The sequence below is a fragment of the Oncorhynchus clarkii genome, chromosome 17 (assembly GCF_045791955.1).
Source record: "Oncorhynchus clarkii lewisi isolate Uvic-CL-2024 chromosome 17, UVic_Ocla_1.0, whole genome shotgun sequence".
NCBI classification, from domain to species: domain Eukaryota; kingdom Metazoa; phylum Chordata; class Actinopteri; order Salmoniformes; family Salmonidae; genus Oncorhynchus; species Oncorhynchus clarkii.
Window position 1 is genome coordinate 62511565 of NC_092163.1, and position 260271 is coordinate 62771835.

Sequence of the window (260271 nt, forward strand, 5' to 3'; positions counted from 1 at the left end):
TTTTAACCCTCTTATTAAAAAACCCCAGAAGAAGCTAAATCAATGGCTACAGAGGGACTTATCTTTAAAAGGTAGAGTCCCCTAATAACCAAGGGTGAAGGTATTTCTAGGCTAACATATGACACTCTATCTTTATATCTTGACAGTAAAATAAACAAGGAGATAGACCAGATGCTTTTCAACTTTCTGTGGAGAAACCGTACCCATTACATTAGGACAACTGTTGTAATGAACACTTATGAGAATGGTGGGCTGAATTTTCTGGACTTTACTACTTTAAATAATACTTTTAAGATCTATTGGATAAAACAATTCCTAAGAAGACCCACTTCTATCTGGAATTTTATTCCTCATCATGTCTTCTCTACTTTTGGTGGCCTTAACTTCATATTGTTTTGCAATTATAATATTGACAAAGTTCCAGTGAAACTTTCTGCTTTTCATCGGCAGGTTTTCTTGTCATGGTCCTTAATTTATAAACACATTTTTTCTCCACACAGATATTATATATGGAATAATCGGGAAATATTGTATAAAAATACCTCTTTGTTTTTAGAATATTGGTTCCGAAATAATATCCTATGGGTGAGCCAACTGGTAAATGCACTCAGTTATAAGGAATTCTTATCACTTTACAAGGTTCCTGTAACACCTAAAGATTTTGCAATTGTTTTAGATGCCATTCCCTCAGGTGTTGCTATGTTATTCAGGAATGTGTCAAGACCTGGCCCTCAGAGCCTACCTTTTATTGACCCTGTTGACTCATCAGTAGGAAAGATTTGTTTCTCTTTTGGTCCATTCAACAACAGAGCGATACGATCCTTGTTTCAGCAGGATGTTGTATCTATCTATACCTTATGTCATGCCTTATTGGAATGGATTTATTGATAATATCAGTTGGAAAAAAGTTTGGATGTTGCCACACACATACCTACCTACTTGTTAACAAAATTAAGGAAGTTTCCTTTAAAATGATTCATAAATATTATCTTGCCAACCACTATATGAAGAAGTTTAAGGAAAACATCAACTCAAATTGCTCCATTTGTAATGACCACCCAGAAACAGTGTTGCATCTTTTTGGGCATTGTATTCATGAAAGAAAACTGTGGCAAGACATCAGTAGGTTTATAATTGAACACATTTATGAAGATTTTACACTATTGTGGAGAGATGTACTGCTTGGATTCTTTACATACAATAGAAATAAGCTGAAACTTAAAAAAATATATATATATATATATATAAAATAACTTAAAACCAACATTAATATGGATATCTCAATATACAAATGGAATTAAAAACGAATGTAAATCATTTAGAAAGTATGTTACTAATGCACATGGCGGCTCAAACACATATGATAAAAGTAAATATGTTTTTGTTTGATTATTTTTTGGGAAACGTTAACTTGCGCATATAACTTTCCCTGACATCACACTTATACATTGTAATTTTCAATTTACCTGATAGTAGAATGGCTAACATTCGATGTCTGCGGATGCGTTGTCTTCTAGCCAAGATACGAAATGCAATCATAATTAACTGTAGCGCACACAACTGTTTCATGATGACTGAAAACACAACCGTGCGATGAACGACGGTCAATTTAAAATAAATTAACTCTTCCCTCGCCCTGCAAGTGTCAACTCGTCAGACGTCATGATAGGTCATCAGAAGTGCCCACTTCATTTGAGGGCGGAGGTCTTTTACGTGTATGGAATACAACCAATGAGAGATATTTCGGGATGTATAAATTTGAAGCATCTGCTTGGCGTTTCCACAAACCAAGTGCCCAGCAGTGGGAGGAGATGGATTTCGACCTACATTCTGCACATTTTGTCATCGATGAAACATTTTCTCTCAATACAGTTGTCTGTTCCCCAAACTAGAAGTGTGTTATGAACAGAGTGGACTAAATTGCGCAGACCATTTGCCAAAGTTGTAAAAAATCGTGTTGTTTAGGATTACTAAAGCGAATTTAGTCATTGCACACGCGCACTTCAGAATAGGCGTTGACTATCGGAATATGCAGATGATGCTAGCTCGTGCTTGGCTCTGCCGACCTTGCTTATGCTGCTCAATATGACTCATTTGTTCCCATTGACAGAAACTGTATCTACCTTGGTTTAGCTATTCAAATCTTTGGTTAAACGTTTCCCAACGTCACGTGCCTTGTGTGAAAGTTGAACTGCACATTAGACATTCCCTCACAACCCTTTTCTGATATTTATTTTTTCAAACATTCAGTTTGTTTTTCCATACTGGAGAATAGAAATGCACTATATAACGTTAAGAATCAAATTAAAACAACATCGACAACAGATCTTGGGAAATGCCAGTGGAAAACAATACCAGTTATTTGTAAAAAAAATAAAAAAGGGAAGGATTTCAGCCGACATTCTGCACATTTGCTCATCGATGAAACATTTGATCTCAATAGTTTTGTTTCCAAAACTAGAGATCTATTATGAACAGAGTGGACAAAGTTTCGTTGACTTCACCATTTGCTAAAGTTGTAAACGATCGCGTTGTTTAGGAGTGCAAAGGCTAATTTAGTTATTGCACACGCTCACTTCAGAGTAGGCATTCCATAACGGAATATGCAGATGATGCTAGGCCAGTAGGATTTTACTACCTCCTTGCTTGTTCTGCCAACTATGGCTCATTTGTTCCCGTTGATAACGACAGACTGTGGTCTATCTTGGTTTAGCGATTAAAACCTTTGGTTAAACGTTTCCCAACGTTACATTGCTAGTGTGAAAGTTGAATGGCACATTACAAACACTCCCTCACAACCATTTTTCTGATATTTATTCAAACATTCAGTTTGTTTTTCCATACTAGAAAAAAGAAATCCACTATATAACGTTAAAAATAAAATTAAAACAAAATCGACAACAGAACTTGGAAAATGCCAGTGGGAAACTATCAGTTATTAGTAAAAAAAAAAAAAAACGCCAGCAATGCACATTAAATGATCATAAGCTCTTATGGTGACGATGTTGCAATAGTGAATATGCACTGAAAGTTTAGTTAGCACATTCATGCAAGAATACAGTAATTATCAATACAAAAACATAGATACCTCCATTTTCAACATCGAGTGTCAACAACTATGACAATCATGCTACATCATTGTAGGTATTCACTGTACTTCCATTGGGGAGTTTTATAAAGTAACACAAATGCTTATGGCCACTAGAGCATGGAAGCATATGACCAGACACATACAACAGTATATACTCATTGGCAGACTGAAAACCTAACCCTTCCCATCTAATTCCCACCCTAAACTATTGTCCCTCTAACCATCCAGCAGCTTGAGGATGCTGTCCCTCTCCTTCAGTGCTTTCCATGCCTGATCTTTCTCCTTCTTTGTTGGCATTCGTTTTTTCTGCCTAGCAGCCATGATGCGACGGAAGCCCTCCATGACCTCATTATCCGACACCCGGACCCTCTGCCGCAACTCCTGCTTCCGCATCTCCTCCTTTGCCAGGCTATGAGGAGGATGGGAAGTTTAGAGTAAAGGATGAATGCTGAGGCTTGTTATGAATACAATCCTAATCCAGTAATAGTTTGTGATGTGTGTTCAGGTAAAAAATCAATTTAAAAAAGGTTAACATTCCCTTAATCTCCGCTCTACATATTGATGGTGGATGAAGTGGAACACAATGAGAACCAACTGGGCCTTCTAAGTGCAACTCATTATCATCGACGTCAGAACATCCCTCCTTATAGGTCTTGAACTAAATCATCATACAATCCTTTTTGACCTTAATAAACCTTATTTCTGATGTATATTTTACATTTCTCCTGTGCTCTCACCGGAGTAGCTCCTGCTTGCGGGATCTGTTGTGGGCGCTCAGGGCTTTGAGTTCAGCCTGTCTCTTGTGGAGTTCAGCCAGCACCTCATCCTCTGAGTCTCCGCCTGCTCCGGGCCGTTCCTCAGAATCCAGAAGCCCCTGAGACATCAGCTCCTCCTTGATCCGCGCTTCTAGGGAGCGTGTGTGAGGAACACTAGGAAAGAGGGAAAGTCAGAGGAGAGAAATAACTAGTTAACTGATGAGTGAGTTGCAGAACTTCTGCAGAGTTGCAGTGATTGGAATACTTTAGTGTAATCTACAAAGCCTTTGTTCGGGGCTTGACATTCAGTTTCATTTGCCAGTGCCAACTGAAAGCTACTGGCCCGAATAATGTGCAAATCATTTAAACTGTATCTTTAATTTGCGGGCTGAGCAAGTGCCTAGAGCCTATAATGACCTACCTCCATACACAAATACTTACATTTTATATAATTATTACTTGGCAATATCATATTTACATTGATTGTTTGGAGATAGAAAATTAAACATTTGTGCAATCTCAAAAAGAGTGTTATTGTTACCGATTTTGTTAGCGAGTTGTAGGGCCCTATAAAATCAGTTTTATATTTAGCTAAATATAGTTCACAGTTTTGTTTTTCCAGGTTTACGAGTTTCACTCTTAAAAATCACTTTTTTGATAGAGTACAAATCCATAACGCTTAAACCACATCAAGATATATATATACACACACAGTGGGGCAAAAAAATATTTAGTTAGCCACCAATTGTGCAAGTTCTCCCACTTAAAAATATGAGAGAGAGGCTTGTAATTTTCATCATAGGTACACTTCAACTATAACGGACAAAATGAGAAAAAAAATCCAGAAAATCAGTGTAGGATTTTTAATGAATTTATTTGCAAATTATGGTGGAAAATAAGTATTTGTTCAATAACAAAAGTTTATCTCAATACTTTGTTATATACCCTTTGTTGGCAATGACAGAGGTCAAACGTTTTCTGTAAGTCTTCACAAGGTTCTCACACACTGTTGCTGGTAATTTGGCCCATTCCTCCATGCAGGTCTCCTCTAGAGCAGTGATGTTTTGGGGCTGTTGCTGGGCAACACGGACTTTCAACTCCCTCCAAAGATTTTCTATGGGGTTGAGATCTGGAGACTGGCTAGGCCACTCCAGGACCTTGAAATGCTTCTTACGAAGCCACTCCTTCGTTGCCCGGGCGGTGTGTTTGGGATCATTGTCATGCTGAAAGACCCAGCCACGTTTCATCTTCAATGCCCTTGCTGATGGAAGGAGGTTTTCACTCAAAATCTCACGATACATGGCCCCATTCATTCTTTCCTTTACACGGATCAGTCGTCCTGGTCACTTTGCAGAAAAACAGCCCCAAAGCATGATGTTTCCACTCCCATGCTTCACAGTAGGTATGGTGTTCTTTGGATGCAACTCAGCATTCTTTGTCCTCCAAACACGACGAGTTGAGTTTTTACCAAAAAGTTATATTTTGGTTTCATCTGACCATATGACATTCTCCCAATCTTCTTCTGGATCATCCAAATGCTCTCTAGCAAACTACAGACGGGCCTGGACATGTACTGGCTTAAGCAGGGGGACACGTCTGGCACTGCAGGATTTGAGTCCCTGGCGGCGTAGTGTGTTACTGATGGTAGGCTTTGTTACTTTGGTCCCAGCTCTCTGCAGGTCATTCACTAGGTCCCCCGTATGGTTCTGGGATTTTTGCTCACCGTTCTTGTGATCATATTGACCCCACGGGGTGAGATCTTGCGTGGAGCCCCAGATCGAGGGAGATTATCAGTGGTCTTGTATGTCTTCCATTTCCTAATAATTGCTCCCACAGTTGATTTCTTCAAACCAAGCTGCTTACCTATTGCAGATTCAGTCTTCCCAGCCTGGTGCAGGTCTACAATTTAGTTTCTGGTGTCCTTTGACAGCTCTTTGGTCTTGGCCATAGTGGAGTTTGGAGTGTGACTGTTTGAGGTTGTGGACAGGTGTCTTTTATACTGCTAAATACAGGTAACGAATGGAGGACAGAGGGGCCTCTTAAAGAAGAAGTTACAGGTCTGTGAGAGCCAGAAATCTTGCTTGTTTGTAGGTGAACAAATACTTATTTTCCACCATAATTTGCAAATAAATTCATTACAAATCCTACAATGTGATTTTCTGGATTTCTTTCCTAATTTTGTCTGTCATAGTTGAAGTGTACCTATGATGAAAATTACAGGCCTCTCTCATCTTTTTAAGTGGGAGAACTTGCACAATTGGTGGCTGACTAAATACTTTTTTGCCCCACTCTATGTATGTATGTATGTATATATATATATATATATATATATATATATATATATATATATATATATATATATATAAATAATTGGAGGGTGTAGTTTACCTTTTTAAATCAATTGCTCACCTAGCTAGAGACTGTTGTGTTTGGCTAGCTGTGTTTTGTACTGTAGCCTACCAATCTGCAGTGGAGGCTACACATGATGTGATGGCAGGGTTTCCCAAACAAGTGCTATCATGATATCACATAGACCTACTTTGCAGTCAACATTTAATTGGGCCATTTAAAAAATATATTTTAAAGCCTTTAGAAATGTTTATTCAAACAGCACACAATGACTGAATTGCATATCGCAAAGATTTAACCTGACTTCGGACCAAACTATTTGAATACCTGGCTTGCATACCCATTGACGCCTTAGAATTTACTTGTAAATATCATAAATTGAAACATCTTTCCTACCTACCCTACCGTTGTCGTTTCTGATTCAGAGGGGTTGGGATAAATGTGGAAGACACATTTCAGTTGAAGGCATTCAGGTATGCCTTCAGGTATCCCCCTTTATTTTGTGAGCTGCTACACCGTGTGCCAGTGTTTGTCAGTGTTTGATAAATAATCTACATAAAGAACTAACATTTTCAGGATTTCATCTGTTTTTTCATCAATTATGTAGCCTAGATTGAAAATAGCATTATTACAATATTATTTTCACTGGCCCAAGCAGGCCAATGATGTGGATGGTTGACTGGCCCAGGGGGGGTTCCAAAACCTCGCCAGGCCAGCGGGTATCCTTGTATGTCGAGCCCTGCTTTGTTGGTATTCAGCATTTTCTTTCAGGGTATCTATAGAATGTATCCTACAAGGTTATGAGGGGGTGATGTTCCTTTATGGAGGATAGGCCTTTACCTAAAAGGTTTGCCCTGGTTGCGAGGTGAGGTCCCAGCCCCATCGTTCCCACCATCCTTCCCCAATATGTCGGGGACTGGAGAATCCTCCATGGGGGATATGATATTCTCCTGTACGAAAAAACAACAATATTAAAGAATTTAAATTCAACAGTTTAATTATAAACTATTCAAATCAACTAGTTATTTGCAGGGTTAAGTTTTCAAAAGTAATTTAGAATTGTATGCGTAGTCAACAATAAAGCCTAAGATACAGTTAAAGTCAGAAATATACATACTTAGGTTGGAGTCATTAAAACTAATTTTTCAACCAATCCACAAATCTGTTGTTAACATACTATAGTTTTGGCAAGTTGGTTCGGACATCTACTTTGTGCATGACACAAGTAATTTTTACAACAATTGTTTAGACAGATTATTTCACTGTATCACAATTCCAGTGGGTCAAAAGTTTACATACACTAAGTTGACTGTGCCTTTAAAAAGCTTGGAAAATTCCAGAAAATGATGTCAATGTCTTTAGAAGCTTCTGATAGGCTAATTGACATCATTTGAGTCAATTGAAGGTGTACCTGTGGATGTATTTCAAGGCTTACCTTCAAATTCAATGCCTCTTTGCTTGACATCATGGGAAAATCAAAAGAAATCAGCCAAGACATCAGAAAAAAAATTGTAGACCTCCACAAATCTGGTTCATCCTTGTGAGCAATTTTCAAACGCCTGAGGGTACCACGTTCATCTGTACAAACAATAGTACGCAAGTATAAACACCATGGGACCATGCAGCCATCATACCGCACATGAAGGAGATGCGTTCTGTCTCCTAGAGATGAATGTGCTTTGGTGCGAAAAGTGCAAATCATACCCAGAACAGCAAAGGACCTTGTGAAGATGCTGGAGGAAACAGGCACACAAGTATATATATATATCCACAGTAAAACGAGTCCTATATCGACATAACCTGAAAGGCCACTCAGCAAGGAAGAAGCCACTGCTCCAAAACTGCCATTAAAAAGCCAAACTACAGTTTGCCACTGCACATGGGGACAAAGATCGTACTTTTTGGAGATTTGTCCCCTGGTCTGATGTAACAAAAATAGAACTGTTTGACCATAATGGTCATCGTTATGTTTGGAGGAAAAAGGGAGAGGCTTGCAAGCCATAGAACAACATCCCAACCCTGAAGCACGGGGGTGGCAGCATCATGTTGTGGGGGTGCTTTGTTGCATAAGGGACTGGTGCACTTCACAAAATAGATGGTATCGTGAGGTAGGAAAATTATATGGATATATTGAAGCAACATCAAGACATCAGTCAGGAAGTTAAAGCTTGGTCGCAAATGGGTCTGCCAAATGAACAATGACCCCAAGCATAGTTCCAAAGTTGTGGCAAAATGGCTTAAGGACAAAAAAGTCAAGGTATTGGAGTGGCCATCACAAAGCCCTGACCACAATCCTATAGAAAATTTGTGGGCAGAACTGAAAAAGCGTGTATAAACCTGACTCAGTTCCACCAGCTCTGTCAGGAGGAATGGGCCAAAATTCACCCAATTTATTGTGGGAAGCTTGTGGAAGGCTTCCCGAAACGTTTGATCCAAGTTAAACAATTTAAAGGCAATGCTACCAAATACTAATTGAGTGTATGTAAACTTCTGACCCACTGGGAATGTGATGAAAGAAATAAAAGCTGAAATAAATCATTCTCTACTATTATTCTGACATTTCACATTCTTAAAATAAAGTGGTGATCCTAACTGACCTAAGACAGGGAATGTTTACTAGGATTAAATGTCAGGAATTGTGAAAAACGGAGTTTAAATGTAGTTGGCTAAGGTGCATGTAAACTTCCGACTTCAACTGTATGTGACCTCAACAAGAGCCTGAAGGAGCCTCTGTGTGAGAGGACCGAAGGGACAGCCATCCTCTGGGGGGTCGTGCTGGGACTCTGACTTCTTTAGCAGGGCATCCACATCTGAGAGAATAAAAGCATCCTCATATCAGACAAATACACATGATAATTTCTGTGCTGAATGTAGACACACAATACCCATTTATGAAGGCTCATCCATTCAATACATACTGTATGTCATCATCCCCATCCCTGGGGTGCACTCACCTTTGGCGTCGAGCTCAGATAGTGGTCCCATGAGGCTTTTCTTCTTGTCGTTGGCTCGTGCTCCTTCCCTCTGTTCCTCCAGTAGATCCTCCTGAGCCCATCGCTGAGAGAAGTGTTTCCCCAATGCTGGAATCTTCACAATATAACCAATACAATACTATTAATCTATGTTTTCTCCTTGGGGAAATCTTTAACAGAGGATGTGAGTAACATACCATTCTAAAGCACAACTCTTATCTGAAGTGTCACAGAATACCTACTATCAGATATGCTGGTAGGTTGCAAGTTCAAACCCTTGAGCTGACAAGGTGCTGCCCCTGAACAGGCAGTTAACCCACTGTTCCTAGGCCGTCATTGAAAATAAGAATTTGTTCTTAACTGACTTGCCTTGTTAAATAAAGGTAAAGAATATGACATAAAACACAAAAGATTTAGGACATTCAAAACCTTGTAGTATTCAGCCTCATCATCCGGGGGCTTCAATAGTTCTTCCAGAACCCGGATTTCTTCATTTGTGATGTCAGCACAGTATGGCTCTACTGATGCCCAAAATCTGGAAAACATGTAGGACAATGAAAAACAAACACATATCCTATCTCAAACCAACTTGTGTCTGTCCACTGACCCTGCCCAGAGTGGGTGAAAATGCCTTTGGTGATGAAATTTCACTTGTTATAAAATACATTTTACCAAGACAAATATGATTATTGATGTTCTGAATCGTTCAGTGGAGTCTTTCTCTAACATATCATTAACCTTATATCCAAAAAGTCAGACATTGTAACCTAATATATCCAATAATAAGCACCAAGCTCTGTTGACATACAGTTGAAGTTGGAAGTTTACACACACTTTAGCCAAATGCATTTCATCTCAGTTTTTCCACAATTCCTGACATTTAATCCTAGTAAAAAAATCCCTCTCTTAGGTCAGTTAGGATCACCACTTTATTTTAAGAATGTGAAATGTCAGAATAATAGTAGAATGATTTATTTCATATTTTATTTCTTTCATTACATTCCCAGTGGGTCAGAAGTTTACATACACTCAATTAGTATTTCGTAGCATTGCCTTTAAATTGTTTAACTTGGGTCAAACATTTCGGGTAGCCTTCCACAAGCTTCCCACAATAAGTTTTTGGCCCATTCCTCCTGACAGAGCTGGTGTAACGGTGTCAGGTTTGTAAGGCCTCTTTGCTCACCCAAGCTTTTTCAGTTCTGCCCACAAATTTTCTATAGGAATGAGGTCAGGGCTTTGTGATGGCCACTCCAATACCTTGACTTTGTTGTCCTTAAGCCATATTGCCACAACTTTGGAAGTGTGCTTGGGGTCATTGTTCATTTGGAAGACCCATTTGCGACCAAGCTTCGACTTCCTGACTGATGTCTTGAGATGTTGCCTCAATATATCCACATCATTTTCCTACCTCATGATGACATCTATTTTGTAAAGTGCACCAGTCCCTTATGCAGCAAAGCACCCCCACAACATGATGCTGCCACCCCCGTGCTTCAGGGTTGGGATGGTGTTCTTTGGCTTGCAAGCCTCCCCCTTTTTCCTCCAAACATAACAATGGTCATTATGGCCAAACAGTTCTATTTTTGTTTCATCAGACCAGAGGACATTTCTCCAAAAAGTACGATCTTTGTCCCCATGTGCAGTTGCAAACCGTAGTCTGGCTTTTTTTAATGGCGGTTTTGGAGTAGTGGCTTCTTCCTTGCTGAGCGGCCTTTCAGGTTGTGTCGATATAGGACTCGTTTTTACTGAGGATATAGATACTTTTGTGCCTGTTTCTTCCAGCATCTTCACAAGGTCCTTTGCTGTTGTTCTGGGATTGATTTGCACTTTTCGCACCAAAGCACATTCATCTCTAGGAGACAGAACACGTCTCCTTCCTGAGCGGTATGACGGCTGCATGGTCCCATGGTGTTTGTACAGATGAACGTGGTACCCTCAGGCGTTTGAAAATTGCTCACAAGGAAGAACCAGATTTGTGGAGGTCTACAATTTTTTTTCTGATGTCTTGGCTGATTTCTTTTGATTTTCCCATGATGTCAAGCAAAGAGGCATTGTATTTGAAGGTAAGCCTTTAAATACATCCACAGGTACACCTTCAATTGACTCAAATGATGTCAATTAGCTTATCTGAAGCTTCTAAAGCCATGACATCATTTTCTGGAATTTTCCAAGCTGTTTAAAGGCACAGTCAACTTAGTGTTTGTAAACTTTTGAAACACTGGAATTGTGATACAGTGAATTATAAGTGAAATAATCTGTCTGTAAACAATTGTTGGAAAAATGACTTGTGTCATGCACAAAGGAGATGTCCGAACCGACTTGCCAAAACTATAGTTTTAACAGGAAATTTGGGGGTGGTTGAAAAACGAGTTTTAATGACTCCAACCTAAGTGTATGTAAACTTCAAACTTCCAACTGTAGCGGTGCAGGTTTCTTGAATATTTTACATTTTGCGGTCGTCATCTTCAAAGTTGTTTCCGTAGATCACAAAAATAAAAATTTGCATGACCGGAGCTGAATTAAATGTAAAAGGCTTTGAAATAAAAAGCTTGGTATGCACTCAGTTAGGGCTGTGGCGGTCATAACATTTTCTCAGTTGGTGATTGTCATGCAAATAGCTGCAGGTCTAATGGTAATTGACCGTTAATATAAATAAACATGTTTAGCATCTCCTGGCTTCCACGCATAGCCTACAAGCCACTGATGCAGACCTTTGGAAAATTACATTTAAAAAAGTATAATAAATACATTTAATATAGCGTACACAATCACAATAAATCCATTATTTATTTTAGACAGGTTTAAACAAACATCATATGAAGAAAATGTAGCCTATTTTAGAAGAGCAGAATAGCATATTCTGAGTTGGCCTTATGTCAGGCCCTGATCTGGCCATGCCATATGGCTGTGGGCTACACTAGTTCACTTAGTAGACAAGATTTTCTTAGAATTCAGTGGCATTTTTTTATAGTATGAAGAATACAATTGAACATTGATGAATACAATAGATAGGGAGTGGCAACATGCGGCTATTCTGTGATCGGTTAACAAAGAAACAGGTCCTCCAAAACTCAGCAAAATAAGAATCGTCCTCGCACTGTAAACTGCGTAAATTTTCAGCAGGGGGGGGGTCAAAATCAAAAGTAACAGTCAGTATCTGGTGTGGCCACCAGCTGCATTAAGTACTGCAGTGCATCATGTCCTCATGGACTGCACCAGATTGGCCAGTTCTTGCTGTGATATGTTACCCCATTCTTCCACCAAGGCACCTGCAAGTTCCCGGACATTTCTGGGAGGGAATGGCCCTAGCCCTCACCCTCCGATCCAACAGGTCCCAGAAGTGCTCAATGGGATTGAGATCCGGGCTCTTCACTGGCCATGGCAGAACACTGACATTCCTGTCTTGCAGGAAATCAGCCATACTGCTCATTCTGTGTGTGGTGGCATTGTCATGCTGGAGGGTCATGTCAGGATGAGCCTGCAGGAAAGGTACCACATGAGGGAGGAGGATGTCTTCCCTGTAACGCAGAGCGTTGAGAATGCCTACAATGACAACAAGCTCTGTCCGATGATGCTGTGACACACTGCCCCAGACCATGACGGACCCTCCAACTCCAAATCGATCCCTCTCCAGAGTACAGGCTCATTCCTTCGACGATAAACGCGAATCCGACTAGTCTTGTCTGGTCCAGAGAAGGTGGATTTGTGCCCATAGGCGACATTGTTTCCAGTGATGTCTGGTGAAGACCTGCCTTACTACAACAGGCCTACAAGCCCTCAGTCCAGCCTATTGCAGACAGTCTGAGCATGTTTCTTTTTTTTAAAAATGTATTTTACCTTTATTTAACTAGACAAGTCAGTTAAGAACAAATTCTTGTTCAGGGGCAGAACAACATACTTTTACCTTGTCAGCTCGGGGATTTGATCTCACTAGTCCAACGCTCTAACCACTAAGCTACCTGCCGCCCCGAGTCTGAGCACTGATGGAGGGATTATGCATTCCTGGTGTAACTCACACACAGTTGTTGTTGCCATCCTGTACCTATCCCGCAGGTGTGATGTTCGAATGTACTGATCCTGTGCAGGTGTTGTTACACGTCGTCTGCCACTGTGAGGACGATCAGCTGTCCTTCCTGTCTCCCTGTCTTAGGCGTCTCACAGTACGGACATTGCAATTTATTGCCCTGGCCACATCTGCAGTCCTCATGCCTCCTTGCAGCATGCCTAAGGCACGTTCACGCAGAAGAGCAGGGACCCTGGGCATCTTTCTTTTGGTGTTTTTCCAGAGTCAGCAGAAAGACCTCTTTAGTGTCCTAAGTTTTCATAACTGTGACCTTAATTACCTACTGTCTGTAAGCTGTTAGTGTCTTAACGACCGTTCCCCAGGTGCATGTTCATTAATTGTTTATGGTTCATTGAACAAGCATGGGGAACCGTGTTAAACCCTTTACAATGAAGATCAGTTATTTGGATTTGTACAAATTATCTTTGAAAGACAGGGTCCTGAAAAAGTGACATTTTTTTCTTCTTCTGAGTTTACATGCTTAATTTAGAGTTATTTATGCAACCTTAGTTGTGAAAAAACATTAGGCTATATGTTTTGATTTTTAATACATTCTAAGGCTGCATGATGTGACTAATGATTGGAAAAAAGTTGCATGAAGGCATGAGCTCTGCTCTGTTTCTTGTGCAGGCTGCACACACTTAATCAGTTTCTAATTGACAATTTGACAAGCACTTGTTAATATTCTCACCCATCAGACTATTCTTAATTTAATCTGGTCTTTACATATAGCCTACTAATGTATGTGTGGAATATTGTTATTTATTTAGAATGGCCCACAAAAAAAGACATGTAATCTGTAGCCAGCACTCGAATAGCGAATGGAAGTCCCATGCATTACGTTTTTAATATGCAAGCATAGGCGGCGCGTCCATAAGTAAAATGTTGTGAATTGTTTTAAAATCGCATTGCTTACAGTCGGAAGGAAAGGCAGGGTGCACAATTTGGGCAGATTATTGTTGAGTTGCGACTGTCTGTGAAAAGTAGAGGCCAAGCCAGGCATTTCACAATATTTAAAAATACAATCGTGGGAAAACATAGTTTGGAAAGAAAATGTTTATTGCTGTAAAGAGAAGACGACGAAAAGACTAATCTCTCTTTTAGTTAACAAAATTCTCAACTGAATTGCGAACAGTATAGCCTATCATATTGGCACCAGCAGAGAGCATCAGCAATATCCCCTGTGAGTGCGCACTGTGCATATTCACTATTTATCATTGTTGGGTCAGTTCTACATAAAACAATTCTCCAGTCATATATAAAGTGTAGTAGAATTGCATGAAATGTGTTTATAAAACGGCCACATTTTTCCCATGCAAAGAAAGATATGTATCTAATATAAAATATAGCCTAGGCCTACTCTACACACTCAGCTGCATTGAACAGTTTTTTTTTTTTTAAACCGTGATTGAGTTAAATTAGAAGCCTAAATTATAACTATCCAATCTACTCATCACATTATGAAGAGTAAGCTATTTTAAGTCTGCAAATGCTATGATGCAAGGAAAGGTATTCTAAAAGGTGCATTTTTAATGGTGAAAATTTGCTACCCCAAACTTGACTCACGCACCACATATGTATGCCAGGAAAGCTACACTGGATATAAAGCAGATTAATGTGCTTCATTTTAAGAATTGAGCAATAAATATAGCAGCACGAGAAAGATAGAATCCTCTTAAATAGTGGCTAGTCAAAACTCTTTTCACATGCGACTGGACTTATAAGAACACATTTCACTAGGTTCTGTAGGCTATGTGCTCTCCAACCGTGTTCCAGGGGCCTTAGACCTACAGGTTACATGTTTAGTTATTTGGTCACTTTAGTTGTGATCAAAACATATAGGCCTATGGGTTAGGCTGCATGATGTGTGCGACTATGATTTGAATAAGTCGCAAAAAAAAGGCATGTGCTGTTTCTTGCCTTAGGCTGCACACACTGCATCATTCACAAGTGATACTACTGTCACCATGCACAAGTGATACTACTGTCACCAATCAGACTACACTCAATTTAATATTTTCTTTACATATACTTAAATAATATATGCATGAAATTAGTTTTGATTTAGAATGGACAATTATCATGCACCCGTCAGAACAGGGGCAGAGAAAAAAGTTGCACATAAATAATGAATGGAGGACGATTTTCCCTCTGTTCATTTTCATGCCAGTCAGGTAGGCTACTCCTGATGTAAAGTGAAGCAATGTGCTTAAAATGAGGAAAGTTGAGAAATAAATATAGTAGGCCTAGCCTATTGAAAGCTGATGGTATCCTCTTCTTTTTAATAGAGTCCATCAAAACTGTTCTCACACAATCTCATAGCCTATAGAAATGTTGCGCAACATGAGCTCTCATGAAGTGTTTGATTTTGCATTGATGTCAGAGTGATTAGTGGGACAATAGAGGAGGTGAGTACCAGGCCATTAGCAACTGGCAGTTAGCAAGTTTGATAGGCTACGAATGACCATCAGCGGTATCAGAGAGCAGTTTTGGAGAAGTACCGGTGTGACCTTGGTCTGGCGGTAATGCGCAGTGGTGGAAAAAATGACCCAATTGTCTTGAGTAAAAGTAAAGATGCCTTATAGAAAACAACTCCAGTAAAAGTGAAAGCCACCCAGTAAAACACTACTTGAGTAAAAGTCTAAAGGTATTTGATTTTAAATATACTTAAGTATCAAATGTAAAAGTACAAGTATAAATCATTCAAAATTCCTTATATTTAGCAAACCAGACGGCACAATTTTCTTGTTTTTATATTTATGGATAGCTAGGAGCACACTCATTTACAGATGAACAGGGGGTGTTCTCTTGAGTGTGTGAATTGGACCATTTTCCTGTCCTGCTAAGCATTCAAAATGTAACAAATACTTTTGGGTGTCAGGGAGTAAAATGGAGTAGAAAGTATAGAATTTTCTTTAAGAATGTAGTGAAGTAACAGTTGTAAAAAGTTGTAAAAAAAACTACTTAAGTAGTACTTTCAAGTATTTTTACACCACTGATAATACATCACTGTAACAGCCTTGCACTCGGTCCTCTGTTGACATTTCACTTGTTTTTGTGAGAAATTTGGGAAAAATATCAGTCATTTCGAATTAGTATGAAAAGCTTATACTAAAATATGAAAATACTACATGTCATGTCTCAAAATCGATATCCATTTTAAGAAAGATGACGAGTTCAACAGGAAAGTGAGCCTGTCAGGTAGCCAGTGGCCTTTATTCTTGCACAGAATCCAGCATATCTGACGCGATCCAACATTCCTGATTTCTGACCACTTTTTTTCCGGGCTCTATTGATTTAGTCACCCTAATTCTAGCCATCCTACAAGGGTAAACACTTAAATAACATTTGAACAGATTATGACAGAGACATGTGGTTTGGACCATTTGTTTTCTTAGAAGATTATCTACACAATTAACATATTATGTTACTCATTGGTCAAAAGATGCAGACACCCTACACTGTTTGAGTGAGATGTGATTGTTACTGACCTGTTGGGGGCATCGTTCTTAGGATTACGGGGAATGTCCTGTGGATCCTCACTTAACTCGTACTCCTGGACTTTGGGCTGTAGATTTTTGGATTTGGGTCGCCCAGGACCAGGCCCGTGACTACCCTTTCCATCGAGTTTTTGCTTCTTAGGTTTGTGACGTGATGAAGCTGAAAGGTCTGCATCCTTTCCCAGCTTCAGAAAGCGCTTGTCCCCTTTCTTATCCTGCCAGTCTGTGAGGATCTGAGAAAATAGGGACCAGTCACCAACAAAACTTCATTTTCAGAGGATGACGCAGTAAGATTTGTAACATCAGGCAAGTATCAGACCACTTGCAGTTTCAGAACCACTATGGCACCAAAATATCTTTCCTGTCCAACATTACAGATGGAGATGTAGCAACAGCAGTTCGAGCAAGGAGGCAGAATAAGATAATTGTTAATTTTTTCGATGCACATTTTCTCCGCCCGACTGCATGTGCTGCCATAGAAATAGAATGAATAGAACAAGCTTTCCCATTCAAGTCAATGATAGCATAATGGATGGACTGGCGGCTATCGCGAGTGTACCCATAGGAGAAAAGCAAAAAGCAACAGCATGAAGTGTACCCATCAATATGTGCTGTGATTTGTTGATTCAACTCAATTCCATTGTGTGAGGTACATCAGTTAATATTTCATTTGAATGAACACTGTACATTAACATGGAAGTTATTACATCACAATACCAGGCAGCAATTGCGAGTGTACCCATGAGTTTACAAGTCAAATTGCCAGGGTTAGAGGTTGACAACCCATTTTATTCATTGTTTGCTACAACACCTTGCTTGTTTCTGCAAGGGGCAACAAAGCTCCATCATGTTGTTAAGAGTCCATGTTATTGGCAGAGATTACAGCTATGAGTCTTTCTGGGTAAGTCTCTAAGAGCTTTGCATACCTGGATTTTACAATATTTGCACATTATTTTTTTATTGTTAAAGTTGTGTCTAATTTGTTGTTGATCATTGCAAGACAGCCATTTTCAAGTCTTCAAATCAAAGTTTGTCACGTGTGCCGAATACAACAGGTGTAAACCTTACAGTGAAATGCTTACTTACAGGCTCTAACCAATGGTGCCAAAAAAAGGTGTGTGTGTGTGTGTGAGAGAGTAGGTAAGTAAAGAAATAAAACAGTAGAAAGTCATTTGAAAAAAAGAGTAGCAAGGCTATATACAGACACCTGTTAGTGAGGCTTATAGAGGTAGTATGTACATGTAGGTATCGTTAAAGTGACTGTGCATATATGATGAACAGAGTAGCAGAAGCATAAAGAGAGGGGTTGGTGGGTGGTGGGACACAATGCAGATAGCCTATGTGCGGGAGCACTAGTTGGTCGGGCCAATTGAGGTAGTATGTACACAAATGTATAGTTAAAGTGACTATGCATATATGATGAACAGAGTAGCAGCAGCGTAAAAGAGGGGTTGGGGGGGGCACACAATGCAAATAGTCTGGGTAACCATTGGTTACCTGTTCAGGAGTCTTATGGCTTGGGGGTAAAAACTGTTGAGAAGCCTTTTTGTCCTTGACTTGGCACTCCGGTGCCGCTTACCATGCGGTAGTAGAGAGAACAGTCTATGACTGGAGTGGCTGGGGTCTGACAATTTTCAGGGCCATCATCTGACACCGCCTGGGGTAGAGGTCCTGGATGGCAGGCAGCTTTGTCCCACTGATGTACTGGGCCGTACGCACTACCCTCTGAAGTGCCTTGCGGTCGGAGGCCGAGCAATTGCCGTATCAGGCAGTGATGCAACCATCTCGATGTTGCAGCTGTAGAACCTTTTGAGGATCTCAGTACCCATGCCAAATCTTTTTAGTTTCCTGAGGCTTTGTCGTGCCCTCTTCACGACTGTCTTGGTGTGTTTGGTCCAATCTAGTTTGTTATTGATGTGGACACCAAGGAATTTGAAGCTCTCAACCTGCTCCACTACTGCCCCGTCGATGAGAATGGGGACGTGCTCGGTGCTCCTTTTCCTGTAGTCCACAATCATCTCCTTAGTCTTGGTTATATTGAGGGATAGGTTGTTATTCTGGCACCACCCGGTCAGGTCTCTGACCTCCTCCCTATAGGCTGTCTCATCGTTGTCGGTGTTGTGTCGTCAGCAAACTTAATGATGGTGTTGGAGTCGCGCCTGGCCATGCAGTCGTGGGTGAACAGGGAGTACAGGAGGGGACTGAGCACGCACCCCTAGGGAGCTCCAGTGATGAGGATCAGCGTGGCTACGTTTTGCTATCTACCCTCACCACCTGGGGACGGCCTGTCAGGAAGTCCAGGATCCAGTTGCAGAGGGAGGTGTTTAGTCCCAGGATCCTTAGCTTAGTGATGAGCTTTGAGGGTACTATGGTGTTGAACGCTGAGCTGTAGTCAATGAACAGCATTCTCACATATGTGTTCCTTTTGTCCAGGTGGGAAAGGGCAGTGTGGAGTGCAATAGAAATTGCGTCATCTGTGGATCTGTTTGGACGGTATGCAAATTGGAGTGGGTCTAGGGTTTCTGGGATAATGGTGTTGATGTGAGCCATTACCAGCCTTTCAAAGCACTTCATGGCTATGGACGTGAGTGCTACGGGTCTGTAGTCATTTAGGCAGGTTGCCTTTGTGTGCTTGGGCACAGGGACTATGGTGGTCTGCTTGAAGCATGTTGGTATTGCCATTGATTTAAGCCAAGACGGTAAATAGGCCACTCAGGAACAATGTACAAAACATTAGGAACACCTTCCTAATATCGATTTGCACCCCCTTTTGCTCTCAAAATAGCCTCAATTCGTTGGGGCATGGACTCAACAAGGTGTCGAAAGCGTTTCACAGGGATGCTGGCCTATGTTGACTCCAATGCTTCCCAGTTGTCAAGTTAGCTGGATGTCATTCGGGTGGTGAACCATTCTTGTAACACACAGAAAACTTTTGAGCATGAAAAACCCAGCAGCGTTGCAAATCCTGACACACTCAAAACGGTGCACCTACTGCCATACCCCGTTCAAAGGCACTTAAATCTTTTGTCTTGGCAATTCACAATACATGCCTCAATTGTCTCACGGCTTAAAAATTATTCTTTACATCTGTCTCCTGCCCTTAATCTACACTGATTGAAATGGATTTAACAGATGACATCAATAAGGGATCATAGCTTTCACTTGGATTCACCTGGTCAGTCTAAGTCATGGAAAGAGCAGGTGTTCCTAATGTTTTGGACACTAAGTGTATTTGGCCTTGTGTTTTAGGTTATTGACCAGCTGAAAGGTGAATTTGCCTCCCAGTGTCTGTTAGAGGAAAACCTGGTTCAGTCTGCTTTCTATGATTTTGCCTCTGCTTACTTACACTATATGTACAAAATTATGTGGACACCACTTCAAATTAGTGGACTTGCCTGGTTCAGCAACACCTGTTGTATAAAATAAGGCACACAGCAATGTAATCTCCATAGACAAAAAACTAAAATCGGCAGTAGAACGGCCTTACTGAAGAGCTAAATTACTTTCAACGTGGCACTGTCATAGGATGCCACCTTTCCAACAAGTCAGTTCATCAAATTTCTGCCCTGCTAGAGCTGCCCCGGTCAACTGTAAGTGCTGTTATTATGAAGTGGAAACGTCTAGGAGCAATGACTTAGCCATGAACTGTTAGGCCACACAATCTCACAGAACGGGACCGCCAAGGGCTGTAGCACGTAAAAATTGTCTGTCCTTGGATGTAACACTCACTAACGAGTTCCAAACTGCCTCTGGAAACGTCAGCACAATAACGGTTTGTCGAAAGCTTCATGAAATGGGTTTCAATTGCAGAGCACCTGTACACTTGCCTAAGTACACCGTGCGCAATACCGAGTGTCAGTTGGAGTGGTGTAAAGCTCGTAACCATTGGACTCTGGAGAAGTGGAAACGTGTTCTCTGGAGTGATGAATCACACTTCACCATCTGGCAGTCCGGCGGACGAATCTGGGTTTGGCGGATGCCAGGAGAACACCACCTGCCCGAATTCATAGTGTCAATTGTAAAGTTTGGTGGATGGGGAATAATGGTCTGAGGCTGTTTTTCATGGTTCGGGCTCGGCCCCTTAATTCCAGTGAAGAGATATCTTAATGCTACAGCATAATTCTGTGCTTCCAACTTTGTGGAAACAGTTTGGGGAAGGCCCGTTCCTGTTTCAGCATGACAATGCTCCCGTGCACAAAGCGAGGTTCATACAAAAATGGGTTGTCGAGATCGGTGTGGAATAACTTGACTGGCCTGCACAGAGCCCTGACCTCAACCCCATCGAACACATTTGGGATCAATTGGAATGCTGACTGCGAGCCAGGCCTAATCGCCCAACATCAGTGCCCGACCTCGCTAATGCTCGTGGCTGAATGGAAGCAAGTCTCCGCAGCAATGTTCCAACTTCTAGTGGAAAGCCTTCCCAGAAGAATGGAGGCTGTTATAGAAACAAAGGGCGGACAAACTCCATATTAATGCCCATAATTTTCGAATGAAATGTTCAACGAGCAGCTGTCCACAAACTTTTGGTCATGTAGTGTAGCTCTATTCCATGTGCGTAATGTTTAATACACTCAGTGTGAGTCCCAGGTGGAAGGCAAACTGAGAATCGTGATGGATATGGAGAATTTCCCCAATACGATTATGAATAATTGTAATTATTATTGATCGGAAAAAAGTAATTGTCAGCTGCCATTTCTCTTTCACTCGTTCTAAACAACTATTGGCTAGTTCTTGTCTGTAAGGAAATGGGCGGGGTATCGGTTGAGCATGCTGCAACGATTGGATTAGAACAAGCCACTCTCCCTCTGCTCTCATTTCCCCAGACAGACACACACACACAGATTGGTTAGTGTGAACCATGCCTCGATCCCAACAACTTTCACAGCACCTTAGAGGATGCATTATTTTTTTAATTTCACCTTTATTTAACCAAGTAGGCTAGTTGAGAACAAGTTCTCATTTACAACTGTGACCTGGCCAAGATAAAGCAAAGCAGTGCGACACAAACAAAAACACAGAGTTGTTGTCGCCGTAGTGGCAAAGTAATTACAATTTAGCATTTAAACACTGGAATGGTAGATGTACAGAAGATGAATGTGCAAGTAGAGATACTATGGTGCAAAGGAGTAAAAAAATAACAATATGGGGATGAGGTAGTTGGATGGGCTATTCACAGATGGGCTATGTACAGGTGCAATGATCTGTGAGCTGCTCTGACAGCTGATGCTTTAAGTTAGTGATGGCGATATGAGTCTTCAGCTTCAGTGATTTTTGCAATTAGTTCCAGTCATTGGCAGCAGAGAACTGGAAGGAAAGGCGGTTAAAGGAGGAATTGGCTTTGGGGGTGACCAGTGAAATATACCTGCTGGAGCACATGCTACTGGTGGATGCTGCTATGGTGACCAGTGAGCTGAGATAAGGCGGGGCTTTACCTAGCAGACTTATAGATTACCCGGAGCCAGTGGTTTGGTGAAGAATATGAAGCGAGGGCCAGCCAACGAGAGCATACAGGTCGCAGTTGTGGGTAGTATATGACCTCGTCTGGAGGTTAGTTAACAGTGTCCAAAGAAGGGCCAGAAGTATATAGAATGGTGTCTACTGCGTAGATGTTGATCAGAGAATCACCAGCAGCAAGAGCGACATCATTGATGTATACAGAGAAATGAGCCGGCCCGAGAATTGAACCCTGTGGCACTCCCATAGAGACTGCCAGAGGTCCCGGACAACAGGCCCTAAAATTTGACACACTGAACTGTGTCTGAGAAGTAGTTTGTGAACCAGGCGAGGCCGTCATTGGAGAAACCAAGGCTGTTGAGTCTGTGAGAGATGTGGTGATTGGCCTGGCCAAGGCTTTCGACTTTGTCAATGAATATGGCTGCGCAGTATTTTATTTTATCGAGGGCGGTTATGATATAATTTAGGACCTTGAGCGTGGCTGAGGTACACCCATGACCAGCTCAGAAACCAGATTGCAAAGCGGAGAAGGTACAGTGGGATTCAAAATAGTCGGTGATCTGTTTGTTACCTTGGCTTTCGAAGACCTTAGAAAGGCAGGGTAGGATAGATATAGGGCTGTAACAGTTTGGGTCTAGAGTGTCAACCCCTTTGAATAGGGGGATGACCGCAGCAGCTTTACAATCTTTGAGGATCTCAAGACGATTTGAAAGAGAGGTTGAACAGGCTAGTAATAGGGGTTGCAAACAATGGCGGCAGATAATTTTAGAAAGAGAGGGTCCAGATTGTCTAGCCCAGCTGATTTGTAGGGATCCAGATTTTGCAACTCTTTCAGAACATCAGCTATCTGAATTTGGGTGAAGGAGAAATGGGGAAGGCTTGGGCAAGTTGCTGTGGGGGGGGGGGGTGCAGGGATGTTTACCGGGGTAGGGGTAGCCAGGTGGAAAGCATGGCCAGCCGTAGAAAAATGCTTATTGAAATTCTCAATTATCGTGGATTTATCGGTGGTGACAGTGCTTCCTAGCCTCAGTGCAGTGGGCAGCTGGGAGGAGGTGCTCTTATTCTCCATGGACTACAGTGTCCCAGAATTGATTGAGTTTGTGCTACAGGGTGCACATTTCTGTTTGAAAAAGCTAGCCTTTGCTTTCCTAACTGCCTGTGTCTATTGGTTTCTAACTTCCCTGAAACGTTGCATATCGCGGGGGCTAATCGATGCTAATGCAGTACGCCACAGGATGTTTTGTGCTGGTCAAGGGCAGTCAGGTCTGGAGTGAACCAAGGGCTATATCTGTTCCTGGTTCTAATTTTTTTTGAATGGGGCATGCTTATTTAAGATGGTGAGGAAAGCACTTTTAAAGAATAACCAGGCATCCTCTACTGATGGAATGAGATCAATATCCTTCCAGGATACCCGGGCCAGGTTGATTAGAAAGGCTTGCTCGCTGAAGTGTTTTAGGGAGCGTTTGACAGTGATGAGGGGTGGTTGTTTGACCGCAGACCCATTACGGATGCAGGCAATGAGGCAGTGATCGCTGAGGTCCTGGTTGAAGACAGCAGAGGTGTATTAGAGGGCATGTTGGTCAGGATGATATCTATGAGGGTGCCCGTATTTACGGATTTGGGGTTGCATCTGATATGTTCATTGATAATTTGTGTGAGATTGAGGGCATCTAGCTTAGATTGTAGGATGGCAAGGGTGTTTAGCATGTCCCAGTTTAGGTCACCTAACAGTACAAGCTCTGAAGATAGATGGGGGGCAATCAATTCACATATGGTGTCCAGGGCACAGCCCGGGGCAGAAGGTGTTCTATAACAAGCGGCAATGGTGAGAGACTTGTTTCTGGAAAAGTGGATTTTTTGAAGTTGAAGCTCAAACTGTTTTGGCACAGACCTGGATAGTATGACAGAACTCTGCAGTTCTATCTTGTCGAAAAATGTTATAGATAGGGATGGAAATTTCAGGATTTTTGGTGGCCTTCCTAAGCCAGGATTCAGACACGACTAAGACATCTAGGTTGGCAGAGTGTGCTAAAGCAGCGAATAAAACAAACATAGGGAGGAGGCTTCTAATGTTAACATGCATGAAACCAAGGCTTATGGAGATGCACAAACTGGAAAAGGTTACAAAAGCATTGCTAAAGACCTTGGTGTTCATCAATCCATGGTAAGACAAATTGTCTACAAATGGAGAAGATTCAGGACTGTTGCTACTCTCCCTAGGAGTGGGCATCGTGCGAAGATCACTCCAAGAGCACATAGGGCAATCCTGAAAGAGGTGAGAAGGAACCCATGGGTAACAGCAAAAGACCTTCAGAAAACTCTACAAACAACGAAAGTCTGTGTTCATGTGTCCACTATCAGAAAAACACTGAACAGCAATGGTGTTCATGGAAGGACACCACGAAGGAAACCACTGCTGTCTAAAATAAAAACATTGCGGCACATCTCAAGTTTGCCCAAGATCACCTGGATGTTCCACAACACTTCTGGGAAAATGTGCCGTGAACAGATGAGACAAAAGTTTAACTTTTTGGGGAAAATGCATTACGCTATGTGTGGAGGAAAAATGGCACTGCACACCAACACCTCATCCCAACTGTGAAGCATGGTGAAGGGAGCATCATGGTTTGGGGCTGTTTTGCTGCCACAGGGCCTGGACGCCTTGCAATCATTGAGGGAACAATGAATTCAAACGTGTATCAATACATTTTACAGGAGAATGTCAGGGCAGCAGTCCATGACTTCAAGCTTAAGAGAGGTTGTGTGATACAACAAGACAATGACCCAAAGCGCACAAGTAAATCAACCAAAGAATGGCTGAAAAGGAAGAAGATTTGTGTTTTGGAATGGCCAAGTCAGAGTCCTGACCTTAACCCAATTGAGATGCTGTGGCATGACCTGAAGAGGGCTATGCAATCAAGACAACCCAGAAATATTGATGAACTGAAACAGATTTGTAGGGAGGAATGGTTCAAAATCCCTCCTCAACGTTGTGGAAGTCTTATAAGCAGCTACAGGAAACGTTTGGTGGAGGTTGTTGCTGCTAAAGGAGGATCTACAAGTTACTAAATTCAAGGGTTCACTTACTTTTTCCAGCCTGCAAAGTGGATATTTACTCAATGTCTTCAATAATAATTTGAAGAGTACAACTGTTTGTGTGTGAATTAGTTTAGTCAGATTGTGTTTGTCTATTATTGTGACTTACATGAAGATCAGACCACATTTTATGAGTAATCAATGCAGAAATCTGTGTAATTCCATATGGCACAAAAAAATTTCTTGCAGCTGTAAGTGTTGGGAGAGAGTAGTTTTGCTCCTCTCTAAAGTAAAACAATATATGGGGCAAGCGAACTAGCCTACCTTCATCTAAATCTGTGTCTGGAATATATGCAGGCAGTAGTAGCCAGCCATGTATTAGGCTATTTATTATTTGTTGATAATTGAATAGGACTAAGTAAGTAAATCATGTGTATTTTCATCTGTCAGGGTCATTTACCTTTTAACAATGTGCGTGAATGAGTGAAGGTACATAACGATGCGCTCTGAGTGATAGCGCACTTGATGTACAGGCTTTACCAACATTTAAAGCGCACTTCCGGGTTTTCAGATTACGAGTATCGAGTGTGATAAAACAACAGATACGATTACAATGAGATCGTCACACCCCTAACTGAGTAGGCCTATGCCATCTTAATTTTCCCAGTTTATCAAGAGAGTTACCATTCAAATAAAACGTATTACCATTATGTTGTTATGTAGTTAGATTGTTTTTACCAAAGTCAAATTTGTTTGATTTTAAAATTGATGCATTATCATACGCCCCTGGGAAATTGTAATCAAAATTGTCAAATGTAATGATATTGAATATGGGCCATCAGCCTCCTTGACCAGTTGTTCTCTAATATTGACCTGTGGTATAGTAATAGTTAACGTGTGTAAAAGTGTAGTGCATAAGGGAAGTACCAAAACACCTTGATATAGGGGAGGTGCATGCATGCTGATGAGGAAATGTGGCTAGGATGGAAGAAAATACTTTCATAAAACTTGCAAAGGTCAAATACACTGCTCAAAAAAATAAAGGGAACACTTAAACAACACAATGTAACTCCAAGTCAATCACACTTCTGTGAAATCAAACTGTCCACTTAGGAAGCAACACCGATTGACAATAAATTTCACATGCTGTGCAAATGGAATAGACAACAGGTGGAAATTATAGGCAATTAGCAAGACACCCCCAATAAAGGAGTGGTTCTACAGGTGGTGACCACAGACCACTTCTCAGTTCCTATGCTTCCTGGCTGATGTTTTGGTCACTTTTCAATGCTGGCGGTGCTTTCACTCTAGTGGTAACATGAGACTGAGTCTACAACCCACACAAGTGGCTCAGGTAGTGCAGCTCATCCAGGATAGCACATCAATGCGAGCTGTGGCAAGAAGGTTTGCTGTGTCTGTCAGCGTAGTGTCCAGAGCATGGAGGCGCCACCAGGAGACAGGCCAGTACATCAGGAGACGTGGAGGAGGCCGTAGGAGGGCAACAACCCAGCAGCAGGACCGCTACCTCCGCCTTTGTGCAAGGAGAAGCAGGAGGAGCACTGCCAGAGCCCTGCAAAATGACCTCCAGCAGGCCACAAATGTGCATGTGTCTGCTCAAACGGTCAGAAACTCCATGAGGGTGGTATGAGGGCCCGACGTCCACAGGTGGGGGTTGTGCTTACAGCCCAACACCGTGCAGGACGTTTGGCATTTGCCAGAGAACACCAAGATTGGCAAATTCGCCACTGGCGCCCTGTGCTCTTCACAGATGAAAGCAGGTTCACACTGAGCACATGTGACAGATGTGACAGAGTCTGGAGATGCCGTGGAGAACGTTCTACTGCCTGCAACATCCTCCAGCATGACCAGTTTGGCGGTGGGTCAGTGGGGTGGCATTTTTTTGGGGAGCCGCACAGCCCTCCATGTGCTCGTCAGAGGTAGCCTGACTGCCATTAGATACCGAGATGAGATCCTCAGACCCCTTGTGAGACCCTATGCTGGTGCGGTTGGCCCTGGGTTCCTCCTAATGCAAGACCTCATGTGGCTGGAGTGTGTCAGCAGTTCCTGCAAGAGTAAGGCATTGATGCTATGGACTGGTCCGCCCGTTCCCCAGACCTGAAAGCAATTGAGCACATCTGGGACATCATGTCTCGCTCCATCCACCAACAGTTGCACCACAGACTGTCCAGGAGTTGGCGGATGCTTTAGTCGAGGTCTGGGAGGAGATCCCTCAGGAGACCATCCGCCACCTCACCAGGAGCATGCCCAGGCGTTGTAGGAAGGTCATACAGGCATGTGGAGGCCACACACACTACTGAGCCTCATTTTGACTTGTTTTAAGGACATTACATCAAAGTTGAATCAGCCTGTAGTGTGGTTTTCCACTTTAATTTTGAGTGTGACTCCAAATCCAGACCTCCATGGGTTGATAAATTTGATTTCCATTGATCATTTGTGTGTGATTTTGTTGTCAGCACATTCAACTATGTAAAGAAAAGTATTTAATAAGAATATTTCATTCATTCAAATCTAGGATGTGTTATTTTAGTGTTCCCTTTATTTTTTTGAGCAGTGTATAAACCATGGGGGAAAAAAACACAGTACCCTCCCGTGTCCAATAAAAACAATTAAAAACACAACCCTCCCCCTTCACCCCAGTAAATTTTGAACTGTCCCTTATGACTGACTATTGGTTACATAACCATGGGTTATACAGTAATTGTGCCAGCCCTAGAGGTGACTGAATCATTGGGCAGTCCAATGACACAAAAGCTACTCAATTACTCAGTGACATTAAATATGTGCCCATTGACTCCTGTCTTACCTGTCTCTGTTCCTCCAGAGCTCTGAGACGACGGCTGGCAGAGGACAGGAGAGTCTCCAGCTCCAGCTGCAGTGTGTCCAGCTCTTCAATACCGATGCCATCGTCCTCTGAGCGCCCGAGCACTGCAGTGTAGCGGGGGCACACCTTCACATGCTCTACTGGCTTAAAGTCATAGTACTTTAGAGGCGGGCAGTCCTTCAACTCACTCATCTTGATGGTTTAGAGTGGGCTATGTCTGTGTGGAGAGGCAGAGATAAAGTGCACATTTGATCATACAAAAATGTACACTCATACATACATCTGTCCAAAAAAAATAAACGCGCCTCACATGAATCACTGAACTCCATTAGCCTACTACTACTAACTTCAAGACCGGGGAACAACGTTGGTGATTGCCATTGAAGATATCGTGAACATTAGCGCGTTAGCTAGCTTAGCTAATCAGCTAACGTTAGCTAGCTTTAGCACAGTACCAGTAGTATCTGCGCTCAACGACCGGTGTTGCTTCCGAAACAAAAGTGACCATTCATAATATCAATCAGGACCCCAAATACAGTTTATAAATTGACAAAATAGTGGTTTGATTGAAAATACACCATGTAAATGGACCAAATGTTGAATATTTACGCACCAATATTTACCTCTGTACTGGCATCCATTATTGATTGAACCATATGTGGAAGAGGGGGGATAAGAATATTCAGTAAGAGGGTATTGTACGTTAACGTACTAGCTATTATTGAGGCAGAAAAAAATGAACAGTAATTCTCTGAGTGTTGAATGATTCTCAATTGTTAATACTTTTTTTGAGCAATTCCCATGTGACGAATACAGAACGTCAGTGACCCTCTAAATTGTAGAATGGCATCTCCGACAAATACCAAATTGTATTTGGGGATGTGGATTTATGGTAACGGGAATCAAACGAATATTAGGGATCTAAATGTTTTTGTTTGTCCCTAATTTAAGTGTATTTGTACGTATACTATTACAATAGTCTGTCAGATAGTTATGATTTTTTAAATGATACAATTCATTAAATTATAATTGTATTTAACTCCCCTAAAAAGTGAGGCCAACAAATGGATGCGTCCAAAGATGTTTTAGATAGCAGAAAGATGGCCGCGGAGACCGTCAAGTCGAAATCAATGAAAACGCTCTATCCGCTGTGATATGAGATTTGCGGAAGAGGAGTTGGCAGGCGTGGCAAAATAACTTCCGCCTTTAAAACCCACTACAACAGAGAAATGGTGAGTGAGTTAAATCTCTATTTAATCAGAAATACCGATTATATTCTCTGCTTTTAAATTCCCAGGTTGAACCTTAATCAGGTAGGTTGAACCTTAATATGGTGGTTTGACAGGACGCCCTAGGAAAAAAGTATTGATCAAAGCAAGACAGACTATAAATCTCTGACAACACCACAACATTATTAGATCGTTCAATACTATGCAAATGAATGAGGATAATATGTTTGTAGTAACATGGTTGTAGCAAAACCTGTGACCATGGTACAAACAGCACTCTGAAAGCACTCTGTCTGAGACGGACATGTAAAAAACGTTTCTGGATGATTGTCGTGATAATTGAAATGTAATAGTGATGTTTTCTATCCGTGAGTTAATGTTGGCACTACCTCCCTCAGACAGCGACCCTGCGCCCATACTTGAACGCTGTGCGTGCCACACTGCAGGCCGCCCTCTGTCTGGAGAACTTCTCCTCTCAGGTAGTGGAACGCCACAACAAACCAGAGGTGGAGGTCAGGTGAGTTGTGTGTGAAAGAGTCTCTCTTTCTCTCTCTGTCCTCATGATGACATTAGTGTTATTTAATTCTTCAAGCTCTGTCAAGTTGGTTGTTTTCTCATTACAGGAGTAGTAAAGAACTCCTACTACAGCCTGTGGTGATCAGCCGCAATGACAAGGAGAAGGTCCTAATTGAGGGCTCCATCAACTCTGTGCGAGTCAGCATTGCTGTGAAGCAGGTCAGGGAATATGACCCGTCTTTTTGCTTTCAATGTTATCCTTCCATTATCTTGATGTTGTGTGTTTGAGGAAATCAAGCCTTTCATATAGATTTGAAAGCTATCAGTTGTAATCAATATGGAAACAAAAGTGCGTTTAATGCAAATGCTGATTAGTGCACCGTAATTGGCTCCATCAGGCTGATGAGATTGAGAAGATCCTGTGCCACAAGTTCATGCGCTTCATGATGATGAGAGCTGAGAACTTCTTCATCCTCAGGAGGAAACCAGTTGAGGTGATAAATGAAAATCAACTTAGACGTTCATGTTTTAAACTGGGGTTGAAAGAACCAGTGAGATTCATAACAGGAAAGAAAACAGAGGCAGGAATAGAAACAGGAAATGATTCAATTGGTGTTGTTGGTATTGCTGTTGTTGGACTTGCTAATCTTTTTTAAATTCCTTTTCTCTTTCTTTGTCCATCTCTCCATCCTGTCATGTAGGGCTATGACATCAGTTTCCTCATCACCAACTTCCACACGGAGCAGATGTACAAGCACAAGCTGGTGGACTTCGTCATCACCTTCATGGAGGAGATCGACAAGGAGATCAGCGAGATGAAGCTGTCTGTCAATGCCCGTGCCCGTATCGTAGCGGAGGAGTTCCTCAAGAATGTAAGACTGCTATGTGTTCGAAGCAAAACCATCTACATTTTATAGAAATGTAGTCAAATCAGTGCGACTAATGGAACAGTATTATGATGCTTGTCAATGTCTTCCTTTTGTTGCAGTTCTGAGTTGGTGTCCTCTCATCCCTCACTGATCATATGACTTGGCCATCACTATGGATCTGTGAGACAGGGCAGGCTCAAGGGTCCGATAGCAGGAAGAGGGTGAAGAAGCGTACTGTAAGTGAACAACCAATCAGTGAGGAATACCATAGCAAAGTGACCAATCCAGTGTGGGTGGGTGTGTGTGGCACCCAACTGCATATCACAAGTATTTCCCTGTACTCATAAATATTGATGACTGTATATAATGAATTATTTTCTAATTAGAAGAAATCTCAAAGCCAAGGCGGGTCCTTAAGTATTAACCAGGTTGATATTCATGATTACCGGGACAATGAGAATGTGTTGTGCCAACTGAAACAGCCTGTGTTGTTTTTATACATTCTGTGACTTTATGTACTCTTGTGTTTTGTTACAACAAAGAAAATGTAACCTCAAAATGTAACGATCATCACAGAGATAAATGTAAAAAATATGTATGTTTACATTTTATTACAAGATACCACAGATTTATTGAACTGTCCTAAAATAAGCCATGTTTGAAATGATCACCAATAAAACTCATGAGAGCTTGTTTGTAGTTCTGAGTAATGGTGCCCATGTGTCCCATCCATGCTCTTCTTTTTGCCCACATCCTCATTGTTGAAGTTGAGTGTGTGTATACCATTAGATATGTACACTGAATATACAAAACATTAGGAACACCTGCTCTTTCCATGACGGACTGACCAGGTGAAGGCTATGATCCCTTATTGATGTCACTTGTTAAATCCACTTCAATCGGTGTAGATGAAGGAGAGGAGACAGGTTAAAGAAGGATTTTTAAATCTTGAGACAATTGGGACATGGATTGTGTATATGTGCCATTCAGAGGGTGTGCCTTTGAACAGGATATGGTAGTAGCAGGTGACAGTCGCACCGGTTTGAGTGTGTCAAGAACTGCAATGCTGCTGGGTTTTTCACGCTCAACAGTTTCCTGTGTGTATCAAGAATGGTCCACCACCAAAAGGTCATCCAGCCAACTTTACACAACTGTGGGAAGCATTGGAGTCAACATGGGCATGCGCCCATGTGGAATGCTTACGACACCTTGTAGAGTCCATGCCCTGATGAAATGAGGCCGTTCTGAGGGCGAAAGGGGGTGCAACTCAATATTAGTGTTCATAATGTTTCGTACACTCAGGGCACTTTAATTTCAAAATCTATTCCTGTGGCACTAGCTGTGTTGGTTGGGACTCAAGTCTCTGCTAAGATCAGCTGTTTCTCTTCAGTTTGCGCAGAGTAAGGCTCACTGTATTATTTCAGGTGTGAGAAAGGAGAAGTGAATGTGTTGCTGGTTCTAAAATGAGCGAGTCAGATCTTGCATGTTTCCTGGTTAGAGTGTGGGCCTCTAGTGCTGAGCTGGGGGAAGGTAGCTCAGCGTTAGGCAAGTAGCCGAAAGGTTAGAATCCCTGAGCGACTATGTGAAAAATCTGATGTGCTGTTATTAAGCAAGACACTTAACCCTAATTGCTCCTGTAAGTCGCTCTGGATAAGTCTCTGCTAAATGACTAAAATGTAACTAAAACAGACTGGTTGTAGTATTTATTTTGTTTAAGATGTCCCTCCGTTCGTAAGCCTTAAGCTGCAAACACATTTCATTATGGCCAATTATTATCTTCAAATATTATTTTCATAACACTGAGTTCCAGCATATTCATTCAACACTGGTGCCTTTTGGTAATTTGTATGCAGTTTTGTGCTTGGCTGATTTGGAGAAAATCCAACTGTTAGGTAATCTATAATAGAGGTACTATGTTCGATGAATCTGAGGCAGCTGTATAAAACACATCTTTATTGAAGATTTTGAAAAATCACAGGAAAAACATTTTGAAAAACACAGGAAAAATGATCAAACATTTGGATTCAACAGCAGCCAACACAAGCACCAACAATTGAATATGCCCACATATTTGCATATGCTGATGGTGTAGCCATCACATTTTTATAATTGCACATCTCAAAATACTTTTTAATATAAAACATTGACATGAAGAACAATAGTGACACTTCTGAGGTTCAAAATGGACAAGTGAATCACACAATCAATACTTTGAGGGGGTTCATACTTTACAAAAATAAGTTGCAGTCCATTTCTCTCCTAGACAAGACAACGCTGTAAGCTATATATAAAGCCTTAACACACATAAACCAAACTACTAACAAGGACTTACTAATCTTCCTACCATGAGAATGGAGCAGCAAAAGGTAATGGGTCTGAGTAATTCCCTGAAAGCATACCCCAAAACTCTAGAATGCAAGCAGAACTGTTAATTTAATTCCCATTTCTGTTTGGACCTCTAAACCGTTGGTCTGAATGTGCTGTAGACTGACTGAGATACCTACGGAGGAGTAATAAGGCCAACTGATACAATTGTACAGGCCAATCGAGGATGCTTACAGAAAAGCCAAAAGGCTCTGGATCCTTCAGTTCACATTGCTCTGAACATGAGACACCAAAACAGGACAAGGATGTGCTCAGAGAGGGCGAAGGGGCGGAAAAACAACCTGGTCTCAGAGCAAAACGTGTTATATATTACTCAAATCCTTGCCACTCCATTTATGATACACTATATATATACAAAAGTATGTGGACACCACTTCAAATTAGTGGATTCGGCTATTTCAGCCTCACCCGTTGCTGACCGGTGTATATAATCGACCACACAGCCATGCATTCTCCATACACAAACATTGACAGTAAAATAGCCTTACTGAAGAGCTCAATGACTTTCAACGTGATACCACCTTTCCAACAAGTCCGTTTGTAAAATGTCTGCCATGCTAGAGCTGCCCGGTCAACTGTAAGTGCTATTATCGTGAAGTGGAAACGTCTAGGAGCAATAAAGGCTTAGCTGCGAGGTGGTAGGCCACACAAGCTCACAGAACAGGAACGCAGAGAGCTGAAGTGCGTAAAAGTCATCTGTCCTCGGTTGCAACACTCACTACCGAGTTCCAAACTGCCTCTGGAAGCAACGTCAGCACAAGAACTGTTCGTTGGGAGCTTCATGAAATGGGTTTCCATGGCCGAGCAGCCGCACACAAACCTAAGATCACCATGCGCAATGCCAAGCGTCGGCTGGAGTGCTGTAAAGCTTGCCACAATTGGACTCTGGAGCACTGGAAACACGTTCTCTGGAGTGATGAATTACACTTCACCATCTGGCAGTCCGGCGGACGAATCTGGGTTTGGCGGATGCCAGGAGAATGCTACCTGCTCGAATGCATAGTGTCAACTGTAAAGTTTGGTGGGGGAAGAATAAAGGTCTGGGTTACTTAGTTCCAGTGAAGGGAAATCTTAGTGCTACAGCATACAATGACATTCTGTGCTTCCAACTTTCTGGCAACCGTTTGGGGAAGGCCTGTCCCTGTTTCAGCATGACAATGCCCCTGTGCACAAAGCGAAGAGTGGAGGCTGTTATAGCAGCAAGGGGAGGGGACTCCATGTTAATGCCCATGATTTTGTAATGAGATAGTCGACGAGTAGGTGTCCAAATGTGGTGTGTGTTACTTAAAGTTAGGTTACATTACATTGGCCTACAAATAGTATAGTATCCTACGCCTTGATCGTTTAGTATGATATATTGCGTTTGACTGCTTTAGTAGGATATGCTACGTTAGACTGCTTTAGTATGATATGCTACGTTCCACTGCTTTAGTATAATATATTACATTTGACTGCTTTAGTATGACATACACCGTTAGGTTAGGAGTTAGATTGAAGGAATATGGTTAGGGGAAGGGTTAGCTAACATGCTAAGTAGTTACAAAGTAGCTTAAAGAGTACAGTGCTTTCAGAAAATATTCATTTAAAATGTGGACTTATTCCACATTTTGTGTTACAGCCTGAATTTAAAATTGATTAAATTGTTTTTTCCCCTCACCCATCTTCACACAAAACCCCATAATGACAAAGTAAAAACATGTTTTTAGAAACTTTTGCAAATTTATTGAAAATGAAATACAGAAATCTTTCATTTACATAAGTATTCACACCCCTGAGTCAATACATGTTAGAATAAGATTTGGTGAGATTACAGCTGTGTTTTTCTGGGTAAATCTCTCAAGAGCCTTGCACACCTGGATTGTACCATATTTGCCCATTATTATTTTTTTAATTCTTCAAGCACTGTCAAGTTGGTTGTTGATCATTGCTTGACTGCCATTTTTAAGTCTTCTGTCTTTAAGACAGGCCACTCAGGAACATTCAATGTCATCTTGGTAAGCAACTCCAGTGTATATTTGGTCTTGTGTTTTAGGTTATTGTCCTGATGAAAGGTGCACTTTTCTGTTGGAAAGCAGACTGAACCAGATTTTTCTTTAAGGATTTTGCCTGTGCTTAGCTGTATTTGTTTATTTTATTCTAAAACAACTCCCTAGTCCTTGCCGATGACAAGGATACCCATAACATGATGTAGCCAACACCATGCTTGAAAATGAGTGGTACTCAGTGATGTATGAATGTTGAATTTGCCCCAAACATGACACTTTGTATTCAGGACATGAAGCTTATTTATTTGCAATTTTTACTTTAGTGCCTTATTGCAAACAGGATGCATATATATTTTTTTATTCTGTACAGGCTTCCTTCTGTTCACACTGTCATTTACAGTGCCTTGCGAAAGTATTCGGCCCCCTTGAACTTTGCGACCTTTTGACACATTTCAGGCTTCAAACATAAAGATATAAAACTGTATTTTTTTGTGAAGAATCAACAACAAGTGGGACACAATCATGAAGTGGAACGACATTTATTGGATATTTCAAACTTTTTTAACAAATCAAAAACTAAAAAATTGGGCGTGCAAAATTATTCAGCCCCTTTACTTTCAGTGCAGCAAACTCTCTCCAGAAGTTCAGTGAGGATCTCTGAATGATCCAATGTTGACCTAAATGACTAATGATGATAAATACAATCCACCTGTGTTTAATCAAGTCTCCGTATAAATGCACCTGCACTGTGATAGTCTCAGAGGTCCGTCAAAAGCGCAGAGAGCATCATGAAGAACAAGGAACACACCAGGCAGGTCCGAGATACTGTTGTGAAGAAGTTTAAAGCCGGATTTGGATACAAAAAGATTTCCCAAGCTTTAAACATCCCAAGGAGCACTGTGCAAGCGATAATATTGAAATGGAAGGAGTATCAGACCACTGCAAATCTACCAAGACCTGGCCGTCCCTCTAAACTTTCAGCTCATACAAGGAGAAGACTGATCAGATATGCAGCCAAGAGGCCCATGATCACTCTGGATGAACTGCAGAGATCTACAGCTGAGGTGGGAGACTCTGTCCATAGGACAACAATCAGTCGTATATTGCACAAATCTGGCCTTTATGGAAGAGTGGCAAGAAGAAAGCCATTTCTTAAAGATATCCATAAAAAGTGTTGTTTAAAGTTTGCCACAAGCCACCTGGGAGACACACCAAACATGTGGAAGAAGGTGCTCTGGTCAGATGAAACCAAAATTGAACTTTTTGGCAACAATGCAAAACGTTATGTTTGGCGTAAAAGCAACACAGCTCATCACCCTGAACACACCATCCCCACTGTCAAACATGGTGGTGGCAGCATCATGGTTTGGGCCTGCTTTTCTTCAGCAGGGACAGGGAAGATGGTTCAAATTGATGGGAAGATGGATGGAGCCAAATACAGGACCATTCTGGAAGAACTCCTGATGGAGTCTGCAAAAGACCTGAGACTGGGACGGAGATTTGTCTTCCAACAAGACAATGATCCAAAACATAAAGCAAAATCTACAATGGAATGGTTCAAAAATAAACATATCCAGGTGTTAGAATGGCCAAGTCAAAGTCCAGACCTGAATCCAATCGAGAATCTGTGGAAAGAACTGAAAACTGCTGTTCACAAATGCTCTCCATCCAACCTCACTGAGCTCGAGCTGTTTTGCAAGAAGGAATGGGAAAAAATGTCAGTCTCTCGATGTGCAAAACTGATAGAGACATACCCCAAGCGACTTACAGCTGTAATCGCAGCAAAAGGTGGCGCTACAAAGTATTAACTTAAGGGGGCTGAATAATTTTGCACGCCCAATTTTTCAGTTTTTGATTTGTTAAAAAAGTTTGAAATATCCAATAAATGTTGTTCCACTTCATGATTGTGTCCCACTTGTTGTTGATTCTTCACAAAAAAATACAGTTTTATATCTTTATGTTTGAAGCCTGAAATGTGGCAAAAGGTTGCAAAGTTCAAGGGGGGCGAATACTTTCGCAAGGCACTGTAGGTTAGTATTGTGGAGTAACTACAATGTTGTTGATCCATCCTCAGTTTTTCACTATCACAGCCATTAAAAACGAACTATTTTAAAGTCACCATTGGCCTCATGGTGAAATCCCTGAGTGGTTTCCTTTCTCTATGGCAACTGAGTTTGGAAGGATAACTGTATCTTTGTAGTGACTGGGTGTATTGATACACCATCCAAAGTGTAATTCATAACTTTGCTTTGCTCAAAGGGATATTCAATGTATATGTATATAATATTCAATCTACCAATAGGTGCCCCTTGTGAGGCATTGGAAAACCTCCCTGGTCTTTGTGGTTGAATCTGTGTTTGAAATTCACTGCTCGACTGAAGGACCTTACAATTATTTCTATGTGTGGGGTACAGAGATGAGGTAGTCATGTTAAACACTACTATTGCACAGAGTCCATGCAATTTATGTGACTTGTTAAGCAAATCCTTACTCCTGAACTTATTTAGTCTTGTCCTAACAAATGGGTTGAATACTTAGACTCAAGACATTTCTTAAAACATTATTCCACTTTGATATTATGGGTTAATGTGTGTAGGTCAGTGATACATTTCAAATTTAATCAATTGTAAATTCAGGCTGTAATACAACAACTTTTGGAAAAAGTAAAGGGGTGTCAATACTTTTCCGTCGTTGCTAAAATGCTAATGTTGTCCGTGATGAGATTCGAACACACAACCGTCGGGTTGCTAGAATTCGCGTTATACGCCTACCCATCCACCCTCCTTTTGTTTTTGCTTTAAGTAATCTGTCATCCCAAACATATGACTTACCATACTAATTTGAGCATAACAGATTTACGCAGGCTAATGTAATGTAACCTAACAAAGTAACATATCATACTTAATGGAGTGGCATAGATTTTTTGTCAAATACAGTACCAGTCAAAAATTTGGACACACCTACTCATTCAAGGGTTTTTCTTTATTTTTACAATTTTATACATTGTAGAATAATAGTGAAGATATCAAAACTATGAAATGGCACATATGAAATCATGGAGTAACCAAAAAAGTGTTAAACAAATCAAAATATATGTTTTATTTAAGATCCTTCAAAGTAGGCACCCTTTGCCTTGATGACAGATTTTCACACTCTTGGCATTCGCTCAACCAGCTTCATGAGGTAGTCAGTCACCTGGAATGCATTTCAATTAACAGGTGTGCCTTGTTAAAAGTCAATTTGTAGAATTTCTTTCCTTAATGCGTTTGAGCCAATCAGTTGTGTTGTAACAAGGTAGGGGTGGTATATAGAAGATAGCCCAATTTGGTAAAAGAACAAGTCCATATTATAGCAAGAACAGCTCAAATATGCAAAGAGAAATGACAGTCCATCATTACTTTAAGACATGGTCAGTCAATTCTGAAAATGTCAAGAACTCTGAAAGTTTCTTCAAGTGCAGTTGCAAAAACCATCAAGCGCTATGATGAAACTGGCTCTCATGAGGACTACCACAGGAAAGGAACATCCAGAGTTACCTCTGTTGCAGAGGATAAGTTCATTAGCCTTACCAGCCTCAGAAATTGCAGCCCAAATAAATGCTTCACAGAGTTAAAGTAACAGACACATCTCAACATCAACTGTTCAGAGGAGACTGCGTGACTCAGGCCTTCATGGTCAAATTGCTGCAAAGAAACCACACCAATAATAAGAAAACACTTGCTTGGGCCAAGAAACACAAGCAATGGACATTACACCAGTGGAAATCTATCCATTGGTCCGATTTTCCAAAATTGCGATTTTTGGTTCCAACTCTCGTGTCTTTGTGTGACGCAGAGTAGGTGAACGAATTATCTCCGCATGTGTGGTTCCCACCGTGAAGCATGGAAGTGGTGCTCTGCTGGTGACACTGATTTATTTAGAATTCAACGAACACTTAACCAGCATGGCTACCACAGCATTCTGCTGCTATATACCATCCCATCTGTTTTGGACTTAGTGGGACTATCATTTGTTTTTCAACAGGACAATGACCCAATACACCTCCAGGCTGTGTAAGGGCTACTTGAGCACGGAGAGTGATGGAGTGCTGCATCAGATGACCTGGCCTCCATAATCACCCGACCTCAACCAAATTGAGATGGTTTGGGATGGTTGGAATGCAGAGTGAAGGAAAAGCAACCAACAAGTGCTCATCATATGTGGGAACTCCCTCAAGACTGTTTGAATAGCATTCCAGGTGAAGCTGGTTGAGAGAATGCCAAGAGTGTGCAAAGCTGTTATCAAAGCAAAGGGTGGCTACATTGAAGAATCGAAAATATTTTTGGATTTGTTTAACACTCTTTTGGTTACTACATGATTCTAGTTATTTCATAGTTGTGATGTCTTCACTATTATTCTACAATGTATAAAATAGTACAATCAACAAACAAAAACCTTGAATGAGTTGGTGTCTAAACTTGACTCGTACTGTATGTTTTGCTTTGAGACCAGGCTGTGAAAACATTACATCGCCCAACAAAGAAACATCAATTGAGTGAGTTGCACAGAATGTCCATTGACTCTGTACCACTAGGCACAAGTAATGACACGTAGTAACAGGGAGGTAGAGGAGAGCCCAAACTTCCATCCGAGTGGCTTGCATTTCAGAGGTGAGGTGGGACTGTCTGCAAGGCATCTTCTGTGGTGCGATGAACGTTGACATTCTGAAAGAGGAACATACACGTTTTACATCCCTTTGAAGACACACCAGAATGACGAATCACATCTCAAATCCATGGAGTTTCAAAATAAGGGACATGTTCAAATCCCCTATAGCTTCAAGGCATAGAAGTCCTAGAACAAGGCATTTAATTTCAGTGAGAGACACACTGTGCTATACAAAGTGAGGTTTGTTTATGTTTGCGGCAGAGATAATGGTTTAGAGAAATAGATATTAGTTTAGACAACTGAATATTATTGTTCCTGGTCAGATGTGTGTATGAAAAAGGCATGTTTTGCAGTTGGCTTTGTGGATGAGGAGAGTTACTGTTATGGTGTCAGGAAGAGGTCAAGCACTGTTCTACAAACAGGTGTTTATATTGAGTCTGATGAATAGGCATTAGTAGTCTACAGAGGAAATGACTTCCAATACAGCCGCTGCATATTAATAAAGGCTGAGGACAAAATGCTCTGCATTTGCATAGCACAGTAAAATATGTTTCTGAAGACATTTATAGAACAAAAAAGTGAGGGTCAATGTATCGATACATAAAATACAGCAGGGCTGGTCAAGTCGATTTTTATTAACATAGCCAGTAAACAGTGATATGTCAATTACTTCCTCATATTCCATATGGAGCAGAAACCTTCACATTCTAATAAAAAATGTGTTCTTCTGGGCCATCTTCATACATGATTATAAAATTAACATTTAATCTAACTTGATCAAATTAAAAATACACTAAACTGAAAGAATTTAAAAAAATAACTAATTAAAGAAACACTCAAGAGTTTAGGTTTCAGAGTAAAGGTGCAAAACACTACCTCATCAAGTAGACATTTGTGCAACGCTATGAACACCGACAGACACACATTCAACTTTTAAACTAATTAAGACAGTGAGTCACATTGAAATCCACAGACTCACTACTGACAAATAATAATAAAATACTGAGCTTCCCGAATAAAAAAAGTGACATACATCCATGAGAGTAAATTTAAAAAAGGTTATCCGACAAATGAAAATATTTGAAATGAAATGTGCTTCGAGTTAAATCGCTTCACAGTTGGCAGTTCAACGTTGATTTACAAAACCATTATGTCAATTTGGAGATGGAAAAAAGCAGCAGGTCAATAAACCAAAAAAAGAAAACCAGACCCTCATGGTGGGGATATTTACAAATGAACTAGATTCCAGTTAATTAGAATGATTATTGAATACTCCAAAACAAATCAGAGTACTTCTGATGTCAGGAAGTAAAGAGGGTATGGAGTGACTGAGGACGAAGTGTCTGATTGAAGGACAAGTTAATGGGGAGTGGAAAGAAGGGAGTGTGAGAGCATGAGGGATACCATCTCACTGATGAGCTGGTACTGTTAGCAAAGCCTCCTCGGCCATCCGCGACACCTTTACGTTCTGTTCAGCAATGAAACAAAAGGTTGGGGTCAAACATCAGGGAAACAAAATAGCTATAATGGGAGGATGGGTGGGAAAGACAGGGGGCTCTATTCTAACAAACCTAGCGCAATGGTAAATCTTAGCGCTGGTGGTAGCGTTATAGGTTCAGGGTGAGTCAGAAATATTTTTGCCATTTTCACAACCGGAATTATAGGCAGAGTAGTTGGTGGTGGCGTGAAAGGGCTGGGTTTTGATGAATAAACAAGTTGAGTGTGTCAAGACTTGGCCCTTCACTGGCCAATCAGAACATAAACCATGGCTAAATATGCAGTTGCTTCAAGTTGTGTATTTATGGTCTTTTATGTATTGCAACTCTAATTTGAATGTTAGTCCGTTATAGCCTAGTTTGCTGAATATGTTGAACATGTCAGCCCACATTGTTCTAAAACACATTGCTTCAATATAGAAACATAGGCAACAGCATTCGCACTGATACAGGGGCAATGTCTACTGTAATTTGCAGTCTGGACATGCCAAACGTAGTCAACAAGCAACATTAAATTCACTAGGCTATTGATAAGGCCTAAAATGACTGTCCACAATTCTAATAAAAACAAAATAACTTGTTTTAAATAGGCAACGTGTAAATACAGTTACAGGCACCATAACTGCTCCCCATGGGCACATAATACAGTTACAGGCACCATAACTGCACCCCATGGGCACATAATACAGTTACAGGCACCATAACTGCTCCCCATGGGCACATAATACAGTTACAGGCACCATAACTGCTCCCCATGGGCACATAATACAGACCAGGCAAATAAGACTATGTAGGATTTTACTCACATCCAAACTTTCCACAGGACCTGGATCCAATGTAAAGAGAACGGGGGAATGTCCACTCACCGTTACACTTCACAACTGTAATGTTTTATAAACATCATGGAACCACCTTACAGATCACATTCTCCAGAAATAGCAGACAAAATGTCAATTGCATTCAAGCCAATACTAGGCTCCTGTCAATTGTATCATAAAAAAAAAATAAGAATCTGTTGTTGATATGGCATTATGAGGACTGAATATTTTGGAAGAGCATGTCTTCAGTAAATCGGTAGTGGGGATGGATAACCTACTTGAACAAGCAAAACGCAGGTATGTGAATTGTGAATAATTAAAATGCACAAGGGCTTAAACCTCCAATATTTAAAAGCACTCACAGTAGAAACCATTTATTCAAAAGCTACCTTTGGCCAGGACAAAAAGGCACACCTATGTTGCTAAACCAGCCTTGATTAACGGGAGGGTAGGCTATGCTTGTTTTTTAATCCAATTAAATGAAAGGGGTGGAAATCAATCATTTGTTAAGGTTTCTAAATACAAGGTTCACTGGCACATCTCTCCTTCCATGGGCCCTGTGCATCATGGCTGGATAGGCTGCACTTCTGCTCTCAAAATAATGCCATTATCAACAGCGTTACCGTTAAGACCTGCATTTTGTGAGTTTTAAAACTTACCATTAGTGCTGCATGAAATTGTAACTTTTGCATTTGTTTTTAAAGGACACACCTCAAATATTGCCACCCCTCCCACCTCAGTGCAAACGAGCTGATGTTCAACAGGTAAATTGACAAATGGCGGTCTGCCATTTTTTACATGCCTAAATTGCAAACTACTGTGCATTTGACACTAGCGCCTCCTTAGCACCAGCTGAAAACAGAGCCCAGGATGTGATAAAAGTCCATTTAATTATTTAATTATCAAAGTTAATTTGAATAGTTACACTCCCTAAACGCTTCTCTACGTAGACGATAAAGAAATGTCATGAACATGATTCCTAATCACACAGATTTCACCTGATGATATAACATCATGAATCATGTCGTTCCATCCCACTATCCTCTAATTGGTTTATTCAGGATGAGCGTGTGAAATGGTGATGGACAATGGATGAAGGTCACAACATGAGTCACTATCATTATCTTTAGTACTGATACCAGTGCACATGACATCTTTACAATAAAGAATCCACTCTAAGCATGACTATTAAACACTCCTCTGATTATGAAGCCATTGCAACCTGGACTGTTGAAAAGCACTACAGCTGCACAGCTTACTGAGTTTAGAGTCATCTGTCAAGCATAGCACAGATTCCCCCTTATGTTTACCAAATCTGCCACCAAATCAGTATCTGTGTGTGTGAGTATGTAGATATACCAACCTCTGGTCTATCTCTGTGAGTGTTCACTGCGTCCACATTTAGGTAGATGGACTCCACCTTACAGCCTGAAAACACAGGGCACAGAAAGGTGCATTCTTGCATTATAAACAACTAAATCCAATGTGAAATATTTCTGTTATTTCACAATTAACATTGAAGTAGGTACAGACAGGACTGCGTAGCAGTGGAAGGCCAGTCTTACCATAAGCCACTGGCGTGAGCTTCAGCACGGTGTGCAGTGGGCACTTCAAGTAGGGCAGCTCCTCTGAGAAACAACACACAAACATTACCAAGAAATCTATTACAAAAGAGATCTGCAAAAAGGAGACTAAACAACACCTTCCATCGGTCTTATCCAGGAGACAAAACCAGACTGACCTGCGGTCTTATCCAGGAAGTATGCCAGCAGGCAGCGCATGATAGCCTGGTGACAGACAACCAGGATGTTCTCCTGCCTCTCCAGCTCCATGATGACCGGCTCCAGACGCTGCACCAGGTCTTCATAGGACTGAGGAGACAGGTCAACGGTTAGGTACACTCAGAGAGACAGACCAACCAAGACTCTCACTCGGCCAAAAAGGGTGACAAAAACTTAAGGCAGGGGGTAAAAGACACTCCCCAAAAAACAGGGCACAGACAAATACTACAAGATGATAAATGATCTTCAATAATGTGGTCTACAGTGGAAAACAATGTAGAAAACATTTTTGCAAATTAATACAAAATTAAAACTGAAATATTACATTTACATAAATATTCAGACGCTTTACTCAGTACTTTGTTGAAGCACTATTGCCAGCGATCACAGCCGAGTCTTCTTTGGTATGACGCTACAAGCATGTATTTGGGAGTGTCTCTCCTTCTCTGCAGATCCTCTCAAGCTCTATCAGGTTGGATGGGGAGCGACGCTGCACAGGTATTTTTAGGTCTCTCCAGAGATGTTGAAATCGGGTTCAAGTCTGGTCTGTGGCTGGGCCACTCAAGGACATTCAGAGACTTGTCCCGAAGCCACTCCTGCATTGTCTTGGCTGTGGGCGTAGGGTCGATATCCTGTTGGAAAGTGTTCCTTCGCCCCAGTCTGAGGACCTCAGTGCTCTGGAGGTTTTCATCAAGGCTCTCTGTACTTTGCTCCGTTCATCTTTCCCTCATTCCTGACTAGTCTCAGTCCCTGCAGCTGAAAAACATCCCCACAGTATGATGCTGCCACCACCATGCTCCACCATAGGGATGGTATTGTCCAGGTGATGAGTGGTGCCTGGTTTTCTCTAGACGTGATGCTTGGCATTCAGGCCAAAGAGTTCTATCTTGGTTTCATCAGATCAGAGAATCTTGTTTCTCATGGTCAGAGTCCTTTAATTACCTTCTGGCAAACTCCAAGTGGGCTGTCATGTGCCTTTTACTGAGGAGTGGCTTCCGTCTGGCCACTCTACCATAAAGGCCTGATTGGTAGAGTGCTACAGAGATGGTTGTCCTTCTGGAAGGTTCTCCCATCTCCACAGAGGAACTCTGGAGCGCTGTCAGAGTGACCATCGGGTTCTTGGTCATCTCCTTGACCAAGGACTTCTCCCCCTTTTGCTCAAATTGGCCGGGCGGCTCTAGGAAGAGTCTTGGTGGTGGGTCAAACTTCTTCCATTTCAGAATGATGGAGGCCACTGTGTTCTTGGGCACCATCAATACTGCAGACATTTTTTGGTTCCCTTCCTTAGATCTGTGCCTCGACACAATCCGGTCTGGAGCTCTACGGACAATTCCTTCGACCTCATGGCTTGGTTTATGCTCTGACATGCACTGTCAACTGTGGGACCTTATATAGACAGGTGTGTGCCTTTCCAAATCATGTCCAATCAACTGAATTTACCACAGGTGGACTCCAATCAAGTTGTAGAAACATCTCAAGGATGATCAATGAAAACAGGATGCACCTGAGCTCAATTTCGAGTCTCATAGCAAAGGGTCTGAATACTTATGTAAATAACGTTTCTTTTTTTTGTATAAATTACCCCAAAATTCTAAAAACCTGTTCTCGCTTTGTTATTATGGGGTATTGTGTGTAGATTGATGAGGATTTGTATTTTATTTAAATACATTTTAGAATAAGGCTGTAATGTTACAAAATGTGGAAAAGTGAAGGGGTCTGGATACTTTCCAAATGCATAGTATGTAGCTATTTATTTAGCAAGCTAAAAACACAGCCTAACGTTAGCAAGCTGCTGGGAGAATGTCATGTCAGTGGATGAATGGCCGACCTTTTCCCTCTCATATCGTTTTTCGGCGGCTACAGCTAGAGATGCAGGTGCCATTTACTTAGCCAACAAGAAATGTGAATTGCTTTGCTAAGCTGAATGACAGGTAACTTATACTTATACAGGTAACAAGCACATCTCTTAGTTGTTTATCAAATGTATTTGGCATCGATTAAATGGGCAGGCAGGCAGTTCCCCATTCGGTTGTCAAAACTTGCGTTGGGACAAGCATGCATTGGCAAGCAAGCTGCACAAGGGCGAGCAGGCTACTATTCCCCATCGTTAATCAGTGCAATTTTGACGGCCAATTTCAAGCTGAAAAAGTTTGAGAGTTTATCTACTTTTGCCTTGTTAGATTTTAGCTCATCTCGCTCTGGCTAACGTTAGTTGTTGATCTTAGGGAGGGAGAGAGCCTATCTGTTCATGGTTGTTTGATCAATAGGACTGTAAAGTTTCCAAATGTATGGATGTCTGTGGTACAGTACTTAAATATTTACAGAAATCTATTCAGGTGTATATTTTGGCTTTTGGCGAATGCTTTCTAATGGTCTAAAGTCACACTGACGCTACTGCCTGTAAACACAGTCCAGCTCAAAGTAAATTTTTGCAGGCCAGTGTGGCAAATGGCTTATTTGCATATAGGCCTACTGTAGCTCTGATTGACTATGGCGCACCGGTCTGTGTAGATTCCGGTCCTGGACAAGACTGACACGTTTTTATTTACTGCAGTGTCTTAATTGTCCAAACGCACAGCTGCTTTCCAACTATATATTGCTATAGAATTTTCACAAATGCCTTACTCTGTCAATCCCAAACATTCCATGAAAGTATGGAAACGGCCATATCTAAGTGCTGGCTTGTCAAAAACATTGTTAAGAACTCTTCAGCAAAAGCAAGTCCTCACACATATTTATTGACACATAAAACCAGCATTCAGGTTGGCAGAGCACTTTCATAATACATAAAGATGATTTAACAAATGAGGCATTAGAGAATGTTCATCTCACTCACCTCTCCCTTTGGGTAACGGTAGCGGTATTTGTCCTGGTCCCTCATTGCAAACTCCAGTGGGTAGTGCTGCTGGATCTCCTCATACATCATCTCCTCACACACACCCTGAGGATAAACACACATGCATCACTTCAGTTACTCAAACACACCGCAACATAATTAGTAAATCACAGACTTGCACAATTTTCCAAATCTACAGCTGTATATTGCATTTTAGTCACACTGTTTATGCACACTCCATATTTATATATATATATACTGGGTTCTTGACAAACCTCACTAATATATCTTCTGCCGATGCAGTCCGGACCCTGAACAGCACCTACCCCCAGGCCAGAAGACTGCTAAATAGTTAGTTAAATAGTTAACCAATAGGTACCCGGACTATCTGCATGGACTCTTTCTGAACTTAACTTATCACATATCCTGCTGCTACTGTGTATTATCCATCCTGTTGCCTAGTCACTTGATCCCTACCTATATGTACACATCTACCTCAATTATCTCATACCACTGCATATCAACTCAGTACTGGTACCCCGTGTATACAGCGAAGTTATCGTTACTCATTGTGTATTTAATCCCTGTGTTATTATTTTTTCCATTATTTCAAAAAATTTGTTGTGAGGGGTCCATAAGTAAGCATTTCACTGTTAGTCTACACCTACTGTTTACAAAGAATGTGATTTACACATCATTCTTAGTAGATCTTGTGTAAATTAATCCAGTGTATATATATGTACAGATTAAGAGTTTCCAACCTTTTCTAGTATGAGAAAGAAATGAAACTTCACAAGCTACTAATTTCATTTGAGGTTTCAAATAGGTATATTCTCTTCTCTCCCCTGCAACTCTTCCTCCGGGTCCTTTGTGTACTATATATTTTGTGTCAATATACCTGGTAAAATAATGGTTAATAAACAACTAAGGAGGGCCCTATAAAATCAGATTTCTTCCCCAAATAGATTTTTTAAAATATTTTCCCAAATTAGGTTTTCTGAGTTTTACTTTTCTTGGTATTCACTTTTTTATTTATTTATTATTTCACTCTCAAAATTACAATTGTTCATAGAGAAACAACAGAATTTGATGTTCTGAGCCCACCGTCAATGCTTAAATCATATCAGAAGACTGTTTTCTTTCAGGCCTAAAAAACAAAGGAAAAAAATCAATTTATTAGCCCAATTCCCCTTCAATTGCACATGTGCTGTCTAATGTGCCGGTCTAGCGATGGTTCTGTACTGCTGCTGCTCATTTCATGGCAAAATTGACAAATAACTAATAAATACTAATGATATACATCCGCCAGGTAAGCATACTTGGCAGTTAACATTTAAATTGAGAAGGTTTTGGGGAAAGTATCTGTCAACGCACAAGATTTATCGCATCAACTGGCTGGCTACATAGTGCGTAGACAAACAAACGCGTGTACCAGGCAATATTGCAGGAAATTAATTCGCTGATATGGTGTGTTTAAGCAAATAGTGTCTAACCAGGGGTGGGATAATGTCAATGTTGCGATGATTAGATAGTAGCTGGGAGTTGCGGTGTCTGATGTGAGATTAGTTTATGACAGTTTGCGGTAGAACACTTGAAAATTGCATGAACTTTCAGAATTGTTTGGCGAGCTACTGGTAGCTCGCAACCTGTTAGAGGCCCCTAGTATAGATTGTAGCTATAGCGCTGTCTTAGGCGTCTCATAGTACGGACATTGCAATTTATTGCCCTGGCCACATCTGCATTCCTCATGCCTCCTTGCAGCATGCCTAAGGCACGTTCACGCAGATGAGCAGGCATCTTTCTTTTGGTGTTTTTCAGTCAGTAGAAAGTCCTCTTTAGTGTCCTAAGTTTTCATAACTGTGACCTTAGTTGCCTACTGTCTGTAAGCTGTTAGTGTCTTCACAACCGTTCCACAGGTGCATGTTCATTAATTGTTTATGGTTCATTGAAGAAGCATGGTAAACCGTGTTTAAGCCCTTTACAATGAAGATCTGTGAAGTTATTTGGATTTTTACGAATTATCCTTGAAAGACAGGGTCCTGAAAAAGGGACGTTTCTTTTTTTGCTGAGTTTACTTCATGAAGGTACTGTAGAATCATGAGAACGGCAATATATATCGTATCGGCACCTGAGTATCGTAATATCGGATTGTGAGGTCCATGGCAGCTCTAATAGATTGCATTTGGATTACTTTTAGGAGCTAGTAACATAAGCATTTTGCTGCACCTGCTATAACATCTGCCCAACTGTGTATGCGACCAAAAACCTTTAATTTGATATCACACACAGTCACACAGGTGGCACTGTGCAATATTGAAAAGTTGAGTTCTTACGGCGTCTATCTCGTTGAGCGCCTTCCACTGCTCGTACGGCACAGACACTGCCTCAGCTGTCTGGATGGTCCTCTTCATCTGGCTGGTCCACACCTTCAGATCACTGATTTCCTGAGACTGGATGAACTGGCCCAGATAATTGGCAAACTGCACATGGAAAAAATCCACACAAAAGGGAAAAGAGAGAATAAAAAAAATATGTAAACCTATTCAATATTAAAGAAATTAAAAAGTAGAATATGTAAGGAAGAGATCAAGTCTAGGGATAGAGTTAGCCATACCTCCTTGCCCCTGGGGGAGAGTCCAGAGTCTCCTCCAATGCAGCCCTTGACATTGAGGTCACTCTCTCCATGGCGACACAAGTAGATGGAGCGTGGTGTGATGTGGATGTTCATGAGGTAGTAGACGATCCGGCTCTGGATGTGGTCCTGGACCTGGTTCACCAGGTACCTCCGGCCCACGTCCATAATCTTGATGTAGGACAGATCCCTGGGAGAGAGGGGTGAGGGACAGGCCAGAGAGCTTTAGGAATCCCATACTTTACAAGAGAGAACACCTCTTAGAAACAACATGCATTGAAACCAGCTTTAAAAAAATTCACATTAAAAGGACAAGCAACGTAATTGACTGTTGTAATTGGAAATTATTTGATTAATGTTTTTCATGTATTTGACAGACAAGATGGTGCCGACCTATTTCTAGCTCCTAGCCAACTTTGCAGTATTCTTTGGAGTTATTTCTTACATTATTTGCTAAGAATGTTGGATATTCAAGCAGAAATTTGAATTCCAGGGCTCCCGAGCGGCGCAGCGGTCTAAGGCACTGCATCGCAGTGCTAGCGGCGTCACTACAGACCCGGGTTCGATCCCAGGCTCTGTCGCAGCTGGCCGCGACTGGGAGACCCACGAGGCAGCGCATAATTGGCCCAGCGTCGTCCGGGTTAGGGGAGGGTTTGTCCTTGTCGCATTGCCCTCTAGCGGCTCCTTGTGGCAGGCCGGGCACATGCATGCTGACTTCAGTCGCAAGCTGTACGTGTTTCATCTGACACTGGTGCGGCTGGCTTCCGGGTTAAACGAGCAGTGTGTCTGTCAAGAAGCAGTGCGGCTTGGCGTGGTAGTGTTTCTGAGGATGCATGGCTCTCGACCTTCGCCTCGCCCAAGTCCGTACGGGAGTTGCAGCGATGGGACAAGACTAACTCCCAATACATTTTACTTCCCTGACATGGATCCTTTGTTTAAACTTCCAGAGGCAGCTGTATTCATCCTAGGAGCTGCACTAAAGAGGTAGGAATGGGGCCCTAGTCAGACTTGGGTGTTGTGCATACCATCCATCCCTTGCTTCCTAGTATATTACTCGCCAATGTTCAGTCCCTGGACAGTAAAGTAGAGGAGCTCAGGGCAAGGATCTCCTTCCAAAGAGACATCAATCCTATTTGCCAAAGTACAATCATTGGATAACAAAATAGATGAACTACAAGCACGAATATACAGTTGAAGTCGGAAGTTTACATACACCTTAGTCAAATACATTTAAACTCAGTTTTTCATAATTCCTGACATTTAATCCTAGTAAAAATTCCCTGTCTAGAGCAGTTAGGATCACCACTTTATTTTAAGAGTGTGAAATGTCAGAATAATAGTAGATAATGATTTATTTCAGCTTTTCTTTCTTTCATCACATTCCCAGTGGGCCAGAAGTTTACATACACTCAATTAGTATTTGGTAGCATTGCGTTTAAATTGTTTAACTTGGATCAAACGCTTCGGGTAGCCTTTCACAAGCTTCCCACAATAAGTTGGGTGAATTTTGGCCCATTCCTCCTGACAGAGCTGGTGGAACTGAGTCAGGTTTGTAGGCCTTCTTGCTCGCACACGCTTTTTCAGTTCTGCCCACACATTTTCTATAGGATCGAGGTAAGGGCTTTGTGATGGCCACTCCAATATCTTGACTTTGTTGTCCTTAAGCCATTTTGCCACAACTTTGGAAGTGTGCTTGGGGTCATTGTCCATTTGGAAGACCCATTTGCGACCAAGCTTTAACAAGACTGATGTCTTGAGATGTTGCTTCAATATATCCATATAATTTTCCTACCTCATGACGCTATCTATTTTGTGAAGTGCACCAGTCCCTCCTACAGCAAAGCACCCCCACAACATGAGGCTGCCACCCCCGTGCTTCACGGTTGGGATGGTGTTCTTCGGCTTGCAAGCCTCCCCCTTCTTCCTCCAAACATAACGATGGTCATTATAGCCAAACAGTTCTAATTTTTTTTTCATCAGACCAGAGGAAATTTCTCCAGAAAGTATGATCTTTGTCCCCATGTACAGTTGCAAACCGTAGTCTGGCTTTTTTATGGCGGTTTTGGAGCAGTGGCTTCTTCCTTGCTGGGCGGCCTTTCAGGTTATGTCGATATAGGACTTGTTTTACTGTGGATATAGATACTTTTGTACCTGTTTCCTCCAGCATCTTCACAAGGTCCTTTGCTGTTGTTCTGGGATTGATTTGCACTTTTCACACCGAAGTACGTTCATCTCTAGGAGACAGAACGCATCTCCTTCCTGAGCGGTATAACGGCTGCGTGGTCCCATGGTGTTTATACGTACATTGTTTGTACAGATAAACATGGTACCTTCAGGCATTTGGAAATTGCTCCCAAGGATGAACCAGACTTGTGGAGGTCTACAATTCTTTTTCTGAGGTCTTGGTTGATTTCTTTGATTTTCCCATGACGTCAAGCAAAGAGACACAGAGTTTGAAGGTAGGCCTTGAAATGCATCCACAGGTACACCCCCAAAATGATATCAATTAGCCTATCAGAAACTTCTAAAGCAATGACATCATTTTCTGGAATTTTCCAAGCTGTTTAAAGGCACAGTCAACTTATTGTAAACTTCTGACCCACTGGAATTGTGATACAGTGAATTATAAGAGAAATAATATGTTTTAACAATTGTTGGAAAAATGACTTGTGTTATGCATTAAGTAATGTCCTAAATGACTTGCCAAAACTATAGTTTGTTAGCAAGAAATTTTTGGAGTGGTTGAAAAACAAGTTTTAATGACTCCAACCTAAGTGTATGTAAACTTCAACTGTATATCCTACCAACTGGACATTAAAAACTGTAATATCTTATGTTTCACAGAGAGGTGGCTGAACGACGACATGAATAACATACATCTGGCGGGTTATGCACTGTATCGGCAGGACAGAACAGTAGCCTCTGGTAAGACAAGGGGTAGCGGCCTACGTATATTTATAAACAACAGCTGGTGCACGATATCTAAGGTCTCAAGGTTTTGCTCACCTAGAGGTAGAGTATCTCATGAAACTGTAGACCACACTATTTACTAAGATAGTTTATCTATATTCTTCGTAGCTGCAAACAGGAAAACGCTCATCCAGAAGCAGCGCTCCTAGTGGCCGTGGACTTTAATGCAGGAAAACCTAAATTCGTTTGACCTAATTTCTATCAGCATGTTAAATGTGCAACCTAAGAGAAAAAAATTCTAGACCACCTTTACTCCACACACAGAGATGCATACAAAGCTCTCCCTCACCCTCCATTTGGCAAATCTGACCATAATTCTATTGTCCTGATTCCTGCTTACAAGCAAAAACTAAAGCAGGAAGCACCAGCGACTCGTTCAATAGAAAAGTGGTCAGATGAAGCAGATGCTAAGCTACAGGACTGTTTTGCTATCACAGACTGGAATATGTTCCGGGATTCTCCGATGGCATTGAGGAGTACACCACATCAGTCACTGGCTTCATCAAAAAGTGTATCAATGACATCATCCTCACAGTGACTGTCCGTACATACCAACCATAAACCATGGATTACAGACAACATCCACACTGAGCTAAAGGCTAGAGCTGCCGCTTTCAAGCAAAGCGACAAACCATCAAACAGGCAAAACAGGACTAAGATCGAATCGTACTACACCGGCTCAGACGCTCGTTGGATGTGGCAGGACTTGCAAACTATTACAGACTACAAAAGGGAAGCACAGCCGCGAGCTACTCAGTGACATGAGCCTACCAGAAGAGCTACATCACTCTCTGAGGCAAGTAACACTGAAACATGCACGAGAGCATCAACTGTTCCAGACAACTGTGTGATCACGCTCTCCATAGCCGATGTAAGTGAGACCTTTAAACTAGGGATGCACCGATATGACATTCTTTGGACAATATCTGATATGTGTGTGTTTCAAACATTTTCCCAAATGCCATTGAAATGGCAGCAGCGGTAAGAGAACCAGCACATTCTTAAGCATGCCATGCAGCTTTCCTCAGTAGGAAATCCTCATCGACCCACTGTGCTCGACCAGTCGGCGAAAGCCAACATCATCCACGACAGAGAACGGTTTATTATCAAGGGCATTGAATTCCATTATCTTGGAGTTAATGGATTTCGCATTTGAGTTGTCTGGCTGAAATTGTCTTAATCTTTCAAATGACTGCTCGATCCACACAGCAGACATTGTAGGCTAGGTGTTGCACGTGCAGTGCTATATTTTTCGTGGCATCATTACGGGATCTACCTACGTTATTTAGGTACGCACGTCAGCTTTGACATCGGTTTTGCACATCGGCCGAAGCCAATACTGGCATTTTTAGCTAATATCGTCCGATTCCGACATGCTTACCGATATATCATGCATCCCGACTTTAAACAGGTCAACATACACAAGGCCGCAGGGCCAGGCGTATTACCAGGACGTGTACTCCGAGCATGCGCTGACCAACTGGCAAGTGTCTTCACTGACATTTTCAACCTGTCCCTGACTGAGGCAGACCACCATAGACTCTGTGCCCAAGAACACCAAGGTAACCTGCCTAAATGACTACCGACTCGTAGCACTCTGTAGCGATGAAGTGCTTTGAAAGGCTGGTCATGGCCCGCATCAACACCATTATCCCTGAAACCCTAGACCCACTCCAATTTTCAGACCGCCCCAACAGATCCACAGATGATGCAATCTCTATTCATTGACTATAGCTCAGCTTTCAACACCTTAGTGCCCTCAAAGCTCATCACTAAGCTAAGGACCCTGGGACTAAACACCTCCCTCTGCAACTGGATCCTAGACTTCCTGACAGGCCGCCCCCAGCTGGTAAGGGTAGGTAACACCACATCTGCCACGCTGATATTCAACACAGGGGCCCCCTCAGGGGTGCGTGCTCAGTCCCCTCCTGTACTCCCTGTTCACTCATGACTGCACGGCCAGGCACGACTCCAACACCATCATTAAGTTTTTTGATGACAACAGTGGTAGACCTCTCCATCAACGTGATCAAGACAAAGGAGATGATTGTGCACTACAGGAAAAGGAGGACCGAGCACACACCCATTCTCATCGACAGGGCTGTAGTGGAGTGGGTTGAGAGCTTCAAGTTCCTTGGTATTCACATCACCAACAAAATATCATGGTCCAAACACACCAAGACAGTCATGAAGAGGGCACGACAACACCTATTCCCCCTCAAGAGACTGAAAATATTTGGCATGGGTCCTCAGATCCTCAAAAGGTTCTACAGCTGTACCATTGAGAGCATGGTTGCATCACTGTCTGGTATGGCAACTGCTCAGCCTCCGACTGCAAGGCACTACAGAGGGTAGTGCATATGGCCCAGTACATCACTGGGACAAAGCATCCTGCCATCCAGCACCTCTATACCAGGCGGTGTCAGAGGAAGGCCCTAAAAATGGTCACCGCCCTAGTCAAAGACTGTTCTCTCTGCTACTGCACGGCAAGAGGTACCAGAGCGCCAAGTCTAGGTCCAAAACGCTTCTCAACAGCTTCTACCCACAAGCCATAAGACTCATGAACAGCTAATCAAATGGCTACCCAGACTATTTGCAAATCAAATTTTATTTGTCAAATACACATGGTTAGCAGATGTTAATGCGAGTGTAGCGAAATGCTTGTGCTTCTAGTTCCGACAATGCAGTAATAACCAACGAGTAATCTAACCTAACAATTCCAAAACTACTACCTTATATACACACAAGTGTAAAGGGATAAAGAATATGTACATAAAGATAAATGAATGAGTGATGGTACAGAACGGCAAAGGCAAGATACAATAGATGGTATCGAGTACAGTATATACATATGAGATGAGTAATGTAGGGTATGTAAACATTATATAAAGTGGCGTTATTTAAAGTGGCTAGTGATACATTTTTTACATCAATATTTCCAATATTAATGTGGCTTGAGTTGAGTCAGTATGTTGGCAGCAGCCACTCAATGTTAGTGGTGGCTGTTTAACAGTCTGATGGCCTTGAGATAGAAGCTGTTTTTCAGTCTCTCGGTCCCAGCTTTGATGCACCTGTACTGACCTCACCTTCTGGATGATAGCGGGGTGAACAGGCATTGGCTCGGGTGGTTGTTGTCCTTGATGATCTTTATGGCCTTCCTGTGACATCGGGTGGTGTGTAGGTGTCATGGAGGGCAGGTAGTTTGCCCCCGGTGATGCGTTGTGCAGACCTCACTACCCTCTGGAGAGCCTTACAGTTGTGGGCGGAGCAGTTGCCGTACCAGGCAGTGATTCAGCCCGACAGAATGCTCTCGATTGTGCATCTGTAAAAGTTTGTGAGGGCTTTTGGTGACATGCCGGATTTCTTCTGCCTACTGAGGTTGAAGAGACGCTGCTGCGCCTTCTTCACCACGCTGTTTGTGGGTGAACCAATTCAGTTTGTCCGTGATGTGTACGCCGAGGAACTTAAAACTTACTACCCTCTCCACTCCTGTCCCATCGATGTGGTTAGGGGGGTGCTCCCTCTGCTGTTTCCTGAAGTCCACGATCATCTCCTTTGTTTTGTTGACTTTGAGTGTGAGGTTATTTTCCTGACATCACACTCCGAGGGCCCTCACCTCCTCCCTGTAGGCCATCTCGTCATTGTTGGTAATCAAGCCTACCACTGTAGTGTCGTCTGAAAACTTGATTATTGTCACCCCCACTGCATTGTCACCCCCCCTCTTTTACACTACTGCTATTCTGTTTATTATTTATGCATTGTCACTTTAACTCTACCTACATGTACATATTAGCTCGACTAACCAGTGCCCCCGCACATTGACTCTGTACCAGTTACCACCTGTATAAAGCCTCGCTATTTACATTTTAATACTGCTCTTTAATTATTTGTAACGTTTATTTCTTATTATTTTCTAGGTTATCTATTTTTTACTTAACACTTATTTTTCTTAAAACTGCATTGTTGGTTAAGGGCTTGTAAGTAAGCATTTAAATACAACACCGGTTGTATTCAGCGCATGTGACAAATAAAATGTGATTCGATTTGATTATTAGTACGCCTGCGCAGTAGTCTCACTGGAGATGGACCTGGCCTGAGTGTAGTGGCGACTATGTTCTGTGAAGTAAACATTGTTAAACTGGAACCTAGTCGGTGTGTGATTTTGAATTAACAGTTACAACTGTAAAAGCAACGACTTTTGAATAGAAAACAGTCCACAGAACGCTTTGATGAAATAGTAGGAGACAACTCTTTGTTCCTCATTGAGATAAGATGCTCACCTGTCCAGAACTTCATCCAGGGTCTCATAGGAGTTCTCATAACACTTGATCCTCTTCTTGAAGTCCTCCATAGCCTCCTCTGTGTTGCAGTTGGTGTAGTCAGGGCTGCCCAGCTTCACTTGCTGAGCAGAGAAAGACACAGTGGAAATAAGACTTATTGGTGCTCTCTATAAAGAGTTAGCAACAGGAACTGTGGATGATCACTCACCACAATGTTTTCTGCAATGACTTCAGGGTCTTCACAAACAGACTCTACAAAAAACACCTAGGAGAAAAGGGAATACAGTAAACCCCCAGGATAGACAAAACATCTAAGTCACATAAATGGGTAGGGTGTTAACCAACAAAACCAATGCATGCATGACCACAAGGCTAAAAACAGACAGGGTTGGCTACAATCAAAGGATTATTGACAACATGTAAGCTATATTTCATCTGTAAATGTTTATTGAAAAATAAATTTGCCCAATAAGCAGTTGTTCGGTTTCAGATACATTGTTACAGTTGTTGGTGAACTAGCTACCCTAGCCATGTTACTGCAGATATGATGTGTCAAAACAAGAGATGGTATCAAGAACAAAATTACAACCAGCTGAAATAAACCATCTACAATTCATCACACAGCAGCTTCTAGTTATTGCCGCTAGCTAGGGCGGATAAATCGAATTCAGATCAAAATTGAGATATTGACATGTGCAATATCCATATAGCAAGAGACTGGCTACCATGTTCTCCTTTCTTTGACATGCCATTAATACAACAAAAACCCTACGGTACCTCCAATGAGATGCGCTAGACTGCGTTTATTCCCTCTGTACAAGCACAGAGGATGCTGACCAATCACAAGTGGGCTCTCTCACCCTCTGCATGGCATGCTCATGCTGGCCAATCCACATAGAGCGAGCAGTTACATGTTGGTGAAGAGAGAGTGTGAGTCGGAAACGTAAGTGCTGCTAGTGCCAACAAGAAGCCGATTTGGTGCCAAAGAAGGGCGCATCTTCAGTGATGGCAGTATTTCGGCTACAGGCAATCTGATGTCAACCAAGTGCAAGTGTTTTGCAAAAAGTACCTCAGAGTTGTGGTGACAACAAGAGGCAACAAAAAATCTATTCCATAATTTGAATTTAAAAAACATCCCACTGACACAGAAATCACAGAGGCAATCACCTATCACATAGCCAACGACATGGTTCCTATTTACACAGTCAGTAAAGACTGCTTCAAGAAGATGATAAACAAGCTGGACAGGAGATACAAGATTCCATCTCGCACATTTATTTCTCCCAAGTCGCCATCCCAACACTGTATAACAAACTTAAGGGAGAAGTTTAAACATTGAATGCTGTGTTGAATGACTGGACCAGACTCCAATGTTTTGGACACAGGATGCACCTTGTAATCGATAGACTACGTGTCACATGTTTTTAAGGCACCGACTTATAATTTAAATTATAATAATGATGGAGCCTACTTCTACATAATTACACAATCATAAGACTCCTATTCCATCTGCAGCCCATGGCTGACTGAATAAACAATGAACTTAGTTTATTTAAGAACTTTTATTTTTTATTTTATTTTACCTTTATTTAACCAGGCAAGTCAGTTAAGAACAAATTCTTATTTTCAATGACGGCCTGGGAACAGTGGGTTAACTGCCTGTTCAGGGGCAGAACGACAGATTTGTACCTTGTCAGCTCGGGGGTTTGAACTCGCAACCTTCCGGTTACTAGTCCAACGCTCTAACCACTAGGCTACCCTGCCGCCCTAATAGGCCTAATGGTAAAATAGGAACTCATGTTAATGAATAAGTGCTGCACTTTTTATGATCATGTTTTTTAAATGTTATTTATTTATTTCCCCTTTATTTAACCAGATAGGCTAGTTGTTCTCAAGTTCTCATTTACAACTGCGACCTGGCCAAGATAAAGCAAAGCAGTTCGACACAAACAACAACACAGAGTTACATGTGGAATAAACAAACAGTCAATAATACAATATAAAAAGTATATATACAGTGTGTGCAAATGAGTTAAGATTAGAGAGGTAAGGCAATAAATAGGCCATAGTGGCAAAGTAATTACAATATAGCAATTAAACACTGGAGTGATAGATGTGCAGAAGATGAATGTGCAAGTAGAGATACTGGGGTGCAAAGGAGCAAGATAAATAACTAAATACAGTATGGGGATGAGGTAGTTGGATGGGCTATTTACAGATGGGCTATGTACAGGTGCAGTGATCTGTGAGCTGCTCTGACAGCTGGTGCTTAAAGCTAGTGAGGGAGATATGAGTCTCCAGCTTCAGTGATTTTTGCAGTTCGTTCCAGTCATTGGCAGCAGAGAACTGGAAGGAGAGGCGGCCGAAGGAGGAATTGGCTTTGGGGGTGACCAGTGAGATATACCTGCTGGAACGCATGCTACGGGTGGGTGCTGCTATTGTGACCAGTGGGCTTTACCTAGCAAAGACTTGTAGATGACCTGGAGCCAGTGGGTTTGTCGACGAGTATGAAGCGAGGGCCAGCCAACGAGAGCATACAGGTAGGATCGGTAGGATGGTCAGTTTTCCGAGGGTATGTTTGGCAGCATGAGTGAAGGATGCTTTGTTGTGAATGTTCAAAATGTATGTTTGTTAATATGTAGGTGTAATAATCCTATTATTATATATAGCCTATAACAATGTTGGAACATAGTTATTCACTCTACATTCATATGATCTCATTTAATAAGTGATGTTCTATACCCTGACAGTTGGTTTAACCATGTCTGACGGAATTACCAAGTTTTCACACAAGTGTTGAAAATTGCAATTCATAATTGATATTCCAATATCTGGCCCCACAAAAAATATTTTAGATAATTTGTCCAAATCGTGCAGCCCTAACGCTAGCTATCATTGAAAATAAGAATTTGTTTTTAACTGACTTGCCTAGTTAAACAAAGTTTAAATTAAAGAAATACTATATAAAAAGTGACAACACCTAGCATTTTACCTCAGAGTTGTGCACTCATTTTTGTTGTGATGTTGTCAACTCACCTGTCTATACACAAGCATGATCATCATCACCACCACTGAAGAAGCCAACATTACCTTGAAGCCATTCTGCTCAGCAAACGCAGTGATGGTCCCTCTCCTCTCTCTAGTGGTGTTAGTGGCATCAAACACCTGGAGAAAGAACGAAACACACACCATCACACAGTATTCACACAGACTGCCAGAAGCACTGCACTGTAATCCATATACAAATACACATTGAGATATCACAGCATTTCATGGCGGGATAATCCCACCCTAATGTTAAAGGGCAATTCCACCACTTTCAACCTCATTTTCATTATCTACAGCACATTTCTATCACAGAAACACACAATTTCCACATATGTAGACACTAGTATTGTGCTTGTAAAAATGAAAACGAGGTTGAAAAGTGTTGGAATTGACCGCTAATGCGCACATAATCCGGCCACAATAATATATTTGTTTTTATAGTGATTGTACACACCGCAACTTGTCCTCCTTTGTCAGCGAGGTACTGTCTGACATCATTCAGTGCTGCTGACGCACACTGCCTACAAGGGACAGTGGGAAAACTGAGTCAGAGGCAGCAGTGACAAGACTAAAAAGAGCCACTGGTGGGTTAGCAGAGACAAATAAATGTAGTTTGCTTAATCACAGACACTGGTTAAAAACAGGAAGTAATATCATATAATACCGTGATATTTTAAGGCAATTTAAACCTGATTAAATAAAGGTGAAATAAAAATAAATAAATCAAAAATTGGGGTGATTCAAGGACAAGTTGATCTTCCCAGTGTTTTAACTTGTTCACAGCAGAGGATCAAAGCACTGGAAATGTTTCTTACTGTCTGATCTTCAGGCCCTCCTCGTTGTCTGGACGGAAGAACTCAAAGGACTTGTAGATCTTCACACACTCACGCCGGTACTGCCCAACATTGAACTCTAAATAGGGGAAAGAAAGAGTTACATGTTTTACTTTTCTAGATACTATTACAGACTAGAGGTCGACCGATTAATCGGAATGGCCGATTAATTAGGAACGATTTCAAGTTTTCATAACAATCGGTAATCGGCATTTTTGGACACCAATTGTGGCCATTTTTTTTGTTTTACCTTTATTTAACTAGGCAAGTCAGTTAAGAACACATTCTTATTTTCAATGACGGCCTAGGAACGGTGGGTTAACTGCTGGTGATGATTTAACAAGCGCATTCGCAAAAATAGCACTGTCATTGCACCAATGTACCTAACCATAAACATCAATGCCTTTCTTTAAAATCAATACACAAGTATATATTTGTAAACATGCATATTTCGTTAATATTGCCTGCTACCATGACTTTCTTTTAACTAGGGAAATTGTGTTACTTCTCTTGCGTTCCGTGCAAGCAGGGTATATGCAGCAGTTTGGGCTGCCTGGCTTGTTGCGAACTGTGTGAAGACCATTTATTCCTAACAAAGACCATAATTCATTTGCCAGAATTGTACATAATTATGACATAACATTAGATAAAATACGACACCCGTTAGATAAAGTACGACACCCGTTAGATAAAATACGACACCCGTTAGATAAAATACGACACCCGTTAGATAAAATACGGCATAACGTTAGATAAAATACGGCATAACGTTAGATAAAATATGACACCCGTTAGATAAAATATGACACCCGTTAGATAAAATATGACACCCGTTAGATAAAATATGACACCCGTTAGATAAAATATGACACCCTTTAGATAAAATATGACACCCGTTAGATAAAATACGGCATAACGTTAGATAAAATATGACACCCGTTAGATAAAATATGACACCCGTTAGATAAAATATGACACCCGTTAGCTAAAATACGACATAACGTTAGATAAAATATGACACCCGTTAGATAAAATATGACACCCGTTAGATAAAATATGACACCCGTTAGATAAAATACGGCATAACGTTAGATAAAATATGACACCCGTTAGATAAAATACGACATAACGTTAGATAAAATATGACATAACATTAGATAAAATATGACACCCGTTAGATAAAATATGACACCCGTTAGATAAAATACGGAACAGTTCCACTGAAAGAAAAAACATGTGGTTTTCGAAATGATAGTTTCTGGATTTGACCATATTAATGACCTAAGGCTTGTATTTCCGTGTGTTATTATGTTATAATTAAGTCTATGATTTGATATTTGATAGAGCAGTCTGACTGAGCGGTGGTAGGCAGCAGCAGGCTCGTAAGCATTCATTTAAATAAGCACTTTTGTGCGTTTTGCCAGCAGCTCTTCTTTGTGCTTCAAGCATTGAGCTGTTTATGACTTCAAGCCTATCAACTCCCGAGATTAGGCTGGTGTAACCGATGTGAAATAGCTAGCTAGTTAGCGGGGTGCGCGTTAATAGCTGTTCTATCGGTGACGGCACTCGCTCTGAGACCTTGAAGTAGTTGTTCCCCTTGCTCTGCAAGGGCCGCGGCATTTGTGAAGCAATGGATAACGATGCTTCGAGGGTGGCTGTTTTCGATGTGTTCCTGGTTCGAGCCCAGGTAGGGGCGAGGAGAGGGACAGGAAGCTATACTGTTACACTGGCAATACTAAAGTGCCTATAAGAACATCCAATAGTCAAAGGTATATGAAATACAAATGGTATAGAGAGAAATAGTCCTATAATTCCTATGATAACTACAACCTAAAACTTCTTACCTGGGAATATTGAATACTCATGTTAAAAGGAACCACCAGCTTTCATATGTTCTCATGTTCTGAGCAAGGAACTTTAATTATCATTATTACAAATAAATAAATACATGGTTTTTTTGTTTGTTTTTAAAAATCGGCCGAATAATCGGTATCGGCTTTTTTTGATCCTTCAATAATCGGTATCGGCGTTGAAAAATCATAAACGGTCGACCTCTCTTACAGACTGTTGAATTCTTACGAGTTTGAGTGTGTGTGAGTGGATTGCCGAAATGTCATTTCAGGTAAAACGGCTGAGAGTTGGTACCTCTGGTGGGCACGCCGATCCAGTTGAGATAGCGGGTGAGCTTCTTGGAGATGTAGGTCTTCCCTCTGGCTGGGAGGCCCACCGTCACTATCAGGGTGGGGCAGTTGGTCATACATACTGCACATGGAAAAAGAGTAGAGGGAGAGACAGGTTAAATTATTCTACTATATTTGGACAGACCGGCATTGAAATATAAACATAACGGAACACAGTGCAGGCTATAGCAGTGAAGGGCTCTGATTACAACATTTTTTCATTAAATTGTCCTAAATGATCCTTTGGAGTTAATTCCCAAGTTAACTTTTGTCCCTCAACTGACCTGCCCTCTGTAACTCACACTAACTATTGAACCAAGTGAAAGAGAGCAGTTTGCAAAGATGGCAACATTGTGTTGAAATCAGATAAGGACAACATATTCCACCAATCACTGTGTACTAATGCTATCTAACATGAAGAAAGAAAACCATATCAGAAAGTACTGGGGATGTTGTCAATAAGGAGTAGAGGTACCAAATGTCACAAGTGCCACCGTGGCACGCTATTGTGAAATGACAGTACAAACCAAGGCATCTGGAGACTTGTAACCTAGTTTCCACACACACACTTTCTCACACCCGATCTGTAGAGGACAGGGTGAGAGAGGAGCCAGGCTTCATATTATATCCCTTTGGTGAAAAAGACAATCCAGTGGTGTTAATACAACAAGTCAATGCCAGGAACAAATGTCAAAGTTGCCTATATGTTTGTGAGTTTCAAACATAAAAACCTGTGCAGCAAGCCAGCAACTGATCAGGTTATGTATTACAAACCATGGTGATATTCTATGACTGACCAAGCCAGTAAAACCTTAAGTTGTCATAGAGATCTCTCATGAGGGAAATGTAGCATGCAAAATACTATTGTCATAGCAGCTTATTCTGACCAGGAAAGTGGCCTATGATGTCTGGTCAACCCACAGAACAAATCATACTAATAAAAATACTATTGAACAGGGTAATACAGGCTTAGAGAAGCAGATCCACAGAGTCCAGTGCCAGGAGTCAAGACTAGAATTCCTGTTTACCAACAAGTTTGGATTGATAAAGGATGGGGCAGTGATTTAGGACAATGCCACCATGGATTACCATCTACTGGCCTGTTGTGAACAGTCAGTACTGGGAGAACAGACAATAGATACTTCAATGAGCAGTGTGTCCTGAAAGTGACTTAGTTTGCCACTAATGCTCAACCGCTTGGGTTGTTGTACTGGCATCTGCTTCTTTCACAAATCAGGACAAAATATACAATGAGATTAACACTGAGAAGCAAAGGACGTTGCTCTGGACTGGAGAGGGGCAAGTCCAATGACAGTATGAAGAACCAGTCAGAAAGGCAGTCAGAACAGACAGTCATCAGATAACAGGCAGCAAAGATCATCAATAATCGATTGCCAAGAAGACTAATGTTCTTTCTCTGGCTGACGATCACGCCGTTGACACATTTATATTTTCTCCACGTAATCAACGAAAATTGCGTTAAGACACAATATATAGATAAGAACCTGGCTTGACGCTCGGCTGCACGTTTGTAATGTCAACTAGTAAGAGATAAATGTAACGTTAGCTAACTATGAATAAAATGCATTTTCACCACGTAAACAACGTACATTAAATGTATTATTCGTGCGTGTGCAACAACCGGCTTGCGGTCTAGCCACGTCGGTAACGTTATATACGCACCCTTTCTCTGAGATATGTGTTTCTCGGGAAGGCCATTTTTACACGGCAACGGCATCCATATTTTCTTAAGCGGGTTTTGAGTGAGTTCACGCGGCGTTGCAGAGTTCGATGGTCGTTCTTCCATTCCAACTGACATTGAGGACATGGTGGTTGCTTCGACTACTGTGGCGCGGAGCCTTTTGTCATGCGTTTCAAGCGAATGGTCTCGCATCAGTGTTCTGATGAAGTCTGGCGGTATCGTGGTGAAACCGCAGAAGGATGTGCCTACCATAATCTCGCGAAAACACGCGCACATTTGCTCGGAAACAATGAAGTAACGCTGTTAATGCTATTACAATTTCCCTCAAATGTCATACTTCCAAATTTAGATTGGGATTAATGGTCTACTAAACGACTTCATTATTCCCTAAACATCTGTAGTTTCAAGTTCTCTACAAAAAGGACAATGTATCAATTCGGAGACACTAATACGTAGTATTCTGTTTACCGTAGTAACTACACAATACGACATCGTATACCGAGTATTTAAGATCAAATCACATTTTATTAGTCACATGCGCCGAATACAAAATGTGTAGACTTTCTCCATTAGAAGCAGTAGCTAATCTTCCTGGGGTCCCTGGGGGTCAACATAAAACTTGCAAATACATGACAAAGTACAGAACAGTAATAGACAAGAACAACATAATATATTCAAATTCGAATAAATTATATATAGGACAGACACCAAGAGACAACAAAAATACTATTTACACACTATTCACAGCACGCCTTCTTTATTTGTCATGAGATCCTCTCTGAGCTTCACCGCTTGAATACGGTGTATTCGGAAAGTATTCAGACCCTTGACTATCTCCATTTTGTTACGTTACAGCCTTATTCTAAAATGTATTAAATCGTTTTTTTCCCTCATCGATCTACACACAATACCCCATAATGCCAAAGCAAAAATAGTTTATTTTACATTTTTGCAAATGTATAATAAAATAAGCCTGGAAATATCACATTTACATAAGTATTCAGACCCTTTACTCAGTACTTTGTTGAAGCATTTTTGGTGGCAATTACAGCCTCGAGTCTGCTTGGGTATGACGCTTCAAGCTTGGCACACCTGTATTTGGGCAATTTCTCCCATTCTTCTCTGCAGATCCTCTCAAGCTCTGTCAGGTTGGATGGGGAGTGTTGCTGCACAGCTATTTTAGCCAGCAGCATACCACCCTGCATACCACTGCTTGCTTGCTTCTGAAGCTAAGCAGGCTTGGTCCAGGTCAGTCCCTGGATGGGAGACCAGATGCTGCTGGAAGTGGTGTTGGAGGGCCAGTAGGAGCCACTCTTTCCTCTGGTCTAAAAAAAAATATCCCAATTCCCCAGGGCAGTGATTGGGGACGCTGCCCTGTGTAGGGTGCTGTCCTTCGGATGGGACGTTAAAGGGTGTCCTGACTCTCTGAGGTCATTAAAGATCCCATGGCACTTATTGTAAGAGTAGGGGTGTCCTGGCTAAATTCCCAATCTGGCCCTCAAACCATCACAGTCACCTAATAATCCCCAGTTTACAATTGGCTCATTTATCCCCCTCCTCTCCCCTGTAACTATTCCCCAGGTCGTTGCTGTCAATGAGAATGTGTTCTCAGTCAACTTACCTGTTAAAATAACGGATAAATATTTTCAGGTCTCTCCAGAGATGTTAGATCGGGTTCAAGTCCGGGCTCTGGCTGAGCCACTCAAGGACATTCAGAGACTTGTCACTCCTGTGTTGTCTTGGCTGTGTACATAGGGTCGTTGTCCTGTTGGAGGTGAACCTTTCTCTCGATCTTGACTAGTCTCCCAGTCCCTGCCGCTGAAAAACATCCCCACAGCATGGTGCTGCCACCACTATGCTTTCCCGTAGAGATGGTGGCAGGTTTCCTCCAGACGTGATGCATCAGAAAAGAGAATCTTGTTTCTCATGGTTTGAGAGTCATTAAGTGGGCTGTCATGTACCTTTTACTGAGGAGTGGCTTCCGTCTGGCCACTCTACCATAAAGGCCTGATTGGTGGACTGCTGCAGAGATGGTTGTCCTCTGGAAGGTTCTCCCATCTCCACAGAGGAACTCTGGAGCTCTGTCAGAGTGACCATCGGTTCTTGGTCACGTCCCTGACCTAGGCCCTTCTCCCCTGATTGGTCAGTTTGGCCGGGTGGCCAACTCTAGGAAGAATTTTGGTGGTTCCAAACTTCTTCCATTTAAGAATGAAGGAGGCCACTGTGTTCTTGGGGACCTTCAATGCTGCAGACATTTTTTGTTACCCTTCCCCAGATCTGTGTCCAATCTGGAAGGGGCCCAATGTTGTCTGGTGGATCCGGCCTCTCTGGAAGGGGCTCCATGGTGCAGGGTGGAGCTGGCCTCTCTGGAAGTTAACCTATGGTGTAGGGTGGAACTAGTCTTTTTTGGAAGGGGCCCGATGGTACAGGCTGGAGCTGACCTCTCTGGATGAAGCCTGGTGGTGTAGGGTGGAGCTGGCCTCTCTGGATGTGGCCTGGTGCTGTAGGGTGGTGCTGGCCTCTCTGGATGTGGCCTGGTGGTGTAGGGTAGAGCTGGCCTCTCTGGATGTGGCCTGGTGGTGAAGGGTAGAGCTGGCCTCTCTGGATGTGGCCTGGTGGTGAAGGGTAGAGCTGGCCTCTCTGGATGTGGCCTGGTGGTGTAGGGTGGAGCTGGCCTCTCTGGATGTGGCCTGGTGGTGAAGGGTAGAGCTGGCCTCTCTGGATGTGGCCTGGTGGTGAAGGGTAGAGCAGGCCTCTCTGGATGTGGCCTGGTGGTGAAGGGTAGAGCAGGCCTCTCTGGATGTGGCCTGGTGGTGAAGGGTAGAGCAGGCCTCTCTGGATGTGGCCTGGTGGTGAAGGGTAGAGCAGGCCTCTCTGGATGGGGCCTGGTGGTGAAGGGTAGAGGAGGCCTCTCTGGATGTGGCCTGGTGGTGAAGGGTAGAGCTGGCCTCTCTGGATGAGGCCTGGTGGTGAAGGGTAGAGCAGGCCTCTCTGGATGTGGCCTGGTGGTGTAGGGTGGAGCTGGCCTCTCTGGATGTGGCCTGGTGGTGTAGGGTGGAGCTGGCCTCTCTGGATGAGGCCTGGTGGTGAAGGGTAGAGCTGGCCTCTCTGGATGTGGCCTGGTGGTGTAGGGTGGTGCTGGCCTCTCTGGATGTGGCCTGGTGGTGTAGGGTGGAGCTGGCCTCTCTGGATGAGGCCGGTTGGTGAAGGGTAGAGCTGGCCTCTCTGGATGTTGCCTGGTGGTGAAGGGTAGAGCAGGCCTCTCTGGATGTGGCCTGGTGGTGAAGGGTAGAGCAGGCCTCTCTGGATGTGGCCTGGTGGTGAAGGGTAGAGCAGGCCTCTCTGGATGTGGCCTGGTGGTGAAGGGTAGAGCAGGCCTCTCTGGATGTGGCCTGGTGGTGAAGGGTAGAGCAGGCCTCTCTGGATGGGGCCTGGTGGTGAAGGGTAGAGGAGGCCTCTCTGGATGTGGCCTGGTGGTGAAGGGTAGAGCTGGCCTCTCTGGATGAGGCCTGTTGGTGAAGGGTAGAGCAGGCCTCTCTGGATGTGGCCTGGTGGTGTAGGGTGGAGCTGGCCTCTCTGGATGTGGCCTGGTGGTGTAGGGTGGAGCTGGCCTCTCTGGATGAGGCCTGGTGGTGAAGGGTAGAGCTGGCCTCTCTGGATGTGGCCTGGTGGTGTAGGGTGGTGCTGGCCTCTCTGGATGTGGCCTGGTGGTGTAGGGTGGAGCTGGCCTCTCTGGATGAGGCCGGGTGGTGAAGGGTAGAGCTGGCCTCTCTGGATGTGGCCTGGTGGTGAAGGGTAGAGCTGGCCTGGTGGTGTAGGGTAGAGCTGGCCTCTCTGGATGTGGCCTGGTGGTGAAGGGTAGAGCAGGCCTCTCTGGATGTGGCCTGGTGGTGTAGGGTAGAGCTGGCCTCTCTGGATGTGGCCTGGTGGTGAAGGGTAGAGCAGGCCTCTCTGGATGTGGCCTGGTGGTGTAGGGTAGAGCTGGCCTCTCTGGATGTGGACTGGTGGTGTAGGGTGGAGCTGGACTCTCTGAGTGGGGGCTGGTGGTTGTGATCTTGGAGGATGTATGGCAAAGTTCCTCTTATTTTGGTTTTTGCTTTGTCCCAGAGGAGTTTCTTTCAGTTCCTAGCAAACGCCTTGACACCCTGCTTGTTCAAGTGTACTAGGTCGTACATCATCTGGGGGTGAATGTCATGGTGGATCGCCAGGTAAACATTGTCCAAGAGAGCACAGCCTCTAGACAAATAATTGTTGTTGCTTTGAATAATGTGGAAGGGCACAGCTCCATGTGGCAACAGGGTAGACATAGTGATTTTGGTGTTAGGAAATCTCTTTGCATCTCTGGCTGCCACAGGTCCTCTCATTGCCATCAAATTATTTGGCTCCCGAGTGGTGCAGTGGTCTAAGGCACTGCGTCTCAGTGCAAGAGGCATCACTACAGTCCCTGGTATCGAATCCAGGCTGTATCACATCCGGGCCGGGATGGGGAGTCCCATAGGGCAGCGCACAATTGGCACAGCGTCGTCCGGTTTTGGCTGGGGTAGGATGTCATTATAATATTTGCCCCATTTCATTTATTTCTTGACAGACTTTTCAAGACACTTGGTGTTGTTGGTCACCATAGCTTTCTGACTGACATGCCAGGGAATAGCAGTTTCTGTCTGAGAAATGTCCCATTGGAGTCACATTAAAAATGAAGGCAATAGGGTGCTCTGCTGCTGTTGTGGGCTGTGGTGTCTGGAATGATTTTTTGGGGGATGGAGTGGGGTGGGGACCACAGATGGCCTTTCGTTCCTCTCTTCTGAGGGTCCCAGCATGGCTCCACTGGCGCTGGTGCTCTGGGGCTGGGATGTAAAGATCCTGGGGAGGTCGGGTCAGACCTGATTACTGACCTCATGTACTGAGTCTGTGTGAGTTCCGGAGGTTCAATACGTGGTACTGCCGATGAGGGGATGTGAGGGTGTGATAGTGAGGGTTGTGGTAGGCTCCAGTTGCTATCTTAGAGTGTGGATGGTGGTGTCTCTGTGTTGTAGCAATTATATGCCTGCTGACAACTCCCTTTGTAGCTACTCCCCGTTGCCAGCTTCTCTCTCAGCCCCTCCTTATCCTGCCTCAGAACTGTCACCTCACCACACAGCTCATTCACCTCTACATCCAGTAGGGAGATACTCCCAAAGCCTGGAACATGTTGTCGCTCTCCATGTCTGCAAGGATGGCTTGGTTAGATATGAGAGTGTGGGACTTTAGGAATTAACTGATTTCCCATCAGTCTTCTGATTAAAGTGTAGCAGTTAGTGTCATTCTCTTTCAAGGTGTCTGTTAGCTCTTGCAATGATGTAAACTATTGTATTTATAGAGGATTAGTACAATTTCTAGGCCATTGAATCGTTACAGTGCCATTGTTGTAGGCATTAATGGTGAAGAGTCGATTATCAGGCTCCTGTTCATGAAATACCAAGATTTGTGGACCATTAGTGATTTATCTTTTTCCGACATGGCCAAAGTACCTACATGTGGCAGAATACCAAGCAGCAGTATGCTGTGTTGCAGGCTTTGGTTTTCCGATGTATATATTTTGAGGTTGGGTGTTAGCACGGTAGAGCATGGGGCGCACCAATTGGTGTCACCTCATTAGTCAGTATGTGTTTCACCTGTGCTGGCCCAGATTATATTTAAGAGTGGTTGGCCGAGTACTCCAGTTGTTTTGAGAGATGTGGAGAGTTAACACCTTTAGTTGGCGTGGCTGATTTTAATTTCTAGACAATCAATCCTTTATCTGATCTTCCCTGGTTTTGTTTTGCTCCACTTTTTGGTTTGCTTCCTCACTTTAAGTTTGGTATGGGGTTTTATTTTGTTTGCCTTTTAGGTCCCAGTTGTTGCTAGACAACTTTCAATGGACACCCCCATGAGTGTCTTTCAGAACTCCTCCTAAAACCCCACTTGTTTTGGTTGTTGTCAGTGACTTTTAGTTTCCGTTTGAGTAACCATTAATTGTTTTCTTGCTGGGGAACATGACATCTGTAAAGAAGAGCACGTCAGAGATTGTATTGTCTCCAATTAGAGTATAATCAGTAAACGGTGTCTCTGGATTTTTCCCTCTTAACTTTTGTTTGATGCTGTTTACAATGTTCAGAGTTCTGTTCAGCTGTTAGATTAAATGGAATGGGCCAAGTTCCTGCTACGATTGCCATTTGTTATTTTTAGAATTTGAGCATTGATGCAAGCAACTTTGAAATAATGAATTTTTTTTATAATAAGAAATATTAGGATACCATGAAAAGTTAGGATACCATGAGTATATAACTATAGTTTATTTAACTTAACTAGGCATGTCAGTAAAGAACAAATTCTTTTTTACAATGACAGCCTACCAAAAGGCCTCCTGTGGGGACGGGGGCTGATTGTTAGGTAAACCAATAGATGCCAAGTCTTTCATGTATCCTCCAAAGATGGAGCGGGACAGTTCATGGCTTGATCATTAACACTGTTCACACCAACTACAATGTCCAGAATAATCCTACTTTATGTGCTTGTTTAGATTTGGTTTCCTTTTCAATGCCTTGTACGGTCTTTCCTTTAGAAATCTTTCAGAAACCCTCCAAATCAATTTCTTTTTCTGTTGGTTTTATCCTCTATTTTTCCTCTTTCTCGTTGTCCTCATGTCCTAGTCCCTCAATCCTGCTCTTGTTGCTTCTTGCCAGATCAAGTAGACTAGCAAGCTTGCATAGCCAGGTTGATCGATCTCAATCAATCTTCTCAAATGAAAAATATCTCCAGATGTGGAGAAAGCACTCCATTGAAACAACCATACTGTTCCCAAAAAACTAAATGATTGAATCCTTTTAAGAATGAGGAGGAGCCTAACTGCTGCTGCACAGATGGGGTTGAGGTGATTGAGGTAATATGTACATATAGGTAGGGGGGAAAGTGACTAGTCAATCAGGATAGATAAGAGTAGCTGCAGTGAGAGTATGTGTGTATTGGAGTGGAGTGTAGTGTGTGTGTGTGGGTAGAGCCAGTGCAAGACGGTCAGTGCAACAACCAAAAAAAGGGGGTCAATGCAAATAGTCTGGGTAGCCATATGATTAACTGTTCAGTGGTCTTATGGCTTGAGGGTAGAAGCTATTCAGATAGACTGTAGGCTGCTACAGACAGGGAAATAATGATACAGGTATAACTCACAAGATATACATCTTAACACTAAATATATAGATGTTACAGTGTAAAACCATAGCGTAAAACAAATATGGGAGCTATACTTTAAAAGTTGTTTTGTACAAAACTGTTCAAACCACAATGGTGAGATAATTAGCTGATGGGTATATACCAAAGTAATATTGTAATGCTTGCATGACCTCAGGATACCAACAGGTTCAGTGTTTGTGAATAACTTCTATCTCAATCCCAAACAAAAGGGTGCACCTCTCCAATACAGGTAGTGTTTGTCCATAAGATGGCAGCATTGGGCTAGCTAAGCTTAAGATTTTGAAGCATTGATAGTACATTATACTGGATGGTGGATCAGAAGACCTGATAACACACAATAGCCCATGGATGCACAATGTTCAGAAGTGGGCACACCTCATAGTGATTATAATTGGTACCCAAAGGTCATAACGGTAATGAATATGAATATGAAAATAACCTCTCACTCAATGTCAACAAAACAAAGGAGCTGATCGTGGACTTCAGGAAACAGCAGACACAGATCCACCCACACAGACAGTGTGGTCCACCCAGGTCCACCCACACAGACAGTGTGGTGAAAAAGGTGCAACAGCACCTCTTCAACCTCAGGAGGCTGAAGAAATTTGGCGTGGCACCTAAAACCCTCACAAACATTTATAGATGCACAAACGAAAGCAACCTGTCGGGCTGTATCACCACCTGGTACGGAAACTGCACAGCCAGCAACCGCAGGGCTCTCCAGGTGGTGGTGCGGTCTGCCCAACACATAATCAGGGGGAAACTACCTGCCCTCCTGGACACCTACAGCACCCGATGTCACAGGAAGGCCTAAAAGATCATCAAGGGCAACAACCACCCAGGCCACTGCTTGTTCACCCTGCTATCATCCAGAAGGTGAGGTTAGTACAGGTGCATCAAAGCTGGGACCAAGAGACTGAAAAACAGCCATCAGACAATTAAATAGCCATCACTAGAACATTAGAGGCAGCTGCCCTATACATAGACTTGAAATCACTGGCCACTTTAATAATTGGAACACTGGTCACTTTAATAATGTTTACATATTGTGCATTACTCATCTCATATAAACTCAGCAAAAAAAAAAACATCCCTTTTTCAGGACCCTGTCTTTCAAAGATGATTCGTAAAAATCGAAATAACTTCACAGATCTTCATTGTAAAGGGTTTAAACACTGTTTCCCATGCTTGTTCAATGAACCATAAACAATTAATGAACATGCACCTGTGGAAAGGTCGTTAAGACACTAACAGCCTACAGACGGTAGGCAATTAAGGTCACAGTTATGAAAACGTAGCACACTAAAGAGGACTTTCTACTGACTCTGAAAAACACCAAAAGAAAGATGTCCAGGGTCCCTGCTCATCTACGTGAACGTGCCTTAGGCATGCTGCAAGGAGGCATGAGGACTGCCGATGTCGCCAGGGCAATAAATTGCAATGTACTGTGAGACGCCTAAGATAGCGCTACATGGAGACAAGGCCTCTAGAAGTGCAAGTGATATAAAACACAAAATATTCATTAATATGCTGTAATGTTTGCAAACACTTTACCTAGAAGGTAACCTGCTTGCACCAATCCTTTGTAATTACAGTAAAATACTGTGGAAATACAAACCCCTCCCATCAACCAATTTCATTCATCCATTCATTCAATAATTCTGATTAAGGTAGCATTTACTTTTTTACAAAATAATAGTCCATTTTACTGTACTTGCTTTGATACCATATTTAAATTACAATAAGTGTACTGTAATATGAAATATAGAATTTTACTTGCCACAGAGCTGCCTGTAAGATACTGTCAAATTCACGGTAAACTCTTTACAATGTGCCCCTGACAGAGATTTGCCCTTTTATAATTATTGTTTGTGCATTCTGTAGTGTAGATTCTCTAACCAGTCCAATACTACCACTCCACATTCTTTGGAGCTAACAAACCTGATTTGTCAGCGTCAATCTGGTTATGACAAGGTTTGACTTCAAACAGTAAGCTTTAGTCATTACACTTTAAAGGGGTTGCCCAGAATTGTAAGTTATAGGCAGCTATCGGCATGTAAGTTACTGTATTTCATACTGAAGTACACCTACTGTAATATTAATACAGTATCAAAGCAAGTACTGTGTAATGACAGTTTGACACACAGTACAATACTGTAAAAAAAAGTAAATGCTACTGTAATGAATAAATTAAATTAAATTAATTTAGGTGAGATGGGGTTATTAATTCACAGTATTTACATGGGATTGGTGCAAGCAGGTTGGCTGCTATAGTCAGGAGTTCCTTGCGAGCACCACATCTATTTCTATGGGCACAAGCACTGTTCGCCCTCTTGTTGGCGAAGATAACATTTTGCAGGTTTAAAGCTAATTTCCTGCAATTCTACACATTTTGTCATGGGGTACAGAGAACATATTGGGAAAGAGGATACCTAGTCAGTTGTACAACTGAATGCATTCAACTGAAATGTTAATCGACATCCACGACTTCGACACCGGGGTTTTGCAGTTTTAAATCAAATTTTCTTGCAATTCTATACATTTTATCCATGTCTAATGTGCATTCATGTGATATTTGAGTGACTCCAACATTAAAACATCACAACAAAATCTATGGGCTAAAAAAACCTAGCTAAAAAACATTAGCTAACATGGGCTAGTTGATCTGGATATTTCTGACAAGTTATACATAGCTCTCTAAGGTACGCAATTGTAACAGTACAGCTTCCGTCCCTCTCCTCGCCCCTACCTGGGCTTGAACCAGGGACCCTCTCCACACATTAACAACAGCCACCCTCGAAGCATCGTTACCCATACAAAATCCACGGCCCTTGCAGAGCAAGGGGAACAACTACTTCAAGGTCTCAGAGCGAGTGACGTCACCCAATTGAAACGCTATTAGCACGCACCACCGCTAACTAGCAAGCCATTTCACATTGGTTACACAATGAATGACATGACAAGAGGAAAACTGATAATGCACTTCCCAATTTCGAAATCTACTATTACAACTTTCAAGAGTAAGTTGTTTGGGAACCACTGTGCTAAGTAATTACAGAATATCAATGAATATTTGGTGTTATATCACTTGTACTTAATAGAGGCCTTAACAAAGGCTTCCAAACATACAGCAACTACAGGGCAAAACAGGTAATGGCAAAATGCTCAACCAATAAAGGTTTACGACTTGCTACCACTCTAAGCTGACTCCTATACATTTTCAACTAAATAAAGGTTAAATAAAGGTTAAATAAAAATTGATATCCATATATCAGTTAAAATGTTACAGCATTCTCACTAACTGGTACAACAAATATAGCCTCTTACAAAGCACACCTCTAAATAAGTTAATGAACCAGAAACAACAATATTTGTTTTTGAAGCAAAAGTTTTTTTAATCCATTTTTACCCCCTTTTTCTCCCCAATTTCGTGATCACGATCTTGTCTCATCGCTGCAACTACCCAACAGGCATGGGAGAGGCGAAGGTCAAGTCATGCGTCCACCGTAACATGACTCGCCAAGCCGCGCTTCTTAACACCCGCTCGCTTAACCCGGAATCCAAAGTGTCGGGGGAAACACCGTTCAACTGACGACCTGAGTCAGCCTGCAGGGGCCTGGCCCACCACAAGGAGTTGCTGGAGCGCAATGAGCCTAGTAAAGCCCCCCCACCCGGTCAAACCCTCCCCTAACCCGGATGATGCTGGGCCAATTGTGGGCTGCCCTATGGGACTCCCGGTCATGGCTGGTTGTGACAGCCTGGGATCAAACGCCAGGCTGTAATGATGCCACAACACTGTGATGCTGTGCCTTAGATCGCTGCGCCACTTCGGAGTCTGACACAAAAGGTTTTTGACGCTCCAAAAATATGGTATGTTACTGTAATCTGGGGTGTAATTACAGTACAATTCTTTCCCTGTATTTTCCCACAATTCACTACAATTTACAGTATGCTGTAGTAAAACGTGTCACACAGTATTTCACTGTTGATAATACACCATTTCCATTTATACATTTTGCCGTTACAGTGTATGTAAATTCCTTGGTTTCTCAACCTGCCAGATAGGTGTGCTTGCCAGGAAGCCTTTTAGCCTGTCATTTATAGTCAAAACATTGGGATAGCACACAGTGAATGCCCTATGAGCAACTAAGGCAGTGAAAACACAATTCATACATAGTTGCCAGTATTGTTTTTGGTGCAGCAGCTGCAACACCACAGTGAGGTGGTTTTCCAAGGATATAAATCAACTCATGACTGAACCTTCTACACTACATTGTATCATGAACAGAAAGTGGGTCTAGCATGGCCCCTCCCACAAAACCTGGCCTCAGAGCATTTCATATTATTCTGTACATAAATCCGAAACACTACATTTAGTATGATATGTTATATTTCATATGGTACATATTAAGTTGTGGTGTCCATCACCAATTTCATATGATATGTTACGAATTACAATTTGTATTATATGTTATGAATTTGCAAATGTCCAATATGTTACAATTTTGCAAAACCTACAATGTGTTAAGAATCTGCAAAAAAAATGACATTAACTAGCTTGCTATCTAGGTGGCTAACATTATCTAGCTTCCTAATGTTAGCTGGGTTACGGGTTAAGTTTAGGAGTTATGTTAAAAGGTTAAGGTTAGGGGTACGGTTAGCTAAAAGAGTTACGGTTAGTGTTAGGGGAAGGGTTAGCTAACATGCTACGTAGTTGCTAAGCAGTTGCAAAGTATCTAAAAAGTAGTAAGTAGTTGAATAGGTGCTAATTAGCAAAAATTCTAAAGTTGTCCGTGATGAGATTTGAACTCGCAACCATTGGGTTGCTAGATCTTCTCGTTATATGTCCAGCCATCCACCCAGACGTAACCATTTGTCTTATGTAACCATACCAAACGTAACATATCATACTCATTCAGGGTCCCGGATTTATGTTTACTAGAATAACGACCCTGGGTTTATAAGCTCGGATATCGACTCTGCCACTTGAGCATGCTTTTGGGACACAGTCGATAGCGCGCTGGACTTCGGGCTAGATGGTCGGTGGTTCGAGGCCTGCTCTATGCCTGTTTCATTACATTGGTGTCAGAAGTGGGATCAGACCATGCATCCATGACACTGCGTGTGCTTGGCCAGTGAGCGCGTTCCTATAAGACGTAGATTCGCAAGCTAGCGTGAGGACGAGCTCTTAGAAAGGAGGAATTAGTGTAACGACCCTGGGTTTATAAGCGCGGATATCGACTCTGCTGCGTGAGCATGCTTTTGGGGCACAGTCGATCGTGTGCTGGATTTCGTGCTAGAAGGTCGAGGGTTCGAGGCCTGCTCCCTGCCTGTTTCATTACACTATGTTACGTCTAGTGTATGAGACCAGGCTGTCCCACGTCGCAGCTGTCAGGGAGCTTTCGCCCTTAATAGCTCAATGGTTGTGCTAGAAGCAATAACACATAGAAACTCACTTAGCCTAGAAATGCCAAGGTTATCTGTAGCATGTTTACCATATAATATATCGTAACTGTTCCTAAAAAGTCAGTTTATTTGAGTTTAAATGAAAGATTCCAAAGGGGTCTGTGGTTAAAATATCAATTATTTTGCAGAGCCTAAATTCAGCAGACTGTCCTTCCAAATCGGCCCCAAGAAACTATTGCATGTCACACTACATTATTACCTTTGTCTGGCAAACACCAGTAATCCTGGTAGCGCCAGGTAGGCTATAGGAATGAATTGTCAAGCTTTGATCACATATTGCAAACTAAATGTACACTTCATCCTATGAAACTATACTGCCTATGCTGAATGAATGGACTTGTACGACTGAGTGGAATCAGCTTCAAATTAAATAGCTGCTCATGGGCAATAAATAACATATGTTTGTCAGTGTGGTAAAACAATCTGTCGTGAATGTCAATCTTCAAAACGTCTACACTGTAGGTCGTATCGTCGTCACTATAAGGTCATTTTTCAGCGTCAAAACAACACATTGCCTATGACATCTACACTTGTTTACGTCTTCCCGAAAAGCCCATACGTCGTTTTCGGTCGGCTATTCACAGCCCAGCTTTAGTCGAATGTATGCATGCATAGCACATAATCAACCTTATTATCTAAAGTCCAAATTCCTTACCCGTCAGATCCAGATTCTGCGTGCTTTTTGAACGACTGGAGCCTCTCATCATCCCTATTTAGTTCTGGTGTAGCCTACGCAACGTAGAGGTTGGCTGTGGTGTGTGTGCGTCTGATGTGAGAGGGGCAATCACACGGAAGAAACGTGCCGCAGCCAGTTGAGGTCTAGAGCTGTGCGATACTGTGATGCATGTCGTCTATGCATGCACACACCCACTTCTGCTGGATTGCTTCAGAGTGATTGGGATTCCTCTGTAAGAGGTTCCGGCTGAGTTACTATCCAGCTTCTCAAAATGAACATATTTGAACACATATGATATTTGTCTTATTGTTCACACTGTGTTTCAGCTTGGGCCAGGAAATCAAATTAAATCACAAGACAGTCAGGTAGGAGTTTAGGACAGGTGACTGATGCTGTGTAGCCTACTGAACAATGTGTAAAATGTCCTTAGCCTGCTGCGTTGAATGAGTTACAGGCTATATATAGACTGAGATGTAGGCCAAGGTCTTCCAGTGAGTCTAAGAACTCATTTATTTAAGTTTCCTCTGGGAGATTGTGTTTACCATAGATGGGATCTGGATGAACACATTTTCAGTGCAATACACCTGTAAGTTAAACTGCTGTAGCCTAATCTGAATTTTACGATGACATAGCCTATTGATTTAGTAGCGACACTAAATTAGCTATATGGGTTAAGTGGACACACACGCACACACACACCTAACATTGTGACCCAGCAGCCCAGCAGAGATAACAGTGCAGCACGTGACCCGCCTTTGTGGACTGAAGATCGAGAGAGAGATAATTGCAGGGTGCTGTATGTGAGCACAAGATCTAAGGGTAGATAAATGAGGGGGTCATCATAATGGTGAGAGGGAAAGAGACATATGGTAACAGGCTGATAGGAAGAGATAGAGCAAGTTAGAGAGAGTGATATAAGGGTCACTGTGCATGATAATGGGGCGGCAGGGTAGCCTAGTGGTAACCGGAAGGTTGCAAGTTCAAACCCCCGTGCTGACAAGGTACAAATCTGTTGTTCTGTCCCTGAACAGGCAGTTTACCCACTATTCCTAGGCTGTCATTGAAAATAAGAATTTCTTCTTAACTGACTTGCCTAGTTAAATAAAGGTAAAAAAAATAATAATAATGTCTTGACTCCTCACCACGTCTCCATAAGACCATAGCGATTAGCATCCCTTCGTACCACCTTTTCACCTTTCACTTCATCCCACATATCCCCCTCCCACACTCTAGCCTCTGGCAGCATTCTGTGTCCAGGGCTGGCTAAACAGGCTGTGTCCAGACCAGTCACTGCTGGAGGCACAATAAATACCACCCATACCCAGTGGCGACCCATCATTCAGGGCAGGTGGGGCAGAGTTACATTAGGAGTGCCCATCCAAGAAGGCTCAAGGTCATTGGCCACAGATACAATGACGTCAAATCACGTTATATCTACAGTAGATTTGATAAGACTGATCATGTCAACATCATACTTACAAATTCTTAGCAAGCAGTCATCCTCATGAATCGAGTTGACAATCTACTGGCAAATCCTTTTTAATCCTTGTCATGGGAAGAGAAATAATGAAGATAAATTATAGATAAAATGTATCAGTGCTCATTGGCCACTGGACATAAACATTACACAACAAGTTGAAATTCGCAAATTCAACAATGAGTGGTTTGGAAGGAATCAGTGGCTACCTGCAAGCATTGCAAAGCAATCACTAGCCTGCTATTCAGTGGAGTGGCTGTGTGGTCCCAAGTCTAAGATTAACGGTCTCTTTTCCTAGTTTTAAATTATAAACATTCAACATTGGCCATGCTGTTAATGAAGCAAAACAACTGTTAACTTGGAACTGCAAAATCTGACATTAGTGAGTTCCAGAAAACGGTGAACTCGGGAAAAACGAGCTACGACTGGGAAAATACGTTTTGAACTTTCCTCTAACTCGGAATTGTAAATTGAGAACTCGGACCTCTTTCTAGAGCTACGACCTGAAGATCACTGACGTCATTGTGCTTGAAAGCACCATAAATCCAGAGAATGCCAGACTTTGATGACAAAGTTGATGACAAAATTTGCCCATGAAGGACCGCAGCGCCACCTTCTTATTCAAGTGAGCACAGCTCAACAAGTTGAGTCCAACAATGTATTGTATCCTGCTGCGTAAATTATGTAATATTCCAGGGAGATACCTATACTTTAGCTAAGAAAATAATACTAAGTGTATGTTGTGTAATAAGCTGTTAGTAGCCAATGTGCCACACCCTATTAAACTGGTCTATTTTCACCTCTAAATTTTGCCTCCTGTTCTAACTTGGTGGTGCACATGTAGCCTATAACCTGTTTTTGAGAAATGTAATCATTGAATATTGTAAGATCTTTCATTGTCTGGTTTGTCACTGTTTGTCGCTGTTATAGTGCAATTCACGTATTGTTTAGTGTTGTATAGTGGCTTTGCTGGCATGCCTCCCACTTTCTTTTGCCCCACCAAGATTTAGATGCTAAAATTGCTAATGCCCATTCCAGCCTCCTGCTCTAATCATGCATCTGCTGCCATGACTGTAGTGAGCAAGCTAGTGGCTGTGGAGGAGCTGCTTTGAAGTGAAATCATAACCAACAAATGCTTTATAACAGAGTTATAAAGTTTAACAGGCTAAGTTCTTCATGCCAGTCACCATCTTCTACCCTAGACTGTTTTCATCATCCATTGTGACATGGTAAATTTGCATTTTTATTACGAAGTACATTCTTGTCACACATGAAGAAAAAATGCAATATGTTCTGTTTTATTACTATGTATTTTACTTCCATCCAACAAAATGTAAAGGATAAAACACAGACTGTTGAATGGCTAAATGAAGTAGCATACTATCTGTGAACTGTCACTCGAACATTCCTTTTCTGCCCTAATTCCTCTGGTGTAGAAAGTTAGATCTGAGAATGTCAGTGAAAATATCCATGAGAAGCAAACAACAGCTGTGAGGTCATGATCTGTTTGAGCCAAATATAAGCATGGCCGATATCCCATATTAACAACAGCACAGCCAAACACAACTACACCGAACAAAAATATAAACGCAACATGTTTCATTAGCTGAATTAAAAGTTCCCCAAAATGTTCGATACACACAAAAAGCTTATTTCTCACAATTATTTTGCACAAATTTGTTTACATCCCTGTTCATTTTTCTTTGCCAAGATAACCCATCCACTTGACAGGTGTGGCATATCAATATTCTGTTCAAACAGCATGATCATTACACAAGTGCACCTTGTGCTGGGGACAATAAAAGGCCACTCTAAAATGTACAGTTTTGTCACACAACACAATGCCATAGATGCCTGAAGTTTTGAGGGAGCGTGCAATTGGCATGCTGACTGCAGGAATGTCCACCAGTGCTGTTGCCAGAGAATTTAATGTTCATATCTCTACCATAAGCCACCTCCAATGTCATTTTTGCGAATTTGGCAGTACATCTAACCGGCCTCACAACCGCAGACCACGTGTATGGCGCCGTTTGGGCGAGCGGTTTGCTGATGTCAACGTTGTGAAAAGATTGCCCCATGGTGGTGGTGGGGTTATGGTATGTGCAGGCAGGCCTAAGCTAATGGAATTTAATCAATGGCAATTTGAAAGCACAGCGATACCGTGACGAGATCATGAGGCCCATTGTAAGGCCCATTTTTCTTAAGGCATCTGTGACCAAGAGATACGATGGCTTGCGAAAGTATTCACCCCCCCCCCCTTGACATTTTTCCTATTTTGTTGTCTTACAACCTGGAAATAAATTAGATTTTTTTGGGGGGTTTGTATCATTTGATTTACACAACATGCCTACCACTTTGAAGATGCTAAATATTTTGTATTGTGAAACAAACAAGAAATATGACAAAAAAAACGGAAAACTGGAGCGTGCATAACTATTCACCTCCCAAAGTCAATACTTTGTAGAGCCACCTTTTGGAAAAATTACAGCTGCAAGTCTCTTGGGGTATGTCTCTATAAGCTTGGCACATCTAGCCACTGGGATTTTTGCCCATTCTTCAAGGCAAAACTGCTCCAGCTCCTTCAAGTTGGATGGGTTCCGCTGGTGTACAGCAATCTTTAAGTCATACTACAGATTCTCAAGTGGATTGAGGTCTGGGATTTGACTAGGCCATTCCAAGACATTTAAATGTTTCCCCTTAAACCAGGTCATTGTCCTGCTGGAAGGTGAATTTTCATCCCAGTATCAAATCTCTGGAAGACTGAAACAGGTTTCCCTCAAGAATTTCCCTGTATTTAGCGCCATCCTTCAATTCTGACCAATTCCCCAGTCCCTGCCAATGGAAAATGGGGATGGGGTTCTCGGGGTGATGAGAGGTGTTGGTGTTGGGCATTTTCCTTGATGGCCAAAAAGCTCAATTTTAGTCTCATCTGACCAGATGTTTGGGGAGTCTCCCACATGCCTTTTGGCAAACTCCAAACGTGTTTGCTTATTTTTTCTTTATCAATGGCTTTTTTCTGGCCACTCTTCTGTAAATCCCAGCTCTGTGGAGTGTACAGCTTAAAGTGGTCCTATGGACAGATACTCCAATCTACGCTGTGGAGCTTTGCTGCTCCTTCAGGGTTATCGTCAGTCTCTTTGTTGCCTCTCTGATTAATGCCCTCCTTGCCTGGTCCGTGAGTTTCTGGTGGGCGGCCCTCTCTTGGCAGGTTTGCGGTGGTGCCATATTCTTTCCATTTTTTAATAATGGATTTAATGGTGCTCCGTGGGATGTTCAAAGTTTCTGATATTTTTTATAACCCAATCCTGATCTGTACTACTCCACAACTTTGTCCCTGACCTGTTTGGAGAGCTCTTGGTCTTCATGGTGCCGCTTGCTTGGTGGTGCCCCTCGCTTACTGGTGTTGCAGACTCTGGGGCCTTTCAGATCAGGTGTATATATACTGAGATCATGTGACACTTAGATTGCACACAGGTTGATTTTGTTTAACTAATTATGTGACTTCTGAAGGTAATTGGTTGCACCAGATCTTATTTAGGGGCTTAATAGCAAAGGGGGTGAATACATATGTACGCACCACTTTTCTGGGGGGGGGGTATAATAATGTTTTATATTTCACTTCACCAAATTGGGATATTTTGTGTACAGTATGTCCATTACATGAAATAAAAATATATTTAAATAACAGGTTGTAATGCAACAGAATAGGAAAAACACCAAGGGGGATGAATACTTTTGCCAGGCACTGTACATATCTGTATTCCCAGTCATGTGAAATCCATAGATTAGGGCCTAATGTATTTATTTAAATTGATTTATTTCCTTATATTAATTGTAACTCAGTAAAATCTTTGAAACTGTTGCATATTGCATTTATATTTTTGTTCAGTATAACTTCTTCCTCCCATCCCCCAAATACCAGAGGGCAGCAACCATGTGTGCTGGAAGTAGGGGAAAGGTGATTCCTTTTGGTATGTTCTAAACATATGAGGATGACCTTCCAGAGAAGAACTCTGAGGGTCAAACAGCTGTGTTCCAAATAACAGCTCCACTGCTTCTATTTATACAGTTGCTAGTGAAAGTCTACATACCCCTTGCAGTCTTCACATTTTGCTGCCTTAAAATTAAATCTATAAAGAGAATACATTCAATTTTTTCCGTACTGATCTACACATCCTTCTCCACAATTCCGGAGTGATAGAAAAATTATAGAACATTTTCCAAATGAATGAAAAACGAAGATGTATTGATTGTGTATGTCTTCCCACCCAGAGTTAATACTTGGTGGAAGCACCTTTGGCAGCCATTACAGCTGTGAATAATTTTGAATAAGATTCTACCAACTTTGCACAACTCTTAGGGCAACATGTATCCATTGTGTTTGTCAAAATTGCTCAAGCTCATAAAAAAATTGTTTGGGAATCATTGATGGACAGCAATATTCAGAATAAAAAAAGGCAAGGCAAAGCAAAGCCCAGATAAAAAGTTATTCTGAATACCTAACCCTGGGATAGAGTTTTATTTTTAAGTGGGACAATTACACAAATTGTAATGCCAAAGACACAATAGAATGGCTTTCCAATAGGTGTTGAGGTTTTGTTAATGGTCCTGACTTACACTACATACACCAAAAGTATGTGGACACCTCCCCATCAAACATCTCATTCCAAAATCATGGGCATTAATATGGAGTTGGTCACCCATTTTCTGCTATAACAGCCTTCTGGGAAGGCTTTCCATTAGATGTTGGAACATTGCTGCGGGGCCTTGCTTCCATTCAGCCACAAGAGCATTGGTGAGGTCGGGCACTGATGTTGGGCGATTAGACATGGCATGCAGTCGGCATTCCAATTCATCTCAAAGGTGTTCGATGGGGTTGAGGTCAGGACTCTGTGCAAGCCAGTCAAGTTCTTCTAAGGATCTTGACAAACCATTTCTGTATGGACCTCGCTTTGTGCACGGTGGAATTGTCATACTGAAACAGGAAAGGGCGTTCCACAAACTATTGCCACAAAGTTGGAAGCACAGAATTGTCTAATGTCATTGTATGCTGTTGCGTTAAGATTTCCCTTCACTGGAACTAAGGGGCCAAGCCCGAAAAACAGCCCCATTAATCCTTCTCCACCAAACATTACAGTTGGCACTATGCATTGGGGCAGGTAGCGTTCTACTCGTATCTGCCAAACCAAGATTTGTCCACCGAACTGCCAGATGGTGAAACATGATTCATCACTCCAGAGAACGCGTTTCCACTGCTCCAGAGTCCAATGGTTGCGAGCTATACACCACTCCAACCAACGCTTGGCATTGCGCATGGGGATCTTAGGCGATGAACAGTTCTTGTGCTGACGTTGTTTCCAGAGGCAGTTTGGAACTTGGTAGTGAGGGTTGCAACCGAGGACAGAGGAATTTTACCCACTTCAGCACTCGATGGTTCCGTTTTGTGAGCTTGTGTGGCCTACCACTTCGTGGCTAAGCCGTTATTGCAACTAGATGTTTCCACTTCACAATAACAGCACTTACAGTGAGACCATGGCCAGTATATTACCTATCTCCTCTCTCAGGTGAGACCATGGCCAGTAAATGACCTATCTCCTCTCTCAGGTGAGACCATGTCCAGTATATTACCTACCTCCTCTCTCAGGTGAGACCATGGCCAGTATATTACCTATCTCCTCTCTCTCAGGTGAGACCATGGCCAGTATATTACCTATCTCCTCTCTCTCAGGTGAGACCATGGACAGTATATTACCTACCTCCTCTCTCTCAGGTGAGACCATGGACAGTATATTACCTACCTCCTCTCTCAGGTGAGACCATGGCCAGTATATTTCCTATCTTCTCTCTCTCAGGTGAGACCATGGACAGTATATTACCTACCTCCTCTCTCAGGTGAGACCATGTCCAGTATATTACCTACCTCCTCTCTCTCACCTGAGACCATAGACAGTATATTACCTACCTACTCTGTCTCAGGTGAGACCATGTCCAGTATATTACCTACCTCCTCTCTCTCACCTGAGACCATGTCCAGTATATTACCTACCTCCTCTCTCTCAGGTGAGTCCATGGACAGTATATTACCTACCTACTCTGTCTCAGGTGAGACCATGGACAGTATATTACCTATCTCCTCTCTCTCAGGTGAGACCATGGACAGTATATTACCTACCTCCTCTCTCTCAGGTGAGACCATGGACAGTATATTACCTATCTCCTCTCTCTCAGGTGAGACCATGTCCAGTATATTACCTATCTCCTCTCTCTCAGGTGAGACCATGGACAGTATATTACCTACCTCCTCTCTCAGGTGAGACCATGGACAGTATATTACCTATCTCCTCTCTCTCAGGTGAGACCATGGACAGTATATTACCTATCTCCTCTCTCTCAGGTGAGACCATGGCCAGTATATTACCTATCTCCTCTCTCTCAGGTGAGACCATGGCCAGTATATTGCCTATCTCCTCTCTCTCACCTGAGACCATGTCCAGTATATTACCTACCTCCTCTCTCAGGTGAGACCATGGCCAGTATATTACCTACCTCCTCTCTCAGGTGAGACCATGGACAGTATATTACCTACCTCCTCTCTCAGGTGAGACCATGGCCAGTATATTACCTATCTCCTCTCTCTCACCTGAGACCATGTCCAGTATATTACCTATCTCCTCTCTCAGGTGAGACCATGGACAGTATATTACCTACCTCCTCTCTCAGGTGAGACCATGGCCAGTATATTACCTATCTCCTCTCTCTCACCTGAGACCATGGACAGTATATTACCTACCTACTCTGTCTCAGGTGAGACCATGGCCAGTATATTACCTATCTCCTCTCTCTCAGGTGAGACCATGGACAGTATATTACCTACCTCCTCTCTCTCAGGTGAGACCATGGACAGTATATTACCTACCTCCTCTCTCTCAGGTGAGACCATGGCCAGTATATCACCTACCTCCTCTCTTTTAGGTGAGACCATGCCCAGTATTGTTACCAACCATCAATTCATTGATGGTGAAGTGATGGTTAAATTCATAAATGATGGGTAAGTTCTCACTATAATTCTCTCATACTCCATCAAAATTATATGATCAAATCAACATCAATGTTTATTTGGCATATGCACAGGATACAGTGGGGTGTATACAGGAATATATCATTGCATTGTACCGTGCACTTTTAAAGTAACAATTAGTTGTATGTTTTACCACACAGTGCCAACAAGCCGCACAGACTCTCTCATCCCTCCTGTCCCACTACCAACCAAGCAAGAGTTTCTCCAGGAACATCAGTGCAAAGGTTTGGTAGGAAACTTTTATTCATACAGAACGGCAGACATTATGCTTGTTACAAGTATATGACCCTTTCCTGATTAAACTTCAACAATTAGTATACAATTACATTGAGTTACAATCAATGAAAACTTGGTTTGGAAAGGCCATTGATACTAATAGGTGATTTCAATACATTTCAGTGATATTATTCTTTAATTGGTTGAATGAATGTTGAAGAAACATGGACAACTGCAGAGTTTATAAAAGAGAGAGACAAATAAGCAGTGGCGACCCGTCATTCAGCCTGTTTTGCATGATATCCTGGCATTAATATGTGTCACATATCAGTTCCTAAACAATGTAAATCAATTTTTTATTGAGTTAATAGAGTCGCATACCAACCTGGTCTCTTTTTTGCTTTCTTGTTAAAGGCAGCTCCAAAATGCAGGTGTTTCAGCCTAGCTCAGTGCTTTCTGTGGTGGAGGGACAGCCAGCGGAAAATACAGAGCGTAGGGGTTAGTAATCGTCTCTAGTTGCGCTGTGATTGGCTCAGTGTTGGGGACACTACGTCACCGCAAAATCTACAGGGGGATCTAGAAATTACAAACCCGCTTGGGTGCTGCCATAGATTTACATTATAAATGCCCATTGAAGAAGGCTCAAGGTCATTGGCCACAGATAAAATTATGTTTAATCACGTTATATCTACAGTAGCTTTGATTGGACTGATCATGTCAACGTCATACTTTCAAAATCTTAGCTAGCAAGCTAGACAACCAGTCATCATCATGAATCACGTCGAAAAAAAACATCCCCCGACTGGAAAATACGATTTGAACGGTCACCCAACTCGGAATTCCAAGTCTGGAACTCGGGCCTCTTTCTGGATCTCCGACTTGAAGGTCACTGACATCATGATCCAACCTAGTTTTTTTTTCTGAGTATCCAGTTGTCTTGAAAGCACCATAAATCCGGTGAATGCCAGACTTTCATGACAAAGTTTCATGACAAACTTTGCCCACAAGAAGAATCACCGCGCCACCTTTCTGTTCAAGTGAGCACAGCACAACATCGGTTCCACGAGTCCAAAAATGTCTTGTATGCTGCTGCATAAATTATGTAATATGCCAGGGAGATATTTATACTGTAGCTAAGAAAGTAATACTAAGTGTATGTTGTGTAGTAAGCTGTTGTGCCTCACCCTAATAATTTGGTCCCTTTCTCCCTCATAACTTAGCCTACTGTTCTAACTTTATGGTGCACATGCAGCCTATAGCCTGTTTTAAAGCAATGGCATCAACTAATATTGTAAGAGCTTTCATTGTCTTCTCATATGCCCCCTTGATTTACCCTATTGTTCTGACTTGGTCTACAGGGAGAATACTGTAAGAACGGCCCATGTTCTGAATTCTGTCCCTGTACATTTCAAAAGTGCTGAACAAATAGCTATATTGACTACATCCGTCTTATCTTGCTCATTAATGTCTTAATCAAAATTACGGATTGCCTCTTATCCGCTCATCGTTCACTTATGCCATAGTCTGTACATCTCAATTGTCAGTAGCAACCATATTTGTTTAAGCAAGTCAGCCATATCAGCTATTTTTTCTTAAAAGACAGCAAATGAGGCTGACTTAAATGTTTCGCTGTCATACAAGGCTCTGCTGATAGCCAGGTGGTAAGGATTCACTCCATGGTGCTGAAAAGAAAGCTCTGCTGTTGGGATTGATTTATGTAGGACCTATCAGTTTGTGGGCACCGTTTGTCACCGTTCTAGTGCAATTAATGTATTGTTTAGAGTTGTGCAGTGGTTTTGCTGGTGTGCATCTGTGCATTCTGGGAAAATCAGTATGAATATGCAAATTAGATCAGGTTTTTGGTTACTGTGTGTTAACAACATTGAAATGTATCTACAGTCGTGGCCAAAAGTTCATCATCTACATCAATTTTTTTTTTTGTGACCACCATTTGCCTTGAAAACAGCATAAATTCTTATAGGTAACAAACCAGAGCCATACAGGATGTTATGTATCCTGTGTGGCTATGCAGGAACCTTGATAGCACACAGGGCTGCAGGGTGGAAGGTTGAGGGTTCGCAAACTCACCGTGGACAAGAGTAGGGGTGGAAAGTAGTGGCCCGTGGGTCAGCTGCTTGTTCACCTTCACCCGCCCATAAATGCTAATAACCCATCTGCAACCGCCCGACTAAATGTGATAAGGTGAATATCTGAGGCCTCGCACCAAACACTGAACCACAAATATAGAAAATGTGCTACATCCAAACACAGCAGAATTTCTTTTGGACAAGGGGTGCAGGATTGTTTTTGTTGTTGCCCGATTTAGATGTGTCTGATTATAATTTCCGACAATTTGGTAGGCTATTTGTTAGTTAACTTGTCTATATTTATAGACACATGTAGCTTCTCTTCTGTTAATATATGATGCCCTAGAAGACTAAATAAACACTTGCTAAACATAATAATGTAATAGATAGATAGAATGAATTAATGCTTCAATCTAGTTGACATCTGTAAAGTTTTTTCTGTCATCTTTCGCGAAGGAAAGACATTTAGGGACTGGGGAGAAAAGACAATAAAGCAAAAAAGAAACACAGATTTTCTGTGCAAAATCTCCAAATGTCATCAATTTAATCGGTTGGAAGGAAAAATAAAGCTGTGAAAACAACCCAACATGTTTCTGATAAGATGTCAGATCGGCTTTGATGCATATTTTACATGGTTGAAATTCAATCAGCTTTTATTATGCTTTTATGAAGAAGATGGCACCTCTGCAGATAATATCTAATTGCGTTCTCACAAGATGCAGAAATACATAAAACATATTTCTCCACTCCTGTTCCGAAATCAAAACGTTGCCTACCATTTTACTGCAAGAAATGCTTAATTCTGCAAGAGTTATTATTAAGGCTATATGAGAGGTTATAGACCTACATACAGTGTCTTACGGATTGCGGTGTGCCTCTTATCAGCTTGTCGTCCCCTTATGCTATAGTTTGTAAATCTCAAATGTCAGTAGAATCCACATTTGTTTAAGCAAGTCAGCCATATCAGCTATGTTTTTTAAGGCAGTAAATGAGGCTGAATGAACTGTTTTGTTGCCAGACTCCGCTGTTAGTCAGGTGTAACAGTGCTAAGGTGTTGGGACTGCTATTGGGACATGCTAAAATCGCCACTGCCACTGCTATAGAAGGTTGTAGCTTAGCCTCGGAAGGTCAAAGAAACGATAATGAAATGATATCCCTATATGCATCGGAGTCACGTCTTTCCCGACTATTTTAAAGCTTGTTTCTAGCATAAAGCATAGTGGACCAAAGCACTGTTAATGATCACTTTATATAATCTGATCCGTTTCATTTTCTTCAAAATCTTAGGCCTGTGCTTTTTGTAATTTTCTTTCATAAAAGTAGGCCGATAGCATACCTTCTCATATACAGTTGACGTCGGGAAGTTTACATGCACTTAGGTTGGAATCATTAAAACTCGTTTTTCAACCACTCCACAAATTTCTTGTTAACAAACTATAGTTTTGGCAAGTGTGAGAGCAAATTTGCAAGATGATGTTCTAATAATTTTATTGCATCAAATGGTTGTTTATGCAACAGATTAGAGTATTTTCTTAACTATTGTGTGTGTTCTACTGAGGATGGGCCTCTGGGAGATAACACTGACAGGAGATTTATGATGTCTTTTGGGTGATAAAACCTAAAGAGCATTCCAGAGCTTGAGTTAATGTTTCTGTTCTACACCGTAGCAGGGAGAGATGGTTCCACTTTGGAGTTGGAGGGCCAGACACTAGTCTCTATACAATGAATACTGTTGACACAGTCCTATAGAAAATGTGTGGGCCGAACTGAAAAAGCGTGTGCGAGCAAAGAGGCCTACAAATCCGACTTAGTTACACCAGCTCTGTCAGGAGGAAACTTATTGTGGGAAGCTTGTGGAAGGATACCCGAAATGTTTGACCCAAGTTAAACAATTTAAAGGCAATGCTACCAAATACACTCAATTAGTATGTAAACCTCTGACCCACTGGGAATGTGATGAAAGAAATAAAAGCTGAAATAAATCATTCTGTCTACTATCATTATGACATTTCACATTCTTAAAATAAAGTGGTGATCCTAACTGACCTAGACAGGGAATTTTTACTCAGATTAAATGTCAGGAATTGTGAAAAACTGAGTTTAAATATATTTGGCTAAGGTGTATGTAAACTTGCGACTTCAACTGTACCCTCAATTCGAGCCTTTGTCACATCTGCTCCTGCAATGCCCTCTACTGCTCATCCTGTGTCTCCTTGAGCTGCCGCCACTCCCCCAGTACACTCTCCCTCTCCCTCTGTGTGTGTGATTGTGTGGGCGGAGACATGTGTGCTAGAGTCAGAGCAGATCCCCACCAGCTGCAACTTGTTCCATAATCAAGACCTCTACAAATACTCAGCCCTGCCACTTCCACACGGCCAGATTGTAATCTCTGCTCAGTCAGTCAACGGCTCTAGCTGTTTGTTACTATTCAGATCCTGTTGTGCCAGTTTTCCTTGCCTGACGCTGGTTTCCTCTCCGCTACAGTTCTCTCCGCTCAAGACTCTGGTCACTGTCTCCAGTCCCACGTCTCATCATCCTGCTACTCTGTCCTGGATTCCCCACTCTACTACTCCCTTGGATTCCCCTCCGGACCTGCTTACCCTGTCTCAAACCTTATCACTCCAGGCTCAGCCTTCGCATCTGGTGTCCAGTAACTTGTCCAAGCTTCCCCTGACCTGCACTCCATCTTCCCCCTGTGTTTCAATAAATACCTTGGTTACTTCATCCCAGTCTCCTCATCTGAGTTTTCTCTTGGGTTCCCCTGTTCCACTCCGTGTAACAGTCTTGGTTTTAACTTAACAGCCCTTCACTGGCAAGGAGGTTGGCTATTTAAAGAGTGCATGGTGAGTGGAGGAATTGACTGTTAAATCTATGGATATATTAGCCTAATTTCTTCCATCAAACAGTTAGGCCAAACTCTTCTTCAATAGGAATAAATAGGCTCCAACACAAAGCCCTCTTGATGTTAGTAAAGTCTAATTAAAATGAAGACTTTTGAAATGAATTATGCCTATTTGAATTTGCCTACTTTCAGCAACAAGAGCTGTCCATTTCCGATTGTACTACTGCTGCTCCTTCAAGTTTCAGCACCATAATGTAAATTACTTCAATCTAGCTATTTGTGCGGTCAATAACTCTGATAAATAGGCCTACATCATGGGCAAGAAACATATTGTTTTTAATAAAATCAATTATAGTGGTATTACACTATCAAAGTTGACCTCCGGTCCTCATCTACACACTCTCCTTCTCAAAATGAACAGTACATAAGCTGTAGGCTAGTCCACCCGTTAAACAGGGCATTTAGACTAGGCCTAATCCCAAAAAATATTGGAAGAAGCCTTTGACTCTCCTCCTGAACTGCCACTGTAGGCCTACACAGCACAGCCATTGGTTAGGCAGCACACAAAAACGTTTAATGAGGTTAGGTTAGAATATCCATTGCATTGTGTCATTCAGTTTACGTAGTTTTATTTACACCATCCCAGACAGTGGCGGTCGGTGCCTTTTAAGATGTGGGAGGACGTTACATTTTTCTAGGAGCATGGCCTTACTTCTATTACAGAATATTGGATGACTGTCATTCATATTCCATTCACCCAGCTCAATGTAACATCGATAGGTTTAGGCTACTACATGATACTCTAATTTTCCCTATAACCTTCATGAGGTTGGGTACATTACCCATTTTCCTCCAGGTACCCATTCTGTACTGTACATTTTGATCCATCTCTAAGGCTGCCCTGATCTCACAACCATGACAGTGACTGCTGTGCTACAGTACCTATCAGGGTTTTATTACCCAGAGACTACCCTGGACTGCATGAAGGACCTTATTAAATGTTATTGTAGTGTGTACAAGCAAGCCTACAAAGGTACCTGTTTTAAGCCTGTTTTAGACTATAATTACCAGCCAGCATCTAACTTTTAAGTAATGACATCCAGTTAGTTGTGAAGAAGACCCTTTTGAGGAAACTTGTCAGATGATGTGAGTTGCCTGTGTTGGCTTTGATGCCTGTGAGCCAATTCTGTGTGTGAGTGAGACTGCCATGACTCTATTTTAGGCCATAAGCAATTGACAGGACAAAAATGTTCCAAAGTTTGTTTTAATCGCTGAAAAAAGGACCAAAAAACAGACATCGTAACAAAACAGCACAGATAATCTAGACTAGAGTGTGATGGTCAATGGTTGGTCTGTCTCGTTACCTCATCATCATTTCCACCATGCACCCATGTTTTCAGGTGTATGATCTGTGATGATCTATTGTGCATTGGAAAGAGAAAGAACCTGAAATGGATAGGCAATCCAGCACAGCTCATCATCATTAGGGGAGACCGGGATTGGTTGTCACACCTTTTACTCTTGTGTGTATTTCTCAGCACCAGTAGATCTTATAAACTCTTTTCAATATTAGGAGAAAGACCAAGGTATTGGCTTCAAATGGAGACTGTTTTCTATCCACATGAATTATTCCAACATCCATCAAACACACTCGTGGGACACCCCACTGGGCACAGACATCAATTCCGAGTCTATTCAACATCATTTCATTGAATGGATTTTGCTTTATTTTACCTTTATAGGCAAGTCAGTTAAGAACAAATTCTTATTTTCAATGACAGCCTAGGAACAGTGGGTTAAGGAGCAGAACGACAACTTTTTACCTTGTCAGCTCAGGGATTTGATCCAGCAACCTTTCGGTTACAGGCCCTAAGCTTTAACCACTAGGCTACCTGTCACACTGAATGATGTGGAAACAATGTTGATTCAACCAGTGTGTGCCCAGTGGGACAGTGCCTGTTTGCTGGTAGCTTATGGCCTTTGTAAAGGAAATTAAGCAATATAGTATTGTCTTAGAAATAGCCTTTTTTTGATCAAACGATATTCTGAATAAAATTCAGCATTTTATGCCGTGAGAATAAAATATGGCATTTTGAGTAAATTTGTGTGTTTGAAAAAAATGTGTGTGTGAGGGAGAGGAAACTACATGAGCTCTTTATAGCACAAGCACAAAAGAGCTTGGGATTTATTATAATTGAGTTGATAGTGACAACCAACCCCATATTCCAAGTAACAACCATCCCCAACCAGCTCCCCAAAGCTAACTAAGATGCTGGCTACCACATGGCTTGACCTTGGAACTCAGAAATATGTTTGAAATATAGTTCTCCCTTTCCTCTTTTCAACAAACATAATTGTTCATGGATACTCCCACAAACATTTACAAAGAAAATACCAATATATATATATATTTTACTTCCACATATGAAAAACATAAATTCCCTTCATCTCAATGTTTTGTCATGATGACATGTATTGATCAGCTGGATGAATTCCTTCAAATAATTCACAAATTTTTACCTTACAAATTACACATTGCCATTTAGATTGGGAGTAATTAGCACAGTGACAACCAACCCGTGAGACAACCAACCCCGTTCTCCCTTACCAACACACACAAAAAAGATAAATGAACTTATATAGAGCAGATCCTGAACAACCTTTCAAATTAACACGCACATACACAAAAACACAATCAAGTTAAAATGATGGAAGGCCTACAGTAAGAAGGCCTGCTGATAAGAGATGCAGACTTTGTCATCACTTCATGTGTCCTTCAGTTCAACTGATTGCTGAGAAGCTTCAAATCACATTTCCCTGCTGTTCCCTAGCAGTACCCCCTCCCTCCTCTAGGCATGACTCTTCCCCCTCTGCTGTATGAACACACTACGCATGCTAAGTCTCTTCTACACATTCCTGCCCAGACCTCCCACAACCTTTTCCCTCTCAGCTGTTCCAGTTGTATCTACCCTTCTTCCTCTGGGCTTCCCTTCCACTTTTTCTGCTGTTCCGGGTGTGGTTTCCCTCCCATGTCAGTCTCTCACTGGCTGTTGCAGACGGTGCCTCCCAATTTGCCCCCGGCAGCGGCCTTCTTGCGCCTCTTGTTGAGCAGAGGGTTGCTGGAAGTGTCCAGGTCTTTGATCTTCACCTGGTCGTAATCCACACGCATGGTGGCCAGAGCACTGGTCATCTCATCCTATAGTACACAGAGCGTAAGGAGTTAGGAGAGAGGGAAATGGAGAAGAAAGAGAAATAACAAGATTCAGAGTGAGGGAGGTTGAATTTCATGATAGATAAATAGGAGATGGTAGATAGACAGAAGATAAAGCTCTGCTCTGAATATACAGCATAATAAAGAGGAGGGAATAAGCCCTCTGTTAATAAACATGTTCTCAAACGAGACTGTGATGTCTGCCTCCACTTGTGGAAGGTCAACCACTCCAGGGTCAACTCCAAAGTTTGGGAGCATTTCACATGAATTCCACAAAAGGAATGAAATTCCACTCATATTTTGAGATATCTACATGGGAAAACCATGTGTAATGTTCATAATATCAACCGTATTTCAAATGTTGTCTGGATGTAAACTCAATGGCGCCGGAGGGGATGGCTGCCATTTTATGGGCTCCTAACCAACTGTGCTATTTTGTGTTTTTTCGCATTGTTTGTAACTTATTTTGTACTTAATGTTGCCTCTACCGTCTCTTATGACCAAAGAGAGCTTCTGGATATCAGAACAGTGATTACTCACCTCGAACTGGACTAATATTTTTTTCTTTAATGAGTCTGACGCAAAGGATATACTGCTTCTCTGAGACTAGGTCCAATCCCCGCCATTCATGTGAAGAAAATACAGAAATACAGGGGGTGGCAATCGGGGTGCCTTGAGAGAATTAGTCTGCGAGTGGGTAACCCGCCTCTACCATTCGTTCTACAGGCAATCACTGGAGAGTAAACTGGATGATCTCCGTTTTGAGACTATCGTACCAACAGGACATTAAAAACTGTAATATCTTATGTTTCACAGATTCTTGGCTGAACGACGACATAGATAATATACAGCTGGCTGGGTTTTCTGTGCATCGGCAGGACAGAACAGCTACGTCTGGTAAGGTGAGGGGTGGGGGTGTGTGTCTATTTGTCAATACCCATTAACCTTTTGTGACTAGGGGGCAGTATTTTCATTTTTGGATAAAAAACGTTCCCGTTTTAAACGGGATATTTTGTCACGACAAGATGCTCGACTATGCATATAATTGACAGCTTTGGATAGAGAACACTCTGACGTTTCCAAAAAAGGAAAAATATTGTCTGTGAGTGCAACAGAACTGATGTTACAGGCGAAACCCAGATAAAAATCCAATCAGGAAGTGCCGCATTTTTTGAAAGCACTTCATGCCAATGACTCCTTATATGGCTGTGAATGGGCTACGAATGAGCTTACACTTTCTACGTATTCCCCAAGGTGTCTACAGCATTGTGCCGTCTTTACGCATTTATGTTGAAGAATAGCCGTAAGGGACCACATTGAGCAAGTGGTCACATGATGGCTCCCGCAAAAAAATCTTGCGTAAAGTACTGAGGTAGCCATTATTCCAATCGCTTCTAATGAGAAACCAATTGTCCCGACGGATATATTATCGAATAGATATGTGAAAAACACCTTGAGGATTGATTCTAAACAACGTTTGCCATGTTTCTGTCGATATTATGGAGTTAATTTGGAAAAAAGTTTGGCGTTGTAGTGACCGTTTTCCGGTCGATTTCTCAGCCAAACGTGAAGAACAAACGGGAGCTATTTCGCCTACAAAAATAATATTTTTGGAAAAAAGGAACATTTGCTATCTAACTGGGAGTCTCCTGAGTGAAAACATCCAAAATTCTTCAAAGGTAAATTATTTCATTTGATTGCTTTTCTTATTTTTGTGAAAATGTTGCCTGCTGCTAGCAGAGCCTAGCATAGCATTATGCCATGATAAACTTACTGCTTGTCTAGCGTTGGCTGTAAAGCATATTTTGAAAATCTGAGATGACAGTGTGATTAACAAAAGGCTAAGCTGTGTCAATATATTTCATTTGTGATTTTCATGAATAGGAAGATTTTATGTCCGCTGCGTTATGCTAATTAGTTTGAGGCGATGATTACGCTCCCGGATCCGGGTTTGAGAGTCGCAAGAGGTTTTTAAGGAAGTCTCGAGATATTGCTTGCCTGAGGTAGAGTACCTCATGATAAGCTGTAGACAACACTATCTACCGAGAGTTTTCATTTATACTTTTCGTAGCAGTCTATTTACCACCACAAACCGATACTGGCACTAAGACCGCACTCAATGAGCTGTATAAGGCCATAAGCAAACAAGAAAATGTGTCGATGCAACAACCTCTACCTCAACGTGAACAAGACAAAGGACCTGATTGTGGACTATAGAAAAGGAGGGCCGAACACGCCTCCATTCACATTGACGGGGCTTTAGTGTCGTGGCACCACAGCCATGACACTACAGACTCCAGTCACCCAACTCTCTGCTAACGCACGGCAAGCAGTACCGGAGCACCAAGTCTAGGTCCAAAAGGTTCCTTAACAGCTTCTACCCCAAGACATAAGACTCCGGCCACCCGGACTATTTACATTGACACCCCCCCCTTTTGTTTTTACACTGCTGCTACTCGCTGTTTATTATCTATGCATAGTCACTTTACCCCTACCTACATGCACAAATTACCTTGACTAACCTGTACCCCCGCACATTGACTAGGTACCGGAAGCCCTGTATATAGCCTCGTTATTGTTATTTTATTTTTAACATTTTATTTTATTTTTTACTTTAGTTTAGTAAATATTTTCTTAACTCTATTTCTTGAACTGCATAGCTGGTTAACGGCTTGTAAGCATTTCACGGTAAGGCCCTACACCTGTTGTTATTTCGGCACGTGACAAATACAATTGGATTTGATTTGATTCTGCTGATCCTGGGAAGAGATGTAAGTCCCTGGATGGCCAGAAGGTGTCAGTGCTGGTCTGATTCTGACCTTCACGTCATCCCACATCTCTCTGTCCTCAGTCAGGACCCGTGTGGTGTGGAGCGGTGTGGAGGGAACAACCATGGACTGCTGCAATGACAGAACACAGACACACCATCAGGCATGATGTTACAGACTGACATACATGAACTGATGCACGCTTTCACACACAAGCGTGCACACACTCACATTGATCCAGGGGTGGTTCGTAAACTGTGTGATGGTCATTCTCTCGTTGGGGTCTGTCTTCAGCAGCTGATTGATCAACTGTTTGGCTGAAAGAGGAAAAGCAATAAGAGGAAAGGGGTCAACATTCAATGAAAGACACACGTGTGCATGCTTACCTATGCGTCAACAATCAACTCCTTTGTTTTGCTGACATTGTGGGAGAGGCTGTGGTCCTGGCACCACAATGCCAGTTCATTTACCTTATCCCTATAGGCTGACTAGTCGTTGTTGGTTATCAGGCAAACAACCGTGGTGTCGTCAGCAAACCTGTTGATGGAGTTGGTGTCATGCAAAGCCACGCAGTCATGGCTGAACAGGCAGTACAGCAGAGAGTTGAGGACACACCCCTGGGGGGGCCCTGCGTTAACAGTCAGTGTGGAGGAGGTGTTGTTGTCAATCCTCACAGCCTGTGGTCTGCTCGTCAGGAAGTGCAGGATCCAGTTGCAGAGGGCGGTGTCCAGACCCAGGGCTCTGAGTTTGGAAGGAACAATAGTGTTGAATGCTTAACTGTAGTCAATGAACAGCGTTCTCACATAGGTGTTTGTCTTGTCCAGATGTGTTACGGATGTGTCAATAGCGATGGAAATGGCATCTTCTGTGGATCTATTGGAGCGGTAGGCAAATTGGACTGAGTCCAGTGTTCCTGGCCTTGATGTGGGCCATGACCAGCCTCTCAAAGCCCTTCATGATGACCGGGGTGAGTGCGATGGGGCGATAGTAATTTGGTCATGTCACCTTGTTTGGGGACTACAGATTGGGACAGGGACAGGTTGAAAATGTCAGAGAAGATGCCTGCCGGTCAGCACACACTCTGAGGCCAGGGATCCCATATGGCCTGGCGGATTTGTGAGTATTCACTCTTTTGAGAGTTCTCATGTCAGCCTCGTAGAGCGAAAGCACCTGGTCTTCCAGAGCAGTAAGAGTCTTCCTGGGCAGCTCCGGATTGTCTGACTCGAAGCGAGCATAGAATGTGTTAAGCTCGTCTGGGAGGGTGGGCACCACACAGTTGGATTTGCCTTTGTAGTTCGTGATTGTCATCAATTTAAGTTCGAGTCTGTATTATCTTTTGCATCCCTAATGGATTTGCGGAGCTCGTACCTGCTTGCCTTGTAAGCGTCGCGCGCCACCGAGTCATTGAGGTTCATCCAGGGTTTTTGGTTGTGGTATGTCCGGATTGCTATTATGGGTACAACATCATCAACACATTTTCTAATGAAGTCTGTGACTGACAATGTATATTCCTCAGTGTGGACAGATGAGTCCTGGGTGGATGAATATTTGAACATATGGTATCAGTATTCTCAAAACAGTCCTGTAGCATTGAGTCTGCCTCCTCGAGTGGTCGTCACTAGTTATCACAGCCACAAAGTCAGAAGACCCGCCTACTTGACCAATCAGATGAGGGAGTGTGATAACATTTATACACACCATATACACACACTCACACAATACATTTACACTCCCACACAAAAACCACACACATTCACATACATTACATGTGTACACACGCAAGCACACACACACCCATACACACTTTTACACAAATAATTTCCTGCTGCTTCTCTGTTCCTTATTTTCCTCTTATTATTGTCTATCCTGATGCCTAGATACTTTACCCTGCCTTCATGTACATATTTACCTAAAATTCCTCGTATTTCTGTACATTGATATGGTACTGGTACTCCCTGTATATAGCTCCACACTGATATGGTACTGGCACTCCCTGTATATAGCTCCACATTGATCTGGTACTGGTAATCCCTGTATATAGCTCCACATTGATCTGGTACTGGTACTCCCTGTATATAGTTCCACATTGATCTGGTACTGGTACTCCCTGTATATAGCTCCACATTGATCTGGTACTGGTACTCCCTGTATATAGCTCCACATTGATCTGGTACTGGTACTTCCTGTATATAGCTCCACATTGATCTGGTACTGGTACTCCCTGTATACAGCTTCACATTGATCTGGTACTGGTACTCCCTGTATATAGCTCCACATTGATCTGGTACTGGTACTCCCTGAAAATAGCTCCACTTTGATCTGGTACTGGTACTCCCTGTATATAGCTCCACATTGATCTGATACTGGTACAACCTGTATATAGCTCCACATTGATCTGGTACTGGTACTCCTGTATATAGTTCCACATTGATCTAGTACTCCCTGTATATAGCTCCACAGTGATCTGGTACTGGTACTCCCTGTATATAGCTCCACAGTGATCTGGTACTGGTACTCCCTGTATATAGCTCCACTTGATCTGGTACTGGTACTCCCTGTATATAGCTCCACATTGATCTGGTACTAGTAGAACCTGTATATAGCTCCACATTGATCTGGTACTGGTACAACCTGTATATAGCTCCACATTGATCTGGTACTGGTACTCCCTGTATATAGCTCCACACTGATCTGGTACTGGTACTCCCTGTATATAGCTCCACACTGATCTGGTACTCCCTGTATATAGCTCCACACTGATCTGGTACTGGTACTCCCTGTATATAGCTCCACACTGATCTGGTACTCCCTGTATATAGCTCCACACTGATCTGGTACAATCTGTATATAGCTCCACATTGATCTGGTACCAAACATAACGATGGTCATTATGGCCAAACAGTTCTATTTTTGTTTCATCAGACCAGAGGACATTTCTCCAAAAAGTATGATCTTTGTCCCCTTGTGCAGTTGCAAACCGTAGTCCTTGCTGAGCGGCCTTTCAGGTTATGTCGATATAGGACTCATTTTAGTGTGGATATAGATACTTTTGTACCTGTTTCCTCTAGCATCTTCACAAGGTCCTTTGCTGTTCTTCTGGGATTGATTTGCACTTCTCGCACCAAAGTATGTTCATCTCTATGAGACAGAACGCGTCATACCTGAGCGGTTTGACGCGAGTAGGATGCCCTACCAGTGTGACTTCTGAGATTCAGTCAAATTATTCCTGGAATTTAAGAGCTGCTATTCTGTGTTTTTGTGCCTTGTGTATGTCTGTGTGTGCTTTTGCATGAGTGTTGTGCTGTGAAACTGACTATTTAGAAGTTTGCTTATGTTTTCTAGAGTAAAAGGTCCCTGGGACTGAAGTCATTGGAGGAATGCAACGCTGTACTAACTAAACAAAAGCCAGGGTAACCCGACCCAGTCTCACCTTCCTCTGACACTTCAGCCCACTCAGGTTTTGGGAACTCGTACTGGCCCAGCCTGATTCTCCGCTTCATCCCTGGAGAGATGGCTTGGCCTGTGTTAGAATAGAATGGAGGGAACCCACACAGCCTGCAGAGGAGACAATTGCGTAGAGGTTGATAGTTATTAAGTTGCACTGACTTAACCCTAACCCTTGATTATATACTATGTACAGTGGGGAGAACAAGTATTTGATACACTGCTGATTTTGCAGGTTTTCCTACTTACAAAGCATGTAGAGGTCTGTCATTTTTATCATAGGTACACTTCAACTGTGAGAGACGGAATCTAAAACCAAAATCCAGAAAATCACATTGTATGATTTTTAAGTAATTAATTTGCATTTTATTGCATGACATAAGTATTTGATCACCTACCAACCAGTAAGAATTCCGGCTCTCACAGACCTGTTAGTTGTTCTTTAAGAAGCCCTCCTGTTCTCCACTCATTACCTGTATTAACTGCACTTGTTTGAACTCGTTACCTGTATAAAAGACACCTGTCCACACACTCAATCAAACAGACTCCAACCTCTCCACAATGGCCAAGACCAGAGATCTGTGTAAGGACATCAGGGATAAAATTGTAGACATGCACAAGACTGGGATGGGCTACAGGACAATAGGCAAGCAGCTTGGTGAGAAGGCAACAACTGTTGGTGCAATTATTAGAAAATGGAAGAAGTTCAAGATGACGGTCAATCACCCTAGGTCTGGGGCTCCATGCAAGATCTCACCTCGTGGGGCATCAATGATCATGGGGAAGGTGAGGGATCAGCCCAGAACTACACGGCAGGACCTGGTCAATGACTTGAAGAGAGCTGGGACCACAGTCTCAAAGAAAACCATTAGTAACACAATACGTCGTCATGGATGAACCTGCAGCGCACGCAAGGTCCCCCTGCTCAAGCCAGTGCATGTCCAGGCCTGTCTGAAGTTTGCCAATGACCATCTGGATGATCCAGAGGAGGAATGGGAGAAGGTCATGTGGTCTGATGAGACAAAAATAGAGCTTTTTGGTCTAAACTCCACTCGCCGTGTTTGGAGGAAGAAGAAGGATGAGTACAACCCCAAGAACACCATCCCAACCGTGAAGCATGGAGGTGGAAACATCATTCTTTGGGGATGCCTTTCTGCAAAGGGGACAGGAGAGACTGCACCGTATTATGGGGAGGATGGATGGGGCCATGTATCGAGAGATCTTGACCAACAATCCCTTCCCTCAGTAAGAGCATTGAAGATGGGTTGTGGCTGGGTCTTCCAGCATGACAACGACCCGAAACACACAGCCAGGGCAACTAAGGAGTGGCTCCGTAAGAAGCATCTCAAGGTCCTGGAGTGGCCTAGCCAGTCTCCAGACCTGAACCCAATAGAAAATCTTTGGAGGGAGCTGAAAGTCCGTATTGCCCAGCGACAGCCCCAAAACCTGAAGGATCTGGAGAAGGTCTGTATGGGGGAGTGGGCCAAAATCCCTGCTGCAGTGTGTGCAAACCTGGTCAAGAACTACAGGAAACGTATGATCTCTGTAATTGCAAACAAAGGTTTCTGTACCAAATATTAAGTGCTGCTTTTCTGATGTATCAAATACTTATGTCATGCAATAAAATGCAAATTAATTACTTAAAAATCATACAATGTGATTATCTGGATTTTGGTTTTAGATTCCATCTCTCACAGTTGAAGTGTACCTATGATAAAAATTACAGACCTCTACATGCTTTGTAAGTAGGAAAACCTGCAAAATCGGCAGTGTACCAAATACTTGTTCTCCCCACTGTATGCACTGTATATGCACACACAGGAAATCTAACACACACAAGTTATGCTCTTCTATCATCGTAGGGACCTAACCCTACCCTTACCCCAACCTTAACCCAAACCTTAAACCTAAATCCTAACCCCTTACCCTAATTGTAACCCTAACCCTAACCCCTAAGCTTAAAATAGCCTTTGTCCTCATGTGGACGTGGGAAATGTCCCCACGAGGGAGAATTTATCTTGTTTTACTATTCGTGTGGGGACTTTAGGTCCCCACCAGGATGAAGAACCAACCAACCAACCACACACACGCACACAGTACTCACAGGATGTACATGATGACACCCAGAGACCACATGTCACACGACTTGTCATATTTCTCCGGGCCCAAAACCTCAGGGGCTTATCAACATGGAAACACACACAAATTGAGACAGACAGAAAATACAATTACATGATGGAAACCACTTAAGTCCAAAGTATGCATAATATAGTGTAATAAATCTGATTGTCACACATATTCCTATTCCTACAGTAGTATAGTAACTTACCCACGTAGTAAGGGGTGTAGCAGGGGGTCTGCAGGAGGTTGTGCGTGGTCTCCTTAGCGAAGCCAAAGTCTGTCAGTTTGAGAGTACCATTGCGCTCCTGATGGGTGTACAGCAGGTTCTCAGGCTAAGGGAGAGGTAGTGAAATGTATCCATCATTAAACATGTCACTGTTTATACATAGTATTAATAAATGCATGCCAACTAAGGTTTGTCACTATCTGTTGCTCTTATCTTGATCTGTGTGTGAGTGACATTGCTCACCTTGATGTCTCTGTGTGCGATGTTCATGTTGTGGAGGAACTCGATGGCCGTGCCAATATCCCGCATGATCTCTGAGCCCTCTAGAAGAGGAGAGCAGAGAGACACAGTCTCAGGACAACACTGTATGTAACATTAAACATACAGTGTGTAACCCCCTGTAAAGACTGTGTTCAGTTTATTATGTGTGCCATGCTCACGTCCGTACTTTGGACCTGCCTGTGCCCACGTACAGAACTGTCTGCGTCCACGTACGGTGTGGCACAGGCGCCAAGTATATTGGCCGGGTACACGCAGCTTGGGCTGAGGTGATCTTGGGAAACAATGATAGAGTTCGCTAAGAGTGTTGAGACACCAACGTTTATTGTTCAATGAACTTTTTGTTTAATAGTCTGGAACAATATGAGTGTAGCCAGCTACTTTTCACTCGCTATTCTCTTAACATTTTGTGGTTCATCAGATTCGCCATCATGCTCGAGGGACAGACAAACGAACTGCTGGATAGCCAAGCTAGTCAATACAGCAAAGATTTTTATAACTAACCCAAGATAGACCACAGCCTGTCATTTCCAATGGGAGAAAATCATAGTTGGCAAAACAAGCAAGGAGGTGGGCAGAGCCAAGCACCAGCAAGATCCTATTGGCCCGTTCTAGCATGTATTTGTACATTTCCGTTAGGGAACGCCTACTCCGTGAAGTGCGCTTGCGCAGTAACTCAATTTGCCCTTGCACTCCTTAACACAATTTTTTGAAACCTTGGCAAAGGGTAAAGTCTACAAAACTTAGTCCACTCTTTTCATGACAGATTCTAGTTTTGGGAACAGAAAACGTTATTGAGATCAAGTGTTTAATCGATGACAAATTTAGCAGAATGTCGGCCAAAATTAATCTTACTTCTTCCAATGCTGGTCACTGGGTTTCCTCTCATCATCTTATTTGGTGGTGAGTGGAAATGCCAACCGGAAGAACAGATTATTTCAAAATCGCACACAGAAGAAGTTATAAGGAAAATGTATTTGCTAATGGCAGCCTTCAGTACCCCGGTCTGCCTTTAACTTGAGTTACTCAATGAGAGGGGGCAACACCGAGCCGACCTGCAATGTCACTTCCTGGAGTAGCACAAACTGTTCATGTTATGTCTCCATAAGATACCATCTTAACCGACTTAAATTTTGCTTCAATGCGCTATTGAATCTTCACATAGGAATGAATGGTGTCACGTGATCGATGGCTTTAGTCATTGGGATGGTAACATTTGTGTTTTAACGCCTCCGTGTCCAAGGACAAGGACCAAACTTTTTAATGTTATTTTCGGGGTGTCCCAAGCTTTTTATTGTTTGTAAAACTCTAGCTTAGAGCTCTCAAGTGTTTTAACTTTACTATCTGCTGGCTATTAGGTACAGTATCTATACAGGTACCAGTTTCAAACTAGCTTCAGCTTTCTAGGGTTCAAGGTTGGGAAAGTAGTTAGCTACTGTACGTTTCCCATGGCTTTACTTGTCTACAGGGTTTGATTCATATTTGATATACGGATGTACAATTGCAATACTGTAGATTTTTTTATTATTCAAATCCTTTTCTCATTTTGAGGTTTTAATTAAATTCCTGTTTAAAATTAGTATCAGGGTTTTATAGGTCCAGTATTAGTCTGTGGTCATCTGGTAGTTCATTGTGTCCTTTGTGGTAATTTCTATGTCCTTACATTTGTACCTTTTTACATTCTAATCCATTTTTGACAAATATCTTTAGATTTAATCAATTCTACTAACGTCATTGTGTTGCCATTGTGTGGGTGTATCATATACACTACCGGTCAAAAGTTGTGGAACACCTACTCGACGAGACAGCCTATAGTGTCAGTGTCTCCTGACCCCTCCTGTCTCAGCCTCCAGTATTTATGCTGCAGTAGTTTGTGTCGGGGGGCTGGGGTCAGTTTGTTATATCTGGAGTACTTCTCCTGTCCTATTTGGTGTCCTGTGTGAATCTAAGTGTGTGTTCTCTAATTCTCCCCTCTCTTTCTTTCTCTCTCTCGGAGGACCTGAGCCCTAGGACCATGCCCCAGGACTACCTGACATGATGACTCCTTGCTGTCCCCAGTCCACCTGGCCGTGCTGCTGCTCCAGTTTCAACTGACCTGAGCCCTAGGACCATGCCCCAGGACTACCTGACATGATGACTCCTTGCTGTCCCCAGTCCACCTGACCGTGCTGCTGCTCCAGTTTCAACTGTTCTGCCTTATTATTATTTGACCATGCTGGTCATTTATGAACATTTGAACATCTTGGCCATGTTCTGTTATAATCTCCACCCGGCACAGCCAGAAGAGGACTGGCCACCCCACATAGCCTGGTTCCTCTCTAGGTTTCTTCCTAGGTTTTGGCCTTTCTAGGGAGTTTTTCCTAGCCACCGTGCTTCTACACCTGCATTGCTTGCTGTTTGGGGTTTTAGGCTGGGTTTCTGTACAGCACTTTGAGATATCAGCTGATGTACGAAGAGCTATATAAATACATTTGATTTGATTTGATATAGGGAGGAGGTCAGAGACCTGGCCTGGGTGGTGCCACAATAACAACCTATCCCTCAACATAACCAAGACTAAGGAGATGAATGTGGTCTACAGAAAAAGGAGGACCGAGCACGCCCCCAATCTCATCGACGGGGCTGTAGTGGAGCAGGTTGAGAGCTTCAAGTTCCTTGGTGTCCACATTAACAACAAACTAGAATGGTTCAAACACACCAAGACAGTCATGAAGAGGGCACGACAAAGCCTATTCCCCCTCAGGAAACTAAAAAGATTTGGCATGGGTCCTGAGATCCTCAAAAGGTTCTACAGCTGCAACATCGAGAGCACTGCCTGGTACGGCAATTGCTCGGCCTCTGACCGCAAGGCACTATATAGGGTAGTGCGTACGGCCCAGTACTTCACTGGGGCTTAGCTTCCTGCCATCCAGGACCTCTACACCAGGCGGTGTCAGAGGAAGGCCCTAAAAATTGTCAAAGACCCCAGTCACCCCTGTCACCCCTCTTTTACGCTGCTTAAGAAGACACACCTGTTGATTGAAATGCATTCCAGGTGACTACCTCATGAAGCTGGTTGAGAGAATGCCAAGAGTGTGCAAAGCTGTCATCAAGGCAAAGGGTGGCTATTTAAAGAATCTCAAATATAAAATATATTTTGATTTGTTTAACACTTTTTTGGTTACTACATGATTCTATATGTGTTATTTCAAAGTTTTGAAAGTTTTCCAACAATTGTTTACAGACAGATTATTTCACTTATAATTCACTGTACCACAAATCCAGTGGGTCAGAAGTTTACATAAACTAAGTTGACTGTGCCTTTAAATAGCTTGGAAAATTCCAGAAAATGATGTCATGGCTTTACAAGCTTTTGGAATGCTAATTGGCATCATTTGAGTCTATTGGAGGTGTACCTGTGGTTGTATTTCAAAGCCTACCTTCAAATTCAGTGCCTCATGGGAAAATCTAAATAAATCAGCCAAGACCTCAGAAAAAAATTGTACACCTCCACAAGTCTGATTCATCCTTGGGAGCAATTTCCAAAACGCCTGAAGGTACCACGTTCATCTGTACAATAACTGTACAATAACCTGAAAGGCCACTCAGCAAGGTAGAAGCCACTGCTGAAAAACAGCCATAAAAAAGCAAGACTACGGTTTGCAACTGCACATGGGGACAAAGTTCGTACTTTTTGGAGAAATGTCCTCTGGTCTGATGAAACAAAGCTGTTGGTCGCAAATGGGTCTTCCAAATGGACAATGACCCCAAGCATACTTCCAAAGTTGTGGCAAAATGGCTTAAGGACAACAAAGTCAAGGTATTGGAGTGGCCATCACAAACCCCTGACCTCGATCCTATAGAACATTTGTGGGCAGAACTGAAAAAGCGTGTGCGAGCAAGGAGGTCTACAAACCTGACTCAGTTACACCAGCTCTGTCAGGAGGAATGGGCCAAAATTCACCCAACTTATTGTGGGAAGCTTGTGGAAGGCTACCTGAAACGTTTGACCCAAGTTAAACAATTTAAAGGCAATGCTACCAAATACTAATTGAGTGAATGTAAACTTCTGACCCACTGGGAATGTGATGAAATAAAAGCTGAAATAAATCATTCTCTCTACTATTATTCTGACATTTCACATCCTTAAAATTGTGAAAAACTGAATTTAAATGTATTTGGCTAAGGTGTATGTAAACTTCCGACTTCATCTGTGTGTGTGTGTGTGTGTGTGTGTGTGTGTCAGAACAAAGCTGCCTGAAGAAAGAGGGGTCACACATACAGTATATACAGTAGCTTGCAAAAGTATTCATCCAATTGCCATTTTTCCTATTTTGTTGCTTTACAACCTGGAATTAAAATAGATTTTTGGGGGGGTTGTATCATTTGATTTACACAACATTCCTACCACTTTGAAGAAACAAACAAGAAATAAGACAACAAAAAAACAGAAAACTTGAACCTGCATAACTACTCACCCCCCAAAGTCAATACTTTGTAGAGTCACCTTTTGCAGCAATTACAGCTGCAAGTTTATTGGGGTATGTCTCTATAAGCTTGGCACATCTAGCCACTGGGATTTTTGCCCATTCTTCAAGGTAAAACTGCCCCTAGCTCCTTCAAGTTGGATGGGGTTCCGCTGGTATACAGCAATCTTTAAGTCATACCAAAGATACTCAATTGGTTGAGGTCTGGGCTTTGACTAGGCTATTCCAAGACATTTAAATGTTTCCCCTTAAACCACTCGAGTGTTGCTTTAGCAGTATGCTTAGGGCCATTGTCCTGCTGGAAAGTGAACCTCCATCCCAGTCTCAAATCTCTGGAAGACTGAAACAGGTTTCCCTCAAGAATTTCCCTGTATTTAGCGTCATCCATCATTCCTTCCATTCTGACCAATTTCTAAGTCCCTGCCGATGAATAACATCCCCACAGCATGATGTTACCCCACCATGCTTCACTGTGGGGATGTTGTTCTCGGGGTGATCAGAGGTGTTGGGTTTGCGCCATACATAGCATTTCCTTGATGGCCAAAAAGCTCAATTTTAGTCTCATCTGACCAGAGTACTTTCTTCCACATGTTTGGGGAGTCTCCCACAACGTGTTTGCTTATTTTTTCTTTAAGCAATGGCTTTTTCTGGCCACTCTTCTCCCAGCTCTGTGGAATATACAGCTTAATGTAGTCCTACGGACAGATACTCCAATCTCCACTGTGGAGCTTTGCAGCTCCTTCAGGTTTATCTTTGGTCTCTTTGTTGCCTCGCTGATTAATGCCTTCCTTGCCTGGTCCGTGAGTTTTGGTGGGCGGCCCTCTCTTGGCAGATTTGTTATGGTGCCATATTCTTTCCATTTTTTAATAATGGATTTAATGGTGCTCCGTGGGATGTTCAAAGTTTCTGATATTTTTTATAACCCAACACTGATCTGTACTTCTCCACAACTTTGTCCCTGAGCTGTTTGGAGAGCTCCTTGGTCTTCATGGTGCTGTTTGCTTAGTGGTGTTACAGACTCTGGGGCCTTTCAGAACAGGTGTATATATCATGTGACAGATCATGTGACACTTAGATTACACACAGGTGGACTTTATTTAACTAATAATGTGACTTCTGAAGGTAATTGGTTGCACCAGATCTTATTTGGGGTCTTCATAGCAAAGGGGGTGAATACATATGTACGCACCACTTTCCTGTTTTTTATGTTTTGAAACAAGTAATTTTTTAAATTTCACTTCACCAATTTGGACTATTTTGTGTATGTCCATTATATGAAATTCTAATAAAAATCTATTTAAATTACAGGTTGTAATGCAACAAAATGGGGAAAAACGCCAAGGGGCATGAATACTTTTGGAAGGCACTGTAGTACATCCATTCCCAGAAACTTGTAGCCCAGTCCTCCTTCCCTGGCTCCCTCCCTTCTGAGCCCCCTCACCTCTCTCAGTGAAAGCCTGGTCCCCTCTGGCCTGGATCCGGCTGAACAGTTCTCCACCTTGCATACTGGAACCAGAGAAACACACACATTGAGATAATATTGAGATGCTGTCATGTAGTTCTAAAAACAACACTGCTTATCACTCTCCCACATTATAAATGTTTCTACAAGATAATCTCTGCTACGTCAATAAAAGGCCCTAAAATATTACATTGAATAGGGGAACCATTTAGAAGCAGTCTTGATGAGCACGATGTTAGTGGGACAACGTTTGACTGGGAACAGAACAGTATGCAATGCACTTCATCTCCCCCTCTGTCTTCCCATTTTGTCATTATACACAAACACACACTGACATTCAAAATTCCATATACAGTGTAACTCCTCTACTGTCCTCTGACCCTCTCTGAGACAGGAAAGAGCTGACCACAAAGAGAAATGACTTTACAGAGAACACACCCTTAACTCAGCACTGAACCGTCAGGCTCCCTGTCTACGACTGGTCAGTGCACTATACTCCCATGTCTCTGAAAATGCACCTCAAGGGAAATAATTGTCAGCATCTAAACATGAGGTTTATGTTGCTTATGTCATGTTTAAACTTCCACATACCATATGTACTTTATTTCCTTGGCACTTGACTGGTTTATTGACCAGAGGATGAGAGAATACTACAGTATATCAAGAGAGTCGGGTGTAATTTTTTTGTGAGGCACAGGTGGAGCCCCAGCCATGGCCCAGGCCTGCCACATACTTGGCCTGCATAGGCACACCAAGGCCAAGTGAGTGAGCTTTCCATCAAGCCTAATGGTGTCAAAGAGAAGCTATGAGGAATTGGCACTATGTCAATAGTTTATGGCTAGTGGCTGAGAACAGAGCAATACAACTTGTATTCCCACAGAGAACAGAGGATTCTGGGTAAAAGAGCTGACAGTGCAGGATCCTACCATTCCATGATGATGAGCAGGCACTTCTTCCCATGATGCATGTTCTCGTACAGACTGAGAATGCGAACGATGTATGGCCCCCCCGACACCCGCCAGTGTAGCTCAACCTCCCGCCTCGCCTTGGGACTGTCATAGAGGATCTGAGAGAGAGAAACAGGAAGAGGTGGGGTAGGAATTGTATTTTTCCCTCTTTCAGTTCCCTACCATACATGTTAGGGGGCCTGTGTGTGCAATGACTTAAACACAAACCTTGACTTGAAATAGACATAACACATGCACAGACACACACATACGCACAAATACGCATGCACACACACACAGCAGGCCTTGACATAGCACCTGTCTTCCATCAGAGGATATTTTTGGGTGCTGACAGTGACAGAGTGGGCTCCAGCTGGATACAAGACTAGCCAGCTGAGAACAGAACACAACACAGCCAGTCTGGCTACCACTCATCCTATACCACAACCTTACACAATCTTTAACACACTTTTTACAGATTCAATTATATGATAACGTGGATGGTGAGAAATGTGGAAGCTACTGTACGGATGCGGATGGAGACGGAGTTTCATCTAAGCTGTGGTTTTAGAATGACTGGCTATAAACGGACTTAAAGGAGTCATTCGATAACAGAAGTCATAATCGGCAACCTGTCTCCCTCAATGAACAACTAATGCATTTTTTTAACACAGGTAAAGTGGACAAAAGTTAGGATTTGGTCCTAAGAGACAAGATCTCTTCATATCCTCATGGCATCATCCATCCAAACTGAATGGCCTATGAGTGGCCAAGTTACGCATGTGTTGTTAAGAGCAGTTAATAAAATACACTGTTAAAACTTCAACCAAAACAGTCATCAACCCTTTTTGAAGATTTACAATGTTACTAGAGGAAGCAGGAACTAGGTTTTATATACATTTCACACAAAATAATAAAAATGATCCTTCGTTTTAGGGTAGATGCATATTTATATTGTGAATTAGTGTGTTTTTATGTGTGTGTTTAGAGCAGAAGTACTCAACTACTATTTGAAAAGGTCCTGTGACACAAAAGTGGTTGCATAATTGTCTATGCAAAAAGTGCACTGTGAACCTTTGGGCCTTGAATAAAAACGAATGTATTTATTTGAAATAAAGTGCACGTTTTCTGGAGAACAAAGGATAATTCAACAAAAATAATCATCTGAATGCACAGAAGGTCACTGTGGACCATGCAATGTTCATGTATAAGTCACTCTGGGTCTTGCCCTGCATTAATGAGAGAAATTACACTTTCTGTCTCCTGCCAATGCTTTGAACTTTGGCACAAAAGTGTGAGAGCAACTCTGAGACACTGGAGCAGGTGTTCATTGGTGAGCCTGGTGCGGTATTTGTTTGTAATAAAGTTAATTGTGGAGAAGGCTGATTCCCAGCTGTATGTGGAGCCAAACATGGTCAGGATGTATAGTGCCAGTTTCTTGAGAACAGGGACATCACCTGCAGGCACCATCTTTCCCCAGAAAGTGACAGGGTCACAATCACCAGCCTGCTCTTTCAAAGACACATTTTCTTGCAGCTCAATCAACTCCATCTGCAGTGATGCAACATCTACCCATCTGAAGATCTGTTTTGCTTCTTCTGACAACTTTGCCACACATGTGACCAAGAAGGGGTTCTGGATGAGCACCAGCAGTTCTCTTCCAACAGTGAAGTCATCAAAGTGAGCCTTGAAGTTATCCATCAGCTTCTGGATGGAAACAAAATGGCTGGGAACACCTTTGTCTCCCTGCATTTGCACCAGAAGATTGGGGAAGTGGACAAGTTCTCCCTGGGGATCATTCTTGAAAAGCTCCAAATTCTTCTGGAAAGCCCGGACTGCTGTTATCATATCACACACTGTGTTGAACCGTCCCTGCAGATTAACATTCAGTTGATTAAGGTGTGATGTAATGTCTGTCAAAAATGCAACTGTTTCCATCTTCTCCTCATCTTCCAAAAACAGAGAAAACTGAGTTGTCTTGTCACTCTTTTGCTGTGATAAGAAGGCTTTGATTTCCTCCCGAATGGCCCAAAAGCATTCCCAAACCCTGCCTTTGCTGAGCCATCTGACATTGTCGTGCAGTAGGGGAGAGAGCTGGCATTGGCCTCTGTCAGGATGCCCCGTAGCAGGCGGTGTTGTAGGGATGATGTGGCACTCAAAACGTTCATCAGTTTCATCAATGTTGTCATGACCTCAGAATACTATTTTCCCAGACTAGCACACAGGACAGATTGATGGATGATGCCGTGATATGATGTCACGTTCACTGTCTTCAAACTCCCTGTCATGGATGAGCCAAGGCGCAGCGTGCATGTAATTCCACATTTCTTTTAATCGTAGTGAAACTTTCACAAAAATAACAGGTAAACAGAAACAAACGTGATGCAACCGTGGCGCACACAAACACACACAGAAAATAAATAATTACCCACAACATTAGATGGGAAAAAGGCTGCCTAAGTATGATTCCCAATCAGAGACAACGATAGACAGCTGCCTCTGATTGGGAACCACACGCGGCCAAAAACAAAGAAATAGAAAACATAGAATGCCCACCCAAATCACACCTTGACCTAACCAAATAGAGAAATAAAACGGCTCTCTAAGGTCAGAGCTTGACAGTGGTCCTCTTTCAAATGTGCAACCAGTCCCCTCCCTCTTCCTATCATGGCAGGAGCTCCATCTGTGCTGATGGAGACCTCTGACTTCAGATCTATCCCCCTTTTTGTCAGCATCCCTTTGATGGCCTCATGGATATCCTCTCCCCGTGTGTGTGCTTCTGTATTGTAATATTTTTTTCCCACCTTTGTTTAACCAGGTAGGCCAGTTGAGAACAAGTTCTCATTTACAACTGCGACCTGGCCAAGATAAAGCAAAGCAGTGCGACACAAACAACAACACAGAGTTACACATGGAATAAACAAAAAAATAACACAATAGGAAAGAAAATCTATATACAGTGTGTGCAAATGAGGTAAGATTAGAGAGGTAAGGCAATAAATAGGCCGTAGTGGCAAAGTAATTACAATTTAGCAATTAAACACTGGAGAAGATGTGCAGAATATGAATGTGCAAGTAGAGATACTGGGGTGCAAAGGAGCAAAAAAATAAAATAATAACAATATGGGGATGAGGTAGTTGGATGGGTTATGACAGATGGGCTATGTACAGGTGCAGTGATCTGTGAGCTGCTCTGACAGCTGATGCTTAAAGTTAGTGAGGGAGATATGAGTCTCCAGCTTCAGTGATTTTTGGAATTCGTTCCAGTCATTGGCAGCAGCCCAACAGCTTCTTTGTTTCGTTATAAAATCTGCCGAACGCCAGAAGCTAGGCATTATCAGTGTTATCTGTTGATTCATCCACAGATAATGAAATGCATGCTGCATTCTGAATGGCCTCATCAAGTAGTGGAGTTAAATCTTCACCTAATATTTCAGTTCTCCTCATTGCTGTGGAATCTGACCGTGGGATCTGTTTGAGATTTTCCCTGAGCTCATCTTTTTGTTTACCTTCAAGCAAGGTGTCAGCAACTTCAAACATGCATCCTTTCATCATCTCAGCGTCTAAAAAAGTATTTTTGTGTTTTCACAAAACCCAAGCTATCCAACATTGCATGTTGTTGGGCTGTAAGGAAATAGACAAGGACTTTGGTGGACCTTTCATATTGGGATTTGAGTTGGGCTAGAATTTCTAAGCAAACAGCTGGAGGCAGGGCTTTCTCCTATAGAGCTCAATTTTTATGGAATGGTCTGCCTACCCATGTAAGAGACGCAAACTCGGTCTCAACCTTTAAGTCTTTACTGAAGACTCATCTCTTCAGTGGGTCATATGATTGAGTGTAGTCTGGCCCAGGAGTGGGAAGGTGAACGGAAAGGCTCTGGAGCAACAAACCGCCCTTGCTGTCTCTGCCTGGCCGGTTCCCCTCTTTCCACTGGGATTCTCTGCCTCTAACCCTATTACAGGGGCTGAGTCACTGGCTTACTGGGGCTCTTTCATACCGTCCCTAGGATGGGTGCGTCACTTGAGTGGGTTGAGTCACTGATGTGATCTTCCTGTCTGGGTTGGCGCCCCCCCTTGGGTTGTGCCGTGGCGGAGATCTTTGTGGGCTATACTCGGCCTTGTCTTAGGATGGTAAGTTGGTGGTTGAAGATATCCCTCTAGTGGTGTGGGGGCTGTGCTTTGGCAAAGTGGGTGGGGTTATATCCTTCCTATTTGGCCCTGTCCGGGGGTGTCCTCGGATGGGGCCACAGTGTCTCCTGACCCCTCCTGTCTCAGCCTCCAGTATTTATGCTGCAGTAGTTTGTGTGTCGGGGGGCTAGGGTCAGTTTGTTATATCTGGAGTACTTCTCCTGTCCTATTCGGTGTCCTGTGTGAATTTAAGTGTGCTCTCTCTAATTCTCTCTTTCTTTCTCTCTCTCGGAGGACCTGAGCCCTAGGACCATGCCTCAGGACTACCTGACATGATGACTCCTTGCTGTCCCCAGTCCACCTGGCCGTGCTGCTGCTCCAGTTTCAACTGTTCTGCCTTATTATTATTGGACCATGCTGGTCATTTATGAACATTTGAACATCTTGGCCATGTTCTGTTATAATCTCCACCCGGCACAGCCAGAAGAGGACTGGCCACCCCTCATAGACTGGTTCCTCTCTAGGTTTCTTCCTAGGTTTTGGCCTTTCTAGGGAGTTTAGTTTTTCCTAGCCACCGTGCTTCTACACCTGCATTGCTTGCTGTTTGGGGTTTTAGGCTGGGTTTCTGTACAGCACTTTGAGATATCAGCTGATGTACAAAGGGCTATATAAATACATTTGATTTGATTTGAAACTTGTTTGTTCTCATCTCTGTGTTTAGGGGATACGTCTGATCAAATTTACTATGCCTGGTGTCATAATAGTGCTTAACATTGGCACACTTCACGAGAGCCACGGACTCACTGCATATCAGGCACATTGGTTTTGTGCAAAAAAAAATGTTACAAGCCATATTAGCAAAGATACTCGTGACTAAGCTCCTTCTAGCTGTGATATTTACAGTTGAACCGCTGTCAAATCTTTCTGTTTCATTCTGCCTGCTTGTCCCAAGGTTCCGCGGAGGATATTTGGATTAATGTGATTGGGTAAGACGTGGCCCTTTTGTATTTGCATATAACCATGGGATTGGATTAGACGGGGCACTAGTTTAGGCGGGTGTTGCTTTGAGAGAGACAGTGATAAAGAGGTCGCTGCGCCCAGTTGATTTTAAAGCTTTCTAAAAATAATGTATCGACTTTTATATAACAAAATGAGATGATGTCCGGTCTGGATTGATCCTTCTCTGGGTCCAGACCCGGACCACAATCCGGCAGTTGAGTTTGGCTAGTTTAGAGTATACATGTGCTTAGGCGTGTCTTCTTTATCATTAATGAGTGTGTAAGTGTATTTTTATACCCATGCCTATAGTGATAGTCTCCATAAAGAGGAAGTCCTTCCCTTTTTGTTGCAGGGTATGTTGAAAGTGGAAGTGAAGGACTTCCGTTGGCCTCTTTAACTGATGTCTGTTATTCTTCACAACCCACAGTATCTCTAAAAGAGTGGTCCGTACTCCTGTTCAGTATCTGGAGAGCATGTGAGAGTTAATCTTGGATACCTTATTGCTAGGTCGAAAATACACAGGTTAGGACAAGAGGATTCTGATATCCCATAAGTCTTTGCATAAATGCGGAAGAATTCTAAACAATGGGACTAGCAATATGAGGAAAAATGACAAGAAGTGAATGTTAGCAGTACACAAAGTTTGCCATAAAAACGTGGAAAATAAACACAAACGTAGTGAAATTCAGCTAACTACTCAGCAAACACATAGCATAACTATTTTACTGTTATTGTTTTAATTTAAATGTGTTTCATTATCTATATCTACAGGCACTCTACTACCTGATTTCTGGTCACGTTTTCAATGCTATCCTGTAGAATAAAATCAGCAATGGCGCTGGTGTTACACCCTGACCTTAGAGATCCCTGTTTATTCTCTATATTTTGGTTAGGTCAGGGTGTGACTAGGGTGGGTACTCTAGTTTTTGTATATCTATGTTTTCTTTTGCTTTGTTGGCCTAGTATGGTTCCCAATCAGAGGCAGCTGTCTATCGTTGTCTCTGATTGGGGATCATACTTAGGCAGCCCGTCTTTGTTTGGTTGCATGTATTTTTGCACAATTAAGCTTTTCGTTCGTTGTATTGTTTATTTTGCTGGTTCACATTTTAATAAAATATGATGAACTCAAATCACGCTGCGCCTTGGTCTACCCTTAACGACAAACGTTGTTTATTTTCGAACGCTGCCACATGAAATTATTACATTACCCTAACCTGTACATTTTCGACCTCGCCTTATTGTGTTCTATGGGTCCTCATGCCCTTAACTTCCTGTATAGTGAAGAAATTCCCTGTGACTAATTCCTAATTTGAGTAAATGTAAGTCGCTCTGGATAAGTGTCTGCTAAATGACTAAAATATTAATGTAATGTAGGCAAGACTGGCAAAGTTGGAAAACTTTAGTACATTTTCAACCTCTCCTTGACCCAGTCTGTAATACATCATCCCTGTGGGCACAGTCCCTGCCCAAGAATCCCAAGGTAACCTGTCTAAATGACTATCGCCCTGTAGCACTCACATCTGTAGTCATGAAACGCTTTAAAAGGCTGGTCATGGCTCACATCAACACCATCATCCCACACCCGGGACCCACTCCAATTTGCAAACCGTCACAACAGATCCACAGATGACACAATCTTTATTGCACTCCAGACGTATCAGTGACATCATCAAACAGGTGTGTTGCATGAATAAAATATGCCAGTAGGCCTAATACTAGTGTTATTAAGCTAACTGGTAAGTGTATTTTGTTTGGGAGCAAACATGGAGCTAGTGTTAAACTCTATAGGTGATTTGTTTGCATCTTTTTAAAAAATTTTTTAGGTGTGCTGTTTGGTCCTTAGTTTTGGTTGCTGTTTGTTTGGTAAACTTGCCACTGCGGTGGATAGTTGGTTGTGTGCTGCGTTGGAGAGAGTAACATTAGTTATTTTCCTGGCCCTTTCCCAGGCTGGAAACTCTTGCTCTACTTGCTGTTGGGACATCGGTCCGAGGAGGTGAGTACAATCTGCTGTTTACCTCAGTGGGAGATTTGGGTAGGTAAGAAGGTTAGTGCTATTTGCTACCCGGCGCTATAGCCTTTCTTTTCCCCTGTTAGGCGTAGCGACATGTTCCACTTTGGAATACGTTGGGCATGGTTATTTTGTTTTGTTATTTTTGTGTGGTGTCATTGGATTGAGCAGTTGTCTCGGGGGCACATCCGTGGCTTGGGGGAATCTGCCAGCGTGCTGGGGGGGTTTTCCATGGCAGCGGGATACAATGCGTAATTACCGAGGGTAGTGGTGGTTTACTCACTCACTGACAAATTCTCGCAAGGCACCCAGACCTCCACCCCCTGTATTTCTGTCTTTTCTTCATGCGAATGACGGGATGAGGGCCTGGTCTCCGGGAAGCAGTATATCCTTCATGTCAGACTCATTAAAGATAATCTTCGTCCAGTTCGAGGTGATTAATCGCAGTTCTGATGTCCAGAAGCTCTTTTCGGTCATAAGAGATGGTAGCAACGACATTAGATACAAAATGAGTTTAAAAAATAAAAAAAAAATAGCAAAGTTGGTTAGGGGCCAGTGAAACGGCAGCCATCCCCTCCGGAGCCATTATGTCATATTGTACCAGTCAAGTTTTGTGAGTTGATGTTGACAACTTCCCACAATGATGTTGCTGGACATCTGATCCTCCAGGAAAACCTACAATTGCATACTGAAACATTTATTTTGGCCTAGTTTAAAGAGGGATGTTTCTGTGTTCCTCAACCTGTAATTTAAAATCAAATAAAATGTTATTTGTCACATACAGATGGTTAGCAATGTCAATGCGAGTGTAGCAAAATGCTTGTGCTTCTAGTTCCGACAGTGCAGTAATATCTAACATGTAATCTAAAAATTCCCCAACAACTACCTAATACACACAAATCTAAAGGGGTGAATGAGAATATGTACATATAAGTATATGGATGAGCGATGGCCGAGCGGCATAGGCAAGGTGCAATAGATGGCATAAAATACAGTATATACATGTGATATGAGTAATGTAAGATATGTAAACATTATTAAAGTGGCATTATTTAGAGTGATCCATTTATTAAAGTGGCCATTGATTGGGTCTTAATGTAGGCAACAGCCTCTCTGAGTTAGTGATTGCTATTTAGCAGCCTGATGGCCTTGAGATAGAAGCTGTTTTTCAGTCTCTCAGTCCCAGCTTTGATGCACCTGTACTGACCTCGCCTTCTGGATGGTAGCGGTCTGAACAGGCAGTGGCTCGGGTGGTTGTTGTCCTTGATGATCTTTTTGGCCTTCCTGTGACATCGGGTGCTGTAGGTGTCATGGAGGGCAGGTAGTTTGCCCCCAGTGATGCGTTGTGCAGACCGGTTGAGGGTGTTGCAGTAATACAGCCTGACAGGATGCTTTCGATTGTGCATCTGTAAAAGTTTGTCAGGGTTTTGGGTGACAAGCCAAACTTCTTCAGCCTCCTGAGGTTGAAGAGGCACTGTTGAGTGGATCATTTCAGTTTGTCTGTGATGTGTACACCGAGGAACTTAAAACTTTACACCTCCTCCACTGCTGTCCCTTTGATGTGGATAGAGGGGGTGCTTCATCTGCTGTTTCCTGAAGTCCACAATCATCTACTTTGTTTTGTTGGCGTTAAGTGAGAGGTTGTTTTCCTGACACCACACACCCTCACCTTCTCCCTGTAGGCCGTCTCGTCATTGTTGGTAATCGAGCCCACTACTGTTGTCGTCTGCAAACTTGATAATTGAGTTGGAGGCGTGCATGGCCACGCATTCGTGGGTGAACAGGGAGTACAGGAGAGGCTGAGCACGCACCCTTGTGGGGCCCCAGTGTTGAGGGTCAGCGAAATGGAGATGTTGTTTCCTACCTTCACCACCTGGGGGCGGCCTGTCAGAAAGTCCAGGACCCAGTTGCACAGGGAGGGGTTAAGACCCAGGGCCTCCAGCTTGATGATGAGCTTGGAGGGTACTATGGTGTTGAATACTGAGCTGTAGTCAATGAACAGTATTCTTAAATAGGTATTCCGTTTGTCCAGATGGGATAGGGCAGTGTGGAGTGTGATGGCGATTGCGTCATCTGTGGACCTGCTGGGGCGGTATGCACATTTAAGTGGGTCTAGGTTGGCCGGTAAGGTGGAGGTGATATGATCCTTGACTAGTCTCTCAAAGCACTCCATGATGACAGAAGTGGGTGCAACGAGGTGGTAGTCATTTAGTTCATCTTTACCTTCTTGGGTACAGGAACAATGGTAGCTATCTTAAAGCATGTGGGAATAACAGACTGGGATAGGGAGAGATTGAATATGTCCATAAACACACTAGCCAGCTGGTCTGCACATGCTTTGAGGATCCCAGCTAGGGATGCTGTCTGGGCCAGTAGCCTTGCGAGGGTTAACACGTTTACGTCAGCCACGGAGAAGGAGAGAGAGGGCGGCGCAGTCCTTGTTAGCGGGCCAAGACGGTGGCACTGTATTATCCTCGAAGCGGGCAAAGAAGGTGTTTAGTTTGTCTGGAAGCGTGACGTCGGTGTCCGTGACGTGGCTGGATTTCTTTTTGTAGTCCGTGATTTTCTGTAGACCCTGCCACATACGTGTCGTGTCTGAGCCGTTGAATTGCGACTCAACCTTGTCCATGTACTGGCATTTCGCTTGTTTGATTGCCTTGCGGAGGGAATAGCTACACTGTTTATATGGTTTCCATGGTTAAATGCGGTGGATCGCGCTTTCAGTTTTGCGCGAATTCTGCCACACATCCACAGTTTCTGGATAGGGTAGGTTTTAATAGTCACAGTGGGTACAACATCTCCAATGCACTTCTTTATAAACGCACTCACCAAATCAAGCTATTAAGCCGGTACCACTATTTCCTATTCCCGTACTCAGCCAGCCTTTTGACTGTCTGACTATTGACTGTTGGCCCTCTGTCTTGATCTAAGAATGGTAGTAGTTACCTGTTCACTGTGATGTGTCAGACCACTAAGTTTCCTGCTGCCTATCCTCTCCGGTCTATCACAACTAAGTCTGTGCTAAAAGCTTTGACTCAGTTTCTCGCTGTTTGAAATCGCTAAGGTTATTCAGTGACCAAGGTTCTAATTTCACCTCTCATCTGTTTGGTCAGGTTCTCCAACAGTTCCATATTAAATACAATTTGGCTAGCAACTATCACTTGCAGAGTCAAGGAGCGCTGGAACGTTTCCATCAAACACTTAAGTCTTTGCTGAGAGCTTATTCTACGGAGATGGAGGTGTTGCCATGGTTACTGGTAGACGTCAGGGAGGTTTCACAGGAGAGCACAGGTTTCAGTCCAAATTACTTAGTGTTCAGACATAATGTGCGCGGGATTCTAGCGGTGCTCCAGGATGACTGGAAGTCAGGATGACTCGAGCCTCCCACCCTGTCTGACAAATTATTTTCTCTTTGCTCTTGTTTTCCTTAACTTCTATAGGGTAGGAATTTTGGATGAAAAGCATGCCCAAATTAAACTACCTGCTACTCGGGTATGCATATAACTGGTAGATTTGGATAAAAAACACTCTAAAGTTTCCAAAACTGTTAAAATAGTGTCTGTGAGTATAACAGAACTGATTTGGCAGGCGAAACCCTGAGAAAAATCCATTCAGGAAGTAGTTTTTTTGTTTTTTGTTGTAGTTTTCTATTCAATGCCATTACAGTATCCATTGACTTAGGACTCAAATTGCAGTTCTTATGCCTTCCACTAGATGTCAACAGTCTTTAGAAATTGTTTTCTGTTATTGTCCGGTTGAAATATTATCGATTATTTAGGCTAAAAACAACCTGTGGATTGAATATAAACATCGTTTGACATGTTTCTATGAACTTTACGGACACAATTTGGATTTTTTTTTTTGTCTGCCTGTTTTGACTGCGTTTGAGCCTGTGGATTACTGAAGAAAACACGCAAACAAAACTGAGGTTTTTTGATATAAAGACACTTTATCGAACAAAAGGAACATTTATTGAGTAAATTAATGTCTTCTGAGTGCAAACATATGAAGATCATCAAAGGTAAGGGATTCATTTTATCACTATTTCTGACTTGTGTAACTCTTCTACTTGGCTGGTTACTGTTTGTAATGATTTGTCTGCTGGGCTATGTTCTCAAATAATCGTAAGGTATGCTTTCGCCGTAAAGCATTTTTCAAATCTGACACAGTGGTTGGATTCACATGAAGTTAATCTTTAAACCTATGTAAAATGTGCTTTGTTTTCTGCATTTTTATAATTAGTATTTCTGTTTTTGAATTTGGCGCTCTGCAATCTCACTGGATGTTGGCCAGGTGGGATGCTAGCATCCCACATACCCTAGAGAGGTTAATAGGATGTCGGTGGGCGGAGCAGGGAGCGTCGTCAGCAAAATTGGACACGCCTATGCTCGGGTGTGTCCCGGGGATACATACACCTTTCTCCCATAGATTGAGGAGACTCTCTCCATGCAGACACACTTGGATTTTGGTTGAGGCATCTTTTTGTTAGTTTTGGCACCTCTCAAAACCCCTCATTATTAACATCTATTCACACATCCACTTACTCACACTACTGACTACACACACCATTGTTACATGGATATAGTTTACTTTATTTAATAAATATGCTTGTTTAATCTCTGCATTGTCTTCCTCTTTGTTATGGGCTACGAGCCGGTTCATAACAATAGCCTTTGTCACACCCTGATCTGGTTCACCTGTTCTTGTGATTGTCTCCACCCACTCCAGGTGTCGCATGTTATCCCCAATGTATATATCCTTGTGTTTCCTGTCTCTCTGTGCGAGTTCGTCTTGTTTGCCAAGTCAACCAGCAAATTTCCTTGCTCCTATTTTTCCTAGTCTCTGTTTGTTTCTAGTCCTCCTGGTTTCGACCCTTGCCTGTCCTGACTCCGAACCCGCCTGCCTGTAATGGTTTTCTTCCGTCGAAGGAGAGGAGGACCAAAATGCAGCGTGGTTAGAGTTCATGGTTTTTAATAAGAGAAACTAAACATGAACACAATTACAAAAACAACAAACGTGGCAAAACCCGAAACAGTCTTATCTGGTGCAGAGAACACAAAGACAGGAAACAACCACCCACAAACCCCAACACAAAACAAGCTACCTAAATCTACCATATCAGGCCATACATAGAAACGGACAAACTAGACACACAACATAGAATGCCCACCCAGCTCACGTCCTGACCAACACTAAAACAAGGAAAACACAAAAGAACTATGGTCAGAACGTGGCACTGCCTGACCACTCTGCCTGTTCTGACTACCAGCCTGCCTATCCCCTTGTACTGTTTTGGACTTGGATCTGGTTTCTGACCCCTGCCTGGCCTGACCTCGAGACTGCCTATCTTCTGGTACTGTTTGGACTTTGACCTGGTTTACGAACTCTCGCCTGTCCCCGACCTGCCTTTGCCTACTCCCTTTGTTATAATAAATATCGGAGCTCTACCATCTGCCTCCTGTGTCTACATTTGTGTCTCGCCTTGTGCCCTTAGCCTTGTTATTGTTATTTTATTGTGTTGACATTTCCTTTTTTCCAGCAAATTGTTCATACTTTTTTATCTCTGCATTGTTGGGAAAGGGCTCATAAGTAAGCATTTCACTGTAAAGTCTAAACCTGATGTAATGAATTTGATTTAAGACACACAAAGTTGAGTGAGTTAATCCTCAAATGGACTCATTTCTAATGTGAGGTGACATCATCTGGGCCCTCTGCAGACACTATGGGCCCTAAGAGCACACCTGTCCCTGATTCCCCTCTCAACCAATCAGCCCCTTCTCTGCTGAGGCCCCGGCAGTGAGACAGGCTTAATCTGGTTTAATCTACCCAGCCCCTTCCTAACAGAGCATCGTGTCCTGATATCCATTTAAGAATCTCATATTTTCAATTCATAGACCTTTTCACACACACTGGTTCAAAGCTTTACACGTTGATGTAAATGATGAAGTTTAGAAACTGTTCAAGGTTGAGGGCAGTCTGGATATCGATCTGTGTATCTCAGTAACAGTTTGTCTAACATACCTTTCGCTTTATAAGTGCTCTATTCAAGACAGCGTGATAAATGTAAAGTTAATTTCTGACATATGCAGCGTTTACCGTGAATGCAGTCTCCACAAACGCGGGAACATTGCCTTTACATGGATATCACGCTGTAACATTGAACTACCACCGTATGGATTGAATAGAGCCCTAAGTCTCTATTCAACCAATAAAGTGAAGAAAATAGAGTAAACGAGTAAGTAGCTAGGGAGTGTAAAGAACCACTAACTCCAGGAATTTAAAAAATAATAACCTAACACGTACACTAAGTGTACAAAACATTAAGAACACCTTCCTACTGTTGCGTTGCACCCCCTTTCCCCCTCAGAACATCCTCAATTCATTCAACAGACTTTACAATGTGTTGAAAGCGTTCTACAGGGATGTGGGCCCATATTGACTCCAATTGTTCCCACAGTTGTGTCAAGTTGGCTGGATGTCCATTGGGTGGTGGACCATTCTTGATACACACAGAACACTGTTGAGCGTGAAACCCAGCAGTGTTGCAGTTCTTGACACACTCAAACCAGTGCGCCTGGCACCTACTACCATACACCGTTCAAAAACACTTAAATCTTTTGTCTTGCCCATTCACCCTCTGAATGGCACACATACATAATCCATGTCTCAATTGTCTCAAGGCTTACAAATCCTTCTTCAACCTGTCTCCTCACCTTCCTCTACACTGACTGAAGTGGATTTAACAACTGACAATAAGGGATCATAGCTTTTACTTGGATTCACCTGGTCAGTCTGTCATGGAAGGAGTAGTGTTTCTAATGTTTTGTACACAGTGTATACTGAAGGCCTTATGAATGTTAAAATGAAGAGATACTGCTGATATTAGATTAGTAACATATGATACTGACGAGAAAATAAGATCCCACTTGAAACAAAATGTAGCTAAATCTTTGCAAATATATTGTAATAACATATATTGTAGGCTACACAGGTAGACATTGTTACATTGTACTAATATATTACTTCATAGTAATACCTCTGAGGTATGTAGTCAGATATAATCCTGAAATATACATTCACATGAACAGTGCGTTTAATCTATAATACATATCATCCCGCCATCCCTCTCTGACTGATTAACTGTTTTTATTGGCATGGACGACTTTCCTGGGGCTGGGGGCACTGTTCCGGTTAGTAGGTTCACTCTGCTACTACACACTACAGATTCTCAGATCACTTTCATGTGAACCGAAAGCATAGTAATTTAAGTGGGACACAGATGGACCACAACCCTGCTAACCCTGCCAAGAAGGAAAAGCCCTGCCAATGGCTTATAATATAAGAAGAACAACCACAAAGATGAACAGAAGCTGAAGAAACTGAACAGTGAGCTAAAACCAGATAGATGCAAAACATTACAATGAAATGAATCTAAAAACTATTTGAAAGAAGAAGAGCTTGGCTATGAAGAGAGTGCAGTAAAAGTTTGGTTGGAAGAAATGGGAGTTCCAGAATGGAACATTCACCTGCCAAATAGAGGTTCTAATGGAACATACAGCAAATTGAATCTCAGGAGTTCCTTCATGGAACAACACAGGGTATTTTCATGCTAGACACTGATTCTTAGAGCTGGCAGCCAGGCAAGTCCAAGACGAGAGAATCCTGATCGCTTTAATTGAATTAGATTAAAAGGATGGCTTCACTCCAGGTCTAGTAGAGTGGATTAAACCCATCCATTACACTTAGCACTCAGGAGTGGACTTAATTCAAAAGTGACTGAGCTTGACAGCCCTTCACCCCCATGCCTCGTTCAATGCCTGTTTGTCATGTATTAAAAACAAAGGGGAAATCGAGTTGTAAATTACCAGCAGTGTCAATGTGATTCTTTATGCACAAGGTTCACCCAGGCAACTGAAGGTTTAATAACTACTGTATAAACAGAGGCTGGTTTCTGTACAATCACAAACACCACCACACACCTGCCAGAATATTTTCCAATCCACGTCACACTTTGTGTTTTATTTGGCATACAGTGGGTGGTGGTGTCCCTGCTATCAATATTTTAATTATTTCAATTTCTCTCGCTCTCCAGCCTTAAACAAGCTTGTAAATGAGGTCTGAGTGAGGGCCCATGTAGGGCAGCTTTGCCCTGTGACTCCATGGGTAGTTCCTGGTTACTGTGACCTGGTCGTCACTAGTTACCACAGCCACAAAGTCATAAACTCTGCCTATTTCTACAATTTATCATCTTAAAATCTGATTTTAAACCTAAACCTAACCATATCCCTAACCTTAACTACACTGCTGTGATCAGGCACCTGGTGAGACACCCAGCTGTGACTGCAATGAAATGGCTAAACAACACTAGACTGGATGATGCGACTCACATGGTACACAGCAGAGGGGGAGCAGTGAGTGACACACTGGTCTGGACAGGAGTCCGTTGTGAATGCAGTATTCACACAGAAATGGGCTGAGTTTGGATTCGTTCTCTATAAAAATAAATCATCCTGGGAGGTTAATACTTTATGTTGTTTGGATTTGAAAATCCAACCGTTGTATTGGAAGGGGACGGGGCTTAGGGGGCTGTGTGTGGTTGTCCATGTGGGTGTGAGTGAGAGACACAGAAGAAACCAATCAGTAAAAGGGACATCCCATTAATTATCAACACATCGTGCCGACAACATCACAATAGCCTTTCCAGACTCTGAAGTCAAGAGGACTTTGAGTTAGGTGTCAGCCAGACTATAACAACACAACTTCTTACCTGCAGTAGGCAACTATAGCAGACAATGTTAGGCAGTAGGCCAATATTTAACATGCTCAGTACTAATTATCCACAGCATCCACTTGACAAATGGTGTTTTCCCAACTAATTGTACTCTGCAGTATTTTGTCTCAAACTCTGAAAACTCTAAAAACTGAATGTGATTGACAAGATTGACTTGAATTCAGGACAATTTCAGACACATAAGACTCTGCTCCCCTGTAAAATGACTTTCTCTCTTCTGTTCTCCTCTCTCTCTCTGTTCTCTGATTCTGTACTCTATCCAATCATTTTGTCCTGACCCGCCCCCCTCTTGTCCTGTGTGTGTGTGACTCTGTGTCCCTGGTTTGGGGATCCTGATCCGGCTGAACTGCTGTAGACAGTACATCGTTCCCTCTGTAGCCCTGTACTGGCGGTGACAGCTTTCCATTGCTTGACCAGAACAACGTCTGTGTGTGTCACGTGTGTATGTGTTCCTAATATTCCTAGGACTCTACATTGCATTTTCAGTACACTGTTTATAAACACCACATATTTATTTATATAGCTCACGCTACCTACCACTGTACATATCATTCTTAGTATATCTTGTGTAAATTCATGTGGTGTATATACGTATAGATTCAGTAGTGGAAAAATTGTCATACGTGAGTAAAAGTAAAGATACCTTAATAGAAAATGACTCAAGTAAAAGTGAAAGTCATCCAGTAAAATCCTACTTAATTAAGTAAAAGTCTAAAAGTATTTGGTTTTAAATATACTTAAGTATCAAAAGTAAATGTAATTGCTAAAATATACTTAAGTTTCAAAAGCATTTAGCAAACTAGGCACCATTGTATTTTTATTTATGGATAGCCAGGGGCATGCTCCAACCCTCATACATGATTTACAAACGAAGCATGTGTTTAGTGAGTCCGCCAGATCAGAGGCACCAGGGATGTTCTCTTGATAAGTGTGTGAATTTGACACATTTCCTGTCCTTCTAAGCATTCAAAATGGAACAAGTACTTTTGCGTGTCAGAAAAAATATATTATTTTCTTTAGGAATGTAGTAAAGTATAAAGATGTAAAAAATATTGTAAGTTCAAGTATTGTTACTTAAGTACTTTACATCACTGTATAGATTGCATTTGAATTACTGCTACAGTGCTACTTGGCTTGTTAATTGAATTAGTTTAATTTTTTTGTTTTTTATATTATTTGTGTACTTTACTGCATTGTTAGGAGCTAGTAAGATAAGCTTTCCATTGCACCCGCTATAACATCTGCTAAACTGTGTACATGACCAATAAACTTTGATTTGAGGTATGAGATGAGAAAACTTTAATTCCACCAGCTCTGGGGCAAAACCTAGGCGTTTAGCTCAGCAGGATAACAGTATCTTGCATCATGCCAATGATGTTGGTTCTATTTGGTCAGATCACAAGTTTGTTGCCTCTCAACCAGAATAGTGTATGTAACATGCAAAGCACACATGTGCAAATCAAAAGTACCACATTTGTTCTGAGCCTCAGCACATTGCATTTTCCCCCATGCCCATCTTCCAGGTGCATAGTCAGCACCGGAACGGATACCCTACGCAAGGGTCATATGCCACTGCCAGCACACGCACACCGTAAAAAAACATAGATATGTAGAAGTAACATTACACGCACATATGGATACTGGTACACCACACTCAAACACACGTTAATTGCTGTGCTATTACACCATCATGGCCTTTCCTTGCTTTTCCTCAATAGAAGATGTATGTAGAATGTCATTAGTTTGAAGAGGCAGAGAGAAATCTGATAAAAATATACTCAAAGGGTCAAAGTTCTTAGTTTTTCTAGATGATTTGATCAAGACTAGGGATATATTATGCAAGATCCCAATGTCACCAAATGGCATCAGGACTCAAACTCTGAGCAACAGGCTATTTCCACAGGTAGGTGGTATTACCTTCAGTGCGCACTTCTCCCCAGTCTTCTTATTGGTGCATTCCAGAACCTTCCCATTGATCCCCAACCCAAGGACCTGACTGGAGATCTTATACTCGTCTGTCACCGCGTTACGCTTTATCTCCAATTTTGGGTAAACGGGCATAGGGAATTGCGTGGAATTGGTGTCTTCCTGTGCAGCCGGCGCCGCGTTGTCAGTGGAGTCTGGTTCGGCTTGAGGTTCTGATGTGGTGTCAAGTTTTGGCTCAGCCTTCGGCGATACAGAAGGTTGCTCCTTACCGTTACCATTGTGTAGCATGGTCACACAGATGTGTCTGTGAGTGGTCACCTAGGATTTTTTTTAAACTGACCTCAAAAGGCTAATATGACTTTGAAAGTGAAATGACGCGAATGTCCCGTAATTTACCCTAAGCAGAAATTACTCCTTGACACCGCTAAGGGCGCGCATTCGGTGTTCACTTTCTCCTGGCCAGTTCCTGTGTGCCTCGGGATGTTTAAAACATTGAAAAGACAATAGCCTACGAGTTAATAGTCCCACGATTAAAAAGGTTTTGTACTAAAACTTTTCTAAAATAAAATGTTAAATACTTTACGGTATATACACAACAGCAGCATATTGATCTTCTTCAACCAATTATTAAATTCAAGTTCAATACAATAATCCTGCATATCCGCAGGGTAAAAAAACAAACAATAAACATGTCCACATTTGAATAGGCTAGAGTAGAAAATTTGTAATTCTGGTCAGATGCCTTCGGTTTAACTGGCCTCGTAACTTTCCAACGTCCTTTTGTCACATGGGCTAATGACTGAGGGGAGTTTGCGTAAGCATTACCCTCTACTCAAGTCATTTCTCAACAGGCTTCCTCTTAAAGGAGCAGTACATTTTGTCGGCAAATAACTAGTAGTCTGTAATAGGACAGCTAGGCCCGACAGGGTAGAATTGAATGGAATTAAATAAATAAAAATATATACCCTAGACTAACTGCAATCTGTCAGAGTAGATGGTAATTTGTGTTTTTAAATGTATCTGCTTTTAAACAAACTCTCCTTCAAGCATGCACAAGTGTGTCAACATTTTGTAGGACATCCCAGGTGAGTGATTTGAATACAAAGTGCTTAATATAACCCAGGCTTAAACCCTCCCCAAATGCAACAATTAATGAGTGGCAAGGAAAAAACTGATGATCAAGAGAGAGGGAGAGAGAAACAGATATATAGAGAGAAGGGTGGGGGTAATGAAAGAGGGGTGGACATCCTTGAAAACTGAAGCAGGCCACATCACCTGCTTAGCTAAACTGTCATTCTGGCAGTCATTTTAAACACGTAATCCAACATAAATAGTATGACGGTATAGCTTAATCTGACATCGTGAGAGTATATCATTTATTGCAGAGACTAAATATAGACTGAACTAAACTTTGCATACAGTCTTAAAGTGCATTGAATAAACGGTGTGCCTTACTGGTTCATCAGTTTAAATATTATCGGATTATAATGGAGGAAACTGCTTTATTGCTCTCCTCTTCCAAAATAGCACAACTAAAATAAACTTCACTGCGGTTGGCAATGTACAATGCCTTCAGAAAGTATTCACACCTGCTGACTTTTTCCACATTTGTGTTACAGCCTGAATTTAAAATTAATTCAATGTAGATTTTTTTTGTGTCATTGGCTTACACAAAATAACCCATAATGTCATAGTGTAATTATGTTTTTTGACATATTTACTAATTAATTTAAAATGAAAAGCTTAAATGTCTTGAGTCAATAAATATTCAACCAGTTTGTTATGGTAAGCCTAAATTAATTCAGGAATAAAAAGGTGCTTAAAAAGCCACATAATAAGTTGCATGGACTCACTCTGTGTGCAATAATAGTGTTTAAAATGATTTATGAATGACTACCTCATCTCTGTACCCCACACATACAATTATCTGTAAGGTCCTTAAGTCGAGCAGTGAATTTAAAACACAGATTCAACCTCAAAGACCAGGGAGGTTTTCCAATGCCTCGCGAAGAAGGGCACCTATTGATAGATGGGTAAAAAAAAATGCAGGCATTGAATATCCCTTTGAGCCTAGTAAAGTTATGAATTACACTTTGGAAGGCGTATCAATACACCCAGTCACTACAAAGATACAGGCTTCCTTCCTTACTCAGTTGCCAGAGAGGAAGGAAACCGCTCAGGGATTTCACCATGAGGCTAATGGTGCCTTTAAAACAGTTACAGAGTTTAATGGCTGTGAAAGGAGAAAACTGAGGATGGATCAACAACATTGTAGGTCCTCCACAATACTAACCTAATTGAAAGAGTGTAAAGAAGGAAGCCTGTACAGAATAAAAATATTCCAAAACATGCATCCGGTTTGCAACAAGGCATTAATAATGCAAAAAATGTGTCAAAGCAATTAACTTTGGGGCAAATCCAATACAACACATTATTGAGTAACACTCTATATTTTCAAGCATAATGGTAGCTGCATCATGTTAAGGGTATGCTTGTAATCATTAAGGACTGGGGAGTTTTACAGGATAAAAAATAAATGGAATGGCTAAGCACAGGCAAAATCCTAGAGGAAAACCAGCCTCAGTCTGCTTTCCACCAGACAATGGGAGATGAATTCACCATTCAGCAGATCAATAACCTAAAACACAAGGACAAATCTACACTAGAGTTGCTTACTCAGAAGACAGTGAATGTTCCTGAGTGGCTGACTTACAGTTTTGATTTAAATCTACTTCAAAATCTATGAAAAGACCTGAAAATGGTTGTTTAGCAATGATCAACAACAATTTGACAGAGCTTGAAGAACATTGAAAAAAAATAATGGGCAAATGTTGCACTATCCCAGTGTGAAAGGCTCTTAAGAGACTTACCCAGAAAGACTCATAGCTGTAATCGCTGCCAAAAATGCTTCTACAAAGTATTGACTCAGGGGTGTGAATACTTATGTAACTGAGATATCTGTATTTATTTTTCAATACATTTTCAAAAATGTCTAAAAACATGTTTTCACTTTGTCGTTATGGGGTATTGTGTGTAGATGGGTGAGACAAAATGTACATTTAATACATTTTGAATTCAGGCATTAACACAACAAAATGTGGAATAAGTCAAGGGGTATGAATACTTTCTGAAGGCACTGTAGAAACATACAAACATTCCCCCTCAGTAAAAATGTGCATCCTGCCAGGAAAGTCCAGTTTGTTTGATTTTGATGTTTTTGTTGTGTATGTAGTAAGCGAAAGGGAAACTGTGTGTGTGTGTGTTGATTGTGTTTAGTAGTCCAGTGCACAGATGAGGGCCACTCCCTGTTTGATCCAGTATCTCTGGGTGGTGTGTGTGGGCAGCTCCACAGCGATCACGTAGTTAGTAGAGTGACCTGTCGTAGACAGAGTTCCTATAGAGAAAACACGGAGCTGCAGTCAGGACCAGACTCAAACTACTGTACTCCCTTTTATGCTGATTAAGGTAAATCATGGTGATCTCATCTGTCAACAATCTGTAATAGTCCCTGGAAGCTGACGATGGAAAATACATAGCTACAGTATGAAGCATTTCGTTATTAGACACCGGGTCTATTTTGGGCATGTAATAAACCACCTAAAAGAAGCACACGGGCTAATACACTATTACACAGACAGACACACTAATATAAGGATATGCAATCAAACACCAGCACACACACAAACACTGTTGGAACCAGATCCTTGTACATGAGTGTATATAGTAGGTGCAGTATTGGCCTGTTGTATTGCTCAGGCACTGACCGGCACGTGTGAGGGTCTTGTAGATGGGGCAGATGTAAACTCCTGAAGTGGGTGGTTTGCGGTTGGGCTCAGGAACCATCCAGATGACAGCCATCTCAGTGTAGAGCTCTTTGGGCCGGGACTCAGTGAGCAGGCCTACCTTGGCGTCCCAGCGCGCCCCCTCCAGGAACAAGCCGTGGATGTAGCAACCCATCTCAGGCCTCTCCTTCAGCGCAGAGGCAGACTCCCTCATCACCTGGGATGGGGGATAAAGGAGAAGGCACAAATGTCATTAAGTTCAAGGATGTCATCAAAAACTTCCAACGTAGAAATCAGCCAAGTAATACCCAATCAAAACAAGTAATCCATATTCCAACAGGGTTAATTGCTCACTATAAATGTAACCTCCAATATGAAATACATTCACATTTGGGGAGGAGGGAAGAGAGGAAGGGAATGAGAGTGTGCTGCTATCTCACCCTGAAGTCAAAGCCAATGGTATCTATGGAGACCACGGAGCGGCGGGCAAAGTTCTGCAGTGTTCCTGTGAGGAAAGCCTGGGGGAAGAAGAAGCCACTGATCCAGAAAACAGGTGGGACACCGTCAGAGATCCAGCCATGTAAGAACTTGATCCTCTGGAGCAGGTCAGACACCCAGGAGGCCAGGGGTTTCAAAGAGGGGTAGGCCTGGTGGAAGACAGGGAGAGACAGAGGGAATACTTAATGAGTGGTCCCGTGGGGGTTTTCACAAAAGGAAAAGTGTAGAGTGATTTCAGTGTGTTTCATAGATGCGGTAAAGAGGTCAATCGAACTTGACCAAAACAATGGAATTACCATGGAAAGGGCTGGAGGAAACAGCCATGGGGGAAAGATTCTGAATCTCCTCAGAGTACCACAGTATGAGTCATAATACCCATTAAATCTAGCGGTCAAACAAGGAAATGGTTCCAATCATTTTTCCACCATAAGTTTTTCCCATAGGGTTTTTTAGAAACACTTAAAATAAGGGCTGTGTTTCATGTAGGCTTACCCTGGCATGACATTTTGATAACCATGTAAGTCTTTCTAGGACAAGGTGACTTTTATCAATATATTCGCTTGTATTCACCCCTTAAAAATGAAATGCTAATTAGCTACTAATGTGGCTATCAAAGAACTACAAATGTCACGATGATCTGGACAAGACTGCCAAATCGAGGCAAAGGTAAGAATCTCTGGATGAACTACCTAATGTTAGCTACATTTAGGAATGAATAAATTCGAGGCAAAGGTAAGAATCTCTGGATGAACTACCTAATGTTAGCTACATTTAGGAATGAATAAATTGCCTACATTTCTTTAAATGGATAATTCTGTGAACTGTCTTGTGCAAGTTTTAAATTGACACAATAACTGTTAGCAAAGGTGTCTGCTAGATACGATGTGCAGGAGCTTGCAGGGATTTGTAGTCTTGCATGATGTCTACTTTGATGCTAATTAGCATTTTTGAATCTGAGAGTTAATAGAGCTGAATATATTTATAAAAGTCACCTTGTCCGAGAGATTTACATGGTTATTAAAAAGCGTCACGCCAGGGTAGGTGTACACGAAACACAGCCCTTATTTTAAGTGTTTATAAAATTCCCTATGGGAAAACTGAATGGTGGAAAAAGGATTGTAACCATTTCCTTATTTGACTGCTAGTTTGTATGGGTATTATGACACCTGCACTGTGGGGCTCTATTGCCCCCCAGCAAAGTTTGTCTATATTTAGGCTATTGTTTATATGTGTATTTCACACTATGTTGAGGTAAAAATCTGAGTATAATGCTTGTATAGATGCCATCCCTAACACATGTTCATGTCATGGTTACCAATCAACTGCATTACAGTTAAACACGACTTTGACTACCATCAACGATTTCTGTAAGATAGATATGCTAACCAGCTTATACAAACGGGAGTTAGCATTTACCAGTCACTACTTTTAAATCTGAAAAGGGACAACTTCTACATGTCATACAGCGAAAACAGCCAAATGGGACTTAAGTAAGCACATTGTAGGCCTGTTACAATACATAAATCATGACAGATTTGACGATTATTCACTTTTTTAGATCAGATTTGTGGAATGTGCGCCAATCTTCCATTGACTCCTTGATCGCATCTATTTGGGATAGCCACAGGTCCGTTGACTAGTGGTTTCCATTTGCGCGCTGTGCCTCGGTCTCGCGCCAGTAAAGACTAGAACGATTTGTGAGTCTATTTGTGACTTTGCATTTTTTCGTGTTTCTTTTATTGTGTTGAAGGGGATCCCCATTTAAAGTATCTATGAGCGCTCTGAGGTGTTAAACTAAACCCTGGTACCAGGTCTGTGCTAATTAGATGAGTGTGCATATACAGTAGCTGTGATTGATTTAATGATTCAAAAGGGGTTGATAACGGTTGGTGTATACCATGTTTTCAACTTGTGTTGTTTATTGAAACTGAATTGACATGTTTTCCTTTTAATAATAATTCATAACCATCGGTTGTTTGTGATTATTCTTTTGCATAGTTCAAGGGATATCTAATTGTTGTGTATTTCAATACTGTGTGTGCATATTATATTTCCTAGTGGGTAAACTATATATTCTTTAGGGATATATTACCTACTAGGTTAGGCCCAACCCAGTCCACACACTAATTTTCACATGCTGCCTGCTTACATAGTTTATTATTGCCACATACCTAGATACTAGGTTCAAACTTATATTAACTCAGGTCCCTCAGCATAGAGGACTACAATAATGTAACTCTAAATATGTTCATGTATATGTTCCTGTAAATACCTTGGCCTGCCACATGTCAGGGACTTTGTTGATGAATAGGCTGTTGGCCATAAGCTCCAGTTCTGATGACATCACCACTAAGCCCTTCAGAGCCTTCACAATATCACTGAGGCTCTGGGATATGACCACTAACAACCGGTTATACCTGAGAGAGAAGGGTGGGTGGAGAGGGATAGGAGAAAGAAAGAGATACTCAGGAGAATGTTGACTATAGAAGAGCTCTCTGAAATGGAATATTGTGATGGTAACTGGAACGGTCTTGAAGTTAATGGTGGGAGAAACAGATATGGCACTAGACAGAATGTTAGGGACTTCAGCAGTGGTTTTTGACAGGACTAGGTTACCTGATGACCTCCTGGATCAGGACTGTGTTCATGGACTCCTCATACTGGACTGGGTACTTAGTCATCACCTCCTGAACACTGATAGGCAGGGGGACCTTCTCAACAATGCCTGCCACTATCTCCTCTACGATCTACAGGGAAAAAAAACAAGATCCATTACCAGCCCAGCCTGAATTCCTTCAAACATACAACACACAATCACTCAACAACCCCACCACACTTTCTGAAGGTACAGGTTCATACCCCTTGACTTATTCCACATTTTGTTGTGTTAAAGCCTGAATTCAAAATGGATGAAATGTATTGTTTTTCCCTCACCCATCTACACACAATACCCCATAATGACAAAGTGAAAACAAGTTTTTATAAATGTTTGCAAATGTATTGAAAATAAAGTGCAGAAAAATTGCATTTACATACAGTATTCACACCCTGGGTCAATACATTTTAGAATCACCTTTGGCAGCAATTTCTGGGTAAGTCTTTCTGGGTAAGTCTCTATGGGCTTTGCACACCTGGATTGTACAATATTTGTATATTATTATTATTATTGAAAAAATTCTTCAAGCTCTCTCAAGTTGGTTGTTGATCATTGCTAGACAGCCATTTTCAAGTCTTGCCATAGATTTTCAAGACAATTTAAGTCAAAACTGTAACTAGGACACTCAGGAACATTCAATGTCATCTTGGTAAGCAACTTCAGTGTATAGTTGTGTTTTAGGTTATTGTCCTGCTGAAAGGTGAATTTGTCTCCCTGTGTCCGTTGGAAAGCAGACTGGACCAGGTTTCCCTCTAGGATTTTGCCGGTGCTTAGCTCTATTCAGTTTCTTTAAAAAAATAAAAAAAAATCCCTAGTCCTTGCCGATGGGACAAGCATACCCGTAACATGATGCAGCCACCACCATGCTTGAAAATATGAAAACTGGTACTGTGATGTGTTGTGTTGGATTTGCCCCATACAAAACGCTTTGTATTCAGGACATAAAGTTTATTTCTTTGCCATTTGTTTTGCAGTTTTAATTTACTGCCTTATTGCAAACAGAATGATGTTTTGGAATAATTGTATTATGTACAGGCTTACTTCTTTTCACTCTGTCATTTAGGTTAGTATTGTGGAATAACTCAAATGTTGTTGATCCATCCTCAGTTTTCTCCTATCACAACCATTAAACGCTGTAACTGCTTTAACGTCATCATTGGCCTTATGGTGAAATCCCTGAGCGGTTTCCTTCCTCTCCGACAACTGAGTTAGGAAGGAAGCCTGCATCTTTGTAGTGACTGGGTGTATTGATACCCCATCCAAAGTATAATTAATAACTTCACCATGCTCAAAGGGATATTTAATGTCTGTTGTTTTTTTAACCAATCTACCAATAGGTTCCCTTCTTTGCGAGGCATTGGAAAACCCACCTGGTCATTGTGGTTGATGTGTTTTAAATTCACAGCTCGACTAAGGGACCTTACAGATAAATTGTATGTGTGGGTAACAGAGATCAGGGAATCATTCAAACATGCTAAACACTAATATTGCACACAGAGTGAGTTCATGTAACTTATTATGTGACTTGTTAAGCACATTTTTACTCCTGAAGTTATTTAGGCTTGCCATAAAAAGGGTGTTGAATACTTATCGACTCAAGACATTTCAGATGTATTTTTTTTATACATGTCTAAAAACATAATTCCAGCTTGACATTATGGGTGTGTAGAACAGTGACACAACATCTCAATGTAATCTATTTTAAGCTCAGGCTGTAACACAACAACATTTGGAAAAAGTAAAGGGGTGTGAATACTTTCTGAAGGCATTGTATGTTAGCATGTCAACAGAATGGTACCCTGAGTATTACCTATGAGCTTTCGTTAACAAGTCTAACAGCTAAGGAGGCTAGAGTAAGAGTTGTATAAGCAACAAATATAAGTAAGACTAGCTGCTGACATGAACCCAGATAGGACAAAACAAAAGTTCAAAACCTGTTTCTTGCTGGGGTAGAGTTTCAGCAAGAGTAGACACAGGAGAGGACACACACACAGTACACACAGTACCTCTTCTCTGGCCTTGCCCCCGCTGGCTGCTGCTTTAGGCTGGAGCTGCACCACGGCTCCCAGCAGGGCAAACGCCTCGTTCTGGGCAAAGCTGATGTTAGCATTGTCATGGAGACCAAAGATCTCAGGTGTGTCATTGATGGGCAGGCCACGGATGTACGCCAGGTAGCCCTGAGAGACAAGCAAAACGGATATTAGTGGTTGATGGTTGGGAATTAACCAGTGTTTATTAATGCTTAATCAGACCAAACTAACCGTCTCCTTCTCTGACCTTGATGTCGAGCTCAGTGTCGATCTGCCTGTAGACTCCGGAGGCGGAGTAGGCGTAGTCGGTACCGAGCACAGCAGGACAGTAGAAGTCCTCCAACACGTTGAGGATGCAGCGGCGGTCCCAGTCATCGGTCACACGACCACCATAGTTGATCTCCCCCGCAGTGTACTTCAGAACCTGGACAGATCGAGTAGAGAACAACGGCATAATCAATCACTTACAGAACGCAGGCACATACACGCACCAGAAAAAAAGGACACATGAAACATAAAAAATGCAGAATCTTGCTAGAAGTATTTGTTTCAGCTGATAGTTAAAATATCTGTAACAAGAATTACATTTCAATGACAATAGAAATCAATTTGGAATATTTGCAGTGCGTCAGACAGTGGACAAGGACGTGTGAAGCTTTACAGGGAGAGAAGAGAGATACGTTTTAGGACTGTAGACAGGAATAGTGGACAGTGGAGAATAGCTAAAAGAATGGGACCAGAGATAAAAGGGTAAGAAATGAGAGGAGATAAAAGATAAAGGAGAGGGGAGATGAAACGAGAAATACTAAAGGAAAAGCTAGAAGAGAAGGAAGCTAAGAGAGAGAGAGAGAGAGAGAGAGAGAGAGAGAGAGAGAGAGAGAGAGAGAGTCTTCCCCACCTTGTAGGGGATGTCCTGGTACTCATCCAGGAACATCTTGAGCTGGCTGATACAGATGCGGAGGTCACCGTCAGTGAACTCATATGGGATGTTGAACCCCAGTGGGCCAAACTTTCTGCGCTCAATGGCATTACCGTGGAACAGACACAGAGACAGGAGCAGGGACTTAAGCTCTGCAGCCTGGAGGAGAGGAGGAACAGGGGACAACGTTAGACGAGGGGTCTGGGTATGTAGTTTTCCACTTGAATTACACAATACAGTACACAGTATAGTATGGGAGTGAGAGAAGCCAGACCCTGGTGCAGGTAGTGATGAAGTCATCATTCAGGCTTAGGTAGGTCTTCAACAGGTTGGCCTTGATGCCTCTGGGAGGCTCGATGGTCATCTTAGAGCCATTCTGCAGAATAGACACAGGGAACTTGTTGCTGGGCAGGCTGGTGAGCCACAGACGGAAATCCCGGTGTACCTAAAGAGGAGTGAATAGGGTGTTGGCAGGTTTAAGAGTGACAAAGGTTTCTACATCTCGCTTTACTGTATAGCTTAAGTTGTGTGTTTGTGTGGATATGTATTCTTCTAGGTGAGCCCACCTTATCTGGGTCAATGTTCTCAATGAGTCTCTCCATGGAGGGCATCCAGCTGGGTGCCAGGTGACAATTCTGGAAGAAGACCCACTTGCCCCTCTCCATGGCACTGTGCATCATTGCCTCAGCCCAGGGACCCTGACACACAACCACAACACACAGGACCAGTTGCACAGAGGTCTCAAGATGATACCAATACTGTAAATATCACAAGGCTTAGGTTCAAACATCATGACTTTGAGCCTGGGCTTAATTCTGTTTGTCTCAGTTATTTCTCAGACTGCCTTGCACTCATGGTGATGGTGAATGTAGCACGTCTTTAGAAGGGGATACATACAGGACACAGAGTCCTAGTCCTCTGGATAGAAATAGACTGGTAATTATCACTGAGGTGGGGAGACTAAGCTTTTCTTAGCATGACAAATGAGAGTGACCTCATTGGGAGGACTAATTTCCAGTGGGATGTCCCGTGGGTGGGAGGAGTGAGTTTTCCCAGGCATTCCCCAGGCCCTACTGACCTGCCCCTGGCCCAGGGAGATGGCACTCATCTTCTTGGAGAACTTCATGACATCAGCAAACTTGTAGAGGTCAGCGGCAGGGTCGGTTCCGGGAGATAGGACAAAGATGAGCGGCGTGGAGGGGGACGACTCCTTAAATACAACAGACAGATCTGATGCCTGGGGGAGAAATGGAAGGAAGGATGGAGGGATGGAAGGGGGAGGTAGGGAGGAAGGAGAGAGAGATACAGTACAGAACGAGGTATGAGAAACATAAAATAAACAATGAGGTGACCTACATTGGGAAAAACTCTGAGTTTATATTGTAAATATTTAAGCCAAATGGCTTTAGAATAAACCTGGTGGTAAAGAGTTTATACTGAGTTGGATACAAGGCAAAACAACATATACCAAAGATGGCATTGACAGTGGCACTAAGGTAAATGCAACTTAGGATGTCTTCACTACCCAGAAAGGCAAAAGTGCAGCACCTGTGGCTCTATAAAGCGCTGGCCCAGATGAGCAGCAACAAAGTCCTGCAGGCCGTGAGTCATGCGGTCAGCTCTCAGGCAGCGCAATATCAACAGCTTCTGGAAAGAGTCCAGTTGGGTATTCCATTCCCCTGGGACTGGCTCCCTAGACACACACGCACACATCCACAGACACCAGTCAGCAGTCAGAGTAGGCGTAATTTGCAGTATCTATTGACACACTGCAAACTAGCATGTGTTGTGTCTACAAGGTGCTATCTAGAACCTAAAAGTGTTCTTAAGCTGCCCCCATAGGATGACCCTTTGAAGAACCCTTTATGGTTCCAGGTAGAACCCTTTTGGGTTCAATCTAGAACTCCTTTCAAAAGATGGTTCTACATGGAACCAAAAAGGGTTCTCCTATGGGGACAGCCAAACGAAGAACCCTTTTTCTAAGAGTGAAGAGTTGGCAGGCACAATATCAGTGGCACGATAATCAGAAGTATCATGGCAAGTGAACAAAACATGAAGCGGACTACATTTCTTGGCTATAGTACACAATAGTTTACATAGGACCATAAAGTTCAGTCTGCTTGATGTTTTCTTTTTTGACATGGAAAATTAAGAATTGTGGTATTGCGATACGGGTATCAGGACAACCCTAGCTGTGCTTATAAAAAATGTATCTTCTGTGTTTGTGTGTGTATACAGCACCTCTCTGTGAATCTGGAAGAAAGTATTTGTGTGTGTGAAGACCTGTTTGGCTCGCTGCTGTCAAATATCCTCTTGAAGGCCTTCATATGTTTGGGGAAGCTGTCTGCCAGGCTGTTGAAGGTGGGCAAAGCGCTGAGGCCCAAGATGTCCTGCCAGGCACGCTCAGACAGCCACCTCACTGCAGGGTTGGACAGCTGCTGCTGGGGCATGCCCCCCGCCAGCAGGTACCGCCACTCGGACTGGCAGGTAGAACACAAACAGAGTATGAGCACAGATACACTTTAAAAACAACAATACAGACCAAACACTAAACACCACCAGTTCCTCCTACCATATCGATCTTGCTCTCATTCATCATGATGCGAGCGCACAGCAGGAAGGCAAACATGAGCTTGTGCTTCTCAAACAGAGAGCGGCACACGTTGCTGTACAGGCTGAAGGTGAAGAACTCATTGATGCTGATGATCCTCTGTTCCACCGTGTCTGGGAGGGACACACAGGGACAACACAATGGGAAACGAGTTTGTTAAGGGGGTTGGATATATTCATGCTACCTTTGGTGCTTAATGATACATGCTACAGAAAAGTGTTTGGTCACGATTTTTACATTGCTGTGATAGCAGTTAAGCATTCAGTTGTGAAAGGGTTGTCCTAAAATGCGTACAAATACAGTATGTGTGTGTGTCTACATTTATGTGGGTGTGTGAGTTCTCTTTACCTGCCCTCTCGGAGTTGGCAATGCCCGACATGAAGATGCTCAAAAACCACTCCAGGGAGTACTGGTACATGGGGTCCACGTTGGAAAGGTCCGATACGCAGAAGAAGAGGATCTGAGTACGCACAGCCACAGGGACATACTCCAGACGAGTGGCATCAATGTCCTGCTCTGTCTCCTCAGCCACCATCACTTTGGCCTGACAATGACATCAGCTTTTGTATGGTCATAGTGCCACATCAACGACTCAACAGTTGATTGAACAGTAACAGTATGTTCTTCGCAAAGTGGCAGAGTTAAAAATACACTTGGAAATAACATGTAAAAGCCTTATTTTGGGAAATCCAAAGGGGTCAAGTTGAAGTGTGGTGGTTACACTGCTCCCCATGTCTGACCTGGATCTCTCCGGCCTTGATCTTGGAGGCTCCCAGCACCCGTATGAGTTCCTCATCGTCCACAGGGTTTCCCTCTGAGGAGCTGAGGCGGAAAAGGATCTGGTCTTCTATCTCCTTCAGCTCCTGCTTCATACGAGCGTTACTCACTATCAGCTGGTTCTTAGCCTCCTCCAGGTCAGGCCTCTCTTCAGCCACCACCCGACCCAGCAGCTGGTCCTCCAGACCACTACACACGCACACACACACACACACACACACACAGGGTCAGAGGTCAACCGGCCAGGGAGTAGGGGCCAGTGTCTAAGTGAAGGTGGGTGAGCACAATACCTGGGGGACAGGGTGAAGTTGATGAGGGTAACCTTCGTGGAGATCTCAGGGGAGTAGTGTGGGTTGGGGAGCTTGGTGGTGATATACATTTTGAAGTCATCGTGGTAGGGAATGACAGCGTCTCCCAGCTTCAGAACTGTGCTGCCCTGCTGCTTGAACGTCTGAGGGCGACAACAAGCAACAACTGCAATGAGTTTACTTTATTGTGTGTTGACTGAGTGTCGTATCGACGTGCTATGTGCCCTAGGTAAGGACCTGTCGCAGTAGGACGGGTTCTAGAGCAGGGTCTAGTTCCTCTCCGATGTTCTCCAGTAAGCAAGGCTTCCCAAAGCGAATGGCATTTTCCAGACTACGCAGGAAGTCCCGGTCACTCAGCTTCATCACGTCCAATCCATTGTCACGCTCCTGAGAGGAAGAAGGAAGTAGGGTTCAACCATCATGTCTAACCAACAACTTCTGCATATACATAGGAAATATGACCATATCCCCTATTAAATACAGGTGTCTCATTACATACAGATGCTGAAAAAAAAAACATTTACTTACACAATGTAAAGCAGGACATTTTGGTTCTCTCGATTTTCTAAAGATGCTATCTAAAGCTGTGCAGTAATGGTTGTGGATAATGAGTTTATTAGCTCTATGGCTCCCTCTGTGGACTATGTTTGGAATCAGACCAGTACACAGGAATCACTGAACATTCTCACCATGTTTTTGACCCACTTGTTGGCCTGTCCCTGTGGGTCAATGAAAAGAGCCCAGCGCTGAGAGTACTGTGTTATCACACCATTTTCCACCGACAGGGTATCCTTAGGCAGCCCTGTGATCTATACACACACACGCACACAATGGGATATTGGGATTATTTTTACATTGCTATATTATTTGATACTCCAGGTCAGTCTGATATAGGATATTATGTTGTATCTGTGCTAGTAGTGTTGTGAGGGGTTCTGACCTGCCAGGAGCGGATCTTGACCTTGTCCCCTAGAGTGCTGATGAGGTTGGGCTCCTCTGTGTGGGGCACCCCCTGCTCTTTAAATCCACGCAGCCACTCATCTGCCATGGAGGCCCGGTACTCTCCCTGGCAAGGTCATATACAGACAGCACACCAAATCAACACAATGGTCATCCATGGGTCATTCTCTCCACAAAATACCTAAAAGCACTACTTACTGTACAAAACTCTCACTAATACGTCAGCATAACACATACATGTAACAATAGCACAACAACAGAGCAGCACCCACAGTAAAGGGTCCCAGGTAGGCCACATATCCTGCTGCTAGCAGCACGTCTCCTGACACGTTATTAACCATGTACTCCAGGTGCTGCACGGTCTCCCTCCAACGCACCTTCTCATCCGCTAGTCCTCCAATCAGCTGGAGAGACACACACAACACACTCATATCATCAGCACCCACAGACACAGCAGATGTAAATAAATAGGGCATTGCAGAAATTACATTGGAAGGGGGAAAAAAACTTGTGTAAAATGAAAAGAACAAAGTGACAGTGTAACAATCAACAGTAGGGTTGCAAAGTGGGGAATATTACTGGTAAACTCATATCATTTTTTTTTTTACTTCCAAGGATTTTAGGTCATTTTAACAACATATAAATATATAAAATATGATACTTTTAATGTGGAAAATAGAATCACAAAGCTGTGAAACATTATACTAAGTATAACCCATCAACAAATTTTATTTTACCTATATTTAACTAAGAACAAATTCTTATTTTCAATGACGGCCTAGGAACAATGGGTTAACTGCCTGTTCAGGGGTAGAACGACAGCTCAGGGATTTGAACTTGCAACCTTCCGGTTACTAGTCCAACACTCTAACCACTAGGCTACGTTGCCACCCAATTGAATACGTTGCTGTTTCTACATGGAATATCCTTCATATTTTTACAAATTATTATTTTATTTAAAGAGTGACTTCCCCTAAAAAAACAACTTTTCGTTTTGAAAATGGCCTATGTGGCATCGATATGAGTCAGAAACATTTACTCTAGTGTAAAAATGTACTACAAAGTGTAAATAGGAAAATTCAGTCTCGTCCAAAATGGAGATTTGCAAAATGATAGGAAAATAATTGTATGTCACGGAATGAAGGGTACCGTAACAGTATTCCATGGGTTGGGTTTATTTTAATGGCCATGGTCAATTTGGTTTGACATTCGATATCCCTATGGGGCAAATTATGGACCATTAGTAAATTACACAATGTACATTGTACAATATTTTAAAAATGTCAATAGCTCCAAATTTCAATGAATTAAAAACCCTAATCAACTTAAATTGTAGAAATGAATATACAAATATTGAAAGCATTTAATGAGACACCTAAAAGATGTGCAATAGGACTATATTGTTCAATTTACATTGTGTAATTTATTGACGGTTCCTAACTATCCCCAGAGATAGGCTATCCAAAGTCAAACCAATTTTGCCACAGTCGCACACCAGCCGAATGAATCTAATTGGCAAAAATAATTTAGCTAACTCTTCCCACCTGCGAACACACACAACAGACACCCACATCAAACCACACCTCGAAACCAACTCACGTTTGAATTCAGTCATGGCTGCTAGCATTTCTTAACAAACCAAACGAGGCCAAATCAAGAAGTGGAGTCGCCCATGAAGTACTGTTTGTCAACATATCTTTGTTGCAAATGTTGCAGGGCCAAACTGGCGGCAGTTGTGAAATAAGTCAATAGTTGGAAGAGTTAATTGCAATTACATTAGAAGTAATTTAATGTTTTTTCATTAATTAGGCTATTTTGCAGTCCAGCCGGATCATGTCAGAAAAGGAACAGTCAACTCTCCGTTTTGGACTGTTTTGTTACGTAACCTATATGCCAGGATCCAGTACTTCTCGAGGCATGAACAAAAACATTCACTGTTTGAAATGTAAAGATTCAAATAAATGTGGTCAGAGTTAATTTGAGATGCCTCCTCTGTAATTCTGCTGCCCCCTAAAAAAAAGTACATGTGAAATTGTTTTTTTTTAGCCCGTGCCTGATATTGTAGAATTGATTCTAGTTTGGCCGGCCCGGGTTTATGGTTTGCGCAACATTGTAACCTAGAGATCAATAGGTTATTTTTCTTTAAATAGCCTAGCTGTGGATTGTGTGTAGCCCAATCACAAGGCATCGCCTTCAGTCGGTAAAGTGTGGCAAATCTGTCAGTGAACAGCATACAGCCAAAACAGGCCTTTCGCAATATTTCAAATACAATCGCGGGAAAACACAGGTTTTTAATGCAAATGGCTCCTGCTGAAAAGAGAAGGATCTAATGTGTCGGTAGGCTACCAACATATTATATCAACTTCCAAATTGGCCTATTGCATAAACAGTATTTTTTATTAAAGTAAACCGAGCGAGATAGGCTTTTGGCACGAGCGCATCGCCGGTGAGTGAGCTTGTGCATCATTGGGTGAGTCAGTGAAAGTGGAAAGCTTTTTTAGGACTATAATTTCCTCCTCATATTGTACACACCTAGGCCTAGGATATTCATTGATTCAAGACAAGGTTGTTTTTAATTGATCTCATATTCTCAGTTAGTCCATGTAAAAGGCATCTGTCATTTCAATCATTTTTGCACTATTAAAAAAAGATTCTGCTTAAGTCGGCAGCCATGTAAAATGGCATAGAATTGCATGAAATGTGTTTATAACAGGCCAATTTTTTCCCATGTATGCAACCTCTGCAAGTGCCTCTACCTACTATACTGCTCTATGCCACTACACAAATATGATGATATGCATGCAATGTTTTATTATAAAGGCGATTCTTTTAATGTGTTCCGGTACCTCAGAGCTCCTCAGGTCACCCTCCTCTTGTGCTAACTTTTTGTTTCCGGCACCTCCCAATTTACAAATTAAGTACTGCTACTTTCTCTTGAACCATATGTTCTATTTACCAGAAAATCATGAACACAGATATAAAGGGAAAAAAATATATATATACAGTTGAAGTCGGAAGTTTAGATACACTTAGGTTGGAGTCATTAAAACTAGTTTTTCAACCACTCCACAAGTTTATTGTTAAACTATAGTTTGGCAAGTCGGCTACGAGATCTACTTTGTGCATGACACAAGTCATTTTTCCAACAATTGTTTAAAAACAGATTATTTCACATATAATTCACTGTATCACAATTCCAGTGGTTCAGAAGTTAACATACACTAAGTTGAATGCGCCTTTTAAGAGCTTGGAAAATTCCAGAAAATGATGTCATAGCTTTAGAATAGAGGTCGATCGATTATGATTTTTCAACGCCGATACCGATATCGATTATTGGGGGACCAAAAAAGCTGATACCGATTAATCGCCTGATATTTATTTATTTGTAATAATGACAATAACAACAATACTGAATGAACAATTATTTTAACTTAATATAATACATCAATAAAATCAATGTAGCCTCAAATAAATTATGAAACATTTTCAATTTGGTTTAAATAATGCAAAAACAAAGTGTTGGAGGAGAAAGTAAAAGTGCAATATGTGCTATGTAAGAAAGCTAACGTTTCAGTTCCTTGCTCAGAACATGAGAACATATGAAAGCTGGTGGTTCCTTTTAACATGAGTCTTCAATATTCCCAGGTAAGAAGTTTTAGGTTGTAGTTATTATAGGAATTATAGGACTATTTCCCTCTATACCATTTGTATTTCATTAACCTTTGACTATTAGATGTTCTTATAGGCACTTTAGTATTGCCAGTGTAACAGTATAGCTTCCGTCCCTCTTCTCGCTCCTCCCTGGGCTCGAACCAACAACACAGCGACAACAGCCACCATCGAAGCAGCGTTACCCATGCAGAGCAAGGGGAACAACTACTAGAAGGCTCAGAGCGAGTGACGTTTGAAATGCTATTAGAGCGCGCTAACTAGCTAGCCATTTCACTTCGGTTACACCAGCCTAATCTCGGGAGTTGATAGGCTTGAAGTCATATACAGCGCAACAAAGAGCTGCTGGCAAAACGCACAAAAGTGCTGTTTGAATGAATGTTTACGCGCCTGCTTCTGCCTACCACCGCTCAGTCAGATACTTAGATACTTGTATGCTCAGTCAGATTATATGCAACACAGGACACGCTAGATAATATCTAGTAATATCATCAACCATGTGTAGTAAACTAGTGATTATGATTGATTGTTTTTTATAAGATAAGTTTAATGCTAGCTAGCAACTTACCTTGGCTTACTGCATTCGCGTAACAGGCAGTCAGTCTCCTTGTGGAGTGCAACGAGACAGAGGCAGGTCGTTATTGCGTTGGACTAGTTAACTGTAAGGTTGCAAAATTGGATCCCCCGAGCTGACAAGGTGAAAATCTGTCGTCCTGCCCCTGAACGAGGCAGTTAATCCACCGTTCCTAGGCCGTCATTGAAAATAAGAATGTGTTCTTAACTGACTTGCCTAGTTAAATAAAGGTATATAAAAAAAAATGTTTATAATTTGCAAATAAATTAATTAAAAATCCTACAATTGTGATTTTCTGGATTTTTTTTCTCATTTTGTCTGTCATAGTTGAAGTGAACCTAAGATGAAAATTACAGGCCTCTCTCATCTTTTTAAGTGGGAGAACTTGCACAATTGGTGGCTGACTAAATAGTTTTTGCCCCACTGTATATATATATATATATAAAAATCGTCAAATCGGCGCCCAAAAATACTTGAAATCGGCCCTAATTAATCGGCCATTCCGATTAATCGGTCGACCTCTACTTTAGAAGCTTCGGAAAGGCTTATTGACATCATTTGAGTCAATTGGAGGTGTACCTGTGGATGTATTTCAAGGCCTACCTTCAAGCTCAGTGCCTCTTAGCTTGACATCATGGGAAAATCTAAATAAATTGTAGACCTCCACAAGTCTGATTCATCCTTGGGAGCAATTTCAAACACCTGATGGTACCATGTTCATCTGTACAAACAATGGTACGCAAGTATAAACACCATGGGACCACGCAGTCGTCATACCGCTCAGGAAGGAGACGCGTTCTGTCTCCTAGAGATGAACGAAAAGTGCAAATCAATCCCAGAACAACAGCAAAAGACCTTGTGAAGATGCTGGAGGAAACAGGTACAAAAGTATCTATATCCACAATAAAACAAGTCCTATATCGACATAACCTGAAAGGCCACTCAGCAAGGAAGAAGTCACTGCTGAAAAACAGCCATAAAAAAGCCAGACTACGGTTTGCAACTGCACATGGCGACAAAGATCTACTTTTTGGAGAAATGTCCTCTGGTCTGATGAAACAAATGTAGAACTGTTTGGCCATCCTCACTCAATACCTAGGTTTACTTCCACTGTATTCACATCCTACCATACCTTTGTCTGTACATTATACCTTAAAACTATTTTATCGCCCCCAGAAACCTCCTTTTACTCTCTGTTCCAGACGCTCTAGACGACCAATTCTCATAGCTTTTAGCCGTACCCTTATCCTACTCCTCCCCTGTTCCTCTGGTGATGTAGAGGTGAATCCAGGCCCTGCAGTGCCTAGCTCCACTCCTATTCCCCAGGCACTCTCTTTTGATGACTTCTGTAACCGTAATAGCCTTGGTTTCATGCATGTTAACATTAGAAGCCTCCTCCCTAAGTTTGTTTTATTCACTGGTTTAGCACACTCTGCCAACCCGGATGTTCTATCCATGTCTGAATCCCGGCTTAGAAAGACCACCAAAAATTTGGAAATTTTCATCCCTAACTACAACATTTTCAGACAAGATAGAACAGCCAAAGGGGGAGGTGTTGCAATGTACTGCAAAGATAGCCTGCAGAGTTCTGTCCTACTATCCAGGTCTGTACCCAAACAATTTGAACTTCTACTTTTAAAAATCCACCTCTCTAAAAACAAGTCTCTCACCGTTGCCGCCTGCTATAGACCACCCTCTGCCCCCAGTTGTGCTCTGGACACCATATGTGAACTGATTGCCCCCCCATCTATCTTTAGAGCTCGTGCTGCTAGGCAACCTAAACTGGAACATGCTTAACACCCCAGCCATCCTACAATCTAAGCTTGATGCCCTCAATCTCACACAAATTATCAATGAACCTACCAGGTACCACCCAAAAGCCATAAACACGGGCACCCTCATAGATATCATCCTAACCAACTTGCCCTCTAAATACACCTCTGCTGTTTTCAACCAAGATCTCAGCGATCACTGCCTCATTGCCTGCATCCGTAATGGGTCAGCGGTCAAACGACCTCCACTCATCACTGTCAAACGCTCCCTGAAACACCTCAGCGAGCAGTCCTTTCTAATCGACCTGGCCGGGGTATCCTGGAAGGATATTGATCTCATCCCGTCAGTAGAGGATGCCTGGTTATTTTTTATTTTTTTTAAATAAGCATGCCCCATTCAAGAAATTTAGAACCAGGAACAGATATAGCCCTTGGTTCTCTCCAGACCTGACTGCCCTTAACCAACACAAAAACATGGCGTTCTGCATTAGCATCGAACAGCCCCCGTGATATGCAACTTTTCAGGGAAGCAAGAAACCAATATACACAGGCAGTTAGAAAAGCCAAGGCTAGCTTTTTCAAGCAGAAATGTGCTTCCTGCAACACAAACTCAAAAAAGTTCTGGGACACTGTAAAGTCCATGGAGAATAAGAACACCTCCTCCCAGCTGCCCACTGCACTGAAGATAGGAAACACTTTCACCACCGATAAATCCACTATAATTGAGAATTTCAATAAGGATTTTTCTACGGCTGGCCATGCTTTCCACCCGGCTACCCCTACCCCGGTCAACAGCACTGCACCCCCCACAGCAACTCGCCCAAGCCTTCCCCATTTCTCCTTCTCCCAAAACCAGTCAGCTGATGTTCTGAAAGAGCTGCAAAATCTGGACCCCTACAAATCAGCCGGGCTAGACAATCTGGACCCTTTCTTTCTAAAATTATCTGCCGAAATTGTTGCCACCCCTATTACTAGCCTGTTCAACCTCTCTTTCGTGTCGTCTGAGATTCCCAAAGATTAGAAAGCAGCTACGGTCATCCCCCTCTTCAAAGGGGGGGGGACACTCTTGACCCAAACTGCTACAGACCTATATCTATCCTACCCTGCCTTTTCTATGGTCTTCGAAAGCCAAGTCAACAAACAGTTTACCGACCATTTCGAATCCCACCATACCTTCTCCGCTATACAATCTGGTTTCAGAGCTGGTCATGGGTGCACCTCAGCCACGCTCAAGGTCCTAAACGATATCTTAACCGCCATCGATAAGAAACAATACTAAGCAGCTGTATTCATTGACCTGGCCAAGGCTTTCGCTCTGTCAATCACCACATCCTCATCGGCAGACTCGACAGCCTTGGTTTCTCAAATGATTGCCTCGCCTGGTTCACTAACTACTTCTCTGATAGAGTTCAGTGTGTCAAATCGGAGGGTCTGCTGTCCGGGCCTCTGGCAGTCTCTATGGTGGTGCCACAGGGTTAAATTCTTGGACCGACTCTCTTCTCTGTATACATCCATGATGTCGCTCTTGCTGCTGGTGAGTCTCTGATCCACCTCTACGCAGACGACACCATTCTGTATACTTCTGGCCCTTCTTTGGACACTGTGTTAACAACTCTCCAGGCGAGCTTCAATGCCATACAACTCTCATTCCGTGGCCTCCAATTGCTCTTAAATACAAGTAAAACTAAATGCATGCTCTTCAACCGATCACTGCCTGCACCTGCCCGCCTGTCCAACATCACTAATGCATCACTAATCACTACAAATACATAGGTGTCTGGTTAGACTGTAAACTCTCCTTCCAGACTCACATCAAACATCTCCAATCCAAAGTTAAATCTAGAATTGGCTTCCTATTTCGCAACAAAGCATCCTTCACTCATGCTGCCAAACATACCTTTGTAAAACTGACCATCCTACCAATCCTTGACTTCGGCGATGTTATTTACAAAATAGCCTCCAATACCCTACTCAATAAATTGGATGCAGTCTATTACAGTGCCATCCGTTTTGTCACCAAAGCCCCATATACTACCCACCACTGCGACCTGTACGCTCTCGTTGGTTGGCCCTCGCTTCATACTTCACGCCAAACCTACTGGCTCCAGGTCATCTACAAGACTCTGCGAGGTAAAGTCCTCCGTTATCTCATCTCACTGGTCACCATAGCAGCACCCACCTGTAGCACGCGCTCCAGCAGGTATATCTCTCTGGTCACCCCCAAAACCAATTCTTCCTTTGACCGCCTCTCCTTCCAGTTCTCTGCTGCCAATGACTGGAACGAACTACAAAAATTTCTGAAACTGGAAACACTTATCTCCCTCACTAGCTTTAAGCACCAGCTGTCAGAGCAGCTCACAGATTACTGCACCTGTACATAGCCCATCTATAATTTAGCCCAAACAACTACCTCTTTCCCTACTGTATTTATTTATTTTGCTCCTTTGCACCCCATTATTTCTATGTCTACTTTGCACATTCTTCCACTGCAAATCAACCATTCCAGTGTTTTACTTGCTACATTGTATTTACTTCAATACCATGGCCTTTTTTTGCCTTTACCTCCCTTATCTCACCTTACTTGCTCACAATGTATATAGACGTATTTTTCTACTGTATTATTGACTGTATGTTTGTTTTACTCCATGTGTAACTCTGTGTTGTTGTATGTGTCGAACTGCTTTGCTTTATCTTGGCCAGGTTGCAATTGTAAATGAGAACTTGTTCTCAATTTTCCTAACTGGTGAAATAAATAAATACAAATAATGACCATCGTTATGTTTGGAGGAAAAATGGGGAAGCTTGCAAGTCGAAGAACACCATCCCAACCGTGAAGAACGGGAGTGGCAGCATCATGTTGTGGGAGTGCTTTGCTGCAGGAGGGACTGGTGCACTTCACAAAATAGATGGCATCATGAGGTAGGAAAATTATGTGGACATATTGAAGCAACATCCCAAGACATCAGCCAGGAAGTTAACCTGTTGGATCTCTAGGGGCGCTATTTCATTTTTGGATAAAAAATGTTCCCGTTTTAAGCGCGATATTTTGTCACGAAAAGATGCTCGACTATGCATATTCTTGACAGTTTTTGAAAGAAAACACTCTGAAGTTTCAGAATCTTACAGATATTGTCTGTAAGTGCCCCAGAACTCATTCTACAGGCGAAACCAAGATGATGCGTCAAGCAGGAAATGAGCAGAATCTCTGAAGCTCTGTTTTCCATTGTCTCCTTATATGGCTGTGATTGCGCAAGGAATGAGCCTACACTTTCTGTCGTTTCCCCAAGGTGTTTGCAGCATTGTGACGTATTTGTAGGCATATCATTGGAAGATTGACCATAAGAGACTACATTTTCCAAGTGTCCGCCTGGTGTCCTGCGTGGAATTCGGTGCCAGCTGCTTGTACTTTTCCATTTGATTGAGGGGAGAAACCATGCTTCCACGAACGATATATCATTGAAGAGATATGTGAAAAACACCTTGAGGATTGATTCTAAACAACGTTTGCCATGTTTTCAGTCGATATTATGGAGTTAATTTGGAAAAAAGTTTGCGTTTTGAGGACTGAATTTTCGTTTTTTTTTTGGTAGCCAAATGTGATGTACAAAACGGAGCTATTTCTAATACACAAAGAATCTTTTTTGGAAAAACTGAGCATCTGCTATCTAACTGAGAGTCTCCTCATTGAAAACATCCGAAGTTCTTCAAAGGTAAATGATTTTATTTGAAGGCTTTTATGTTTTTGTTGAAATCTTGCGTGCTGGATGCTAACGCTAATGCTAACGCTAAATGCTACGCTAGCTAGCCACTTTTACACAAATGATTGTTTTCCTATGGTTGAGAAGCATATTTTGAAAATCTGAGATGACAGTGTTGTTTACAAAAGGCTAAGCTTGAGAGATGGCATATTTATTTCATTTCATTTGCGATTTTCATGAATAGTTAACGTTGCGTTATGGTAATGAGCTTAGGTCTGTAAATAGAATCCCGGATCCGGGTTTGGTCGACGCAACAGGTTAAAGCTTGGTTGCAAATGAGTCTTCCAAATGGACAATGACCCCAAGCACGCTTCCAAAGTTGTGGCAAAATGGCTTAAGGACAACAAAGTCAAGGTATTGGAGTGGCCATCACAAAGCCCTTACCTCGATCCTATAGAAAATGTGTGGGCAGAACTGAAAAAGCGTGTGCGAGCAAGCAGACCTACAAACATGACTCAGTTACACCAGCTCTGTCAGGAGGAATTGGCCAAAATTCACCCAATTTATTGTGGGAAACTTGTGGAAGGCTACCTAAAATGTTTGACCCAAGTTAACCAATTTAAAGGCAATGCTACCAAATACTATTTGAGTGTATGTAAACTTCTGACCCACTGGGAATGTGATGAAAGAAATAAAAGCTGAAATAAATTATTCTCTCTACTATTATTCTGATATTTCACATTCTTAAAATAAAGTGGTGAACCTAACTGACCTAAAACAGGGAATTTTTACTCAGATTAAATGTCAGGAATTGTGAAAAACTGAGTTTAGATGTATTTGGCTAAGATGTATGTAAACTTCCAACTTCAACTGTATATTAATCAAGTTTAAATTACCCAAACTTACACAGATTACCAAAATGACCCGTTAATAACCCAGATTTTTTTTAAATCTGGTCATTTTTATAAATTCTTTGCAACCCTGTGTATGGTCTGGCCTCTATATCCTTTTAGATTTGTCCTGCACCTGCCAAGCCAGCACAAATATGTGTGTTGTTATCAGGGAGCTTTCAATCAATCAATCAATTAAATGTATTTATAAAACCGTTTTTACATCAGCAGATGTCACAAAGTGCTATACAGAAACCCAGTCTAAAACCGCAAACAGCAAGCAATGCAGAAGCTTTGTCCCCATCGCTCTCTCTCTGACCTTGTCTGCGCGGACCAGGCGGTTCTCACACAGCTGGCACTTGTTGTCCAGCTCGTCTCTCTTGGCCAGACAGTCATGGTACTTGGCCTGCAGCGTTGCGATGCCCTCTTCCACCTGTGCCAGCTTCTCATTGGCATCGTCCAGGATGAGCTGGGTCACAGCCAGGTCCTCCTGGGCCTCCTGCAGAGCTTTCTGCATGAGCACGCACACACAGGAATGAAAGATACACACATCAACACTCACACAAATAGTGCATATGCAGATGCAATAGTCTTGTTGTACAAGAGAGGGGAGCATTTAAAGCAAATATATTCATACTCTTTTAGGCTCCACACCCTTGGCCACAAAGTGGTACACGTGCATGGCTCGCACCCACTGGCAGATGGAGGTGCAGGCCTTGGACACCTTGGCAATGTTGGCTGGCTGGAACTCTTCATTATCAATGTAGGGTTGTACTAATTTGATCACGGAGTCTGGGATATTTTCCTACAGAGGAGATCGGTGCCAAAATGATTCCAGTCAAAAAGCTCCTTTTAAACTGAAAGAAAGTAAAAAGCTTTGTTTGGGATAACGTGTCCTCAGGACATTGACATACTTTGTCAAATTTGAAGAGGCCCTCTAGGAACTTCCCGGGGTCCTGCAGAAGGCTCTTGCCAGGCTCCCAGTAGTCGTCCACCTTGGTGCCTGGCTTCTCTCCGGCCACCTTCTTAGGCTTGATGGACCTCATGATGCAAACAGCCTCTATCACCAGTTTCACCCCATGGGGCGGGCGCTGCATGGCCCTCACCTGGAGAGACCCAGCCCCAGTCATACAGTACAACAGCCCTCATACAGTACAGAGCAATCTAGGAAAACAACAAGCCAAAAGTATAAGTACAACCATAAACCATTACAGGGCAAAATAATGTCACCTCAACAACGTCGTTCTTGTTGAGAGACTTGAGGCTGGTGAGGGCGGCATCTAGAGCTGGCAGCGCTTCATCCAGGTCTTTCTGGGCGTCTTCAGCGATGGCACCGGCCACACATGCTTTCTGTGAGGCTTTGGCTTCCTCTGCCTGCACCGCCGTACGGGTCTCCTCTGCAACCACAGTGTCTACCTGTCAACACACACACAAAGATTAACATGCATAACACATGTGCTATATAAAGGATACAGCATATACAGGCATTTAAAGAGCCTGATGAGGCTTCCTGGTCTAATTTACCTTGATCTTCTCCATGGTGATCACTGTGTCCTTGGCAGCTTCCTCCAGCAGAGGCCTCATCATCTCCAGCTCCTCCTGCATCTTACTCACATCCTCTGCTGTCCTCAATAGCTATAGACACACACAGGCACACAGTAAAATCACACGGTTAAACGCAGACCCATATGAACACAGACACACATTTAAAGCATACAAAATACATTTGAAGCAAAAGACACAGAAGAGAAGATGACCTCTTAGATACAAAAATTGTGGCATTGAGGGTCCCTCCTCTCACCTTGTCCAGGCCAGTCTTCATGCGCTGCCGGGCACTGTGCAGCTCCTGTTTCTTGCGGCCGATGAGAGAGGAGAAGATTGCGAGTAGCTCCAGATAGCTCTTGGGCGTGACATAGTTATATCTGGACAGCTCAGCCAGGTACTGCGCACATTTCCTGGCTACCATCTGGTGGATCTCCACACACATCATAATCTAGACAGGGACACAACAGTGGTGAGGGGAGGCTGGCAGGAGACAAGAACACAAACAAACACTCTCTGTTTCTCCTCACCAGGCCTTTCATTGCGGTGGGGCTGGCTTCCAGCTCTGGCAGCTCGTAGAGGAAGGAGGCAGCCACAGACTGGAGGGCCTCCTCTGGCCAGGCACTGAACCAGTCTATAGTGCAGCAGGTCACCAGAGACGGGAACTGTCTGAGCCGCGCACGGAACACCTCCCCTATAGGACTAGACATGGGGAGAGGAGGAAAAGAGGCAGGGAGGAGGGGCGTGGTGAGGAACGGAGAGGTGGAGAGAAGATAGGTGAGGACAGGAGAGTGAGGGAAGAGATGGAGGTGAGGTAAAAAAAAAAAGAAGGTGGAGAGAGGTAAAGAGAAATTAGTAGAGGTTCAAGTCATTAGCTGATCTCTTTACTGTACTATTCAGATGCTGTGAGTGAGCAGTTCAGTTCAAGTTTTATTGTCACATGCACAAGAACAGTGAAATGCTTACCTTGCAAGCTCTTCCCAACAGTGCAGTAGTATAACTAATACAAATATAACTATAAATAATAAAGAAAACATGACAAATATCAAATAAGAGAGGAAGCTATTGTCACGACTTCCACCGAAGGTGGCTCCCCTGTCTGTTCGGGCGGCGCTCGGTGGTCGTCGTCGCCGGTCTACTAGCTGCCACCGATCCCCTTTTCCTTTTCTGTTTGTTATGTCTTATTGGTTGCACCTGTTTCTTGTTTGAGTTTTGGTTCAGAACTATTTAAGCCTGTTAGGCCCGCCTGCTTTTGTGCGGGCTTGTTCTCTGTTAGTCTAGGTTGGTTGTGTGTTATGTTCACTGACTGTTTGGTGCCCAGTTTTGGGTTGGACATATTTGTTTACGCCTGTTGTTTTTGGCGTTACTTTTGGATACCGTAATAAAGTTTGGTTTCCCTCTTTTCCTTCACTCTGCTCTCTGCGCTTGACTCCGCACCCACCACTCCTGGCTGTGTGACAGCTATTCACAGGGTCAGTGCAAGTATCAAAATGTACAATGTGCAGGGATACTGGAGAATATGAAGTAGATATGTACAGTAACAGTCAAAAGTTTGGACTACTCATCGATGGGTTCGTCTTTATTTTTACTATTTTCTACATTGTAGAATAATAGTGAAGACATCAAAATTAAGAAATAACACGTTATTTCATGTTGTAACCAAAAAACTCTTAAATCAAAATATATATTATATTTGAGATTCTTCAAAGTAGCCACCCTTTGCCTTGATGACAGCTTTGCACTCTCTTGGCAGTCTCTCAACCAGCTTCACCTGGAATTATTTTTCAAGTCTTGAAGGAGTTCCCACATATGCTGCTTGTTGGCTGCTTTTCCTTCACTCTGCGGTCCAACTCATCCCAAACCATTTCAATTGGTTTGATGTTGGGTGATTGTTGGGTGATTGTAGAGGCCAGGTCATCTGATGCAGCACTCCGTCACTCTTCTTCTTGGTCAAATACCCCTTACACAGCCTGGAGGTGTGTTGGGTCATTGTCCTGTTGAAAAACAAATGATAGTCCCACTAAGCTCAAACCAGCTGGAATGGCGTATCGCTGCAGAATGCTGTGGTAGCCATGCTGATTAAGTGTGCCTTGAATTGCCTCCCGGGTGGCGCAGTGGTTAAGGGCGCTGTACTGCAGCGCCAGCTGTGCCATCAGAGACTCTGGGTTCGCGCCCAGGCTCGCGCCCAAGCCGCGACCGGGAGGTCCATGGGGCGACGCACAATTGGCCTAGCGTCGTCCGGGTTAGGGAGGGCTTGGTCGGTAGGGATGTCCTTGTCTCATCGCGCACCAGTGACTCCTGTGGCGGGCCGGGCGCAGTGCGTGCTAACCACGGTTGCCAGGTGCACGGTGTTTCCTCCGACACATTGGTGTGGCTGGCTCCCGGGTTGGATGCTCGCTGTGTTAAGAAGCAGGTTAAGAAGCAACTCCGTACGGGAGTTGTAGCGATGAGACAAGATAGTAGCTACTACACCACGAAATTGGGGAGAAAAAGAGGTAAAAATTCAAAAAAGAAAACTAAAAGTGTGCCTTGAATAAAAAAATTAAAAATCACAGACAGTGTCAGCAGCAAAGCACCCCCACACCATCACATCTCCTCCTCCATGCATCACGGTGGGAACCACACATGCAGAGATTATGCGTTCACCTACCAAAAATCTCAAATTTAGACTCATCGGACAACGGACAGATTTCCACCGGTCTAATGTCCATTGCTTGTCTTTCTTGGCCAATAAAGTGTTGTGTTCTTATTGGTGTCCTTTAGTAGTGGTTTCTTTGCAGCAATTCGACCATGAAGGCCTGTTTCACACAGTCTCCTCTGAACAGTTGATGCTGAGATGTGTCTGTTACTTAAACTCTGTGAAGCATTTATTTGGGCTACAATTTCTGAGGCTGGTAACTCTAATGAACTTATCCTTTGCAGCAGAGGTAACTCTGGGTCTTTCTTTCATGTGCCGGTCCTCATTTTATGGCTGCACTTGAAGAAACTTTCAAAGTTCTTGGAATTTTCCGTATTGACTGACCTTCATGTCTTAAAGTAATAATGGACTGTCGTTTCTCTTTGCATATTTGAGCAGTTCTTGTGTACCACCCTTACCCTGTCACAACACAACTGATTGGCTCAAACGCATAAAGTGACTACCTCATGAACCTGGTTGAGAGAATGCCAAGAGTGTGCAAAGCTTTCATCAAGGTAAAGGGTGGCTACTTTGAAGAATCTCAATTAAACAAATTTTTATTTGTTGAACACTTTTTTGGTTACTACATGATTCCATATGTGTTATTTCATAGTTTTTAATGTCTTCACTATTACTGTACAAAGTAGAAAATAGTAAAAATAAAGAAAAACCCTGGACTGAGTAGGTGTGTCCAAACTTTTGACTGGTACTGTGCATGAAGGCAGGGATTAGGAGAAAGTGACCGGTAGAAGGATTAATAATAGTAAACAGTATGGCAGCAGCAAAAGCAGTGGGTGGGTGTGTGCATGGTGGTGTGTGTGACGGAGTGTGTGTGCAACAGTGACAGTGTAGGCGTGATAGGCAGATATACAGTGCATTCGGAAAGTATTCAGACCCTTTGACTTTTTCCACATTTTGTTACGTTACAGCCTTATTCTAAAATTTATAAAATAAAATACAATTCCACATCAATCTACACACAATACCCCATAATGACAAAGCATAAGCAGGTTTTTAGACATTTTTGCAAATGTTTTAAAAATAAAAAACGTAAATACTTTATTTACATAAATATTTAGACCCTTTGCTATGAGACTCAAAATTGAGCTCAGGTGCATCCTGTTTCCATTAATCATTCTTGAGATGTTTCTACAACTTAATTGGAGTCCACCTGTGGTAAATTCAATTGATTGGACATGATTTGGAAAGGCACATACTTGTCTATATAAGGTCCCACAGTTGACAGAGCATGTCAGAGCAAAAACCAAGCCATGAGGTTGAAGGAATTGTCAGTAGAACTCCGAGACAGGATTGTGTCGAGGAACAGATCTGGGGAAGGGTACCAAAGCATTACTGCAGCATTGATGGTCCCCAAGAACACAGTGGTCTCCATCATTCTTAAACGGAAGAAGTTTGGAACCACCAAGACTGAGCAATCGGTGGAGAAGGGCCTTGGTCAGGGAGGTGACCAAACTGAGCAATCGGTGGAGAAGGGCCTTGGTCAGGGAGGTGACCAAGAACCCGATGGTCACTCTGACAGAGCTCCAGAGTTCCTCTGTGGAGATGGGATAACCTTCCAGAAAGATAACCATCTCTGCAGCACTCCATCAATCAGGCCTCATGGTAAAGTGGCCAGATGGATGCCACTCCTCAGTAGTAGATGGAAATCCAAGATGGAAATCTTTGGCCTGAATGCCAAACTGGAAGAAACCTGGCCACATCCGTACGGTGAAGCACGGTGGTGGCACGGTGGTGGCAACATCATGCTGTGGGGATGTTTTTCAGCGGCAGGGACTGGGAGACTGGTCAGGATCAAGGGAAAGATGAACGAAGCAAAGAACAGAGAGATCCTCGATAGAAATCTGCTCCAGAGCGCACAGGACCTCAGACTGGGGTGAAGGTTCACCTTCCCACAGGACAATAACCCTAAGCACACAGCCACGACAACGCAGGAGTGGCTTCGGGACAAGTCTATGAATGTCCTTGAGTGGCCCAGCCAGTGTCCGTACTTGAACCCAATCGAACATCTCTGGAGAAACATGAAAATAGCTGTGCAGCGGCACTCCCCATCCAACCTGACAGAGCTTGAGAGGATCTGCAGACAAGAATGGGAAAAACTCCCCAAATACAGGTGTGCCTAGCTTGTAGCGTTATTCCTAAGAAGACTCAAGGCTGTAATCGCTGCCAAAGGTGCTTCAACAATGTACTGAGTAAAGGGTTTGAATACTTATGTAAATGTGATATTTAGTTTTTCTATTTGTAAGAAATGAGAAAAATGTCCAATTTTTTTGGGGGGGGGTTTGTCATTACATGGTATTGTGTGTAGATTGATGAGGAAAAATTAAATCTAATTCATTTTAGAATAAGTCTGTAATGTAACAAAATGTGGAAAACGTTGACGGGTCTGAACACTTTCCGAATGCACTGTACATGTATACAGTGCCATGAGTCTGACCTCATGCAGAGCACGGTGTGGATGTTACTGCGGACTCTTTTTATGTAGGCAGTCATGAGGTTGGCTTTGGTGGGCTGCTGGCCTAGGTCCTGCACCACAGGCTTCATAGCGGTCAGGATGCGCTCCTGCTCGTCCACCGCATAGAGGTTGGGCACGTCACCAGAGTTCAGGATGTTATTCACATCCTCCAAGAACGACTCGCTCTTGATCTGAGGTAAAACACACAGGGTTAGAGGGCATGTCGATAAGTGGGTATGTGTAAGTTCTGACACTGTGAAAAAGTACTCACCTGTGTGTCTACAAACAGAAAGGTGATCTGTACATTCTGCAGGCCAGCCTTCAGCATGATGCTCTTGAGGTCTTCCCTCCACTCTGTGTGGCCGTAGTTCTTAGCGAGCTCAATCTGGAAACACTCATAGTCTGACCTGAGGTGTAAATCAACATATTAACACCATATTATCACAGTAACATTCTTTCAGATGTTTAATAAAATAGAAGGTATGAGCCTCACATGTGCGTGGCCAGCTTGGTGAGTGACTGGCGCCCGCTGCCCCCGACCCCCAGGAGGAGGGCGTTTCCCAGGGGCTGGCGCAGGATGCGGCTGATGCGGCACACATGCTGGATGGCATCCATGAAGAGCACCAGCTTCATCTTGGTGGTGCTGATCTGGTTGTAGTCATCCATGTACTCCTCCATGACTCTGGCCAGCTGTGGGAGTCACAAGACAGTATTGGGATGAAAAACACCCATAAATCTCATCACTACCCTAGTAGTGTCACCAAACGTTTTTATGGAAGTCTTTTAAAGGGTAATACCGCCACTTTTCAACCTCATATTCATCATCTCCCATACCAAACCAGTGTCTACATATGTGAAAACAGCGTGATTCTATGATCTGTGGTTAAAAAGATAAGAAAGGTCCTAAAAAAAAGTGATTTTCAAAAAGTGCAATGAGTTTCTAGTCCAAGGGAGGGTATTTTCTTGCTCCACACGTCACAGCAATCTCATAGTGTTTGACAAACACTGTTTTTAAAATTCTTTAACTTTTGATGAAGCCATCGGGTAGAACTTTGTAACTTTATATTTTTGTAGAAATGTGCTGTTTTCACATACTTTATGTACTGGCATTGTTCTGAAGATAATGAAAACAAGGTTGAAAAGTGGTGGAGTTGCCCTTTAAGTTTAGCAGTGAAGTCTCACCTTCTCCCTGTCCTCAATGAGCTGGTAGGCTTTGTTGTCAGCTCCGGGGATCATGAAGTCTCCAAACAGGACCGGCTGGCAGGGCACAGCATCCTCAAAGCTGCAGCCAAACTCCTCAATGCGGGCCTGTAGGAGCTTATCAAACCAGTCCCGGTCCTCAGCACTCACCAGCCGGTCCTGGAACACCCGGCAGCTTTCATGGTACCACAACTGCAGCAAGTGCATCTTGTCCTGAGAATCAAAACAAGCAGCACATCCTCCGTTTGAAGAGCCTTTCAGGGTTTCTATACTGTATGATCTCCTGTTTGAGCCGTCAGTCATTTACCTCTATCTTGGTAGCCTCTGCCATCAGGATGCCCTGGAAGACCTTGGAAAGGTCCCTAAGGTTGAATGTGTAGTGGGATTTGGCTGGTGTGGGAAGGAGCTGGGAAGTGATGGTGGCGTAGACATGGATAGTGGCGTCCACCAGAGGCCCGTTCAGAGGCTGGATCTCTGGAACAGGTCCTGAGGGAAAAGAGGGGTAAGGGAGACGGGTTGGATATAAAATTAGCAAAGACATATGGAGAACTTTACCTTTGTGTGAGTAAAAGACTAGTAACAATTTAATAGTTTAGAATTTCATCAACATCTACTCGTATTAATATTCTACATAAATTACTAAACTCAGCAAAAAAAGAAACGTCCTCTCACTGTCAACTGCGTTTATTTCCAGTAAACTTAACGTGTAAATATTTGTATGAACATAACATGATTCAACAACTGAGACATAAACTGAAACAGTTCCACAGACATGTGACTAACAGAAATTGAATAATGTGTCCATTTTGCACCTGCAAGTTCCCGGACATTTCTGGAGGGAATGGCCCTAGCCCTCACCCTCGATTCTAACAGGTCTCAGACGTGATCAATGGGATTGAGAGCCGGGCTCTTTGCTGGCCATGGCAGAACACTGACATTCCTGTCTTGCAGGAAATCACACACAGAACGAGCAGTATGGCTGGTGGCATTGTCATGCTGGAGGATCATGTCAGGATGAGCCTGCAGGAAGGGTACCACATGAGGGAGTAGGATGTCTTTCCTGTAACGCACAACATTGAGATTGCCTGCAATGACAACATGCTCAGTCCGATGATGCTGTGATACACCGCCCCAGACCATGACGGACCCTCCACCTCCAAATCGACCCCGCTCCAGAGTACAGGCCTCGGTGTAAAGCTCATTCCTTCGACGATAAAGGCAAATCCAACCATCACCCCTGGTGAGACAAAACTGCGACTCGTCAGTGAAGAGCACTTTTTGCCAGTCCTGTCTGGTCCATAGACGGTGGGTTTGTGCCCATAGGCGACGTTGTTACCAGTGATGTCTGGTGAGGAACAGCCTTACAACAGCCTTACCGTCTGGTGAGGAACAGCCTTACCGCCTATTGCGGACAGTCTGAGCACTGATGGAGGGATTGTGCGTTCCTGGTGTAACTCGGGCAATTGTCATCCTGTACCTGCCATCCTGTACCTGTCCCACAGGTGTGATGTTCAGATGTACCGATCCTGTGCAGGTGTTGTTACACGTGGTCTGCCACTGCGAGGACGATCAGCTGTCCGTCCTGTCTCCATGTAGTGCTGTCTTAGGCGTCTCACAGACATTGTGACATTGCCCTGGCCACAGACATTGCTATTTATTGACCTGGCCACATCTGCATTCCTCATGCCTCCTTGCAGCATGTCTAAGACATGTTCATGCAGATGAGCAGGGACCCTGGGCATCTTTCTTTTGGTGTTTTTCAGAGTCAGTAGAAAGGTCTCTTTAGAGTCATATGTTTTCATAACTGTGACCTTAATTACCTACTGTCTGTAAGCTGTTAGTGTCTTAACGACCGTTCCACAGGTGCATGTTTATTAATTGTTTATGGTTCTTTGAATAAGCATGGGAAACAGTGTTTAAAGTCTTTACAATGAAGATCTGTGAATTTATTTGGATTTTTACGAATTATCTTTGAAAGACAGGGTCCTGAAAAGGGGACGTTTCTTTTTTGCTGAGTTTAAAATAATGATGCATGGTAACATATTTCTAGAGCGTCAGTCTTCTCTTTCTCTCTCTCCTTCTTCTGTCTCTCTGCCTCCCTCTCTGACTTACTCCCTGGTTCCTTTTTACTTATATTTCCATCTGTAAGAAAGCAACAAATATATTAGAAAGGATTGCAGCAACTTAACAAACTACCTCCTCAATGTGACTGGTGCCTCAACCATACCTAGCCACCCTCAACCCTTCACCAAAATGAACATCAGTTGGATACATTTTCGGCAGTCAGGCCGTCTCACCCATCCAGTTGCCCAGGATAGTAGAGAAGATCTTCTTCTTGCTGGCGTCCTCCATCTCAGTGAAGGAGAGGAAGTTAAAGTGGCGTGTGAAACGCTGGGTTATGGGGTTCCTGCCCCCTCCTGGGGGTCCCATAGCGCACGCAAAGTTGATGTCTACCAGGTGTTTAAAAGTGCCTGCAGGACAAAGCAGAGTTCAATGTGGTGGCCTTCACAGAGCCATGGGAGCTAGATGTGCAGACTCAGCTTTGGAGGAAGGGTCTTCACCTATCTGCTTCCTGTCATACCAGCCTCCATGGTCCATCCACTGGCGGAGAAGCTCAATGGGGGGCTGGGCCCCGTAAGTCTCCAGAATGGGCATGTTCAGGTCATCAATGAAGAAGATAAAATACTTCCCCAGGGGAGGCCCAAACACACCCTTACGCCTGACAAATACATGCTTTGGTTAGAGAGGTCAGTATATAAAGGAATGAGAATGCCTTTAGACATTACAGCACAGATCATACAGTACAAAGAGAGATGTTGGTAAAAGGCTTACCTCTTGTCCAGTTTGCTATCAATATAATCCTGTGTCTGGTTGGCTGAAGTGCGAGCAGAGAACATAAGGAAGTGTGTAATGTACTCAGCAGGCATGTTCTTCAGCAGCTTGTCAGACATGGTCAGGGTCTTTCCTGTGCCGGTCGGTCCAATGCACAGCACCTGGTCAACACAGAGCCTCTGACTAAGAACAACTCTACTCACAGAAAGACTCCTCCATTACACTCACAAAAGCTTTCACCAGGAATGATACACTGATAATACACTATTTATGAGTGCCTTATTGGGCGGCACTTACAGGCTTCTTGTTAGACAGCAGCATATCCATCAGGAAGGAAATGCGGACTGTGTCTGGTGTGGGTACGATGATGTCAGAGTAGCTGGTCTCTGGCGTGATGACCACATTCTGGGCAGATTTCATCCAACTGACCCAGTGCACCTACACAACAGGATGTATGTCACTTGTATGGCCCTTTATGTTTCTAAAGGTATTTCCAGAATGTTTGCTTTTCAAATGCTCACCTTCCTCACTCTGTCCTCCTCCTCTTCGTCTCCCATGTTGCTGATTCCTGCATCATCAAGCTGGTAGTCATACACCAGGCCTTCCTCTGGAAAACACAACTCAACCTTCTCCTCTGCCATCTTGGTCCTGAGCCAAGCACTGAAGCGCTGGCAGCTGGGGGCGTCCCCTGTGGCTCCCACACTCCACACCAGAGAGAAGATGAACCAGGGCTCAATCAGCTCCTTTAACCGGTCAAGCTTCTCCTGCAGAAGAGGCCTCTCCCCCTGGCCAAACACACAGTACATGACAGACTAGTCATCAAGAGATGAACATCTCCATCACCTCAGCTGATCACTCATCCCTTTTGTCTCCTGATGGTGGGTATATTGTGTGGGTGTTTGTGGCATGGAGTGGTGTTCACTGACCTCTCGATGGATGAAGGGTTGGAAGAAACAGTCCAGCAGTTTGAGCAGACTGCATGTGAGGTTGCTGTCCATGGAGAAGATTACCTCTTTCACAGACTTCCTTACAAACGTGATGGAATCCTAGAGACACACAGACTCAATTTCCCCTGAGGCCCAACAGAACAAGGCCTGACACAGCCAGACACTCACAACGACTAACTTATGATACAGTTGTAAAGTGGAATAAACATTAGTAAAATGCCTGTTGAGCGGCCCTCTGGGTTACCTGGAGAAACCTGATGAAGAGAGAATTGAGCTGGTCTGTGTAGGGCCTCAGGGGTTCGGGGACCGTCCTCAGCCAGCACTCAGTGAAGGGCATGAGGCCCAGGATGCTAGGCTCCAGGTACACCATCCCACAACGAGACACTGTGGCCGGGGACGCCACAGCCAGGTCCTGCACCTCAAACATCATCGTCTGCACCTGGAGGAGGATACACACATGTATTCTGAATGTGCATAACTGGTATGAGGTGTGGAACAAAATGAGAGAGGGAAAACTGACAGAAGAGATGTAAAGGTTTCTCACGTCTGTGAGCTTGATGATCTCTCCAGAGCTCAGGCAGAGTTTTTTATTGTCATCCAGCACAGTGTTCATGTTCTCGATCCACACAGCGTCCACTGGCCCATCAAACATGTACCACTTCTTCTCCTCGTCCATGGAGGACGACCCCCCACGGATCAGAGAGGACAGGATACCATCCGACCTGAAGGGAGACACACAGAGGGAGAAGAGGCATGAGTGTGTGTGCATGGATGTGTGAGAGTGTTCAGGATATTCAATATGCTATCTACTGTATGTGTGTTTGTAATGTACCAGGTGTTTAAGTGTTTATGTACTGTATGTTCCCAAATCTACATATGGTATGCGATGGTCTGTTATGTGCACATGGAGCAATTACTCACCATTCATGTGTCAACAGGTCAAACTCCCCGTAGAGCTGTCCCATGGTAATGGACTTGGGGTTGAGGACATAGGTCTGTACAGCCTCATAAACACCACCACTCACAGAGACCTGGCCCTGCAGAGCCGTCATCGCTTTCCCTAGGATCTCATAACACTGACACACAATCCAAGCCAATGGCAATATATTACATTCATTTGTAATACCAGAATCATCTTCAAATACATATATCATGTGCTGCTGGTAAAGAGAGGTTTTTGGGGAATGCAGACCTTGGTTTTTCCGGAGCCGGACGGTCCCACCAACATCAGTCCATGCCTCACAACAGTAGTCTCATACAGCTGAATACACTTGGTGATGTATCCTGCATTTACACATGGGAAATTAAACCATGTTAAAAAATATATATTATTTCCCTCCTAATTTATACCTATATTCTAATCTCAATAGCACAGTATCACTAATAAGCAGATATAATGTAGGTTAGACAGTACAAAAACAAGCTGTGTGTCCCCATAGAGTACGAACCATCCACATCCTTGAGGTTCTTCTTGGCACACACATTGCGAATTGACTTCTCCAGGGTGCCGTAGTCGATGGGCTCCTCCCGTATCTTGGGGAAGAGATCGGACACAATGCCGTTGAAAAGCTTGAGGTCATCTTGGAGGAACTTGGGGACGTTGACGTCTCGTATGGCCCGTAGACAGATCAGTTCCTGGAAGTTAGAGGTGGGAGACAGGCCGATTACATCAGGTTATTGATAACCTGGTCAGTGTATTTAGGCATATAAAGTGTTGTTCTAACCTCATTCATATCTTGATTCTCCCTCTTCAAGTTTCCAGCAGCAGAGATCACGGTCTTCACAGCTCTCATACCAAAGTCATAGTGATCCTGCACACATATACATCAGTCAAACTTTATTGTGGAGAAATTACAAGATTATGTTAATAATACTGTTATTGCATCAAATGGTTGTTTTATGCAACAAAATAGGGTTCTTAAAACTGAGGGTTTTAACTTTGAGTGAAGCAACTCATGTATTATGGATTGATTGGTGAATGGAGGGTGAAACTGATCCTAATCTATTTGACTTATATCCATGACCAAATTACATTTTTGATGACAATGATAATACTCTGGAACTATAGCAGGTATGGTGCTAATGGCACATAGAGACTATAGGAGTTGCCTTATAAGTAGTGGATTCATGATGCTTGCCCTGGGTCATGTTCATTAGGCACCAATGGAATCAATTTCCCTTAAACCATGAGTCACTACCTGGATTTATCCAACAAGATATGCAAGTTCTTTGTTTTTGGGGATGGAAATAGTTATTTCACCTATGCTGACCAATGAGAGCATGCTCAGTATCAACAAAATTATTTGTTTCATACTGATGAAAAATGTACTCTGATTAGATTCTTAACAATATGTTAATGTTTATATCATTCCCAATGAAGGATAATTTTATGTTAAGTTAAAAGGCTCAATGAACCAACAGATGGTAATTTACGGTGGGTGCAGCTGGTGCATGGAAGTCAGGCGCAGGAGAGCAGCGATGAGTGAACACGAAGTACTTTACTGAGGCAAATAGTAAGACCAGAACGCAACATCGTCACCATCACCAAATGCCCAAAACAAGTAAGACAGCACACAGTACCACAAACAAAGTACAAAGTACCAGCTGCCACAAAACACAGGTATACATAAAACCTGGCGCTAACCAGCCGGAAACGTGCCTCGACAATAAACAATACCCCACACAGACATGGAGGGAACAGAGGGCTAAATACACAGTAATTATGAGGAGACGTAAACCAGGTGTGCAGGTAAACAAGACAAAACAAATGGAAATGAAAGGTGGCGTGGCGATGGCTAGAAGACCGGTGACGTCGACCGCCGAACGCTGCCCGAACAACTAGAGGGACCGATTTTGGCGCAAGTCGTGACAGTAGTATACTAGTGCAAGGACGTTTTTTCCCCTATAAGTTTGGGTTGGGCCTTCTTTGTTTTCTACATGTGAATTAATGTTTTAAACCTTGTAATTTTCTATTAGGTTGAGAAAAATCTCAAAATGGGGGATTATCGTGGAGAAATTACATGATTATGTTAATAATACTGTTATTGCATCAAATGGTTGTTTTATGCAACAAAATAGGGTTCTTAGAACTCTATTGTGTCTGTGTGAACTGAGAGGAGCTTCTGAGATTTAACTCTAACAACTGATTTATGATGGTCTTGTCCTCTCGGAGCCCGCATTCCATAGAATGTGTTGGTGTTTATGTGCTGGGAGGTACCAGGGTGGAGATGGCTCCGGTATGGATAATGATGAGAGGAACTTTGTTTTGGGGGTCAGACCCTGGTTTCTACACAATGAGAACAGTCTTTATAGCAGATATAGTCTGCTGTAAATTATTAGTATCTTTCATACAAATCCTAACCTTGTGACCCATTCCATACATCTGTTGTTTGTCATGAACATTCAGGGCATGCACTTTGCTATAAAATGCTGTGGCTCAAATCCGCTTGTTGGGCTGTCAACGAATCACCTACGGGTGGGTCGTTGACCAGCTTCATTATTGCAATAATTTATTGATGTTATTAATACATTTTGAATAAAGTAATACCCTGATTGATGACTGACCTTGTCTCTACTCATTATTGATTATAATTTCCACGACAACTTTCACAAAGAAATACAGCACTGTATATAAAGCTTGACCCTCAATAAGGCATGATGCGGGTATGGGTACTGGGGCAAAGATTCTATGTAGACTAGGGTACCACCTGGGAGCTGAGCTGCTCGGAGGACAGTTTGAAGGTGGTGGTGATCTTCTTGGAGAGGACTTTAGCATCGCTGAAGCCAAAGGAGTAGAGAGAGATCTCAGCGATCATAGCATAATCAGGGACCATCATAGCAACAGGACGGAACAGAGCCTTAAGACAAACAGATAGAAAAATAATGTGTTACAGTCACACCTCAGTGCTTTGTTTTTACAATACCCTGCCAGGGATGTGAACTTTGAAACGTTTTTGGGCAATTTTATGTAGCTACCTTTAGGTTATCTGGTAGTTCAGTGCGGCCGGCGTAACCAGGGTTCATGGTGATGAAAACAGCACAAGACGCAACAAGAGGGATCTCTTGCCCCTCAAACACAAATCGCTCCGCCTGAGAGACACAAACACACACACAAACAAACGCACGCACAGACATACAAATCTGTAATATTTTCATGTGTGTATGCACTTTTGACTGTGTACATGTTGTCTATGACTGTGTTTGTGTATGTTTTTGTTCACCCTCTGATGCTGGGCCTTATTGATGGTGGCGATTTGTTGGGCCACCACTGACAGCACCTCCACATCAATGCGGTTAAACTCATCAAAACATGCCCAGGCTCCAGAACTACAGGAGATACAGTAGATCACAGTAGCCCCACAAAACAATTTAAATACATTCAACAGGATATACAATGCATTTGGAAAGTATTCAGACCCCTTCCTTTTTCCCATATTTTGTTCCGTTAGTCTTATTCTAAAATGGATGGATTGTATTTATTGTATTTTTTTCTTCATCATTCTACACACAATAACCCATAATGACAAAGCATAAACAGGTTTTTAGACATTTTTGCAAATGTATTAAAAATAAAAAACAGAAACCTTATTTACATAAGTATTCAGACCCTTTGCTATGAGACTCGAAAGTGAGCTCAGCTGCATCCTGTTTCCATTGATCCATCCTTGAGATGTTTCTACAAATTGTTTGCAGTCCAACTGCGGTAAATTCAATTGATTGGACATGATTTGGAAAGGCACACACCTGTCTATATAAGGTCCCACAGTTGACAGTGCATGTCAGAGCAAAAACCAAACAATGAGGTCGAAGGAACTGTCCGTAGAGCTCCGAGACAGGATTGTGACGAGTCACAGATCTGGGGAAGGGTACCAAAACATTTCTACAGCATTGAAGGTTCCCAATAACACAGTGGCCTCCATCATTCAATTTGTTTTCTAAATTATAGTTTTTTCTCTTTTGTTATTTTTCATTTATTATTATTATTTTACCCCTTTTTCTCCCCAATTTGTAGTTAAAGTCTTGTCCCATCGCTGCATCTCCCGTACAGACTTGGGAGAACACGGATCTGTAGCGATGCCTCTAGCACTGCGATGCAGTGCCTTTGACCGCTGCGCCACCCGGCCTCCATCATTCTTAAATGAAAGAAGTTTGGAAACACCAAGACTCTTCCTACAGCTGGCCGCCCAGCCAAACTGTGCAATCAGGGGCGAAGGGCCTTGGTCGGAGAGGTGAACAAGAACCCGATGGTCACTAACAGAGCTCCAGAGTTCCTCTGTGGAGATGGGATAACCTTCCAGAAAGATAACCATCTCTGCAGCACTCCATCAATCAGGCCTCATGGTAGAGTGGCCAGATGGATGCCACTCCTCAGTAGTAGGCACGACAGTCCGCTTGCAGTTTGCCAAGAGGCACCTAAATGACTCTGACCATGAGAAACAAGATTCTCTGAAGATGGAACTCTTTGGCCTGAATGCCAAACGTCACGTCTGGAAGAAACATGGCCACATCTGTACGGTGAAGCACGGTGGTGGCAGCATCATGCTGTGGGGATGGTTTTCAGCGGCAGGGACTGGGAGACTGGTCAGGATCCAGGGAAAGATGAACGAAGCAAAGAACAGAGAGATCCTCGATAGAAATCTGCTCCAGAGCGCACAGGACCTCAGACTGGGGCGAAGGTTCACCTTCCCACAGGACAATAACCCTAAGCACACAGTGCATGAGTGGCTTCGGGACAAGTCTATGATTGTCCTTGAGTGGCCCAGACAGGGCCCGGACTTGAACCCAATCGAACATCTCTGGAGAAACGTGAAAATAGCTGTGAAGCTGCACCCCCCATCCAACCTGACAGAGCTTGAGAGGATCTGCAGACAAGAAAAAACTCCCCAAATACAGGTGCCAAGACGGTAGCGTTATACCCAAGAAGACTCAAGGCTGTAATCGCTGCCAAAGGTGCTTCAACAATGTACTGAGTAAAGGGTCTGAATATTTATGGAAAAGTAATATTTTAGTGTTTTATTTTTAATAAATGTGCTAAAAATTGCTGTCATCATGGGGTCTTGTGTGTAGATTGATGAGGAAAAAATATAATTTAATTAATTTTAGAATAAGGCTTGTGTTCTTTTGTAGCACATACAATTTATATTTATACCAGTTTGGTGTTTTATATAAGGACTAACCTGGCCAGTCCCTTGAGGAACTTGCCCATGGCGATGAAGTCCAGCTGATCCGAGCAGTTGAAGACTACAGTCTGGATAGCCAGGGCTTTCCCCAAGTCTTTAGTGGTCTCTGTCTTCCCTGTTCCTGCTGGACCCGCAGGGGCCCCTCCGAACTTCAGGTGCAGTGCCCCTGTCAGGGTCAGGTAGCACCTGAGAGGGGGAGGGAGCAAGGGGTGAGACCATAGACTCACAAACCCTAAATCCTTTATCGAACAGCCATGTGCAAGTATATCAGTCCCCAATGTTTTCATCAACTGGTTTTAGCTTGTTGTAGCCTGCCTGCTGCTAGCTTCACTGACAAACACTGGGATGGAATTGTATCTCCTAAGCTATAGATTTTGGGCACTGCACTTATAAACAGTGTGTAGCTTGTCACTTATTTACGATAGTTTAACAGCTTGCTGATAAGTTGTAGACATGTTCCCAGCAGCCAGTCTGTATTTCAGCATGTTTCCAAAGCACCAATTGCTATGTTGTAACATTGGGGGGGGGGCAGATAAATGCACAGCTCAGCCTCAGACTCGATACTGTACAGACTCACGGCAGAGCACGTTCCTTGCTGCTAATTAATTGAGATAAAATAATGTTACTAAAATAGCAAGGTAACTAGCTAGTGTAACAGTATAACTTTAGACCGTCCCCTCGCCCATACCCGGGCGCGAACCAGAGACCCTCTGCACACATCAACAACAGTCACCCACGAAGCATCGCTACCCATCGCTCCACAAAAGCCACAGCCCTTGCAGAGCAAGGGGAACCACTACTTCTCAGAGCAAGTGACGTCACTGATTGAAACGCTATTTAGCGCTCACAACTGCTGACTAGCTAGCCGTTTCTTCTTCGTTACACTCACCCCCTATTTGACGACCTCCTTTTCCGCAGCAACCAGTGATCCGGGTCAACAGCATCAATGTAACAGTATAACTTTAGACCGTCCCCTCGCCCATACCCGGGTGCGAACCAGGGACCCTCTGCACACATCAACAACAGTCACCCACGAAGCATCGCTACCCATCGCTTCACAAAAGCACGGCACTTGCAGAACCACTATTTCAAGGTCCTCAGAGCTAGTCACGTCACCGATTGAAACGCTATTTAGCGCGCACCCCCGCTGACTAGCTAGCCGTTTCACATCCGTTACACTAGCTTGCGTATAGAAGCATCAGTGCATTTTACAGTAACTAGCTAGCTTGCTTATAGAAGGAGAATTGCATTTAGTGTTGCACTAGCTGGTTGGTTAGCTTCCCTATCGTTCATATAAGTCAGTGACTGGCTCAGGCTCAGCTAGCAAGGTAATAATGGACAAGTTTTCATGTACATGATCAAACTTCAGAAATACACTGGACTACTTTGCTAGGTGTAAACCGCTAGACTAAGACATCCTCAAAATTAAACTTGAAAATTAATTAATTACAGATTTCTTGATTTATCTTGATTTATTCTGACTGCTTTTGAGGGCGACGCAGTAGTGACTGTTGATGCTAGGTAACATGCTAAGATTAATGGGAAGAAGTTGCTACCAAGGGCGCAGTCGGCATAGGATGCCCACTAAATAAAGAGGCTTCCAAAAGGTGCCGTGGAGCCCTTGATGACTCGACAACTAGCGCTTGAGGTTGACTCGATTGACTCGTGAACACACATATCGAGTGCTTGAAGTGCTCAAAGTGGTCGGTTTGAGTGACATTCAGCTTTAGATAAACATTGCATCATTGTATCTATCCCATTACGGCGTCTGTGAGAGCATCGCCAGCGCCATTGAGGCCGTCTCCATTTTGAAGTAGTCCATTTTCTACTTCTACTATTTCTATGAGTTGGCAAACAAACTGAAATGGTGCACACTGCCACCCAGTGTGTGTTGTTTGAACACGTTTAAAGCCAAGGTTGGCGATTTACTGCCAACTGCAGTTATGGAATGTTTCATCACAAGTATAATTCATTGGCTGATCCTTCCTGGTCATCTAAATGGAATTGACTACTTCAAAATGGGGAAAGTCCTCAATGGCGCTGCCTATGCTAAAACGGGCTTTTGGGCTCTATAGTCCTCAATCTATCTCTATGGGTGAGACATGCTTTCATAACAAGGGCGGGAGTCATTGAGACCCAAAAGCCAAAGCTTACCGGTCTGTGAGTGGGGTGATGACCAGGCGTCCTGAGTTGCCCAGGTACTCATATCCATAGAGGAACTCTGCGTTCACCGCCCGGATATACAGGTCATTTCGAGCCCAGTAATACCTAGAAACAAATATTAATTAAGGGGAATCTGGAATGTTCACAGATTTTTGCATGTCATCTGCACACAATGGTTCAACCCAAATCGTTAGCTCTCTAAGGTAGAAGTACATCATATGAGCAGCAGGTATATTTTGTTGGGCAGGTCAAACCTGAGCTGGCTGATCCACTCAAAGTCATTGATGCTGGAGACGCCCTCCTCTACCAGCTTGGCTGCCACGTCCTTGGCATGGACCTCTATGACGATGAGGGCAGACAGAACAGCTCTCTGCATCTTAGACAGGCGGCCCCTCACCAGCTGCACCAGGTCTCCCAGCTACACCATAACAAAGGGGAGGACACTGTCAGTCACATATTCTCTTTCACATTCTTCACAATGATATCATAGCCCATTGAAGCAATACTGATGGTCCCAGTTGGTTCAGTAGGTAGATCATGGCGCTTGCAACACCAGGGTTGTGGGTTTGATTCCCACAGAGAAAAAAGTATGGACATTTATGCACTCACTCTACTGTAAGTCCCTCTGGATAAGAGCGTCTACTAAATGACTAAAATGTCAAATGTTTTCCATGCACATCTGAACTTCAGCTACAAATTAGACAGGTTGGTTGTGTTACGGATACAAATCAAATTTATTTATATAGCCCTTCGTACATCAGCTGATATCTCAAAGTGCTGTACAGAAACCCAGCCTAAAACCCCAAACAGCAAGCAATGCAGGTGTAGAAGCACGGTGGCTAGGAAAAACTCCCTAGAAAGGCCAAAACCTAGGAAGAAACCTAGAGAGGAACCAGGCTATGTGGGGTGGCCAGTCCTCTTCTGGCTGTGCCGGGTGGAGATTATAACAGAACATGGCCAAGATGTTCAAATGTTCATAAATGACCAGCATGGTCGAATAATAATAAGGCAGAACAGTTGAAACTGGAGCAGCAGCACAGTCAGGTGGACTGGGGACAGCAAGGAGTCATCATGTCAGGTATTCCTGGGACCGAATAGGACAGGAGAAGTACTCCAGATATAACAAACTGACCCTAGCCCCCCGACACATAAACTACTGCAGCATAAATACTGGAGGCTGAGACAGGAGGGGTCAGGAGACACTGTGGCCCCATCCGAGGACACCCCCAAACAGGGCCAAACAGGAAGGATATAACCCCACCCACTTTGCCAAAGCACAGCCCCCACACCACTAGAGGGATATCTTCAACCACCAACTTACCATCCTGAGACAAGGCTGAGTATAGCCCACAAAGACCTCCGCCACGGCACAACCCAAGGTATCAACAAGTATCCTGTGTGTGTTTCTTTTCTCTCCTTCTCCCCAGAGAAGAGTTGTGTACAGGAGATGAGAATGTGTTGGACTACGTTAGTCGCTTTCGTGAGCGCCTACACCAAGCTTGTGCTCTCGCAAAGGAAGCTCTGTCTTCCTCACAGAGGAGCATGAAAAGACACTATAATAAAGAGGCTGTTTCTCGTCCACTACAGCCAGGTGACCAAGTACTGGTGTTATTACCTGTTCCAGGATCTTCACTGTCAGCTCGTTTCTCTGGTCCTTATTTAATTGAAAAGAAAATAAGTGAAACTGACTATGTGCTTCAAACTCCTGATAGACAACGCCAATCTTGTGTGTAAAAATGATTTCTGTATGTTTTGTAAGGTTGACTTTGTTGTTGTTCTTGTGGGTTATTCATTGAAATACTGTGGTCGCAATCCCTAGGGTTGCTCTTTTAAGGGTGGGTGTGTTACGGATACAAGTATCCTGTGTGTGTATCCAGTGTGTGTTTCTTTTCTCTCCTTCTCCCCTCACAGGTGAAAATCATCACTCCCCAATCAGTCACCAATCATCAATCAGAAGACACACCTCCTCCTGTTTCCTACCCAATCACCGTTCCTTTCCCTTTGTTCAAAAACCCTGTCAGTTGTTTGCTGTGGAGCTCAATCTCTCTGTAAATGCCATGTCTGTAGGTCTCTCTGTTTCACTCTCTCTTTGTGTATTGACCTCTCTTTTGTTTGAGCACCTCCATAGCACTTTGTCTTTGTTATAGCACTTTGTCAATTGTTTTTGGTTATGGTGTTTGTTTGCTGGTGGGAAAAGGGGGAACCAAGACAAGTCGCCCATGGGCATACACTACCCCGTAGGTAAACTTTGTTAAATACACTAGTTAGAACTGGGCGGACCACCCACTATTTTTGGTTAGTTAGTGAGCTGTTAAAGTAGGCTAGTCTAGCTTAGGGGTGTTTTTGAATACTTATTGTTTCTTTCCTTGGGTCCAGCTCAGCCCCTTTTCTTGCTCCCCCCCATTACTGTGTGTTTACTAATAAACCCTGAGTTTGACGGTAGATTTCAGTTGTCGTGGTCATTTCGTTCTCACTTTTACTTTGTCACTATTATAAATTGCATGAGTTATGTTACGGTCTCATTACCATCCCCCCCCCAGCCTGTCGGGCCTAAAGGGATTCGTAACAGCTGTTTAGCAACTGACTTGTGCGCAACTATGGGCCAAATAGACGAGGTTAGTTTAGATTGACAACATGTAAGCTATATTTCCTCTCCAATGTTTATTGAAAACATAAATAAATTTGCACAATAAGCACTTGTTGTGTCAAATACATTGTTAGTTGTTGGTTAGCTAGCTAGCACACTTTAGCAATAGTACTGACATGAAATCAGATATAACACTTAAACAAGACACTTACGATTCCCCACGTGGCAGTTATTCTTGCTAGCAATCTGGCCATCCAAAATCACAAATACACATGGTTTTTGTAACGTTGTCAACCAACCCATCTATAGCCAAGGTCTAGCCAAGCTTTGGGAAAACTTAGGATACACACCTGTGTTTGTAGCTGGGGATAGAGTGGGTCAGTCAGGTCTCCCTGCTCCAGTGCATTTGACACCTCAGTGGTCCAGAAGGTCTGGCAGCCAGCGATCACCACCTGCCCAGGCCATGATAACACCCACTCTGTACGTGGTTGCTAAGGGGAAGGGACAGGAGGGCACACACACATCACAGTTGTCAGTGCGTTTCACAAAGCTTGGGCACTATTTGGAAAATCCAAAAACCTTAGCCCAGTGTAACAGATGACAATCCAGTAAGACAAAATCATGTTTGAACTGTGTAGTGTTCTGTCCACCGGTTGATATATTGGCAGTTGTGTGTGTTCATGGCTGCCAAGGGAAGTCAGGCTTCCCCCGAAAATGGACCAAGAAAAAAACGATCATATCCATGGGTATATACAAAGAAATGTCAATTGAAAAACGATAAAACAAAACGAAGTACAGCTAGTTTGCAGTCTTTCCAGCTTCAGTTTGAAGTGATTGTGTTAGATAGCTTCTCTGAACAGTGTCCTGACGAGTAAGCACATTTTCTATGCCAGGGGAAATCGCGCCTCATTAGCTCAATGTTCTGGCTGTAATATTATCCAAATAAATGTCACTAGAAAACAGCTTAAACAAATGCAAATACTTTGCTTTTATTCTGTCTGCACTTTAAGTTAGCCATAGTTGGCTAGATAGCAAGCAAGGGATAAGAACGCTGCTAGCCAGTATGGCAATGGAACATTTGAAGGTATGACTGGGTCGCGTCCATAGATGCAGAACAAAAAGACTGGTTCACGTCTAAGGCAACAGAACTAATACAACAAACGACCATACAGCCTGGGTAGCAACCCTAGAAAGCCTAACACCCATGCCGATATATCCTCCAAACATCGCCTTTTTGGCCAGTATCACTTAAGTATCTGATGCTGTCTGGCCTAAACATGTATGATATCATTGCCACCTACAGCATTGAATTCGATAGCAAGGGAAGCCAACAAGCATTTGGTCTCCCTTTATAAAAACATTTTAAAATAATAGCCCATCAGCGTTGAGCTAAACTCAGTGAGCTCAACTGTGGTTGGTCCTGGCGAACCAAAAAAAAAAAAAGTGTCAAGGGAAGTCAGTTCGGAATTATCTTCACACCAATCACATCAAAAGCATAACGTAATTGACAGAACTTGAATTGTTGCATCTCATTGTGTCGTTGTCTTCCAATGGCTGGCTAGCTAGCTAGTTAAAATCGTCCCTTTCCTAAATTAGCCATGGATGGAGATAAGGATTTTACTTAATTCTCCATACTGGCCAATGATTACAACGGTGAATCTGATCCAACTATAAATTCATACCTTGTGCCCCTGTCCTGAGAGGATGGGAGTTCAATATGTAGCTAGATGTAATATTAACTAGCTGGCTCATTGTTGCCCATTAAAGGAAGTTAGGTTAGCGAGCAAGCATTTTAGCCAGGTAGCCTAGGACAACAAATGTAAAGCGTTTACTGTATGACAGTCATAGACCATTTGGGCAACATGAAAGACAGGAGAATGGCATTGGCATTTCTCTACAAGTACGGCGAGTCTACATGTTTTTCTACTTGCACACACATACACACGCACAAATCAGTAACATGGACAGCCACACACATTTAGATTACGTTGATTGGTCTAAATTGTTTTTGATATCTTTAAGTTGTCACTGTATTAGAACAAGCGTAGGTGATTTGATGATATTGAAATGTTGAAATGGTGCTTGAATAGAGGAGGCATCTCCTGTTTTCTTTGTGACTTGCGGTAACTCTGTGGTTCTAAATCAGTAGTTGTTTACAAGTTCGAAAATGTACAAAACATTAACTTGCTTGCCCATGCTGTAGGTCATGTAACTGTTACATTCAAATATCCTTTGTGGACTTCACCAGACAGATGTTGCTCTCCGGTTTTGTGATGAAACGACCATGTGGTTGAATTTATTCTGCCACTGTGTGACTGTTGTCTTATTGTCTGGGCCTTAGACCTATATATCACGGTGGCATATGAACTAACAGGTTATAGAGCAAACAACCCAATTATCACAACACATAGGTTGTAATATGGCTTTTTTCCCCCTGGCTTGGCTTCCCCAAAAATTTGACCCATGCACTGCTACTGTAGATTTGGTAAGGGGCTGACCTGTGGATAGACCTTCAGCGAGCGTTCAATGTTGTCCCTCAGACAGGCCTTCATAGACTTCTCCACCTCTCTCAGCCAGTCCTCCACATTCCCAGAGGGCCACACTGGCAGGCAGAGCTTGACCTCCTCCCCCTCCCCAGAGTACATATGAGTGATCTGCAGGTCTGACTGGAACTTAAGCTGTGGGACACAGAGAAGGAGAAGAGATAGAAAGTTAACTTGAGAAAAGGAATATATGAAAAGGGGCTCAGGGGGATAGAGAAAGACAGACTAACCCGTGCAATGTTCTCAAAGCATTTGCGCAGATGAGGCTGTACTGCTGTGGGATCCTTGGTCTGGGAGAGAATCTCCAGGAGCTCGTCGTCAGACAGGAAATAGAACCTGCAAAGGCAAAAGTTCTCTGTTGCCATTTCTGAGAAAGATCAATTCAAAGCTGTTTCTAATGGTATTAATCAACAACTATCAAATTCATCTGTAATACTGAATCTAAATAAACAGTCACATTGGTTAGAGCTGAAACACAGTCAATAGTGACAGCATACCTGGGGAAGGAGCCACGCTTGGTCTCTAGGTAGTCGCTCAGACCCTTCTGCACCAGCTCCAACAGCTTATTACAATCCCTCAGACTGTCCAACAGACGGGGGTCCGGGCACAGGTCAATCACCTAGACACACATGCACGTATGCACACACACACTACACATTTAGTTTACACTCAGTATCAACACTAAACCTTATTGAAGTCAATCTAAGCATGATGTGGGTTGTTGTTGTATTGTGTTGTGATTACAGTATCTCACCTGTTTGTTGTCATAGGCGCTCTTCATCACTTTCCTCCAGGTGCGCTCCATGGTCTGGTACCTCTTTCCCTCTACAGGCAACTGGCGGTTGATGTCGTCAGAGCTGAAGATAGGCTCCAGGTAAAGCCAAGAGCGCTGGCAGGTCAGCCACTCTTCCAGCACATCCTGCAAGCACCAGCAGAGGGCAGTCACACAACATTAATGAGGCTTTGAAACATCTCATGAATAATGAACAACATCTACTACAGGGATTTTAAAATGGTGAGAATGGGCCAATCAGCCTTTTAAGGCTCTCCATTCACCTAGTTGGACACTTTCAATGTTACTTTAGCCTCTTTTTCCTTCCAATGACACCCAGACAGACTTATGTATCTTTCTGCTGTACCTGAGTCATCCTGAGCTTGCTCTCCCACGTGCTGATGCGTTCCTCAAAGGGTTTCTTGTAGGGGGAGAAAGACATGCTCTGGGTCATGACGATGTGGTCATCCAGCAGCTGTGATGCCTCATCTGGGCTCTTCAGGATGTAAGTGCCCGTCTCCTTGTAGGGCAACACCTCGAAGGCCACCGTCGACCACTCATGCTCCATCTTATCCAGAGCCTGAATGGGGAGAGGGAGGACAGGGACACATTCAGTTCAGCCCAAAATTAGGATATTAGATAACTGTGTCCGTCAGCGCTATTGGCTGTAACGGATATTAGCCACTTTATTACTGCACGCAGTTATCCAGTACCTGTTCGATGGCGTACTCCTTCCCTGCCACCTCGGCCACCCGTGCTATCTCATCCACATGGTCCTGCAGGCCTAGCTCCAGGCAACGGGAGAAAGTGAGGTTGGCCTTGGGCTTGACATTCATGTGGATGCGGTCTGACAGCAGCTGCCAGTGTCTGCCCCTCATCCCAGGATTCCTCAGGCCCTGGATCAGAGGGATGTAGGGACGGAAGTCATCTATCTTCCCCCGGATGTCAGCAGCCACCTCCTGACATGCTGGTGTGTGTGTAGGTAAGTAGGGAGGGAGAGAGAGAAGGAAAGAGGTAGAGAGACAGATCTTTTCCCCCTTGCCACTCATTGATTCTTGCTTTTGGGAGGTTTAGGCCATGTTAAGCACTTTGTATACAAATCAGATTTGATTACTTGATAAAGCGTCACTCACCGACAGTGGTGTAAAGTACTTAAGTAGTACTTTAAAGTATTTTTACTTAAGTCATTGTTGGGGGTATCTGTACTTTACTTTACTATTTATGGCAACTTTTACTTTACTACATTCCTAATGAAAATAATGTACTTTTTTTTTTTACTCCATACATTTTCCCTGACACCCAAAAGTGCTTGTTACATTTTGACAGGAAAATGGTCCAATTCACACACTTGTCAAGAGATCATCCCTACTGCCTAAATTATTTGTGTTGGAGTGTGCCCTTGGCTATCCGTCAATAAAAAATGGTGCCGTCTGGTTTGCTTAATATAAGGAACTTGAAATGATTTATACTTATACTATTGATACTTAAGTATATTTAAAACCAAATACTTTTAGACTTTTACTCAAGTAGTATTTTTACTTGATTCATTTACGATTAAGGTATCTTTACTTTTACTCAAGTATGACGAACGAGTACTTTATCTACCACTGCTCACCGGGGATGTCCTTGAACATTTTGACACACTTGTGCATAGTCTTGAAGGCGTCTGTGACGTTGCGCTCCAGCTGCTCGGGGTCAATGATGGAAAGGGGATCATTGTGCCAGCTCTCGTGCCACCGCAGCCAGTCTGACGTGGTGGTCCACAGGTCTCTGAATGGCTGGAAGTCCCTGATCAGCTTCTGCAGACGGTCGTACTGCAACACAGACACAGCAGCCAGTCAGTCTTTGTTTTTACATGTTGGTTGATTGCTCAACAACAGCATAGTCTACATCAACTCAAGTAGAAGCCATTGGGGAGGCAGATCGAGTCAATAACGCCACACTCACGTTGGTGATAGGGATGCCAAACAGACGGTCCCGGTTGTTGTATGTCTGGGCCATGGTCTGGGACTCCTTTAGCTGCTTGCCCACACGTCGTACCTCGTTGGCCACCTCGTGGGCTCGGCTGATGTCCGTGTACCCAGAAAAGCCAGCCACCACCATCTGCACCAACATATGCAGAGGCAGGCAACAGAAAAGGGTAATTTTTTTTCAAAGGCTGGGGATTTGAAAGCATGGCTCACCTGTAGAGAGTCCAGGCGCTCCTGGAAGTTGTTCTGGTCAGCCTGCTGGATCTTGTTGAAGCGTTCTTCATCCTCAACATGCTGGGACGACACCATCTCCATCTGGGTCACAATCTTATGTGGCCACCCAATGGCTGTCCACCTGCACAGCAAAAGGGACAGACACCCGCACTCTCACTTTCAGCATTCACGCAAACCTATTATTTACTTCCTACACTCCTAGTTTGACCTCTCGTTCTCCCGGGGAGTCAGGGTAGCCTAGTGGTTAGAGCGTTGGACTAGTAACCGAACCCCCGAGCTGACAAGGTGCAAATCTGTCGTTCTGCCCCTGAACAGGCAGTTAACCCACTGTTCCTAGGACGTCATTGAAAATAAGAATTTGTTCTTAACTGACTTGCCTAGTTAAATAAAGGTACAATTAAAAAAAAACTCCAATACAAAATCAGTACGTCAATCTTTCAAAGTGTTGTAACAGTCAGCCTTACTTTCCATTGAAGTCCTCATTTGACAGGGTGTAGAAGAACTCATCGATCAACTCGTAGTCTGACATGGCTTTGGATAGGAGCTCCTGAGGAAAGTGGCACACAAAATGAGAACTCTCTAATCAAGAGGATGATCTTTACAGTACCAAAAATGATGTATTCTATTCTCTGCAAGTTTGTATCATTTATTCTCTGTACCTCATGGGCCTTGAGCTGATCTGAGATCTGCTTCATCCATTCACGTTGGTCGGTCAGCTCCTCAATGCTGTTCGGCTTCTCATGCAGCTTCCTGCTGACAGCCTTACACTCTTCACATGCCTGGAAACAAACAAAACACACAGTACAGACTGGTATGAATACTAACAAACATATCTGCACTTAACGTCACATGCAATGCCTACTAAACAACATTGACACAACATGTACATCCTCAAGTATGATATTCCTGTACTTTGCTACACAAATCTATTGAAAAGTCTTGAGACTTACGTCCTCCACTTGCTTGCGGAGCTTGAGGGCAAGCCGGTCGAGCACGGCGTTAGCCAGGGCTCTGCGTTTCTTGGACAGGCTCTGGCGGACACTCTCCACACTGACGGTAAAGGGGCCGATGACGATGGAGGATGGGAAGGAGTGGTCTAGACACTCCTTCTCCTTTAGGTGCTGTACCACCTCCCTCTTCACCTCCTGGGGAGTCTGCTCCTCCTGGCTGTGGGCCCTGGGACACATACACACAGACTTAGTTACAGACACAAGTGCTACAACTACAAGTTCTACTGAGACAGGTCTTACTTAAGGAAGGTCTCTATGTCTGAGTTGTGCAGCTCTAGGTATCTCTCATACTCGCGGGCGTAGGCCCGGAGTGGGATGGCAGCCTGACGCAGGGCGGCACGGACCCTCTCCCTCAGCTCTGCCACCGCAGGCTCCCACAGACCCACTGACTCCAACAGAGGAGTGCCACTGATGAACATCTTCTGCATCACAAACTGAGAGACACAGAAAGCCACCATCATATACAGCAGAAGTGTGAAACAAATAAATTCTAACTTCATTACTGTAATTTAAATAAATTGTCAAAATGATGGAATGCATGGTGTCTTGTCTTGCCTTATCCAGCTGAGGCACATTGTGGGTGGAAAGGATCCCCTTATCAAACAGGGTAATGATGGAAGTCTCAAAATTCTCCAGAGGAGTGCTGTAGTGGACCCCAGTCACATCCAGAACCAGATCTACCAAGAACAGCGGATTCTTCTTCGGCCTGTGGAGATACATAGGAGTGCATAACTAAAATGCTGATCACACCGCTCGCATTGTGTGCGCAAGCGTTGCAAAATAAATGTACACATGTTGTTCAATCATTTAATCTAAACTGCTCGCTCTCGTCAACGAGCGTCTGCGTAGCCAGGCGGTAAAATAGAACTTGGCTAAATGTCCATGAATGTTTCATGTGTTTCGACCTGTCCCCAAATTAATATAATAATAAATATCAGAGTTCGTTTTGATATTTCAACCTGCGTATCTGGAGCGCGTTTGTTGTGGATGCCCATAGCCACAATAGCTGCCATGTGAACCAAACAAACAGACTTTCTAGTTTAGCTAACCAAACCATCAGTCCTAGCTTGCTACTATGGAAATCAAATTCAACAATGACAATGTTTTCAATTCGAATATTACAGTGGGGCAAAAAAGTATTTAGTCAGCCACCAATTGTGCAAGTTCTCCCACTTAAAAAGATGAGAGAGAGGCCTGTAATTTTCATCATAGGTACACTTCAACTATGACAGACAAAATGAGAAAAAAAATCCAGAAAATCCCATTGTAGGATGTTTAATGAATTTATTTGCAAATTATGGTGAAAAATAAGTATTTGGTCACCTACAAACAAGCAAGATTTCTGGCTCTCACAGACCTGTAACTTCTTCTTTAAGAGGCTCCTCTGTCCTCCACTCGTTACCTGTATTAATGGCACCTGTTTGAACTTGTTATCAGTATAAAAGACACTTGTCCACAACCTCAAACAGTCACACTCCAAACTCCACTATAGCCAAGACCAAAGAGCTGTCAAAGGACACCAGAAACAAAATTGTACCTGCACCAGGCTGGGAAGACTGAATCTGCAATAGGTAAGCAGCTTGGTTTGAAGAAATCAACTGTGGGAGCAATTATTAGGAAATGGAAGACATACAAGACCACTGATAATCTCCCTCGATCTGGGGCTCCACGCAAGATCTCACCCCGTGGGGTCAAAATGATCACAAGAACGGTGAGCAAAAATCCCAGAACCACACAGGGGGACCTAGTGAATGACCTACAGAGAGCTGGGACCAAAGTAACAAAGCCTACCATCGGTAACCCACTACGCCGCCAGGGACTCAAATCCTGCAGTGCCAGACGTGTCCCCCTGCTTAAGCCAGTACATGTCCAGGCCCGTCTGAAGTTTGCTAGAGAGCATTTGGATGATCCAGAAGAAGATTGGGAGAATGTCATATGGTCAGATGAAACCAAAATATAACTTTTTGGTAAAAACTCAACTCGTCGTGTTTGGAGGACATGCTGAGTTGCATCCACAGAACACCATACCTACTGTGAAGCATGGGGGTGGAAACATCACCAGGACGACTGATCCCTGTAAAGGAAAGAATGAATGGGGCCATGTATCGTGAGATTTTGAGTGAAAACCTCCTTCCATCAGCAAGGGCATTGAAGATGAAACGTGGCTGGGTCTTTCAGCATGACAATGATCCCAAACACACTGCCCGGGCAACGAAGGAGTGGCTTCGTAAGAAACATTTCAAGGTCCTGGAGTGGCCTAGCCAGTCTCCAGATCTCAACCCCATAGACAATCTTTGGAGGGAGTTGAAAGTCTGTGTTGCCCAGGAACAGCCCCAAAACATCACTGCTCTAGAGGAGATCTGCATGGAGGAATGGGCCAAAATACCAGCAACAGTGTGTGAAAACCTTGTGAAGACTTTTGACATTGTGAAAACATTTGACCTCTGTCATTGCCAACAAAGGGTATATAACAAAGTATTAACCATAATTTGCAAATAAATTCATTAAAAATCCTACAATGTGATTTTCTGGATTTTTTTTCTCATTTTGTCTGTCATAGTTGAAGTGTACCTATGATAAATTACAGGCCTCTCTCATATTTTTAAGTGGGAGAACTTGCACAATTGCTGGCTGACTAAATACTTTTTTGCCCCACTGTATAAACGAGTCACCCAACAATGTTTGTCATTATACCCTGATGAAGACAGCTTGTCTGTCAAAACATTGGACATAAAATATTTTTGCATCTAAGCTCCTAGAGTGTGCGGCTCTCCTTTATTTAAAAAAAATCTGAAGTAGCCAAAAAAGCCACAAGATATCATGTGATAAAAACTAAACTCAGCAAAAAAAAAGAAACGTCCCCTTTTCAGGATCCTGTCTTTCAAAGATAATTCGTAAAAATCCAAATAACTTCACAGATCTTCATTGCAAAGGGTTTAAATACTGTTTCCCATGTTTGTTCACTGAACCGTAAACAATTCATGAACATGCACCTGTGGGACGGTCGTTAAGACACTAACAGCTTACAGACGGTAAGCAATTAAGGTCACAGTTATGAAAACTTAGGACACTAAAGAGGCCTTTCTACTGACAGTGAAAAACACAAAAAGAAAGATACCCAGGGTCCCTGCTCATCTGCGTGAACGTGACTTAGGCATGCTGCGAGGAGGCATGAGGAATGCAGATGTGGCCAGAACAATAAATTGCATGGTCCGTACTGTGAGACGTCTAGGACAGCGCTACAGGGAGACAGGACGGACAGCTGATCGTCCTTGTAGTGGCAGACCATGTGTAACACCTGCACAGGACCGGTACATCTGAACATCACACCTGCGGGACAGGTACAGGATGGCAACAACAACTGGAACATCAGGAACCAGGAATCCCTCCATCAGTGCTCAGACTGTCCGCAATAGGCTGAGAGAGGCTGGACTAAGGGCTTGTAGGCCTGTTGTAAGGCAGGTCCTCACCAGACATCAACGGCAACAATGTCGCCTATGGGCACAAACCCACCGTCGCAGGACCAGACAGGACTGTCAAAAAGTGCTCTTAATTGACGAGTCGCGGTTTTGTTTCACCAGAGGTGATGGTCAGATTCATATTTATCGTCGAAGGAATGAGTGTTGCACCGAGGCCTGTACTCTGGAGTGGGATCGATTTGGAGGTGGAGGGTCATGGTCTGGGGCGGTGTGTCACAGCATCATCAGAATGACCTTGTTGTCATTGCAGGCAATCTCAACGCTGTGCGTTACAGGGAAGACATCCTTCTACCTCATGTGGTACCCTTCCTGCGGGCTCATCCTGATATGACCCTCCAGCATGACAATGCTACCAGCCATACTGCTCGTTCTGTGCTTGATTTCCTGCAAGACAGGAATGTCAGTGTTCTGCCATGGCCAGCGAAGAGCCCAGATCTCAATCCCATTGAGCGCGTCTGGAACCTGTTGAATCGGAGGGTGAGGGCTAGGGCCATTCCCCCCAGAAATGTCCGGGAACTTTTTTTTAAACATTTATTTATTTTTATTTCACCTTTATTTAACCAGGTAGGCAAGTTGATAACAAGTTCTCATTTACAACTGCGACCTAGTCAAGATGAGGCAAAACAGTGCGACACAAACAACACAGAGTTACACATGGAATAAACAAACATACAGTCAATAACACAATATAAAAGTCTATATACAGTGTGTGTAAATGTAGTAAGATTAGGGCGGTAAGGCAATAAATAGGCCACAGTGCGAAATAATTACATTTTAGCAATTAAACACTGGAGTGATAGATGTGCAAAAGATGAATGTGCAAGTAGAGATACTGCGGTGGAAAGGAGCAGAAAATAAATAACAATATGGGGGGGATGAGGTAATTGGGTGGGCTATTTACAGATGGGCTATGTACAGGTGCAATGATCGGTAAGCTGCTCTGACAGCTGATGCTTAAAGCTAGTGAGGGAGATATAAGACTCCAGATTCAGTGACTTTTTTCAATTCGTTCCAGTCATTGGCAGCAGAGAACTGGAAGGAAAGGCGGCCAAAAAAGGAGTTGGCTTTGGGGATGACCAGTGAAATATACCTGGTGGAGCGCGTGCTACGAGGGTGTTTGGTAGCATGAGTGAAGGAGCCTTTGTTGCGAAATAGGAAGCCGATTCTAGATTGAATTTTTGGATTGGAGATGCTTAATGTGAGTCTGGAAGGAGAGTTTACAGTCTAACCAGACACCTAGGTATTTGTAGTTGTCCACATATTCACACATAAGTCAGAACCGTCCAGAGTAGTGATGCTAGAAGTGCGGGCGGGTGTGGGCAGCGATCGGTTGAAGAGCATGCATTTAGTTTTACTTGCATGTAAGAGCAGTTGGAGGCCACGGAAGGAGTGTTGTATGGCATTGAAGCTCGCCTGGAGGTTTGTTAACACAGTGTCCAAAGAAGGGACAAAAGTATACAGAATGGTGTCGTCTGCATAGATGTGGATCAGAGAATCACCAGCAGCAAGAGCGATATCATTGATGTACACAGAGAAAGGAGTCGGCCCTGTGGCACCCCCATAGAGACTGTCAGAGGTCCGCACAACAGGCCATCTGATTTGACACACTGAACTCTATCTGAGAAGTAGTTGGTGAACCAGGCGAGGCAGTCATTTGAGAAACCAAGGCTGTTGAGTCTGCCAATAAGATTGCGGTGATTGACAGAGTCGAAAGCCTTGGCAAGGTCGATGAAGACGGCTGCACAGTATTGTCTCTTATCGATGGCGGTTATGATATCGTTTAGGACCTTGAGTGTGGCTGAGGTACAACCATGACCAGCTCTGAAACCAGATTGCATAGGGGAGTAGGTACGGTGGGATTCAAAATGGTCGGTGATCTGTTTGTTAACTTGGCTCTCGAAGACTTTAGAAAGGCAGGGTAGGATAGATATAGGTCTGTAACAGTTTGGGTCTAGAGTGTCTCCCCCTTTGAAGAGGGGGATGACCACGCAGCTTGCCAATCTTTAGGGATCTCAGACGATACGAAAGAGAGGTTGAACAGGCTAGTAATAGGGGTTGCAACAATTGAGGTGGATCATTTTAGATGAGATGCCTTGGTGGAAGAGTGGGGTGACATCTCACAGCAAGAACTGGCAAATTTGGTGCAGTCCATGAGGAGGAGATGCACTGCAGTACTTAATGCAGCTGGTGGCCACACCAGATACTGACTGTTACTTTTGACCCCCCCCCCCCTTTGTTTAGGGACACATTATTCAATTTCTGTTAGTCACATGTCTGTGGAACTTGTTCAGTTTATGTCTCAGTTGATGAATCATGTTATGTTCATACAAATATTTACACATGTTAAGTTTTCTGAAAATAAACGCAGTTGACAGTGAAAGGACATTTCTTTTTTTTGCTGAGTTTATAATTTTTTTTTAAAGTTACCCGAATCTGGTAGTTTACTTGTAAACTTCTAAAGTTACCAGTAATATCCCCTCACTTCGCAACCCTATGAGGGAGACAAAGAAAGAGAATAGAGAGTAGTTGGAAAGAGAGAGAGAGCAATAGAGACAGAGTGGTGATGTGATCTCACTTGTAGGGGCTGTTAATGAGGTTGGAGCCCCAGATCAGGTCCTGTGGGCAGTGGAGAACACTGTGGCAGGCATCCAGCAGCAGCTGAGCCAGGCTGACCAGGGAGTCCTGCACCAGGAAGCGCAGTGAGTCCTGCAGGCTGTAGCGCACCAGGGCCATGAGGCTGCACAGCTTGGACATCCTGTATACCTCCCAGCGGGACTCCGTCAGACTAAACCAGCCAGGGCCCACATCTCTCAGGCTGGTGTGGATGCCCTTGCACAGGGTGGTCACCCATGAGTCCCGCAGGAACAGCTGCACCTAAGGGGCCACGAGGGACCAGGGATGGGTTAGCTTTTGCTGCTAGTAACTGTCACAACAATTAGAATTCTTCAAAGATATTCTTCAGAGAGCAGGACTGATGCCAGCAGAGTATAATAATGTTTCTAGGGCTGTGTGTTACAATACCTGTGCATGTGTCTGAGACTGGGTGAGCTCAAACTCCTCTAGACGCAACGACTTGGTGAAGGTGATATGGAACAGACTCATAGCAGCCACCCTGTTGCACTCGCCCCGCACATTGGACAAGGCAGAGATCACCTCCGGCTTGGTGAGTAGGGAGTTGAAGGCAAACGCAGCACGGTTCTTCTCAAAGGGGTATGTAGGGACAGACACAAAGCCTGTGGACATGTCAGGTGTACAATGTTTAAGAGGTGTCATTACAGGTGTCATCGACTGCTCATCTCGTAAACCCATTTCTGTCAGGGTTCACAAAGAGACCCTGGCCCCCTGAACCCAATCTTATGTCTTACTAGTAGAGGGATGGGCTTTTTTTTACCCCCTTTTCCTCCCCAATTTCGCTTCTTAACACTTAACGTGGAAGCCAGCTGCACCAATGTGTTGGAGGAAACACCGTTCAACTGACGACCGAGGTCAGTCTACAGGCGCCCGGCCCATCACAAGTAGTTGCTAGAGCGCGATGAGCCAAGTAAAGCCCTGCCTGGCCAAACCCTCCCCTAACCATGACGATGCTGGGCCAATTGTGCGCCGCCCAATGGGACTCCTGTTCACAGCCGGTTGTGACACAGCCTGGGATCGAATCGGGGTCTGTAGTGACGCCTCAAGCAGTGCGATGCAGTGCCTTAGACCGCTGTGCCACTCGGGAGGCCGGGGATGGTCATTTTAAATGTTTCACTATTCCAATAATATCATGATTTCTTTTCAGATCCCCCCCTGCCTGCAGTTCTCCGGTAGTTATTGGAAACAGTGGGTTGAGCCAGTGGGTTGAGCCACCCAAAAGGTACCGATTGGATGACTCCATCCGTAACATTTGTGAGCTTACGGAACGTTCTTAACGGCGTTACATCAGAGCTGCAGGTCGCCTAGCAGTTAAGAGCCAACTAGGTGAAAAATCTGCTAAATGACTCAAATGTTAAATGTACATCAGGTCTTGTGGAACCTCCTGTGTGCGCATGTAATTGCTATTTGAAGAGGAGAAAATAGCATATCGTTGTCAGGGCTGACTGGAGTGCTAAATGCGCTAGCTCATGGCACCGTCATAAAAACTACATTCAAAAGTTTGTTGTTTAATTAAATAAAGGAAATCCAAATGGCATGGTATATCCCTGTATGTATCAATGTCACAAATATAATTGAATTTAGACAAAGCTTTTTCATTGTTATAATCCCACATGAAAAAATACCATAGTATTCTCTGTAATGTTTTTGCGGACTTTACTGTAGTATTCACTGCAGTATTGCAGACATGGCTTTAGTATACTGTAGTATTTACCATTTACTATTGTATAAATACTGGGGGAAAAACTGTAGTATATACTATAGTAATTACTTTAGTGTTTTTGCGGACTGTAGTATACTGTAGTATTTACTGTAGTGTTTTTGCGGACTGTAGTATACTGTAGTGTTTTTGCGGACTGTAGTATACTGTAGTATTTACTGTAGTGTTTTTGCGGACTGTAGTATACTGTAGTGTTTTTGCGGACTGTAGTATACTGTAGTATTTACTGTAGTGTTTTTGCGGACTGTAGTATACTGTAGTATTTACTGTAGTGTTTTGGCGGACTGTAGTATTTACTGTAGTGTTTTTGCAGACCTTACTGTAGTATTTACTATAGTGGTTTTGTTTTATTATCTTTGACATAGCAGTGGGGGCTTCCTTGAGGAAACCTATTGGACAAAATACTCAAAGAGCACATTTTCCATAACCAGTAGGACAGGTGTGAATGGATAGTTCAGATCTTCAAATTGGGATATGGGAGAGGAGAATGGGAATGGGCAGGGTATATACAAATTAAATACTGTAGTACATGCTTTAGTAATTACTGTAGTGTTTTTGTGGACTGTAGAGTTTTTGAGGTCATTACTGTAGTATTTACTGTCGTGTTTTTGCAGTCTGTAGTATACTGTACTATTTATTATAGTATTCTAGTATATTACAAAACGATATATCGTAAATACTACACGATCGAGGGATACAACAGTGTGTAGAATATACTATATACTAGTTTACTACATAATTATATAGTAAGTACTGTACTATTCTATAGTAAACTGTAGTATAACACTCACACAAGTAATCGAACACTAACGTCCACTCCGTTTGGATATTCGAATAAACATGCCCTTCCTCCAGTGAACTCACCATTCTGGGGCACATGTTCTGGCTCTCTCTGGGGCAGGGTGATGTGGGAGAAATCCTCAGGGTTGGTGAGCACTACCCTGTCAAAGCTGATCCGGTTCATGGTGCGGTCATACTCCAGATTGATCTCCTTCTCCAGACGTACAATACACTCCTGCAGCCTGCCACCACAACACAACATTACACAGGGTAATGCTCCATTTACTGTACAGTATTATGCACAATTCAGTCTCCTGACATTCATATCCCGCTCTTATTTAATAAACACAGCCTGATGGTCAGTCTGCTTTAGAAAAAAGATAGCCTTTCATTCATGGTAGAGACTGTTTAGCTAACTGTAAAATATGAGTATTAGATTAGAAAATGAGGGATGTCTCTCACAGTTTGAGTCGAAGGCCAGGTGTAGAGAGGGCATGCTCTTTGACACGGGCAAGACTTTGTGCATTGAGAGACGAGGTGCCACTCCACACTGGCATACAGTCTACAGACAGGTGGTAGAGCAGCAGGGCCTCTGTGTTCTCTCTGCAGCGCTGGGCAAACTGCACCCGCTGGGAAAACAGACGAGGGTCCTCTGCACTGAACAGCAGCCTGATCCTGGAAATCCAGTACTGAGTGGCTGACAGCAGAAACACACCTACTAAAGTCAAGGAGATGGGACAGAGAATGAGACTTTGTGTATGCTGTATACAGGTGAAGAAAATACTGCATTGATACACTATAAGTGGTAATAAACTATTACTTGTTCTCTGTCCTTCATTTAGGACTGGTTTTCCATTGGCATCCCTCACTCTGCCATTTTTGTCAGCCTTCTGGACCAGATAAAGCCCTTTCTCCTGGCTGTAGTCAAGAACCCCAACAAACTGCCAGCTGTAGTCCAGGTTGGGGCTTTTGGGGTCCTCTGCAGAACCAGAGAAGACAAGAGAGAGGAAACTGTCTACCTATTTTCTGTTCTCATTATGAAGAATGATGATATGGTACACTGTTCACTACAACAGACAGAACCTGTAGGTTACAATCCTTTCTATTTGGGACATCCCTATGTAAACAGCTAATTCAAATTAAGAGCTATTATCAAAGCACCAACCTGGTGGTATATTGTCAGTGGTGGGCAGCAGAGCTTTGGCAGGTATGGGTTTGTGATCAGTTGATCCGTTTTCATAGCCCAGGGCAAGCCAGTCTTGAGGAGTGCGACAGTCAAACTCCTCATTGTCAAACACCTGGGGGAGAAAACCAAGAAAGACGAGTGAGTCAAACAAGGACCACAATGTGACAGTGTTTTATTAATGAAAAATGTATGTTTTATCTATAAAGATGTTTGAGGAGCTCACCTCCAGAGGTAGGTAGTTTGAGACAGGTGGAAGTGGATTCTCTGGTGTGATCACATGTTCTTCAATGCTATGGTGTCGAGGCATCAGGAGGTTGGAGTCTATGCCTTGCTCTGTCAGGAGCTGGGCAATATCCAGCTTCAGGTACTCCCGTCTGCGCCTGAGAAGAGACACAACACATGTCAAGAGCATTCACTTCCCCATACTGTGTGTGTATTTAGCTGTGACCCTCACAGATGCACACACCTCTCTATCTCTATCTTGCGGGGGTGCTGTCCAGGCAGGCTGTGGTAGGGCAGCTGGACTTTGGCTGTGTAACCTTCAGTAGAGAAGTCCGTGTGCTGCTGGTGCTGGGTGGTGGGTCCATGCTTGTCCCTCTCAACCAGACTGTGCAGGTCAGATGGAGTCCGAAATGTGGTTACTGAGGAACAGAATACATATGGGCACAAATAAATCAATTGTTATTTACAGAATATACCAATACATATTTACACATACACAAATGTAAAGTAGCTGATGTATTTTAGTGTGATTTGTGTATTTTAGTGTCATCCAACAGGCCCTGGGTAAAAGTTTCACCTTTAGGAGTATTGGACTCATAGCCCGCTTGACACAGTAAGCTCTGTTGGGTTTCTGGCCCATCTGTACAGGACTGATACATGAATAGGCAGTTAGTGTAAGCTCATAACTTCATAAAATATTTCTTAGAGCAAACATATCACGGGGTAGTGTTTTTAGCTGCCCTCTGACTACAGTTGAATGTGTAGGCTAATTATTACCTGTAGGTGGGGTTTTGCTGCTGTAGTGATGAGCTCGGAGTAGTACCCTTTCTGCTCAATCACAGGGTACTTTCTGACAGGGGGAAGTTTGCTCCTGTGACTTTGCAGTGGGGGTAACTTGAGTTCTGCAGGTTTGCTAGGGGTGTGTGACACAAATACACCAACCCCATGGGGATGGTTTTGGGGCACCTGCTTTGATTCCATCTTCAGACACACATCTGTAGATGTCTGCCTCAAGAAATAAGCGTTAGTAAGCATTCCAGCACGCGCTTCGTTGTGGCTACCAGTATTTATTATTTTCAATGCGCAACTCATTCTTTTATCATGACATACAGACCTGGACAATCGCAAATGCCTAATTTGCTATTACATAACTAGCTAGATAACTTAGACATTATGCTAATTTAGGACAAAAGCACTTGAAATGAATGCATTTCATGGACTAGCATCTAAATTGACGTTAGCTGATGACCTTGCTGGCTGGCTAGCTAGCTAACGTTAGTTAGAAAACACAGAACGTAGGCTACATGATGGAGTAAATAATATCGTTAGAAACTTTATAACATGCTGTATATATTAAAGAACATTAAACCTTAAATAGCCCTCGGAGATGCTATGAGTTTTAATAGACAAAACTTGCCACTTGTTAACTTCAAATTCACCTTCAACTTCCTTCACTCTGTGCTGAAATCTCGGTTTCCAAGCGCGCCTAGTTGAGGACGCGGCAACGGTTGTCAGGGAGGTCTATCAAACAGCTGGGGGTTAGAGCGGTCGTTTGACTTCTTCTAATGTCTCTTAAAGGGAAAGTAATCCAAAGTAACAAAGTAATTAGTAGGTCTACTACAGGGCTCTAGAGTCTAGACAGACCATACTATGTTAGCATTGGCTGTTTAGGGTTAATAAATATATGTATATATAAAGTTTAGCAAATGAAGTGGAAAAGGCTAATAAAGTGACTATCATTATATTATAATATTTGGTGGGCAGTGCTATCTGTTCTGTAGCAAATCAATATCATAATCGAATATATTTTTCCAAAACTGCAATAGTTGTAGAAAATACATTCCAATCTGGGTGTTGGGCTTCTAAAACTTTTAATTCGAAGGTAGGTCTCTCTTCCTAACGTGTTAACTCCTAAAAGCCCAAATCAATGATGCTGATAATGAAGGTAATGATAATGATAGTAATGAAAATTATGATAATGATGATTAGCTAGAACTATGGAATAGACATGTTAATGTACTCAAATGAGCAATTGAGGCGGCAGGGTAGCCTAGTGGTTAGACCGTTGGACTAGTAACCAAAAAGTTCAAATCCCCCAGCTGACTGTTCCTAGGCCGTCATTGAAAATAAGAATTTGTTCTTAACTGACTTGCCTAGTTAAATAAAGGTAAAATAAAAAATAAATAAATAAATTCCTTCCTGTCCCACCCTGAATGTGTCTGGTGGGGGAGAAACCCTTCTGACCTGTACGATCCCCACACCACCACGTCACAGGCACTCCATATCCTGCTCTGTTTCTCATGGCAGATCACAGACACCACCCACCTTGGTCTACACCCACCACAGCAGCCTTGGATTGTGTAAAAGAGCACAAATTACTTGTTCCATGTGTCTGAACATTCACATGCCACTTATAAACAACACTGTAGACTAGGACAGTCAGAATGGGGAGTGGGAATGGGAGTGGGGTTCTGTTTAAAAAGTGAGGCCATGTGAGGGCCTCTGACTTGCCGTGACCATGGGGATCCACATCACCTCTAATGAACTGGACAGGACAGGGAGCAGTGAGATGATTAGGAGCCTTTTCCCAAGAAAGACAATTGTGTGTAGGGAGGGAACATATGGGGCCGGTTATATTATCCTTTTGCTTTAATTTTCTCATAACTTAGGCTCAAACATCACTTTCATAGAACTTAAGGACCCTATTCCTATCGTTCTTCTCTTTCTCTTCCCTCTCTACATCCCCTGGATTCATCCCAGTTACAGTGATGATCATCATACTTTAACTTTGACTGCACAGACCCTTCTACAACGTGTCTGTATCTCCAAGTGATGACCTCACCCTTTGGGGGAGCCCAGTCCCTTTGATGATCTCAATGAGGGAATAACATACATCTGATGACATTATCAGAGCCCTTAGCTGTTTGATGCTGACAACCTTTCCTGGCCTGGGTGGCTTATGAATCGTTAGCTGATGTCTGATCATGTTGAGGAGATCAGTGAGAAGAATTACCCAGAGGGATCCAAAGAAAACCATATTAGCCCCAGTCTCTAATGGGGTGGTGGTCCTCAAACATGTCTGCCTGCCAGGGATGGTGGGTGGCTCAAAGCTGCAGCTAGAATCCACCACTGTACTGGGCTTTGTTAGGCCGAGAGGTGTGGTTAGCAGCACTCGGTGTGTAGAGCTGATTAAAATCAAACAAGCTTGTCATAGCTTTGATCTACCCAGAAGCCCCTCTCCCAGTCCCTCTCCTCTCTCCTTTCAGTCCAGCACCACGGCAGCCATCCTCATACTAACCAGCTGGCATACCATCAACCAAGAAACAACAGCATTAGCCCCAACACGCCCACCCACTTCTCTCATCCCTTTCTCTTGCCTCTCACACAGGATCTCGTCTTGGCTTCCACCCACCCTGCTTTATTCCCCCTCTCTTTTCCTCCCTCTCTCCTGCTTTTACAGCACTGGGCTGTAGTGGGGGTCATGCCTTTATGAATGTGACTCCCATTTTACAGTAATGAGAGCAGCATGTGCTGCTGCTAACTTTAGCTCCTCCTTATGACCAGATGTTGGCTGGTATGATCAAACACTGCCGACTCCCCCCTCAGCAGTGTCATATTGTTGGGGGAACCATAAGAACTATGTGGCCACCGTCACACACACACACCTTCATTTCCTTATAAAACCTAGTGGGGTAAAAAAGTATTTAGTCAGCCACCAATTGTGCAAGTTCTACCACTTAAAAAGATGAGAGAGGTCTGTAATTTTCATCATAGGTACACTTCAACTATGACAGACAAAATGAGAAAATCACATTGTAGGATGTTTAATGAATTTATTTGCAAATTATGGTGGAAAATAAGTATTTGGTCACCTACAAACAAGCAAGATTTCTGGCTCTCACAGACCTGTAACTTCTTCTTTAAGAGGCTCCTCTGTCCTCCACTCGTTACCTGTATTAATGGCACCTGTTTGAACTTGTTATCAGTATAAAAGACACCTGTCCACAACCTCAAACAGTCACACTCCAAACTCCACTATGGCCAAGACCAAAGAGCTGTCAAAGGACACCAGAAACAAAATTGTACCTGCACCAGGCTGGGAAGACTGAATCTACAATAGGTAAGCAGCTTAGTTTGAAGAAATCAACTGTGGGAGCAATTATTAGGAAATGGAAGACATACAAGACCACTGATAATCTCCCTCGATCTGGGGCTCCACGCAAGATCTCACCCCGTGGGGTCAAAATGATCACAAGAACGGTGAGCAAAAATCCCAGAACCACACAGGGGGACCTAGTGAATGACCTACAGAGAGCTGGGACCAAAGTAACAAAGCCTACCATCGGTAACACACTACGCCGCCAGGGACTCAAATCCTGCAGTGCCAGACGTGTCCCCCTGCTTAAGCCAGTACATGTCCAGGCCCGTCTGAAGTTTGCTAGAGAGCATTTGGATGATCCAGAAGAAGATTGGGAGAATGTCATATGGTCAGATGAAACCAAAATATAACTTTTTGGTAAAAACTCAACTCCTTGTGTTTGGAGGACAAAGAATGCTGAGTTGCATCCAAAGAACACCATACCTACTGTGAGGCATGGGGGTGGAAACATCATGCTTTGGGGCTGTTTTTCTGCAAAGGGACCAGGACGACTGATCCGTGTAAAGGAAAGAATGGGGCCATGTATCGTGAGATTTTGAGTGAAAACCTCCTTCCATCAGCAAGGGCATTGAAGATGAAACGTGGCTGGGTCTTTCAGCATGACAATGATCCCAAACACACTGCCCGGGCAACGAAGGAGTGGCTTCATAAGAAGCATTAAGGTCCTGGAGTAGCCTAGCCAGTCTCCAGATCTCAACCCCAAAGAAAATCTTTGGAGGGAGTTGAATGTCCGTGTTGCCCAGCAACAGCCCCAAAACATCACTGCTCTAGAGGAGATCTGCATGGAGGAATGGGCCAAAATACCAGCAACAGTGTGTGAAAACCTTGTGAAGACTAACAGAAAACATTTGACCTCTGTCATTGCCAACAAAGGGTATGTAACAAAGTATTGAGACAAACTTTTTTTATTGACCAAATACTTATTTTCCACCATAATTTGCAAATAAATTCATTAAAAATCTTACAATGTGATTTTCTGGATTTTTTTTTTCTCATTTTGTCTGTCATAGTTGAAGTGTTCCTATGATGAAAATTACAGGCCTCATCTTTTTAAGTGGGAGAACTTGCACAATTGGTGGCTGACTAAATACTTTTTGCCCCACTGTACATGCCAACTAATCTATTGACACACCCTTGTGCGCATAGATGCACATTATACTAGCATGCATGTGTGGTTAGCAGAATTTAAACAAATTGAGGCATAGCTTAGCGCAGTATCACGGGCCCCCCCGCAAGGTCCGATTTAGATCCACCTCCCTAAAAATGAAAAATGTGTTGTTTTATTGCTGTAACGGTTCTCTTGGGGTGAAGTAGAGGCGGACCAAAATGCGGCGTGGTTTCTATTCATGGTTCTTTAATTTATAAAGACACTATACATGAATAAACTAACAAAAACAATAAACGTGAGAAAACCTAAAACAGCCCTATCTGGTGCAAACACAGAGACAGGAACAATCACCCACAAAACCCAACACCAAACAGGCTACCTAAATATGGTTCCCAATCAGAGACAATGACTAACACCTGCCTCTGATTGAGAACCATATCAGGCCAAACATAGCACTAGACAAACTAGACATGTAACATAGAATGCCCACTCAGATCACACCCTGACCAACCAAAACATAGAAACATACAAAGCAAACTATGGTCAGGGTGTGACAATTGCTAATCTCATTCTCCACTATTTACCATTTTGCCATGGCAACATGAGGTCGCCTAGGCAGAGAACACCTGTACATTACATTTCGTAAATATTTATTTTTATTATAATGTTTTTTTTGGGGGGGGGGTAGCTAAGTGAGCATAGACTTAGTCTGGGTTCCATCTATTTGTTTGGGTTGGCGCTCCCCCTTGGGTTGTGCCGTGGAGGAGATCTTCGTGGGCTATGCTCGGCCTTGTCTCAGGATGGTAAGTTGGTGGTTGGAGATATCCCTCTAGTGGTGTGGGGGCTGTGCTTTGGCAAAGTGGGTGGGGTTATGTCCTGCCTGTTTGGTCCTGTCCGGGGGTATCGTCGGATGGGGCCACAGTGTCTCCCGACTCCTCCTGTCTCAGCCTCTAGTATTTATGCTGCAATAGTTTGTGTCGGGGGCTAGGGTCAGTCTGTTATATCTGGAGTATTTCTCCTGTCTTATCTGGTGTCCTGTGTCAATTTAAGTATGCTCTCTCTAATTCTCTCTCTCTTTCTTTCTTTCTTTCTTTCTTTCTTTCTTTCTTTCTTTCTTTCATTCTTTCTTTCTTTCTTTCTTTCTTTCTTTCTCAGAGGACCTGAGCCCTAGGACCATTCTTCAGGACTACCTGGCCTGATGTCTCCTTGCTGTCCCCAGTCCACCGTGCTGCTGCTCCAGTTTCAACTGTTCTGCCTGCGGCTATGGAACGCTGACCTATGAAAAGCCAACTGACATTTACTCCTGTTGCACCCTCTACAACCACTGTGATTATTTTTATTTGACCCTGCTGGTCATCTATGAACATTTTAACATCTTGGCCATGTTCTGTTATAATCTCCACCCGGCACAGCCAGAAGAGGACTGGCCACTCCACATAGCCTGGTTCCTCTCTAGGTTTCTTCCTAGGTTCTGGCCTTTCTAGGGAGTTTTTCCTAGCCACCGTGCTTCTACACCTGCATTGCTTGCTGTTTGGGGTTTTAGGCTGGGTTTCTTTACATCACTTTGTGACATCAGCTGATGTAAGAAGGCCTTTATAAATACATTTGATTGATTGATTGATTGTTTCCTACCTGTGAATCTGATGGCGAATCAGAAAACAAGATGAGACACGGTCACCCTTTTTCTAGCTCCTAGCCAACTTTGTTGTATTTTGGGTTGTTGGAATTTCTTACATTAGTTGCTCAGAACATTTCTTGTATTATTACCTACATGTGCAAACTGGTAAGCGCATATCCTGGGGCCGCATTTATTGTAGCTGAGGACTTAAAGGAAATCTGAGGAAAAAGCTAACGAAATTCTATCAACACATCTCCTTTGCTACACGTGCAAAATGGACCCTGGATCATTGCTACTCTCCCTTCCGGGACGAGTACAAGGCCCTCCCTTCGACAAATCAGATTCAGCCTCCTTTCTGCTCCTTCCCACCTATAAGTAGGAACTTAAACAGGAAGCTCCCGTGGTAAAGACTGTTCGACATTGGTCTGACCAATCAGTCAAGATTGCTTTGATCACACAGACTGGGAAATTATCCAATGTATAGATGTATACACTGACTCAGTGACTGGGTTCATCAGGAAGTGCATAGTTGATATTGTTCCCACTGTGAAGATTAGAATTTATCCAAAACAAAAACCATTGATAGATGGCAGCATTCACACAAAACTGAAGGTGTGGACCACCGCATTTAACCATGGCAAGGTGACTGGGAACATGGATGTGTATAAATAGACCAGCTATGACCTCCGTAAGGCAATCAAAGAGGCAAAACGACAGTACAGCGGCAAAGTGGAGTCGCAACTCAATGGTTCAGACAAGCGACGTATGTGGCAGGGACTCCAGACATTCACAGATTATTAAGGGAAAGACAACCACGTTGGGGACACTGACATCTCGTTCATCGGACAAGCTAAACACTTTCTTTTCCCACTTAGAGGAAAACAACATTGAGTGGCCAATGCGGCTCCACGACGCTCATGAGGACTGTGTGCTCTCAATCTCCGTGGCCAACGTGAGCGTGTTAACCCTCGCAAGGCTGCCGGACCAGAAGGCATCCCAAACCGCGTCTTCAGAGCATGTGCAGACCAGCTGGCTGGAGTGTTTACGGACATATTAAATCTCTCCATATCCCAGTCTGTTGTCCCCACTTGCTTCAAGATGTCCACCATTGTTTCTGTACACAAGAAAGCAAAGGCAACTGAACTAAATTACTATCGTCCCGTAGCACTCACTTCTGTCATCATGAAGTGCTTTGAGAGGCTATATCATATCACCTACACCTTACCAGACACCCTAGACCCACTACAATCCGCATATAACCCCAACAGATCCACGGACGATGCAATCGCCATTGAACTGCACACTGCCCCATCCCACCTGGACAAGAGAAATACTTAAGTAAAAATGTTGTTCATTGACTACAGCTCAACCTTCAACACCATAGTGCCCTATAAGTTCATTACTAAGCTTGGGGCCCTGTGTCTGAACTCCTCCCAGTGCAACTGGACCAGGACTTTCTGACGGGCTGACCCCAAGTGGTAAAGGTAAGCAACAATACCTCTGCCATTCTGATCCTCAATATGGGGGCCCCACAGGGTGCGTACTCAGCCCCCTCCTGTACTCCCTGTTCACCCATGACTGCATGGCCATGCACGTCTCCAACTCAATCATCAAGTTTGCTAACGACACAACTGTGGCAGGCTTGATTACCAACAGTGATGAAACAGCCTACAGGGTGGAGGTGAGACTCCTGGTTGAGTGGTGCAAGGAAAATAACATCTCAACAAAATGAAGGAGCTGACCGTGGACTACAGGAGACAGCATTAACATAGACCGGGTCACAGTGGAGAGGTTCAAAGTTCCAGTGCATATCACTAACAACTGGAAATGGTCCCTTCACACAGACAGTGTGGTGAAGAAGGCGCAACAGCTAAGACCCTCACAAACTTCTACAGATGCACCATTGAGAGCATCCTGTCGGGCTGTGTCACCGCCTGGTATGGCAATTGCATCGTCCACAACCAGCAAGGCACTCCAGAGGGTGGTGCAGTCAGCCCAACGCAGACACAATCACTCAATATTTTTCAGGGGGGGGGGGGTTGGTTCTTTCTGTAATGAGAAGTGCTATAGAAGCTGAATACGTTTTTATTATTATGAGGCTGAGACTCAAAACAAAAATAATGTAAGCTAATTTCCTGTAATTCCATTTATTTTAGCATGGCTTATGACGTGTTCATATGCTATATGGGGGGCCAGACCCCCGGGGGACCCCACCCATACTTTTTTTTAAAAATTGTTGGGGCCCCCAAATCCCACCTAGCAGGGGCTGTGGGGATGTGTGTTACGCCAGTGGGCATGTGTTCCTCTTGTAATCTTATAACATAACATGATGTTGTTTTAAATTCTTCCACACGTACAGACTGAAGCTGAGGTGTGCTTTACTACTATTCATAGAGATTGGAAGGGACTGAGGGGATTAGGTGACCAATTAAATCAAATCAAATAAAATGTTATTTGTCACGTGTCGAATACGAGTGTAGACTTTAGCGTGAAATGCTTACTTACAAGCCCTTTCGCAACAATGCAGTTAAAAGCTTTACAAATAGATACAAATAAAATAGTAACACAATACAATAACAATAACGAGGCTATATACAAGGGGTACCGGTACCGAGTAAACTAACTATTGCAACCAGGGCTGGGGTCAATTCGAATTGAAGGCAGTCAATTCAGGAAGTAAACTTAAATAACAATTCGATGTTTGAAAAAACGTTTTTTAAATGACTTCTCAATAAACTGAAGAGCAGAAGCTATTTATTTCCAAAGTTTAACATGTTTTTATTAAAATCACTTCCTGATTGTACTACCCTCAATTTGACTCCAGCCCTGATTGCAACACATCATTTTCAAAGTATTTCTCCTCTTTATGAGGTGGGCACTCACAACGACAACAACAATGCACTACATGAATGTCATATGTGCTATTTAATGGATGAAATAGATACAGCGTTAGGGCAGCACGTGTCTCATTAACACTGCAGTGTTTTGTGGCTGTGGGTTTTATGAGTGGAGGGGCTGTTCCTGTGGGATGTTGGTACTGAAGACCGGCAGGTTGGTTAGGGGGGTGGTAACTTTGACCTCAGTGACTCCTGGGGGCATTGAAGTGGCCGCTTTGGATTAGGGCAAGTCACAGGTGGACGCTTGGCATGCTCGTAATGAGAACATTTAATGTGTGGTGGGCTTAAGGCAAGGACGTGGTGAGACAGAGTGAGAGACAGAATCTCCCAAACCCTGTACCTCCTAGACCCAAAACAGCTGCATCTGCATTTGCCCCATTTCTCACTGTGACTTTTAGGGGGGGAACAGTTCCCCAGCAACCAAAGTCACATTAAAGCTCAAAAATCAAAAACCAATGGTCGTAAAAGCATTCAACAGAGGGGAAAGCCCTCACTAATCCAAAGTGACTGAGAGCAGTGTGTGTGTGTGTGTGTGTGTGTGTGTGTGTGTGTGTGTGTGTGTGTGTGTGTGTTGACTGTGGACATTACAGAAAGGCCTGCTATATTTATTGCCATTTCAGTTTCTCAGTCCTCCCTTACCTCTAAACCAGTACTCATGATGCTGGGAGACCTTGTTCCACTGTTGTCCACTACCCTTTAAATGACATAATTATTAATGGACCATACTGTGCACAATCATTCATATCCTGGGTATCCTGTAAAGTTATTGGAACAAAACCTCATGTAAACCAGGACTTCTTCATGGGGAAATACGTTTCTCTGAGAGGGCAGGATAAGAAAGAGTGGATCTAAATATATGACATATGTGTGTGTACAAATGTATGCATGAGTCAGTTTGTGCACTGCAGGCATGTGTGTCTGTTAGCATGTGTGGGCAGGATAATAAAAACAAGAAACAATGCTCAGAATATAATGCGTGTGCAAGCATGGTTATGTGTGTGAGAGTCAATGCGTCTGTGTCGTAGGCATGTATGTTTGTTAACATGGGTGGGAAGATCAGCAGTGCTTCAGCTGTATTAGTAAAATAAGTCACTGCCAATAAACCCAAAACCTCTTCAATCAAATCCTCGCTTCTTAAAAGTGCCAGTCATTCTTTCTTGCTAAGAATTAATAAAGGATCAAATTAAAGGCATCTGAAGTCTCGACACATGCAAGTGTTTACGAACATAGATTCCCTGGTAGCATGTGCACACACACACACGCACACACAGAGTGCATTATTACTTTGGCATGTGCCCAAGCGTTCCACAGGGGCCCTGGTTTGTCATCCATCCTCATCTGGCCTCTATCACCGGCTGGCTTGACAGCTTAATCTGTGTCATTCATTCTCTCAGATCAAAGAACCTCAATTTCAACCCATTACACCCATACATAAAGACACAGAGACATGCATAGTATACACACATAAAGATACAAACACACACACATGCGCGAGACAACATAAATGTGGAAATACACAGATATATACATTAGAGATACTGAGCAAACACTGAATTTAGATATGTGATGCAGCCCAGCCAGGACAGCAGGAATGATGAGATATTTATTCTCTGTCTGGTCATGAGCGTCACCATGGAAGAGCATTTCATTGAAAGAGTAACAGAGTAAACACTCACAAGAGGAGATCCTAAGGATAATGGACCACCATAAAACAGAACATGAGGATGAGAAGTCCTTATTTTATTGTACCAGAACTAGACCTTTGGAAATTACCTCTAACTTTAAGAGACTGATACTATTTTAGTGTCAGGTATGCAGAGAAACCCCATCTTTTGTTGTTGGTATACTGTATAGCCCACCTTGGTGAACTACCTCACTGTCTGGCTTGATGTCCACGGGTTTAGGGTGTACAGTAGGGTTTCACTAAGGTACAGTGTTTTAAGTATCAAAGCATGATGATAATGAATGCACATGAACCTTTCTGACCGACCTTGGCTCTTGGTGACACCTCGAGCAGTTCCCATGTTACCCATAGCCACACAGAACCAAAACATTTCAGCAAGATGATTGAACTCTGACATCAGTGTTCACCCAAGCACAGTCGACAACAACCATGGTCTTAAACTGTCTCTGTTAGGCCAGGAGACATTATTATGTGACCACCCACCCGGGTTGCCCTCAACCCATAGGCCCTACTTTGAAATTTCAGACTTGATTTTCCCGTACAAAAAATGTATCAACACCTTACAAAAAATGTCCTTAATTATAATCCACATTTCCTGTTGCCGCAGGATTATTTTCCTGCTGTAGCAAACTGGCTCTAATTAAGATCCTACATCTGTAAACGAGCAGCCAAATATAGGGTGGACTTACATTAGTAAAATATGTCTAGTAAGAGCTCAAACTTCAACATCCGATTTGTAACTTTCTGCTTACAATAGCCTTGAATGTGGTGTGGCCAAAACCATATTCCTGCTTCATGTGTGAGTGCAGCTATTAGCATACTGTAAATACTATAATATATAGACAAACAAAATAAGGATATCAATTCAAGCTATGTAGGAGCTTCTCATCTAAACAATATTGTACATAGTGTTGCGTACTTGATTAATACAATGATTCACAAATGTGTGGATATTTTAAAAGCCTTTAAATTAAAAAAATTCTAACAGAGCAAAAATGTCTACTGGAATTAAGATAATTAATGTAATTCTTGCAGGGACAAGTGTTGTCTTTACTCTGTACCACTCAGAGAGGGGGTATGTGGTGTAGATGTCTCCAACACTATCTCCGGAAGTAGAGTGGGAGACATCTCAAAGAGAAATTTGAATCTTGCTCCATCTCTTTACACTACACAAGAATGTCTCCTAGACCAAGTTTGTGTCTTTGAATGTAGTGTAAAGAGGCTCCACAGGTGGCTCTTATAGTTTAGCTTTCAACATGGTTTATAGCTCTCTCACCTATCTAGATCCAAACCATTATTAGATTTAAAACAAAACTAGCAGAATTCTGAACTAATTAATAAACAATCCACATTTGCCAAAACACATCCCAAAATATGTCTGGTGTCATATCGATGTTTGTTTACATTGCAGTAACACCAAAAAAACACCATAGTCTGATTAATTTGCATATTGCGTCCACTCTACATTCTCATTCAATTTATTGATCTGAATGTGAGTTCTGTCCATATCATCCAATTTTGCACACAAAAACTGATTACAGATAGCACACACACACACACACACACACACACACACACACACACACACACACACACACACACACACACACACACACACACACACATACACACACACACACACACACACACACACACACACACACACACAATTGAAAATAAATTCTAATAAAAATGCAAATGAAAACTTTGACATTATGGGGTATTGTGTATGGGCAAGTGACAAAACAATCTAAATTGAATCCATTTGAAATTCAGGCTTAACACAACAAAATCTGGAAAAAGTTGAGGGGTGTAATTACTTTATGAAGGCACTGTACACACACACACACACACACACACACACACTCTCTTTCTCACGCTCTGTGAGACAATCTGAATCTCTTTTTTTATTTTTACAACATAAGCCTTTCTAATAGGCTGTCTAAAAACGGACAGTCTCTAAATCATTCTTTAACAATGACACAATCATCCAGATCCTACATCTGTATGTCACTAATGTTAACAGCTAATCCCTCAATCAGGATGAATACAATCTCCCAAAGAGATATATATGATAAATACTGCAGCTTTGGAGAGGGACCAAAGGAGAAACAATGAGATGTTTGAAGATGAGAGAATTCAGCTGTTTACTGCCTGGAGGTCTGCCAGACCCTAGAGTGGGTGTTAGAGTGGAGAGGAGGATGAGGATGAAGTGTGAGATTGAAAGAGTTGGGTGGAGGAAGAGAACACAAATGGAGAACAGCTAAAGCTAACTAAAAAGCAGCATTCAACAAGAGAGGATGGCTTTCATTTCAGCAGTGATGAATTCATGAACTTCAATGAATAGATCATGATCGTTAGAAAGCAAATTACTCTTTGAACCTGCGTATTTCTCGAAAGCTCAGTTGTCCTGAGTCTGCACAGAACTGCCAGGAACAATGGAGACACCCTCGAGCTGCATACTGCATACTGAAAGAGCTACTTCCTGTGCTTGGCCCTCCAATGTTGAACATAATAAATGGCTCCCTGTCCCCCGGATGTGTACCAAACTCACGAGAAATGGCAGTAATAAAGCCTCTCTTGAAAAAGCCAAACATTCACCCGGACAATGTAAAAAATCTCCCATTTCTCTCTTAAAGAATTTGAAAAAGTCACTGCCTTCCTGAAGACAAATAATGTATATGAAATATTTCAGTCTGGTTTTAGACCCCGTCAAAGCACTGAGACTGCACATGTGAAGGTGGTAAATGACCTTTTAATGGCATCAGCCCAAGTGCTCCTAGACCTTAGTCCTGCTTTTGACACCATCAATAACCACATTATTTTGGAGAGATTAGAAACTCTGTCTCTCGACCTCTGACATTTACTCCTGAGGTACTGACTTGTTGCACCCTCTACAACCACTGTGATGACTATTTGACCCTGCTGGTCATCTATGAACATTTGAACATCTTGAAGAACAATCTGGCCTTTAATGGCCATGTACTCATATCCGGCTCAACCAGAAGAGGACTGGCCAACCCTCAGAGCCTGGTCCCTCTCTATGTTTCATCCTAGATTCCTGCCTTTCTAGGGAGTTTTTCCTAGCCACGTGCTTCTACTACTGCATTGCTTGCTGTTTGGTGTTTTTGGCTGGGTTTCTGTATAGTATTTTGTGACATCTACAGATGTAAAGAGGGCCTTATGAATACATGTGATTGATTGATAAAGAAAAAGTGAAGCAGCAACTACTCTTCCTGGGATCCACAAAAAACATACAGCTACATGACAAACTACAGAACAGTTATAGACAATAACAACATATATTACATTAAGTCAAATAAAAACAAGTTATAGGCCTATTTGGAATGAAGAATTTGGGGAAAATTTGCTGTCTTTGAAAACCCAAAGTCATAACGAACCCATGCACTGCACATCCACTTTGCGAGGACTCCTCACGGAAATAGATTTTCACAGAATGTAATACATAGAAGGATCCTTTGGAGGAAGGATTGTTGACATATATTTTACATTTATATCTTAAAGCCTAATTGATAATTCATTGAAGTTAAAATATTTGTGACATTTTGACCTTACCCAGGCCTCCTTTAATAAGACTCCATGTTGTTTCATCTGTAGGGGCTACAAAGCAAAAATGGCTGTCATATGAAGCTTTACCGTTTGCTCTGTAATATGAGTAGTATTTTGATTTTAATAACAATTTTCTTACATTCATTTATGAATACTTAAAAATCTAAACATACCATTTTAGATTTGGCAAATCTTTGAACATAATATAGTCTGCGGGCATTTCAAAGTTCCAGAGTGAGATCTCTGCTGGTTTTAGAGTTATGATCCAATGTGTAAGCATTACCAACTGAGTGAATGTGAACATTTATTTTTAAAATGGTTGCCCTCTGTCAACAATCCTTCCTCCAAAGGACCCTTATATACACTATATTTCTTGAAACTGAAAATCCCCAACATGTTTGTATTTTTTTGTGAGTAATCACACTTGTCCACAACAGCCTCAAAGGCTTGCATGTCATTGTATTAGTTGATTTCTCTCCAATTATGACTGCTTTCCTTCCACTACCCTCAATGATATAAAACAAATCATAGAGGTCTTTATGTACAGTCATTCTGTTTAATATAAATGTCATTATGCCATGCTGCTATTTTTATAGTTAAGAACCAGAACCCCCATCAAAAGCTAATAGCTAGTAGTCAGTTAGCCATGGCTAGGCCCATCTGCAAGGCCCATCTCCCGGTTAGCAGAAGAGGCCCATCAGCCACTCCTTGGGCTACAATACCTATTTTGCCAATTGGCCTGGATTCCCGCCGACCCATCACGACAGGACTACCGACGTAATTCTGTCCAAGGTTTTTTTTTTCAACTGGCTCCTCTGTCGCGACGTCCCCTTGAATGCCCACCCGCTAGCCTGCTAGCCGCGGCTGGATAGCTGTCTAGAGCACATCGGACTGTTAGTTTACGAGGCCCATCGGACAAATTCTTTGGCCACTATACCTATTTTGCCAATTGGCCTGGTTACCACACGGAGCTCTGCTGATCCGTCTGCTGACGTAACAGCACGAGGGGGCCACAACAGACTTTCTTCCATCGCAACGTCCCTCAAAGGCCCTTCTGCTAGCTTGCTAGTCCCGGCCTGCTAGCTGCCTGAAGCCACTCACCAGACTCCTATGATCACTCGGCTACGCATGCCTCTCCTTAACGTCAATATGCCTTGTCCTTTGCTGTTTTGGTTAGTAATTATTGCCTTATTTCACTGTAGAGCCTCTAGCCCTGCTAAATATGCCTTAGTTAACACTATAGTTCCACCTACCACACATGCGGTGACATCACCTGGTTTAAATGATATTTCTAGAGACAATATCTCTTTCATCGTGACTCTATGCACAGGTTTACCCCCATTGTATTCACATCCTACCATACCCTTGTCTGTACATTATGCCTTGAATCTATTCTACCACGCCCAGAAATCTGCTCCTTTTACTCTCTTTTCTGAAAGTACTAGACGACCAGTTATTTTAGCCTTTAGCCGTACCCTTATCCTACTCCTCCTCTGTTCCTCTGGTGATGTGGAGGTTAATCCAGGCCCTGCAGTGCCTAGCTCCACTCCCATTCCCAGGCGCTCTCATTGGTTGACTTCTGTAACCGTAAAAGCCTTGGTTTTATGCATGTTAACATTAGAAGCCTCCTCCCTAAGTTTGTTTTTTTCACTGCCCAAGCACACCCTGCCAACCCGGATGTCCTAGCCGTGTCTGAATCCTGGCTTAGGAAGACCAAAAACCCTGAAATGTCCATCCCTAACAAACCCACTGGCTCCAGGTCATCTATAAGTTGTTGCTAGGTAAAGCCCCGCCTTATCTCAGCTCACTGGTCAGCATAGCAGCACCCACCCGTAGCACGCACTCCAGCAGGTATATTTCACTGGTCACCCCCAAAGCCAATTCCTCATTCGGCCGCCTTTCCTTCCAGTTCTCTGCTGCCAATGACTGAAACGAACTGCAAAAATCACTGAAGCTGGAGACTCATATCTCACTCACTAGCTTTAAGCACCAGCTGTCAGAGCAGCTCACAGATCACTGCACCTGTGCATAGCCCATCCAACTACCTCATCACCATATTGTTATTTATTTTTCTCCTTTGCACCCCAGTACCGCTACTTGCACATTCATCTTCTGCACATCTATCACCCCAGTGTTTAATTTGCCATATTGTAATAATTTCACCACTATGGCCTACTTCACCCTCCTTATCCTACCTCATTTGCACACACTGTATATAGACTTTCTCTATTGTATTATTGACTGTGTGTTTGTTTATTCCATGTGTAACTCTGTGTTGTTGTTTGTGTCACACTGCTTTGCTTTATCTTGGCCAGGTCGCAGTTGTAAATGAGAACTTGTTCTCAACTAGCCTATCTGGTTAAATAAAGGTTAAATAAAAATAAATAAACAAAATTGGTTCCAATTTCTGTTCACTGCCTGGAAATGCCATCAGTATGGTCTGTACATTTGCATCTTATTAAAGTAATTTATGCGAATAAAATCTAATTTACACTGAGCCATAATACTAAAGAGACATGGTGTTTATTCCATCTACTGGGTCTGTGTGCCATATTGCCAGGGGTTAGGAATGCATCAACAAGTTCAACATGGACTGTTAATTTCCTGACATAGACCTTATGGTTGACACAGGGAATTTTGTAGAAGCACTGTGGTATATCAACACTTTGGAGGCCAAGTGTTTAATATTGAGCATCTTGTATTAGGCCTATAGAAGGGATTCTGAGGCCAATCGACTAAATCAGACAGGCATGTGGTGAAGTGGATTGAGTAGCCTGTGTATTCAACCATGCATACAGTCCAGAGAAGTTCTAGCCAACTAAACTCACCTCCACGATTTATGATGGAGTTGAGCAGTGACTATTGTGGATGGACTGGAGCTCCAACATTACATCAAAATATATATCTTTATAAAAACGACGGAATTCAGCACCAAAAGAATATCCCTCATTTATACATGAAATCGATCTGTGTAAATGTCAGCTATTAGTTGCCAGCATTAATGGGGGCTATTCTTTGGGTGTTGAAATCTGTAGTTTTTGATAAAAACTATTTTAATGCGATGTCGGAGCTCCAATCCGCCCTCACTAGTCTCCAAGCAACTTCATCATAACTCATGGAGTTGAGTTTAGTCAGCTAGAGCTGATTCCAATAACCAACTCATTATCAAGCTTTGATGATTTGAATCAACTGTGTAGTGCTAGGGCAAAAAAAAAAAAAAAAAAAAAAAAAAACGTGCACCCAGGGGGGGCAGGAGCAAGTTTGGGAAACCTTATAGGCTAGTATCCACCGTGTGACAATGTGCTATCAAGGCCGGACCTAAAAATTGAGTGCCCTGGGCCTATTTTCGTCAGATATTTGGTAATAGCTCAGTAGTCGGGACAGGGCATCGTCTGACTCTATCGTTGAGAGACATGGACCAGCCGCGTACGGGACACACTTCATTGACTAATTTTAATTGTTAATGCTGATGCTCTGAATGCGAAAACAATCATTTCCCTGTCGTCATTATTAAAGATGTCAGACAAAGCGTATAGCTGAATCAAACTGCGGCTCTATTGGACTTCAAGCGATAGATTGGGATGTAGGCTATGCGAAATTGTGCGGTTCGCATTGGAATGCGGTCATCTTTGGAATAAACAAACGCATGTGATGCTAAGGCGCATCTGCACTGCTGCCAAGAATAATAAGACTATTTGAATGTGGGGAGTTTTCTTGTCATTGGATTGCTAATAATCCATCCAGTTGGATTGTCAAAAACCTATGAAACGATTTGAAGGTCGCCTTCGATTTGAGATGCTGGCGATTAACTGCGCTTTAATTGTAGCGTTCATGCACAGCGGGACAGGTGAGTGGCCATCAATTAATTTGATATGATGGTTAGATTTAGGTTAGATTTTTGGCCATAATATTACTGCTTCTGTTGGCTTCGCCTTTTTGGCGCTATTGTAACGACGCAGTGGATTATAGGAATTTATCATAACAAATTCCATTGTGGGATGAATTGGGAACACAGTGCCACCAGCTGCGGTTCCGTTATCTGCCTTATCTTCACAGTTATGACTGGAAAAGATCGAAACTCGTTCTTGATAACTCTCAGTAGCCTATCGCCCGGTTTACTCTGATATTATTGGGTTACCTTGGAAGATGCAACCTGAGATACCCGTGCATGCGCACAATGCTCCCTTTCCTGCTGGACGCTCTGAGTGCATTGACACCCTCCCATGGGAAAGTAGCCAATATGCAGTTATGAGAGAGCTTATTTTATATTTCTTCTGCATTAACTCTCTTCATCCACCCCATATTCAGCCTCCAGGTGTGTAGACCATGCCTGCAGTCCTCCCATGGGCAACCTGGCCAGTGGTAGGACCCTCACCACCCTCTCAGGCTGCTGTGGGAATGGGTCCCACCACTCCCCATGCCCCACTCCCCTCCACACCTGTCCAGATCATCTCCACCCTCCTGCCCACATGGTGGATGATCCCTTCCTGCACCCAGACACCTGGTGGGGCTCGGGCGTGGGCACTGACCAAGTGGAGGAGGTCCGTCTGGACCTGGAGACCCGTTTCTGTCTGACCCATGTGGTGCTGCTGTTCCACTCACCCAGGCCCGCTGCCATGGCCATGGAGCGCTCGCAGGACTTCGGCCGGACGTGGGAAACACTCAAGCTGTTTGCACAGAACTGCAGTCTGGCGTTTGGTCTTCCTGATGACACCAGTCAGCATGGCTCGCGGTGTACGTCCCGGTACTCCAGTGCCAAGCCGTGCAGCAGGGGAGAGGTAAGAGGACAGAGTGTCTCATGCACTTTGTGGGGTAAGACAAAAGCAGAGTTCTAGAAGCACAGTAGACATACAGTATATAGACAGTAGACCCTTATGTTTCTCACAGGTGATATTTCTGACTCTGGGTCCTGGTGGATTAGTTGACCCCTACAGTCCAGAGGGCCTTTCCCAGCTGACCCTCACCAACCTCCGCCTCAGACTTCTCAAGGCTCAGACCTGCCCATTATCTGTTGCGCCTTCCACCTCTTCTTCCTCCATCAGACTCTTCAAACCTCCTGCGGACCTGAATCTTCCCCTTCTCCCTTCCCCCCAGCCCAGCTCAGAGGCCCCTGCCTCAGCCCCATTTGCCATTTACACTCTCCTGGCTCGGGGGACCTGTCTCTGTCATGGCCATGCAGAACACTGCTTACCCCACAGAGGTGGACAGGACACACTGAAGGACATGGTGAGTGTGGTCTGCTCAGCCTGTGTGTATCTGTGTGCTTTAAAAACCCTTAAGTAGCTATGCTTGTCCTTTTATTGTGGATGTTTCAAATCAAATTGTATTTGTCACATGGGGCCAATATACCTGATGTTTATTGCAGGTGGCTGGCAGGTGTGTGTGCACTCACCACACAGCAGGAGAACACTGTGAAAGGTGTGGCCCACTCTACAATGACCAGTCCTGGAAGCCAGCCAATGGCAGCAGTGGGGAGCCACACCCGTGTCATAGTGAGTGCCCTACTAAAAGGGATCAGGCCCTGTTGGGTTGCCAGCTCAAATCAAGCTCATGTTGAGAGATTATATAAATACTTCAACATTGTTTACATTTCAGTTATTAGTTTAATTCAAACATGAACAAAAATCTCCTGGAAAAGTTGTAGAACATGCAGGGAGGTCAAGACTCCAAGCTAACCTGGGAGTGTTGGCAACCCTACTGTTGGGTGTCATTAAATCATGTTTTTCCTCCTTACTAACCGCTCCATCCTCTCCCCTGTCCCGTCGTTGTCTCCCTGTGCTCCAGAGTGTGAGTGTCACGGCCATGCAGAGAGCTGTCATTTCTCCAAGAGGGCGTGGCTGTCCTTGGAGGGCACCAGTGGGGGTGTCTGTGACGACTGCCAACACAATACAGCTGGGCGCAGGTGCCAGCGCTGTCGCCACGGTTACCACCGCCAACCAGCCATGCCCCTCAACTCCCCCCACATCTGCACACGTAAGTCAGGATAACCTACAGACAAGTCAAAGTTAAAGAACTCTACTTGAAACTGAAAACATGTGTATATTAAAACATTATCTCCCTCTAGTGGTATGGATTTGTAACAACATGTGGGGATAGAACGAGAGGAAACAAGGGAGAGGGTGTGTGTGTTCTTGCTAAGTCTGTGTGTCTCTGTTTCGCTCTTTCGCTAACAGGTTGTTGGTGTGACCCACTGGGCTCATTACCAGCCATCTCTGGGGAGGAGGGCCGATGGTGCCACCCCAGGAGTGGACAGTGCCATTGCAGACCTGGTGTGGGGGGAACAGGCTGCAACCACTGCCTCCCTGGATACTGGGGCTTTGGGGGAGAGGGGTGCAAACCCTGTGCTTGTCCCCAAAACTGTGACCCCCACACTGGGCTCTGCCTGGACAGGTAAACCCTAAGCCCATTTCTCACTATTAAATCTAACACTTCATATGTGACTTTCTTTCCTATTTCCAGTTTCACTCCACAATAACATCTTACCTCTGTATTCTCATTGTCACTTCATCAGCTATGCAAATAACCAGGTTTTAAATATACCTATGGGAGGCAAGATTCTTGCCATGGACCATGCCTTGACCACTGAGGGTGAGCCAGTATGGTCAAAGCAACTGGCAGTCTCTGCCCTGCACTACACAGGTGAATAATATTTCACACTAGCATTAGAGTCATGCACCACCCACTACTTATTGCTTGCCTTCATAGGTTTGAGTAAACATATTGTGCTGCTGACACTGTCTATGGCTCCTTCCAGGGAAATGCAGTTGTAAGGAGAGAAAGTTGAGGAGTGTCTCAGATCTCTGCAAGACCAAATATGCCTATGGTAAAATATTTCCCAAGGTTCTCACATACTGTACACATCCTACATTCTTTTAAATGTACCCTTCGCCCTTTCAGTGATGTATGTCTCCATGTGTGTCTGTGGCAGTGATCAAAGCCAGTGTGTTGTCAGCTCATGACAAGGGGAGCCACGCAGAGGTACAGGTCAAAGTTCGCAAGGTCCTGCGCTCAGGACAGGTGCCTCTATCCCAGGGCACCCACAGTATCTACCCCCTCTCCTGGACTAGCCGGGGGTGCACCTGCCCCATCCTTAATCCAGGTAGCCCAATTTATACATCACTGAACAGAATATTGTGTGACTATATTCAGTAATGTTCTAAATATCATCCTTATTTTTCCACAAGGTTGGTAGCTACTCTGTTCACTCTGATATATGTTCTTCTAAACAGGATGGAGGCTGAACCCTCTCCTCTCCGTCTTCTTCTAGGTGTGGAGTACCTACTGGCGGGTCCAGAGGAGGTAGAGACAGAGCGGCTGCTGGTCACCATGCAGAGTGTGGTGGTTCCCTGGACCCCTCAACTGGGGACCCACATATCGGAGGGCCTAAGGCAGGGCTGCCCAGAACACCCTCTCCAAACCCTTAACAGAGCAATTTGAAAGGAAATTGAGGGTTGTATGACTGGTTCAATAGATAATTCAGGAAAGGGACTGAAAGTCAGTGGAAAAGGCTTGACCGAGTGTCTTGACCAATGACGGCTATGGAAAATCTTCCCCCTAAAAGACTACAACCCTGCCATATGATGCAAAGAGGACTGACTGGAATCTTTTGAGCCATTCTTGTGAAGATGATTTGACTTGGGGGAAATACCACACACAAACATTTTTAAAAAAGCATCCTCCTGGAATCCAATGAATGTTTGGGTAGTCATATTTGAGCCATTATTTTCTGCAAGCCAGTGTTAACTATCAGACACAACAAACCCTGGTATACAAGCTTTACAGACTTTGTGTATGTCAAAAGCCATGCCTTTAATGATAACATCAAAATGCCTACTAGGTTCTATAACAATATATTACATTCCAGTCTCTGCTTTTAGTGTACTATATATTTATCAGTATCCAATTCCAATCATTTAGTGTTCCAATTAAAATGCTAAAAATACACCTACTTACTTAAATATTGAGGCACACAAGAGAGTGCACTGCTCTAGTCTGCAGCCTTCTTGGTGGGGGGTTTCCCAGGTCAGGCCACACTCCATTTTCTTTTCTATTGTTCTTCTCCATGTCTCTCTTCAGCGTAGTGCAATTGCAGGGTGCAGGTCTGGTGGTAATCTAAGTCTACACATCGCCATCACCTTTTCCAGCAACAAATAGGGCCTACAAAGTACATCAAAAGATAAACCTGAGAAACTTAAGTGTTACGAAAATGTAGCTAATATCTTAATCCAAGGCTGTGTGTGTGGTGCAGTTTTACCAAAGAATAAACTCAGGATCCCTGAGGAAGAATCACTTTCAAAGCATCATGGGCCAGTCGTATATATGAATAGGTAGCTTCATTTGTGTTTGAAGGATTTAAACATAAGATTAGAAAGGTGTGAAAGAGGAAATGAGACATGGTTCAGTATTAACTTTAATCAGGAGAGGTTAAATAGGAGTAGCAGTCCATTAAGGTTTAAATTATGTTTTAAAAGCAGGTGAAGGAAGCGCCTGTGGATGGATACTCAAGCTTTGCACAATTTCAACATTGTACAAAAACTATTTAGTCAATGATTGCCTAGCACCTGTCTAGATGCTACTGTATATATACACTCACCAGCCTTTCTTCATAAGAACAGGAGTTGTTGATAAAAGCAGCCAGCACCAAACATATTTGGCCTTTCAGAACCCTCTAACTAGAAAATACATACTTTTGTGTATAGTGTATGCGTACACCCATTCAAATTAGCGAATTAGGCTATTTCAGTCATACCCTTTGCTGACAGGTGTATAAAATTGAGCACACAGCCATGTAGTCTCCATAGACAAATATTGGAATTAGAATGGCCTTACTGAAGAGCTTAGTGACTTCCAATGTGGCACCTTCATAGGATGCCATCTTTCCAACAAGTCAGCTCGTCAAATTTCTACCCTGCTAGAGCTGTCCCGGTCAACTGTAAGTGCTGTTATTGTGAAGTGGAAACATCTAGGAGCAACGGCGGCTCAGCCGTGAAGTGGTAGGCCACACAAGCTCACAGAACGGGACCGCCAAGTAATTCATCCTCGGTTGTAACACTCACTACCGAGTTCCAAACTGCCTCTGGAAGTAACGTCAGCAAAATAACTGTTCGTCGGGAGCTTCATGAAATGGGTTTCCATGGCCATTATTAGCAGCACACAAGAATCCAAGAATCGGCTTGAGTGGTGTAAAGCTCGCCGCCATTGGACACTAGGAGCAGGGGAAACTCATTCTCTGTAGTGATAATCACACTACACCTTTTGGCAGTCCGACAGACAAATCTGGGTTTGGCAGGTGCCAGGAGATCGCTACCTGCCCCAATGCATAGCACCAACTGTTTTTCACAGTTCAGGCTAGGCCCCTTAGTTCCAGTGAAGGGAAATCTTAACGCGACACTACGTAATGACATTCTGGACAATTCTGTGTTTCCAACATTGTGGTAACAGTTTGGGGAAGCCCTTTCCTGTTTCAGCATGACAATGCCCCCATGCACTATTTTGTTTTACCTTTATTTAACTAGGCAAGTCAGTTAAGAACAAATTATTATGTTCAATGACGGCCTAGGAACAGTGGGTTAAGTGCCTTGTTCAGGGGCAGAACGACATATGTCACCTTGTCAGCTCAGGGATTTGATCTTGAAACCTTTCAGTTACTAGTCCAACGCGCTAACCACTAGGCTACCTGCCGCCCTACAAAGCGAGTTCCATGCAGAAATGGTTTGTTTAGCTTGGTGTGGAAAAACTTGACTGGCCTGCACAGAACCCTGACCTCAACCCTATTGAACATCTTTGCCCATGATTTTGGAAGATGTTTTACGAGGTGTCCACATACACTACTAATAGGATCTCAAAAGGCCCGATTCCTGAGATTTACACACTCACTGCATCTCAGATTTTCACATAAATCATGTATTGATGTCATTGTGATTTGTGTAAATGTATGCATTAAATACATCTCCATTATGCACCTCATAACAAAACCCGTTGGCTCGCAGTGTTTCATTCTCTCCTTAGAGGAAATTATTGCATAGACACAATGGATTTCCACTTTCTTAGGGTGGTCATTTGATGGGAAAATCTATTATATAATAGTGAGGCAATGTAGGCTGTGCTAAAACTCAGATTTAACTGAAAAATACAGGTTGGTGGAAAAACTTCGCCACCAGCGACATTCAGGACTTTTGACAAAACTTAAGTGGGAAAAACAGACATGTCACATGATCTTTGACCAGCAACTGAGAACAAGAGTAATCAAGCTTTAATACTAGCTCAATTGCTTACTATGATCTGTCAAGCACAAACATGAAGTCAAGTAATTACAAACTAGCAGTAACAGTAACAGAAGGTTACACACCTCCATTGTAGCATTAACGTAGAATGGCACAACACATCTGATTTGAAGCTTGATAAGCAGAAAAATGTGTTGGTTGCGAGTCTTAACTAAAGTCCCCTGCAGAAAACGACCCCCCCCTCTCTACAAACTTGCCACTGTAGGAACCTCAGGAGCTCAAACAACCACTACAATAAAGCCTCCTCCTCTCACAGAATTAACTGATATTCCCTGGAAGAGAGAACTCCTCTGCAGTACTAGCCCCCCTTTAAAGTCATTATCCTTTGTGATGAACGTTGAACCAAGAGATAAAGTCTGAGGCACCAGTGAACACACAGCTGATCTCCCATGAAAGTGGCCTGTGCTCGGCAGTGGTTTAAGAGAGAGACTGGGGGATGCTGGGTGATTTTAGCTGGCAGCCTGGCTGTCTGTTGGTGGTGTATTGTCGGATGACAGGGCAGATTCAGGTGTTGGTGGGGACGGGGTAGAGTTACTAGAGGGTACTGAGGCTGGGGAAGAGTCCTCGGTGGGCACAGGGGCAGTAGAATCAACGAGGGGAGGGGCAGCAGCATCAGCTCCCTCATTCTCGTCCTCCTGGGGGTAGAGCTCGGGGTACTTCTGCATACACTCCTGCATAGCACGGAAGTTGTCGATACACTCTGAACCCTTCACCTCTTCATTGCTGTAGTGGAAGCAGGAGAAGGCCTCCTTGAACTGTGTCCCACAGGGCCCACTAGCCATCCCTCCCAGGCATGGACAGTTCCAGTTGATCTCCCCACTGGGCAGGATCAGGCCTAGAGGAATAGGGATATAATAATGTACTGACATGGTTGTAATTGCGACCCTTCATCATTCTTCAGTATACACTCTTTGGTATCTTTGTAATGACTACACTACTGATGAGTGTTTCATAATCCTTCCACATCCCCAACATGAATTCAGAGAATCTACAGCCCACTGACCCTGATCTTCGTAGGGGTCATTGGGGTCATCTGCAATGAGCTCAGCGTTGCTGGGCGCTTCATGGTCTTCCTTGGTAACAAAAATAATGCGATCTTTACCTGGCAAGGAGAAAACATAGGTGAGGTCAGCATGACAGATGGCATCTAAATGCACCTCCCTCCCCGGTTTCCAGGCTGGTTTTAAATCAAAGTGGGAGTCCATAAAATGTAATGGTTAATATTGTGTATATTGTCTTGACCGACCCCCCAAAAACAACAGTGCATTTATCTATTGGATCATTGCACGCTGTAGACTATTAATGTTGGCCATAATAGCTGTTAAGTTAACAATTCAACAGCTGTTTTTCAACAGAGTTTTGCACACAGTGTTAAGTCAACAGGGTCCTGATATAAAACAAACTGTCACCTGACATGACCTGCTCTTTGACAGCTCTGAAAGAAAGTCCTCAAGCCTCGTTAGCTATCTGGCTCGTTCTACTAATAGCCTATCTAGCTACCAATCCAAATTGGATTAATACTGACATAATCTGATTGCCCTAGTTATAGACCTCGTTGAACCTATAACGATCTATCTACATGGAATTAGTGCACCAATAACGCCGGAATAAGCAACACTGACATGCTACTAGCAGCTAGCCAACATGCTAGGCCAGTCAATGACATTGCACGAGCGAAATGAATGAAAATGTGAGGATGTGCGTCATTAACCTTACCCTCTTGCTTGCAGTACGACATGACTGCCGGTGGTAATATCTATCATTCCTCTACTTGTTTTACAAGTAACGACGGTTTTTTTCCAACAATTAGCTACTGTGCAGACATTTAATAACCAGCCGGCTATCAGTGTCTTGTCAGCAACACTAAAAAAGTACTACCGGGTCACGGAATTTCAAAATTATTCTAAATAAAAGTCCCCTACGTAAAAAGCGTCAACGTGGGTTTTAAAACATGTTCCAATGTCAAATAAATGTCCCCAATGTGAATCACTGGATATGAAATATACACTACCGTTCAAAAGATTGTGGTCACTTAAAAATGTCCTTGTTAATGAAAGTACTCTCTGTACTATTATTCTGACATTTCACATTATTAAAATAAAGTGGTGATCCTAACTGACCTAAGAGGGAGTTTGTACTCTGATTAAATGTCAGGAATTGTGAAAAACTGAGTTTAAATGTATTTGGCTAAGGTGTATGTAAACTTCCTGACTTCGACAGTATGGTGTCATTTTATGGGGCTCTGAATAATACGGAGTGTTGCTTGCCTTTTACTGCACCCATTCCATTGGCCACAATGGTAATCACTGTATATGGAAAATATATAAATAACTTGCTTCTGATTTTCATCCTGATGTAGCCAAGATTTCGTACGAGGAAGTGTCAGTGGTGCAGCTCAATCAAATCTCATTCACCCAAAATATTGGAAATTAATACTACCACTTAAAGACAGAAAGTTGTGGTAGAGGTTTATCAGATGAGGAAATCGCAAGCTCTATGAAAACCAGTAGGCTCTTATTATAAAATTAGATTTTATGTTTTGACATTTATTTATTTACGCTCCAACCATTTCTCAATGTGCTTCACCTTAATATTTGTAATAATTCTCTAGTTTAGATGTTCCCGTGTAGTTATATATGCAGCACCAGTCAAAGGTTTGGACAAACCTATTCATTCAAGGGGTTGTCTTTATTTTTACTATTTTCTACATTGTAGAATAATTGGTAAGACATCCAAACTATGAAATAACACATATGGAATGATTTTAGTAACCAAAAAAGTGTTAAACAAATCAACATATATTTTAGATTCTTCGAAGTTGCCTTGATGACACTTTTGCACACTCTTGGTATTCTCTCAACCAGTTTCATGAGGAATGCATTACCAACAGTCTTGAAGGAGTTTCCACATATGCTGAGCACTTGCTGGCTGCTTTTCCTTCACTCTGCAGTCCAACTCATCCCAACCCATCTCAATTGGGTTGAGGTTGGGTGATTGTGAAGGCCAGGTCATCTGATGCAGCACTCCATCCCTCTCCTCTTGGTCAAATAGCCCTTACATAGCCTGTAGGTGTGTTGGGTCATTGTCCTGTTTAAAAACAAACTATAGTCCCACTAAGCGCAAACCAGATGGGATGGTGTATCGCTGTGGTAGACATGCTGGTACCTTGAAATAAATGTTTTAAAAAAAACATTGCAGACATTGTCACCGGCAAAGCACCCCCACACCATCACGCCACCTCCTCCATGCTTCAAGGTGGGAATCACACATGCAGAGATCATCCGTTGACCTACTCTGTGTCTCACAAAGTCTTGGCGGTTGAGGGGGCCTCCCGGGTGGCGCAGTGGTTAAGGGCGCTGTACTGCAGCGCCAGCTGTGCCATCAGAGTCCTGGGTTCGCGCCCAGGCTCTGTCGTAACCGGCCGCGACCGGGAGGTCCGTGGGGCGACGCACAATTGGCCTAGCGTCGCCCGGGTTAGGGAGGGCTTGGTCGGTAGGGATGTCCTTGTCTCATCGCGCACCAGCGACTCCTGTGGTGGGCTGGGCGCAGTGTACGCTAGCCAAGGTGGCCAGGTGCACGGTGTTTCCTCCGGCGCATTGGTGCGGCTGGCTTCCGGGTTGGATGTGCGCTGTGTTAAAGAAGCAGCGGCTTGGTTGGTTGTGTATCGGAGGACGCATGACTTTCAACCTTCGTCTCTCCCGAGCCCGTACGGGAGTTGTAGCGATGAGACAAGATAGTAGCTACTACAACAATTGGATACTACGAAATTGGGGAAAAAAAGGGGTAAAATTCAAAAAAAAAATAAAATAAATAAAAGACTTGGCGGTTGTAAACAAAATCTCAAATTTGGACTCATCAAACAGATTTCAACCGGTCTAATGTCCATTGCTCGTGTTTCTTGGCCAAAGCAAGTCTCTTCTTATTATTGGTGTCCTTTAGTAGTGGTTTCTTTTCAGCAATTCGACCATGAAGGCCTGTTTCACGCAGTCTCCTCTGAACAGTTGATTTTTGAGATGTGTCTGTTACTTGAACTCTGTGAGGTGCAGTTAATTGCCAATTCCGGAGGCTGGTAACTCTAATGGTAACTCTTATCTTCTGCAGCAGAGGTAACTCTGGGTCTTCCTTTCCTGTGGCGGTCCTCATATAAGCCAGTTTCATCACAGCGCTTGACGGTTTGTGCAACTTTTAAAAATTGTTTTTTATTTATCCAGGCAAGTCAGTTAAGAACAAATTATTATTTACAATGACGGCCTACCCCGTCCAAACCCTTACCCGGACGACGCTGTGCCAATTGTGAGCCGTGATGGGACTCCCAATCACAGCTGGTTGTGATACAGCCTGGAATCGAACCAGTGTATGTAGTGAGACCTCTAGCACTGAGATGTAGTGCCTTAGACCACTGCGCCTCTCGGGAGCCCAAAGAAACTTCAAAAATCCTTGACATTTTCTGGATTGACTGACCTTCATGTCTTTAAGTAATGATGGACTGTCATTTCTCTTTGCTTATTTGAGCTGTTCCTGCCATAATATGGACTTGGATCCTTTACCAAATAGGGCTATCTTCTGTATACCACCCCTACCATGTCACAACACAACTGATTGGCTGAAATGCATTAAGAAGGAAAGAAATTACACAAATTAACTTTTAACAAGGCACACCTGTTAATTGAAATGCATTCCTGTGAAAAGCTGTCATCAAGGCAAAGGGTGGCTAATTTGAAGAATCTCAAATATAAATGATATTTGTTTAACTCTTTTTTTGGATACTACATAATTCCTTGTGTTATTTCATAGTTTTGATGTCTTCACTATTATTCTAGTGTAGATAATAGTAAAAATAAAGAAAAACCCTTGAATGACTAGGTGTCTAAACCTTTGACTGGTAATGTATATATTTATTATATCATGCACTACGCAAAGCTGCAAAAAAATGTACATTTCGTATCATAGTGTTTTACACCGGACATTTATTTTGAAGACAAAAAACAAAAACAGGAAGTCTTCATGTAGATAGGATCCAGCGAGTGTTGCTATCATGACGCGAATCCCCCGGCTTCTGTTGCAGTTACCTTTGACCGCTCGGAGGTGCCAAGATGGCGGCTTGAACAGACTCTATTTTTTTTTTACCGAGCTCCGCACCAAACTTCAGAAAGATTGTGAGAAAAAAAATGAATTTTTTTTTACAGTCATTACTATTTTTATTTGTTCAAGATATAAGACCTTTCCTATGACTTGAATGATAATTGGATCATTTATTTCGGCATGTCCATGCAAAGTCGTGACAAAAAAAGAAAGGAAGAAGTTAGCCGTTCTTTGGCTAATCAACAAGAGAGAAACGTGCTTATAGACAACTGCCATAACTACGCTTGGCCTATGGAAAATATCATGCTTTCGAATGCTGTTGAAGATGACGAATTCCCCTCTTTACCGGCTACTCCGTGTGATTTATGTATTGATTTGTCGTTAATAAAAATACTCCGTGCAAACCTCCACCCTCCAAAAAACCCAACATGAACTCTGACGTCGTGGCTACCCTCTCCTTACTCATCAACTCCAGGTGTGACGCCATTGAGAAAATGGTAGGCGCGAAAACCATGGTTATCGAAGGCTTGAAAAAGACTGGAGTTTTATGAGGTTTCTGTGTTATGCACTATAGCCCGTTACAATATATATATATGACTGAATATTATCTGCTGTTGGCTTGTGTGGATGTATGTATGTGTTATGCAACATAGCTGACTTGAAACATTGTTATATCTTTGTCAGGAACAAGTCAGTTCTCTGTTTGACCTGCGAGGTGGGACAGAGAGCCCGTATATACGAAAATTGCATTTACCACTTATTGCTTAGCTAATAAAAAATACATAGTATACAATCGGTGACTCATTGTCATATTTATCCTGATACCAGATTCGAATTGACGCAACTCTTAACATGGTGACCCAGACGTTATCTGGTAAAGGACATCGCTGGACATTGGTGTGCCAGCCGATTGGCCAGTACTGTCGTCGGTCTCACAAATCCTGACCAGTCAACTAAAAAAGGTAAGCAGACACGTGTTGTGAAAAAATAAAGTTCTGCACATTGGCGTTATCCAAATGTAGTTTTGTGAGACACCTGTTTCATGTAAGTAACCAAATGCTATTAATTTATATTGGTAAAGGATCATGTTTGAATGCTAAATGACGAGACAGAGGCATTGATGCGAGTAACCAGTCTTGTTCAGTACATCACAACACATCCGGGTATCTCAAGCACCCCGGTAAAACCCAAGAGTTGCAGCAATGAACATTTACCAACAGATGGCATCACTGTGCCATCTTCCACCCATAACATCTTCCCTTTAATAAAATAGGACAGGAGGTGTCAATTCACTAACAAAACAAACCTAGTAACAATTTCCAACATGAACAGTTTAGTATTTTTTTTTAAAAAAATTTCCAGAACAACAACACATTTTGATATTCTCTTCACTTTTATCTCTGTCAACAATCCCTGATGGGAAACCTACAGATTAAGTCTTTTTGGTGGCTGGGACAGACGCCCGCATCGTGAAAAAACAGGGGGCTTGTCTGCGAGGACTGCGGGTTCCCGCACAGGCGTGTCACCTGAATGTCTAAGGGGAGAATTGATGGGCGAGGGAGCGGCCGACCTGTGATCCCCTGGCTCTTCGCCCAGTGCCTCAGGCCCCATGTGACTTGCTGGGGTTCTGTCTTTTGTCATGCGACCCCTTTGACCATCAGGGTTCTGAGTAGGTGCTGGCTCAGCAATCCGAAGGTCAACCCTGTTACGGCGGTACAGTGATCCATTCACTTCGACCAAGTAGGAGCGTGGTGCCACTTTCTGTACACAGGATCCGAGTCTCCAGAGGCCTGTCCGGTCCCCTGGTAGTGGCTTCATTCGCACCGTTTCACCCACCCTGAGCTCAGGTAAGTCTTTTGCTGATTTGTCGTAGATGAACTTGGAGACCTGTCTTCTGTGACGTAGCTTCACCAGCACGTCTGTCACCACACATGGCTCCAGGAGAGTGCTGGCTACTGGCAGAGCTGCTTTTAAGCGCCGTGCCATGAGGCGCTGTGCCGGGCTGCTGTCCATGCCTTCTGTCGGTGTATTGCGCCACTGCAGGATTGCTTTCCAGGCATCTTTGCCCTCTCGCAGAGCCTTTTTGCAGAGGTTCTTTGCGATTTTTACTGCGGACTCTGCCTTCCCATTAGCTTTTGGGTGTCGTGGTGATGAAGTGACGTGCTCGAATTCCCATCCTGCAGCAAATTTTCGGAACTCAACTCCGGAGAATTGGGGTCCATTGTCTGAAATTACCCTATCTGGCTGGCCATAGCGGGCAAACTGAGCCTTGCAGCGTTTGATCGTTGTCTCTGCTGAGAGGTCGGGGAGGAGGTCGATCTCCCAAAAGTCTGAGTAATGATCGACTACCAGCAGAAAGTCTTTGCCACTGTGCTGGAAGAGATCTAGACTTACTATCTGCCAGGGGCGCATCGGTAGCTCGTGGGACATCATCGTCTCTCTCTGTTGCTCAATGGCATATTCATTGCAGATTGTGCATTTACTGACATAGTCTTTAATTTCACTCTGCATTCCTGGCCAATACAGTGTGTCACGTGCTTGTCTGTAACAGGCCTCACCTCCTATGTGACTTGAGTGCACGCGTGCCAACATCTCAGGGCGCAGAGACCGGGGAATAACGACTCTCTGACTCTTGAATATCACTCCGTTTTGAACACTGAGCTCCTCTTTGATTGGCCAATATTCTCTGACGGCTAAAGCAGTTTCTTCCCTGCAGTCGGGCCAGCCCATCAGAATCACAGACCTCAATCCCTGGAGCCTGTCCGTCCCTGTCTGTGTGCTGTCTGATTTGTATAAGGCGCTGGTCCGTAACATTAAGGTAGTCAGCCTGGTTGATGTGTTCAACATCCACTTGCTCTGTTTGTAAGCTGCACAATGCGTGTTGTTCATGCATGGAGCGTGTGTGAGTGCCTGATGCAGTAGCCCTGCTGAGCGTGTCACTCACATACATCTCTGGCCCTGGCTTATACACCACCTTGAGGTTGTAGTTTTGTAGGGCCAGTAGCATGCTCTGCAGTCGTTTTGGGGCATTCAGGAGAGGCTTGCTGAATATAGCAATAAGGGGCTTGTGATCGGTCTCTGCGGTAATATTGTCGCGCCCGTACAGGTAGTGGTGGAAGCGTTGGCATGCAAACACAATGCTGAGGCACTCCTTCTCTATCTGGGCATAGTTCTGCTCTGTTGGGGTGAGTGCCCTAGAGGCGAATGCCACAGGCTGGCCCTCCTGCATGAGGCAACAGCCAAGTCCATACTGGCTTGAGTCACTCTGAATCGTGACAGGTTTTGACACATTGTAGTATCGCAGTACAGGTGTCTGGGTGACCAGTTGTTTTATTTCCCTCACCGCTGCGTCATGTTTTGGGAGCCAATGCCAGATGGTGTCCTTGTCCATGAGCCTCCTCAGTGGCTCACACACTTCAGAGAGCCGCGTTAGGAATTTGGCCAGGTAGGTGACGAATCCGACGAAGCGCTGCACTCCCTTCACGTCAGATGGGCGGGGCATTTCCAAGACAGCCTTCACTTTTTCAGGATCCGCCTTCAATCCGGTGGAGGACAAGATGTGCCCATGAAAGCGGACCTCTGGCACTTTAAACTTAAGCTTTTTTATGCTTAGCCTTAGCTTGACCTGTCTGCATCTGACCATCAGGGCCAGCAGCTTGGCGTCATGGTCACATTCTGCCTCCTCATCACTGTCCCCACAGCCCACTACGAGAATGTCATCTGCTATGGGTTCCACGCCACTAAGTCCCATCAACAGCTCATGCTGTTTCCGCTGATACACCTCTGGAGCCACGGAGACACCAAACGGAAGCTTCAACCACCTCTTCCTGCCCCAGGGTGTCCAAAAGGTGGTCATGTAGCTGCTGGGCTCGTCGAGCTTGCACTGCAGAAAGGCATCTCTGGCATGCACGAGCGTGAAGACTCTGGCCTTTGGGAGCTTGTAAAGAACATCCTCCAACGTGGGCATAATGTAATGTGAACGTCGCAGAGCCCGGTTGAGGTGTTTAGGATCAATGCATATCCGTAGCTTGTCTGGTTTCTTGACGATAACCATATTACTTATCCAGTCCGTAGGCTCGGTGACGGATATGATGTGGCCATCTGCTTCGTATTTGTCAAGCTGAGCCTTCGTAGCTGCTTTCATGGCCACTGGTACATTGCGGGGTGCACACTGGACAGGCTGGATTTCTGCGTCCAACTCAAAGTGGACTTCCCCAGGAACTGACTCGACCGGTGCGTTGAAGACATCATGGTACTTGCTTAGGAGTGTCTCCTTGCTCAGGGGCCCAGCCTGGACTTTGTCTATAATGTTAAGATCAGCTGGGATGGTGAAGTTAATAAGTCCAAGGCGCTCGCATGTAGAACCTGACAGTAATGGCTGTTGACTAGCCTCAACTATTTCAAACTCAAGGGTGTATTTCTGGCCACGTAAAACACACTCTGTCACAAACAGGCCTAAAGAGGTCATGAACTGGCCTGAATACAGTTTCAGCTTGGTGCTACTCTGTGTAAGTTTGTCTCTGGGCGCGAGCCTCCTTTTGTCTTTAAGGCTCATAACGTTGCATGTGGCCCCTGAATATAGCTGGCATTGCTGTGGTTTATTATTAAGTAGCAGAGTGACAAACCACTTTTGTCCTTTTGCCCTCACTGCCCCTATGCACTCGCTAACATATACAGCCTCTGTGCTGTCGTTCCCTTCATCTGTGTTTGTTTCCATGGAGTGCACTTTACCCTCCTTTCTCTTGCTTTTCATGCAGACCCTTGCGAAGTGATTAGCTGTACCACAGGATTTGCATATTTTTCCATAGGCTGGGCAGTGTTCTTTTCCTCGTCCATGAGAAATGCCACAATATCGGCATGTATTGGGGTTGTCTACTGCAGAGTTGGCTGTAGTATTAGCATTAGCTGTGGCAAAGGGGAATTGCTTTACTGGCTGCCTGAATGTAGCATTTACATTGTCCGTATGTTGCCTTTCTAGCTCCATGGACCTCATCCGTATATCAGTAAGCTCTGCTGCACGGCATGTCTCCACTGCCAAGGCCAGCGTCAGGTCACGTTCTCTCAGATGGCATCACTGTGCCATCTTCCACCCATAACAGATCATAGGGTATACATAGTGGTAAATGCAATTTTGAACTGATCAATCGCTCTTATGGTATAACAACGAATGTAATGTACTAAATGGGTCGGTTAGTGTAACGCGTACCCAGTTGTTTGAAAGACGGTGAATCGGATTGGTTAAAGGAATTCGCTAGTGTGTGTGTGAGCAGGATCGCAATGCAACAATGAATGCTGTGTACTGGTGTGCATGAGGAATTGTTTCTAGTATAAATGGATATTTACTTTGGGTAAATTTAGAGTGAGTGCAGTAACACTGGGATATAAGTGGGCGCGCTGTATCAGAGTGAATGATCTACGGATAGAATTTGCAGGCCAACAAATTAAAAAGACCTGTGTTACATTAGATGGTTGCTGAAGCATATGTAGTACATTATATATTTCAGTTGTAGCTGGTATCAAGTTTGAATGAAAGGTTTATAGATCCTTATAAGGGTTATAGTACCTGGTTATATTGCATAAGAGTAAGGGAGGATAAATAACTGGCATTTTTATTGTTTAAATTGAGTGATTCGAACTGACATATGTTTGTAAGGTTTGAGTGATTCAACCGTGTATGTTTGCAGGTTTGAGTGATTCAACCGTGTATGTTTGCAGGTTTGAGTGATTCAACCGTGTATGTTTGAGAGAGTCGAACCGTATGATTGTAGTACATTAGGTATTAAGTCAAAATACTAATACCAAGTTTGTATGACCTTCGGGTAAATAACAGGTGTGAGACCTAGGTTATGTTTTGAAACGGTAAAGGAGAAGTGCACGGTGTTTACTAGACAGTGGCTAGATTGGGACACATTCTAAGGCAGCACACAATTGAACCTGATAATTTATATTGTATTCAAATTAAAACAAGTAATTGAAATACATTAGACAATGGCTAATCAGGAGGCAGAGAAGGTGTTGAAAACATTGAAATCAGCATTAGAGACCAATGGAGGAAAAGAGGGAAAAGATTGGAGAAAGAAAGGAGAAACATTATACAGACGATGGATAGAAGATGGCAGTATTGCCGCGTCCAACGGGCTCCCAGACGAAGGGGAGCCTGGTAGAATGCTGAAGCGTAAAACATACAAAACCTGTTCCAAGTGGAAACAGGGAGGTGAGCCGAGTAAGGGTAAAATCAAGGAAGACATGGAGAAGGCTAAATTGAAGGAACGCATAGGACTGGCTATGCTGGAAAAACTCAAGAAAATGTGCACGGCTGAAAACCCACCAAAACCACAGGGAGGTAGACTATACCCGGAACTCCCTAAAGCGCCACCACCCTATGATAGTCCAGGAATAATGGCACCTGTACTGGATCGCTCTGCCACAGTAAACTACCACAAAAGAACAGATGATGGCAGCAGTGGACAAGAATGGTGCCTGGTGTCAGAGGGAAGAAAATAAGAAATACAGGCTCTCGTGGAAGCTGCCAGAGAGCTGAGCAGAGGAGTGGCTGAACTAAGTAAAGTACAGATGGAAGGAGGAAATATGAGCATAGACAGCAGGAGTGAAAGTGGATCCTCTGATAATGGAATCAGATGGACTGAGACAAGCCTGACAATTACCCAAGAGGAAGAAGAGGAGCGGAGGAGCGTATGGAATGAACTCCAAGACAAACTCAGAAAGGAGGAGGGAGTAGTGGAAATACTGGAACGGACCCTGAAAGACATGGAACGGATTGAAATAAGGCGTAAGGAACAGACCACGCTGAATCAATGCACACCGACATCAGGGCCAGGTGTACATTTCATCAGGCTGGGTACGCACAGCCAAGGAACAGAGGAATATGAAGATGGTGAAGACACACCCCGGGTTGGGCCCCCACAGTGTGAGCTTGACCAAAGATTCATCTGTGGTGTATTTGAGAGGGCCTATGGGATCAACAGTCCGCTCCCGCACACCACACCAGGAGTAAGGCCAAACAGGGTGGTGCTAACATGATGCCACTAATACAACTACCTGGTGGACAAACAGTATACAAACCTTGGGCTCACAGGGACTTGCAGACTCTAGTAGAAGCCCTGCCGCTACCAGAAGAGTCTGGATGTAGGTGGGTGAAGGCCTTTGAGAGCCTGACTGCAGCGGATGAACTGACAGTAGGAGACATGGTGGCTGTCATGAATAGATGCATGGGGGACCAGGAATGTCGTGAACTCATGAATGATGCAGGGATGAGAGGGATGTTTGCCATAAAGACTCCATTTGATTAATACCGCAATGGGATGTGGACTGCCATCAGGAGGAAATACCCCACTCAACCCAGGCCTCAGTTGATGAAATCACTGACCCTAGAAGAGGATGAAACTGTGCCGGTTTATATGAAAAAAGCCTGGATCCTGTGGAGACAGGCCTGGAATGCTGAGCCAGATAAGAATGAGATGAAACATCTATTTCTGGAACAGTGCATGAAAGGGCTGCCGGACCAGGTGCGCACAGAGTGTGAAAAAGTGGTGGGGATCACTGTGAAGAATGTGATGGAATTCACTGAGATTGCTCAACACCATGTGGAGAGAAGGAAAAAGGAAGGAAGAGGATGAAATAAAGCAACTACAGAAGAAAGTCTTGAAGAAGCAACTGGCAGAGGATAAGCCAGCAAAACAGATGCCTCTAACCAGCACTCCTCAACCTGCACCACAACCTTCTGGAGCGAACACCAGTGACACTGTTACTGCTGTGGTGCAGACTATGGCGGGATTGATGACACCCCAAAGGAATGCGTATGGGGGGAAACCACCTTCTACAGGATGGCCAAGCTACAATCCAGACAGAGGGGCTAACCTCACCTGTTATAGATGTGGAGACTATGGTCACTGGGCATGTAGTTCTGGGCAGTCATCAGGAGAAATCCGGAGAAGAGTTAGGGGACCTTTTGGACCCCTACTGGTATGGCTGAGCAATTGGAGGCTACTACCAGGACCGCTAGGCAGAATAGATTGGCTTTAGATATGATCCTGGCCAGTCAGGGAGGGGTTTGCAAAATGTTTGATGAACAATGTTGTACATTTATACCTAATAATACCAGTCCTGATGGGAGTATATCAAAAGCATTGGTTGGGTTGGACGAGCTTTCGGCAGAAATGAGGGGTGGAGGAGTCTGGCTGGATGTCTTGGATGGGGGTGTGGCTGGGTGAGTATGCATCACTGGTGGTTACTGGATTTCTGACCCTAATTCTTGTATTTTTGTTATTGATGTGTTGTGCTGCTTGCATCATATCTTGTTTGAAGAAGTCTGTTACAGGTGTGGTACTGGCTTCAGGTATGATGCCCTTGCTTTATGATGGCCTTGCTTGATGCTCCTGAAGGAGATGCAGATACGGAATCTAACTTCCGGAGACAGATGTGGCTGACTGAGGATGACCCCTGGTTTGCTGTGGGTGAGGTTGTGGAATGATAACTTCTTAAATACATAAGGTGTACGATATAACTTGTCCTCTCTTATGTGAAGGTTTAGAGTCCCTGGGTGGCAAGAAGCCCACCTGGTACAGGATAGGAGTAGCTGAGAGGACCAAATGGTTTATAATAATGCTTTGCTCTGCTTTACTCTGTTTTCCATGACCAAAGTTATCCTATATCTTACATGTCAATAAACAAAGTTTTATCCTGTTTTTGATAAGTGACACCCTGTATGGGTGTCAAAAGCGGGAGACAAAAGCATATCATTTGTTTAGTTTGTTTTTTCTATTTTTCTTGGTTGATTTTTCTTTTCTGTTTTTCTGTAAAAAAATATATATATTAATAATGTTTTATTAATAATAAACTTTTTATTATTTTCATGAAATGCTATTAACATATTACTATGTTGGGACTGCTGAAATAAAGGATAATTAGTGACACCCTTGTGGGTGTCAAAGGGGGGAATCAAAAACTCCAGTATATATATATATATATATATATATATATATATATATATATATGTATGTGTGTGTATATATGTGTGTATATATGTATATGTGTTAATCAACAAAGGGACGTGCATCACTTCATATATTCACAAAATAAAGGTTTAAAGTTCCTGGGTTCATCAGCAACCTAGTATATTGGATGGTATGGTTACACCCCATAGGGGTGTAAAAAGGGGGATTGAGGTTTCTGTGTTATGCACTATAGCCCGTTACCATATATATGATTGAATATTATCTGCTGTTGGCTTGTGTGGATGTATGTGTTATGCAACATAGCTGACTTGAAACATTGTTATATCTTTGTCAGGAACAAGTCAGTTCTCTGTTTGCCCTGCGAGGTGGGACAGAGAGCTCGTATATATGAAAATTGCATTTACCACTTATTGCTTAGCTAATAAAAAATACATAGTATACAATCGGTGATTCATTGTCATATTTATCCTGATACCAGATTCGAATTGACGCAACTCTAACAGTTTGCATGTGGTGAAATCAAGGATGTGTAAACGAGAGTGGCAAAAGTAGAAGAAAAAAATGTGGAAAAGAATAACAATGTCTACCATAGACGTCTCACTGATCTGGAACAATACACAAGAAAATGGAACCTGAGACTCTACGGCTTGCCAGAGGTTGAGAATGAAGATGTGCGAGGAGAGGCTATCGGTATCTGCCAAGAAGTTTTGCCTGCAGAGAAGAACAAAGTTGGTGATACCATCGACGTTGTGCATCGCCTCGGCAAGAAGCAACAGCAAAACGATTCAAGACCTAGGGGTATCACCATCCTGTTCACTACCAGATTCTACAGGGATGCTGTCTGGAAAACTGCTAGGAAGAACGCCTTCCTTCAGAGCCATGGTATGCGTTTCGCCGAGCATCTCAGCCCGGAAGACATAGAAAGAAGGGACAAGTTGTGGCCAACGATCAAGATAGCACGAAATGAGGGGAAGGCTGCTTACTTCGTCGGAGGACGAGGCTTCATCAACGGTTCAGAAATCCATATTCCTCCCTAAAATCTCACCAGAAGGAACAGGTTGACGGTTTCAGCCATGGTATTCTCATTTTCCTTATGTTGTTTACCTAACAAGCATCATGTGACTATTTTTCAGGAATACTCAGGTATTTCAATTTATTAGTTTGTTCTTGACCAGAAGACCTATTTTGTTTACAAACTTACGAAGAAGATTGAAAGCTGTATTTATTTTTTATGTATACAGTAACTAAGATACTGTTTTAAAGGGCATACAGGTCTGCTCTGACTTTACACAGTTATTGTTCTATTTAGTTATTAATACTTATTTCCAAAAAAGGTCTTAGGAACGTTTATATGTAAAACATTTTTTATTCAATTATTTTATGATCAGTTTTCATATGTACTTAAAATAATAGGTACCCTTTTATTTAAATTATTATTTGTTTTATATCTCAGAATAGTTCCTGATTACACTAAAGGGGTGTGTCTCTCTTACTACACGAACTCTTGGTTTGGTCTTGAACATAATTTCCAGTTGAGTTGAATTTCAAAGCCAGATAACGTCTAGCTCAAAGGTTATGGAATAAGCTATTTTCACTTTAAATTGACTTAAATGGTGCAGATCTCGGTTCCTTATCGTTTACGTTCACTGCTCCTACGTCTTTGACTCATCCTACTACAGTTTATACTTTTATATATTCTTTATTGTTTTGTCTTTGTCTATAGTTTCTCTTGATGCTTGGGGTTATGAAACAATGTGAAGCGCAAGGCCTTATTTTTATTTGCTAAACAATTTCGAACAGATTTTTGCTTTTTTCAAGAGTCACTCAATTTCGGCTGATGCCAACTTCTGGAGGTCACAGTGGGGCAACGATATTTGGCTCTCCCATGGATCTGAACGCTCTGCTGGTGTCACTACAATGAAAAATACCTTTGGTGATAATATTCTACACTCGGAATGTGACCCCTTTGGTCACTTTATTTGTCTTGTGATCAGTTACAATGACATTACACTCATGACTGTAAACTTCTACGGGTACAACACCAAACAGGAGAATGATGAGTTACAATGACATTACGCTCATGACTGTAAACTTCTACGGGTACAACACCAAACATGAGAATGATGAGTTGCTTGAATCTATAGAGAAACATATACTTAATTGGTTATCTAAATTTAGCAATTCGTTAGTATTGATAGGAGGGGACTTTAACATTACAATAGATAATTCAACTGATAGATGGCCCCCAGGTAGGCCAACCAATCAGAATTTGGGTTTAATACTTTTTATGGAAAAGTTTGATCTTACTGATTGATATATGGAGAGAGAGGTTTCTGGCCGAAAGATCATTCACTTGGAGTAACAAAACAGGTTCCAGACAATCCAGAATAGATTTTTGGCTTATATCCAAATGTATTGATAGTGAGTGTGTTACTACAAATATTTGTACTAGTCCCCTCACAGACCATAGGGCTATTTACATTGATATCAAAATATTTACCCCTGATACGAACCTTGGTAGAGCATCCTACTGGAAGCTAAATAGCTCATTATTAAATAATGATATAGTTACATTTGAGGTTAAAGATCTGCTCTCACACTTTTGGGAAAGGGCTTGTGAAGAAAAATCTTATTGCAAGAACTGGGAGCTCTTTAAATTTGAGGTGTCCAAATATCTTAGAAAATATGGTAGTAATCTTGCTAAGACCAGAAAATCTGAGGAGGAAAAGGTGATAATTAAGATAACTTCCCTTTCTCAGAGGTCCCCTGCCGGCCTTTTGGGGGAGGAGAAGATGGAACTAATTGAGTTACAAAATAAACTGGATAATATATATAAATTAAAAGCAGGAGCCTTTATTAGATCTAGGAAAAAATTGATTGAGGAGGGAGAACAGAATTCATCCTATTTCTTTAGACTTGAGAAATTTCACTCTAAAAATAACACTATCCATAAGTTAAACATTGATGGTGTTATTACAGATGACCAAAAATTAATCGCTAAATCCTGTAGCAATTTTTACAGAAAATTGTATAGCTCTACGTACTGTCAGGAATCCACAGATATGTTTTTTAACTCACTGAATAATGTTCACTCTATCAATGATATAGAATCTAAACGGTGTGATGAACCCATCAAAGTTGAAGAAATTATAGAGTATCAAACATCTAAAGAACAATAAATCACCAGGTGTTGATGGAATTACATCAGAATTTTATAAATGATTTTCTGAACAAGTAGCTCACTTCCTATTTGAAGTCTTTTTTAGAGAGTATTAAACACAATGTTATCCTTCCTACAATGAGTCAGGGGTTAATAACACTGATACCTAAGCCTAAAAAATAAGTGCTGCTCATCGATAACTGCCGTCCAATTTGTCTTCTTAATAATGACTATAAGATATTAGCCTTTTACTACTTGCAAAAAGAATTAAAGAAGTCCTGGATGCAATCATTGATGAAACACAGTCTGGCTTCATGAGGAACAGACATATTTCTAACAATGTCAGACTAGTATTAGACGTACTTGACTACTCAGACCTAATAACTGAGGATAGCTTCATATTATTTCTAGATTTTTATAAAGCATTTGACACAGTAGAGCATCAGTTTCTCTTCCACTCCCTTGAGAGACTTGGCTTTGGGGATTTTTTCTGTAAGGCTATTAAGACTCTTTATGCAAATGGTAACAGCTCTATCAAATTGAAATATGGCACCTCACCTAGATTTGAGTTAAAGAGAGGAATTAGGCAAGGTTGTCCTATCTCTCCATACCTGTTTTTATTAATCACCCAACTTCTTGCAAATTCTTTAAATAATAGTCCTGTACAAGGTATTTCCATAGCTGGTAAATAAATTATTATAAGCCAGCTGGCTGACGATACTACACTTTTTCTGAAAGACGCTAACCAAATTCCCATATCGATCGATGTGATTACAATCCTTTTCCAAAGCGTCTGGTCTATATCTTAACATTAATAAATGTGAACTCATAGCTGTCAAAGATTGTGTGACACCTTCATATTATGGTATTCCAGTAAAATAAGAACTTACATATTTAGACATAACCATTACAAAGGATCAGAAGTCTAGAGGCTTACTAAATTGTAACCCTCTTATTAAAAAAACCCAGAAGAAACTAAATCAATGGCTACAGAGGGACTTATCTTTAAAAGGTAGAGTCCTAATAACCAAGGCTGAAGGTATCTCTAGACTAACATATGGCGCTCTATCTTTATATCTTGACCGTAAAATAAGCAAGGAGATAGACCAGATGCTTTTCAACTTTCTTTGGAGAAACCGTACCCATTACATTAGGACAACTGTTGTAATGAACACTTATGAGAATGGTGGACAGAATTTTCTGGACTTTACTACTTTAAATAATACTTTTAAGATCAATTGGATAAAACAATTCTTAAGAAGACCCACTTCTTAGGACTTTTATTCCTCATCATGTCTTCTCTACTTTTGGTGGCCTTAACTTCATGTTGTTTTGCAATTATAATATTGACAAAGTTCCAGTGAAACTTTCTGCTTTTCATCGGCAGGTTCTTGTCATGGTCCTTAATTTATAAACACAATTTTTCTCCACACAGATATTATATATGGAATAATCGGGATATATTGTATAAAAATACCTCTTTGTTTTTAGAATATTGGTTCCGAAATAATATCCTATTGGTGAGCCAACTGGTAAATGCAGAGGGTCTTTTACTCAGTTATAAAGGATTCTTATCACTTTACAAGGTCCCTGTAAACACCTAAAGATTTTGCAATTGTTTTAGATGCCATTCCCTCAGGTGTTGCTCTGTTATTCAGGATTGTGTCAAGACCTGACTCATCAGTAGGAAAGATTTGTTTCTCTTTTGGTCCATTCAACAACAGAGCTATACGATCCTTGTTTCAGCAGGATGTTGTATCTATCTATACCTTATGTCATGCCTTATTGGAATGGATTTATTGATAATATCTGTTGGGAAAAAGTTTGGATGTTGCCACACACATACCTACTTGTTAACAAAATTAAGGAAGTTTCCTTTAAAATTATTCATAAATATTATTCTGCCAACCACTATATGAAGAAGTTTAAGGAAAACAACAACTCAAATTGCTCCATTTGTAATGACCACCCAGAAACAGTGTTGCATCTTTTTGGGCATTGTATTCATGAAAGAAAACTGTGGCAAGACATCAGTAGGTTTATAATTGAACACATTTATGAAGATTTTACACTATTGTGGAGAGATGTACTGTTTGGATTCTTTACATACAATAGAAATAAGCTGAAACATTTTTATGTAATTAATTTCATTATTCTTTTGGCCAAATTTCATATACACAAATGTAAATTTACAAACAGAAAACTACATTTTCGTATCCTACAAAAATAAATTGAACTGTATTTTAAGACGGTTAAATGCTCTACTAACAAAAAGCTGTTAGAATTGTAAGTATATGCATGTCCCTTAAGGTCCTTGTGTAATTGTAATGTGATATTGTACCCCCTTGTTCGATTGTCCATTGTTTGTAATCTATGTATGCTTGTGTTCCCTCATGTGCTTTATGTATTGATTTGTTGTTAATAAAATTAAAATAAACTTTGACCGCTCTATCCTTCCGACTCTTGGACGCATACTATTGACGTCGTCTGGGCGCACAGTCGTGATTTACGCAGCTCGAGGTATGTACTCTTATTTATTTTTTATTTAACCTTTATTTAACTAGACAAGTTTAACTAAGAAACTCTCGTATATAAAGTTCTTAGAAATATATAATTTACCAATACATTATAAAAAATGTAATTATTTCTGTAAAGCAATACCTTCAGTACGTACTCAAATGAATGAAATCTCACTTGTGGTTTGGAGAACATGTCTAGATGCACAACCTATGTTAGAATGTTGCCCCCTGCTGGATAAGAAATGTAGTAATACATTCATAAAATAACTTTACACCAAGAAACAAGATCTCGCCTTGAGTGAAATTCTTCTGGAATGCATATATTACTGAAATTGAATGGAAGAAAGCTTGGTTGCTCCCTCACAAATTTTGTAGATGAAATAAAGTAAAAGAAATTCACTTTAAAATCTTGCACAAAATGTATCCTTGCAATAACTTGCCTAAATTCATGGACTTAGAGGACAATGCCTTTTCTGTGATAAAGAAGAGGAAACTATAATACAATTTTTTTTTATGTGTGACTGTGAAGTTATTTTGGAGCGAGTTAAGAATTAAAAAAATGTATTTCATCAAGACCGATGCATTTACAATGAAATATGTAATATGTTATTATTCAATTGAAAACAAAACTACTGAATTAGTCATTAATTTCTTAATTCTCTCTGCTAAATTGTATATACACAAAAACAAATATTTGAAATCTGTTTCCAAATGCAAGATATTTTTACTTGAAATCCAATATTTGATCAAATCTCTAGAATTAGACAATAACATAAAAACACTGTATTCTTAAAACTCTATCATAAATTTGAACAACTGACCTTTTATTTGAGGTAATTTAACTTTTGACAGTAAATTCTTGTGATTTTTTATTTTTTTTTACTTTTAATGTTATTTGATCTTTCTTCAGAGACAATATACATGTTGTGATGTCCTATGTTTGTATTGTATTGTAATTAGACATTTTATAATAAATAAATCAAATCAAAATGTATTAATCACATGCACCGAATACAACAGGTGCAGATCTAACAGTGAAATGCTTACTTACGAGCCCCTAACCAACAGTGCAGTTGAAAAAAAAATGGATAAAATAAGAGAAAAGTAACAAGTAATTAAAAATAAAATAACAATATATACAGGGGGGTGCCCGGTACAGAGTCAATGTGCGGGGGCACCGGTTAGTTGAGGAAGTATGTACATGTAGGTAGAGTTAATTAAAGTGACTATGCATAGAGAGTGGCAGTGGTGTGGAGAGGGGAGGGGGGCAATGCGAATAGTCTGGGTAGCCATTTGACTAGATGTTCAGGAGTCTTATGGCTTGGGGGTAGAAGCTGTTTAGAACCTCTTGGACCTGGACTTGGCGCTCTGGTACCGCTTGCCATGTTGTAGCAGCGAGAACAGTCTATGACTAGGGTGACTGGAGTCTTTGACAATTTTTAGGGCCTTTCTCTGACATTGCCTGGCATAGAGGTCCTGGATGGCAGGAAGCTTGGCCCCAGTGATGTACTGGGTCGTTTGCACTACTCTCTGTAGTGCCTTGCGGTCGGAGGCTGAGCAGTTGCCGTACAAGGCAGTGATGTTGCAGCTGTAAAACCTTTTGAGGATCTGAGGACCCATGCCAAATCTTGTCAGTCTCCTGAGGGGGAATAGGTTTTGTCGTGCCCGCTTCACGACTGTCATGGTGTGCTTGGACCATGTTAGTTTGTTGATGATGTGAACACCAAGGAACTTGAAGCTCTCAACCTGCTCCAGTACAGCCCCGTTGATGAGATTGGGGGCATGCTCGGTCCTCCTTTTCCTGTAGTCCACAATCATCTCCTTTGTCTTGATCACGTTGAGGGAGAGGTTGTTGTCCTGACACCACACGGCCAGATCTCTGACCTCCCTATAGGCTGACCTACCTATAGGTTGTCGGTGATCAGGCCTACCACTGTTGTGTCATCGGCAAATTTAATGATGGTGTTGGAGTCGTGCCTGGTCGTGCAGTCATGAGTGAACAGGGAGTACAGGAGGGAGTTGAGCACGCACTCCTGAGAGGCCTGTGTTGAGGATCAGCATGGCAAATGTGTTCTTACCTACCCTTACCACCTGGGGGAGGCCCGTCAGGAAGTCCAGGACCAGTTGCAGAGAGAGGTGTTTAGTCCCAGGGTCCTTAGCTTATTGATGAGCTTTGAGGGCACTATGGTGTTGAATGCTGAGCTGTAGTCAATGATCAGCATTCTCATATAGGTATTCCTTTTGTCCAGGTGGGAAAGGGCAGTGTAGAGTGCAACAAAGACTGCATCATCTGTGGATCTGTTGGAGCGATATGCAAATTGGAGTGAGCTTTTTCCCCCAAAATTTAATTTAAGGTGCCCCAAAGCTTTTTTATTATCATTCTTTATATAATTTATCTTTGTTTCATAGTGTAGTTTATTTTTATTTAGTTTAGTCACATTATTTCTTTATTTGCAGTATGTTTGCCAATCAGTTGGGCTGCCAGACTTAATTGGCATACATTTTGCCTCATCCCTCTCAACCATACAATTTTTCAATTCCTCATCAATCCAAGGGGATTTAACAGTTTTTACAGTAATTTTCTTAATGGGTGCATGCTTATTAGTTTGAAAATAAAAGAGAGCCGCACACTCTTGGAGCTCAGATGCAAAAATGTAATACCAACGTTTCGACAGCCAAGCTGTCTTCATCAGGGTATAATCACAAACACTACGGGATGACTCGTTTATATAGTGTCAAAAGACACAGGTGTCTGTAATCATGGCCAGGAGTGGCCCAATATCATTGGTTAATAATCAAATATTAAAATGTCATACAAAGAACAGCATACAAACAAATGGATAGCATACGATCATAGATTAATTTGACTATACAAGTTTACACACAATTACAATGGCAAAGTCACAATAATCACAAGAATGGCTTCAGATCAAAGTCTACGTTGAGACCGAAGGGCGCAAGGGTCTTTAGATTAAAGATCCAGGCAGCCTCTCGTTTTAACAATAGATTATCAAGGTCACCCCCTCTCCTAGGGAGGGTGACATGTTCGATGCCAATATAACGCAGAGACGAAATCGAGTGGCCTGCCTCCAAGAAGTGGGCCGCAACTGGATAAGTAAAGTTTTTACACCTAATGGTGCTACGATGCTCTGAGATACTTACTTTTAATTCGCGCTTTGTTTTACCTACATAATTTTTACCACAAGGACAAGTTATAAGATAAATAACTGCCTTAGTGGAGCACGTAATAACACCTTTTATTGGGATCGATTTCCCTGTTTGTAGGTGTTTGAAGGATCTACATTTATAAGTGCCATTGCATTGAGCACAGCCATTACATTTGTAATTTCCATCCAGTAGGGGCGCAAATAGACGTTGTTCAGGAATATCTTGGGGTGGTAAATCAGAGTTTACCAACTGATCTCTGAGATTTCTACCCCGCGAGAATACGACCAAGGGAAGGTCCGAAAACACATTACCGAGACTATCATTGGATTTTAAGATGTGCCACTGTTTGTGAACAATTCCCTTAATTTGTTCAGAGCACTTTGAATAGCGGGTAGTTAAAACGCAAGAATGCGTCTTATTGCGAGACTGACCTTGAAAAAGGTCACGTCTCGTTTTGTTTAGAATTTTCTCAATGGCAATATTAATCTGATCATTCTTGTAGCCCCTCTCCTTGAACTTTCTTTGCGTCTCAGCCATATTTCTGTCGAAATCGGACTGTTTTTTGCAAATTCTTTTGATTCGACAGAATTGGCTGTAGGGCAAACTATTTTTTAAGGGAAGTGGGTGACAACTATCAGCCCTCAACAAACTGTTACGATCAGTAGGTTTCCTGTAAAGATCAGTGTATAGAACATTATCTTCACACAAGATCAGAAGATCAAGAAAACTGATTTGACGTGTATCAGATTGCATAGTAAATCTCAGATGCTCAGAACAGGAGTTAAGAAAAGCATGGAACGCCTGGAGCTGTTTTGCATCACCCCTCCATAGAACAAAAATATCAATATACCGTTTCCAAATAATGATGTGAGGCAAGAAAACATTTTTGAGAGGATTGAAAATAGACTGTTTCTCCATGTAACCCACATACAAATTAGCATAGTTAGGAGCCAGGGGGGATCCCATAGCAGTGCCTTTAGTCTGAATAAAGAAATCATTTAGAAACATGAAATAGTTATGCGTGAGTACTATTTCAGCCAATGTTACAATACATGCACTGGAAGGTAGTTCATTAGGGTCACGTTGCAGAAGAAAATGTTCCATAGCTTCAATACCGCCCTCGTGTGGAATATTAGTGTTAGTGTATGCATGCTTATTAGTAACTGGAATAAATAGTTTCAGAAATGCGTCAAGAGCAGCATCTGGTTGGTCCTCATTACACACCACAGACCAGCAAATATTCTTTACATCATCAACATTTGAATCCCTACAAAACTTATTGTATTACCTCTTATACACTATATTAGGCCCAGCCTTTGGAACTTTGGTTTTCCTAAATATGGCTATTATATTGTGATCACTACATCCTGCGCCACCTTCATGTTCAAGTGAACACAGCACAAGGTGAGTCCAAAAACATATTGTATGCTGCTGCATAAATGTTGTATGCCAGGAAGATATGTATAGTGTATCTAAGAAAGTAAAACTAAGTGTATGTTGTGTAGTAAGAAGTTAGTAGCCCATGTGCCCTAATAATTTGGCCTATTTGCCCCTCTTAATTTCACCTACTGTTCTGACTTGGCGGTGCACATGTAGCCCATAACACGGTTTAGAGAAATGTAGTCATATAATATTGTAAGAGCTTTCATGCCCCCTTTATTTATCCTACATTTCTAACTTGGTGTACAGGGAGAACACTAAGAACTGCCCATGTTCTGAATTCTGTCGCTGTACATTTCAAAAGCGCTGAACAAATAGTTGACTACATACATCCTAGCTCACTCGTGTCTTAGTCTAAATTACAGATTGCCTCTTAGCTGCTAGTCATCCCCTTATGCTACAGTTTGTACATCAAGTGTCATTGACAAGTTGTTTAAACAAGTCAGCCATGTTTTTTTTAAGGCAGTAATTGAAGCTGAATGAACTGTTTCACTGCCAGACAAGGCTCCACTGATAGCCAGGTCTAGCAGTGGTAAGATGTTGGGACAGGTTTATGTAAGCACTTTGTAGGCACCATTTGTCACCATTATAGTGCAATTCACTTGTGTCTTTGCTGGCGTGCATCCATCTTTTTGCCCCACCAAGATTTACATGGTAAAATCACCACTGGTTGGGAGTACATACCACAGAATTATATATAGGTTTTGTACCCAGTTTGATGCATATTGTAGTGATTCATCCTGACCTGAGAATGTTCACAGAATTATGCTTTTCAGCTTTATTTGAAACATCTTGGCCTCCACAAAGACAAAGGCCCTATCCATAATAGCATTTTATTTGGGGTCACTGCAATGGTTTCTCTCAGTGGGTGGCATGGTGCATGACATCCCGAGAGAAAACATTTGTTGGGATTTTTTTTTTAATACAATTGTCCAATAAAGTAAAAACCCCCCAAAATTCATCCCCTTTCCCTCCCAAACACATATAGGCAGTATCTGCAGTGATTCAGTCTGGGAATAGAAGACCACAGACAAACCCTTCCCTTAAGGACAAACATATGCCCTTGCTAAGACCAGCACGAATACAAATATATTCCATGATTTAAAAAATATATATATAAAATGACAACACTTGTTGAAAATTCCCAGAGCCATTTAAGGAATACAATACAAGTATATTTATATTTTTTCACCCCAATATGTGGCTCTTCAAACTCCATGCCCAGCTTGCGATGACCTGAAATGAACATGACATGGCTTTCTTTCCACTCTCCAAAAATGTCCAGGTGTAGTGCTTGTGTTGGTTTAAGCACAGACTCCTTTAGATGGTGTCTCAGCCTTCAATTTCCTTGAGCACGCTTCAGCCAACCTCACATGATGTCAGTCAACAACATCATGTCAAACCTTTGTCTCATCTCCTACAGACAAGTTAATAAAAGAACAGTCAGCAGAGTATCCTAGTTGGTCAGATCAAGAGAGGACGTGAATGGTATTGAAAGAAAGAACAACGGCACAGAACTGGTGCAATTCCCATGCTGAACACTGGGACAAATGCCGCCTTTCTTTCCTCGATGAGATCCAGTCTGCATATGAGCCCTCAAGAGCTACTAGGAACACAAGAAGCTGAGAAAGAAGATGCATCCCAGAGGCAAAATGTACTGATATGCGCATTAGATACAATGCAAAATAAAAAGTACAAATTTGTCAAGGCTGCATCTGTCTGTGGTATGTGTTGGAGGAAGGGGGGGTTTCTAGAATAGCAGCGCGCCCATGCTGCCCATTTCACTCTGCTCCTTGACGAAGATCTCAAAGTACTGGTAGATGATGGTGACGGCCAATAGGATTCCAGTACCCGAACCGATGGCACCCAGGAAGTCAGCCATGACAGACAGCCCACCTATGCATAGGCCACCGAAGGCTGCAGCCGTGGGGATGTACCTTCACACAGAACACAAGATATTAGAAATGTGTAGCAAGGTATACACACCAATAATTCTTGACACTTGGGCCAGAGTGCATATGTTTTTACCTGTTGAGCTCATGCACCATGGAGGTCTCTCTGTGTCCCCCCATCACCATCTGCTGTTCCTTCAGCTGCTTAGCCACCTGTTGGCCATACAGACCTGCGTTAGCAACTACCATACATAACCTAAGTGAATCTATAAAATATGAAACAAATATATCTGGTGCATCAAGTGACTCACATCTTTGGCAGAGGATCCCGAAACCTCGATCCATGTCTTGGAGAAGAAGGCACAGGAGCCCAGCATGAAGACTATGTAGATGGCAGCATGGATGGGGTCATCCAGAACAGAACCAAAGGACTCCGGGGGAGAGAGGAAGTAGCAGAGACCTCCAACCGGGTAGGCACGAGCTGGTCCTCCAGTGGAAGTATCCTATACACAAACAACCACACATACAAATAATCTATACATTGTGGATTAAATTGTAAGCATAGCTCTAATCAAGGCTGTGAGTAAAACCTGCCAAAGGCTAGCTCTTACACAGGCCTGCTGAAATGAAATATTTAATTCTGTCAACCCTCCCAGTGTTCTTACATAGTAGTCCAAAACATATGATCATAACCACATTATGGCTTCAAATAGAATCTTCATTGTTTACGGTCACCCATTACTAGACGTCACAGAAGTATTCAGTACTGTTGAACTCATGAAGGTTTAAATGGGATAAAATAACCAAGTGTATGTGCATTTTAAATAGTACTTGTGTAATGAAAGTTGGTAAGGTAAGTCTACTGCTGTGTGATTGACTCTAAAGCAGCACTCTAAGGTCATTCTGATAGGCACTTACAGACCAGGTTCCCAGCAGGTTAACCAGGAAGTTGCCGCTGAATCGCGTGGAGAGCATCTGAGAGATGACATACAGGTTGGACACGAGGGCAGACTGGAGGATGATGGGAATGTTTGAGGTGTAGAAGAGCTTGATGGGATAGGTGTTGTACTGGCCACGGTAACGGGCAGACTTGATGGGCAGGTCCACCCTGAAGCCCTGGAAGGAGGAGGCGAGAAGTGTTCAAAACCTTTCAAACAACTCAGATTTAATGGTATTCAAAGCTGATGTTCAATCATTCAGGTTTTTAGTCTGACCATTTGTTCACATTGTCAGATCCAATGGTCATATCATAGGTCACTTAACACTGAAATCCATAAAGGGGGAAACTGCCACATCTGTTTGAGATATTACAACAAAGACGTTACTTCAAACACTTTCTTTCCCTCACATCATTGCACTCGTGATAGAACACCAGAATATGTACAGCAACTTCCTTACCACGCTGCTGGACACTCCTCTCCTCCATTTCATCAACAAAACAAAAATACTGAGGCAAACAGTGGTGTAGTTTCCCCATTTTCGGATTTCAGCAATGAATTGAAAGCAATTTGTAAAACCAATCAAAAAACAGCCAAGACGATATAGGGGGTTGTCTGTCCACTGACCTGGAAGTATATCACTACAGCAAAGACGAAGACAGTGGCGATGAGGTTCAAGAGGTTAGGCAGGTTCTGGCGGTAAAATGCCTCTCTCAGGGCACGCACCTTGTCTGTGCGGGTGGCCAACAGGTGGAACAGGGCAATGATAGCACCTTCAAACTCCGTTCCTGAGACACAAGAGACAAGGTTACTCAACCAACCACAGCAGAGGGAGCAACCCTGACTGAAAAATAAGAGTATATTGTCAATACAATTACAGGTGGCAGTAAGGCCAGTATACATACCTCTGCCAGTGTTGACAGTAGTGGGGCTGAAAGCCTTCCAGACAATGGTCTCACAGATGTTAGTGGCAATGAACAGGGAGATACCAGAGCCCAGCCCATAGCCCTTCTGCAGCAGCTCATCCAGCAGCAGCACAATCAGACCTGCCACAAAAAGCTGGGGAAAAAAAGAGGGACAACAGAGCTTCAAATACAGTCTGCTCAGCTTTCATCTGCCTGGTCATCGCTTATTGAAAGATTAGAGAAATGGCAGCCAGGGGTTTATGTAATGAAAGGTCTCTGTACTTAACGGGTCAAATTAATGAACTGTCCAGTTCACTCATGGCCATTGTCACTTGGGTTTCAGCCATTACAAACAGCAGTGTAGTGGTAATGGGGGGGGGGGGGTCTAACTAACCTGAATGATGATGAGCAGGCAGATCCCAGCACCCATCTCTGATGGGTCTCCGTACATGCCCGTCATCACATACACAATGGACTGTCCAATGGTGATGATCATGCCAAACACTGCAGAGGAGAAAGGGAGCTGGGTTGCATTCAATATCCTTAGGACAGCTATGAGTTGATAGGCAATGAAAAACTGAATACACCACAGCTTTATGACAGATCCTTATTCGACTACCCATCACATACAAGCACAAAACTCAGAAAACAGTTGTCAGGTGGTTAAATAACCATCCCTTATTTCATGATTAATCCCATTCCTTGGTAAAAACTTTGTAGGGCAGACATACATTTCTGCGCTCCATTGAAGAGTGCTCTGTCCTTGGGGGTGTCTCCAACCTCAATGATCTTTGCTCCAGCCAGCAGCTGCATGATGAGACCGGAGGTAACGATGGGTGAGATACCCAGCTCCATCAGAGTACCTGTAGAATGGTGGGATCACAGTACTGTTTTCAGTTAACTATTATGAACCAACACGGTTGTAATGGGAAAGAGGATTATACCAAGGCAAAGCTCTGAATACAGTGACAAATCAGCCAAAGAAAGTCAGCTCGTCAAGAGATAAGACCTGATAATGTCACAGGGAATAATGAATTCTTCATGTTAGAAGTATGAACCAAACAGCAAAAATGTCATAGGGATGTGTTCAAACAAGATCAGTAGCCAAGATCGAAAGCCATTTATCAATATGAGAAGAAACAGACAAGCATTCAAACTAGCAGAGCCAGACTGTTGGTTTCTCACCTCTGTTGGAGGCCAGGATTACTCTCATCCAGTAGAAGGGATCTGCGGAGTCTGAGGACATGATGCCGAAGAGTGGAATCTTGAGAACAGAGGACAAAGAATGAATCAATACAATGAACCCACAAGAGCTACAACTGCACCCATTGAGTCATTATTACCTGTGGCCTTAACTATATGTTCAGCTGGTGAGAGATTATGTCCATTTATTCCTCCTGGTATTCATTTTTATTTTCTCTCTGCATTGTTGGGAAGGGCCCATAAGTAAAGCATTTCACTGTTAGTCTACACCGGTTGTTTACGAAACATGTGACAAATGAAATGTGATGTGGGCTGCAGGATTTCTCTGCAAGTGCCATACAATAGATAGAATTACACTGAGAAAGATTCAGGCCCGGCAGATACTAACCTGGCAGCACACCAGGAAGATGAAGAGCGTGATGGCAGTCCATAATACTTTTTCTCTGAACTGAATCTGTAGAAGGAAAATAAGGGATATTTTAGAGACATCACTAGAGCTAAGACTGTTAAAAAAGCTAGTGAAGAGAAATTGCAGTATACTATACCTTTCTCTCTGGTTTCTGAATCTCAGGTAAGACCGCACAAAACGGCTTTATGACTTCCAAAAATTTTACTGGAAAAGACAAGAGGACATTGGGCAAAAATGACATTATACATCAGTGATTTAACATACACAGTAAAAATAAAGTATTAACCAGAGAATTACATTATGCAGAACAGTGAGGTAGGTCTACATACAGTTGAAGTCAGAAGTTTACATACACTTAGGTTGGAGTCATAACTCATTTTTCAACCACTCCACAAATTTCTTGTTACAAACTATATTTTTGGCAAGTCAGTTAGGACATCTACTTTGTGCATGACAAGTATTTTTTCCAACAATTGTTTACAGACAAGATTATTTCACCGTATCACAATTATACATACAATAAGATGACTGTGCCTTTAAACAGCTTGGAAAATTCCAGAAAATTGTGTCATGGCTATAGAAGCTTCTGATAAATGATGTCAATCTGCCTGAGTCCATTGGAGTTGTACCTGTGAATGCATTTCAAGGACCACCTTCAAACTCAGTGCCTCTTTGCTTGACATCATGGGAAAAATCAAAAGACCCCAGGAATTTTTTTGTAGACCTCCACAAGTCTGGTTCATCCGTGGAAGCAATTTCCAAACACTTGCAGGTATTACGTTCATCTGTACAAACAATAATATGCACCATGGGACCACATAGCCGTCATATCCCTCAGGAAGGAGACGCGTTCTTTCTTAGAGATTAACGTACTTCAGTGCAAAAAGTGCAAATCAATCCCAGAACAACAGCAAAGGACCTTGTGAAGATTCGAGGAAACAGGCAAAAAAGTATCTACACTGCTCAAAAAAATAAAGGGAACACTTAAACAATGTAACTCAGAAAGTCAATCACACTTCTGTGAAATCAAACTGTCCACTTAGGAAGCAACACTGATTGACAATACATTTCACATTCTGTTGTGCAAATGGAATAGACAACAAGTGGAAATGATAGGCAATTAGCAAGACACCCCCAATAAAGGAGTGGTTCTGCAGGTGCACACAGACCACTTCTCAGTTCCTATGCTTCCTGGCTGATGTTTTGGTCACTTTTGAATGCTGGCGGTGCTTTCACTCTAGTGGTAGCATGAGACTGAGTCTACAACCCACACAAGTGGCTCAGGTAGTGCAGCTCATCCAGGATGGCACATCAATGTGAGCTGTGGCAAGAAGGTTTGCTGTATCTGTCAGCGTAGTGTCCAGAGCATGGAGGCGCTACCAGGAGACAGGCCAGTACATCAGGAGATGTGGAGGAGGCCGTAGGAGGGCAACAACCCAGCAGCAGGACCGCTACCTCCACCTTTGTGCAAGGAGGAGCAGGAGGAGCACTGCCAGAGCCATGCAAAATGACCTCCAGCAGGCCACAAATGTGCATGTGTCTGCTCAAACGGTCAGAAACAGACTCCATGAGGGTGGTATGAGGGCCCGACGTCCACATGTGGGGGTTGTGCTTACAGCCCCACACCGTGCAGGACGTTTGGCATTTGCCAGAGAACACCAAGATTGGCAAATTCGCCACTGGCGCCCTGTGCTCTTCACAGATGAAAGCAGGTTCACACTGAGCACGTGACAGACGTGACAGAGTCTGGAAACGCCGTGGAGAATGTTCTGCTGCCTGCAACATCCTCCAGCATGACCGGTTTGGCGGTGGGTCAGTCATGGTGTGGGGTGGCATTTCTTTGGGGGGCCGCACAGCCCTCCATGTGCTCGCCAGAGGTTGCCTGACTGCCATTAGGTACCGAGATGAGATCCTCAGACCCCTTGTGAGACCATACGCTGGTGCGGTCGGCCCTGGGTTCCTCCTATTGAAAGACAATGCTAGACCTCATGTGGCTGCAGTTCCTGCAAGAGGACAGCATTTATGCTATGGACTGGCCCACCCGTTCCCCAGACCTGAATCCAATTAAGCACATCTGGGACATCATGTCTCGCTCCATCCACCAACGCCACGTTGCACCACAGACTGTCCAGGAGTTGGCGGATGCTTTAGTCCAGGTCTGGGAGGAGATCCCTCAGGAGACCATCCACCACCTCACCCGGAGCATGCCCAGGCGTTGTAGGGAGGTCATGCAGGCACGTGGAGGCCACACACACTACTGAGCCTCATTTTGACTCTTTTTAAGGACATTACATCAAAGTTGGATCAGCCTGTAGTGTGGTTTTCCACTTTAATTTTGAGTGTGACTCCAAATACAGACCTTCATGGGTTGATAAATTTGATTTCCATTGATAATTTGTGTGATTTTGTTGTCAGCACATTCAACTATGTAAAGTTCAGATCTAGGATGTGTTATTTTAGTGTTCCCTTTATTTTTTTGAGCAGTGTATATCCACAATAAAACAAGTAATATATCGACATAACCTGAACTGCATCTCAGCAAGGAAGAAGCCACAGATCCAAACTGCCATAAAAAAGCCAGACTACGGTTTGCAACTGCACATGGGGACACAGATCGTACATGTTGGAGAAATGTCCTCTGGTCTGATGAAACAAAACAATAGAACTGTTCGGCCATACTGACCATCGTTATGTTTGGAGGAAAAAGGTGGAGTCTTGCAAACAGAAGAACACCATCCCAACTGTGAAGCACAGGGTGGCAGCATCATGTTGGGGTGCTTTGCTGCAGGAGGGACTGGTGCACTTCACAAGATAGATGGCATCATGAGGTAGGAAAATTATGTGGATATATTGAAGCAACATCTCAAGACATCAATCAGGAAGTTAAAGCTTGGTCGCAAATGGGTCTTCCAAAGGAACAATAACCCCAAGCATACTTCCAAAGTTGTGGCAAAATTGCTTAAGGACAACAAAGTCAAGGTATTGGAGTGGCCATCACAAAGCCCTGACCTCAATCCTATAGACAATTTGTGGGCAGAACTGAAAAAGCGTGTGCGAGCAAGTAGGCCTAAAAACCTGACTCAGTTACACGAGCTCTGTCAGGAGGAATGGGCCAAAATTCACCCAACTTATTGTGGGAAGCTTGTGGAAGGCTTCCTGAAATGTTTGACCCAGGTTAAACAATTTAAAGCCAATGTTACCAAATACTAATAGTGCATGTAAACTTCTGACCCACTGGGAATGTGATGAAAGAAAGAAAAGCTGAAATAAATCACTATTCTGACATTTCACATTCTTAAAATAATGTGGTGATCCTAACTTACATAAGACAGGGAATTTTTACTAGGATTAAATGTCAGGAATTGTGAAAAACTGTGTTTAAATGTATTTGGCTAAGGTGTATGTAAACTTCCAACTGTACATAGGTAGGAGGATACTTCTGAAGTAAGAAGAAAGAGTGGGATGTACTTTGTGGGGAGCTAAAACATCCGATTCCCAATAGAGAGATTTTGCAGACAGCTGAGATGACATCGAGATGCCTGCTCTTGGACATGCTGACCTAACCACCGCCTCTGATGACCATCTAGATCACCTCATGACAGTCAGCCCAAGCAGTCAAACGGACTTGACCTAGCTAGCTGCTGTTCTAGACTATTTATTTTAATGACTTCTTGTTGTTTATTTTGGTAAACAAGCACTTTGAGATTCTGGCTAATGAAAAGCGCTATAAAAAGTATTACTACATAATTCTACAGCTGATACTTAAACTATGTCCGGATGAAACGTCATCACTCCCACGCATGCAAAAAGTTGGCTCCACTCACTAACAAGGTCAAGAAGCTAGTATAGCTAGCTAGTTAGATTGCATGTGGGGACAAACTTAGTGGTCTTACAGATAATTATGAGTATATTAAAAGAGGTAATGAAAATACAGTTAACTACTGTTACTGTAGATTACTAGGCTCAACGAAATTGACATTCATTGGCAATGGCTTATTCAATCAATGTTATCGAGCTAGAAGCAAACCACAGTCATGATAAATTACTGTCACATTCATTGCAAAGATGGTGCTACATTTCCTATAAGGATGACATCAGCAAGACTAGAGGGTAGATAATGTGATAATGTTGTAGGTGCACACAGCAATCTTGATGCCCCGAACAAGAGCCAACAGCAACGATTTATGGGCCCTCGAGTCTGGCTAACTAACGTTACCGAGTCCTGCCTTGGCTTTACCGTTAGCTGCCATTTCCGTTAATATGGTAACTCTCATTAGCTACATCACATGGGATATTTTGCTAGCTTTATTTAACAGTTCATTGTTAAGTAAATGGTGTTGTATGTAACCCAGATTAGCAAATGTTAGCTAAGGACTCACAATAACTAGCTAACGTAACTAGTTAGCCAGATAGCTAACGTTGTGACTCTACGGCTGATGTTAGCATTACAATATAGTAGCTTGCTAGCTAAATGCCCATTCCTAGCCAAGTTAAATATTTCTAAGATAAATGTCATATGCAGTTCACAGGTACATGGACATACATAGAAGTAGGAAAAAAATCACTCACTGCCCATGGTGTCCTTGATCCGATTCCTGTTGTGTTAAATTGGTGCCACTTGAAGGATCGGCACAATTCGCGTGGCACCACCTAGCCTCTCCGCACTGAAAAGGAAGCTCTGTAAAGACACGTCACCGATTAAGCGCCTAGTATCATGTGCCGTGTTCATGTTTTTGTCGGAACAAGGAAACTCTGAAATGTCCGACTTGCTAGCTGGTTGTAGTTATGCACGAGCCGCGTTCAACTAGTTAGCAAGTGTAGTTCACATTGGGGGATATGCTCTGAAAGTAGATGTTTGATTGAACAGACATGATAGATACCAACTACGTTAGTTTTATTATTGACTGTTTATGCTTGAGAGATCTTGACACTTCACAGAAAAAAATATGCCTCGATTCAGGTTTGATTATGATAAACAATATTGCTCTTGCAGGAAATGCAAAACTTCTCAAATTATGACACGAGACTGCTAAATCTGTAGTCCAATTTACCTTCAGTTCTATTAAAACGCATGATCATGATTTTAAAAAAATGTATTGGTCTTCAATGATTTCTGAATCGAGAAAATATTGGCCCAGTGTGACCAAAATCCAATTTGTCTAGGGGTCTCTTGTGCCGCTGCCCGTTTTTTAAATCTCAATATAAAATCATTGTTTTTGTCCAAAACATTCCATATCTGTGCGTGTGGACTAGGTCTACCTATGTCCTGTTCAGTTTGAGCGGAAGAGCGCGAAGATGAGAAGGAGGGCGAGAGGTAAACTTGATACTTCTAGAATTGATTTGAATAAAAACAATATGTTTTGTTACCCATAATGAAGCTATTTATCAGAGTTATTGACCTCACAATGAGCCATATTCGAGTAATTTACATAAATTACATTACTATGAAGCGGCAGCCACGGAGATGGGCAGCGCATGGGTGCTGAAAGTAGGCTAATTCGAGAACGCTAAATTCATTTAAACAGTCTTCATTTTAATTTGACATCACAGACTAATAACAACAAGAGGGTTTGTTGTTGTATCCTGTTTTTTCCTATTCAAGAAATTATAGGTAAGCCTACCTGTTTGATAGACAAAATGATAGTCTACTATCCATGGATTTTGTCAGACTATTCCATCAGTCACTCCTTAAATATCTGTGTCAGTAAAGAGCTTGGTGTGTTAAATTAAAACCAGGGCTCGAATTGAGGAGGTATGTGAGGGTATTATATGGCTTTTGTTAAAGAAAATGGCTGAAAGCATAGGCCTACCCCTTGTTGGTTTATGATTTTGAAAACAATTAAATGGACCTGATTATATAACGTGATACATCACAGCACTTTAGTCTGCAATGCTTTACGCTAGAAACAAGCTGTAAAATGCAGTGGAAAGACGTGACTCCAATGCATATATCATATATTTGGTTTGTCTCTTTGACATTTAGAGGCTGTGCTACAACCTTCTATAGCCGAGCAGACAAAAAATGTGCTTTACTTGGGAAGTAATGTACAGTATGATTCTGTCATTATCAATTGACGTTCAACATTTCAACAGGCTATTAAACGAAATACTAACTCTAAATCAGTCAGGAGCAAGCCAGGTAGCCTAAGAAGTAACGAACATTAGTTATTTTGACAATATTATTATTATTTCAAGACTATAGCCTGTCATTTAAAAATCAAATGTGAAGCATTTGTGACACGTTAGAAGCAGGAGCGCTTAGCATTTCAACACATCAACAACAGGACTTCAACAACATGCCCACAAATTGTGAATTTAGGCTTTATAAAATCACATTTTAAAAGAGTATTACTCATAATGAAATAAGAATGAAACAATGCCTTACTATGCTATACAGTCATTCTACAGTGCCTTTGAATTCACTTTTAGATACATGAGTTTGGTCAGTATTAGGTTTGAAGATCATGCGGTGAGCTTTGCATGCCTAGTTTTTTATTTATCCAAGCAGATGCTCTTATATTCCCATGCCCTAATCACAGTCAACACAAATCTATTTTGTACAACATCATCATCATCATGATGAAATTTGAAAATGATCGAAATCAAACCGTCTCCGGTGCTGCAGCATACGCTCATTCATTGTCATGCTCTGTTGTGGTAATACAAATATTCTGCTTGTCTCCAGTGATGAAAAATGATGTAGAATTGAATAAAATGCCTTTAAATCTTTTTTTTTTTTCTCAGACCGCAAATAATTGGATAGATTCATGCAGTGCTTTTATTATAATGGATATCTTTTCAACCCTACCCTTGCCCACGGTGGTCTGCAAATCTACAACCTTCTGTCTACTTTGTCATGTAATACTTACAAAACGAAGAAACGTTTCTAAAACTGCATATCTAAGGCTCTGGTCTGTTCAATGAGTGACGATAAACGGTAGGCATGTTTTCTGCTATCCACTTTATGTTTTAATTTATATTTTGGGGAGGGTCACTTTTTTTTTCAAACGTTCAGGGAGGGTCAGGTAAACAATATATTTTACTGAATGGAGGGCCATCCATTTTTAGTTCACAGAGGTCCGGTTTTCTCCAAGTATCACTCATTATAAATAACGTACAGTCCCTTACCAAGAGTACTTTGTCAAGCAAAAAATTTTATTGGATTGGTGTAGTTTGCTCATTTTAGAGCATTCCAGTGGTCCTTAAGTGAACTCTCCCCCACCAAGGGCACCGGGCCTTGCAAAACGAACTCCAACATGGGGTGGTGGGGATGGGAAAACTGAAAACTAGCTCTTATTGGTAGAGAGGTTTGGAACTCTCTTTCTTATTGGTCATTAACTCATTTATAAAATATATATAAAACACTTGAAATCACGTTTTTTGACTGCACTTGGGCAGTTAACTACACCTCTCAGCAATAAAGAACAACAAAATACCATAAAAAAACAGATTCGAAGTCAAAGCTGTTGTAGTCACAACATTTGACTGCCACCAGAGGTCAGCCTTATACAATTTTTTGTTCGAGGTTGTTTTTCCGCAGTCTTCAGTGTGTTTCCTCTTGCTTCTATTGCCAAATCAGATTCCACAGTCACAAAGTTAAAAAAACAACAATATATTTCTTATTTTAATATAAGGGCAGGGCTAGGCACAAGGTTAGTAGTGTGGTTAAGGTTAGGTTTAAAATACAATTTTAAGAAGATAAATTATAGAAATGGGCAGGGTTTAGCCATAATTATGACCTTGTGGCTATGGAAGCTAGTGATGAACTCTTCAGTGGACAGAGGAGTGGAGTGTTTATTGTATTGTAAATGTATTGTTGAGAAAAGTGCCCTGTAAGCATACCACTGAGCAAAGAAATATCTATGCATATGTAATTTAATGGACAAAGATGAAAAGGGGCTCTCTATTAGGCCTACACCGTAAAAAAATGCAAACACACAAAAAAATATTCTCCTAAGAATAGTGAAGCCCCCTTTACTGGCTCAAATAGCCAATCAATCAGCCTGTTACCAACCCTTAGTACACTTTTGGAAAAAATTGTGTTTGACCAGATACAATGGTATTTTACAGTAATAAATTGACAACGAACTTTCAGCATGCTTATAGATAAGGACATTCAACAAGCACAGCACTTACACAAATGACTGATGATTAGCTGAGAGAAAGTGATGACAAAAAGATTGTAGGGGTTGCTTTGTTAGACTTCAGTGCAGCCTTTGACATTATTGATCATAGTCTGCTGCTGGAAAAACATGTGTTATGGCTTTACACCCCCTGCTATAATGTGGATAAAGGATTACCTGTCTAACATAACACATAGGGTGTTCTTTAATGGAAGGCTCTCCAACATAATCCAGATAGAATCAGGAATTCCACAAGGCAGCTGTCTGGGCCCATTACTTTTTTCAATCTTTACTAATGAATTGCCACTGGCTTTGAGGAAAGCCAGTGTCTATGTGTGCGGATGACTCAACACTATACATGTCAGCTACTACAGCGACTGAAATGACTGCAACACTCAACAAAGAGTTACAGTTAGTTTCAGATTGGGTGGTAAGAAATAAGTTAGTCCTAAATATTTCTTAAAGTAAAATCATTGTATATGGGACAAATCATTCACTAAACCCTAAACCTCAACTAAATCTTGTAATACATAATGTGGAAATTGAACAAGTTGAGGTGACTAAACTGCTTGGAGTTACCCTGGATTGTAAACTGTCATGGTCAAAACATATTGATACAACAACAGTAGCTAAGATGGGAGAAGTATGTCTTTGATAAGGTGATGCTCTGCCTACCTTCTTACAACACTATCAACAAGGCAGGTCCTACAGGACCTAGTTTTGTCGCACCTTGACTACTGTTCAGTCGTGTGGTCAGGTGCCACAAAAAAGGACTTAGCAAAATTGCAATTGGCTCAGAACAGGGCAGCACGGCTTGTCCTTGGATATACACAGAGAGCTAATATTAATAATTTGCATGTCAATCTCTCCTGGCTCAAAGTGGAGGAGAGATTGAGGTCATCATTGCTTGTATTTATGAGAGGTATTGACATGTTGAATGCATCGAGCTGTCTGTTTGAACTACTGGCGCACAGCTAGGAAACCCATGCATACCCCACAAGACATGCCACAAGAGGTCTCTTCACAGTCCCCAAGTCCAGAACAGACTATGGGAGGCGCACAGTACTAAATAGAGCCATGACTACATGGAACTCTATTCCACATCAAGTAACTGATGCAGCAGTAAAATTAGATTTAAAAAACAGATAATAAAAACACCCTATGGAACAACAGGGACTGTGAAGCAACACAGACATAGTCGCATAAACACACACACACACACACACACACAGATTTTGTACTGTATATATGTGGTAGTGGTGGAGTATGGGCCTAAGTGCACACAGTCTGAATGTATTGTAATGTTTTTAAAATTGTATAAACTGCCTTAATTTTCATTGGCCCCAGGAAGAGTAGCTGCTGTTTGGCAGCAGCTAATGGAGATCCATAATAAATACAAAAACAAAAATTCTAACTGTGTAGCATAGCCTACACAGTAATTCTGCTGACTAGGATCCATTTGGAAGTATACATAATGGGAGAGCTCACTGGGCCACAAACTAACATCAACTTCAAACATATTTTATGACAGCAAAAACACAGAGAGCAAGAGACCGAGAAACAGAAAGACTGTTGGTTACAGCCTGGGCTCGCTTGTCTACCCTTAGATAAAGACATATTTGTTCAGCTTGGTTACATAATGACACGGAATAGAGAGCTAAGAGAGGTGAGGACAAACAAATACCAACTCGCCTAGTCACTCTATCATAGTCTCTCTTACCCTCTGAAACAGTAAATCTTGCACATCTATTATCTAGCCTATTTCTGTTTCTTTTGTCCATTTATCTGCATTTTGTGCCTGTTTTTTGTACAAAGACTGATTTTCAGTGTACATGTCAGATATTAAACATTTCTTCTGAACTGCTCAATGCTGTTTTTTAGACCTTAAAAAGTCCAAGTCCAATTCTTTGTCTATGAATATGATATGAGAATAATAATGTTTTGTATCATGGAAAGCAATGTGTGTTTGAATGGACATGCCATGTAAAGTGATCTTGAATTCCTGGATACAATTATGTTACCAGTGAAGACAGAGATCATAAAGACGTGTATGAAAACTAGACTGTAGAAGTGCTGAAAAGGTGATGAAAGATCAGTGATCAGAAGAAGCATCAGATTTCTGGAGTGCTAGGCAACTCCCTCCCAGTGGCTACATGTCCTTCGATCTGGTTGGGTGGTTTATGAAAGGAAGAAGCTGTGTCTCTCTTACCTTCAGTTAGGTAAACATACTTAGGTATCAGAGTACCTCTATTGCACAGAGTCCCTGAGGGGACAGCATATTCACTGAGTATACTTTCCATGACAGACTGACCAGGTGAATCCAAGTGAAAGCAATGATCCCTTATTGTTGTCACTTGTTCAATCCACTTCAGTCAGTGTAGACTTGAGACAATTTAGACATGGATTGTGTGTGTGCCATTCAGAGGGTGAATGGGCAAGACCAAAAATGTAAGTGCCTCTGAACAGTGTATGGCAGTAGGTACCAGGTGCACCGGTTCGAGTGTGTCAAGAAATGCAACACTCCTGGGTTTTTCACTCTCAACAGTTTCTTGTGTTTATCAACAACGGGTGGGTCTAATCCTGGATGCTGATTTGTTAAAAACGCATTCCAGACGGTGTCTATTCCACAAGTTACCACCGGCTAAAGCTATGACGCTGAAATGCTTATTTACTCTGTTCCATCTCACTGCGCAATCCACTGTCTCATCAGCCCAGCCAGGCAATTCATAAACTTGATCTCTGCTATAAAAAGCATCTAGACATTCTCACATTTCTTTTAGACTAACATTTGGTTTTCAACAGTGGAGATTTGTATAGACCTTGCTGTCTGTCTCTCCAACATTTGCAACATTGTTTCAATATTTAAATTCAATCTCCAGCTGTCCCATAGTAATGAACGTGTCAGGAGTCAGGGCGAGACAGACGGACAGCTTTTCTCAGCCAGTCAAAATCATGAATCAGATGGCATCATTTTCAATGATATATCCAAAAAATTGTCAATAGAAAACAGGTAAAACGAAACAAAATGCAGCTAGTTTGCTGTCTTTCCAGCTTCAGTTTGAAGTGATTGTGTTAGCTGTGTTGTTGGCTAGCTCTTCTGAACAACAGTGTCCTGACAAGAGAGCACATTTTCTATGCCAGGCGAAATCGCTCATCATTAGCTCATTGTTACGGATGTACCCAAATAAATGTCAATAGAAAACATCTTAAACAAATGCAAATGCAGCTACTTTGCTGTTATTCTGGCTGGAATTTTTGACGCTACTGTAAGTTAGCCGTAGTTGGCTAGCTAGCAAGCAAGGGATAAGAACGTTGCCAGCCAGTATGGCCATGGAAAATTTAAAATTAATGACTAGGTCGCGGCCATAGATACAGTTCAACGAGACGGAACGACTGGGTCTCGTCTCTGGCATGCAAACCGATCGACCAGCCAGCTTGGGTAGCAACCTTAGATTTGTGTTGAGACTATCTTGTGGAAGGATGAAATAGTATGAATAAATTCAGCATCATTTAAAAAAAAAATGAAAATATGTAAATCATTATTTGAATATGTTGGTAACTCAACTTCATCTCGTGGCTAAAAACACCCGTGCCAATATATCCTCCAAACACTGTCTTCTCAGGTATTATCATCATTCTATTCATTAGGACCTCCAACCTAACCCAATCTGGATGTTAAGTGATTTGATGGATCCATGCAGCTTGATCAGCTGCTGTCACTTTACCTGCTTCCATCCTCTCTAATTGGTTAATAAGGTCAAAATATATTTTTTAGGCTCGATTCCATCAGTACAAATCTTACTACCTTCTTCTCCATGAGCTGATTGATTGAATATTGTGATTATAGACTAAATACATGTCTATTTATTTATAGTTGTTTCAGAAATGCATTTCTGACAGCAACGTATCAGACCCGTATTGACACTAAGACTGATGTTGTTGCTCTGCTTTTTCTGAAAGCTTTTGGTATTGGTTGTTCTATTTTTCCTCGTGAGGTTGCCCCCAAAGGAGACATGCGTCTCTCGGTCAATGGACAGAGATGTCTGAAGTGCATGTCTGAGTGGTTCACAAGGGATTTGTATTTTCCATCCCTAAGGCTGGAAAGTGAGTTTTTCATTTGAGAACACTATGAGTGGCATAGAGTTTTCTATGATCTTATGAGTAGCCGGGGATCACACTCACAGACCGCACAAGTAGGCTACCATACCAAAAATATATTTGCTCTGACCAAACACTCAGACAGATTTTTCTTCAGGGTGGGGACTGTATATCTGCATGATCTCGTAACCACGTACATGTAGAGAAACACACGACCACACAGAGAAATGTGCAGACCTGCAGATAGCCTGAGGAGTGGGAAGCTGATCTGGGAACAAGAACACATGGTGACGGGGGTGGACAGTTAATTTGCGTCCTCTCCAGATTAGACGGTTCTTTTCCTTCTTATTTTTAGAGGCGGCTAAATATACAGCAGCCGGCTAGGTGTGGGGGCATGTGTGTGTATGACTGAGTCAGTCAATTACTGTTCTTTCAGTGTCGTTATTAATGTATTGGATCTCTAGAACATCCTGTTATTGGGGTTTTCCATGTGATGGAATTTAATAGAATATAATCTATTCAAAAAGTCTTAAACATAGTCTTTGGCTTCCTACAGATGACACAATACACATCCCTGCCCTATTCACTGTGTATGAGGATCGCACTGATTAAGGTCAACAACACGGATGATGAACCCTATGTGTTGGGGTTAT

The 260271-nt window shown here is 42.7% G+C and overlaps 8 protein-coding genes and 1 pseudogene across 11 annotated transcripts; 3 read left to right on the forward strand and 6 right to left on the reverse strand.

The window, feature by feature from the left end:
* Window positions 1–2795: 2795 nt before the first annotated feature.
* On the reverse strand, window positions 2796–28919 carry LOC139371233 (transcriptional adapter 3-like). 2 transcript variants are annotated; one of them, XM_071111448.1, is made up of 9 exons: window positions 28689–28919; window positions 28048–28282; window positions 16722–16963; window positions 9597–9702; window positions 9150–9282; window positions 8902–9005; window positions 7036–7145; window positions 3829–4020; window positions 2796–3500 (listed from the first exon to the last, which is right to left on the reverse strand). In XM_071111448.1, exons 2-9 carry the CDS (start codon window positions 28255–28257, stop codon window positions 3308–3310), a joined length of 1290 nt encoding a protein of 429 aa, XP_070967549.1. In that variant the 5' UTR covers window positions 28258–28282; window positions 28689–28919; the 3' UTR covers window positions 2796–3307. The 2 variants fall into 2 exon arrangements, with proteins under 2 accessions (XP_070967549.1, XP_070967551.1); XM_071111450.1 differs by having other exon boundaries at window positions 28679–28870.
* A 277-nt stretch (window positions 28920–29196) lies between these two features.
* LOC139371234 (actin-related protein 2/3 complex subunit 4-like) lies at window positions 29197–31378 on the forward strand. The gene is made up of 6 exons (XM_071111451.1): window positions 29197–29297; window positions 29693–29811; window positions 29918–30029; window positions 30209–30304; window positions 30512–30682; window positions 30799–31378. Exons 1-6 carry the CDS (start codon window positions 29295–29297, stop codon window positions 30802–30804), a joined length of 507 nt encoding a protein of 168 aa, XP_070967552.1. The 5' UTR covers window positions 29197–29294; the 3' UTR covers window positions 30805–31378.
* A 5679-nt stretch (window positions 31379–37057) lies between these two features.
* Window positions 37058–77731, reverse strand: LOC139371235 (6-phosphofructo-2-kinase/fructose-2,6-bisphosphatase 4-like). Of its 3 annotated transcripts, none has more exons than XM_071111452.1 (14): window positions 64254–64489; window positions 62536–62652; window positions 60373–60469; window positions 60012–60078; window positions 59600–59674; window positions 56718–56774; window positions 56510–56631; window positions 49242–49449; window positions 48961–49107; window positions 46628–46732; window positions 43752–43881; window positions 43576–43638; window positions 43374–43438; window positions 37058–39752 (listed from the first exon to the last, which is right to left on the reverse strand). In XM_071111452.1, exons 1-14 carry the CDS (start codon window positions 64462–64464, stop codon window positions 39693–39695), a joined length of 1524 nt encoding a protein of 507 aa, XP_070967553.1. In that variant the 5' UTR covers window positions 64465–64489; the 3' UTR covers window positions 37058–39692. The 3 variants fall into 3 exon arrangements, with proteins under 3 accessions (XP_070967553.1, XP_070967555.1, XP_070967554.1); XM_071111454.1 differs by lacking the exons at window positions 37058–39752; window positions 64254–64489 and adding exons at window positions 40269–41164; window positions 77600–77731; XM_071111453.1 differs by lacking the exon at window positions 37058–39752 and adding an exon at window positions 40269–41164 and having other exon boundaries at window positions 64254–64488.
* Window positions 77732–92570: 14839 nt separating this feature from the next.
* LOC139371239 (MAP kinase-activated protein kinase 3-like) lies at window positions 92571–128903 on the reverse strand. Its single transcript, XM_071111457.1, has 10 exons — window positions 128088–128903; window positions 110224–110363; window positions 109277–109341; window positions 103334–103413; window positions 103073–103196; window positions 102848–102923; window positions 100730–100854; window positions 97531–97616; window positions 97351–97431; window positions 92571–94516 (listed from the first exon to the last, which is right to left on the reverse strand). Exons 1-10 carry the CDS (start codon window positions 128382–128384, stop codon window positions 94361–94363), a joined length of 1230 nt encoding a protein of 409 aa, XP_070967558.1. The 5' UTR covers window positions 128385–128903; the 3' UTR covers window positions 92571–94360.
* A 545-nt stretch (window positions 128904–129448) lies between these two features.
* LOC139369474 (dynein, axonemal, heavy chain 1) lies at window positions 129449–193368 on the reverse strand. The gene is made up of 76 exons (XM_071108731.1): window positions 193165–193368; window positions 192965–193037; window positions 192632–192806; window positions 192389–192545; window positions 192145–192277; window positions 191800–191958; window positions 191442–191694; window positions 191064–191221; window positions 188870–189081; window positions 188424–188722; window positions 182925–183075; window positions 182610–182803; window positions 182310–182535; window positions 182019–182138; window positions 181824–181906; window positions 181339–181480; window positions 181103–181258; window positions 180771–180969; window positions 179869–180122; window positions 179523–179735; window positions 179138–179302; window positions 178881–179002; window positions 178614–178719; window positions 178339–178518; window positions 176191–176331; window positions 173508–173671; window positions 173245–173358; window positions 171088–171276; window positions 169132–169237; window positions 168887–169000; window positions 168619–168768; window positions 166636–166722; window positions 166360–166546; window positions 166104–166195; window positions 165833–165987; window positions 165456–165633; window positions 165156–165350; window positions 164891–165010; window positions 164486–164749; window positions 164262–164402; window positions 163965–164125; window positions 163694–163851; window positions 163430–163603; window positions 161440–161618; window positions 161115–161345; window positions 160426–160622; window positions 160204–160339; window positions 159915–160123; window positions 155313–155484; window positions 155042–155233; window positions 154765–154875; window positions 154471–154656; window positions 154155–154346; window positions 153878–154045; window positions 153560–153751; window positions 142910–143041; window positions 142618–142743; window positions 142367–142486; window positions 141915–142064; window positions 141660–141820; window positions 141333–141558; window positions 140941–141136; window positions 140554–140705; window positions 140265–140461; window positions 139530–139674; window positions 139060–139218; window positions 138548–138679; window positions 138256–138426; window positions 137961–138140; window positions 137310–137486; window positions 137039–137209; window positions 134993–135123; window positions 134649–134793; window positions 132319–132525; window positions 131861–132095; window positions 129449–131490 (listed from the first exon to the last, which is right to left on the reverse strand). The coding sequence occupies exons 1-76, from the start codon at window positions 193366–193368 to the stop codon at window positions 131369–131371; spliced, it is 12624 nt and encodes a 4207-aa protein (XP_070964832.1). The 3' UTR covers window positions 129449–131368.
* LOC139369991 (uncharacterized) lies at window positions 185357–186179 on the forward strand (annotated as a pseudogene).
* Window positions 193369–211185: 17817 nt separating the features above from the next.
* LOC139369475 (netrin-4-like) lies at window positions 211186–214860 on the forward strand. Its single transcript, XM_071108732.1, has 10 exons — window positions 211186–211270; window positions 211732–212201; window positions 212311–212649; window positions 212789–212915; window positions 213208–213396; window positions 213597–213813; window positions 213935–214062; window positions 214178–214246; window positions 214352–214522; window positions 214691–214860. Exons 1-10 carry the CDS (start codon window positions 211186–211188, stop codon window positions 214858–214860), a joined length of 1965 nt encoding a protein of 654 aa, XP_070964833.1.
* A 2168-nt stretch (window positions 214861–217028) lies between these two features.
* LOC139371240 (coiled-coil-helix-coiled-coil-helix domain containing 4a) lies at window positions 217029–219589 on the reverse strand. Its single transcript, XM_071111459.1, has 3 exons — window positions 219423–219589; window positions 218710–218808; window positions 217029–218541 (listed from the first exon to the last, which is right to left on the reverse strand). The coding sequence occupies exons 1-3, from the start codon at window positions 219442–219444 to the stop codon at window positions 218156–218158; spliced, it is 507 nt and encodes a 168-aa protein (XP_070967560.1). The 5' UTR covers window positions 219445–219589; the 3' UTR covers window positions 217029–218155.
* A 20259-nt stretch (window positions 219590–239848) lies between these two features.
* LOC139371237 (protein transport protein Sec61 subunit alpha) lies at window positions 239849–252079 on the reverse strand. Its single transcript, XM_071111455.1, has 12 exons — window positions 251967–252079; window positions 247534–247601; window positions 247377–247442; window positions 246971–247049; window positions 246517–246648; window positions 246180–246289; window positions 245786–245939; window positions 245508–245668; window positions 244861–245058; window positions 244254–244445; window positions 244079–244155; window positions 239849–243987 (listed from the first exon to the last, which is right to left on the reverse strand). Exons 1-12 carry the CDS (start codon window positions 251971–251973, stop codon window positions 243801–243803), a joined length of 1431 nt encoding a protein of 476 aa, XP_070967556.1. The 5' UTR covers window positions 251974–252079; the 3' UTR covers window positions 239849–243800.
* Window positions 252080–260271: the final 8192 nt, after the last annotated feature.

Coding starts and splice junctions, on each gene's coding strand:
- LOC139371233 (XM_071111448.1), bottom strand. CDS start 28,257: ATGAGTGAGTTGAAGGACTGCCCGCCTCTAAAGTACTATGACTTTAAG. Junction 9,006..9,149: donor ATCTGAGCTCGACGCCAAAG/GTGAGTGCACCC, acceptor TTATTCTCTCAG/ATGTGGATGCCCTGCTAAAG. Junction 4,021..7,035: donor AACCAGGGCAAACCTTTTAG/GTAAAGGCCTAT, acceptor CCTCTTTCCTAG/TGTTCCTCACACACGCTCCC.
- LOC139371234 (XM_071111451.1), top strand. Junction 30,030..30,208: donor TCAGCATTGCTGTGAAGCAG/GTCAGGGAATAT, acceptor TGGCTCCATCAG/GCTGATGAGATTGAGAAGAT. Junction 30,305..30,511: donor TCAGGAGGAAACCAGTTGAG/GTGATAAATGAA, acceptor CCTGTCATGTAG/GGCTATGACATCAGTTTCCT.
- LOC139371235 (XM_071111452.1), bottom strand. CDS start 64,464: ATGCGAGACCATTCGCTTGAAACGCATGACAAAAGGCTCCGCGCCACA. Junction 56,775..59,599: donor CTGAGCAGAATGGCTTCAAG/GTAATGTTGGCT, acceptor CTTTTCTCCTAG/GTGTTTTTTGTAGAGTCTGT. Junction 46,733..48,960: donor CGCTCAACGAGATAGACGCC/GTAAGAACTCAA, acceptor GTTTATCCTCAG/GGTGTGTGTGAGGAGATGAT.
- LOC139371239 (XM_071111457.1), bottom strand. CDS start 128,384: ATGCTACACAATGGTAACGGTAAGGAGCAACCTTCTGTATCGCCGAAG. Junction 103,197..103,333: donor TCGCACACAGAGACATCAAG/GTGAGCAATGTC, acceptor CCTCTCCCTTAG/CCTGAGAACCTGCTGTACAC. Junction 94,517..97,350: donor AGATGTGGGATGACGTGAAG/GTCAGAATCAGA, acceptor TGTGTACTATAG/GATGAGATGACCAGTGCTCT.
- LOC139369474 (XM_071108731.1), bottom strand. CDS start 193,368: ATGGAATCAAAGCAGGTGCCCCAAAACCATCCCCATGGGGTTGGTGTA. Junction 165,634..165,832: donor GACCTGTTGACACATGAATG/GTGAGTAATTGC, acceptor GTCTCCCTTCAG/GTCGGATGGTATCCTGTCCT. Junction 143,042..153,559: donor GCCTGGTCCGCGCAGACAAG/GTCAGAGAGAGA, acceptor GTGTCTCTCCAG/CTGATTGGAGGACTAGCGGA.
- LOC139369475 (XM_071108732.1), top strand. CDS start 211,186: ATGAAACGATTTGAAGGTCGCCTTCGATTTGAGATGCTGGCGATTAAC. Junction 212,650..212,788: donor AGGACACACTGAAGGACATG/GTGAGTGTGGTC, acceptor TGTTTATTGCAG/GTGGCTGGCAGGTGTGTGTG. Junction 214,063..214,177: donor CTCTGCCCTGCACTACACAG/GTGAATAATATT, acceptor GGCTCCTTCCAG/GGAAATGCAGTTGTAAGGAG.
- LOC139371240 (XM_071111459.1), bottom strand. CDS start 219,444: ATGTCGTACTGCAAGCAAGAGG. Junction 218,809..219,422: donor GTCGTACTGCAAGCAAGAGG/GTAAGGTTAATG, acceptor TCTCCTTGCCAG/GTAAAGATCGCATTATTTTT. Junction 218,542..218,709: donor TGACCCCTACGAAGATCAGG/GTCAGTGGGCTG, acceptor CTATTCCTCTAG/GCCTGATCCTGCCCAGTGGG.
- LOC139371237 (XM_071111455.1), bottom strand. Junction 247,443..247,533: donor TTCAGAAACCAGAGAGAAAG/GTATAGTATACT, acceptor TTCCTTCTACAG/ATTCAGTTCAGAGAAAAAGT. Junction 244,156..244,253: donor CGGGATCCTCTGCCAAAGAT/GTGAGTCACTTG, acceptor TATGGCCAACAG/GTGGCTAAGCAGCTGAAGGA.